Here is a 288,358-nt window from a genome sequence, read left to right on the forward strand (position 1 = left end):
TAGCTGCAAAGTCTGCAGCTCATTAAGAGGTCCTGCCACGAAACACTTAAACGGTGTTGACGAAAAGCTGAACGCATGCTTTTCGGTTTTCAGCCGTAGCAGGAAAAAAGCTGCACCGTTTAAAAATGCCGGCTTTCTGGGCCATCCTGCCAGGGCAAACTGACTGTTTGAGGCAGGAGGGCCGGCTACCAAGAGAGGACTTGAGTGTTGTCTGTTGTAGCTCACTTGCTGGCAGGGACCTTGAAATGCCATACAGTTGTTGCAGTAAACATGGCTACAGCCTGTATATCCACCTTGAGGCTGGAAAGCTAAGGAATGGACTGGATCTAGTTGGCAAAGCCACACCTTTAATCCTACTGATATTGCTTGGTAAATTAAAGACTCATGTGGTCAGAAAAACAGAGAGAGATACAGTAAAGAGAGCGTCAAAGACAAAGAAAAATTTTAAATGGTTTACACTGTGTTAAAAATATATGCAGACTAAAAGTTGAAGTTCTTAAAGTAAAAAAAAAAAAAGGAAGAGAGTTGTTGTGTGTGGTAGCACACGCCTTTAATCCCAGTGCCTAGAAGGCAGAGATAAACAGATCTCAGTGAGTTCAAGGTGTAGTAGTGTACACCTTTAATCCCGAATGCCTGGGAGGCAGAGACAGGCGGAACTCTGAGAGTTCAAAGACAGCCTGGTCTACAGAGTTACTTCAGGTCAAAGATACAGAGAACCTGTCTCAAAAAGCAAAGAATTAAAAGTAAAAATAAACAAAATAGAGGTTAAAACAAAGCTGCACAAAGATGGAAAATACACAGAGAATTTTGATACTGTATGCTATTATGCTCTCTTTGAATTGTTTAAATGCTGAGGAAGGAGAAACAGATGCTAAAAGATATTTATTTATAAATACTGCTGAACTAATCCAACATAGATATTATGAATTTGGATCTAAGGATATGATACTTTGGAAAGGAGTTTCTTATTTTGTTTTCACAGAGGATGAGACGCTGTTCATTTCTTCTATTCCGATTTGGTATGATGGACCACACCCTCCTGAAGGGTTGGTGTGAACACCTTCAGAAAATTGCTTCGCTCAACTGCCAACTGAGATGAAACTAGCACACAGGTTATACCATGAAAGACCTAATTAACGACGTCCCCATTCAGCAGGAAGCAGTTTGGAGAGAAAAAACTGCGCCCATGTTCCCAAATATGGTTTATAAACGTTCTTTTACATTTAAAGGGGGATATGATATAGATATGAATAATTTACATTAGTATAGATTTTGCTTTACTGATAGAGATTTAAGGTCAATTTTGTTATATGTATAAGTGTTTCTGATTTTGATTAAGGTATTGTGATTGTGTAGTTCATTTAAATATGTACTGTATAATTAAGAAATATAGGTTGTTAATGGATAATCATCGATAATAGTAAAGCTTGTAGTCATGTTAGTTAGATTTTCTAGATATATAGAGATATATTTTAGATAGACATTCTTCATGTCTTTCAAAGATTACAGAATAGGACATTTAATGTTTTAATAACTGAGGACTTTTCATGACAATGAGACACTCTGCTCCTGGCAGCACCAATCTACTTCAAGAGGAAGATGGGCATCGAAGAGGCTCGTTATGGAGTTTTGATAGCCATTTGGGCAACTGGACACAGAGAACCCGCAGAGAGAGGACTACTGAACTTGCCTAAGGTGAGATGATCTTTCGGGGTTCCTGATTCATTTTGAAAGAGTCTGCAAGACATTCTGCAGGACACAACAGATAGTGACTGAACTGACTTTGAATTTTCCTGCTTTATGGAAATGTCTGCTGGATACCATGGGCCTGAAGGCTGAAGATGGATGCCCCAACGGTACAGAAGAACTTTGGGTGACTGTCCAGGCAGCGAGATGTCTTTGTCATTTCTAGAACTAAGTTTCTTAGTTCTTGTTTACTTAGGTAATATATCTTTCTGGAGTCTTTGATGGAGTTAAGAATAGTTAGTTATAGTTATAGTTTTCCTTAGTTATGATAAAGATTATTGTAACTTTTACTTGATAACTGTTTTGTTATATGTAATTTTGCTATGTTAAAGCCTTTTTTTTTTGTTTAAACCGAAAAAGGGGAAATGATGGAGGAAGGTCATTGGCTAATAAAGGCACTGCCCTGGCCCATTTTATTGGTTAGAGGATAGGTGGGAGGAGAAAACAGGACAGAACACTGGGAGGAAGAGGAAGTGAGGTCAGAGACTTGACAGCTCTCCTCTAGGGAGCAGACGCCTGAGAGAGACGCCATGCCCCGCTCCTGGCATGAAGCTCCGACCCAGGATGGACTAGGCTAGAATCTTCCCGGTAAGACCGGTGCTCACAGATTATTAGAGATGGGTTGATCGGGATGTGAGAATTAGCCTGTAAGTGCTAGAGCTAAAGGGCCAAGCAGTGTTTAAATGAATACAGTTTGTGTGTTGTTATTTCGGGCATAAGCTAGCTGGGCAGGCGGCTGGGGTGTTGGGGACGCAGCCCCGCCGCCCCTATTACTTCATATGCATGGACTCCTAGAATCTCCAGGTTTATCCGAGATTGCTGGAGAGAAGATAGCCTACATGTAGGTGACCGTGGAAAAACTGTTTCAGTCTCTCTGAAAGAAAGGAAACTGGGAGAGCAAAGCAGAGGAGGAGCCAAGAGGCTCTGCCAGTGTGAGGGCTTGGAACCACGAGTGTAGATAAAGAAAGAGCCTCGAAAAATTCACGTTATACTTTCATTAATTTTGAGAAGAGAAAGGGGGAGAGAGAGAGAACCCATAGTTCCCTGTGACAGCTGCAAAGGTAAATGAAGGGACAGTTGCCAGGAAAATTCTCTCTTCTGGACCCTTGACCAGAGCAGTAACAATCACCATTTTAAATCCAGCCCTGCTGAGTTGGCAGCTATAGCCAACAGTCCTTCCTTCCAGGGTACACTTTTCAAGTACCATATGCTAATATCTGACCTATAGAATACCTCTAGCTCAGCAGTTCTCAACCTGTGGGTTTCGGCCTTGAAGGGGTCGCGTATGAGATATCCTGCTTATCATCTATTTCCATTATGACTCATAACAGTAGCAAAATTATAGTTATAAAATAGCAACAATTTTATGGTTTTATGGTTGGGGTCACCACAACATGAGGAACTGTATTAAAGGGTCGCAGCATTAGGAAGGTTGAGAAGCACTGCTCTAGCTAGAGGGGGGAAACCCTGAGTCAGAACCATGCAATATTTCACAAGGTGAAAATGTGATCTAAACTACAGATTGAGGTAGTCTCATAAATACAGGCCCACCAAGCCAGGCCAGGGGAGGGACTGCTGATAGACAAGCCTGCCTCTATCTGGCGCTAGAAAGCCATCTTATAATAAAGACAAACTAGGCTCATTTCTGTTCATGGTTATATCTGTTCCTCAAGGATTGGGCTATGCCCCACCTGTAACCTTAACTACAAATAGTTCTGTGCTGCCTGTTTCAGAATGGCAACAATGCTTTTCTTTCAGAAGGTTGGTTATGACCAGCTTGTAATGACCACCTTGCAACGATGCCTTTGTTTCAGAAGGTTGATAACCAGCTTGTTATGCTATGTTCTGCTTCTGAAACCCCTGCTTATTTGCCTACCAAATCCCCCATTGGGAAACCCCTTACCCCTGAGCTATGAAAACCGCATCTTCCCCTCATCTAATGCGGACCTCTTGAACCCTGCCTTAAGGGAAGACAACCCATAATACACAAATAAAAAAGCTTGCTTTAACTAATTTGGCTATGGTTTGGGTCTGTTGTGGGGTATTTGTACACTCTGTGAAGATGTATACCTGTGGTTGATGTAATAAAAAGCTGGATGGCTAATAGCTAGACAGGAAAGGATAGGCGGGACTTCCAGGCAGAGAGAGAGGAAATCAGAGGGATGAATCTAGGCACATTGGAGATGCCAACAGGATGCAGTACAAATCAGATATACAGGACAGAGGAAAGGTAACCTAATCGTGTGACAAAATGCTAATTATTAGAATCAGGTTAATTAAGCTGTAAGAGCTAGTTAGGAAAAAATCCCAAGCTAAGGCCAAGCTTTAATAATTAATAATAAGCCTGTGTCGTTATTTGCCAACTGGTGGTCCCAGTGAGAAAGTACTATTACACGGGTCAGTAGTCTTTCTTCTCGAATCTGTGGGGTTAACGCTACCTGGAGACTTTGCCCTGCTGTCCACTTTGATGCAGTTTTATTCTTCCCCTATTTAATACCCAATTTCTTCTTAGTGAAACAGCTTTCCCCATTCTGTCCTCACCACTACCCCTTTCTGTTATTTTCATTTGGTTTTGATGGGGTTTTCAAAGCCCACAGCTTTTCATATCTCTGTGTTCATCTAGCCTTTTAGTTAAAGCTGCCTGTCTCCTTCCGCATCTTTCTTATTCCCATCCCAGCCCTGCTCCTATTTACTTCTCCTCCTCTATCTTATTTGTTACTATAATACTAAGCCCTAGGCTTGCTGTTTATTTCCTACCCAACTCTACCCTTAGAAACTACCCTTTACATCCCCAAATTACTGGAACCAGAGAGGCAATTGATTTTCTTCTCTTTTTTATTTAAAGCTTTCTTTTTATTTATTCTTTGGGTCTTTTACATCATACATCTCGATCCCATGATCCCATTCATTTCCCATCCCTTCCTATCCACTTTAGGCCCTTGCAATGCCTCCCCCAATAAAATAAAATTTAAGAGAAAAAAATAGAATAAAAAGAAAAATCTCAGGAAGCTATAGTGACACAGTGAGTCATGCAGGAAACCCTTTTGTCCATACATCTTTGCTTGCAAGTGTTCATTTCAAAGAGTCATTGGTCTGGTTCAAGGCTTCTGGTTTGTGCTACACTATTGATGCTGGGCCCTCACTGGAACTCCTCTTGGTTATCCTGTTGTTGCCCGGTGTCATGGAGATCCTGCAGCTTTGGGTCTGCAGGACCGGCCCTTTCAAGTGTTCTCATAGATCATGGATGGGGTGGTTGTTGGGGTGGGTCAACTCATATTCTGGGTTCTGGGCCTGGGTAGCGACAGGGTTGGTCAGCCTTTCAGATCTCCACAGGACTCACCACCAGGGTGAGCTCTGGGTGGAGCCAGATCTCCTGCGTTTACAACCTCAGGGTCAGCACTCTTACACTTAGACCACCAGGACAGCTCTACTGTGTTGCCCAGGTAAGGTGTGGAGGCCACTTGTGAGGGCGGGGGAGGGAAAAGGAAATCTCTCCAGTGCCCACACCATCATATGACCGATGAAGGACAGGGCCGGATCTCTCATACTCTCATTCTCTCATTCTCGGCAGTCCACCTGCAACCCTGTCAGTAGGGTCAGCTCTGTTGTGTTGCCCAGGCGAGGAGCAGGGCCCACTTTCCCAAGGGCAACAGTGGCAGGTGCAAGCAGAGAGGGCATATTTCTCTTACCCTCACCACCACATGGCAGATGAGGGGGTGTGGCCAGCTATCCCTCTTTCACATCCTCAAGGCCTCCACCAAGGTCAGCTCTATGGTGCTGCCCAGGCGAGGTGAGCAAAGACTGCTTTCCTGAGTGCTGCAGCTGGTAAGGGTGAGGGTCGACTTCCTCATCTGTTGCAGGTGGTGAGGGGCAAAGGGTTAGAGGGAACCTCTCTCCCCAACCCATGAGGCAATTGATTTTAATTGAAGAGGCTTTGACTGCATTTTCAAGATGGGCATATTCCATTGCCCAGCTATACTATTTCTCCTTCTATATCTAAAATACTTTAGCTCAACATATCAGAGATAACTTAAACATTAATATTTACTGTAGTACAATTTACAGTAACCAAGTGATGAAATCAACCCAGGATTCGTTGACAGATTAATAGATAAAGAAAATGTAGCATTAACACACCATAGAGTTTCAATCAACCATAAAAAAGAACTAAATTATGTCATTTTCCTTTTTAAAAAAAATGGATACAACTTGAGGTCATATTAAGCAAATAAGCCAAATAAATAAGCACCATGAAAATTCCAACACAGTTCTTTACAGATCTTGGAGAATTCTCAACTTCATATGGAAAAAAAATAGAATAGCTAAAACAATCCTGAACTATAAAAAGAGGTGCTGGAGCATCACCATCCCGGAGTTCAAGTTGTACTACAGAATTATAGTAATAAAAACTGCATGGTATTGACATAAAAACAGACACAATGATCAGTGGAATTGAACTGAAGACCCAGACATAAATTCACACACCTATGGACACCTGATTTTTGATAAGCCAGAAATATACAATGGGAAAAAGACAGCATCTTCAACAAATGGTGTTAATCAAACTGGATATCTGCATGTAGAAGGAGTCAAAAAAAAACCCATATTTATTCACCCTGCACAAAACTCAAGTCCAAGTGGATCAAAGAGCTCAACATAAACCCAGATACACTGAATTGGATAGAAGACAAAGCGGGGAACAATCTTGAATGCATGAGAACAAAAAAACAGCTTCCTAAACAGAACACTTATAATGCAGGCACTAAGATCAACAATTAATAAATGGGACCTCATGAAACAGAAAAGCTTCTACAAGGCAAAAGGTACTGTCAATAAGACCAAATGATAACATACAGAATGGAAAAATATTTTCACCAACTCTACATCTGATTGAGGGCTAATATTCAAAATATATAAAGAACTTAAGAAACTAAACATCAACAATCCAAGTGATACAATTTAAAAATGCATTCCAGATCTAAACAGAGAATTCTCAAGAGAGAAATCTCAAATGGTTGAGAAATTCTTAAAGAAATGTCCAACCTCTTTAGCCATCAGGGAAATGCAAATCAAAACTTCTTTGAGATTCCAACTTACACCTCTCAGAATGGCAAAGACCAATAACACAAGTGACAGATCATGCTGGCAAAGATATGGACCAAGGGGAAGAGTCCTCCATTGCCGGTGGGATTGCCAACCTGTATAGCCACTTTGGAAATCAATATGGCAGTTCCTCAGAAAGTAGGGAATTGATCTGTCTCAAGACCCAGCTATATCATTCTTGAACATTTATCCAAAGGACACTCCATCCTATCACAAGGACACTTGTTCAACTATGTTCACTGTGGCTATTCATAATATATTATATATTCATAATAGCCAGAAACTGGAAACAACGTAGACACTCCTCAACTAAAGAATGAATAAAAAATTCTATCTAGAAATCCTACTCATTTTTTCTCATAACAGAGTTCCTTTTCCTGGCCTTCAGCGCCACCTCCCTCCCATCATACTTCACAGAATTCACATACTTAACAATCTCACTGCTCCCTCCTTGCTCCCTCACAGTTTGCTTTCAACAACATGTCCACAGTGGCCTTTTAAATGTAAGACTGGCTGAGGCTGGAGGCATGGCTCCATACTTAAAAGCACTTGTTCCTGCAGAGAGAAAGTCCTGGGTTCAGTTCTCAGAACCCACATGGTTGTTCACAACCAACAGTGACTCCAGTTTTAAGAGATCCAATGCCCTCTTCTGGGATCCACAGGCACCAGTCCTGCACGTGGTTCACATACCTGTAAGCAAGCAATATATACACAGAACAAAAATAAATTAAAAGAATTTAATTTAGTCATATCATTTCCCTCCTCCAAACTTTACAACAGTTTCACTTTGATTCAGTAAAAGCTAGGGTCCACCTTGGAGATCTATGCTGTCCATTCCAGTCACGCATAGCTACCGAAGACTTCTGTAAGCTTTTCTAATTGAGATAAGCCATAAATGCAAATATTTGATTTCGAAGAACAAAGAATAGGAAACATATCATTAAATATTTTATATCGATCACATGTTGAAATGTTGAGTCTTTCAATATACAGAGTTGAATTAAAGTGCTACTAAAATTGATCTAATTTGTCCCTTTTCATTTAATTATTTTATATTCATTTATTGTAAGTGTGCCATAGTGCATGTGCGATCAAACTCAGGTCGAGATGCTTAGAGACAAGCACCTTTGCCCACAGGGTCTGCTTGTTGACCTTGTTATACTTTTTAAAATGTAACTATTAGAAAATTCAAAACTATAATGAAAGCTTGTATGGTAGTTCATTAGCTAGTACTAATATAGAGAGCACACAACCATGAGACAGAATGAAATCGTACAATAAGTGAGTATAGCCAGAAAACAGAAGAGGGATAAGGACGCAGCCCTTTGAGTCTTCCAAAATTAAGACTCCAGGGAGACAAAGGAGGACTATTTTAAGAGACTGGGAAACTATCCATTGAAATGAGAGAAGACTCAAGTAGATGACATCCCAGAAGTCAAACAGAGTAAGCATGGCAAGGAGGAAGCACTCAATTGTTTCATATGAGAAATGACTAAGAATAGGTGGCTAGTTCTGGCAACATGGAACATCCTCTCTCCACTCTACATCTGAACACACTAACCTTTGTCTCCTCTGAGTCCTTGCCAGCTGCAGAGCCTTCTCGTGTGTGCTGATTAACTCTTATTGTTAACTTGCTACAACCCACAATCACCTGGGAAGAGGGACTCTCGATTGACTAATGGCCCAGATCAGAGCTGTGAAATGCTTTAGGTAAGTCTTATTAAGTAGCTCAAAAGGGAATGGGAAGAAGAAATGAATACTATCCATAGATGGACCACACTGTGAAGAAGTCTTGTTTTGAAGGCAATATGAATTGATGGAAAATATTTTAATATGAGAGGTACAGTACTTATATGCTAATGGAAATAAAATTAAGAATAAAGAACGTAGAAGCTCTTATTTTTTAAAGTGTTAGAGTAGTACTTCTAACCCTTGAGAAGGCTTGAGGTCTGAGAACCTGTTGTTAATAGATTTTACATAGAAACATGGACACACCCACCCAACACTGGGAAAGTGCCAACATATGGCAAAGATACAGGCAGTGGTCAGAAAGAATACAGGTCTCAGCCGGGAAGTGGTGGTTCATGCCTTTAATCCCAGCACTCGGGAGGCAGAGGCAGGTGAATCTTTGTGAGTTCAAGGCCAGCCTGGGCTACAAGAGCTAGTTCCATGCCAGGCTCCAAAGCTACAGAGAAACATTGTCTCAGAATAAAAAGGAAGGAAGGAAGGAAGGAAGGAAGGAAGGAAGGAAGGAAGGAAGGAAGGAAGGAAGGAGAAAAGAAAAAAGAAACAATACAGGTCTCATGTAGAAGGTCTCATCTGATTGTTTGGTACTTACAGTGAAACAGGAATGGAAGATTTCAATGAAGAGTGAAGGAGAATGTGCTGAAAACTTGAGAAAGAAAAATATTGAGCCAGGTGCATGACTTTAATCCCAACACTCAGGAGGAGAAGCTGATGAATTTCTGTGAGTTTGAGGCCAGTCTGATCTACAAAGCAAGTTCCAGGACAGACAGAGCTATTATACAGGGAGACTCTATCTCAAAAAAAAAAAAAAAGAAAAGGAAAGGAAAGGAGCAAGAGAGAGAGGGAGGGGGGGGAGAGAGAGAGAGAGAGAGAGAGAGAGAGAGAGAGAGAGAGAGAGAGAGAGAGAGAGAAATGTTGAAATTGTGCAGTGACGAGTGAATAGAATAGGGAAATTCATCAGAACTTCTAGGGACCCTTGAATGTCATGGTTTATGACTTTAAAACGAGACTACACAATAAAGCTGAGTACTTTTCTTTAGTCAAAGAATAACCAGAGAGAGGTGTAAAGTATGAAGACAATTATAAATAACTGGAATGGAATTCTGCAAAGGAAAGATGGACATGTGAGAATTGCCAGAGTGTGTAAAGCCAGCTTCATCATGAACTGAGATCTTGGATGGATAGGATGTAATGAGGATATGTGGAATATGAAGGACAATGAAAAGATGGTGAGCCAAGGAACTTTTAGGGAGCTGGAAATAGGTGGTGGTCCTGGAAGGGAATATCAGTGGCTGATATTATGGACAGGCATCCATGTCTGTGTCACAAGAGTATATAAATGGATCATCCTATGGGAATGAGTGGCCAAGGTTAGGAAGGCATGAGATCATTACAGAAGAACAGATCCAAGTACTCAGAAGCCAGAGTATTAAAATGACTATCTACATCAGTGATTCTCAACCTGTGGATGGAGACCCCTTGGGAGTTGTAGATCAGCTATCCTGCGTAACAAATATTTACATTACACATCATAGCAGTAACAAAATTATGAAGCAGCAATAAAATAATTTACAGTAGGGTGTCACCACAACACAAGGAACTACACTAAAGTGTCATAGCATTGTGAAGGCTAAGATCCTCTGGTCTACATGGAGGTGGAAATCATGAAGGATTGGGACAGATGTGTTGTTGGAATGGGCGAGGGTCAACTGGAGGCTTAACTCGTCATAGAATAAGAGAAATGACCCCAAAGGAGATGATGTTTACAATAGAAAAGAGAGTTAGTCATGATGTCATTGCTTCCCCACCAAAATTCCTCAAGGGAGATGAGAACTTGCTCTGGTTGGAGTGATGAAAAAGAAACAATGTCCAAAATTTCACCCCAAATTTATGTACATACCATCAACAGCTTCTATTTCACTGAATTCACAAAAATCATACTTTATTTTCAGGAAAAAGGGCTGAAATAATGGTAGTGTTATTTATTTACCACAAAGTAACATGAGGGGGAAACACACACACACACACACACACACACACACACCAAGTACCACTTGGCTAGGATGCAAGAAAACAAGACTCTGGAAGGACCAGGCTTCATTTAGAATAATAAAGTGTAATGGACACTCATAAAGAAGGTTAAAACCACAGGGCTTTTGCCTCAGATAGATTTCAGGGCATAGAAATGGATAGGAGAGGAAAAGGGAAAAATGTGGTCAGGAAAGAGAATTAATCACAAAGATTTAGGTCTTAAGAATGGCCGGGTAAGTTGGAATAACAAAGGAAGTGTTAGAATTGTCCTTGACCACCTACCTCTTGGGCAGATTGTTGAGGCTCTTTGTGGTGGGGAAGAAAAGAGGTGAGGGTTATGCCAGAAACTCACCAGAACTTTGAGACCCTTTGATACTTTGATGTTAGATTTACCACTTCTTGAACCCAAGATAAGTGGCTCTCACTTCCAACCTTGTGCTAGAAGAATTGAGAGTCACTATCTAAGGCAGTTTGTCCATTTGTGAAGAAGTTTAAGTTCCTGAGGCTAACACAAGACAAAATGACAGGCAGAAAGGGTAAGCTATCTTTATTCAAAGTGTAGGTTTCTGATGCCAGGAAAGCCTTACTTCAGCCTCAAGATGCAGGTACGGTTATATGCTTCAGGGTTCAATTGAAAGCCTTACAGGCTTGAGAACTGCTGGGGAAGAGTACTGTTTAGTTCCTAGGGAGCAGGATGTTTTCAAAAGGGTCTCTAACCCATATCTGGCACAGCCCCAAGAGTGCAGCTGTTTCTGCATAGAGCGTTCTTTGCATTCATAACAATAAAACACAAAAAAATCAGCCCAAGGAGAAATGCTCAGTAACATTTAGAAAAATAAAATTTTACCTAATATTCTGAATGAGGGAAGTTCAGGTCAAGTTCATTGAGAACTATCAAGATGAGTCAGTGGCTGAGATCTGTAGAAGCTCTTAATGATTTTTATAATTGTTTCCTTGATAATGGGATCATAATAAGCAGGTCAATGTTAAATTAATAACAGGGAAGTACTCTAAAAGGCATATTAAAACATGATTTTAGCTTATTCGTCCAAGGCTTGAAGCCATATTCCTTTTGTTCTTCCTGATAGCATATCATCTATCAGAAGGAAATATTTAAGCTAGGAGATGAAGTTCAAAACATAAAATTATCAAGGATGAAAATATTGTTTTAACAACCACCTAACAAAGACTCTATGGGCACAATGCTCCCCTCTGCTACTCACTCCCGCTACCCACGACTCAACTGGCGACCACTTAGCCTAGAAAATAAGCCTAGGTAATATTTGCTATCTCCTGAAGAATGAGAGGTGAATAAAATGCAATTACACACACACAGACTCACATACACAAACAAACATATGCCTACACACATACTCACAGATACACATCCATACATGAATATACACAAACACACAAATATACATGAATACCCACAAATAAATACATATGCATATACAAACACACACACATACACATGTGTACACACACACAGTGGGGTTTTCTCTGGTCAAGGAACATAAACACTTGAGCAAACACAGTACAGTATTGGTGATCTTTATTACATGTACCAGAGAACAAAACATTTGGAAATACATTTTATTTAGTTAGTTATGTCAGTGATGCTGAAAATGAAGGGCAGGGCCTCATGCATTTGAGGCAAGGATTCCAACACTGACCTGTACCCCAAGGCTCTGGCTCTGATACTGGTCTTAAAGGATGAGCAAAAGTTTGCTGGAAAAAAAAAATATCACTCAGAATGAAAGGTGTGTGAGAAGGTGGACAGGTGTGGCCTGTTTGGAGCCCCGTGTGGTTCTGCAGAGCAGGCTTGTGAGGAGCTGGGGTTACTGCCCAGTGATCACCTCTGCTCGCTGACTTGCCCTGTGATAAGTCATTTCTCCCTACTCTATCCAACAACACTTTGCATCTCTATCAAAATTCTTGCCGCCAAATCCACAAAAAATAGCAAGGACTCCAATAAAAACATTTATCACCATCTCTCTTTTGTCCTGTGTCCCAGCTCCCTCCTACTATCTGTATAAACTGTTTGAGAGACTAGTCTCCCTAGTGCCCTGCACAGTACCTCACCATACTGAGAAATTAAGACATACTTGCTACATTTAATTATCAAGCTGTTTTCTCAGTCTGTTTGTCTTCTGGCTAACCATTTAATTGACTGGATGAGTGGAAAGACTGAGTAGCTAAAAATTATTCTAATACTGCTATGATTTTTCTCTATACCTAGAAAGTTATAGGAAGAAAAAAAGAGATGTGAAGGCATTTACTTCCTTGTTTTAATTTTCACATGTGGGACTTCTATTTTCTTTGTTTCTTTTTCTTGAGACAACATCTTGCCATGTAACTTAGGCTAGCCTCAAATTCCTAATTCTCTTGCCCTATCCCCTCTAGTCTTTAGGTTATAGGTGTGCACCATGGCCAGCTGCAACTTTTGTTCCCTAAGTAAAAATTAACTTTCAAACAGAGTTTAGGTTAGCATTGTAATATGGGTTTCTTGAATTTAGTGAGTCTGTTTGCAAACTAAATGAGTCTGCCGTTTAAAGTATCTAGCGCTTCAGATCATAAGAGGAATAAACTCCAAACCCGTGAGTGGAAGCATCCTAGGGATTCTCCTCTGCCCAAATGGGTTGAAAGCTCCTTGAGAGCAGAATTCTATCAGACAGTTCTCGCCTCCTGAGTAGTGAATACTTTAGAGTTGGCTGGCTAAATAGTATGATGGTGATTGGTCTAGAGAAACCAGTTGACTAGAATGCTCCAGAGACTGCATTTTTGGATGTTTTAAAGACTGTGATATGTTGGGGAAAGCTCACAAGAGGTTTATAACAATATTCATTTCTGCTTGTTCTTGGTAGTCAGAACTGTGATTTCATAGCTGTGCTCCATGTTGTTAAAAATAAAAGACTTTGTTTCTTAAAATATTTATTTATTATTTATTATGTATACAATATTCTGTCTGTGTGTATGCCTGCAAGCCAGAAGAGGGCAGCAGACCCCATTACAGATGGTTGTGAGCCACCATGTGGTTGCTGGGAATTGAACTCAGGACCTTTGGAAGAGGAGGCAATGTTCTTAACCTTTGAGCCATCTCTCCAGCCCCAATAGAAGATTTTGGAACTGGATGTGAGGTCAGTGTAGGGTATGCACTCGGCATGCATGAAACTGTGGGGTCAGACACCAAGATGAAGATAAACAAACAGCCATGGTTTGGAAGGAAACCATCCTTAGGGGCTTGCTTGTATGTTTGAATATCCAGTTCCTGACGAGTGACACTATTTTGGGAAGTTGTGGGACATTCAGAAGTTCGGGCCTAGAGGGAAAGAGTAAGTCGTTGGGAGGCAGACAGTCTTTAAAGGTTATTATTTCTGACCTATGCTCTATATCCCACACTGTGAAGACATAGGAGCCCAGCCACGCACTGCACTGTGACATAGGAGCCCAGCCACGCACTGCACTGTATCCCACACTGTGAAGACATAGGAGCCCAGCCACGCACTGCACTGTATCCCACACTGTGAAGACATAGGAGCCACCAACGCACTGCACTGTATCCCACACTGTGAAGACATAGGAGCCACCAACGCACTGCACTGTATCCCACACTGTGAAGACATAGGAGCCACCCACGCACCCCACTGTATCCTGAATGGTGATATAGGAGCCCAACTATGCACTGCACTGTATCGATAGGAGCCCAACCATGGACTGCATTGTACACTTCACTGTGACATAGGAGCCCAGCTATGCCCTGCACTGCTATGAACTCCATTATGCTTCCCTGTGAAACCATGAACCGAAGCAAATCCTCCCTCCCCTAAGTTGCTTCTGTGAGATATTTTTCACATCAACATGTAACATAATACATACAATACAAATACACATAGACAGACAGAGACGTATGTTTATTTTCTAGTCCCTTTGCAGTAGACAGAGGCATGTAACAAAGTACTGATAGATGAAACAAAGGTTAAAGTATGGTTTGGAATTTCAAAAAAGGATGCTTAAAACCTGCTGGCTCACAGCAACCATGGTGGTACATATCTGCAGTTCTAGCATGGGGAGGTTGAGGCAAGGGCACCTCAAGTTTGAAATCAGCAGAGACATATATGTACAGAAAGTTCCAGGCCAGTCAGAGTCATGCAGTAGGATGCTCATTTCAACACACTGGAAGAACAAAACAGAAAAAGGCCATTGATTCGCCAGGGAAGGAACTTTTTATTCGTGGGCGATGTCATAGTCTTTGTTTTCCTACTGTACAATCTATATGTGGTGGCTGGAGCTCCAGCAGCCAGGACAGATCATGAGTGCACTTGACTATGGAAACCATAGCCTAGCACCGCAGTACAAATTACAGTGACTGGGACTCCCCGCAAGGGGCTATCATAGGTGTACCACATAACTTCTTTTTTTTAAGATTTATACAATGTGCCTCCTGCATTTACACCTCCACACCAGAAGAGGGCACCAGATCTCATTGCAGATGGTTGTGAGCCATCATGTGGTTGCTGGGAATTGAACTCAGGACCTCTGGAAGAGCAGCCAGTGCTCTTAACCTCTGAGCCATCAGCTCTCCAGCCCCTGTACCACATAACTTAATCTCTGGATTTGTTTCTCATGGGAAAGGCACATTGTTTTTCACTCTGGGGATGTATGAAGCTTTACCTAATCCCGATTCACAAATATAAAACTAGAATTTGAAAATATATGTTATGCTAAATGCTATACCAGAACTTTTAAACAGAAATATGTCCCCCCAAATTTTTACAGGTTTGAGAAAATATAAACGTTCATGCCATGTTTGACAATTTTCAGATTTAAAAAAAATCTACATTGTAAACCTGTGGTATGAATATTTAGAATTGCATCTGCCAGAAAAGTAACAATTTGCATTATATATGGCTATATATAGTATATGTAGTGCTATGTGCATGTCTGGAGACAGACAGCAATGTTGAGCATTCCTTATGTTACTTTGTATTCCTACAGGTTGGTGGTGATGCTATGCCACCTCTTTTACTCCTAATTTTGATATTCATTTTTTTTTATCAACCTTGTAACAGAATTTTCATTGAGCTGGTCTTTTCACAAAAATCAAAAAATACAGTCCAGGTATGGTGGCATAGGTCTTTAGTCCTAGCATTTGGGAGGTGGAGTGAATCTGATCCACATGATGAGTTCCAAGCCAGCAAGGGCTACATAGTGAGAATCTGTTAAAGAAAAAAAAAGAGAAGAAAAAGGACAAAAGAAAGGAAGAAGGAAGTGCAAGGAAGGAAATAAAAAAGAAAGAAGAATGAAAGGAAAAGAAAGAAAAGAAGAAGAGATCAAATATTGGCTTCGGTTTTCCCATTGCTCTGATTTCTGCTCGGTTTTCTGTTCTGTGTTGTCTGTATTTACCGTTACATCTGCTCAAGCCTTTGTCATCCTTTTCCTTCTGTTTAGTTTGGTTTTAGCATGTGGTTCTCAAGAGATCTTGTTTTGTTTTTTGTTTTTTTTAAAATATAGGTACTTAAAACTATCAATTTCCCTCTAAGCACACTGTTAGCTGCATCGTGAGCATATTTTTAAACACTGAAGTGTTGTGATGTACCGACTTGGTGAGAAATATGCCCGTACTTCTTAGTCAAATAAAAGTTGTGTTTGCATTCTTCCATTTCCCAGCACAGTTGCTGTTATTTTGAACAGACAAAGCTTTTCTTATGAAGCAAAATTCCTTGGCCTTTATTAGATAGTGTAGAAAGGTGTTTTTCTTGATCTAATCTAAAACTCTGTTTTGTGACACCTTCTCTGAAAAGGGAAGGTACTCACATGAGGTAGGTCCTTCTTCAAGTTTGCAGGTTTCCTCTCCAGCATGTATTTCTACTAAGTATGTTTTTAAGGCCTGGAAACAAAGCTGATGTCCTTTAAGTCAAAGTCAACTAATAGGGAAACCTTTCCAAGCTAAGTTCTTTCTCTTGCCATGCTTTTTTCATAATTTAGCAGGATTATCACCAACTCCACGTGACAAGTGACATCATTGCTATAATGAGAATTCCAAGCAGCACCACTGGATCAAAGCCCATCTGCGTGCCTGCTCCCACACTTGACAAAACAAATTCCAAATTCATTCAGCATGCCAGTGCCATTTAGTCACTGTGACATATCCCAAATTTTGGACTCTGTGCAAAAACCAGTCTGTACCCACAAAATTAATCATGGAACATATTTTATGACGTTTGACAACAACTTAAAAGGTTCTCATCTCTGGCAGGTGGCTTTACCAGTCTGCAAGTATGTGCATGATAAATTCTGAACAATATACATTGTGTAACTAAAAATACTTTGTGAAAGACACACACCCTGGAGAGACCCCAGAGCAAGTCCAACCAATCCTGAATCCTTACTTATGGACAAATCCATCAGACTTGCAAAGGAAGTATGATGGCCCCAGGTACTCATAGAGAGCCAAAGAAAAGGCAACAGCTCAAGTGCCAGGACATGCTGAGAACATTGGCACGTTCGCCTGTGTTGGCAGGACCAAGAGTTTGAGATGGCTAATTTAAGCGACAAGATCCTGGCAAACAGATTTATTTAGGGCAAGGGTGCGTCAGGAGGATGCCAGAAAAATACATCAAGCTGTGTCTTATGTGCACTTCAGAGTGATGATGAAACAATTGACATTAAAAAGTCAACTCTCACACTTTAGTCTAATCTGAAATCCATCGAACAAGAGAAGCAGAGACTACTTTAGATCTCTGAAACTCTGAGTGAGAGCCACGTTCTCTGACAACAATTTCCCTTCAAAAGGTGAAGAGACTTCTCCATACTTTCAAGTTTAATTGATTAGACCAAGTACTGTGGCATATTAACTAATTTTGTTTAGCTGCTTGTTTAGAGAGAAGGGTTCCTGTAGTCCGGGATGGCCTCAAACTCAATATGTAACCAAAAATAACTTTGATTTCTGATCTTGCTTCTAACCCCAAGTGTTGAAGCTAAGTGCACAGAACAACACAGTTGGTTTATGTGGTACTGGGGAATCCGGGGCTTCTTGCCTGCCAGGCAAACTGAGCGACATTCTCAGCACACTTAATTCATTTTAAATGCCAACTATTTTGCAATTGACCATGACCATTCGCATTAAGTAAAATAAGATATTTGCCCAAGGTTTTACTTTTCTAAGAAATAAATACCATATAAACTCTGCTGGGAGAAATACAGTAAGTTGAGGATTTAATTGCTCTACCAAAAACCTATGAAAGATATAGCCCTCCACAATTCCTAGTTTATATAGTAGTGACTATTTCTGTACAGATCTACAAGCAATAAAATAATAAACCATTAGAACATCTTGCCTCATCATATTCCTTTCCAATTTCCCTCTTTCCCTAGACAGCCTCCTGCCCCCAGGTTTACCTACCTACTCCCCTTTACTGATGTGATTACAATCTCTTAGGGTAAAAAAGTTCTGATTGCCTGGCAGCTTACTTAGGACTCCTGTTTGTTATTCAAAAACTAAATTTGCATAATTTAGTTTTTACTAGATTTGCCTAGATGCAGACTTCTCATTCTAACTTTAAAGTCCTCTTTTATCTTTGAGGCAGGAAGTGACAGGGAGAGGCAACTGGAGAAGAGGATCTCTTCCATGGGAAGAAAAAGTCATGATTAGAAGGCAGAGTGGGTGACTTCCTAACCCAGCAGAGGCATAAGAGCTAAAGCTGGTCTTTCATTCAGGCTCAGAATTGCGTCTGAGATATAAGACACTGACCCACGCCTTCTGTACTCTCCAGGTGTCCGCCAACTGTGATGGAGCTACCCATTCAGAAGGGATCTTTCTTTGCAAACAGCTGGCTCTCTCATTTTGCATGTTAAGGACAAATGGGTTGTCATCTTGAATCATACCTATCCCACTCAGAAGCAGTTTCTAGAACTTTTTTCTTCTTTACCTGTGCCTAAAATACAAAAACTGTGCTTTTGTAATGAAAAAAATTAATTTTTTATTATTATTTATTTATTTATTAAAGATTTCTGTCTCTTCCCCGCCACCCCCTCCCATATCCCTTCCCCTCCCCCAATCAACTCCCCCTCTCTCATCAGCCCAAAGAGCAATCAGGGTTCCCTGCCCTGTGGGGAGTCCAAGGACCTCCCACCTCCTTCCAGGTCTAGTAAAGTGAACATCCAAACAGCTTAGGCTCCCACAAAGCCAGTACGTGAAGTAGGATCAAAACCCAGTGCCATTGTTCTTGACTTCTCAGCAGTCCTCATTGTCCGCTATGTTCAGCAAGTCCGGTTTTATCCCATGCTTTTTCAGACCCAGGCCAGCTGGCCTTGGTGAGTTCCCGAAAGACCATCCCCATTGTCTCAGTGTGTGGGTGCACCCCTCGCGGTCCTGAGTTCCTTGCTCGTGCTCTCTCTCCTTCTGCTCCTGATTTGGACCTTGGGGTTGTACTCTGGTGCTCCAATGTGGGACTCTGTCTCTGTCTCCTTTCATTGCCTGATGAAGGTTAATATCCAGGAGGATGCCTATATGTTTTTCTTTGGGTTCACCTTCTTATTTAGCTTCTCTAGGATCACGAATTATAGGCTCAGTGTCCTTTATTTATGGCTAGAAACCAAATATGAGTGAGTATATCCCATGTTCCTCTTTTTGGGTCTGGCTTACCTCACTCAGGATAGTGTTTTCTATTTCTGTTGGAAAAAGCCCCAGGAATAATTTTTTGAACCCGAAAAAGAGTTCACTGAATCACTCTGAATGTGTCAGAACCACTGAATTTGAAAAATGTTGATTCCAGAACTATTAGCATGTATAAGGACTGGGTTCAATCCTCAGCACCTATATCATAATAAATACACACATGAGAAAAATGTATATTACCAGAGATTTTCCTAGATATTCTGATATATTAAATTCCAAAAGTTTTAAAGAATGTATATTACATAAATATTTGTATTATTTGCTATACATTATGTATATATCATCGAGTAATCTTCAGGTATTCTTTAATGTTTTTGATAAATGAGAAAACTCATCAAAAGTGAGACTATACTATTTCCAAGACCACACAATCCCATGGTGGTCCAGTTTTGACAGGAAAAGAAAGCCCTTGATATGTAGGCTACTACTTTTCCATAATTTGGGGATGCTCCTCCTACAAGAATTAGGAAGTTCCTCCAAATATTATAGTGTTATACCAGACAAGACAAATACATTGTGCGCCATGCACTAGTCATATCTAAGAGAAGATGTTCTGCCAAGGCATGGACTTAGTCCCGTGCTATCACCTCTGTCAGGCACCGATAACTAAACTAGGAATCAAGGGTGGCAAATCCACAGACCACCTACAGTTCAGTGAGATTCAAACGCCAAATAGCGGTTTTATAAATATAACAATGAAAAGCATCTAATCTTTAAGCCCTTGAAATCTCTAAGTGTTTCTGTTCTATTCTTTCCTCTTTTCATTTATTTATTGGGGGAAGAGCAAGTACGATGGTATGGGGGGGGGCAGAAATAACGTTTGCGAGTCAGTTCTTCCTTACACTGTACATTCCAGGGACTGAACTCAGGTCTCCAGGTTTGGTGAAAAGTACTGTTAAGTTACACACCCACCAGCCCTCTTATTGGTCCTATTGTCTGCACTCTCCAACCATTCAAACAGTATTTATAACGTAGGTCTCCTATACATTTTCATAATATCTGTAACCAAGAGTGACTATTTCTATTTGAAAACAAGAGACTAAAACAGCTTAGATTCCAAGGTAAAATATATCGAGTTTTACCTTACTTAATATTATTGCTTTTGTTTTTCATTATTTTCACTTTATTAAAATACATCTAGCCAGGTTTGTGGTGGCATGTGCACATCCTAGCACTTTGAAGACTCAGAAAGAAGGGCCATAACTGTTTTTTGGGGTTTGAAGATTTGTGGGTATGACTGCTCTGCCTCTGTGTATGTATATGCATCATATATATGCCTTGTGCCCATGAGAATCAGGAGAGCCTCAGATTCCCTGTTACCAAAGAAAAGTTTGACCTTGTGCTCCCCTGTTCTGACACACTGTGTCTAAATGAGTCAACTGCCACCCAGTTTCAGTGGATCGTCTTGCTCAAAGTTTCACTTGAGAAGAACAAATCCTCAAGGCTGCATCATGCACAAAAGTCAGTGTTTGGCTTCTGGGACACATTGGCTTATTTTTTTGTATGGTTTTATTGAGCTGGCTTAGGCAGAATTCTCCCCAGAGCAATAAAGAATACATGCTTCCTAGTAAACTTTTCCCCACTTCACACACTAACTGGACTTGGATTTTCTGGGAACATTTCAGCTGAGAAACTGGAACAACAATTAGGATCACTTTCCAAGCAACCATCAAGTTTGATTTGCTTGGCGATCTTGATTTTGAGCTCACGGAGATTTGACTTGAGGCCTGATTTCATCTCCAGCTCCAGCAGCGCCTGGCAGTTATCCAACTTGAGTTTTTCGCAGTTGAGTTTCATGATCTTGACACTTTAAATGAATATGGCTTATTCCTGGGGGGAAATGTTGCTGTAGGTTCACTGGGATCCTGACCCACTCCACCTGAGCTACCTGTAAAGCCAGGCCAAAAAAACTGCCTCGCCACTACTTTGGAGTAAGGCTTTTTGCCCACAGGGGCCGCAGCCTTTCCCCTAAACTCAATAGAAAACTGTCAATGGTTAACCTGAAGTATCAACTTAACTGGGCTAAAAGATGCTCAGACTGGGGATAACAGCACAAGCCTTTGATCCCAGAACCCTAGAAACATAAACAAGTGGACCTCTGTAAGTTGGAGACCAGCCTGGTCTACATAGCAAGTTTTAAGATAGTGAAGGCTGCAGAGAGACCCTGTCTAAAAACAACAAAAGGATAGCAAGATAGCTGATAAAGCATTATTTTTGGATGGGCCAGGGTTTTTGCAAAATAGCTTAGCATTTGCTTGATAAATTGAGAAAAGGCCACCATCAGCAATGTGGGTAGGCAGCATATAATCTATCCTGTGAGGGCCTAGATAGGACAAAAGAGCAGACAAGGGCAGCATTTCTCTCTGGTTAGAACGGGTTATATGCCTTCTGCCTTTGGAGCAGTGGTTCTGGGCATCAGGTCCCCAACCACAGACTAGGAGTTACACCGTTAACGTCTGCTTTTTTTTTAACCTTTGACTTTGTACTGAAACTATTACCATCTTGTTTCCTGTATTTTCCCATCTCTTGTAGGCCACAGATCATGTGGCTCTTTATCTTTCATGATCACTTGAATCAATGTCTCATAATAAATCTGTTTGTGTGTTTCCATGCATGTGCACCCATGTGAGTATACACATTCTGTTGGTTTTGTTTCTCTTGAGATACTAATAAAACAAGCATTCTAGAATCATCTTCATTGGTTCCCTGTTTTTCTGATGGTTGGACTCAAGGGCCAGGTATGGGCTAGGCTCTACCCCTGAGCTACAGCTGCAGCCTAACTTCTTAATTCTATGGGGGCACATTTGCTAGTTGCTTTTGAGAAATTATGCATGGAAAGTAATTTTTTAGAACGTACATGTTTAATATAAAATTGTGGATCAAGCCCAAGATGTTTTACACACTAGACAAATGCTCAAATGCTGGGCTACATCCATAGCCCTAAGACATCTTTTGGTATAACTTTACTTCTGATAATTTCATAAGTATAATAAATGGACTCTTCCCCTTTAAAAAAAAACATGTACTTAAGAATCAGAATGTATTTGGAAGCAGGTCCCCTGCTTAAGTAACTAGTTATGATTATGATGACAGCATAGTGAGTTGGAGTAGGTCTCTGGTCCAATATAACTGTTGTTCTTATCAGTACATGCTCTGATGAAATAATAGAATGCCACGTGACAACGAAACAAAGATTGGAGCAACACAACTGCAAGTCAGGAACACCAAAGACTGCCAAGAAACTTCTAGAAAGCCAAGAAAAAACAAGGAAGGATTCCTGTAGATTCATTTTTATTTTAGAAATGTGAGACAACTATCTGCTGTCTTAAGACATTCCACTTGTTATTCTTTGCTATGGAAGCTCTAGAAAACAAATAGCAAATCCTAGTTAGGGAGTTACTTTTCTATCAAATTGTATCGCTTGCAGAGTTCTTCCAGGGATGTTAATGAAAAGTGCATACTATTCTGATTACTCGTCATTAGAGGGCGACTTTTTATCCTCTAGAAATCTTTATGGTCTTCTATTGAAACCTGGAATTCTGGAATTTTATGATTATGTCACAATTATCAAAGACATGGAAAAAGACTACTTCAACGGAGCAGAGGATAGAAGATGTAGCTCAGACAAGCTACATCAGCAGAGCCTTTGTGTAGCACATAAAAGTCTGTGGGTTTGATTCTCAGGCACTGAAAAAAAGTGTAGGGAGAGGAAAAGTTAATGTGTGACCCCAGTTCATAAGACTAGTTCCTATCAGCATAAAAAACCTACATAATTTGCCTCGAGTATGAGGAAGTTTGACGACCACTACCCAGTGGTAGAATTCAATTAAGTCTTACACAGAAGTCTGCATTGGCTCTACTTAATAGTATGTAGAAGACTGTAGTTGAACAGAAGAAGTAGATCCCCAACCGTCAGGTACTAAACCAATCCCCTTCTGGAGGTGTTGAGAACACAGATCCAAGGGATTTGCTAGTCAAATCCAAATTTCATGAAAATTATCTCACTTAAATTAGGGACTAAAAGGTCTTGGGGTCACAAAATTTTTAGAAGTGGCCTTATGAGGGCCTAGAGAGATGGCACAACCATTAGGAGTACTGGCTGCTCTTCCAGCCTGCATGGGGTTAGAGTCTCAACACCCACATGGCAGCTCATAACCATCTTTAATGTCAGTTTTAGGGGATCCAATGCCCTCTTGTGGCCTCCATAAGTACCAGGCAGGTAAATGATGCACAGACATTCACTCAGGTAAAACACCTATACGTACCAAAAGTTTTTACAAATTAGAAATTGAACCTACAAAACAACATATAAACTTCATACTTCATTTACAAAAGATTTTGGTCAATTAGAAGCGTTACTTTCTGATGCATCGAAGCATCTTTTCTCCCAGCCAATTACTATGTATTGTCTACCCTTCTGCTCAAACAGACTTGTGGAAAAGAGTCAAATTGTGGATTATTACTATTTTTTTTTCTAAGAGTCTTGGACGTGGAGAGATGGTCAGTGTGCAAGTCCAAGGTCAGAGGCTGGCTACCGCGGACCAAGCAGGGCCTGTAACTAAAGACGTGGCTTCCCCGAGGCAGGGGACAATTCGGGAGATCGGTTCTTTTCAACCTCAGATGGTTGGAAGTGGACGAGCACAGAACGAACAGCGAGCAACACCTCGACGGCGAACACTCAGCAGCCACAGCTCTGCGTAGGGGACCCGCATCCTTCGGGCTCTCGCGTTACTAACCCTCCTCACCCTTCCGGCTTCCCGGCCCCGCCCACCGCGGGCTCCGTGTCGTCACTTCCTGTGGGTCCTCATCGCCGAGGAGAAGATGGCGGCGCTGGGCGAACCTGTCCGGCTGGAGAGGGGTGAGTGCGGCGGCTCCCGCGACCGCGGTGGGCGGAGCGGGTGGGGACTCACGGAACGCCTGGCGGGCCGGAGCGGAGACGAGGTGGCCGGGGCGCTGACACCCGGAGCGCCTCCCCGGCCTTCGTGCCGGCCGCTGCTCGCGGGAGGAGCTGACCGCGGTTTGAAAGCTCGCCAGACCCCCCTACGTTCACCCCGACGGTGGGCGCAGCTCGGTCCTGACGACCTGCTCACGACGGCAGACACGGACACTCCCTGGGTCACTGCAGATGCGGCTTTCGACTTTATAAACCCTAAAAGCGAGAGCCCCACTCGCTGTTCGGCACTATCTACCTTCATTGCCCCCCGTGCGTGAACGAATTCGTGTGCCCTCTCGCCCTCGTTCGTACACTTGGCAGACACAGGCACATTCCCGCATAAACTACCTCGCCCGCATTTCAACACAGACGCCTTCATTACTCTGACCACAGCCTCCTGGGCCTTGAGTTGGTATTTCTTGGCTTTTGCATTCCTTCCCGTCACGGAGGAGGGGGGGGGGGGATGCTTTAAAAACAATCCGACTGGCTTGGTCTTGTGAAGCTTACGTAACTAGGTGGAGTAATAGTTGTAAATCACTCCTAAGTGCGATACTAGTTCTTAGAAGCCCTACAGTTGCCAACCTGGTTGGTTGATTGCTTCTTAGAGCAAACAGTCACGAAAAATAAAACGTGCTGTGGAAGTAGTCTACCGGTGGCCAGTTGCAGATTTCCAACATTTCTCTCTGCCCTGCCCAAATCGTTAGTTTTCAAACAACTGGAGCAAGCTTTTTACAACTGCAAGTTAGAGTACTCAGGAAGTGCCTGTTGGCAAACAAAGCATGGAATGGAGTTTGACACTACTTTGCATATATTAGTACTTGCAGTCTCTATATTAATATTGTCCAAGAAGGAAATAATTTTAAAGTTGGTGCACTTAAAAGAGCCGCTTTCTGCGGACTTGTTTCTCTCCAGCCTATCAGGGCTTTAATTAAAGTGGCATTCAGTGACCGAGGGTAGCTTGGGAAAGACTAAGGTAGGCTTACAGCTGTGACATTTTCTTCTTGAGCATAATGTCAATGTGCCTTGTGGATAGGAACAAATCTGTTGTGTTAAGCAGAGTAATTGGAGGTTTTTAACAACTTGGCATTCTTGGTATTTTTAAATGAAGCACAAAATGTGGACCCTGATCCTCTGGCATTTGCTGTTTGCGGTTACAAAGTTTTTAGTTATACAGTAGAAAACTCCAAATGGTGGCGATGAAGGCCAGTTAACAGGGTCAGCAAGTCAGATTCTGATTGAGGAATCTTAACAGACCTGGCAGATACTCTCAAGAGTTCACAGTAAACCAGCACCTATGAGTAAATTCCTGTCTGTCTTCTAACTCATCAGAGTATAATTCACCAGAGCACAAACTCCATAAGCTTTTTGGTACAGTTTAGATTTAATAGAGTTTAGCTTGCTTCCCAGTGTTAATTTGCTGGACTTCTTCTCTCTACTCCTTCCTTCTCCCTTCCGCTTTCCTTCTTTCCACCACATTGGCTACTGAGTTGAGGGCATTGCACATGGTAGGTGAGCACTCTACCACTGAGCTACATTTCCAGGCCTACTTACAGGATTTTAGTGTGGATAATAAATCGTAACTTTGTAAGCCAGCAACTCCAGAAACAACATTTCATCGCCACTGTGGAGGTGGCAAATCAAAGCAGAGGTAGTCTGCTTGATTAAAAACAGTTTACGCTTTTATTATCCAGAACTGAATCAACGCTTTGTTTCCCTGCTCAGTTTACTTGGACCTTTTCATCTGCAAGTGCAAAGAAAAGTCCTAATTCTATGAAGTAAATATCTGGTTCTTTAGTATAGCATGAAATCCAAAACTTCCCCCACCAAGTCAAAAGTGTTTAAGGACTAGAATATGTAGACTAGTAGGAATGCTAATCTTTGGAGGTAAATGAACAAGATTAAAATTTACTGAAATTTTGGTTAATTAGTGTTAGTAATACATTTAGGTGTGGGTGCAGAAACACCTTGGGGATCAGAACAGAGGTCATGATCCCCTCTGTTATAACATGAATTATAACATGAATCTTCATCTTCAAAAGTTCTTTGTTCATAAAACCCATTTGGACATTTCCCAATCACAGTAACCTAATTTGTGTGTGTATGTGTGTAATTCTTTTTTTTTTCTTTTTCAGTTTTTTTCTTTTTAAGTTGTGTGTGTTAGATGGTGGTAAGAGACCAGACAAGGTTGTCAGATCCCTAGAAGTGGAGTTTTAAGTAATTGTGAGATGCCCAAGTGGCTGCTGGGAATCTGGAATTGCTCTTAACTGCAGAACTTCTGATCCCTTAGTGTTTGCTTGTCTGTTTGTTTATTTTATTTTATTTTTTTGGTTTTTCGAGACAGGGTTTCTCTGTGGCTTTGGAGCCTGTCCCGGAACTAGCTCTTGTAGACCAGGCTGGCCTCGAACTCACAGAGATCCGCCTGCCTCTGCCTCCCTAGTGCAGAGATTAGAGGCCTGTGCCACCACTGCCTGGCTTCCCTTAATATTTCTTAAGATTAGTCCATACCAATGTGACATATATGTGCTTTGAGCCTTTTTATTTCCTTTTCTTTTTCCCAAATGCGTTACTATTATTGATGTTTTACAATCTGGGAAACTTATCCAAGGCTACACACAAGCACTAATTAGGATCAGGCTGATAAAGCTATTTTTTCTTTCTGTTTTGTAAACTGTATCTGGACATGTCTGAATTAAAACAGTGTTAGTGATCCTAACAACTAATTGCATTTCCATGTGTCATGAAACAGTGTGTATTACATATGTATCATGTTTTCCTTCCGGAAGTAACAGCAAAGTCACTAGCACACGGTCTCTTGTACTGGTTGGCCGCTTTGGTTACCAATGACATGATTAGGTAAATTTTTAGTGACTAAATAATGGATGATAATACTGTTAACTTTTCTGATTAAAGATTTTTCTTTTTTATTATTTATTCTTTGTCTTTTGGGGAATTGGGGGTTTGGGGTTGTTTGCTTTGTTCTTGAGGCAGTATTGAAACCCAAGCTGGTCTTTAACAGATGGTGATCACCCTGCCTCAGCTTCTGGAGTGAGGATTATTGGTATTGGGCACCACACCTGGCTAGCCTTTGCATTAATTTTAGCACCTACAATGTTCTAAAGGAATGAGAGAATTTTTAGCAAGAATTACCACTTATGTTTTGTTTTTCTGTAGATATCTGCAGAGCAATTGAATTGTTGGAAAAACTACAAAGGAGTGGAGAGGTGCCACCACAGAAACTTCAGGCTTTGCAAAGAGTCCTTCAGAGTGAGTTCTGCAATGCTGTGAGGGAGGTAAGTTAACATGGTTGATATTTGCTTAGATTTTGAGTTAAGTAGCTACAGAAATACACCGAAATCTGAATTCAGAAATACAATAGAAAATGAACTAGAGCTGGACATGGTGGCTCAAGCCTGTAATCTCAACACTCAGGAGGGTGAGACAGGAGAATGCCCATGACACCTACACAGTGAGTTATATATAGATCAGCCTGCCTGAAAAAAGAAAACATTAGAACTGCTGTTGTCTCTCATTTTTTTGGAATTTTTAGCTGGGCGTAAGCTCAGTGGTAGAATTGAGATGCAGATTTTGTATGTGTCTAACATGTATGAAATCTGGGGTTCAACTCACAGTACCATCACTAAAAAAGAAAGAAGGTGGTTTTTTTTTTTTTTTTGAAATGCCAAATAGGAAAGCATTTAGATTTTACAAAAATGTCTTTGGGAAATTTTAACATATTTGTTAGCTTCTCTAGAACTGAAATATGAAAACTTTGTGTTTTGCAGGTGTATGAGCATGTTTATGAAACTGTGGACATCAGTAGCAGCCCTGAAGTGAGAGCTAATGCAACTGCAAAGGTATCAAAAGTGGGGCTCCAAAACACAGAAACTAGAACATGGCCTGGAAGATAGCTTACTGGGTAAAGTGCTTATCCAAGCAATAGGGCATAAGTACAGATCCCCGACTTCCAAATAAATGCTCAGAATAACAGTGTCTATAACCCTAGTGCTGGAGGAATAAAGAGGTGAATATCCTGGGTGCTCACTGGCCAGGAAGTCAGCACATGCTCACACAGAGACATACAAGCTGTCTGTATATGTGTGCGTATATGTATGTATGTATATATATATATATGTGTGTATATAAAGTACAGAAGTCATAATTGAAGATTTAACATGCAATTATAAGATATATAGTATCTTTTAAAACTAGTGTATATTCTAAACTATGCTATACATCTCAAGTACTAAGAAATAGGAATGTTTTGTTGGCTTTATAAGATTTTGTGATACTATTTGGGCAATATACTGAGAATACAGTAATATGTATAGCATACCTTATATAATTGTATTCAGTACATTATGCAGATTTGTGATTATAATCAATGAAGATGACTTCATTGTTGATGAAGAAGCATAAAGGTACACTGCTTTCCTTACCCCACACAGCAATGCGTGAACGATAATCCTGGGGGCCCTAGGGTAAGCCCTCACATTGCTCTTGGATTTTTCCCTTGACTTTGACTCTGTACATATTGGACAGTGTTAGTTGGTCTTAGGCCACTTCCTCAGAGCTGTCCATGACATGAAGTGTTTGTGTGTGGGTGGGTTTTTCTGCGTTTTTGTTTGTTTTGTTTTTGTACCGATGTTATTTTCCTCAAATAACTCAGACATTGAGCTAGATGTTGTTATGTGTTTTACTCTTTTCTCTTTAGCTCTTGGCTTTTTTGGGAGCCACTACCCAGCTCCCAAATAAATCACACACAGAGATTTATTCTAACTTATTAATACCCAGCCTTAGCTTATTTTGTTTCTTTCCAGCTTTTCTAACTTTTAAATTATTCTGATTACCTTTTGTCTCTGGAATTTTTCCTTTTCTTACTTCTGTATATCTTACTTTCTCTATATATTTTACTCCATGGCTGGCTGGCCCCTGACATCTTCCTTTCCTTGTTCTCTGTTTCTTGCTCCTCTTCCTCATTTCTCCTCCTATTTATACTCTCTGCATGCCAGCCCCGCCTCTCCTTGCCTCTGCTTCACTATTGGCCATTCAACTCTTTAGAACTATCAGGTATTTTAGACAGACACAGTAACACAGCTTCACAGAGTTAAAAAAATTGCATCATAAACAAAAACAACTCATCTTTACATCAGTAAAGAAAATATTCCACAGCATAAAGTAACACACCTTAAAATAATATTCCCCAACAAGATGTGTATCTTATGTACTTAGAATACGTTAACATATATTACAAGTACTTAATAGCAGGCTATTTTGTATTGCTAGTTACTGGTTCACAAAGGGAAGTACCGGCGTCTTCATTAAGTACAAGTATTTAAACGTGTAAGTTTCATTTGGTCAAAGTTGCTAAATTCGTAGACACTTGGGGTTTGGGAAGGTGTGTGGGTCTAGTTCAGTTTCTAGTGTCTGCCTAGTGTGCATAGGCTTTGAGCTCCCTCAATCCTTAGCACCACGTAAAACCAGGTGTGGTGGTGTATGCCTATAATACCATCATTTGGGAGGTGGGGCAGGAGGAGCAGAAATTTAAGTTTATTGGGTCTGTAACATGCTTGGGGCCAGCCTGGGCTAAATTAGACCATGTCTCAGAAAAGAAATTTTTTTTTTTTGCAAGTTTTGTCAACATACTTGCAATCCCAGCACTTTAGGCTAAGGCATGAAGAGTTTGAAGCTAGCCTGTTTTATGCCTTCACCCCCAAAAGCAATTGGTTCTCTCTGACTTATAGCCCTCAGAGTTTGCGAGTCTTGGCTGTTTGTAGATTGGGGTCTTTTTAGTGCTTCTGAGATAGTAGTTGGCATTCAGTACATCTCAATGTCTTTTCCCTCCCTCCTTAGTTTTGATTTTCCATTCAGGATCCATAATGAAAATGGTGCCTTTAAATGGGAAAGGAAACAGAATGTAAACCCGTGTTAGAATATAATCAGACATAGTTATATCTCTTCTATATCATTTTCTTTTTAGTTGTAACTAGATACTTTAGCTAAAGCAACAAAAAATATCTTTCCTTTTCTAAATGTTGTTTTATTTCTTGAAGTCTTTGTTATTTAGTATTTGGTTCAAACAATATAGCAGCCAAAATGACTTCCTAGAAGGACACATTGATGTAGTAGGTTGTGCCTTGCCCAGGGGCTCCTGAACCAGCTCAGGGCTGTTGGCATCCTCAAGCAGGGCTTCCCTCTTAATATCTACACATCTGTCGCATGCCTTCTTGAGCAGCACTGTGCACCTGCGGCAGCATGTTTCTGAGATCTGGAGGAGCTAGTGTGATCTGAAGTTTACTTTCTACGTGATCTCTGAGTATTTATATTTTCAGTTATCTCCTGCAAACTTGTTTGACTTACAGTGAAGTTGTGGAAGCTCACAAATGAAAAGCTGTGTGGTTCAAAGATGTAGAACGATGCACAGTGCTTTTCATATCTGAGTCCCTGGGTTCAAACCCCAACCCCTCAAAAATAAGTTTATTCACTCGGGAGGCAGAGGCAGGCGTATCTCTGTGAGTTCGAGACCAGCCTGGTCTACAGAACTAGTTCCAGGACAGGTTCCAAAGCCACAAAGAAACCCTGTCTCGAAAAACAAACAAAAAAAAAAAGTTTGTTTCTTAAATGTGTATATTTCTTTCAGGCTACTGTTGCTGCATTTGCTGCCAGTGAAGGGCACTCCCACCCCCGAGTTGTTGAGTTACCCAAAACAGAAGAAGGCCTTGGATTCAATATCATGGGAGGCAAAGAACAAAACTCACCAATCTATATCTCACGAATAATTCCGGGTGGAATTGCTGACAGACATGGGGGCCTCAAGCGAGGAGATCAGCTACTTTCTGTTAACGGAGTGGTAAAGATGAATCTATTTATTTTTGCTCTTTGTAATAATGCGATGTAGCCACTTGGGGGTGCACTGGAGCTATCGAATCAGAAGGTAAAAGGGGAAAGCTTCCTAGACTGAGTTTTAAAACCCCTTGAGAGAAGCCCAGGTGCTACTGCTCTGTGCAGTGTTGTGTGGTTGTTTTGGTAGCTAGTGGTAATGGAGGTTTTCGGTGGGTGAACACTTAACTCATAATATCAGGCAACCGCTTGACCACTGAGTTAATCCCCAGCCCAGAGTTGTAAGTGTAGGCTATAGAGCAACTCCAGTGTAAGTCAGCAGTGCTTTCGAGGAGCTAAAGCTGTGTGTTAGGTTAGAAATAAACCGGCATTTTACTTGTGTAGAATGACAGTTATTTGCTCTACTGCTGCCCTATTGCAGTAATAAGGTGTGTATTCCTACAGTGCACAAATGTGTCTCATAGGACTTCGCATTGATTAAAACTGATGGAGTACGATTATTATTTTTGTAATGCTGAAATGAGTTAACGCTTACAATGTTTAATTATGTTTTAAACATTTTTTTACAGGTTGGGTTACTTATGAACTTGTTTACTTATTAATTATTGAATTACGTGTTGTTTGTGTGTGTGCACTTTTCCAGAGTGTTGAAGGAGAGCATCATGAGAAAGCTGTGGAACTACTGAAAGCAGCCCAAGGGAAGGTTAAATTAGTGGTGCGGTATACACCAAAGGTCTTGGAAGAAATGGAATCACGCTTTGAAAAAATGAGATCGGCAAAACGCAGACAACAAACCTAATCATTTAAAAACTTTATGTTCCTCTTTGCTTTTAGCTAGAAAAGATTTACTTGTGACCTACTGATGGCCTCAATGCCAATGATTATAAAACACCAGAAACTTCCGTGAAATCTTCTTGCCATTTTATAAATGCCTATTTTAGCATCACTTACGGTTGTAGAGAAGCATACACTTTTTTTCTCACGAGAAAAAGTAAAAGGTGATGAGGGCAGTTCTGTCCTGCTGTTTTTACAGGCCTTTTTCAAATGCAGAGTTTGTCACAAAGTTGTTATAGATTTTTAAAAATGCTTTTTTAATATTAAAATGTACTTTTACATTCTTAATCTTTTTTTAAAAAGAGGTTTCTTCATTTGGCAACTTATTTACAGATAACAGTTCTCCAATATTTCCTTTTGCTTATTGCAATTTCTTTGTGAAATTTCTTTTCAGTTTTCCAAGAAATTAAACCTAGCAGTCTTGCCTTCAGCGGTTTATGACACTGTTTGTTGGCATTGCTGCTGCATTTTGTACTTAGAACATACATAAAATATCTGTAATCCGTGGTAAATCATAGCTATCGTGGAACCTTTCTACTTTTATTTAAACAATGTATATGTATTCATTTATACTGATTTGTAAAAGTAAGTTTTTAAACACTGAAGCAATCATTGATGAAATGTGTATTCTTTCATAATATTTAAGCAGGGAGGTGAGAGGATGTAATTTGATTTTTAGCATTAATGACTAAATCCCTTATTTATATTTAGCACTATGTCATAAATTATAAATGCAAACCAGCTCAGATGTCAACTTTTCAAATTTTTATGCTATTCATTTGTATTTAAATATATTTCTCATATTTCGGTTCTTCCATGCCTAGAGATGAGTCACTTAGTTTGTGCTGAGAGAAATAGAAGCAAGACAAAGTAATAACTTCAAGTGTGGTGCCTGAAGAGCCCAGCATAATTACTGACCCAGCTTCGGTACCGATTCAAGACAGGAAGGAAAGACAAGGTTTGTTTAAGATTTAGAAACAGGCAGCTTCTTAAGTCCCACAATGAGTGGAGTTCAGAGTGCTTCATATCTTTATGATCCAAATAGCAATGGGAGTTTGAACAAGCTTTTTACCATTTGTCCACTGGATGTCACCATTTTACTAAAAGGCAGCTATCGTGTGATTGTGACTAAGTCTTCTAAAAGCTGAAATCAAAGTTGATTCATGTTCAGTCGCAGACTATAGGAACATTTCTAAAGGGTTTAAGTGACAATGTTAAGAAACTAATGGGTTGAAATGCAGTAATTTATCATAATTACAACTTTATTATCTTTATTTTTTCTAAAAAAATGGGCATTTTGTAACATTCCTTCAGGAAGAATGGAAGTGTGTACGTGTTTTTGCATGTTTGTGAGCACTGTCAGTCTTACAAGAGATCTGCAGTTTTCATTGATTTTCAGAGTAAAAGTCAATCAGCATTGTTATTTATCATTTAGGAATTGAACACTGGATTGTGCATGGTTGAATGTCTTTAGTCCACTGCAAAATGTGCTTGATATTGATAGGATCATGTTGAATTGTATATTTTCAAAATTAGCTGATATGTTTTTAAAATGTTGACACCAAAGTAGTATAGAAGAGTATGACATATTTTAATTTAATTGTAAGATTATTAGAGGTATTGTTGTAAAACTCTGTATTAAAGTTGGTGCATATAGAACAGTAATATTATTGTTGTGCTCGTATTCATACTTCATGGGACAAGTACACCCTGGGGGAAACCTTGTCTCAGCCTAGCTACTCGGCTGCATTTGCTCCTGAGGACGCATCAGCGTTCCATTATAATTACAGCTTCCTGGTTCATGTTTCGGCGATTGCACAATTTCAGCCAAGTTACAGTTTTTTTTCTTTTTTTTAGTTTGTCGAGTAAGCTTTTCTACAGTAATTCACAATCTGTTCTTTCTGTGGGCTGATACCTAATTATAATTCTTAAAAGTAACTTAAAGGAGCCAAATGCATAGCTTTGCTTGGTACGATTCAGCATGAGTAGCAATAGCTTGCTTTCATTGATACAATTCTCATAGCTCAGAATTTTAAATATTGACCATAGGAAAATGCCATGGCAGATGTACAGTAGTCTTCTTGTGTAACAAGAAAGTGAAGGAGCATCATCTAATAAATGGATGGTTTGTGAATAAGATCAAGCAAGCAGTAAATATATAATAGTGTTTGTTTCATTTGTAACTTACAATGCAAATTTCCCTTTGCCCCAGTCTTCCATTTATTTTCTTAAATAGTTCAGACTGAGTTGACTTGGTGGTTCTCAACCTTAGCTGCATGTTAGAATGCCCTGCAGAGCTTAGAACTTACTGATACCTAGGTCCCTTCCAAGAACAGCTAAGTCAAAATCATTTCTTTGTTGGTTAACAATTTTATATAATGTGTTTTGACCAAGTCTACGCCCTATTGCCTTTAGAAGCTCATTCTGTGTAGTTCTGATGGAAACCCACCTTTGAGAAGCACTCGCTCATGGAATTTCCGATTATACTGGACATTTAATCACAAGCTAAGTAATGATTGATTGTATTTCTTAGTACCTCTTTATGGGCTTCAAAGATATTTGGCTTTCCTTATTTACAATTCACAGTTGACCTTTTTGAAGGTCTCTACATATCCCTAGCTGTCCTGGAATTCACTGTGTTAACCAGGCTGGCCTTTAAAGTGGAACCTACCAATAATTTAATTGTAAAATTCAGTGCTTTTTCCTTCTGCCCCATTTACCTTTAAAAAAAGCTTTTAGGTTATTTGAAAGAGCATGTGTAAAATTGTCAGATGCGAAAGCGCTGAGTGACGATTGTGCGCTGTCTCCATGCAGCTCCTTCGCCCGTCACTGTGCCCACCATTGTAGCCGTGTTTAAAGCTTGATGGTTTCGTTTTTAAGATCGTCTTCCTGTTGTAAAATTTTAAGGTATTTTATTCAGGTACTTTGTTTACAATTAAAATGAATAGAATCTAATAGGAGATATTGTTATGGCTTACCTGGAAAGCATTGCCAGCATGACTTGGTGTAGACTTAAAGAATACATGTGATTATGATGTGGAATGATCATTGACATATAAGGACTCTAGTGATTGTACCTCCTAAATAAATGTCTGTGCGTTTTTAACTTACAGTCGTTTCTCTTCTGGCAACAATCTCATTTTATAGTTTTTAATTGTCCAAAATTTACTAGTAATGTTTATTCAGAGGTTGTTGAAGTGATAATAGTTGCATAATAGGGAACATCACTTGATTATTAATTTTAAAGAAGTTTTAAACTAATTTGTAACTGGACATGGTTTTTAAAATACTGGCAAAGGTTTGATACACTTGTACTCTTTTCAGTTTGAGAAAATAATTTGGAATGGGAAACAGTACTTTTCCAATAGATGAGTCATTTAGCAATTAAATTCTGATTCAAGGCTTATTTAAAATCTATTTGTATGAGTCATGCTTGTCCTTTGCATTTGACAAAACTGATACAACTACAAATAGATTTCTGAACACTGTGTATACAATAACCTTTAGAGTAAAAGCAAATCTGTGGTGATTCCTGAAAGAAAACTTCAGATTTCTGCAGTTTGTTTGCCTTTCATAAAATAGAACTAAACAAAAGTTTCTCTTCCGTTATTGTAAGAGGTGGTGTGATGTGGTTGACGGCATAGGCCGATACCCAGCTCTTCTCTCTAAATCCTACTTTGCCTCCATACTGTGAACCTTAGACAAGGTACTTTTCTGTCCAGTTGGAATGCCCTGCAGAGCTTCGTCTTGTCTGTCATCTGCAGACAGTGTGTCTTGCTCTCTCATTTGTCTTGAAGCTCCTTGAAGGATGCCTACAAGTATGAGTCATGCAGTCCCCGTATGTTAAGTAGCTCTAAGATCCTGTTAGCTAAAGGAAGTAGTTGTGCAATAAGATGGCTCAGCAAGTCAAGATAAATGCCACTAGACTTGATGTCCTGAATTCAAGCCCCTATACTTGAAAGAAGCACTCTTGTAAGTTGTACTGTGACCTATATGTATGAGCAAATACACATACAAAATGAGGTTTTTAAAGTAAATTGCCAAATTTTAAAATTAGTGGCAGTTTGAGGGATATGTCAATGAGAATTGTTAGAAAATAAATTCAGTTACAATAGTTATTAAATGAGAAGGCAATTTGTAAGGAAAGCGACCTAGCTCTGGCTTTATAGACAAGGGGTTACATGGGTAATAAAGGCATGGGGTAGGGGATAGCAGGGTAATGCCATATAGCTCAGAGGTAGAGTGCCCACCTACCATGCTTGAAGCCCTGGATTTGAACTCCAGACATCCAACCCCCAAAAAGGTTTTCTGAAAAAAATATGACCAGGCAGCCAGGATGAAACACAATCTATGAGGCATGTAATCTGAAAACAAAAATTGTTTCTGGCTTTTTTTTTTTTATCCTGAAAGCCTAGAGTTTCATTATAACTGTGACTTGACCTTTAACTTCATGTCATACCACGTAATGGGCTGTTTTATGTCCCTCCAGAAGAAGCTGTGGAATCCCAATTCCTACCTTAGGAGAAGATAGGTCTTTCCCAAAGTGGTCAAGTGAACATGGGTGGTAATTCAAGGAGGTGCAAATCCTCTTCTGGGAGATTGGAGCACAGGCACCACGCCACACAAACACAAGGCAGGGATCAGGGAGCTTCTGCTGTTGCAAATGTACACATTTGCCGGTAGACCCACACCAGAAGCAAGGAGGGTGATGTCTATAGATGTCCCTCAGCATGCAGAAGCAGCCAGCCCTGATCTTGAACTCACATTCATTCAACCAGTTTATAATCATTTGTCTGGCAGCACTTTTATCCATAAGAGAATACACCCTGTAGTGGCATCATCTCCAGGATCCAGCACTGGACCAGGATTCAATGCGGCTTCTTCCTAGTACAATAAAGATTTCAGTAGAAATCTTGAGGAAGAGGATTTGATGCCTGACCCTTGAGAGCTAGAGGCTTACCTATACTTACTTTCTGTGGTGGAGATGCCTTCTTACCCTCCTGCAGCTATGTCTGGAGCTTTTCCTCCTAATGGCTGCCTGGGCACTCCGATTTCACAGAGCATAACTTTCCTTATTTGAGTCTCTTATCAGCATGGCATAATCTTTCTCAGTTAAAGGTCTAGGGCTGGCAGTGTCTCTAGTCTGGGGGAAGGGTCTACAGCAGCCCTTTCTCCAGTTACAATGAGAGTGTGTCTTTGGCCAGAGATATTTCATCTGTGCGGGCTCCTAAGATTCATCCTCCTGAGGAAAAGCATCAGTGCAAGCAGAAAACACTGCAGTATTTTTAAAGTCTCCTTATGCTGAGGGCAAAATCCAGGTGTTTGAATATGATCTAGGGAGTTCTGCATAACCCATCCTTAGTTCCTCTCATGTCTGCAGTTACCTCGACCTACTCCTACTCATCACTCCACATTTGGGGGTGGGTTGTTTGTGTTGAAGTGAGGTCACAGTGCAGCCTAAGCTGACCCCCAATTCATAGCAAGAGTACTGCATGAGCCACCGTGCCTGGCTACCGTTCACATTCGGCTAAAGGATAGGCAGGTCTATACGTACTTTAAGCCTTCACTATTAGCCAGCTTCTGTAGACCAGGGCCCATAGACTGTTCTCTCCAGACCTCAGCTCCTCACTATGGAGGGAGTGATCCCTGCAGAAGGAGCACAGGTGACCATTAAGGTAAAAAGAAGATCCAGCTGCTAGGCAAATTAATACAGAAATTTGGGGGAGACAGTTGTTTGATTAAATGTTGAATGTCTAGAGATAAAATAGATGTTTTTCTCTTCTTTCTGCAGAATTACCTGAATCTTGTACATACTGTGGAAATATTCAAGCACTGAGCTGAGTCCCCAATACAGTACAGTTTGAAGCCTTTGTTGTAGACGTTGGTAGACATGGAACTTGAAGATGCAAAGTATCTGATTATTTCATATTTCCTTTGAATCTGATGAGTTTAAGGAGGCAGTAACAGATTTTGGGTTTTTGGTGGTGGTAGCAGTTGGTTTTGTTTGTGAACTTGAGATCTTATATCAATCAGCCCTCTTAAGTGCTGGAGTAGAGGCATGCACAACCATGCATGTACATAATTTTGTATGCAGTTGAAAATGCAGACATTTACAGGGGGAAAGGCTGTTACTACCTTTTGACAAATGTCACCCAGACATTAGGGCCCCTTGTGTCCTTAGAGTTTCCCGTCTTAGCATTTTAGAGATGGTAGTAGAATAGTAGAAAACCTCCCTCGTTCTTTTTGTTTGCCTGTTTTTAATGAGTGTGTATGATGTGATTCCTGCATGGTATACCAGCTGCTTCATTTTACCTCTTTAAGATGCATGATGCCCGTAGATGATCTAGATAAGGAAACTAAGGCACAGAAAGATTGACTTGATCAAAGTCACAGCTGGTAGGGTCTTCTCTCAAGAGAAATACTAAGGTTTGTAACTTCTGCAGCTATACTTCCTACTAGTGATGGTAACCCTCATAAAAATATCCTAGAAGAGAGGATTCAGGAAACTTCTTGCTAAATAAAGTCAATCCAGTGTGGTATGTATGTACTTACCTTCTGTAAGTAGGGAGCTAGTCAGCCATGTCTTCACAGTTTAGGGATGACCATCTCTTACTTGGCCACAAGGTGGCACCAAAGAGCCATTGCTTCTATCTTAGAATTTCTTAACAAACTAAGGAAATTTGTGCTTGAAACGTGCTAAAATTGAAAACTTTTTTTAAAAAAATTGGAACTTTTAAAATGTAGACAAAGAACTCTTCTTAGTAATACCCTAAGTAATCAAACCTGTAGGAAATTTCAATGGAAATGAATATTTACAGTCTTGGTGGAGTGTACATAGTTATGGTTTTGTAATTGTGAACAGGCTTAATTGAAAGGAAATATCTTTGACTTTGAGTCTTCTTAGCTATCTAGCAGAAAGTCATACATTTGGGCATGAGGTTACTTCAGAATCAGGACGTTTTAAACACTGACAATCCGGGGTCCATCTCAAATCTACTCTAACCGAAACAATGGAAATAGTTCTCTGTCAATTCTATTTTCAAAATCTTCCAGGGTGATTTCTGTGTAGACAGCCTGTATCAGTCAAAACTCTTAGTCCTTAGTAGAATGGATCATGAGGTGTAGATGCAGAAGAGTAGGTCCTCCAAAAAGAATCCAAAGTCAGAGAGGTGGGCCAGAAGGTAAAGGTGCCTTCTTGCCAAGACCTTGGCCTAAGTTAGATCCCAGAGACTCTCATGTTGTGTGAAGAGTCTGGCCAGCTGCCCTTAGATCTTTTCTCTCAATAACAGCATGTACATGCCCACATACGTACACACACACAAATGCACATAAATGAATAAAAGCTTTTAAGGATTCTGAAAATATTCAATAAATAATGTGTGTTCTTTCAGACTAAAAAGAGTGAACAAGCAAAGCTGCTGTAATATGTTTCCCTATCATCTCACGTCTCCCATTCTCCTGCTTCACATTAATTTTTAGTTTTCTCGGTTATTCTTTAAAGAGACTTTATGTGGCTTAATAATCGGCAGGAGCTGGGGGTGGCAGGATCACCAGGTAGGATAAATCATAACAGGTTTGGCCAAGCAGAGGAATGGGCAGAGTCAGCCTTGGTCCAGAGACACCAATAGAACATAAACACTTGAAAAACAAAACAGAATGGTTAGAACTTACTCAAACTCTGTACATGCTGAGCCCTGGCTCCCAACAACTCCATCCTGGCCATCCAAATAGCCTGTAGCAGGGGCTGAATCCTTGTGGGGGGTTTTTTGGTTTTTTGGTTTTGTTTTTGTCTGTGGGGAAGAGGAAGGTTTTGTTTTGTTTTCGCTTCACCATTTTTCCAAGTTAATGAGAATGCTATTTATAGTCGGTAGTGTGCTTTTTGAAGAACTCGCCTTGGCTGGAGTGATGGCTCAGCAGTTAAAAGCTCTTGCTGCACCTGCAGAGGACCCGGGTTCGGTTCCCAGCTTTCCCATGCTGGCTCACGGCCATCTGTAACTCCAGTACAGGGATCTAACAACTTCTTCTGGTTACCAAGGGAACCCAGCAGGCAAAACATGCATACACGTAACAAATAAATCATTTTAGAAAAAAAATTTAAAAATGAAAGCATTGCCTCTAGATGTTTTATTTCAAAAGACATCTTTAAAACTTGATGATGATGATTCTCACAGTCACTCTCCTTGTCCCATTGCTAAGGACCAGGACTCAGACTTGTCTGTCAGGCTCTGCCTCTGAGCCACACCCCCAACTCTTGTACCTGTAAAAAATTTAGTATCCAGGTTAGAAAAGGAAAGGCAATTCTTAGAGTGTGAAGTCCTCTCTCCAATCTCTATTCAAAGCTTCTGCTTGGGTAGGACCTCTGCCTTTTCTAGATTTCTTCCCATCCGTGTTCATGTAGACAGGATAAGTCTTCTGAGGACGTCACTGCTTCAGCGGTCCATCGTCTCGCCCGAAAAGGCTGCTTTTCCTTGTGTACACGAGTTACATGTGCTTCTGTGAAATAATTCTCGTGCTAAGGCCTTTCTAAAGCATTGAAAGCTTGTTTCGAATTCTCAAAAGTACCCAATTTAGACTTTGCACACAGAAAAGCAGGTAAGGACCCACATAAGTGGTGGGAGGAGAGAGCTGACTCCCACAGGTTGTCCACTAACGATTGTGCTTCACACATGCACAGTAGTGTAGCACGCGCATGCCACCCAATTCCAAAATCAGTTACCATCTTAAAAAATTAAAGAAAATGCTCTTTGAAAAGAAAACAAGAAAAAAGGAGGAAGGGAAGGCAAAGGAAGAAGAGAAAGAAATGACTCCAATCTGATGATGAAACAAGGTTGGCATTTTGGTCTTCACAAGGTCTCAGCATGACCAGGTGATAACTGTCCTAGGCTCCTGTCCTGATTCCTCCCCCCTTTGCCCTTATCTTAAGGCCAAGGTTCTATGCACATCATTCTTGTCTGTCTCATCACTAGCTTCAATGCTGTAGACTTGGAACCCATATGTGTTTCATGTACAGTTCAGACACTGTACTCTGGAAGCTCATTCTCCTTATGTATTGGAACTGAAGGGAAAGATTATCTAGAGAAGATCAGATCTATTTTATTTTATTATTATTATTTTTTTTTTATTTTCGAGACAGGGTTTCTCCGTAGCTTTTTTGGTGCCTGTCCTGGAACTAGCTCTTGTAGACCAGGCTGGCCTCAAACTCACAGAGATCCGCCTGCCTCTGCCTCCCGAGTGCTGGGATTAAAGGCGTGCGCCACCACCACCCAGCTGAGAAGATCAGATCTAAAAAGACTTAGGAAGTGGTGTCTGTCTCTCACTGTGGCTCTTGAAAGTATCAAAAGGACACCTTTTTTGTTTTGTTTTTCTTTGTTTTTACCTTCTTTATTGAATCTTTGGGGCTTTCACATCGTACACCCCAATTCTGTTCACTTCCTGGGACCCCATAGTCCCCCCTCATCCCTGTTGAATTTCCTGCATCCACGAAAGAAAACAAAGTAAGCAAGCAAACAAAAGCAAGAACAAAAAAAAAAACAAAACAATAAACAGTAACAGAACAAAAAAACACACCCAAATCAGCAAAAAAATCCTGCTTCTCCCCTGACTCTCCATCACCTCTTCACCCATCCTGACGGCATCGGAGGCCTCAGTGTGTCATATAGTTGTCCCATCGGCTCGATTGACAACTGTACATGGCATGAGTCCTTGGTCTGGTTCAAGGCCTGTGTTTTTTGGTACACCATCCTCACTGCATGTTTGCTGGAGCTCTTCTGGGGTATCCTGTGTCTTGGAGATCTTGTGGATGTCGTTTCACAGGACCAGTTCCTTCCGGAGCTCCAGAAAGACCTAGATATGGTGGATGGTAAGGTAGGCCAAGCCAAGGCCCAGTTGTGCGCCTGAGTGTTAGCCAGGCCAGTCAGATGGAGCCACTGGGGCCACCTGCCTCAGTGGTGGAGTCAGCTCCCCTACATACATGCCCACAGGGTAGGTTCATCCTCGTGTGTGGTAAGGGGTGGGGGCTCTTTCAAGTGCAGGGGCCAGCTCTCTTGCTGTAGTAGGCAGCAAGAGGGTAAGGCTAGCTTTCCCAGGGCAGTGAAGGACTAGCTCAGTATAGTCCTCTGATTTCATCTCATTATTCCTAAGGCCTCCGGAGGTGCCACTGGCCACAGAAATTATCACAGACCACAGCTGTAGCTGGATCACAGACCCAGATATGACCCTTGGCAGCAGCTTAGGACAGGTCGACATCCTGGGTAGAGGGAATGGCCAATCAGGTCGGAATGGTTCAAGCAGTCGTGTGGTAGCTGGATACAACCAAAAACAGTTTGCAGCCTCACCCCTATGCCTCTATATGACCATTTGTGACAGTGCAGGACCCATACTTAAGATCAGACCCCCAGCCGCGGTACAACCATGAGCACCAACATGGTCCTTAGCAGCAACTGGGTCTGGACATCGCCACTGCCTTTAGCCGTAGGATGGCCCTGAGGCACTAGCTTGGCCCTTGATCTTGTGTGTCTTCATGGCCTTCCATGGTAGCAGGGAGCATCGGACGTCAGCCACGGACCCTGACATGGCCCTCAGCTGCAGCTCTGGCCCAGCTGTCACCATATCATTGAGTAGCTGAGTGGCCTGGATGCATCCTGGTCCTTGGTCACCAACCCAGACGCAGGTTGCTGGTTCGACTCTGGACTTCTTCATGGTGCTCGGTGGCATGCAACCGGAGTCATGCAACCGGAGTCATGAGTGTTAATCTGGACCCTGGGCCACGGACCCAGATATAGCCCTCGGCGGCAGCCTAAGCCCAGATGACACCCAGGGTAGTAGTAGCACAGGCCAGCCATATCTGTATGGCCCCTGCTGTGGCATGGTCCCCCTGACTCCACCCAGGCCGCAGGCCAGATCCAGGGCTTCTGTAGGAGCCCTAGTGGTAACCTGTGCCACGGAGTTCAACGCAGACCCCCAGCAGTTGGGCCACGGGGTTTTTTTTGGTGGGTTTTTTTGTTTGTTTGTTTTGTTTTGTTTTTTTGGATTTTTGAGGCAGGGTTTCTCCGTAGCTTTTTGGTTCCTGTCCTGGAACTAGCTCTTGTAGACGCCTCGAACTCACAGAGATCCGCCTGCCTCTGCCTCCCGAGTGCTGGGATGAAAGGCGTGCGCCACCACCGCCCGGCAACTTTTTTGGTGTTTTGAGACAAGATGTTTCTGTGTAGCCCTGGCTGTCTTGGAACTAGATCAAGCTGGCCTCCAACTCAGAGGAACGCTTGCTTCTGACACCTGAGGGCTGGGATTAAAGGCGTGCACCACCACTAACCTGCTAAAAAGGGTGTTTTATCTGGAGCTGTCTACCCAGGCGAGGAGAGTAAGTCATTGATGATATATGAAATGGACTGGCTCCCAGAATGGCCTTCAGCCAGCCTGCCGGTGCTTCACCACCAGCCTGCACACCCTGTACAAGGCGCACGTGTATTTGGCATTTACTGATATCAGCCACCCCAGGCATTGCCCCGCACCAGCCAGGAGAGCCAGAGGACCAAAGTTAGTCATGTGTAGTTTAAAAGGTATTTGAAACTTGTTAATAATCTTACATTATCATTTGTTCTATGCTATTTTAAATCCTGTCTCCAAATTCGACACAGTTTCTCCTGCATAATAACACTTTATGGAGACTAAAATACAGGAGGAAAGGGCGAGTATGCTAAAGCAGTTTACATAAAACCATGACTACACCGCAGGCTTCAGGACCCCGACGTGGGAGCTTTCCCATTCCAAAGCCCATAATACAGACTTGGAGAGTCAGGGCATAGGCACTGTCCACTGTGGTTGGGGCAGCGAATAGTCATCTTGCAGCTCTAACTACTAGACTTGATATTTTCATTATTCTCTTAATTGATTGTGGGTTAACATACTTTTGTATGCATTTGTGTCTAGTATCTATGGATGTACACAGTCATACATCTTAGTATACATATTTTTTTTTTTAGTTTTTCGAGGCAGGGTTTCTCTGTAGCTTTGGAGCCTGTCCTGGCACTAGCTCCTGCAGACCAGGCTGGCCTAGAACTCACAGAGATCTGCCTGTCTCTGCCTCCCGAGTGCTGGGATTAAAGGCGTGCGCCACCACCGCCCGGCTTAGTATACATATTTAGCATATAACTTCAGATGATGTTTGGCACCTGTACTTTTACTTAAACTCAATAGTCATTTCGTACAGGCCATGAGGTTACATCAGCTAAGAAATATTTGTGGTGTATTTTGGATAAAAAATTACATGAACCCCAGTGTTCAGAATACCCCTGAGTCATTCATGCCAGAAAAGGAGACCCTTTGAAGCTTATAGTGGTTAATTTTGGGGTTGTTTTCCAATATAATATTTAGTACAAGTTTGCCTAGACATCATATTTTCATTGTTTGATCTCGGCTCACCAGAAGAGATGGATACCTTTGAGGCATAGCCTTCTAAACGTTACATAATCTCCCATAAATTGGCTTCCAAAGATAAGAGGAGTTCAAATGAAGGATCTGCACCTTCCAGAACTGGACTGGGAACCCAATTGGGGCCTGTGAGCCACAACTAACTCAACACTTATTTTATCTAATAATAATGATGTTGATTATTATTATAAGAAGTCTGAGAGGACTTCTAGGTAGGATGACCAGTGAAGGAGAAGAACCAAAGGGGGGAGGGGGAGGCTCACTATCCAGGCATGATGAACCACAGCCCACATCTACAAACTAACACTTGCAAAGTGAAGACAGGAGGATGTATTGTTCAAGGTTTCCACGTATAGTGGTCCATGCCTTTAATTTTAACACTCGGGAGGCAGAAACAGATGGATTTTTTGAGTCTGAAGCCAGCCTGGTCTATATAGCAAGTTCCAGGCCAGTCAGAGCTACATAGAGAGACCCTGTCTCATGAAAAAAAAAGATAGAAAAAAACTTCAAGGTTGTTCTACACTACATAGTGAATTTAAGGCCAAGCTGGTCTCCGCGTGAAACTGGGGTGTGGGGTGGTGATTATTCCAGAGAGAGATCTAGTTCCAGAAATTCACCAAGACAGAAAAACACAGACAACTCACAGAGAAACCAAGGTGAAGACAGCTCTCTCTGTGGCTTCCAGAGGTTAGGATGGAGGGGAAGATTACTAAAGGTTAGTCAAGTGGCCCTGATAAGAGTCTTTCCTTTGGGACAAGTTCACAGCCCTCACAAACCTCAAACACAGTACAGGTTTTTATGGTTCAATGGTTCATTCTTCAGACGGAACACCGTGTTATCATTCTATATGTGGGCAAGGGTCCGGCACTATCTTGAGAGAGAATTTATTATTTAGTAATAAATACTAATTATCTTTAGATGAGCTACTGTGGTCACCTGAAGAGGAAATAAACACAGGGTGGGGAGCTTGAACTTAATCTAACGCATTCCCAGGGTGACAGACAGCCCTGGAAGGCAGTTGCAGACAGCAAGATGGCCAGATAATACAAGTAGAAAAACGTAGGCGGCAGTACACCCAGCTCAGGCAGAGAATTACACAGGGAGACACAGTCCCAGCCTTACCTGCCAGGAGCAGATCTCAGCAGCCCAAACTCACCTTGGAGTTTGGTAGCTCCATGTCAGAGCTCAGCTGGTCAATCAACCGCCGGATCTATCCTATCCACAATCCACTTCTATAAAGTTTGAAAACTTGAACACTTCGGTGGTTTACTGCACAGCCACAGCTGCATCCCTCCAACAGGGAGATTAATACTTAGGATGCCTTAAGAGTATGCAGATAGGTCCTCTGTTTGTACAGGTCTCAGTGATGCAAGTGGAAGACAGCCTCTATCCCGACCTAAGTCGTCAACCACTTCAAGCTGGAGAGACGAGAGAGGGTGAGTTCTCAAGAGACATAAGTTTGAGTTCGCAAAATTAGGCAGCTCAAAAGAAAAATCCTTAAATAAAACTGGAAAAGCTATCTAAACCAAAAGGTGTACAAATCATGTTTACAGAAACAAGAAGTACGAAAAAGCCAATATAGTCTGTGGTGATTTGAATGAGAAATTTTCTGAACAAGCTCATGTAGTTGCACACTGGATCCCCAGTTGGTGGCGCTGTTTGGAGAGGTTATGGACTTTACAGACTTGGAGCCTGGCAGGAGGAAGTCCATACATGTCTGCCCTTTTTGTTTCCTACATGTGGATAGAGTAGTTGATCAACTTTCTGCTCTCATGCCTCCCCCACCGGTCTAGAGTCTCCGCGTGGAACCAGAGGCCAAAGACACTTTTCTCACTTAAGTTTCCTTTGGCCACGCTATTTTATTACAGCTACCAAAGCTCACTAATACATGGCCCTCAAAAACTAAATTCTTCAACTACTGACCTCATGAATGTTAACAATAGTTTAAAATATTGGATGAAAATTTAAAACTTACTAATAAAAATGATCAGAAAAGTAAGAAATAATCAGGTGATTTAGTACAGGCACTGGATAGGCAAAGTCAGCAACACTGAAGAGAAAGCCAGAAAACTGAAAGAGAAAAAACAGCGATTTAGATGAAAAAGTAAGAAATGTGGGAAGAAGAATTCATCAAGGAAACTGAGAATCTCTTTGTGATGTAGTGTTAGCTGTCAAAAACATGAAGTGGGAAATTAATAAGAGTTGCTCACATTACAAAATCAGCAAGGTCCCCAATAAATAACTTACGAGTGCACCTCAAGGTCTAAGATAAACAAGAATAAACCAAACTTCAAAGCAGCAAGCAACCTGAAAAAATAGAAATTAAGGCAGAAATTAATGACGTGGAGACCAAAATAACAATACATATAGTCCATCAAACAAAATGTTGGTTCCTTGAAAAGATAAACAATACTGGCATCTCCCTGCAAATCAAAACAAAAGAGAGGAAGAGGAACCCAAATGAATATAATTATTGATAAAAAACAAACAAACAAACAGGTGTATTACAGACTCCACTGAAGTCCCCGAGATAAAGATACTTAGAAAACACATATTCTAAAACACTGGAAGATTTAGAAGAGATGGATAAATATCAGGGCACATGATAACCAAAATCAAATCAAAAGTGTACAATCAACTTAAAAAGATCCATAGCAAAGCAAAAATATTAAAGCAGTTATAAAAATCATCCCCAGAAATTAAAGTCCAGGACTGAGTGAATTTACCAATAAATTCTCCCAAACCTTGAAGGAAGAGTTAATATTGTATTCCTCAAACTGTTCCACAAAACAGAAAAGGAAGAGATACTACCATATTCATTCTACAAAGCCAGTATTACTTTGACACCAAGCCCAGGTAAGGAGATAAAAAAAATCAACCAACCCTCTTATTGAATACAGACACAAGCTTCCAAGATAAAATTCAAACATGAACACATGATTATACACCATGTCCGAGATGGTTTCATCTCAGGGTTGCAAGGTTAGTTCAACATTTCCAAGCTGATAAATATAATTCTTAAAGGTACCAATCACCTTATTGTCTCAATCCTTAACAAAATTTATTTGATTATGATAAAATCCCTAAAGAAGCTAGGAATACAAGGGACATGTTTCAACTTAATAAACGGTCTATACCACAAACCTGTCTCTCTACCAAGTAGAGATAAACTGAAGTTTTATCTAATTTTCTTTAAGATTGTGAATGAGGCAAAGATTCCCATTCTCACTGTTCTTATGCAATATAGCACTTGAGACATTAACTAGAGCAGTAAGACAGGAGAACGGAAAAAAAGGGGATAAAACAAAATTAAAAAGAAAGGCACAAATTATCTCTATTTGCACACAATATGATCTTATAGTTACAAAGCCCTAGGAACTTTACAAGACAGATTCTAAATCTGACAAATACTTTCAGCAAAGGAAAAGGACACAGTCAATCCACAGAAACCAGTAGTCTTTGGGAAAAAAAATTATTTTTTATTTCATCAACAGCTTTCATAAATAATAATAAATTTGCCAAGAAAGAAGTCAGAAAAATTAAAATAATAACTTTTTTAAAATAATAACTTTAAGAAAAGCAAAATATCTAGAAATACACCTAACCAAGGAGGTGGAATAAATCTACTGTGGAAATTTTAAGATACCAAAGAAAGCAATGAAGAGCTCATTTTAAAACGAGACCTCCCATGATCATGGGGGTGGCAGAATCCTTATTGTAAAAATAACTAACACTGGAAGGGGCACAGAAAAGCAATGCCATCCACATCAAAAAAAATTTACAATTACATTCTTTGTTTTTTTTTTTTTTGTTTGTTTGTTTGTTTTTTGGCTCCTTGTCGGGGAATCGAACCCCAGTCTCCCGTGTGACAGGTGGGGATACTCACCACTATACTAACAAGGATGTTTTGCTTTTTCAAGACAGGTTTTTATTGTGTGGCCCTAGCTGTCATGGAACTCACTCTGTAGATCAAGTTGGCTTGAACTCACAGAGATCCACTTACCTCTGCCTCCCGAGTGAAGATTAACGGTGTGCACCGCCACCACCCTGGGAGTTGTGTGGAATGTGAAAGCTTCTGCACAGAAAAACAGTCTCCAAAGTGAGGAGGCTGCCTATAGAGTGAGGGTACCTCTGCCAACCATACATCCTACAGGAATTAGCATCTAGACCGCATAAAAGATTGTGACCACCCAATCAACAAATGGGCCGATGAATGGAACAGATAGTTCTCAAAAGAAAAAGAAAAATTCCCAATAAATATCTGAAAGTGTTCAACATTCTTACCTGTCATAAAATTACAAGTTAAAACAGTTCCAAACTGTCATCTCACCCCAGTCTGTGTGACTATCCACAACCAACCATAAATACTGATGGAGATGTAGAGAAAGAGGAATCCTTATGTAGTGAGAATGTGAACTGGTTGCAGCCACTGTGGAAGTTAGTGTGAGAGCGTCTCAAAAAAACTGAAGACAGAGGCCCAAAGATAGTTAAACAAGAAGAGCTGCATGCCATGCAAGACTGGAGACTTGAATCAGATCCTTGGAAACCATGAAATCTGGCTGGAAAGAACTGACTCAACAAACTGGTCCTTTGAGCTACACATGCACAACAAGGCATTCTGACCACCGCCACCCCCCACCCCCGGTCATGAATATACACTTACACACACACATACACACATGATAATAATTAATTAATTAAATTTAAAAAATGACAATAGAACTGTTTGCTATGTGTCCTATAGCCTCTTGGAGACATACCTGAAGGAGTCAGTGAGCACACCACAGAGATCTTTGCACATCATGCCTATGGTCTCACAATTCACGTTATCAAAGAAATGAAACCAGACTACATGTCCATCAACAGATGAATGGACAGAAAACATGTGGCTCACATGCATATTTATTCGGTCCTAGAAGAAAATGAAACCGTGGCATTTGCAGGAAAATGAATGGAACTGGAAATCATTGTTAAGCAAAAGAAGCCAGACTCTGAAAGACAAATTCCCCGGTTTCCTCTCATATGTAAACTACAGATTTAAAGTATGGCGTGAAAGTAGGAAGGGGACTGTAGGAAGGAAGCAAGAGATCTGAAGTGACAGTGCATGACACAGGGAAGGGGAAAATGAGATAAACGAAACACATGTGATGAGGGGGGTAATCAGAAGAAGAGGAGCTTCTGAGGGAGAAGGGGAACAGAGGAAGGCAACAGAAAAATACGGGAGAGGACAAGGAAGAAGACGAATAAGAACAAATCCAGTGATGGATATGCATGAAAATGTCATAATAAAACCCGCTGCTTTTGTATGTTTTTTTTTTTTTTCGAGATAGGGTTTCTCTGTGGCTTTGGAGCCTGTCCTGGAACTAGCTCTGTAGACCAGGCTGGTCTCGAACTCACAGAGATCCGCCTGCCTCTGCCTCCCGAGTGCTGGGATTAAAGGCGTGCGCCACCACCGCCCGGCCTGCTTTTGTACATTGAAAAGGAATAATAGTTGGGTGTGGTGACACATGCCTGTAATCCAAGCACTTGGGAGACAGGGCCAGGAGAATCTCTGTGTGTCTGAGACCAAATCGGTCTATATAAGTGAGCTAGCTCCAGGACAGCCAGGACTTCGACTCTGTCTCAGTGTGTGTGTGTGTGTGTGTGTGTGTGTGTGTGTGTGTATGTATACATACGTATGTATGTATATATATGTGTGTGTGTGTGTATAGATATATGCACAAAGAAAATCTTTTTTTTATATTTATTTATTTATTATGTATACAATATTCTGTCTGTGTGTATGCCAGAAGGCCAGAAGAGGGCACCAGACCCAACTACAGATGGTTGTGAGCCACCATGTGGTTGCTGGGAATTGAACTCAGGACCTTTGGAAGAGCAGGCAATGCTCTTAACCTCTGAGCCATCTCTCCAGCCCCAGAAAAATCTTACTGAAATTAACACACCCTTGACTGCTTGTTTACGATTATATGTGATTGCTTTGGAGTTGCAATACTGACATGAAGAATTGTGACAGAGATACCTTTAAACACACACACAAAAATACTTAGTATCGGGACATTTACTGATGTTTACTATAAACACTGAAGTGAGTTAAATTTTCAGTCCCTGAGGAAAATTCTTTCAGTGGAACATAATATAACAATGAAAATTAATTAAGAATAGCTATTAACTTCAGGAATCTGGAGAAAACTCCTAAGTTGAATGCTAAACAGAACTAGTTGCAGAAGGTATTGAGTGATATTTCTCAAGGCAATACTGTATATTGTTTAGGGATACAATGAAGCCCGTGTAGCTATGCATGGGAATTAACAATGACATTTAGAAAAATGCTTACTTTACAGGGAGAGGAAGAAGAAAAGAATGGCTGGGTGGAAAAACAAAGAGAATTTCAACCGTATTTGTAACATTTCATCTCCCAAGCTGCTTCCTGTAAATTCCCATTTGTTGTCAAGTCAGAGATATTTCATAAAAAATGAAATTCTGCAGAGGTGAGGATTTTTAACCTGTTAATCATTTCAGCACTGACTGAGATTCCCGACTGTCCTAGGTTGATTTTTTGTTTTACTTTGTTTTATTTTTTTCTTCATTGGGTACTTTGGACCCTTACCTATCACGTACAGCATCTGTGTATATGGTTCAGGTCCTTTTTATAAGAGTGTCAGGATAATGGGGTGATGTGGTCAAAGTCTAACTTGTCTCCCAGTCCATCCTGTGCCCTTTGCACTGGGTAAGTATCACCAGATGGGCTGCTCTTTCACCCCCAGAACCCCACAAAGTGTCCTCAGGGTGCAGCGACCAGGTCACACATTTTTTTTTTTTTCTAATTTCCTTTTAAGACCGTTTCCCTGTGAAGCCCAAGCTGGGTTTGACTTTATGATTCTCCAGCTTCAGCTTCTCTAGGTGTCTAATTACAGTGTGTATTATCATTGCCACTTTCCAGGCTGCAGCCCCTACCTCACCTGTGGGTGCTACAAATGTAGCCATCTGTGGCCACAGGAAAAGACCCCGTCTTCAGCAGAGACTGATGAGATGATTCTTTTGCTTGCACCAAACCTTTACTTGGGTTGCCAATATCTTCCTGGTGCCTGTAGCTTAGGTAAAAGTTGACCATTTTTCTCTAGTTATTTGGGACAGTGCACTGAAGTTTGTGTTTCTTTAGTTCATTCTGCTTTTATGCTCTAGCAGGATAACTTGTCCAAAAGGTGAGAACTAAAAGACAGATTTTTTTCTTAGCAAAGCTCACATAATGTAATAAAATAGGGAGAGGAAATTTTTAAAGATTTATTTATTCTATGTATGAGTGCTCTATCTGCATGTACACCTTTATGCCAGGAGAGGGCATTGGATCCCACTGTGGATGGTTGTGAATCACCATGTGATTGCTGGGAACTGAACTCAGGACTTCTGGAAGAGCAGCCAGTGCTCTTAACTGCTGAGCCATCTCTCCAGTCTGTGGGATATGATATGAACATCTTAATAGATTTTTTTTTCACTTTACTGCCAAAGACCTTTGTGATCTTTGTCTTTTTGGCTAAGCTGTAAACATGAATTTTTTTTTACGATTTATTTTCCTCACTTTATAAACAATAAAAATTTATTCCTTAATAAAATCTCTACCTCTCCCTTTTCAAAAATCTGAATCTCTATTTCACCTAGGTTGCCAACCATAGCAAAAAAGTTCTTGAAGGTGGTCCTGAACCACCCGTGTCTTTTTCATTTTGTGACTGTTAGAATGCCAGTCTAGCCCCTGTCCAGGCACATGAAATTATTCTGTGCATGTGCTTCTTATGACTATAGAAATTTGGAAAACACTCTGTTTTTATTTGATGTGTATGTGTTTTTGTCTGCATGTATACTATGTACCACATAAACATGCATGCCGATGCTCATGCCCATGTGTGCTCCACATACACATGCATGCCTGGTGCTCATGGAGGCCTGGAGAATTCCAGATTCCCTGGACATTGAGTCACTGGCAGTTGTGAACCACCATGTGGGTTCTGGGAACAGAACTCCTGTCTTCTGCAAAAACAAGTGCTCTTAGTACTGGCCATCTCTCCAATCACTGGGAAAAACTTCTTCAGAGAAAGAGACAGACAGACAGAGCGACAGAGGCAGAACATGGAAATGAGTCTGCAATACTATTATTATATTTATATTAATCATGCTACATAATATAATACATGTTAAAGTCATAAATATAGTGTAATAGTTAATTATATTAATAATAGTATTATCATACTTTTATTCCACCACCCATGAAGCAGAGGGATGGTGAACTGAAGTCAGTCTGGGTTACATAGCAAGACCCCATCCACATAAATACTCCTTAGAAGTGAAAGCAACCATAAAATCTATAGTTATTTTAATACAGCAGAAAGTGTACCTTAGGAGGAGAAATTGTGTCACCTTTCAGCTTTTTTTGTTTTTTTAAGAAAGAGATGACTTCAAAGTACCAATTAAAACTAACTACATTTTTTTTTTTTACTTTGTTCACTCATGAAAGCTGCTGGAAATAACAGAAAGGAAAAAACAAAAACAAAAAATAAGTTGGAGGTTTCTGAAAACCAGACCAGGCAGGATTCAGGAGCTGGGAGTTGGTCTGTGATGATCTTAGGCCAAGGACACCTGAGAGGTTCTGATGCACTTGTCAATAAAACCAGGAGACCATTTGTCTTTTTTTAAAGTTCTTTTTCAATGCTGTAGTGAGAAAATAATCATTCTTAAAACTTATTTGTATTTACTGATTCACTAGCATAAATTTATAGTATATGGATCCAACCTGGCTTTATTACTATTATTATTATTTACCCTAAGTTCTTGGATCCAAAGTTGGTGGAATTGTTTTCATTTAAGATATTGTCTAGGTCTTCATTAATTTATTTATATTTTCTTTTTTTATTTGCCTGAGATGTCTAGTTAACTCTATACCACACAGGTATTTTAATACTCTCCTTGTTATAACTTTGCAAATTAATTAAAAGCATCTACAATATAGAGTAAAACAACCCAAAGGCATAGCAGAAAGGGAGAAAGGACCCACTGACAAAGCTGCATTTTTCGTATAATGATTATGGGGGTATTAGACCATAAGGGACATAAAAGCCCAGAAAAAAGGAAGGAATGCTGATAGTAAGTAAGCACACAAGTTGTCTTTAGTGTCTCGAGGGCAGTCAATTGACACTTGAACGTTCTGTTCCAGTGCTCGGAATCGCCACCGTCTACAACTCTTCAAAATCCTTGCGTTTTAGGGTTGTAAAGGGAGGAAGAAGTCTGATTTGTGTCATGGATGATTAACCGCTAATTTAGCTCCCAAGTGTGAATGAAAACGGGTACTAAGATCTCAGAGGCGAAGTGAGATCCGGGAGGGGATAGATACACTGTTTAATTTAGTGCACCGCTGAAACTCAGAAATTTGGGTCAGAGAGAAAGAAATGCCCCCCCCCCCCCCCCCTTTCCCAAATCTCGCTCGCTCTTTTCTGTCCCCTGTTTGCAAAGCTCTAATGCCCTTGCCCTTAGGAGCAGCGGAGAGTCATTTGAAACGACTGAAAGCTGGAGGCAGAGTTTTACTTTTCAGGTCATCCAATTTAGGAGATCCAATTTCTGCAGAGGGAAGAAAAAGACTGGGTGGGGGAGGGAACCAGCCGACTCCTCGTCTTCTGAGACGTCTACCTTCAATCCACAACCTGAAACGCAGACACAGCCTAGTCAGGGTTTTTCACTTGAACCTCCACCACCAACCACCACCACCACACCAGCAGCAGCAGCACCAACACCAGCACTACCCTGTCACTCACTCCAGAGAAACACGCCCCTCTACTCTTGACCAATAGTGACTCCCCTGTCTGCATAGTAATGAGCTCCAGACGTCCCCTGACCAATGGCGCTCCGGGAGCAGGGTTAGTTTTGCATGTACCTAAGTGATTTGCATAACCCGGCGGCCGGGGGCTCCGGAGGCGAGCGTGCAACCCTAGAAGGGAAAAGGACGCACAGAGCGGGAGCCGCGGCGGGTAGATCGCGGACAGCCGGAGTGTTTGTGAGAGCCGGGGCGGGGGCTGGGGCGCCGGGCCGGCATGGCTGGAGGCTGCGCTCCGCAACCTTGAGGAGCAGTGCTTCTGGAGGAGGCCCGGGACAGGAGACGACGGCGGCGGCGGCGATGGCAGCGCGCGGCCCCGGCAGCTGCTCTGGGCCGGGCCGGCTGGCCTGAGCCACCGAGCCGCGGGGCTGCCCGTGCGCGTCCATGGAGCAGCGGGAAGGGAGCAACTGCGGAGCGCCGCGTCCTTGCGCTGCGGCGGCGGACTGCTGAAGGGAGCGAGCGCACGCGGACCGCCAAGGGACGGTACCCGGGCCCCGAGCCCGGCAGGCCGGCTGCCCCGGGGGACGGCGGAGGGCAGCCGAGGCGAACCGAGCGAGAGGCGCCGCGGGAGAGGCGGGCGCGGGCGGCGGCCGCAGCAATGCCGGGCCCGCTGAGGCTGCTCTGCTTCCTCGCCCTCGGGCTTCTCAGCTCGGCCGGGCCCAGCGGCGCGGCGCCGCCTCTTTGCGCTGCGCCCTGCAGCTGCGACGGCGACCGTCGGGTGGACTGCTCCGGGAAGGGGCTGACGGCCGTGCCGGAGGGGCTCAGCGCCTTCACCCAAGCGCTGTGAGTACGGGAGACCGGGCTACGGGCTGGAGGACTCGCGGGGCGCAGCGGGGCGGAGTCAGGGCTAGACCCCAGCCTCCCAACCCCCAGTGCTCTAGGGTCCAGGGTGCACCGATCACCTGTGGATGTGTGCGGGGGCATTGGCACCCTTTCCCGAACGGTGGCCTTTTCAGACTTGGCCAGTCCGGATCTGAGCCTCGAGGAGCTTTCTCTTTCCCAGACTTTTTGGGCGCAATCACACCCCCACTTCCATCTCAAAAATATATCTAGGGCCAAGAAGGAGGGAGGACGCTGGAAACGCTTGTCCTTGGCAGCCTTTCACGCGACCTCTTCCCCCATGCGGCCCCCTGTTCGGCTGGCAAAACTTTGGCCACGGATGAGGGCGCCTAGAACTTGGCCTGCCTTTGCCAGCGAGGCACGTTCCATGGGGAAGCACCTGGATCCCCCCAGGGTTCCCACAGGCGGAGAAAAGAAACACCTGTACCTTAGAAGGTGAATCGCTTTCCAGTTTGGCCCTATCCTGCCTGTGCAGTGTGGCACCCTAGCCCAGATCCACTCGGGACTCACTACCACACGCCGGGCACAAGGGAGGAGGGGAGATTCAGCTTTTTCTCGGCGGGAATACTCTTACTACATAAAGCGTTTTAAAGAAGGAATGCTGACCTAAGCTAGAGAATGTTGGGAGAGGTGGGCTACCCTTTTCTGCCTGTCTTCACCAGTAGAACCTTTCATTGAGCTGCCTGAGGTCAGGAAGAGTCACACAAATGGTTCTGACCCCCAGGTTCCTCAGAGACCCTGAGCGATTTCAACATCTCTGGAAAAAGGAGGAATCTGAACTAGGTACTGGAGGTGGTGGTGGCAAATGCCAGCGATAGAAAAAGAATGGGGGAATTGAGCGAAGGGTAGCTTGTGTGCCCCTTCCATCCTCCTCCTGTCGTGTTGTGTGGCCTATTGCACGATTAAATCAGGAGCAGGGGAAGAACTGTTGGAAAGGAAGGGGCCAAGAGGCCCTCGGGCAAAGGAAACTTCCTTTTTCCCTACGAGCTACCAAAAAAGACCTCATAGACACAGTTTTAAAGGAATAACAGATCTTGTGAAGGGAAAACTCCCTTTCAGGCAAGCCAGGACATCGCTGTATTTCCAGGTGGGTGGTGACAAGGTATTCGCTGGCCCTGTAGGTTGGGGATAATGAGAATTGAGGCCTGTGGCTTTGCAGTGGGGGAGTATTTCACCCTAGTCTTTGTTTTTGTCTCAGTCTCGGGTGTTACTTATGCATCGAAAGACCTTTCCTTTCACAATGATATTTAACCTTTCACCAAAAGAGTTCAGTTTGAAGCACGCAGCGTTTTGCTCATAGGGCTATATTAAGTGGCAAAATTTGAGCAGGGTTGGGAAGTGAGGAAAAGACTTTGGTAGAGGAGGTAGGTTTTTACTTTCTCAAACCCTTTTGAAACTTTAAGAGAATTCAGGCAGAAAGAGAGGTGACTCTACCTGAACCATTTAGAAAGCTTTATATATAATAACATTTGCTCAAAACTAGGATTTCACTCTTTAACTTGTTTGTAAAGACTTTGTTTAGTACATTCCCCAAACATTAACAAGATTTGTCCTGTAAGAAAAAGGACCTGTTTTACCACAGTACCTAAAACCAGGGAGTACTGTCATGTTCTTTGGGAACATGCTCTTCTAGAGAGCAACGTACAACCTGAAGATTTCACTGGAGACAAGGAAACACCTTATCTAACGTGGAGCCCTAGGGAGTAACTGCGCATAGCTGTGGTGTGGACAGATAACATTGTTTCTCAACAGCAACAGTGGTCAAACATGGTCAATTCGTAGAGTGATCACACATGCTGAGAACTCATTTTCCCCAGTCCCTCTACTTCACCCTCAGTAGATACACACACACACACCCACACACACATACACACACACATATATAATGTATATAACTATAAAACCACTCTATCTTAAAGGGTTTTGAAGGACAGTGTATTTGCTTTTAACACGTGAGGAAACCAGCTGCCTCTGCAGAGTTAGGGCTTGATGCCTAAGCTCTGTACTCTGTTGGCTCTCACAGGATAGCTTAGGATAGTCCAGGGCTTCCATTCTGAGGTACCATGGCCGCTTCCATGAACAGTGCACACTAAGAGACTATGTCTACAGTCTCTATGCCATTGTTTACACATTCCTAATTTCTGGGTCTTGTCATTTGTGAAATTACAAACAGGAGAACAAAAGCCTTAAGATGGCGACTGTAGTTCTCAGAGTTCTTGCTTATTCCTCAGTGGCTTGTCAAGTGACTCCAACTCCTCAGGTGGGTGCACAGCTCACCTTGGAGACCACAGACCATCAGAGAACGGGGATTTTATTTGGCTCAGTCCACAGAGTCTGGTGCACAGGAGGAACTTAATTCTGGAGTGAATAAATGAGCACATAGGGCCACATTAAAGTGCTTTGAATCCAGACACCAATCCCATGGGAGTTTGACTAACTTGGACTTCTCTGCATTTAGCCTTTTGTCCAGAACTCAGAAGGCCCCAGAGATTACATACCCGCTGTTCCTGCTTTAGGTTGGTTTAAACTTGTTCTGTCAAACTATTTCCTGATGAAGGCTACTTTATAAGACTTGGGGGACAGAACCAGATGAAATCCCCAAAATCCTTGATGGGGCTCCTGCATTGATACCATTTTTAGTGATTGTATTTCTGAACAACTATTTTGAATCTTATACCACAATGTATGTGGTCCTATCGCAGTTAAATAATCTTACTAATACTCAAAGTCCATTTTATTTTATGGCTTTCATAAAGGGTTCAAGGTTATCCCTCCGAGTGTGGCGAGAAAGTCAGTCTTAGTCACCCCGCACTCCAGGCTTGGGAAGAGGATGAAGTGGCATTGATGGTGTGGAGGGTAGTTTTCAATGTGTGTTTTCTGGTCCCTGTGTTTCTGCAGCAAAGTTTGAAAACTATAGATTTGGGACACAGATTTTTATATCCAAATTATTCCTAACTTTAAGCCGATAAAGTCAGTATTTTTGGCTTCCTGGAAGAGAGTGCATCCGAGCCTTTGATCACCACTTAGCTCACCTCTGAGTAACTGTGTGGCCTTGGGCAAGTCACTCCACAATCGTTTTGAGTCTGTGACAATTTCCTTATCTGAAAAAAATAAAGTAACTGCATTCCCTAGATTACCTAGATCTCAGCTGCTTATTCTCTTGTCCAACGTTGCTGATTTTATGTAATTCTTACTCGACTTGAGGATGGTGCAGTGGTCATAATGTTAGGATGACCTCCTGCAAAGATCTCAGGAGCAGGGGAACATTCTTCCAGTTGAAGCTGCAGAAGCCTTTTGATCACCCCTCACTTGGAGGAGTTCTTGTCTGTGTTTAGAAGTGTGTGTGGGGAAACTTGCCATGGAGACTTGTTGCAGAATTCATGAGTAGCAAGGCGCTCTGCTAGGCTAGAATGGCCCTGATTGTTTCCTGTGTGTATGGCTTAACACTTGGAAAGGAAAATCCCTCTGTTCCACTAATTTGGACACTGTACAGAAAGTTGCTCAATGTCCTCCCTTCCATGTAATTAGTCATAGCTCAAACCTTCACAGCGAGCATGGTCTGTACCTGGGCAGCTTTATCGAGCCTTTCTTATGGAACTGACGGTTACCTGAGGACTTTGAAGTTCTTATTAAAGAGCCATTTGCATTTTCTTCTCCTTTTATTGGTATCATTTCAGATTTTTCTCCAAGATGCGTGTTCTTCAGTATACCACACAGCTTCCTTTACAGATAGCAGTTGGAAGTATTTTCTTTTCCTGACTTCCAATATCTACTGTGTACTCCATCACAGGCCAAATCAGTAATCAGTATCTGATGTTAATACTCTATTAGTAGTAAAATTTGATATCTTTTTAGATTTCCTAATTCTCTGCAAATTTCACTGTTAGAGATGTGTTATTTTTATGCGCAAAGCAAGGTCAATATAGGAACATCTTTCAGTTTGGATCCTTTGTTTTACAAACTAGTGAACTACACCAGAGGAAAGAGCATTGTGTGAGAAACACAAGGAGCTGGGTTCCAGATCTGTCAATAATTCACTGGAGTGACCTTGAGTGAGTCATGTGCCTACCCCTTGAGGGCCCTAATTTCTACTGTCTGGACAAATGGAGACAGCAACAACTCTTACTGACAAAAGTTTTCTTTCTATTTACTGTAAATAATTTTCAGTGAACTGGGGGCTTTAGGGCCTTGCACATGCTAGGTAAGCACTCTATCAGAAAGCGATACCCATTAGCTCTGAATTTTAATTTTTATACATTTCTCAAGCCAGTCACCTACCCAGTAGATTAGACTGGAGTACTTCCATGGAAAAGGGCATCCATGTCTCCCCAAGCAGGGATGTGTTAGCTGTGGCCTGGACAGTGCTGAGAATTTATACCAGGGATTTACTTTTTCTGTACTTCCTAAGACTTGCTATAACCAATACGAGTTCACAATTTGCAGCTTAGCTGGCGGCTGTGCCAGTTCTGGTGTCACAAGTATTTACTGTCCAAGTACTTGGCTCTTAGCTTTGGGATTGTAACGTAACATTTGACAGCTTAATCTCTCAGGAGAGATCAAAGATCTGTCTTAGTAGGTGGATCCAGGCAAGTTTAGGCATTTTCTTGGCTTCTGCCTTTGTCAGTCTGTCTCTCAGATTTGTATTTTAGTCGTCTTTATAATGGTAGAAAGTACTGACAGCCTGCCAGTTTGGATTTTAGCTTCTGGTCTCCTTGATTGAGCTTATTCTATTTGTGTGTGTGCATGTATGTGCACGCGCACGCGCGCGGGTGTGTATGTGTGTGCGTGTGTGTGTGTGTGTGTGTGTGTGTGTGTGTGTGTAGAACATAAAATTGGAAGGATCATTTGGTGAATCCTAGAATCTGAGGCCAACTCTTATTTTTGTCTCCATCAGCATGTAGTGCAATTATTGAAAAGCCCCAGCATTGGTTCCTGTACCTGGGAACCAATTCATGTCAACAAAAATACTTTATTGGGTTGTTAATATAATAGCTTAAAAGGTAAATCCCACCAAATATGCCTTCAACTTTGAAAAATTTGAATAAGCCAACATCTGTATTCATGGTGGACATCATTGCTCTTTTTTTCTGTAAAAGTAGGTGTTAAAAGTTTTAGGTTTATAAGTATATTATCCAGGCTGTTCCTCAGAAGTCACGGATGGCCCATGTTTGGCAGTATCAAAGTTTGTTTTCAATAAATAGAAAAGAAAGTTTTGTTTTTTTGGTTCATTTGGTTATTATTATTATTTTATTTTTTGGCTACTTCTGCTTAGTGAAGTACAGTTTTTGTAATAGCTCGACTGAAGGTGATAAAATACTCCAATTTTAAATACTGCCAGTGAAGAAGAAATGTCTAGGGCATGCAATCAATCAGTACTCTTCCACAGTGGCTAATTTGTCTGCCTTCTTGACATTTCTTTTGTATCTTTAAGCACTTGATGGTCAAACTGCATGTCAGCTCTCAGTCTGTTGTTTGAAAGTGAGTGGGTTCCTAAACTGAGTTAAAAACTGGTCGTAGAGGGAAAGAGACCGTGATTTTATAGTTTGTAGTTGTTTAATGGTGTTTCAACCTCCTAAAGACTGTAGCAAGATCAAATACCTTTTTTAAGTAGTACTGTATACTTTTGTGCAGTATGCACTGTGTTCATTCAGAGACAAACGTTACTAAGCTTTGGGGGCGGGGTCTTGCAAGATTCTTAAAAGTGCTAAGGTATTGTGTGCCATGGTTTGGCAATTAAACTTTCCAATGTTTGGGTTGTTTAAGTTTGTAAAACATGTCTTTACATTAAGGTATTTTTTAGTTTGCCATAAAGGCACAACCGCTAGGTCCCCCTAAATCACCATATTTGGGATCAAGTACCGTATTTGTTTGTTTATTCATTTATTGTTATGTAACTCTTTAGGTGCAAGTGGTTAAGGTTTGGGAAGTGCTCTTTTACCAGTCGGGGCCCAAGAAATGAATGTTGAAATGTTAAGTATATGCCTACATGCATTTCTTAATTTTTTGTATTGAAAGATCTTATGGGCAAACCAAACGCTGAATCATGCACCTGTGGTAGCATATTGTGCCATACAATATGAAAATATCTCCTAAGGGAAGGCTGGCCAAAGATATTTTAAGAGGCAGCTGTGTGTATGGTTAGCTTCTGAGCTGGTGTTGTGTCTGCTAGTAATGAGACATGTAGAAGATGCAAATTTAATAGATGGCAAGATACTCAGTGACGCTCCATCCTTCATATGAAATTCGTATTTACATATTCTGAATCAAGATAAGCAAAGGGCTGTGGTGTGAGCTCTCTTAGCTGGGTTTTTTCCTAATTTGTTTGTTTCTTTATTTTTTGAGACAAAATTAAGATCTTACAGTGTAGCTGAAGTCAGTCTTGAACTCTTGAACTTGTGATCCTCTTCCTCCAGCCTTCAGAGTGATTTTTGTTTTATATTAAAAGACTAATGTATGTTTTTTGTTTTGTTTTTAATATTGACCATTGAAAGAATGAAATCACATTATACTCTGACTACAAAGTATTTTTGATACATTATTTAAATCACAATTTAGAATCCTTAGAAAAATTGCCAGGTATGTTCACACCCCTGTGTTTTCATAGGTCTATTTAGGGACATTTTCCCTCTCCAGAAAATGGACTGAAGTTCAACAAACATTTGGTTCCCTTACTTTGTAGTGGTTCTAGGCATGGTTAAGGGATGTGCCTAAAACTGATTCAAGTCTAACTTTTCCAATCTCCCTGTACATTAGATTTCATGGTATAGTGATGGCCATAGACCACAGAATAATTTAGTACAAGAGTTGACATCTAGACTGCCCCCAAGCAGGTAGATTAGAGTTGTTTCTAAGCTAAGGGGGATGAATTTCAACATCCTCGCTCTCTTTAGGGTTTTGGTTTTGAAGGAGCCAAGTAGGAGCTGTGCTTCCACGTTGGCGGTCTCTTCTGTGAAACTCGAGGGGTTGGTTCATGACAATGATAAATTTCTGTGTTTTTGCTGGTTCTCTTAGGGGTACTCTGTGTGAGCAAAAGCTTTGAATAAAGTATATACCTCATGAAGGCTTGACCCACCACCGACTTTTAGGAGCATGGAAGCACATAGTTACTCTTAGCTTCTAGATTTACATCCCCCCCCCCCCCCCCGCCATGTGTGCAGGAGAATTCTCCACAGAAGGAGAGGGCAGCATCTCCGGAACCAGGTATACCTCGGCAAGCATCTCCTAGTGTGTCAGCATCTATTCCGTAGTTGGGGGAGAGGAAAATTAGGTAGTGCCAGCTCTGGACTTGAGGTTATTGTCCTGTACTCTTCAGCCTTTTGTTTTACTTGCTGGTTGTATTTAGTATTTGTATTTTCTACGTGTCACAGGTGTTCTTTGGCTCTTCATTGAGCTCTCTTACCTCATATAGTGGAAATGTTCACAGACTTCTTGGTACAGTGTGTGTTAGATTCACAGGAAGCAGATATTAAATGAATTAGGTATATTTAACATATTTTGGTACCTTTGTTTGTTTGTTTATTTATTTATTTATCTATTTATTTTTGAGGCAGGGTTTCTCTGTAGTTTTTTTTTTTTTTTGGTTTTTCAAGACAAGGTTTCTCTGTAGCTTTGGAGCCTGTCCTGGAACTCCCTTTGTAGACCAGGCTGGCCTCGAACTCACAGAGATCCTCCTGCCTCTGCCTCCCAAGTGCTGGGATTAAAGGCGTGCGCCACCACCGCCCGGCTCTCTGTAGTTTTTGAAGCCTGTCCTGGAACCATCTCTTGTAGACCAGGCTAGCCTCGAACTCCCAGAGATCCACTTGCGTCTGCCTCCCGAGTGCTGGGATTAAATAAAGGCATGCGCCACCACTGCCCGGCATGATACCATGGTTTTAATAGGATACATTTGGCATTCACTGACATTTAGCAGCCTAGCATAAACCCAGTTTTTATCTTTTCTCCGATACTTCTGCTGACTTATTTTGAAAAATTGTTCCTAATTTTAATTTCTCTGTGTGTGTGATGTGTATGCATGTGCATGTATGAAAGCACAGATGTGCCACAGCATGTGTGTGCTGGTAGAAGACAACCTTAGGTGTTGTTCTTGCCTTCTACCGCGTTTCAAATAGGCTTTCCTGGTTTCTGCCTTGTCTATCAGGCTACTTGACCTGTGAGCTTCTAGGGGTTCCCCTGATTCTGCCTTGCATTTCATGTTTGCAGTATGAGTGCTTTATCCATTGAACCATCTCCTCAATCCCCAATATTTCCTTTTCCTTTTTTCTTTTTCCTTTTTCTTTTTGAGACGTGCTCTTCTGTAGCTCTCATCTAACTAGCCCTGGCTGGCCTAGAAATCAGTGTGTGCACCAGGCTGACCTTGACCTCACAGAGGTTTGTCTGCCTCTGTTTTTCAAGTGCTTGGACCAAAGGTATGTGCCAACATACTTGGCTCTAGTATTTTTCTTAAAAAGAACATTTATCTTGTTAGTTTTCAGCTCTCCTTGGTCATGTTCCATGGTCATATCATCTGCCTTTTGTAGGGGGTGGGTTTCGAAGCTGGGTTCTCTATAGATTTGGAGCCTGTCCTGGAAGTAGCTGTTGTAGACCAGGCTGGCCTCGAATTCACGGAGATCCTCCTGCCTCTGCTTCCTGAGTGCTGGCATTAAGGGCGTGCCACCAACATCTGCCTTTTTGTCACTGTAGGGTTCCAGTCGTCTTTGCTAGGCATGCTGTCATGAACAGACTTTCCGAAATGATGTTCGTGTTTTAAGTTTTTGGGTTGCAAAGGGATCAAGAGGTTAAGCAAGTCAGTTCATCACTTGGGGCTTCAGACTTCGCATCTGGAAAAAGAGGGAGGTTGCCTTACTTCCAGTCTTTACTTGGTCTTTATTTTATCTTGGTCTCTTGGACACAGAGTGAGGACCCCATGTATTGTCATTTCTTTGGAGGAGTTAATAGGTAGCTGCACATGTGTGCCCTTAGTTTGTGATTTAAGATTCTGTATCCTTCTCCTTTGGCTCTTTGGGTGGGTATCAGTCAGAAAGCTGGTTCTAGATTTCATAGGTGAGCTACTGGGCTGGTGGAAAAGTCTGCTTAACCACCACGTTTCTAACAATATCCCAGTGAAGAAACATTAGTAGGTGTGTTTTATAATGATGTTGCTGTCTTACAGGTAAGGTTGCTTACCTTCTAACAGGAAGGTCTGTGATGGTGGGGAGATGGCGTCTTTTTGGAGGAGGGAACCCAGAGGAATTAGGACTTTTTAACCTTGATCTCTGGGACTTGATGCTGCTTTCCTGACACAGGTGATCAATAGCAGGGTGCTGTCTCAATAGAGAAACAAAGTATCTTTCTGCAAACAGCGTGTGACCTTGCTCTATATAACCAGACTTTGCAACAGTGAGGATTTTCACTGAGCAAACTCAACTCCAGGAATTCTCTCAACTATGGTCTCTCAGATTCGTTTGGTCACTTAATGTTTGAGATGGCTAAGAGTAACTCAGAATTCACATTTTAGCCACAGTCTTATTCCTTTCTGTCAACTGTTTTTCTAGAAATATTCAGATGCTAGAACTTTTTCTAAGAAGTATTTTGAAAAGTTTTTTTTTTTTTTCTGGTTACTGGCTCTCTCTCTCCACACACACACACACACACACACACACACACACACACACACACACTGGTTACTGTCTCTCTCTCTCTCTCTCTATATATATATATATACACACACACACACATATACATATATATATATGTATTGCTTTGTAGATAAAGATACACTTATTCTCTTAAGTAATTTTAGAAATGACATTCTTTTTAAAGATATGTCATTTCTTTTTTTTTTCTTTTTTTTTTTTTTTTTTTTTTTTTTTGGTTTTTCGAGACAGGGTTTCTCTGTACCGGTCCCGGAACTAGCTCTTGTAGACCAGGCTGGCCTCGAACTCACAGAGATCCGCCTGCCTCTGCCTCCTGAGTGCTGGGATTAAAGGCGTGCGCCACCACCGTCCAGCTATGTCATTTCTAAAATACTGTATAGTTTTTTCATTCATTTTTGATACTGGGATTTAAACTGTGTGTGCACTCAGCACATGCTTGGCTGCTAAATTGTGTCCTTGTCCCTGGCATTATTGTTTGCTTTTGATTTTTTTTTCAGAAAATTTAAAAACTGACGTTTTGATTAAGTCCCGCTTTGAAATGACTCATAAGCCAGAGATGCAGCTAACGGTGGCTGCAGTGCCCACGACCTGTTTAAACTGGCTAAGTGGTTCAAGTACAGTTTGCATTTTCTTACCCTGGGTTGCTTTCTTCAAAAAAAAAGTTTGAGATGTTTTTATCATTGCCATCTTGACATTTGCCTGGTTACACATGAATAGCCCAATCCAATCCCTCAGCAGGGAGACTAGTATGGTCTGGCTTTCAATAGGCTTGCCACTGACAAAGAAAACATATGGAATGTTTCATTCCTGCCCTTTACAAACAATCTGGGCTTGTGAGGGCACGCAGCAGAGCGCTTCCATCTTCATGATAGGTTGGTACACTTCATACTAATAATGGATTCTGCTACTAGTAAGCAAGCCATGCTTGCAAAGCCTGGATACCTGTGTGAAAAGGAAATTCCACGCTTTGACCAAGTCAGTTTCTAATATCGATTTGACTGTAGTTGTATTGTCTGCTTTCATGGGTGCCCACTGAATCATCCACTTCACGAAAGCGAGTGAAATGTTCACACACACACACACACACATACACACACACACACACACACACGGCATTTAGGTTCTGTCTTTCCAGATTTGATGTGATGTGTGAAGGGAATGGGATGCTTAATTCCCCGTAGACCATGCCTGGCGGGCTAACTGTGTGTATGTTTATCTTCTTGTCAGTCCAAAGAAAGAGATCAATTGATCATCCTTCTGCTAGCCTAACAGTGCTGCATGGGCCATTAAGGGTTTTCTTCTTCACACTACCAGCCTTCTGCTAGCGTGAAGGGCTTTGCTTCATGCTCTCTGGATCTACAGGGTAAAGAGGCTCACTGACCTAAACAGGAGCCAAAAATATGGAAAAGAAAGGGTAGGCCAATTTCTGGATTTACTAGGCTTTATTTTGTGTTCGGAACTTGCCCTTAGTATCCCCTCTGCTTGAAATGGTACTCAGTAATAGAACGATAAATAAATAAATAATGAAAGAAAGCCCAAGATATCCCCCAATGAGATGATTCATCGCTTTGCTGAAGGAAACAATGACGCCCATGTCATCAGCTCTTTTCCAGTCCCTAAGATACCCCAGCCTGAATTTCTAGTTTCTTTGTTTCCCCTGCTTGTGGACTGGCTTTGACAAATGGCCATGATTTATCTAAGGGATGTCATCTCCTGCTGATTGTTTAGTGCCACATAAAACCAAATATTTAAATTTATCTATACATCTTATCTAAAAGTTATTCGCATGGCTCCTGGCATCATAACTGAGTGTAAGCTGCATAACAATTTAGCTCATAGGAGTTAATGTCTTTCGCACTCTCTTCTGTAAGAGTTATTTCTTTTGTAGTTTTTAACCCAAGGTCTTGCACACACTCAGCAGTGTGCTCTACTACTAGGGCAGTTCTATCCTTTTGTAGTTCTTTTTTAAATTTTTTTTATTTTTTGAGACAGCGTTTCTCTTTGTAACAGCCTAGAACTCATTCTGTAACCCAGGCTGGCCTCGAACTCACAGAAATCTTCTTGCTTCTGCCTCCCAAGTGCTGGGATTAAAGGCACGCACCACCACCCGGCTCCTTTCTAGTTCTTGGTAAGCTTTTCCCTAAAGTTTTTGACCTTGGAGGGCTAAATTTAAATTAAGATACATATTTATTTATTCATTTTATGTGTATGCATGTTTTGCCTGGATGTTTATATGTGCACTACGTGCCTGCCTGCCTGGTACCCGGGGAGCTCAGAAGAGGGTGTTGGGTCTTCTGACACTGTTACTGCAGATGCTTGTGAGTCACTGTGGAGGTGCGGGGAACTGAACCCAAGTCTCTGCAAGTGCTCTGAACCGCTGAGCTGTTTCTAGAGCCCTGAGTACTAAAATTTTTAAAACTTTGTTTTTTGCTCTCCACAAATGAGTCTACTCAATTTTCCTTTTCAATACATAATTATGAATTTATAATGAGGAGAAAACTCATCCCTGTGTTAAAATTGACCCTCATTTTTTTAGCGCCCAGTTTGTTATTTAGGACACACATTTTTGAGATAGAATCTTGATATATAGCTCTAGTTGGCTTGGAACTCGTTATGTAGCCCACGCTGGCCTTGAATTGGAAAAAACCTCCAACCTCAGCCTCCTGAATGTGAAGCTCCCAAGCATGACTGAGCCCCACCACTAGCAGTACACAGCTCTCGAGTCGAGGGTAAGTTAAGTGTGGATTTATAGGAACATGTTAGTCTCAATTTGAATGTCTTCAAACTATGGCAAGGCTGCCATTGATTATTTATTTGAGCCTAGTTAGTTTAGTATCCAGCATTAGCTGAACCTGTTAAAAATTGGTTTTGTTTGGAAGTTTGTAGTTCTAAAAGAACATTTTGTAGCATCCCTTTTCATCCATAACATTTACCCGGATACCCTGAAGACACCTGCAGAAGCAACCTATTGTAAAACGTTTCACCAAAAGTAAAGTCTTTGGATTGTTTGGATATGTGTGTTTGAAAACATGATTTTTTTAAAAAAAAATAGAAATTTGGTGAGGAATTTCTGGATCTGTCCTCTGTATTAGACATATTATACGTGCTAGTTATAATTTCTATAAGTATTTAAGTCCATTTCCGGGTTCCTGTTGTATGGCTAAGCAAAGTAAGATTTTCAAGGATTCGGTAACTTTCTCAAACACCCGCACTTAGTGGGTGATGGTTTGTCTGGAAACTCAGGTGTTTTATACTTCAGTTTGCTCATCTGTGTTGTTTGCTTGGGTATTTGAGAGTTTATCATAAGAGAAAATAGCGAAAAAAAGATCAGGGCTGCCCGGTGGGGGTGGAACACGCCTATAATCCCAGCACTTGGAGGCAGAGGCAGGCGGACACCTTACATAGAGCCTGAGTTCCATCCATTGAACCACTGGTGAAAGGAGAGAGCCAAGTCTTTCCTGCAAGTTATCCCTGGGTGTTCACATGTGAGCCATGACACATGACGTGTGCATGCACACAGCGTGTGTGCGCGCGCACACACACACACACACACACACACACACGAAAAGTGAAAAAAGAATGGCGGGAAGTTTTAGATTATTAGAGGAAAAGAGAAACTCAGGACTGAAAATACAGCATGCTCCAAAGCACATCTATAGCCACACATCTCTGTTTGTGCGAGACTGACCTGATTGGAGCAGCTAATGTTAAAGTCTGTGCACTCTGGGTGTAAAATGAAGTTTTTTATTTATAGCAGATGTTTTAGGGGGAAACTGTTAGTCTCCCTTACCACTCCCCCCCCCCCCCCAAAGCTCCTGCTTGTCATTGGTCTGCAGAAGGAAAAGGTGAATACAATCAAGGTACAATACATATGTGTATGAAAATATCATAACGAAATCTGTTACTTTGTACAGGAGTATAGGCTAATAAAAGAAACAAAATTTGAAAGAATGAAGGACTTTGATGTGCACACCAGAAGAAAGCCCCACCTCACTTAATAGTGCCAGGTTCATCTATCAGTGGTAGACTGTGCCTAGCTTCCTCTCTCTGGCGTGGATACGGAATAAGAGGATCAGATCTGCTAGCAGGCTCGCTTTTCTGTTTCTCAAGGAGCAAGTCTCTCGATGTGCTCCTTTAAAGCAAAGCCTTGAGGAAGATTAAAAAACCAAGTGTGCAGTGTGATGGTTTCCATATAGCTGCCCCCTTTCACTGCCTGGAATTTCCTGCCCTTCCTGTGGAAGATGTTTTTATAGGGAGGCCAGCATAAAAGTGAATCACCCATGAGCCGTTTTTTCCCCCAAGGCATTTCATTTACTCAACTTGGTATTAATTTAGTTGGTACTCTTTAGTTGACTTGAACACTGTGTTTGTTGATAGTGTGAGCTGATGTTTATTAAGCTGTTAATATTTTACAGACTTCATGAGTTCCCGCTTGGATCTATGCACACTTTTTCCTTTAGCAGCAGGGCTATTCATGAGTGAGTCTGTGGCCGTAATTGCAGTGTTCTGATGATTGCCAGCGCCGTCCTGGAGAGCCATTTGCTTGCTGATTATAAAGGTCGTTTTGTTTTGTTTTCCTCCGGGAAGTGTTTCCCCTTTTCCATTTGCTTACATGGCATTGCCAGGAAGAGCTTTGTGGTCTCCCTGGCCTTTCAGAGAAATCCTCACCATCCTCTTGTTGTTCACTTGCTTGGGAAGAATGTTACCGAGTGCCAGGCAGTGCGTGCAGTGTTTCACGTGTGGCATCTTCCAGTTACACTCTCTTTTACGTGCTCTCGATCATCTAGAAAAGGAGAAACTTAGTGGGTGTGCTGTGTGAGGGCTGTTGCTGCAGCTCAGGAGAAAGGTTTGCAGAGGAGTTGTTGGGTTTGGCTTTCTAGATCAGAGTACATCCAGGGATGGTTTGTGCCTCCAGTCCCAGCACTTGGTAGGTGACCCTGGAGATTACCTGGAGTACTAAAGCCAGCATGGCTATAGAGACTCAATCCTTCCCTCAAAGAAAAAAAAAAAAAAGCCAGGGTTATTTGGTTGAGTAAGTTTTATAACACTGCCCTTCTGTGCTTTCTTGCAGATAACCAGTCGCCCACCTTATGTGTCTTAGATAGTTGGAAGTGTTCATTTCATAGAGTAGAAATTACTTCTGGAGAGGTTTTTGTTTGGTCCACTGCTTAAAATGTCCAAAGCCACTTAGACTGGAGATTGTGAAGGGGTGTGAAGGGTGTGTGGCACAGAGAATGTAAACCTTCTCTTGTTCTAAGCCTCACCCCCCAATGATGATGGTCCGTGGGGGAAAGTCTAAGTCTCTCTAAGTCTCTCTAAGTCTCTCTAAGTCTCTCTCTCTCTCTCTCTCTCACACACACACACACACACACACACACACAGAGGGCATATGTTCATATCTACTTGTTTGTGGACTTGATATTTTTCTTTACTAAAACTTTCAATTACATAAATTATAATGCCACATTTTTGTTGGTACTTCTGGAACTTCCCTTCCTTCTGAGGGCACTTCTAAAGAGGTATGTCTGAGCTGGAGCTGGACCTGGCGGATATAAATCCAAACATTTGGGAAGTAGAGACAGAAGGGTACGAGTTCAAGGTCGGTTGGAATACACACACACACACACACACACACACACACACACACACACACATAAATGTCTCTGTGTGTGTAGTAAGATACTATTTCAAAAAATAAACAAAAAGGGAGGGAATGATGGAGGGAGGAGAAGAAGGAAAACTGGGGGAAAAGGAAGTAGTTGATCTGGCTCAGATTCCTGCCAGAGGGAAGAAACGATTTTCTACCAGCTGTCCCAGAACTGCTCCCAACCGTCAGAGCAGTCAAGAGCAGAAGCAGAAACAGCAATGTCAGAAAAGGCGTCCATCCTCTTTAGACCTGGTAAATCTCAAGCATCCAGTAAGACTTTCTGACTTGTGTTGATACAGCTTGTGCTGCCAGATGGTGAGTGCTTCCCCCTTGTCTGTCCAGCCTTTATGGGCCTGGTATGCTTGGTCTCATAGGCAACAGATGATTTCTTTCTTTCTTTCTTTCTTTCTTTCGATTTTTTTGAAACAGTGTTTCTTTGTGTAAAAGCCCTAGCTGTCCTAAAACTCACTCTGTAGACCAGGCTGGCCTCAAACTCACAGATATCCACGTGCCCCTGCCTCCCAAGTGTTGGGATTAAAGGCGTGTGCCACCACCGTTGGGCGGCAACAGATGATTTAACTGGGAGAGAGAATGAGAAGATAATCGAGCTTTGAGAACAGTATTTATAGAACATCAGTGTTCTTCAACTTAGAAGGAGAGTTACTCAGATAACAAGTTAGTGCTTAGAAAAGTAACTGCTTCAGCACGTTTATATGTCTGTCGTATTTGATGCTGGGGACACAGAATTGAATGATGCCTGATCATGCCCCCACCACCCTCATATCACTTACCTGCTGGGTAAGGAAGGAGGTAGTTAATTAGACAAAGGTCATGAAACACAGCAAATCTTTTAAGATCTGGTAATATTAAATACTGTCCAAAATAAAGCAGGATGAAGGAAGTTTCTATTTAGGTTTGTCAAAGTAGGCTTGCAAGAAATAACATTGATCAGCCAACATCTCTGGGAATATGAATCCATCTTCAACACTGGAAAAGCAATATATTATAAAGTTTCTCTGTAAATACTCTTGCTGAGGCCAGGTGCCAGCTAGAGGGGACCTTTTCTCCCAGACCATCTTGCTGGAGGCTCTGGACCTAAGGAGAGTGATGGAACCTCCCCTGGCTGGCACTGCTCAGGTGTGCCCTCTCTGGAAATCCCAGCCTCATGTTACGAAGCCAGAGTTGATGTGCGGAGTCACGGGACCTCCTTGTTCCTCCTCCAATGTGGTGACATTGAACAATTCTCCTTTTTCTGGTTTAAGGAAAGAAATGTTATTCTCCATGCTGCAGCAACAATTTGATTTAAATATGTAAGGAATAGGAATCTGTGTAGCAGGGAAAACTAGTGGAAGAGCATCAGACAGGAGTGAAGGAACCGATACATGCAAATACATAGGTGGACCTCAAGAGCAGGGGGTTGAAGGACAAAAGTATAGCGATGGAGAACAAATCCATGGCAGCTACAGTTAGGGAAGAGATGGCGTGATGGGGGTAGGGCATTCCCTCGGGATGATGGACATGGCAGTATTGTGAGTATACATGTGAGTTAAGAAATGAGCATCTCTAGCTTTGCTGTGGGGGCAGGCCCATTATCCTAGCTACTCAGGAGACTAATACGAAAAAGATGGTCAGTATGAGGCCTGCTGTGCAACATAGTGAGTTCAAGACCAGCCTGGGAAATTTAGATAGACCATGTCTCAATATAAAAAACCAGTGGTGGCACATGCCTTTAATCCCAGCACTGTGGAGGCAGGGGGCCAGCCTGAACTACTTAGGGAGTTCCTATCTTGAAAAACAAAAACAAAAAAAGCAAAACAAAAATTGTTTTAAAAGCTTGGGGTTATGGGCTGGAGAGATGGCTCAGAGGTTAAGAGCATTGCCTGCTCTTCCAAAGGTCCTGAGTTCAATTCCCAGCAACCACATGGTGGCTCACAACCATCTATAATGAGGTCTGGTGCCCTCTTCTGGCCTGCAGGCATACACACAGACAGAATATTGTATACATAATAAATAAATAAATATTTAAAAAAAAAAAGCTTGGGGTTAGAGTTCAGTGGTAGAACACTTGTTTGACGTATGTCATGGAGGCCCATCTGGGTCCCTAGTACTGCAAAAAGAAAAAAAAAATACGGCATATAAAACTAGTCAAACCTTGTTAGGCCTTAGTTTGGGAAATATATTATACCAAAGTAGACTTCTCAGTTTAGCTACTGCGTTATGAACATGTAAAATTCTCATTGGCAAGAGCAAGGTGAAAGATTTATAGGGACTCCTGTAGTATTTTTGCGGCTTCTAGTGAGCCTTAAAGTATTTCAAACATGAGTGGTAAGAAACATACCATTTAGAGTCCTGGAGTCTTAGTCTTGATTTTACCGTTTAAGTGGGAGTAGGAAACACACTCTGAAGTGAGGCAACAAATGTGTGGCTGTAGAGCCAAAGGCTCTGTACCTTTGGCTTCGGGGTCAACATTGTTTTGCTCCCTGAGAGCATCGCTGAAGTTGATTTGTTACTGAGCAGCTGTTGTGTAAGTGGCTTCCCTCTTTCTCCCCAACTTCCTGCCTTTGTGTGTCTCTGTGTGACTCTCTTTCTGTCTGTTTCTGTCGTGTGTGTGTGTGTGTGTACGTTCGTGCATGTACATTAATGTGTTCTGAAACAGAGGAAGTACAATACTTTAGGTCTACCATTTAAATGGCCACAGTTGTGTCTTCTGGATGGAGCACCATTCACTTCCTGTTTACTAATGGCAACGCTTCATTACTGAGCACCCAGTCTAGGCACTGTGGTTCTCTCTGCCTGTGAATTAGTAGCACTTTTGCTTCTGATGTCTCAGGATATTTGCTTTAATTGCTAGATTAACCAATTTTTTTTTTTTTGCCTCCCACAAAAGGTGCACACATTTGTAAAGAGATAGGGTGAATGAATGAAGTTTTAAGCACTAATTTTTGTGGTATTTAAGCAACAATAGTCCAGATTACCCACAACCTCAGTTCCCTTTCATGAGTCGTACGGATGGGCTTTGTCACCATTTACACTTGATTACTTCATTGCTAACCCCGGTGATGTGATTTACCATGCAAAGACTTAATTATTCCTTTCTGGCTTAGTTAGAAATTTCCTCCAATAATTGCCTCCATTGCCCTTTAGCCTCTTAAATGTTTAGTTTGTTTGGAAGAACGTGACTGCTCAGTGAGCAGTTCCAAGCCCAGCAGTGTCCGGAGCTGTCTTTATCATAATTTCTACTCTTGACATAGTGACTGAGGCCTTGGTTCGTAAGTAATGGCTGGTGGGTGGGTGTTCCTGAGGGTAGCTGTGTCTGCCAGACCTTCTTCTCAAGGTGCTTTTCATGGCTAAACAGTTCCCAAAGGCCTTGATTTGAAAATTTGTTATTTCCTAATTTTAAGTGAGAAATTATGCCAACTCTGGACATAAAACTAGATTCTTTAAAACAGCTTTTAGACTCACAAAACACTTGAGTTTGAACGTGAAAACTTTTAGGATTTGTAAGAACTATTTTTGTAAGGCCATAACGTGAAATCCTAGTTACATGGTAGAGACAAGATCATTATATGTTATCCCATTCATTGGATGTTATTTTATGAACAGCAAAGAGGTTTATATTTAGGGTTATATTTAGGGTTACCAAAGAGGTAGTTTTCATTTTGCTTAGTTCTAAAATATAGTTGTTACATTTATGGCCTGAAAGCAAGGAATGGAGAAGAGATCATTTGTTTTCTGAAAATAATTTTGCATGGCAATGACTTTAATTCCAATTCTGTTTGATTCTCAGAGTTGAAGATTGTGGATTGAAAGTGTATTTTCTGCCAGGAAAGTATTCTGCCAGGAAAAATAAAAAGTATTCTATCTTTAAAAACAAAAACAAAAACTTCATTCTACCCAAGACTCTGTTTCAAGTAGTAGTAGCCATGTCTGTAGACAGGTTGTAAGGGTTGTTAAATACTACTTTTTAGGTTTTATTTTTACAGCATAGTTTTAGTTACAAGGCCTCTGCGACTTCAGTTTCCTTCAAGGATATTAAGCGCTCCATTTCCTATGGGGTGAAGGTAGGGGAAACAACAGTGGTATGCTCGGGATAATTAGGTGCTCTTTGAAACAATGTGAAGTGCTGTGTTTAAATGAAAAGCTAAAAGTTTTTATTTATTTTTATTTTTACATTCCAATTTTAGTCCCCCTGTCTTCTCCTCCTGCTCTCCCTGTCTTCCACTCACCACCCCCATCTGCTCCTCAGAGAGGGTAAGGCCTCCCCTGGGAAGTCAGCTAAGTCTGTCCCATCACCTCCTTGAGATAGGACCAAGCCTCCCCCTTCCCCTCCTGTCTAGGCAGAGCCAGATATCTCTCCACAGAGAATGGGCTCCACAAAGTTGGTTTATGCATTAGGGTTAGATCCGGGTTCCACTGCCAGAGGTTCCATATACTGCCCAAGCAACACCATTGTCGCCTGCATTCAGGGGGTCTAGTTCAGGCCCATGCAGGTTCCCCAGTTGTCAGTTCAGAGTCTGTGAGCTCCCATTAGTTCAGGTCACCTGATTCTGTGGGTTTCCCCATCATGGTCTTTGTTCATGTTGCTCTTCCCTCTCTTCAATTGTACTCCAGGAATTCGGCCCAGTGATTAGTTGTGGATCCTCTCCTTCCTAGTTATTGGCCATTCAGGTTTTTATTAAACCTATCACAAGAGGCCTTAGCCAGAGACACATCTTTACAGATTATTCCTCAGCATAAAGAAGTCCACCCATTTACGGGTTGAAGAAGAAGCAGAGCAGGAACCTCTGAAGATATAATAGGGTACATGCACATTTACACACACACTCCGATGTGAACCTACGCACGTTTAGTGCCTTTTCTCTTTAGCCAGGCCCCTGTTGTGGCATTGTGACTTTAACTTTTGCAGCTGGATAGCTGACAGCAAATGTTGAATGAATTTCCTTTTTGGTCTGTTATAATTTCACAGATTCTCACCACAGCATGCGATTTTTTTCTCCGTATCCATATTAAATCAGGAGCTTTTAGCTTTCCATACAGACCTAGTACTTGGTAGGAGAGGCGTGTACATGAGAGTTGAAGCATAGGCCATTGTTTAGTAGAGGTCAGTCTCATTACCTATCTATTATGCGACCAAAATGGTTTGACTCCTATGGACAGTGGGATGATCCCTATGTCTTAGACAGGATGGGTCAGGTTTATCGTTCTACCATGAGAGGCCAAAGAACTTAAAAAAGTAAGGGCGAGTTGTTTACTTCTCGAACTGTCCACTTAATGATTTCGGACCATGGTTGACCATGGATAACCTGAAATCATGGCAATGAATCTGAGGATAATGGGAGTACTATTGAACCCTTCAAAAGTAATTTTAATGTACTTAACATGTCCAGCCTACAGATGTCTGTTACTTGAATCACATTTTTTTTTCTTACACCTACCTGTTGAATGCTTGATGGTGTATGCACATGCATGTGTGTGTGGCTGCATATGTGCTACGCTTGTGCAGAGGTCAGAGGACGGCTTGTAGGTTCTCCTTCCTCCCTGCGAGTTCCAGGGTTTGAATTCAGGTTGCACTTTCCAGCTGAGCCATCTGGCCAGCCCTTGAATTCTTTAAGTAGTATGACAAGTTCCAACCCACCTCATCAATGAGACATTTCACACATGGTTGAAATAGATTGTTCTAATGCTGTCATGAGTTTTTGTTTGTTTGTTTTTGAATTTAAGTAAGCGTTGATCATTTGACAGTTGTGAGAACTATCTGGACAGTGTTAAGATGGCAGAGCCATCTTCTTCTTAGGGCAGTGGTTTTCAGCCTTCCTAATGCTGTGACCCTTTAATACAGTTCTCATGTTGTGGTGACCCCAACCATAAAATTATTTTCTTTGCTACATTATAACTGTAACTTTGCTACTGTTATGAATCGTGATGTTTCTGTGTTTTCTGATGGTCATGGGCGACCCATGTGAAAAGGTCATTCAGGCCTATAGGGATTGTGACCCACATGCTGAGAACCCTGTCTTAGAAGAGGATTGTAAACAGTTTGACCTGTTAACAACTTAATTACTTATGCCGGTCAGATAGCATCAGCTAGGTGAGTTCCTTGTTTATCCCTGGAAAGAAAACATTCACATGGCGATGACCTTCCTTTTAGTTGAATTTGAGGGAGAAAAGTAGTCATATGTTGGTCTCTGGCTTGTATAGAGTGTAGAAGAAAAGTAAGCCCCCTGTCATCAGGGGCCTTGCTACAGTGGTTGGTTCACTATTGCTTTCTTAGTCTCCTTAAAAAACAGCGTGCAATGTTTGAGTTTTCAAATGCAAATATGTATTTACGGTTTTAATACTTAAATCAGATTCATGAAATGAGTTGCACAATGAATAAATTGCACAGCAAGTTCACTTTGTTTCTGCAGTTTCTTTTTAGTTGACAAAACTCCAAATGATTTATTTTAATGTAATGATGGTCTTAGTGTAGTAATGATTTCATTAACTTAGGGCGTAGCGGAATTGCTACATATAATCAAATGTTCCTGTATTTAATGGTAAGGTCTTTGAAAGACGCATTAAGAAAACAGTGATTTTGCTTTACTTTTTGTTCATGTCCCAAACTCTTTAATTTCTTAATACCAGTGGCTTTGACTCTTGCAAGCACTACAGGGAACAGTGACGGTAATCACAAAACCACAGGATGTAGGTCTGGAGCGCATGTGTGGTGCAGTACCAGTGGGAAGATGAGGACGAGGATGCGGGCCATCGAGGTTCATTAACTCGAACACTAGCAGCTGCCTGTAAAGCGCCTGCTTAGCTTTCTCGAAGCCTTGAGTTAGAGCCTCAACAACTTGCAAAGAAAGTTCGCTGTGTTTCTTTGGAGAAAGGATGAGCCTTGGTTATCCTAAAACAAAACAAAACAAAACAAAAAAGAAGATTTGATCCACTCTTGAGGAAATATGCACGTGAGGTAGGGTGAAAATGTAATTGTAGCCATACCTACAGTCAACATTTGGCTAGGTCCTTAGCTTTAATCATCCACGAGCTTGAATCAGATCTTACTTGGGGTCTTTAGCTCTTGCTTGCTTCCTGACTTTAGCTCTTTGTTGCTCTTATTTTTCTCTTGCATGTAACATGTGTACTGATCTATGTTGAAGAAATTGAAGGGCACAGAGAAGTATGACATTTGGAAATTGTCTTTTACTTGAGAAATTTATATAAGTGAACCCACTGAGCCAGAGTTTATACCATCAACAAGTATGTGCTTGGTGTTCTTTCTGGTGTGTTGCTGTGTTCAGGGGCAGACAAGGGGAAAAGTAAGGACGGAGCTTCCTGGTTTAATTGGAACCAGGGTCTTCATATGTGCCAGGCCTTAAACTCAGAGCGTACACTTGTTAGTTCACTTGATCATCTCGACTGTATTGGAGAGGTCTGTATGCCCTTTAAATAAAGCGAGCCACTGTTATAAAACATTTAATTAGCTAAATACATTAGTAGTGTATATCCAAGGCCATGTTTTATAGTTTCTAACCAGGAGTTGAGCCCATTCTCTCCGATTCTAGGGCCTGTGCCCTTTTCCCTGACACTAGCTCGTAAGTGTCCATTGGTCATGTGGTTACCAATGAAGAAGACAAAAGGAGTACACAGAGAATTAGTACGAGAGCACCATACAGAATCATGGACCGAGGTCTGTGGGAACAAGAGGAGGCCGAGGGACTCGCTCTGCTTTGGGACTGGGAAGCCTTCCCAGCTGAGGTGACATTTGAGCTGGGTCATTTAGTCTTCTGCAGGGCAGCTGCCAGGTTCTGCCTTGTTTGAAATAAGCACATTTACAAGAGAATAGCGGGGCACATTCCACTTGACGGATTAGATTGACAGATTGAAGGTAACTCCCCAGAATGATGGCTTTGTTAGGTGTTTGTTCTCTGAGAACTCTACCTGCCACTCCCCTTTGCTGAATTGTGGCAAGGAAGCTGTCACATTAAGCTGTCATTCAGGATATTGGGGGGCGGGTGGTGGCAAATTATGGGCAGGAGTTGGTATTTTCAGAACAGCCTACAACCCGGAAAGATTATATTTCAGAGCATTTAAAAACGTACACAACAGCCCTTTTTTAATCTGTGCAAAAAGAAAATTGGATAATGAAAAGTTAATTAGGCCATGGATATTTTTAAAGCTCAGACATTCTGATTCTTATCCACCATAATTAGATGAATCTTTGTTCAGGCTAGGACAGAAAAAGAAATCAATTATAGACTCATACACTATTCTTATAGAGCATTTTTAATTCTAAAAATACTTTATGTAATCTTTTTTTGAAGAAATGAGTTTCTAAGAAGAGGCTTTGATTTCAGCTTGAATCTCCCTTATTTCAGTCATCTCGTTGTTTGCTGTAAGACTGTCTCGTATATTTTGCTATTTCTTTCCATTCGTGTGTGTTAAGTCATTGAAATGTTGAGAAGACGGCTCTAGATCTTTCTAAATTATGGCTGCTCTCAGTTTTTATTTCTGGAGAAATGGCTGAACAATACTTTGGGGTTGGCACTCCCCTCGCTAGCCCCTGACCCTGCCCTCCCACTGCTTCTAACCAACCCTTCTTTCACCCTCCAGTCCCAAGCCCGAAATAAAAAGAACTTGCTTTGTTACTTATGATAATATTTAAGCTCTAAAATTTTAACAGTATTTCAGTTGCAAATAAATGGAAATTGTGTATTCTGTTTAATGTGTTTCAGAAAATCCCTGCCATTTTTTTTTCTTTAAATACTAGAAAACAGGCATGTAATGCCTCATTGAGAAAAGCCTGGAGGGGTGCTTTGTGCAGGTCTTAATTAAGGGCTTTGAAAGACCAAACAAAAGGAAAAAGGAAAATGCTACAGGGTTATTGTTATTCCACCCCATTGGCTCAGCTAGCTGACCATCCATTGGAGCATTTTGTCCATTTTGAAACTGAATGACACTTTTGTTCGTGATTAACAGAGGTGAAAGAAGCCAATTATTGGGCCCTCTTTTTCCATAGAGCAGCTGCTGTTGGATTTAACTGCAGGCAAATATGGCCTTTTACTACTGCAGGGATGTTGTGATGACAGTTTATTTTTATAGAACTGTGTGACTGAAAACAAAGCCTGTCTGACTCTTGTTATGAATATGCCCTGGAATTTACCATGGAAGGGTGAGTTTGTCGAACTGTCTTGTAGTTCTCTGTAAAAATAGCATATATGTCGTGTATGATACACATGTGCATATTTTAACATCTTTTTAAATGTAAGGATTCAATGGTAAATCTGTTTTTTTACTCTGTACATTTGTAGCTCCTTCAACCTTTTCCTGTTTTACTTTTAATGAGCTCTCATAATTTATTAAAGTTAGGAAGCAATTAGTGGGAGATTGAATGGGTCTTTGAATGGGTCTTGAGTAAGCTTCAAGCCACTCTTATCTACAGACTACTTAGGTGGGACAGATGAGTCCCAGAGACCACCTACCATTAGTGCAGAGTTCCAGCTTAGCATTCAGTGGTAAATGAGCCTGGGGAGCTTTCCCTTGTGTCTTGCTATTAATGAATATACAGTAAGAGTTGCAACTAAGCTCAGAGCATGAGGATTGTCAGGGCAGATTTCATTTTAATGTGTTTTCGGGCTGTGAGCATGCAATAGCTTTGAGGGCTGTGGACAGTCATGGTTCCCTTTAGTAAAAAACTCTAAGCCTTTTTAGTTTCCAAGGGTGATCTAAAAGCAGCTCCACCAGAAACAAAATCAGCATGGTTCTGTGTACTCAGAGAAGGACATGCATATTCCTTCCTTGCTTCTGGAACCAGTTCTCCTAAGCCATTTGAGAGGCTGCTGTGGTCTTTCTTGGGCCTTTCAGTATTGATTGGCAGCAACAAATCAGCGGAACCTGTACTCACTCTTCAGTTGTCTTCTGAAGATGAGTACATCCTAACTGATTCTTAAGCTCCCTGTTGCTATCGCTGCACAAATAGAAAGTGTGCTCTAGTTTGGATGCTCACCTTACTAGACCTGGATGGAGGTGGGGGTTCCTTGGACTTCCCACAGGGCAGGGGACTTGATTGGGGAGGGGGAGGGAAATGGGAGGCGGTGGCGGGGAAGAGACAAAAATCTTTAATAAATAAATAAATTTATAAAAAAAATAAAGAAAGTGTGCTCTATGTGTTTACTTTACTCATCATTGTGACAAAATACGGAACAGAAGCAAGTTATTTTGGCTCATGGTTTCAGGACATTTCAGTCTGTCATGGTGAGGAAGGCATGCTTGAGAGAGCAGCTCAGCCTGGTTTGTAGGAGCAGGAGGTAGTGTCTTTGCTTAATCCTTAATTGGAAAGTGGAAGCAGCTAGTTTGGACTGTGACCATCACAGGCCCATCCTTAACATCTCACCTCCTCCAACTAGGTGCCACTTCTGTGGAGATCTCAACCTCTCCAGACAGCACCACCAGTAGGGAACCAGTGTTCAGAAACATTTCAAACCCAAAGAATAACAGTCCCTAAAGCTTTACAACAAACTAAGCACATTTTTACAGCAAGATAAGAAGCTTGGTTGTGCAGTTTCATGGGCCTGACTGTCATATGAATAAACATTAAAGTTCATTTAAGACTAGAGAACATGTCTTCTTTCTGTAGACTTAAAAAAATATATATATATAAAGGGCCTAGAACTGAGCTGTGTGTCTCTTCCTCTCGGGTTCATTCCCTTGCTTCTCTGTCCCACATCTTGCTTGTGTGCCCTCTGACGCTCTTCCTCAGACTGATGCACTTTCTAACATCCTCAGTCTGGAGGAAAGTTTTCCTTGTAGGCACCTGGATTGAGGTCGCTCATCTCCCTGCACTGTTAAGAGAATAACCAAGCATTGGTGTTCTTGCCCCTCCCCCTTTCTGCCTGCTGGTCCTCAGGATTCTATCTTGTCCCTGCTCCTTCTGTAGTCCTGCCCATCCGTTTCTCACCCACACTGTCATCAGCTAGTTTCTCTGCCTTTCTCTTTAAAGCCAGACTCGTGGTCCAGTCGTTGTTGCTGTCCTGTCTCCTACAGTAGATCCTATCATTTATCTCATCTAGACAAACCTTCCAAAACTCTTGTCTCTTAGGAGTTCCTGCTCCAGACATTTATCCCCATGGCTACATTTGGAATGCATAAAACTTGTAACTGCCAGCGACTTCTGACTTTTTTTCTTTTTCATCTCTTTATTATTCTAAATTCATAGTTTTCAACTTTATTAAACTATCAATTTATGAATTTTTACACTTCTCTTATTTCTCTGGTCAGATTAAAGGCTGCTGTTATTCTTTACTTTTCCTCACCAATATTCTTAACCTTCTTACTCTATTGTTCCTTCGAAGCCCACTTTTTATGTAACGACATCCATCCTTTTGGGTGATCTCTGCCACTGTTTTGTGAAATGCCTTACTGCCCTGCTTCTTAAACTGTGTGACCATATGGGGTCTCATAACCGAATGTAGAAGTCACGAAAATTTTGTCAGCTGTAAAAGATTTCTGGATGGGTGACAATCAAACATTAATTCAAAATCAAATGTGCGATGTAGCCAAGATATTTGCACACCATCGCTATAACCATGGGTTTTCGCCATGTAGCACAAAGAATGCTATCTAAAACACCTTGGCTCAGATGTGAGACTGTTATGTGGTATGCATTGTAGTCACTTTACTATATGTACAAATATGTCAACTCTTACAGAAACATACTGGGTTAATTCTGTAAACCAAGACCTCAAATTTTCCTACTGCCATTGACCATGGTGTAAACATTAGATTAGTGTGTCTTTGAATTGTGTTGTATTAGGCAGAAGTTTGATCTTAAGAACTGCTTCTTGTGAGCTGGGTGTGGTGGTATACCACCAGGCCTTGAATCCCAGCACTCTGGAGGCAGAGGCAGGCAGATCTCTGCAAGTTCAAGGCCAGCCTGGTATGCAAAGTGAGTTTTAGATCAGCCAGGGATACACAGAGAAGCCGTGTCTCAAAAACAAACAAACAAAACAAACCAAAAACCTGCTGTTTGTATTGATAAATGGAGTTTCACTGAAGAAAAATCGTTAAATGAATTTTGTCTTAGCATTGGGATAGAACTTCCAGCAGTTTCTGATGTCCCTAAATATACTTCTGCTATTTCAGACTACATGCTTATCTCAGTAATGATAGAAAGTTAAAATATTGATCAACTGTAAAAAAACAATGTTGAAGGTGCTCTGTGTCCTATAGTATCAAATATTTAGCAAAGATTTAATTCTTTAAGTGGAAAACACACTTATCTTGCTAGTATGCAAATTTAGTCTTTAATAACTGGCAGAACTGTACACCAAAAGGATTGGTATTAAATGAATTATGGTTTATTAGCAACAAATGTTTGATTTGTGTGCCCATGTACCTGAGATCATGTAAGAGTTTCTTGGGTAAAAGGGGTTGCGAGCGCAGAAGTTTAACAAGTGCTAACCTAGTGTATCCCAAACTAAGTGCCTGCCACAGGCACTCCCGGCTTCAGGTTAACTGGTAGACATAGGCCGCTTGTATGTTCTGGTTTGTGCTTCATGCTGACGCTGTGTGACTTTTGCCCAGATCATGTTGCTTTCTTTGGCCCAGTGATTCCCCAGCATTCTTCCATATGATGCATACTGAAACTAGCTTCTTGGGGAGTGGAGAGATGGCTCAGTGGTTAAGAGCCATGCTTCTTCTCCGGAGGACTCAGGTTTGATTCCCAGAACCTACCTGACTGCTCACAACTATTTGTAACTTCAGTTCCAGGGTTCCAACGCCCTTGTCTGGCCTCCTTCAGCATCAGGCACAAACATGGTATACAGACACACTGCAGCCAATACATGCATACCCATAAAACAAAAACCAATCAAACAAACTTCCCTGAGCCTCTTGTTTTTGTTTTAGAGGCAACTGTGTGTAAAAGGGACATTAGCATTGGAGGTATAGCATGGTAGAGCACTTCCTATGAGTATTTGAGATCCGGAGTTCAGTTTCCACCAGCGTGACTGAAAGGACTCTGTGCCTGGCCTGCCTGTGAAACCCAAGCAATATAGACATAAAGTGTTCTGTGATATCTGGGCAGGACTTCTCCAGTGTGCACTTCATTGTATACAGAATTACCAGCAGGGCTGCGTGGAACACAGATTCCTGGGCCCTCCCCCCACAGATTGTGGGTTAGCAAAGCTGCGATAGTTCTCAGGAACTCGCATTTCTCATAAATTCCCGGGTAATCTTGGTGCTGTTAGTCACGAAGGTGGAGTTTGTGCTCCCTCACCCCACCAGGCGTGCTAGGTGTGAACTCAGTGTCTCTCACATGCTAAGCAGATGCACTACTTCTGAGCTCACCCCAGCCACGAAGACCACTGTTTACGGAGTTCTACGTGTGTGGAATATTACCTTGTTGCCTTTCCAGACAGTTCCGGAAGAGTCACCATTTATTGTCAAAGTCCAAGGGTCTCTCGGGGAATAATGTTACAGAAACCTTTCTGAAATTCAAACTTATTTTGAATATATTGAACTGTACTATTTCCTTCTGCATAAGTGTGCAAAACGGTGTCTTTCTCAAAATGAACTGATAGTGCTCTACCTTGAACTTGACAGTCTGTTGACCCCTCCTCCATCAGTCTGTTCTATAGTAGTTCTGTATGCTATACAACCGGTCCCTGTTTCTGAAACAGCCTGGAAGATACTCAGAAGACTACAGACAGGTGCCTGTAGAAAACCCAAGAGACGTGGGGATTATGTCTCTCAGGTTTCATAGGTGGGAGTCATTGTGACTTGCAGGGTTATTGTGCAGGGTTATTGAAGAAGGGTCACCTGCTGGGCAGGCAGGTGTGTTTCTTCTCACGTTCTCTGGGCTTCTCTGTTCCCGCCTATCTTGCTTAAGATGAATTAGAGAGATTGTACCTCAAGGGACGTGAAAAGGTAACTATTGACATAAAAATACCATTTCCTGCAGTTTTTCAGGGGTTTGTTTGCTGTGTGCTTGGTGACACGGCACAGGTGCAGGAGAGAGGTTCAGAGGACAGCAGACAGGAGAAAATTCTGGTATTGGGAGTTTTGTCAGTCAGAAGCATTCTTGAGGGTATGTGGAAAGAAGTGTAAGAGGGTCAGTGGAAAGAAGTATAATGGTTCCTCAAAAAGTTAAAATGGAGTCTCCAGATTGAAGAACTGAAGGCAGAATCTTTAAGAAATATTTGTATAGTCTCATCATGGCCGCATTATCCTTAATAGTAAATAGATAGATAAACCCCAAATGCCATGACAGATGAATGGTAAACATTCATAATGGTAAAGTGTGGTGTGTATGTAATGAGATATCACTCAGTCTCAGGAGGGAAACCCTTTCTTTCACTTTAACATGGACAAACCACAAAGTTACTGCTTCAGGAAAGTAGACGAGAATAACATTGGTTTCACTTGTATATAGTTCTTACAGTAGTAAAATTCATACACCGAGGAAGTAGAATGGTGGCTGCCATTGGCTGACCAGAATGGGGAATAGGGAGGTAATTGTTAAGTGGGTGTAGACATTCACTTTGGCAAGATAGAAAGCTCTGTGGATGTAGAGTGGAGATGGTTGTGTGCTCGTCTGAATATCCTTGATGCCTATGAACTGTATAAGTAAGTAATAAGTCTTCTATGTGGCCCCACTGTGGAAATGCTAAGATTCTTGTATTTCAGAGTTTCTCAGTTTTGGCATTGACATTTGGGGGCTGGATAATTCATTGTTGCATGGTTCTATGATAGTCTGGGTTCTCCTGAGAAAGAGAAATATTAGATTAAGTATATGGCATTCCTGTCTATCTATCTGCCCCGCCTTGTGTGTATGTGTGTGTGTTATTGTGACTCATTAAGAGAAATTGACCCACATCACTGGGGAAGACTTGATAGAGATAATACCTATAGCTTTTTAAACATATGTACACACATACAGAGAGAGAGAGAGAGAGAGAGAGAGAGAGAGAGAGAAGAAAGGAAGGAAGGGGAGAGGGTGGGAGGGAGGAAAGGAAAAAGGGAGGGAGAGAGGAGGGGCAGGCAGACATGCTTACACACACACCTTTCCAGTCCTTTAAAAGAGATGATGGACCAACTTCCCAGGCACGACTGCTTTCTTTCCTGGCCTAGCATAGCCAGAAGAGAGCTGGTGCTGCTCTTATTTAAATACCTAACTAGGGGCGATTAGTAAAAATAGACCCCCCCAATTTACTATTTTATGAAGAGAATATTATGGAGATAACAATGCTTTTAATGATTGTTTCTAGGCAGCATTTACAATTTTTTTAACTGTAGGAAATAGCATATCATTGATCTATCTGCTATGCATGGATAAGTATGATTTCTTTTCAAAATAGTAATTTATTTAAAAAAAATCTTAAGCAGTGGGCTTCTTGGCTATTTTTAAGGAAGAAATTGCTACGATACGATCTAAGTGTTAAAATAAGAACAAATTTGCGTGTATTTGGAGTAACATACATGTTTACATTGGTTGTCCTAGCGTAGCCACATAAGTGGTGGTTTGTGTTCTGGGTCAAGCTGTTTAGCATGCCAGCCTTCAAATTTTACACCCATCCCATCTTTATGGGTTATGATGCTATCTAAATGTTGGGTGGAAAACAACAGAATGACTGAAATAAAATGGGGAGGAAGCAGTTGTTTGGAGTTAAAATTGGTTAATAACAAATAAGCAAATGCATGCAGCTTTATTTTTATTGTTTTTTTTTTTCTCGAAACAGGGTCTCAGTATGTAGCTCTGATTGTCATAGAGCTTATCATGTGGACTAGGCTGGCCTTGAGGTCACAGAGATCCCAGTGCAGGTTTCTTTATCCACAGTCCTCCTTCATTCTCTCCTCGCCCAGAAGGTTTTGAGGGTCATTATGCACCATCTCCCCTCTAAAAAGGGTCTCATGGGGTTGTTTCTCACATGTTACAAAGATGGCCATCTGATTTGTCTGTCATACTTATTTTTATTTTATGTGCATTGGTGTTTGTCTGCATATATGTCTATGTAAAGATATCAGATCTTAGAGTTGCAGACAGCTGTGAGTTGCCTGATGGGTGCTGGGAATTGAAACCGAGTCCTCTGGAAGAGCAATCAATGCTCTTAAGCACCGATCCATCTCTCCAGCCCCCACAGTCTGATTTTGGTCTTGCTGAATGTATGGGATTTTGTGGATGGGAGTGAGCATTGCATTGATGTAACGAATGGGGGCTTTAGGAAAGAGATGGATGATAGGAATCCCTTCTCCACAGTGCTTGGAAGATGATGCTATTGAAGCCACTAGCAAGGCTTTGGCTTTTCTTACTAAACAATATACATAAACTGGACAGGCATTAATGATGTTCTTTTCTGTTATATTTGTGATATAATTGGTCTTACAGCTCAGTATAATAGGAATAACATAGATTTCTATTCCATCTGTTGTTATTTTCCTTTGAGAAAGTAAGACCAAATTTATTAGCTTTAAAAAAAAAGACTTTGTGTAGTTCAGTTTGTAGAATGCTTGTCCATTATTCATGAGGCCTTGGTTCGGATCCCACCGTTGCACATTACATGCATGTTACAGGCATGGTGGCTCAAGCCTGTAATTCTAGCACTTAGAAGGTGGAGACAGTAAAATCAAGAGTTCAAGGCCAATCCTTAGCTATCTAGTGAGACTTTGTCTCAATGAATGGACAGCTAAAGAAATAAAGGAAGATCCAGATAAGAACAGCGAGCACGTGTCAGCCACTCTGGACCTGTTACTTCTTTGCTGTGTGTCGTCTCTGCTCATGGTACCTAATTAACAGATCCACAGTCAGGAAGATACTATTCTCTTTCCTACAGCTGAGTTCTGAAGCCTCTTCTTCAATATCAGTTTTTTCCAGGGCAGATCCTCTGTATCGGTGCCCTTATCCCAGCTTGGGCATTGATGCCTCTCACTGTTGAGTCTTCTGTCATACAAGCAGAATTTGGAATTTCTGTATCAGGGTCATGCATTCACCCCATAGGTGCCTTACAGATGCAGAGTAGAAAGCAGTGTTTGAAGTGCACAGAGGGCTCTTGTTTAAAAGCTGCTTTCCTATTTCCCAGCCTTGTGGTAGAACAGATGTTTCCCAATTTGCCCATGGAGAACCTGAGAGCCTTTCTAAGAACAACAGCCATCATTTAATTTTAGAGTTGGAAAGGCTTTGCATACCATGCTGGCCTCACGTCCCAGAAGACAAGCTAGCTGCTGAGAAAAGTTAAGGGACTCGCCTCAGGCCACATGCCCCACGTTGGCTATGGCCCTTAGAAGCCACATTCCATGTTGAAGTCCCATTTTAAGTCAGAAGCTGACCCACAGTAAGGTCCTGTCTCGGTTGTGTACCACATCGTCGGGCACACTGAAAAGAAAGGAAATGGGTCCCTTTAGTACAAAGGGTTTGCATGACCAGAAAGTGAATAATTTTCCTGTCTAGTATTGTGAATAACTTCTTGGTAGCTGCAGTGATGCAGTAGCTGCAGTTTATAAACGGTGGGGAAAAGATGTGCACCAAGTTGAGCAGGTGGGGAAGCGAGGAAGAATGTTCAGTGTGAGATGTCTGGGTTACTACCAAAACTAATGTGATGATGGGTCAGATCTTTTTGATACATATCTCTCTGACTCAGTATTGTTTAATATGCTTGTAAAGTACAGTAAGGATTACTTTTTAGGAAAATGAAATGGAGGAAAGAAAATACATACAGTAGAAATCCCAGCATTTTTCTTTTTAACACATGAAATGCCTTGGCCAGACTGGGGTGACAGGGGCACTCAGTGTTTCTGTTTGGTTCACCGTTGGCTGCCAACAGCTTGCAGAGCAGCCTGGTGTTTTGTGTGACTCTGGTCTAGTGGCTCAGAACATGGGGAAGAAACCAGCTGTTGTGGGAGGACCTAACCAGAGCATATCAGTTGAAGGGGGCATGGGAGGCAAACCAAGGCCCCATCAGGGTTAGCTGCTAAAGAAGCTCATGTTCTTCTAGGGGTGTGAGGAAGAATTTCCTGTGACTCCAGCAACTGGAGGGAACTACTTAAAGATCTTAGGCTGACGAATGCCATGATGGGTGGCATTCAAGGGCACTACTAGTAAATTTGCCTATTTATAAGCTCTGTGTACCTCTGAAAAGGCTGTGGTTTGTGTTAACTGTTGTGTCATGGTTTTTTTTTTTTTTTTCATTTTCTTGTTTATGTCATTCGAAGAGCAGAAATAGACTGTTTTCTGTATTGTTACTGTGGCAGATGTTAGGCATTCTCAGCTTGGATACTTTGTTTTGAGGTCAGCCAGGCTACCTGCTCTCCTGTCTGCTACACTGTCTCTCAGAAAATGTCTTATTATTTTTTTTTAAAAAAAATATTGTTTTGTTTTTTAGCATTTTCAAAGCAAGATGAGCATGAGGGCTGAGGAAAGAGGGGTTTACATGAAAAAGATTATCAGAATGTTTAGGAAACCTTGGGAAACTGTAACAATTACAGTGTATCTTCCATAGAGTTGGTGCTCCTGCCTGCTGTTTGCCTGTTTAATTCTTTGTCTGGTACTGAGTAGCAATGCTCAGCTGTAGCCAGATTGTTCATCCTGGGCCACCTGGGCCTCGAATTTGCCTAAGACCTAAGTTACCATCAGAGTGCACGGAAGTTCTTACTGTATGACAATACTGTCCAAGTATTTGACACAAGTTGTTTTACTTATTGTCAGAGCAATAAAATAAACAGCATGTCTCATTATTTTGGAGATGCAGTGCAGGCCCTGAGGTCAGTTCATTTCTTAATGACCAGTGTAGCCACCCCTAGGGAATGTGTCTCAGTGATGGAGTGTTTGACCAGCATTCAGGAGGCCCAGGTTTCAACCTCTGGTAGTGATACCACACACAGAGCTAATCTGAAATGGAGTTTGAATGTGAACATAGCAACCTTGAAGCAAAGCCAGGGTTTTCCTTCATTAAGTTAGTTCTGCCTGAGATGGAAAGATTCTCAGTGTCTATATAGTCTTCTGAGGATTATTCATCTTATATGTGCAGTTATTTTATCCTAAAGATGAGAAATGTGGAAGAGAAACAGCGAGCCAAGAAATCACCAAAACAAAAGAGAAACCAACCAACCAACCACAGGAAGAGCCATGGGAGAAAATCTCTGTGCAGAATGATGCACCCATGAAAGTTTAGCGGTTTGACAGGAATAAGCCCACCCCACACCTCCAGTTCACTGCAGTCAGCTAGGAGTGAGACGCCTGCAGTGATGCAGACAGACTAGAGCTGTCTTATAAATGCCAAGACCACTACATGGAAGGTGATAACCCAAAGGGCTCTGACATTTGAGTATGCCTCAGAACCACCTGAACTTGAACTTGTAAATGCCCCTAATTTGCATTTCTATCAAATCCCACGTGGATTAAAGCAATTTTGAGAAGTTCTTTCTGAATTGTTAGTGCTGGTTAACGGAATGTGCTACAGGAGAGTTCTCTCTCTCTCTCTCTCTCTCTCTCTCACACACACACACACACACACACACACACACACCAACAGCAGCTGTCTTCTATTATTCTTTACCTTTTTTTTTTTTTTTGAGGCAGGGTCTTTCACTGAGCCATGAGCTCACGGATTTGGCTAGACTGGCTGGCCAGCAAGCCCCGAGGATCTTCCTGTTTCCTCCACCCAGTGGTGGGATGACACCTCCATGCTTGGTTTGTTCCTAGGTGCTGGGAATACAAACTCAGTTCCTCCTATTTGTTCACTTTACCGACTGAGCTATCTTTCCATCCCTAGAAATTTTCTTCTACCCAGGTAAAAGCAAGGGAGGGTAATTTATTTTTTTATTTTTATTTTTTTTAGTTTTTTTTGAGACAGGGTTTCTCTGTAGCTTTGGAGCCTGTCCTGGCACTAGCTCTTGTAGACCAGGCAGGCCTAGAACTCACAGAGATCCGCCTGCCTCTGCCTCCCGAGTGTTGGAAGGTATGCGCCACCACTGCCCGCCCGGCAAGGGAGGGTAATTTAAATGATCTGCAGAGAGGAAATGGGCTGGATAATAAGATAGACGGAAATGGAGGGCACTTTAAAGGGACGAAGGAAGAAGGCGAAGGATGAGGCTGCTGTGGAAGGAGTGAGGGATGAGCATTCCAGGCAGTTAATGAGATCTAAGGCTGGGGGAGAAAAGGATCTGAGCATTAGCCACAGAGGAAGCCGACCTGAGTTAGGTAGGGCTGCAGGCGTGGTGTGGGATAGTGTTGGGAAGATACAGGAGCAAGCTCGAAGGGCTTGATGGAAAGCAAATAGAGCTCCAAGGCTGGAATGCTATGGCTTGCTTTGTTGTTTTTGTTGTTTGTTTTGTTTTTAGTAAGACTGTTTTGGCAGCTACTTGTAGGTTGAATGGGAGAGGGATAGGAAGTGTGGGAATATGAAGACCAGACAGGAGACTGTAGTAGGAGTCCAGAGGGACTGGGGAAGGAGGAGGGTGTGTATTCAGACTGTAGAGGTAAGGCGGAGAAACATAAAGAGGTGAGCCAAAAGAATGCATCTGCCTTGTATCCAGTGTTTTATCACGGCAGTGAATGCTCGTAATAAAAGCCCATGAAAGGTTAAATTACACTTTATATGTGTTGTTTTAAAGGAGATGAGTGCAGAGAACAGTTTGGAAAAACATTCATCATCAAAACTTAACTTGTGTCATTGCCTTCTCCTCTGTTGCCTGCAGGCAAACCTTCAGCTATCTGGAAAGCTCGGCTGGTCAGGACAACTTGTTCTCTGAGCTCTCTGGTTTAGCTATATTGGGGAGTATAATCTGTGTGTGTGTCATTGCTTAATTGTTGGCATGTAGTGACTCAACTGGTAATTTAAATTAATAGACTGAGCGTATAGGCATACCATTGTTCTTCTTAGATCTCGATGGCGCTTTGATTGGCAGTTAAGTGATGGTGTATTCGAATTAATTACTGCAGCTGAGAAAGAGCTGGGAAAACACACTAGGAAAAAAAAATAGATAGTTGTGATGTAGGAGGGAGAGGAATAGATTCGGTGTGAGAGTGAGCCTAGAATAAATTATCCAGAGCTGAAAGGCGGGAGCAGATGCCAAGTAGGGCTCTGTCTGTTTGCAGCACGGAGGTGTGGTCAGCTCTTAGTCCCAGTGGTTCGCTGATGTTGGAACTAGCTTCCATGATCAGTGTGTCCTTTGTAAGTAAAGCAGTCACCTAGTGGGTCCCCCCTTCCTGTTTCTTGGGATTCTGGCCCAGTCAGTTCCACCTCAGGCGGTCTCTTTCTTACATGTTTACACACATCCTCTTTAAACTGTGTGTTTCTTTTTCCTTTGCTCTTTTAAATCTTGCCCAGTTTACCTCAGGAAATTCTTTTTTTTTTTCTTTGTTCTATTCTAGAGCCAAAATAAGGTGTATGTGTGTGTGTGTGTGTGGGGGGGGAATCCTAGTCATGGTTAATATACATGAGGTTCAGGCTGGGATAATCATATTGACAAATGATCCTATTACCAAATCCTGTGGCTGTTGTATTTACCAATTTCTTGGCTGCCTTTGTCAGTGCAGCATTTTCTCTGCTTAAATCTCTTCTTTTGTGGTCTTCTCCCCCCCCCCCAATCATTCACACTTGCTGTCTTCCCCTTTCTTTTCTGTACTTCAAATTGAGCTCTGTCTATGTCTAGAATGTTTTCTCAGCTATTTTATTCAGTACATAGCCCTCCTCATCAGCTGCTCTCTGACACTGCTGCTCAGTTCTTGGCTTGAATTGAAATCTGCTTCCTAGTTAATAATGTTATAAGACTCAGCGACCAACTCGTTTCCTTTCCTGTTGTCTCTCTGTAGGATAACAGATTATTCTGAGAAACCATGGGCCATACCATAAGTTTCTTCCAACTTCTACATTGCAAGGTCTCTGGTTCATCAGTCTAGCTTTAGGTCTCTGTCAGTCTGCCTATCATTCTTTCCATATATCCATCCATCAATGCATCTTTTTCTGTCCCATGTGCTAGTCTGGTGGTTTAGGACTTTATTTTATTTTTGTTTTTCAAGACAGGGTTTCTCTGTGTAACTGTCCTAACTGTCCTGGAACTAGCTCTGTAGACCAGGCTGGCCTTGAACTCAGAGAGATTTTCCCCCTGCCTCAGCCTCCTGAGTACTGGGATTAAAGGCACGTGCTACCACCGCCTGGTGGTTCAGGACTTTATTATCAACACTTAAGGCTGAACTTTCCACTCAGCCTTCTTCTCCCTTTTCTTTTCTTCTCCTCCCCCTTTTCTAGATTCTTCTTCTTTTCCCTCTTTAAGACAGGGTTTCTCTGTGTAACAGCCCTAGCTGGCCAGGAACTCACTCTGTAGAACAGGCTAGCCTCAAACTCAAAAATCTATCTGCGTCAGCTTCCTGGTTGTTGGGATTAAAGGTGTGTGCTACCATACCCAGCTTCCTTATTTTCAGATGTTAATCATTTACCAATTTTTGATGGTGAAGATCAAACCTCAGACCTCATCCATGCGTCCCCAACCTTCTTGACTTTTCAGTTACTCATACGTACTTATACATTCAACATGTGTTTGTACATTTGTTGGCTTACATGTGACAGGCACATGGGAGAGTTCTCAAAAGACTCCTACCTCTTGCTTCTGACGTGAATTCACAACAGCTCTGTTATGATAAAATCTAAAGTAAATGAAAGAGAGGACCAGAGACACCTTCTACAGATAAATCAGAAATCAGAATTAACTGAAGCACCCACCTAATGCATGCATTTCTGAACAGAATTTTAGTGGCTGTTGAAAAAGGGAAGGAGGATCCATTTCTGTCATTCCACACTGTCCAGAGAATAGGACAAGCTCTGCAGAAGAAACGCAGCTATTCTTGGAATGGAGGTCAGAGAGAACTTTTCCCCCAAGGGCTCTCTGATAAAGGGAATTCCTCACTGGCATTTGTACCGGGATCACTTTTGTGGGATTGCTGCTTCTAACAGTGCTCAGTGTGAGCCAGCAGAGGAATGTCAGTGTGTAAGTCCAGCCGAAGTAAAGAGTGTGGGGAGCTCTTTGCCAAGCAGCCTTCACAGTACATCCTCAACTCCTTTTCCCATCCCCAAACCCATTATTACACAGATCTCCTGACTTCTGATCTGAAGCTGTTATCTTTGTATCTTGTTCTTCACTGCCTGCCTATCTTCTTTTTTTTTTGGTTTTTCGAGACAGGGTTTCTCTATGGTTTTGGAGCCTGTCCTGGAACTAGCTCTTGTAGACCAGGCTGGTCTCGAACTCACAGAGATCCGCCTGCCTCTACCTCCCAAGTGCTGGGATTAAAGGCGTGCGCCACCACCGCCCGGCATGCCTGCCTATCTTCTAAGCTGTTCCTGAATGGTCCTGTCCTGGATCTGCCTGCCCTCACTACCTATACCTTGCTGCCCACCCCTGAGAATACAAGTGCTGTCCTCACATCCAGATCAGAAGGAAGTTGCCGTGGTAATAGGATTTGCTGATCAGCAACTCAAAGAAATTCTTTAATTAAAACTAAATACACCACCTCCAACACATTAACCCATTAAAAACAACAAAATAGAATTCTTTAGTAGAAATTTTGTCTCATTTTAAATTTAATGTGTAGGGGGAGGCAGTATTTTTAACAAGAGATTTCCTAGTCCTGTTCCTATTTGTTTTGATGTGTTTGTGTTATTTTGTAAAACTGTATCTGTTTACTACAGTTTAGCTGACTCCTTCTTAGAGTCAGGCTGGCACTTTTTAAAGCATTTTTTATCAGCCCATATTCATTGTACATAATAATAATTTGTTACTGGGAAACAGGCTCCGTTTTTTAGTCTTGTTAATAATAGAATTTAGAAACGAATTCAGAAGGAAACTTGAAGACAGTTATATTAGTTTTTGTGGAAAAAAGCAATAGGGCAGACAGGCTGAGAATCAGCAGCCGCCTGGTGAAGGAGAAGAAAAGAGAAAGCCTTAAGTTTTGAATTAAGAGTCCTACAAAGCTGGCATGTTTCCGCATGTAGGTCAGCACACATACGTGTAGTAGAAGAGTGGAAAGGGTTCTTCGGAGAAAGAATAAGAAAACCCAGGGAAAGCATGCTTAGAACTTTGGTCAGCATAGAGAAAAGGGACAGAAGTAAAATAAGCAGGTCCCATGGCAGAGGCTCTGAGCCTACGGGCTGCATAGAGAACGTGTTTCTGAGACTATCTCATTGAGGGAATAATTATTCCTCCCATCTTCCTCTGGTTTAGGTGAGTCAGCTTCCTAAGGGGTGGCCTCTTGATCAGTTAACTGATAGGTCCAATTGGATTAACTCTTAAAGAGAGGAGACAATGGTTTATCCTAATCTTTAGTATAGATCCTATCTCTATCCAGGGATGGAGGTATTCCATTCTTTTGATGAGGAGGCCTAAGGAAGGGCAAAACTGATGTTTACCTTTGTCGTGTTACCAAGGATACAGGAGGTAGGGTCCAGATTTCAAGAGTTTAAGTACTTTGTTTCTGAGAAATTGTTTGTTTGTTTGCTTGCTTTTCACATTCTGGATCATAGTTCTAAGATATTTCTATAAAATGAACAAACAAACAAAAAACCAATACTCCAGCTCTGCGCAGTTAAAAGATTCCTGAGATTTGTCATTTAGATTCTCATCTTGATCCTTTAATTAATTACTTAATGCCCTGGTACTTGGTTACCTTGTTATTAAAATGAGATGGTTAGATAGTGACTGAATGGTGGCAGGACACATCATCAGAGGTGACTTTTGGCCCCAGGTAAAGTCTTCTATCCTCCCAGTAAAGTTCTGAAGTCAGAATTGTCATTTCTGTTTACCCAAGTAGGGACTGAGGGACAAAGATTCCAGGGTTTGGACAGGGTTGTACAGCCAGTGAGCGGACAGACTCTTGGCCCGACTTCTGGGAGAAACCCTTAACCACTATGCTTTCTAGTTCAGTGGTTCTGTGATGTGCTATTTATAGGGCAAAGCCTGTATTTTGAAATTTTGAGGCAGTAAAATTAGTTTTACTGAAATCCAGGTTTGCATTAATTCCTTCCAAGTTATTTTTAAATCCTGTAACTTATATATAAATGAAAGTGTTACTCTTTCTTGCTTGTTCCCAAATTTGTTTGCATGTAAGATTATTTGACTGTTAGCAGCAGGCAACAGGGAAGAAGTCAGGTACTGATGGTCTTGCCATCCAATTCAGTGGTGTGATCTTAGTGTCTGTTTGGCAGGAGATCCAGCATCACTTAGGTGGATGTTTGTTCTTTCTGCATTGATGTTTTGTCTGCATGTATGTCTGTGTGAGGGTGTCAGATCCTGAAGTTACAGACAGTTGTTAGCTGCCATGTGAGTGCTGGGAATCAAACCCTGGTCCTCAGAAAGAGTAGTCAATGCTCTTAACCACTGAGCTATCTCTCGAGCCCCTGGGAGAATGTTTTCTATACCTACTTTTTTTTTCCAACCTTTTCTTTCTGCAGCCACGTCTTTGACCTTCTATGCAGCATTGGAGAAGGGTCAAGCTTGAAATTTTTTTAGAAGTACTAAGTATTTCGTCAGATCAGTATGTGAAGTATTTGGATTGTCCATTGTCATTCACTCCACAGATACTATAACCACTGACTGTGCTAGAGCCTTGGCATGAAATAGCAAACATAAATCTTAAGGAGAGATCTGAGAAATTCTACAGACACTCGATTCGTGGTTATCAGACTCTAGCTACTGTCATATTATCATACATAGGAGGAGCTAGTCTTATTTAAGCCTTTTCCCAGTGTGACCTAACTTTGAACTCTTTCCATTACAGCCCATCCCCCGTCATTTAGCTATACCTATTGCTGTTGCTAGAATGGTCGGTTTATTTTTCAGTCTAGATACTCTTGAGTGAAAGGGGGGGAGGCATTAATATTTATTCTGGGACAGTAAATATAAGCCAGGATTGTACCAGGTTGAAATGTATTTTCATTCTGGTTATCTGAATGGATGCCCTAAGTTCAACATCCTTTAGTTATATTGAAGTTGGTGTTAGTGTATGGCACACACATCAGAGGTGGTCCCTTGGGTTTTGTGAGTTGGTAGGCTTAGGTATGGTTTTCCTTGCAGAAGTTTGTTTCCCAGTCTACTACAGAATCTAGAGACTTTCTTGGTAAAGCAGCAACCCTCACTAAAGTATAAAGTAACAACCCTGAGTAGTCTTTCTTTGGACAGAAAATAATGAGAGGGTCAGGGCAACAGAGAGAGAAGGGCGGGGGATGGAGGGAGGGAAGGAAGAGATTCTTGCTAACCAAATTTCATGGCAGCACATAGTTTTCTGCCCTGATAAAGCAACAGAAATATTGAACCCGTATTCATTGTAAAAGTAAAAAAATAACTTTTTGTTTTTTATGGTAACATTTACAACTTAATTGTCACAAACAGAGCAGCCTAGGGATATCGTAAGCCAGCTTTGAGAACTTTAAAAAATTACATTTATTTATCTGCATGTGTGTGTCATCGTACGCTCATAGAGGTCAGCTGACAGATCGCAAGAGTTGGCTCTGTGTTGGCAGCAAGCTCCTTTTGCAGCTGAGTCATTTTGCAGACCCAGCTTTTAGAACTTTTGTTTCCAGAAATTCAGGGCCTCTTTCATCCTGGATAAATCCCGAGTGATTTTAAAGAGTTGTAAGTAATTCTCAAAGAAATCATTTGAGTGAGTTTTTATAACTTAGCGTTAGCAGTGTGTGCCTGTAGTCCGGCTAACAGAAAGTGTCCTTTCAGTTCCGGTTTTGAGTAATTGTGGAAAGGATGGGACAAGTTTTGGGAAATGGCCACCAAAACCAATAAAAACTGAAACAGAAGTCCCTATCTGGGAAAAGGAGACAGGACAGGGGAGAAGGGGGCTGTTGGGAGGGGTGTCTTGACTCCTCATGGCCTAAAGGAAGTGATTGCTCCACCGCCTGCATTATGGGGTGGTGAAATCCCATGATTTTAGGCTTACACCATCCCTGTTGGCCTCTGACCTTCAGGGTACTGCCTGATTCATCCTTTGGGATAATTTCCCTGCCCCTCAAGAATGAGGTTAGGGTCTCAGAGTTTTGGAAATTAGAGCTGTATCCCAGGCCACTTATTTAGTAGTTCCCCTTTGGATTAGGGACTTTAGAATTTACTGGAGTTGGGGAGGGAAGGAGGGAAAAGAAGGAAAGAGGAGAGAAAGAGAGAGAGAGAGAGAGAGAGGTTTCTGTTTCTTTTTGTTTGTTTTTTTAACATGAAAAATCATTACCTTATCTAGTAGTGATTTTTGTCAATGTTGTCTACCACCATTTATGACCAGTAAGTGGTGGGGGGAGGGGAGACCCACTAGCAACATGTTTTCATGTAATTCTAACAACATGGGCACAGCCCAGGGTAGCAGGATGAAAATGTAGCTGGCTGAGTTTATTGTCAGTTCTGTGGAAGCACCTGAAAGTAAGGATGGATTTAAGTCTTTGCAATACCCCAGACTCTAGATGGTTCAGCCCATTTTAGCTTTGTCCTGCAATGGGGAGGCATTAAAGGTTAACTCATCCACTGGAGCAACTCTGTGTGCTGGGAACCCAGCTGCAGTTTTGACTCAGTTTCAATGGGGAATCAGCTCGGCTGGATCTGAACTGCCGTTTCCTTGAGCTCTTGATTCAGACTGTGTCGGAGAGGCTACATGAGACGTTGAGGCCTAGGCCTCAGCTTTCACTTTGCAGTTGGAGAGAGAGAGAGACACCCATGCATGCTAAAACAAAGTCTCTGCAAACCGTTCTTACCTTTATTTTGTTTGCTCTGTTTTTTTTTCCTATTTCCATTTTCAAAAGTTGGCTCTGAACCATTAAGATGATTTCACAACCCGTTAATTGGTTGTGAGCTGAAGTTTAAAACTACACGTCTAAATAGATTTTTTTTTTCTGTGTGGGTATGCATGTTTGAAGGCAAGAACCATGAAGTAATGTTTTCCTATCAGTCTTGTTAATAAGTATAATAAATAATGAGCCATAATAAAGCATGAACCATTTAGTTAATTAGAATATTTACCATAATACATGCTGTTGGGTTATTTTCCTTATGAATAGTGCATTTTGCCTGCGAGGATGAAGTAATTGAGTGTTTCCAATCTGCCCAGACGGTAATCCTTACAATACTTCTTGTTGATGTTAAATGGTCTATTGAAATAGCATTTTGTCTGTGTGTCTTGGCTGGTAATGAACACTGTTTTGTCATCGTAGGGTTACCAGAACAGCTGTTTGCACCCAAAGAATGCCTGAAAACACCCGTTAAGTAGCAGAAAAAAAAAAGAAATCATAGTTTTAACTCTTTACTGCTTTTTATGATGCCAGATGGTAGAATACTTGATCATGTAGAAACTAAGGTTCTTTTGTTTCTGGCATTCATGTCTCAGTATAATAAACATTCTTCAGTATTAGAACAGTATGTTTTTCTCTTTAGAGTATATCGCACACAGAAACACAGAAAACTAACCAAGAAGAAGCTGAACTTCTACTGTTAGGAAGTATTGAATTCGCCTCACCGGTTTTATTATTTAGTTTTAGTTGCTCCTTTAAGAACATGCCTTTTAAGCCACACATGCCTCTTCTCTGTGGCAATATTTGCAGACTAACATGGGGTTCACTGTCTTCCCTAACTTACAGGCTTGCGCCTCCCTGAAGAACACACCCTAAGTGTCTCCTGGGCTCTGTTGCTTCATCAGGAGCATAAACAATTACAGCATAAAATATTATGTGTGGAATGAAGTCATGCGTCGTTCTTAATTGCTGAACTCTTACAATTTTAAAGGGGGTGTGTTTGTCTATTCATTCAGACAACTTGCTCACACAAGCAAAGGAGCCCACACATACAGAGAGGAAAAGTACGAATCTGAAGGTTTCTTATTTTCGACTAATGCATGGAATGTGCAGGATCAGGAAGGCTAAAGTGGGAGTCATAATGACAGCTCTAGCCTCAGAAGTTACTGAGTACGAAGTATTTCCCAGTGGAGAAAGCTGAAATTCAGAGAGCCGGAAGCCTTCTTTCCAGCTCTTGTCTCATTGCCCTATATGTGATCTTTCTGTAGCAAACTGGGCCTGCTTAAATGCCAGCAGCTTTTCAGGTGATTAAAGTTGTGATTTCTAAAGGTCGTTTAAGATGCCTCAGGCTATACCTCTGCTTACCGTGGTCACTGCTCTTTATGATCTGTAGCTATCCTGCCATAATGTTCGCGTTTCCTGATGATCATATTTTTTTCATTGTGTTACTTGGAATTCTCTCATTCTTTGATTGTTCTGTACCTTCAGTAACTCTGGTTTTATCTCATTTGGCCATGATTTTTTAATATTAGTCTTTCCTGCTAGAAAATATCCTCACACACCTCATACCAGTTACTTAGTTCAGTGGCATTTAAAAAAAAAAAAAGCAAAGAAACCCAATGTGGACTATGGTTTACATTGTGACAATATACATTATATAAATGTTTATATATGTATGCATATTATTTATAGCTCTATAAAATACAGACATAAGTAATTTTCATATATCAATAGTTAAGTTTATATGTGGGTATATTTAACTCCAGTGGTGGCTATTCACTGTGTTTCTTTTAAACAATGGTATTTATCACTAGCTAAATAAATTTTATTCCTTCTCCTGTGCCGCCAACTTAGAAAGTTTGGGAGGATTTCTGGCTACACTGGACTGGTGTGTCAGGAATGGCTGATGATGGAGTGGTCAACAAGTGTCTTAATTAATGAAGAATTAGCCCATGCATTCAGCATGCACATTGTCTTTACTGAAACATTGTCAACCCAGTAAGTGAGACCACAAGTCTAAACAAGAGCTCTCTATGGAGTAACACTTCTTTCCTTTCTGGTTTCAAAAAATATATTTTTTTATTTGTGTGTGTGTGTGTGTGTGTGTGTGTGTGTGTGTGTGTGTGTGAAAGAGAGAGAGAGAGAGAGAGAGAGAGGAGAGGGAGAGATTTTATCTGTACCATGTGCATCTCTGGTGCCATGGAGGCCAGAAGAGGGTGTAAGATCACCTTGAACAGGATTTACCAATGGGTGCTGGGAACTGAACCTAGATCCTCTGCAAGAGCAGCAAATGCTCTGCTCATTGGAGCAAGCTGTCTACCCAAACACCTCTGCTTTGTAGTGGACAGCCAGAATTCACTAAGGGTGAGGGTTTCCTAGAGTGTTTGATCTAAACTTGGTAATTTCTTCTCATTCTGTCGTTTCTTTGTACTGCTTTGTGATGCTTTTAAGGGTAAGTCTATGTTTTGCATGTCTTCGTCTCTGAACACAGACAGACAATAGTTGCTCAGTAAGGATAATGAGTAAGTTTAGCGAAATGTCCTCATGCAAGTTGATAGCAGAAAAACAAAACAACAAGAGCAAAGTAATTGACCTAGAACCAAAGAACCCAGTTTCTTGATTCTCAAGCCAGTGTGTAAATCACATTTTTGGTTTTTTTATAGAGATGGGAGAGAAAGCCGTTAGGGATAGAATGAATGATTTAGGCAGAGATGTCACCTATTGACACTACTGATTTCTTTTCAGTCTTCTTAACTTTTTGTATTTGTGTAATGTGTTTGAGATTCCTCTGCATCATTGCTTGCACCCCTAGTTTGTCCCATCTTATTGCTAGATCACATTCCACTGAATACACACACATGGGATTCACATGGCTTTCACTGGTACAAAGGTATTTGAGTCATTCCCAGTTTTTTTGGCAGTAATATTATTCAGACCTAGAATTGCTGCACAGTTCATAAGTCTATGTTCAGCCATATAAGAAGTTACAAAGTTGTTTTCTAAAGCAGCTGTGCCTTTGGCAAGAGCACCGAAAGTGTTTGGAGTTACAGTTCCTCTGCAGCCTGATCAGCATTTGTCATGGCTGCCACTGCTCTGTAAAATTCCGATAGCTCTGTGGTATCACATTTTGCATTTTCCTAGTAATTAATGCTAGCTAATTTTTCATGCATTTGCTCGCCATTTGTAGATCTTCCTTGATAAAGTATCTGTTCAAAGACTTTTTTTTTTCTATTTTAAAGTTGGGTTTGTTTCCCATCACCGATTTTGAGAAGTTTTTTTTCTTTGTTGTGTGTCTGTAGGACCTTGGCAAGACCTCAAGGAAGGAGATATTCATGTTCCTCATGTTTTACTAATATGTCTTCTTGGTATTTTTTGTGCATCTTAATATATTAATAATGGCAATTCACTTTTGCAGCATTCAATGAAAACATTCTCAATGAAAACATTCTGAAAGGCGTTAAAATGGAGGTTTTAACCCAAGATAAGTGATGATAAAATAAATTAATCCTTCTTCCTCTGTGATGAGAAGACTGGCTTATTTTCAAGTGTTTGCACATTTTCTCAAGCATGAGTTGGGAGAAAAATCTTATACCTGGGACATTCAGGGGCCTGGAGTAGAAAATGACTTTACAAGTGGCTAACTTTTCTCTCTGGCAATTAGCACTTATTTATAACTGTCAGCATGGTGATTGGGGGGGGGGGCATTCCAAAGATACAAAGACTACAGAGACATGAGTGTTCTTGAAACATCAGAAGAGGCTGGACAGTGCAGTAGCCTTTTATACCACTGCCCAGAGCTGTTTGCAGTAGAAATGCTGTACAGGCCTGAGAAGCATGTCTGCATTGATACCTGGTAGGGTTCTAGGAATGCCAGGTAAAACAGGACAGAAGTCTATAGAGCTGCAGCTAATTCTTCATGGATGCAGGGATGGTATTGTTGCATACGTGAGGCTACACATCCATGCGGGTGTATGTGTATGTAGATGCAAGTTGATGTCAGGCATTAGCCTTGGGCTCTGTTCCTCAGGAACCACCAACTTCAGATTTTCAGGCAGGGTCTCTCAATGACCTGGAGTTCTCCAAGTCATTTCGGTTTGCTTGTCAACAAGCCCAGGGCTCCTTCTGTCTGTGCCGTCTCAGCACTGGGATTACAAGTGAGGGATTACCACACTCAACTGCTTCTCTCTCTCTCTCTTTTTTAATCGTACTCTTTTTATTGCTGTTTTTTGGTTTTTTTTTTTTTTGAATTTCACGTGGTGTAGGCTGACCTTGAACTCACTGTGTAGCCAGAGATAACCCTTGATTACTGATTCTCCTACTTGTACTTCTGAAGTAATGGTTTGCAGTCTTATGGTGCTGGGAATCAAACCCGGGGCTTTGTGCATGGTAGGCAAGTTCTCTCCCAAGTGAACTGCATCTTACACTGAGCTTTAAAGGTGGGTTATGGGGATTGGGCGCAGGGCCTCATGTCTCTGCAGCAAGCACTGTCTCCTAAGGTGGCTTCCCGACCCAATAATGCAAGTTTTTAAAGTTAAGTTTAGTTAAATGTTTAAATTATAGCTTATATAATTGCAAGTTAAGAACAGAGTGGGATGATGGATTTTACAGTAAAAACTGTCAACATATTATTTGATATGACAGCTTTACCATCCTAGGTGTCTGCACATGTGCACTTAGTAGGAACTTTGTACCAGTACAGTAAATGGACAACACACTTTTCCCTTTTCTTTTTCCTTTTTTTTTTTTTTTTTTTTTTTTTTTTGGTAAAGAAAACCATTAGTGAACCTCTTAATTCTGCTGGCTTTTAGTAGTGTGCCCATTCTGTGGTCTGTGGTTTATATAGACTGCAGAGGGAAAAAACAAAACAAAACAAAAAACCCCAGAAAATATGTTAAGCTTTAGTGTTTACAGACCCTGAAAGGTATTTTTTTTTCGGAAACATTCATTTTGCAAATGAAAATAGATACCAAGAGATGAACATGCTTAGAACTATGTGATAACTTTTAGAAAAAACAGTCTGTCATGATACCCATAAAATATGGCATCGGTTATTTATATGTGGGTGTTGATTGTGTGGATGGTTTTATTTACATTTTATTTATTTATTTGGTTTTTTTTTTTTTTTTTTTTTTTTTTGGTTTTTCGAGACAGGGTTTCTCTGTGGCTTTGGAGCCTGTCCTTGAACTAGCTCTGTAGACCAGGCTGGTCTCGAACTCACAGAGATCCGCCTACCTCTGCCTCCCGAGTGCTGGGATTAAAGGCGTGCGCCACCATTGCCCGGCTACATTTTATTTTTTTTAAAAAATAACATAGGTTACTTTTGTTATTAGGGGAGAAAGCTTATTCGCCTGTTGATATCGAATAGTTTCAGAAAGGTAATTAAACTTGGTTAACTTTAATAGGAAATTGTTGCTGTGTGAGTGTTTTCATGACAAATGCTTTCTTTCCAAATATTTAAATTGGAGGCATTTTAAAATAATTAGAATGTTTATTATTTATATTGTGCATATGTGTGTGTGTGTTGAGGTGAGGGACAACTTTGTGTGTTTTGTTCTCCTCCCTTTATGTGGGTCCCAGAGATTTAACTTAAACCCTATATGTACATGGCAGGACCCTTCAGTTGCTGAGCCATTTTACTGGTCTATGGCCTATGAAGAAGTTTTCAAAGTTGCTTTTAGTTTTTAGTTTGTTATCTAGAAATTTTGGCCTGTTATTTCTGCTTGATTACCAGAGACCCTGGAAAAGCTATTGGGAGACTATTAGTTTATCATAATCAACACATACTATTTGAGTTAAGAGGCACCATCAACCAGTTTTGTTATTATTTGTTTTGTGCGCCCCCTCCCCCAACAAAAACACATTGAAAAACTTTGTTCCATAGATCCTGTTTGTGGTTTAGCGACTTTTTTTTTCTTCTAAACTGTGAAGAGTTTTGAGGTGCATAGTCAGCAATACGACAGTAGCAGAGGAGTTTTAAGGAATGCAAATAGGATGTCCATTCAAATTTAGATAACACACAGTCTGTTTAAAATTAAATAATGCTGAGGCCGAAGTCCCAGACCCTTTGAGGACACAGTGGCAGAGGCCACAGCAGTGTATACACAAACAGGCCACCAAGTGCCCTGTGTAGCACTTACAGAGATGTTAGGAATGTGGAAAGATGATTTCTACAGTGGAGATGCTTCAACATTACTAAGTTTTATGGGATGGGAAAAGAAAAAGATGAGGGTTTTCACCATGGGGAGCTTTGTCAGTTTCAATGAAAACAGTGGCACTCTGTAAACAGTAATGATGAAACCTGTGACCGCCGGTGGTTGGGAGTTCAGGTGTGTTTTTTCAGTGAAATGCTGTGCCGTTGTGCGTCTCCTCTCTGTGGTGAAGAGTTGGGAGCGTTGTGATGTGTGGGTGGACAGTGTAGATTTGTGTTCTGTCTGTTAGGAAAACAAAAGATGTACAGAAAAGATTTTCCTTCCATCCTGCCAGACCACGTTTTACAGTTCTGTCTCCAGAGTTCTCACCAAGCTGCTTGAAGTCATCCTAATCTTTTTGAGAGAGAATCTTGTCTTTATCCTACTGAAATTGTGTCCTTTAAAAATATGATTTCTTCTTAAGGTGTGGCAGTCAGAATTTTGGTGTTCAGTGAAGTGTTTGATCTGAAGTTTGGAGTTTTGTTGAACCTGTGGGATCAACTCTCCGTTCTAGGTGTTCCTCTCTAGAGTTTCTTATTCGCTTCTGTAAGGGGGTTTCTTCCTGGGAGGGCACTAACCGTGTGCTGCTTCATCCTCCTTCTAGTCCCATCTCAGCCTGCTGCCTTCAGAGGACCTCTAGAAAGAGCCAGAACAGATGATGGGGCTGACTTGACATCTTCTAGCTTTTCACAGCGTCTACATTTCCCTGATTACTGCTTCCATCTTAGCAATGAAGTGGCCAGATGTCAAAAATCTCCACAGCCTGCCAAAGGTCACACAGCAAGTACAGTATGGGTGAATCCCAGGCTTCTGGACTTGGAAGCCAGTGTGTTTCTAACCAGAAGCCTGGCTCTGGTGCCTTCGGTCCCACTGAAATTGCCCTTCAGCGATGTTTGTGACAAGTGCTGACCTGGTATGACTTCTGTTCTGTTTTCTCTGTTGCATTTATTTTGGGGTAGGAATCTAGAGTGGCGAACTGCTAGGTTCGGTAACATCTAGCTTGCTAGTAGACTGAGCTGCTCAAGGAAATTAAAAGTTACTAACTTGTGAGAGTGTCTGGGTGTTTTGTAGCTGAAGATTTCTTTCTTTACAATTCTTAAAATATTATTTACTTATTTGTAATTTTGTGTGTGTGGAGGTGTTTTTCCTGCATGTGTGTCTACACACTACATACATGCCTGGTGACTGTGGAGGCTGGAAGAGGGTCATGTTTTCTGCAACTAGAGTTATAGATGGTTATAAACCACGTGAGTGCTGGACATGGCACTCAGGTTCTCTGGAAGAGCTCCCAGTGCTCTTAATCACTGATCCATCTCTTCGGCCTTAGTTGAAGACTTCTACGTAGCTTTTTCTTATGTATTTTATATGAGGTTCATATATTTGTAATTACTGGCCAGGGCTTCCATTTGGGAATTGTTAGAGGCAACTCATCAGCCAGCACGCCTTCTAACCTCTTATTTTTGTAGTCTGTACACCTTGGGTTCTCTTGCCGGTGTTAATGACGTCAGGTCTAGAATCCACTCTTCTTGCTGTCTGTACATTGTTTATCGCCATTAGCTCTCATTATTTTAAATGGGTACCCACCCACTTTATACTCGGTAACCACAGGATTCCAGGCTGCTCTGGAGATAGTATCTTGTGTCTACCCCTTTCGCCTCTTTTTAATTCATTCCTAACTATTATTTTTCTCACTGTAGCTCAGACAGTGTGAGAGAAATCATTTATAAAGAGCTTCTTGCTAGGGTGAGTGTGAAAAAAAAATCTCTTAAAATATTGGGAGTCTTGTTCCTGACCAAGGACTTAAAAGCAAACCTCCCGTGTGTGTAACATACGTGAGTTTGTAAACCCCAAGTCTCACTAATTGCCTTGACAGCTCACAGCAAACTACCTGTTGTGTCTTGTTACTCTGAGGGGGAAAGTGAGAAGTGTGTTAATAAAATGCTGAATGCAGAGAAGCGTGTTGGAGTAAATGGTTTCTAATTACATTACGTGCCCCCCACCTTTGACGTGAGGTTAATTGGCTCACTCCAGACCTTTTCTGATGAAGCAGTTTGTCAGTTTTTCCGATACTGTGGGACTCAGCTGAGTTGGTACTCCCATCTTAGTTTGGCGTGCCTCAGTGTAAAGTAGTAAATCATTGATTTATTATTCCCCCTTTCTCCTTTTATTAGAGTAGCTAAAAAGCATGAAACACTGTGTGACTATTGCTTTGTCTTTCAAATTAAAATTTGTATGTATTTTTAAGAATGGTCTTGGAAAAAAAAGGGAAAGAATGGGTTTGGTGATTAAGGCTCATGTGTTTCCAGCTGAAGTCATTGAGTGGTTTTTCTAAAGGAACAGTAATATTACAATTTACATTGTACATCACAATAAACTGTTCAGAAAAAGTTCCATAAGTGAGACTTGTATATTGTCAATAAAAAGTGCTCCTGCATGATAGATAAATTTACAGCAAAAGATAAAGCATAAAATAATATAATTTTATGTGATACATAATACTATAATAAAGATTAGGACGCTGCCCAAACTGATTAGCTCAATGCCTTCATTTTACTGTTGAGCAGAGAGGCCCAGGATAAACTAGTTGGGTATAAGGAACCAGGGTTGGGCCTGCCTTTTCTGTCCCCATTTTGATGGTGTTTTTTCAAATGATTATTACCAGATGATTATTTTAAAAATTTTAATTTTATATGTATAGATGTTTTGCCTGCATATATACTTGTGTACTTTTTGCATGCTTGGTTCCTTCAGCGGCCAGAAGAGGGCACTGGATCCCCTGGAAGTGGAGTTACAGAAGGTTGTGAAATGCTGTGTGGGTACTGGGAACTGAACTGGGGACCTCACTGAGACAGGTCCTTCCCCACCTCCTCCCTGTTGTTTGCTACTGTAGATAGTCTTGGGAACTGGGTTTAAAATACAATACTTCCTTGAGAAGGATGCAATTTCTTCTACATTATCTTTAGTTGGATTTGAGTTGTTTTCAGTGATAAAAACTGGGGATGCAGGCTGGAAAGATGGCTCAGCGGTTAAGGACACTGATTGCTCTTCCCGAGGACCCGGGTTCAATTTCCAGCACCCACATGGCAGCTCACAACTGTCTGTAACTCCAGGATCCAACACCCTCACACAGACATGCATGCAGGCAAAACACCAACGCATGCAAAATAAAAATAAATAAATCATTTAAAAAAAAAACTGGGGATGCTTGTGAGCCTGTGTGGTAATAGATCTACTTAAAGGGAAATTTCAAGGTATAAGAAATTTATGGGAAGCTGGGCGATGGTGGCGCACGCCTTTAATCCCAGCACTCGGGAGGCAGAGGTAGGCGGATCTTTGTGAGTTCGAGATCAGCCTGGTCTACAGAGCTAGTTCCAGGACAGGTTCCAAAGCCACAGAGAAACCCTGTCTCGAAAAGCCAAAAAAAAAAAAAAAAAAAAATTAATGGGAACGTTGACTCCTCAACTGGTGACAGATTTATAGTTCTTTTTCTATTCAGTTTTAAGCAGAGTGCACTGCCTAAGATTCGTTGATGATTATGCCAAGATCTTGAGAGCATCATTACCCCTCCCCCCATTCCTTTTGGTGCTGAGACATGAACCTGGGACCTTACACATGTTAAATATGCTCGATCACTGAGGTTCCTCAGCGGCTCCTTCTTTCCTCATTTTTAACCAGGTCAGGATTCAGGCTTTGCTTTCTGTCTTGGTTAGCAGTGAGGGGAGTTATAGAATTAAGTCCTAACCCAGGGAGGCTGAGTTGGCAATTAAGATCATAGTGTGCATTTTCTTCCTCTTGTTGGCGTCAGGGAGGTCATATTACCCCACAGAAAGCCTCGGTTTTCTGGTTAGCAAAGGGTGGTTGTAGGTGCAATTTTATACCGAGAGGATTTGCTCCTTTTATGCAGCTTCTGTTCCTGCTGGGTTTGTTCCTACTGCTGTTCCTGTCGTTCCCAGTCCAACATGTTTTCCCCACCTGCCTTGGGAAAGGCTAGGAAGAAAGGGTTGTGATTCCCATGTGTCAGTCTTGGCTAAAGGAAAGGTTGGACAGTGACGCCTGTACCGGGGAGCTGAAAGTGCCTTCCTTACCTTGAGGAATTTGATCTGGGTGAAGGGATGACAACTCTACCTTATATGATTTTTCTAATCATATAGAAATCATGGTTTTTCTAATGCCTCTTCCTACCATCCTGACAATCCATCCATCAGTGGAACTTTCTCGTGCTTAAACTTGATGGTGATTTTGGCATTAGAGGGACCCAAGGGGTTCAGTCACTGCCTTTACCTCCAGATAAGAGATGGAAGAAACTGAGGGAGTTGCTTAGCTGGCCTGGTGCATGCCAGGACTTTCCCTCAGAAGGCTGTTACTAAGTCTTTCACAGTGTTGATATCAAGTGGAGTATGGAAGAGAAAGTCAATTCAAAGGCAGCTGCCAGGGGAACGGGGAATGATTAATAAAGGATGTTTTAGCTGTTAGAACCAGTTAATTGTTGAGCTACACTGTTGAGTGAGTTCCCTCCTTTCTAAACTGACTACATACCTATCGTGTATGCACTTGTCTCTAGCCGGCATCTGTTCATAAGCTGAAAATGAAATCCCCTGACAACTCTTACCTGGAGGACTTTCAGAGCTGTTAAAGAACATCTGACTAGAATGGAGCTAGGGCTTGTTTGCCCTGTCCTTGATTGTAATTTGGAAGCCGTTTCCATCTGCTGATCTATGTGACTTAGTCGTGAAGGGTGTGTTGACTTATTTTGATCAAGTATAGGGCTTTGACTACCTTTGCCAGTCAAGGCCACTGGGAACCTACACTAGCCCACTTGTTCTAGGGAGTTTGAAACTTTTTTTAAAGTGATACTTAAAGGGGGAAATTCCAGAATTGGTATAAGTTAAATATTGGATTCTAAAATCACATTATGACTATTCCCTTCTGTTTTCTATGCTCATTTTTCTAGCATCTATACAAAATAACAGCAGGTAGTTTGTTTTCTGTTGGCTTAGACAGTTGACGATGACCACTAGTTAACCATGTTCCTAACTTCATGTTTTGCAGGGATATCAGTATGAACAATATCACCCAGTTGCCGGAAGATGCGTTTAAGAACTTCCCATTTCTAGAAGAGCTGTAAGTACCACTTTGAGCATTGTGTATCCATGTGTTTTGTACTCATTTTTAGAAGCTCTTTCTGTGGAGAGAGCCTAATGTTTCCTGTCTGAGAACGTCTCAGAGCGTAGTTTCAGTGCACTTTGTCCAGAGCAGTTATGTTTGGGAGCTGGGAGAGAACAAACTTGCTTTTTAAAGCAGTATAATTACCCAAGTTATTTTTGAAAGCCAAAACTAAAAACTGCTACTTCCATAAGACATTCCCCCCCTGCAATTATTATAACCATGATTGCTGCAGTGACACAGGCTAATTGCAGTGTGATCCTGAGATAACATGGCTCCTGCATAATTACCAGTGTTGACAGAGGAGCTGCTGTGTGGGTAACTGCACTGGGAGGAATAACACAAGGTGTTCCAGGGTCTCGATGCAGCAGGCCACTTTGACAGCAAGTGGACAGCAAGCAGGAAACTGATAGTAGATCTCCTTGGCCATTTGCACATGACCTTTTGGGGTCAAAAGTGTGTGACAGCAGCCCACCACGTCTCCTAGTTGCAAATTTTTGATGTGTTTTTAACCTTTCCTTTGGTTGTGCTTTCCATATGCTTTTAATGTCCATAATAAAAAGAATGCACCTTTGGTTTTTAAAAGAATAGGAACCTATACATTATATTTTTGGAATCCTGGTGGAAAGTAAAAGTAGATTTGAGTCAGTTAATATAAGCCCCAGTTCATAGATTCAGTGGTATGTGGTGGTAGAAAGGTTGCAGTTTGATATGAAGAGCTGAAAAAGACCCAGGCCTGAGGGATCTGAGTTCCTGCAATATATCATGTCCTGCGCTCTCTCACTAGAGCCTGTCAGTGACACTGCCTCCCTGAACTCAGCCCCTCCCTGACAACACTGAGTCGGAGGCGAGTAAGACCCAGATTGTATTCCTAGCTCATTGAAATAGCAGTTTAAAGACTTAATAAAATTGAAAGGAGTTTTTTTCTTCCCACACTGCTTAGTGGAACCTAATGCTTTCACATCAAAAGCTGAACAGAGATCATTTGTCACAAGATTGAAAACTGGGTCAAATTACTTACACACTCTCGGTGTCTTTGACTATAAGGTGTGATTAATAACAATCCCCCATTTGTATTGTTGTGGTGCATACAAAATGTATATCTTGAATGTTTATTATGGTGTATGATTCAGAATGTTACATACATGTTAGCTAGTATTTTAGCATTTTTAAAGGGCATAAGGGACAAATTATGTTCAGGTAAAAGGATTTACGGGTAGTGTGTGTATGGTGCGTTTTATTTATGTTTTTTTATGGCGTGAATATTAACTGCCTTTAAATAATGTTTGAGCTAATTGCATTTGAAGTCTCAATTTTCACCACTATAATCAGTCTTTAAGGTACTGGTCTGCTTTCTTTTTTTCTCACATGTAGTCTTACACTTTAGGGTTAGTATCTCCTTACAGAAGTGATCCCTCAGTGAGAGGACATGAACAAGTGGTTGCTCAGCCTTTGTGTAGCCACCGTGGGATGAATGATGTTCCAGACAGGAAACGGAGAGGCTTCTCACACTCTGGAGGGGGCTGCTATGTGCAGACCCCCTCTCCTGATGCCTGCAATTCCCAGTTAAACTTTTAAGGATTTCAGAGTGAGAACCTGGCTAATCTCTGCTTCGTGAAATGTCACATGTTGGATTTTTTAAAATCTCGAATGACCAAGCGTTTGTGAACCTCATGAGCTCTATCAACTAAGAGTTTTAATTGGAGCCAAATTGAGTTTGCTTGGTAGTTCTTTTGTAGCTAGGTCATGTTCTCTGTCTATGCCACTATCACAGGAATGAAGCCTATGATATCAAGCTGTTATACCCACCCTAAATACTGTATACGATTTCAAAAAAAAAAAAATTCAGTTAGAGCTGGAAGTTACTTACAAAGAATATTTCAAAATAGCTTTAATACTCTGGCAATAATTTAGGCATTCAAGGGAGTTTATTTTCAAGGTTAATATACACGCTCAAAACCTTGATTTTTTTTTTTTCCTTTTTAAAACAATGTAGTTGATTTTAACATTCCGAAGCGATGCGGCCTTGACTGTTGTAATGTTTCATCAATAGCCTAACCATTTGTTCAGAAGTCATCTGGAAGTGGTTTAAGAGTGATTGTGAAGCTGAGTGCCCTAAGTAGAGATGAGTGGCTCGCCTGGCTTTTTCCATGTGAGCTAATGAGGTGTTCTTTCTAACATATGTCTGGGTTTGGCCTAATTTCATGTAGGGATCTGGAAGGCTTAGAGCATGGGGTAGATTCACTGCCCAACAATACAGAAGAAATGCTCATAGATATCTACACATCTGCTCATTCTTTCAACAGGCAGCCAGTTCTGTTACTTGCCAGTCCTTATGGTGCTTGTTAGGAATATAGACACCAGCATAGTTCTGTGGGGGAGCCGGTGTTATCCCTAGAGTTACATTGTTTGATATCAACTCGAAGCAGGTAGCCATTTAAATTAAGACATGAATGAAAGTAAAAAAAAAAATTCAGCTCCTTAGGTGATCTAGCCACATTTCACACAAGTTATTTCTTATTTTTTTGTAATGCTGGTGCCTGAACCCAAGGCTTCATACATGCCACACAAATGTTCTGCAGAGCCACTGAATGAAGTTAGCTTTGCTTCGTGACTACCATCTAAGCAGATGCAGATAATTTCTATCCTCGTGGGAGATTCTTTTGGACAAAGTTGATCTAGTTTCCAGAGTGAGATGAAGCTAACAGTCTGTGCATTGTGCTAAAGGAGTTGTATAGGATGAGAGGCTGTAGAATGTGGAAAGCTTTTTTGCTTCCTATAATCATCTCCCTTGTGTTTAGTAGGTAGAGGGACTAGCCAGAGGAAGATGGGTAAGAACTTCCTAGACTGTTGAGGTATGGGGGGCAGACATTTCAGAAGAATTGGGATATGTGAAGTGACTTATTATGACAGGATTACGTGATGATTCTAAAAACAATTCTCAGATTTTGCCCATACCCTGAAATGGTTTGAGCCAAGCTGTGCATGTTAAATTCTTCCCAAAGGAGTTTGGTTTGATAGGTTTATCAGGAGAGACTAGAATGTTTAGGTGCCGGTTACTAGACTAGAGACACTAGGAGCCAGTCTGCTTGGGACCTAAAGAGTTCCGTTTTATAAAGATACAGTAGTTAATAGCACACATATAAAGCTTTCACTGTGTGTATGTCCTTTCTCAACAACACGAAGGTGAGGTTTCTAAAGGCTGGGCTGAAAGGGCTCTGGGTCGTTTTCACATTCGTGAGTCTGGTGTTTCATTGTTCTAGGCCCCAAAGTCTGGCCTCCAAAGCCCATTCTTCCTTAATCACTGAAGAATGTTGACTTACTCTTAGAGAACTATTACATCCAACCTTTTTCTATGTGGATTAGGTATATTAAGTAATGTTGTTTTCAGTTATTTTCACATTTAATCTGCTTTTGAAAGCTTTATGACTCATAAAGATTGTTACTCAGTACTATTCTGCCCTAGACACAGTACATGCAAGGTTTTTAGGACTATCTTGATTTTTGTGTCTCATCTTTATAGTCTTTAAAATGAGAATCCTTACAGAACTCCTTTAAAAGGAATATTGAACGACGTGTAAAAGAATGCACATGTGAAGTAGGGAAGTTTCAATAGTTACTGAAAACATGTCTGTCTTTTTTTTTTTGAAAAATTTGGATATGACGGTAGTATTTTTTTTAATAAATCATTTTTGATTGTTTCCAACCACCCTCTTTTTATTTCTTTCTCTATTTTTATACACTTTTTTTTTATACACTTTCCAGGAGACAGTTCCAGATCTCATTATAGATGATTTTGAGCCACCATGTGGTTGCTGGGAATTGAACTCAGGACCTCTGGCAGGCAGTCAGTGCTCTTAACCTCTGAGCCATCTCTCCAGACTCAACAAGGGTAGTTTTGCTTGGAGGAAGGAACTGGAGTAGGTTGGTATGTCCTTTAGCAATATTCAAATAAAGCTGGGATTCTGGGGAAGCAAGCGCTCATGCAGCAGTATCAGGGTCCATATCACCTGATACCATCTATAAAGCCACAAATGCTTCTGGTTGCCTTGGACTTGTTTGGGCATTGGTAGCCATTTGGGGAATGGTTGAAATTTAGAATTGTGAAAATGATTCAGTAGAAACAAGAGGAAGAATACCAACTCCTTTTCCACAGGCTGTCCCTGAAACATCCCTGGAGATATTACAGGGATGTAGCAACAGCAGTTGAAACACTGCCAACAATGGCACTCAGTCAGTTACTATTGAGTACACTCTGTGACCAAGATAATTCTATCGTTTCCAAATTTTTCGACTCTGAAGGCTTCATGATACTAAAGTGAAGGCAGGACTTTGAGTCCTGGTTCACTGTTGCTTGTTTTGTTTAATTCATTCAATACTAAATGGAGCCACTACTTTATAAAGGATGGGTAATCAAATACAGAGTATTTGACCACAGCAAAATTTTCACCTTGTTCACCAGATTCACCAGATGAAACCTCCATGTTCTCATCTGTAACCCATGAAAATATGTTCTGTTTCCTCATAGCGAACACTAGTTAAGTTTTTAGCATATAATAAGCTCTTAGTCAATGTAGCCTGTTATTATTTCTATTTTATCCTGCAGTAATCGCCTCTTGCCAAGATTGAACAATTTTAATTATATTTATAGATGGATTCTGGTAGAAATTATGAAAAAAATAGTTTAAGAAATATCAAGTGAATTATTGTCAAATTACCTCACTGTGTGGTTCACAGGTAGAGTTAGTGACTGGCAAGTGAATTATTGTCAAATTATCTCACTGTGTGGCTCACAGGTGGCGTTAGTGACTGGCTAGTGTTCTCTTCTGTTATTGTACTCAAAAGAACTTACCTTTGCTTCTAAACTGCATGTGACTCACTTCACATTCACTCCCTTGATAGAACCTTCCAGATAAGCCTTGTTGACTGCAGGAACATCCCAGATAAAACAAAAGCTGTCCTTGGTTGCCTGGCAATAGATTCCCTTCTTTAGCAGCACTCCCTTGTTCCCCTTTGCTGGAGTCCATGCCTACTCCAGTGGGAGGACCATTCTTGAAATCATCACCCTGGCAGTTGTAGAGTGAGCCCACGAAGCCTCATTACCTGACTGATCCTTAGTATTTTCTATAAGGGGTGATTTGGAGAACTCTGAGACTAGAAAGTGAATCTGGGAAGGGAGATTGCACTGATTGGGGCCTAATAGTTACACTATGTCCTTTGAGAAGGCGGTGGTGTGCACACACCTTTAATCCCAGCACTTGGGAAGCAGAGGCAGGCAGATCTCTGAACTCAAGACCAGCCTGGGCTACAAGAGCTAGTTCCAGGACAGCTAGGGCTATTTCACAGAAAACCCTGTCTCAGAAAAACAAAACAAAACAACAGCAATAACAAAATGTTCTCTTGGTTTTGTTTTAACCCACAAAACTCTTTGAGGAGGTTGAGCTGTTCCTCACAGAAGCACCTTGCTAGGTGACAGAATTCATTAGTAGTGGGACCTGCTATGGGTAATAAGACCGACTACGTCTCCTGTACAAGTGGGAAGGCCAAAGAAAGACTTAGTACACCACTCACTAATTCAGTAACCCATTGTCAGCTAAGCACAGTTCAGCAGTGAGTTAAATGAGATTCTTGGCTTCAAGGGAAAGGAATAGTGTACTCCAGCTAGGAGAGTTCAAAGGAAAAGGAAAATTACATTTAGCGAGAAAGATTAAAGACCTCATCAAAGAGCTGGCATTTCTGGGGACCTTTGAGGGATGGTGGGAGTTATTTATGAGGAGATACGCAAAGAAACTCAAGTCGAGAAATGGGGACTGATATAGGTATCACAATGTTAGGGGAAGTAGTGCTGGATTGCTGAAAGCAGCCGTGGAAGGGAAATTTAGAGAGGCATTTGGAGCTAGACTGAGGACTGTCTGCTTGAGCCAGACACAGGGGTTCTTAAGTGACCATTGTGTTTTTGTTTTTGTTTTGAGCCAGGGACTAGTTCAATCAGGTAGGATCTCCTGTCAATGTAATTTCATAGCAGAGAGGTTAGAATTGAGAGAGATCGGGAAGATAGGAAGATAATGGAGCTACCTAACTGTAAAAGTATAGGTGAGACTTACCAGAATTTGTGTTTAGCATGGAGATATATGCCTTTAGTCAGGATGTAGGTACATGTAGATCTCTGTGAATTCACAGATAGCTTGTTCTACACTGTGAGTTCTGGGCCAGCTAGGGCTGTATAGAGAGACCCTGTCTAAAAAGTGAGAGAGTGAGTGAGTGAGTGAGTGAGTGAGTGAGTGAATGAGTGGTGTGTGTGGTGTGTAAATCTGTATTAGGGCAGATGAGAGGCAAAATAGAGTCAGGGATATGTGAGCTGTGCCAGCAACAGTAGTACTTCATTTTAGTATTTCCAGGAGTTATTAGAATTAGAGACAACATGAGAAGAAATTGTTCCAGAAGAGAAAATATCAAATTTAATTTGAAGGAAGCACATTGAGTTCCATAGACTATAGATAGGGGCCTATGGAAATAGGTGAATGGCATCCAGAATAGAGATTCATGGGTGTAGAGTTGAGAGTCTTTTATGTTGAGATGATTAATGGAAACTTGAGATTGCGAAAACTTGCCAAGGGATAGAGGGCAGAAGAAAGGGAAGGGAAGAGGGCCAAAGACAACTCCTTGGGAAACACTTGACACAAGGTGTGGGAAGAAGACAAGTGCCAGGTGAGAACTGGGGCAGAACTCTTCCCCAAGAGTTGTGGAAGGAGAAGTCTCTACAATCAAACAAGGACTCAAGAGAAATGCCTATAGCTGGACACTGGAAAAATGATTTCAGTCGCCTTAAGTAGCTTTACAGTTGTTTCAGGAGAGAGGGAACAGTGCCATTTGGGGAAAGGAGGTCTCTAAGAGACAGGTTTTGGGGAACTGTTAGCAGATAGCTTCTAGGCCTTGGCAAGTGAATAAAGCTTTTATACGGTCTGTATGTTAGCAGAGGTCCCTGGGTTTAAGACACAAGCACAACCGAGGCATGGTGGAGAATTGTTTCTTGGAGAACAGAAATGTCTAAAGATGGAATTGCTTCAGCTAGCTTTGGAGCTTGAGGCTTAAATGTTATTAGAATTTTCACACGTCCTCTGTGGTTCAGTTTTGATTCTCTACTTCTGTGTGTTTGGTTCCTTTCCTGTTGTAAATAGCCTGACTTCATAGAGTGGGGACTGTAACTCAGCCAGTAGTCCCAGCTGTGTCTCCACATCCTAAAATCCCACATGAATATCAGAAGGATCTCCTGCTGCTCTTAGCAGAGGCCTGGGAGGTCTTGATTTGGCAGTCTTCCTCCCTTGCCCATTCTTAAAGCTTGATGGTATGGTCTAACCTGATTCATCAGTCCATCCCTAATAGAATTACTTAGACTGTAGACGTGGTCCCCCCAAAGTGAGCAGGAGAAAACAGGAAGGAAGATACGTAGAGAGAAGCTAAGTATATCTCAGCCTTTTAAAACCCAACTGCAGGCAATGTGTCCTTAATGCATCTATCTGAAATGAACAAAGTATTGTTGGAGACTATTCCATTTAAATAGGAAATGGTATCAATTTAGCTAGTTCCACTAAACTACATCTGTAACTTTGTTGTAAGTGCTTTGTAGCCCATGAATAGAGGTGATGACAATGTGATGTTGTCTGACTTTGAGGACAGTAAATCAGAAATTAATAGAGAGGTAGAAGACATCACTGTGGGTCTCTGTCTTTGTCTCCTTTCCTCGCCTGATGAAGGTTAATATTCAGGAGGATGCCTATATGTTTTTCTTTGGGTTCTCCTTATTTAGCTTCTCTAGGATCACTAATTATAGGCTCAATGTCCTTTATTTATGGCTAGAAACCAAATATGAGTGAGTACATCCCATGTTCCTTTTTTTGGGTCTGGCTTACCTCACTCAGGGTAGTGTTTTCTATTTCCATCCATTTGCATGCAAAATTCAAGGAGTCCTTGTTTTTTACTGCTGAGTAGTACTCTAATATGTATATATTCCATACTTTCTTCATCCATTCTTCCATTGAAGGGCATCTAGATTGTTTCCAGGTTCTGGCTATTACAAACAATGCTGCTATGAACATAGTTGAGCATATACTTTTGTTGTATGATAGGGCATCTCTTGGGTATATTCCCAAGAGTGGTATTGCTGGGTCCAGGGGTAGGTTGATCCCGAATTTCTCAGGACTGCGAGGGGTGCACCCACACACTGAGACAATGGGGATGTTCTATTGGGAACTCACCAAGGCCAGCTGGCCTGGGTCTGAAAAAGCCTGGGATAAAACCGGACTCGCTGAACATAGCGGACAATGAGGACTACTGAGAACTCAAGAACAATGGCAATGGGTTTTTGATCCTACTTCACGTACTGGCTTTGTGGGAGCCTAGGCAGTTTGGATGCTCACCTTACTAGACCTGGATGGAGGTGGGTGGTCCTGGGACTTTTCACAGGGCAGGGAACCCTGATTGCTCTTCGAGCTGATGAGGGAGGGGGACTTGATTGGGGGAGGGGGAGGGAAATGGGAGGCAGTGGCAGGGAGGAGGCAGAAATCTTTAATATATAAATAAATAAATACATAAATATTAAAAAAAAAGAATACATCAAACGTCAATTCCAAGCCGTTCACTGGCAAAGTGGCATTGGATATGGAAGTTGTAGAGAAGCACATAAAAGCAGTTTGTTGGTTCCTTTATGTATTTTAATCAGTGATGGTTATTTGTTCTTTGTCTGAATATAATAGGGGTTATAAGAAAACAAAAAAATTTGATTTTCTAGTAACGTGATTAAGTTTCCCAACAAGGTAATAAGCTGAACCATTTTTTTGTTTATTGTCTACTCTTACATGAGCCATTCTTATTCAGTATATTGTTTATTAATACTGTATTTCATTATAGGAACTTTGGCTCAGCACCTGTATTTTACCTTCTCTGTTCACCAACATTTACTGTGGGCACTATCTGTACTTTGAAGATGGTCATGTTGGAGGCATTGCAAATGTGAATTGAAGACATATATGCATATAAAGCTATAAAGCATGAAACAATTTGACCAAAGCTAGATTTTTGAAACTGATTATGAAATTAATGGGAACTCAGTGTTTAAAATATGGACCTATAGAAAGATACAGAAAAGAAAGACTAACCAATCATTACATTATCTCACCCCTGGGAGATAACTTTTGTTGTATTTTGTTATGTATCCTAGATGTTTTCAATATATTACTATACTTTTTTTTTTTTTGCTTTTTGAGACAGGGTTTCTCTGTAGTTTTTGAAGCCTGTCCTGGAATTAGCTCTTGTAGACCAGGCTGGCCTCAAACTCACAGAGATCCGCCTGCCTCTGCCTCCCCAGTGCTAGGATTAAAGGTGCGCACCACCTGGATTATACTTTCTTTTAAAAATAGAGTTTTACTATTTATGCTCATTTTTCTGATAGATCTAGCTTTTACTACTAATGAATATACAGTATATTTTCATCTCAATGCTTTGCATTTTTTGTAACAAATTTCCTACTGTTCCTGTGCTTATCTATTGTAAATAATTTTAGAAACTCTTTACCTAGTTTTTGTGTATTTAAGGTACTGTCCTTTAAAATATGTTATTTAATATATTTGCATGTGTGCGCACGTGCACACACAGACACACACACACCAGAAGACGGCATCAGGTCAGTTGGAACTGGAGTTGCGAGCCACCTGATGTGAGTGCTGGGAACCAAATTCAGGTCCCCTCTGAGAGCAGCAAGTGCTCTTCCACCACAAAGCCACCCCCTAGCCTTTAATCTACTTACTGTCTTTAACTGTGCTGTTTTTGTTACAGCCTGGTATGCTCTTTTCCTAAATTTCTTGAATTGGAAATATCTTTGACTGTCGTGGAAAGTTCCAAGTAACAGAGACTTAAAGACGTAATGCTTCCTGTTATTTGCGTGCATCTGAAATCTGCAGCCTAGCAACCAGAAGCTGCTATTGAGAATCACAACATTAGCAGAGTTGCAGACCTTAGCACTCTAGTCTGCAGTCCTGTGTTTATAGTGTTCACGTCCAGATCATGGCTGGGAGCTGGAGCCATCAACATTCACTTCTCAGAGTAGGAGGGAGGAAGGAGGGGGCAGTGGTCATGTCCCACTAGGTCATTTCTTTTAAGAAGCCACCTTGAACATATCATACAGGACCTCTGACATTTCATTGGCCAGTCCTTACTCACTTGGGTTTTAACAGGGAATGCTGGCAAAGAGCTTTGACACTTGGACTCAAGACAGGACTCTGTTACTAGGTAAGGAGAGAAGAATGTTTATTGGCAATGCAGTTAGTTAAAGCAAACTTTTGACGGCAAGCAGCACAACTCAACTTCCTATTTAAACAGCAGGAGATTCACTCTTAGAGTCGAGGAAGGCTCTAGATCTGAGCCATTTGATGCAGTTGTTTCTGAGCTCTCTGTGCTTTGTAAAGCGTTCCCTGCCTTTCTTTCCCAGCCTGCCCTGGTATTCCACCGCTCACCACTTAGCTTTGTGTGTCTTGCCATTTTGTGACCCTGGTAAGTCAGGAAGTCAGTATGTACAGTGCCCTCATACTTCTGTATGAATCATAGTGACAATAACTGTATTTTAAAATTAGGTTTACTCACTATTATTACTATGTACATGAATGTGTGATGTACATGTGCAAGTATTGGGTGTGCACATCATGGCTTACATTTGGAGGTCAGAGGCCTATACTTGGGATCGGCTCTCTCCTACCGCCGTGGGATCCAGGGGTTGAATGCAGGGTGTCGGTCTTAGCAGCAAGTACTTTTACACTCTGAGTCATTTTCTTGGCTCAGGAATCGTATTTTTTTAAACTTCAAATTGGGGGAGATGTTAAGAAAAAAATTTCTTCTCATTTTGGATTTATTGATGCAAGAAATTTAATTCTGCTGAAGTTCATGATTGATGGACTTGTTGCTACTTAAATGAAACGAGAAACTGAGAAAAACAGCGCTTCTTTTGCTCTCCTGGGGTAGAAGAGCAGTAGGAACCTGCTGCTTGGTGCTAGGGATGTGCGTAGTTTTCAAGCTTGGGTTATTTCCTCACGTGGGTGAGTGTCCTATGTGCTTATCATCAAAAGACAAATGATTAGATGGCTAGAAGAGCTGTGCTCAGAACCACGACCATTGCCACAGTTTTTACTGATTTACCTCTCCACTAGTCTGCTGTGCTTCCTCTGGGGAAGTGGGAGACGCAAGAGGCCAATGTGGCACAGGTGACGCTTAAATTTTAGTTAAGTAAACTTCTTTAGTATGTGGAAGAGTATTAGATGGCCTTCATACCAAGTTTTAGCAGGAATGTAATTATTTTTGTTATAAATTACTTTAGTTTTTACCTCCCTCCCTCCCTCCCTCTCTCTCTCGGACAGAGAGGATGAGAGAAAATTTCTTCCTTCTTGCAAAGACAAACTGTTTTAAAAACATAAGCAATTCTTCACAAAAAGGATCTAAATATATGTGTGCTCTTAAAACATTGCATTTTTACGATGCTTGGCTTGTTTTCTTGCTTTTTGTGATAGGGCTTCATTACAGAACCCAGGATGCCCTACAGAGTACTTGTTTCCTCCAAGACCATCTCAAACTTGTTATTCTTTTGCCGCAGCCTCTCAATGGCTAGTGGCATGCGCCACCACTTTCAGCTTATATGTACATACGCACAAATGCACATATACTTTCTATTCACATATTTTATATACGTATGCACCACCTCCCGCTTATATATGTATACATATTCATCTATGCATATTATGTATACATGTTTTTAATAGTTGCATGAAGATCTCAAATCCTTCCTACGCTGTGAAAAATGGGGATGACAGCTAGAGGTAGAGCTGTCACTCAGCATGCCCGAGGCCCTGGGTGTAAGCCCCGGCACTGGGATTGGGGCGAGTAAAGAAGAAAAGAAGAAAAGGCAGTAGGGGAGCAAACGAGGCGTGGTTAGTGGGCTTCGGAATACTCTGATGTACTGTATCCAATGAGGTTTAACACTGGGAGAAAGAAGGTCCCAAGGGATCTAGAAAGAATGTTGCTTAATTACTGGCCTGTTTGTCCACTATAAAAGTATTTCTTTTTTGTGGCTGTCTTGAAGTTAGTGGTAGAAAACACCAAAGAGCAGTTAGTGTTCAGCTTCTGGGATTTACATTGTTTTCTAGGACTTGCGTTATTTAGCGGTATTTTGTAGGACATTGGGTTGGGCATGTCAGGGACAGAAGCTCATGTTCTCCTTCTTTTAAAAAAGGAGCCACTGGTGATAAATTCCTGAGGTATATTAAGGGCCACTATAATCAGATAATAAAAATGCAAAGGGGTAAATGAGTCTTCAGCTTGTTTTTTAAAAAAAAATATACCTAATATATTTTGGTATATTTGAGAGCCAGCAAATCCCTCAAGGTTTAATTTTCACAGAAGCCCCGTAGTTCTAAAAACACAGTTAGACCTTCACATGCAAATTCATATATTACACAGGATTAATAATAAAATGTTTCTTGCTGTTGAAAATGGTCACTAGCATTTTACATCCTGTTTTCAAATAGTGTTTAGAAGAACGACACTCGCCTCCCGTCAAGCGTTTTCTGGTGGCCATGCTTACCTAGTTCGGTCTTCTCTACAGGAAGCATCACAGGCTGATGGCTTGGTCTATTGTCCTTTGTAAGCAGTATGACTGACACTGGCCATCTGCCCGCTTGAGGGAATCAATGGCATTACAGGGGAGGCAGCCTGGACACGTTTGGGTGTGAGCTGTAATGCTTCCTTTTGTTTAGCTTCAAAGGTAGTGTGGAGCATGGTGGTGGAGGAGGAGAGAAGACATTGCTGAGGGCAGAAGAGTGTTGTTGACACCGAGGGGCAATACTGTGGTTCTCTTGGTAAGCGGTAACAGGAGCACAACCACAGGCCATTTTGTAATCACTGCAGAATGAAGACTAGGGGCGTGAGTGGCTGGCAGGCTCTGCGGCCTGCTTCTCAGCCTCACCATGATATGAGAAGAGCTGTCTTTGGAATTCTTGTTTGTGCAGAGAATACGTTTCCTGCCTCCCCTCCACAGTTGCTGTGCTATCACTGTCCCTTCTTCACCCCATGTTGCCTCAGAGCAGCTGCTAGAAGCCCTCAGCTACACTCCCCTCAACCCAGTAAATGTCTAGTCATGTACAGATTATAGTCTTTATTCTCCTAACTCCTGATTCAAATTCTAGCCACCATGAAATTTATATAATGGCCCTAAAGCAGTGCTTTTGTGCAGATAACTCCAGTTACTTTACTCTGTGTTTCACAGTTGCTTCTCTCCTTTTCTTAAAAAAAAAAAATGTGTATGTGTATTGTCTGAGTGTGTATACGTTCACATGTGGAAGAACCTGCGGTCGTCAAAGAAGCGTTGGATTAACTGGAGCTAAAAGGTGTGAGCGGTCATGTGGGTGCTAGGAACTAAACCTGGGTCCTTGGCAAGAGCTGTGAGTGCCCTTAACTGCCAAGCCTTCTCCATAGCTCCAACCTCTCCTGTCTCTTTCAGTTGCTTTCCAAGTGAAGAAATCTCAGACACTTGGGTGCTCTCCATGAAGGTATCAGTCCTTTGGCCTACATTCCCTTCTGACATGTGGCTTGTTTAGTCCTATCCTTCATTGACCCATTACCCATATTTAACCTGCAGTATTTCTGTCCTCTCCCTTCTGGCAAATGGAAGTTTTATGTAATATATACATTAAGAGTAGATAGCATTGTGGAAAACTCTTGTGCCCCCTCTAAGAAGTTTCTAATACAAACCCCTGGTGCTTATGAGTAATAAACACAAAACAGATTCATAAGGACATTCACAACTGCATCACTTGGCCCCTGTTCCATGAAATGGCTCCAGGTATATTGGGAGGGCATAAACCTAGTGGCCTGATGTCTCTCTTCCATTAACCCTCTCTCGTCTCTTCTCTCTTCTCTCTCTCTCTCTCTCTCTCTCTCTCTCTCTCTCTCTCTCTCTCTCTTCTCTGCTTTCTTTGCTGCTAGGACTCTTGTAGTAAGCAGGGTAAATAAGACCTGCCCTGAGGTACACTGTTTGAGCTCACTATTTGAAGTGCTGTCGGACTAGTTTCAATTCTTCGTGTTTGTGTACACAGTACAGTGAAGTTGAGATACTACTGTTGACCTGCGGACCGCTCTTTCCAACTTGAAGCTCCTCTTAGCATTTGCCACATGTGTTAAGACAGGTGATAGTTGCAGTGGCACCTGCTTCTTTCAAGGCTAGCCAAGTACGTCTTTTCTGTGAAGCGTATGAAAGAGAGTAAGGGAGTAGAAATGAAGTAATGGAATAGGAAATATAATCAGGTAGCTCTCCAGTTTATTTAAGTACTAGTATTAGATTCTCAGAGTCTTATATTGGGCCTTAGTTGAGGTATTACAACATATCTACCATGTGCATGGTCTCATGCAAGAATACAAAATGAATGTGATTTGGTCCCCACTCATAAGGAGCCTCATAATGCCACAGAGGAAGGTGGGGGAGGTGAACAGTGACTAGAGGTGAGCTAAGAGGCACCGGTGAGAAAGTTTTATTTAAGACTCTTGTGGAACCAAAGGAAGGTGATGTCATAGGGTTTCATGTTGCTAATACTCAACTCAGGCAGTCAGCACGATTTCCGTTGGCTATAAGGTTGGGACATGGGGGAATTACAGGTGACGAAAATGGTGTGAGTGGTGAGCTCCATAGGGAATCCTGGCGTGTTTGGATGTGTAACAGTCAGTGTGAAACTATAGGAAGTAAGAATACTGGATTAAGGTGCAAAAGGCGAAAGCTATGTTGAAGGTCCAGAAAACTCAGCAGGGGAAAATAAGGCTTTGAGAAATTTATCAGAATTGTATATTTAAAGATTTAGAGTTCATAGTATTATATAGTTTAAAAATATTTATTTTATGCATTTGGATATCTATGCACCACATGTTTGCATAGTGCTAAACAAAGCCAGAGATGGAGTCCGATCCCCTGTAATGATCTACAGATGGATGTTTGTGAGCCACCGTGTGGGCGCTGGGAACTGAACCTAGGCCCTCTGAAAGAGCAACAGGTGCCTTAACTGTGGCCATCTCACCAGCTCCCTCCCAGTATTGTAATTAAGTCTGGTGAGTCAGAAACCTTGTGGAAGCTCATGGCAATAATCCAGGTAAAAAGCCATGAGAGCCTAAAGTCGTACAACAGAAAGATTGTGAGTGCATGGCTTGAGACCATGTAGAGTGATCCTCACTATCTTGGTAACCAGAAGCTACTGGCGCCCAGGTGGGAGCCATGATACCTGGGACTATAAACGTGGGTTTCCATAAAATCATACCACATCTGCCCTTGGCTCTCACCTTTAGATTTCCTTAGAAATTCATAGCAATCAGGGAGTACGTGGATAATAAAGATATTTCCTGTGGGATAAAATTTATAATTGTCATTGTTTAGCGAATTGAGAAGGCTTTCTGAGACGTGCAGCCAGTCCCCCACACCAAGTTGCTTCTAAGACAACTGTTGTCTTTGACACAGAAGTACAAACCTAGGCATGGAATGGGAAATAGCTGGTTTTTGCTAAAGAAAACATCACTGGTTTTAATTCTTCCTGAGTATCGGCCGCCTCATTTTTGACTTGAAAATTACTAAAACAAACAAAAATGATAATAGACTGCTCTAAACTCTGCATAGTTCCAGGAAGAGTCCCAATGCAAGGGGTCCCTTTCTCATTTCCTTCCCTCTGGGCATCTTTGGCTGCGAGAAGCATGTTCTGTGAGTCTGCTGGGAAATCCCCCCATAATTGCAGCTCGCGCTCCTAATGCGCCGGCAGAGCTTGTCTGCTTTGGCTGCCACCTGAGAGCTGTTGATGCTCAAACAAAGCTGTTTAGCTTGCCCCAGTCCATAGCGCTCCACCTCTCCTCTTGGAGAATGAGTTCCTAATCTTTTGGTGACACCGCAGAAGCACCTGAGGTCAGGAACAAGTTGATAAACACTGCAAGATGTGAGTCCAGCACTAGAATGCTGGCTCCTCCACTTTGTAGCTGTGCGATTTTTGCCAAGTCCCCTAGCTTCTTGGGTGCTTTAGAAAAGTCGTGTTGTTGTTGCACTGTGATAAGTGAAAGACGGTCTGTCTATACCATCTGCTTTGACCCCTGCATCTGCTAAGACCCTAGGAGTTTGCTTCCTAAGGATTTGGGGACTCGGCCCTAAGCCTGTCATTTATTCATGTTGCTTTTTACTGGATCTGCACTTTGAGACATGAACCACCTCCAAGATGTGCTGCTCCGAGAAGTGTTGGCTCGTTAAGACTGAATACTGAGCAGTCTGTGAAAAGGTTCTGGAGGGTGGGACTGTCGAAGCGGCAATGTGCCCTTCCTTTACACAGCAGCTTGGCAAACTTTGGGGAGATGCCTTCCTGAAGGCTCCTCGTGGTGTGTTCCCCACTCCCCACCCCCTGGGTAAATAAAGTTGTCTTAGTAGCGTGCCCTCCTGTGCGGCCTTGTCACCCATCCTCTGCACACCCGTTGTGTTTATTTCAGTTCTCTGGATCGTTGGCTTGTGTTTCAGGATAAGCCTTATGCTCAGAGCTCTTTGTGTCATTTCTATTAACCACAAGTCGAGGAGAAGCGGAATGCTTTTTGGAAGCCAGGTTATTTTAGTATTCACATAGTTTATAAAGGGGCCGAGATTTCGGAGAAAGGAAGCAAATATTTTGACTAATGTGGTTAAACAGCCTTCTTTGTTGACAAGTTAAGATAATCAGGTGTTCTGTGTTTTGCCACTTCCTCGGTTACTTAATAAAGCACCCTTTCTCGTGGTAATGGCATAGAATGGTAAATTCCTCAAGGAAGGCCCAAGGATATCAGGATGGCAAAAACTCATGTCAGAGACAAGGGGAGAAGGATCCTGGAAGGCTCGCTGTGTTTATAGAATGTCTTTTTTGGCAGATGCTAGCTTTTTTTTTTTTTTTTGGACATTGAGACTTTACTAAAGTTCTTTGGGTTGTACAGCATGAAAAAACAAACTTTCTGGAGTCTGATACTCAGGTGGACTACAATGATGTCAGGCATATGATCACCAAAGGACCACAGCCTCTGTGTGTCTAAAGGGTTTTTGGAAATCACTTCACCTATAGAATGCACTTCACATATAGAAGTCCTCTGCTTCTGACATTCAGTCAACAGTGTTGCTGTGATTGGAGGGTGAAGGGCCCAGCATCATCTGGAGCACACCATGTCTCATGAGGTCAGCAGTAAACTAACATGGTACAGTGACTCTCACCCACCTTGTATTCCATCATAGGCATTGGATCCCCTCACATCACCACAAGAACAAGGCTGGATAGGGTAGAATAAGATAGACCACTGCTCTAGTTTAATTTTTGCTACTGTGATAAGTCATTTCCAGGTCACAATCCATCACTGAGGGGAGTCACGGCAGGAGCTCAAACAGATGCTAGCTTTTAACACAGGTTTTAAGGACAGCTGGGAGGAGCCGGGTTACAGGACTATTTGAGGCATTCGGGGAAAGATGGCTACTGCAACTTAAGGCTCTTACGGTACAATTTGAGCCTTGAAAATGTGGTCTTTTAAATAGTGTGTGTTACAGTTGCGAGCACCCTCGGTTGAGGCTAATGAGGGAGCTCGAGTGGAGCAAACCCTTTCATTGCTCACGTGGGGCTTGCACAGAGGTGGGCCACAGGAAGCTGTGTATCGGCACAAGGAGTGGTTGCAGAGACCTTCCCTGCCTTTTATTTGTTCTGCTGGCTATCGTGGAGATTAAACCCAAGGCCTTGCCCCTGTTAGGCAAGCTCTCAACTACATCTGTGGGGCAGTGCGGGGCCATCCGAGAGCACTACAGCTAGTGAGGTCCTAGCTGAGATGTCTGTAGCTAATGGTCAGCATATTCATAGGCGATAATGAAAGGGAGGGATGTAGACTCCATTCTGAGCAGCATTTGCACTTGGCCCATGAGACTCATGTGCAAGCAAGAGCCAGAAGGTAGCCTGTGACAACATTTAGTTTTGTGCTAGATTTTTCTGCAGGCCAAGGGAAGAAGCACTACCATTGGGTATTTAAAGAACGGCAGTGAGCTTACAAGGTGAAGGGTTTACATGAAGCTGACTAGTTTGGGAATAAGAGGAGAAGTATTTTGAAATGGTTGCATGGAAAAGGGCGTAAAACTGTTTTCTTTTGTATACTAATTCTCAGAGGTGAATGGCCATGATGCTCTTAAAAGGGAAACTAATATGCAGTGAATTCTTTTTTATTTTATTTTATTTATTTTATTTTTTTTTATTGAGAAAAGGAAAAAAAAAAGTTTCCCCCTCCTCCCAGCCTCCCATTTCCCTCTCCCTCCTCCCACCCCAAGGCCAGCTGGACTATGACTGAAAAATGCAGTGAATTCTTAAAGATTTGTTTCTATTCTCTCTAGCTGTGCATACAGGCATGTGTCTGAATATGGGTGCGGCACATGAATTGCAGGTACCTGTGGAGGTCAGAGGTGTAAGGTCCCCCTAAACTGAAGGCACAGGAGATTGTGAGATGCCCAGTGAGGGCTAGAAATTGAACTAAGATTCTCTGCAAGAGCAATGCAAGCTCTTAACGTCGAAGCCATCTCCCCAACCCCTTAAAGCATTTTTTTTTTTTTTTTTGAGCAAACAACAATTCACAAATTAGGTAGCCGCCCACCAGAAATGGTTCTGAAGCCCCACTGAGGAAATGCAAAAGGGGAGATCTCATTGGCCCAGCATAGAAGTAAAGCAAAGAAAATGATTTTTTTTTAAATCCCAAACACCTACACAGTTATTGTTGACTACTTCTGATGCATTGAGCTTGAGTGCTGTTGTCTTTTAATTTAGGCATTTATAAAATATAGCTCAAGTTTCGCTAATGTTTGCAAAGTAAGCAAAGTTATAGTCACTTCTCGTTTGGTGAAGCAGCTGGTTGGCTTTGCCTGCTCAGACTCTTTAGGCTGTGACACCATTTTAGATGACATTTAAAAGGCTGATGCTATGGAGTACATGTTGTGAGATGCAAATTATGAGCAGGCCCAGAGAGCAGACTGGAAGGGCGTGGTGCGTGGCAGTGTCTAGACCCTGTGTTAAACTTGTAACTGAACTGAGAATCCTGCGCTGTTGCATTTTTCTCTGAATGAAGTTATTTATCATGTGTATCTGTGGGATTTCTGAGTCATTTCCCTCTTCTCATCTGTGGACCAGAACTCAGGTAGAGTCAGGTTTTCTCACGCTGTTTGCACTTCTAGTGGTACAGAACTTTAGCAGAAAACAAGGCTCCAATGGTAGAACTTCACGCCTTCGTTAACTTTGAATATTAGTTAGAAAAGATGTTTTCCCTGTGTCCCTAAAACCAAGGTAAGTGTAGCAGCTTAGGAAGGAAGAAAGGTCGTTGAGTGTTTGGCACTGAGTAGCAACTAGAACTTGATTGGCAATGAAATACCTAAACAAGGCCCAGAGAAGTAGGATGCTTACAGAGGGAGTTAATATTTTCCTTTTAGATACTTTCTTTTAATGTGCATAAGTGTTTTGTCTGTATGTATGTATACCACATGTCCTCCTGGTGGACGTCAGACAAGGGCATCAGATCCCCTGGAACTAGAGTCATGGATAATTGAAAATTACCATGTGGGTGTTGGGAATTGAACCTGGGTCCTCTGGAAGAACATCCAGTGCTTTTAATAACTGACCCATCTGTCCCGCTCCTGTTTTCTTATTTTGAGACAGAGTCTCACTATATATCCCAGGCTTGTTTTGAACTTGAGATTGTACTGTCTCAGCCTCCTGAGTACAGGAATGTACTGTCTGACTGGAAATAGATCCTTTAAAAGGAGAAATTAGAAATTTTATTCAATTAAAAATTAATTGAGCCGGGCGGTGGTGGCGCACGCCTTTAATCCCAGCACTTGGGAGGCAGAGACAGGCGGATCTCTGTGAGTTCGAGACCAGCCTGGTCTACAAGAACTAGTTCCAGGACAGGCTCCAAAACCACAGAGAAACCCTGTCTCGAAAAAAAAAAAATTAATTGAAACTAAATTGTAAATAGGAGAGTAGTTAAAGCTTCCTTTAAATACATGGAAAGACTATTTAGAAAGAAAATTGGGGCTGGAGAGGTGGCCCAGGGTTAAGAGCACACTGGCAGTTCTTCCAGAGGACCTGTTCCCAAGCCCCACATGGCAGCTCACAACTGCCTGTAACTCTACTTCCAGGAAATCTGACACCTTCACACAGACATGTGTGCAGGCAAAATACCAATGCACATTAAATAAAAATAAATAAATCGGGGGAAAAATCAATTTATAGAATCCAGCTGGTTAGACCAAGAGGTGTTGAGTACTCTGCCCCATGACAGGGACACACCACTGCCAGTTAGTTGTACATATTTACCGACAGTTTTCTAGGTCACCTGTTGGCAGGTGATTTGATATGGGTTTCTTTCCTATTTCCTACCCCCTCCTTCTACTTTTTGAAAGTTTTGTGCTATAGGCCTGAGGAAACGGGAGGAAAATGAAGAATGAACTCAAGGAATTTCTATCCTTCTTTTTTTCACTTTACCCCCACTTAAATGTCTACTTCACATTTCTTCTTCTGGAAAATGCTTCTCCAAGTGTGCATTTCTTGGCCTTTATTTGAAACCTAGGCTCCCAACAACGCTTCCTTTTTGTCTGGAATACCATGTCCTGGATGTCTGTGGAGATAACAGGCTGACTTGCCTCCTGAAAGCTTTCTTCCTTGACAGACTGGTTTGGCCCACTCTATAAACACTCTTGCCTGCTGACTAGTAGTCTGTGTTCAGGAGGCCCTCAGAAAACACTGCACAGTGACCCTGACTTCATTTGGCGTAATGTGTTTTGGCTTGCTTGACCTCACCAGAATAAAAAATGTGCCTACTTAAATTATTGTATTGGTAGTTTTAAAAAATTTTTTTTTAGAGATACTTAATTCATTGGAAGAGTCTTGGGACTGCTTTAGCAAAGGTTTAAGTCCCTATTTAATGTTATTTCGTCTTGAGAAATGTTTAGTATAGAGTTTTAATCACAGTTAGGTTACTGTGGATTCTGAATTTTAACTTTGAATTACTATTTTTTTTTTCTCTTGTTACTTTTTTTTTCTAGACAACTGGCTGGCAATGACCTTTCTTTTATCCACCCAAAAGCCTTGTCTGGGCTGAAGGAGCTCAAAGTCCTGTAAGTATGCGCTTTTCGAACTTTGCAGCTGACTGTGTATTTTCTTTCCTGCATAGCCAACATGCTTGGAGCTAGGTTCAGCACACTTTCTTTTCGTTGAGGATTAAAAGATTTAAGGCATGGCCAATGGGTAGTGGAGCAGGCTGGAGGCTGGTCTGGGCAAACTTGGGTCTAGATAATAAAGGTTAAAATCTAAATAGCGAGTATTCTGATCTCCAAGGCATCATGGACTTTGCGTGCTGCTAATGTATTGGGTGGAAACCGTATTTAAGCTTTATTGGTGGGATTTCTTTCTACTTACTTTATGGCTGCTACAGGGATTTTTGAATTAGTCAGCCCTAAAGGGAGAGAGAGAGATAGCACTTTGCATGTTAAAAGCATTTTAGAGCTAAAGAAATTGAAGTGCTCATTTTTTATAAAGATAGAGATCAGAAGAGAAATTTCTGGCTATACATAAGCTTGGAGGGTTGACAGCCACCATTTTCCCTCCCGTTCCACCACGGCTCTGGGTAAAGTCACCAGGCCTCCCTGACTCAGATTTTAGGTGATCCTGTTACTTCTGTTATTCAGTGGTTATGATTCGTGTTAAATAGTCATCAGCGTGACTAGAGTAACTTTAGGTAAAAATGGAAACGATTTGTTTTTCCATAGAACTCCCTGCCCCTGTTCTCCCAGCTTTACAATGACTGAGGCGTAGTTATGTTTCTACCAATCCTGCGGGCCCTGAAGACATGGCTGCTGCTCCCCAAAGCCCCAATGTCTGCTTTCCTTGCAAAAACTGCCTTTCTCTGGCCAATGCCCAGTTTTCAGGGCTCTGCTTCCTTCCAGTGTGAGAAGGCGTTAGAAATCATACATCATAGTGAACATTAACTAGGCACAGGAAGGAAACAAGCCCTGGAAATGGGAACTGCTGAATAGTTTTAAGAGATGGCCTAGGATAGCTGCATAAATTTCATTTTGGAGTTTAGAGCAAACGCTTTTTGACATCTTACAATTTTCTTGCCTTGGATGCTTTCTACCCCACACATCCCACTTCTGATGCCATTAGAAAATTTTTTTAGGGAAAAAAATGGCTCATATTTTTATATGAAAAGAAAAATAGTATAATGGCTTATTAATTATAAACCAATAATTTTGTTCCAGAACACTCCAGAATAATCAGTTGAAAACAGTACCCAGTGAAGCCATTCATGGACTGAGTGCTTTGCAGTCTTTGTAAGTAGTGTTTTGTTTTCTGCTTTCTTGGGTCATTGAAAAGCCGTGATAGTTGCTATAGAGTAAAACTGGAGCCCCAAGACCAGAGGAGATTTCTCCTCTTCCCTGGTCTGACAAGGGGGATGGCCAGTTGCTGGTATTAGGATAGGCCATGGTGAGGCATACGGTGATCCTTCAGTCTGCTTTCTTTCTTGGGAACATCTGTAAGTATACTGCTATCGATGTGTACATGGCTGCCGATGTCTTCGAGACCAGGGTTAAATGAGTGCAGGAGTTCTGGGGTCTTGTATCCTAACAGCCACTATGATTCTGGTTTAGGCAGCAGTAATTGGTATACATTTTGAGTTTACTGTCTGACCTGTGGGCTCGAAGTACTTATTGTGTATAACTTGGCAATCTGAACTGCCTCCTTTTCCTATATTTTTTCTTTTTGATGAAATTTTGGTTTTTAGACATATTTAGGATTTGAATTCTCGTATTTTTTTTTTCCTCTGAGCAGTCATTAACTTTGAATGCTTTCTCAAGTACCACTTTATTTGCTTTTTTACATTCTTTACATACAAAGAGCTTGGCTTTTATATGGATTCTAAATGGTTTTCTTACATTGGCGTTTTTGATAAGTAAAGAGAAAATGACTGTGGCGAGAAGTTCAAGTAACTCCCCTAACAGCACACAGCTAGTAAAGGCACAGAGGGGATTCAGAACCAGACAAACTTGTTTAGAATCCCAATTAATCTGTATTTCTGAGCAGAGATTCTGGTAATCAGTGTGAAGTGGGTGTTAGAGTAGAAACCTACTAATAAAACATACGTTGTAAAAGTTAAACTTTAAATCATATCTGTCACAGACAAGGAGTAGTATCCTGGGTGTTGGCCATTTAAGTTCTAGTTCAAATAGAAGTTAAGATTATGCGTATTAAGTAGCTCAATTTACAAAAGTGGGAAGTTCTGGAACAGAAGGATTTGTTGCTTACCAGAGCACCTTTGACTCAAAATGAGTCAGAATGAGTTGCTTCTATAGAAATATACAAAATTTTACAGAAAAATACAGAGATTGGCTAAGTAAGCTCTTGCAACTAAGGCATACATGGTGTAAGTGTGTGTGTGTGTGTGTGTCTGTCTGTCTGTCTGTCTGTCTGTGTGTGTGTGTTCTGGTCTGCTTTCATATGTAACAGAAACTATAGGAGGAGCTCTGCATCGGGCGGGCGTGCTATATTTAAGAAGTGTTCTTGGGTTTGTTAGCATAGTGGGTGTTGTGGTCAAGTGAGATACCATTGAAATCCTACCCTGGTGTAAACCAGCCTTATCAGTACTCGAGTCAGTTTTCAAATCTGATCTTCAGACCTAAATTACGGTAAGGAATTCCTTGTGGTTTCGCCACAGACCTTAAAAGGAACAAAGTTCATTAGGCGTTGCAATTGACCAGAAGGTGTTTGAGATAAGTGTGTGCTTGATGGTGACTGTAAAGTCAGGGTGAATGTAGGTGTTAATAAAAAGATAGTGTAGCAGCCTCTCACAGACTCATTACCAGAGTAGAATATCAAAATGGGGATTAGAATGAGCCCTATAATAGTTTTCCTTCACATCAAATTTATATTGAATATTAAAGGATCTCAAGTAGTAAATGTCCTTGAATTTCTTAAAGACTTTTAAAGTATCTTAAGACTATACTCTTTGCTCTGTTGAAAGGTTAGAAAAGAGAGCTTTTGATTACATAGAATATTTACTGATCACAAATTTTTCAGCACTAGAACAGTCGTAGAACATGGGGTCACAAACTGTGCTCCAAGCCGGATTCAGTCACTTGTCCTTAATAATCCAATTAAGAGTCAAAAGGGGGAAGCAGAAAAAGGAGATTTATTCAATGTGGCTACATTGGAAACAGGAACGTAGAGATCTAGTGAACCCACAAGTCCTGTCTTTGGGATCCTGACGTGAGATTAAAGTTTGAATGAAAGGCCACTGAATGATCATCCAAGCAGTCAGACTCAGGGTGTACTCCTGCCTGGCACTGACCCGCATCATTTGGGCTTTGGTCAGATCCTGCAAGATGGTCAGACAAGGTGTTAGAAATGTGTGAAATCTGCCCGGCTCCTTACAGAACTATATGCAATATTTTAACACTATAATTTTATTTAAGGCAAAAAAATTTAAAAGATGTGAGTTTGAGTTTTAGGGCTAAAATGCATTCCTGAGAATTGATACTATACATTTTCAAGATAAAATATGGTGACTATATTGCTAACCTTTTAAAAAGGGTTTTTGTTGTTGTTTATAAAACTTAAAAGTTAATATACACATACTGCATGGAGTTCTGATGATAGAACATATGGCAGAAGCCCCTGTAATCTCTTGCTGCTTAGTATCCTGTAACAGTCCATTGTACTTCTTCTTGGTCTGGGAGGAGGGTTGTTAATAGTGTAGGTCACTGGGACGCAGCCCCATTTCTCTGTTTTGGCTATAGTGTTGGGTTTGAACCCAGAGTGTTTCAAACACTTGCCAAGTGGTCTACCCACAAGTCACACAAAACCATATTTAAAGTTTTTCCTTAAAGCTTTGATCCCAGTATTAGTCTTCACAGTTATAGGTGTGTCGCTGATGCCCACGTGAATTGAGTACAAAGATTAAACTCTTGAGTCCTTTATTTTACAAGAGTCCACCAATTACAAGAATACACCAATGTGGAGGAGTATTGTTGGCTCTTGCAAGTGCCTCCAGGCATTATTAAATAGAAATACAAATGAGCATCGGCGATAAAAATGAGCTATTTAACTCTTAAACTGCTATGACACTGAGAAACTGGGGAAGAATTTTAATCTGTAAACAAAATACAACCCAAATTTCTTTCTTGGCCTGTGAGGCCTGTGGAGTCTGGACCTGTTTACAGTCACAGGTGTGTTTCCCTGGACCTTCCACTCCTGTGTTCCCAGCACTCTGGCCTTTTGGGAGCTGTGTGGTCTCACCAAGCTTGTTCCTGTTGGCCTTGGTCTTTGCCTGAAACACTTCCTGCTCAACTACTGCTTCTTCTTGCCCTTGCTAATTCTTTAGGCTCCAGTTGAAATATCATCTTTTAAAAGATGATTATCTAGACCATGTACATTTTTGGTGGCTCCTTCTGCTCCCAGTGTCCATCAGTTTTTATCCCCATCCCTACTGTTTACTTGGCTACACTTTGTAAGCACTGTTTATTTTGTAATTTATTACTCTGAGCATCTCCCATAGGGAGTGCCCTATGCCATTTCAAAATCTTTTATGTCTAACAAGATGCTCCATTTGAATGTAGAGTGAATTGCAGCGAATCAAATCATCTACAGGTGTAATTCAGTTACACTGTGTGATGAATCTGTATGATTATGATTAGTGTCTCTTTTCAAGAAATAGATTCCCGGAGGTTGTGACTTGTATCTGTGTGTTTAAACACTTTCTTATCTATTCCTTAAAGTGTAAGTAACAGCTAGCCAACTAAACAGCTCTGTGTCTAGTACATTGCCAGTCTGTTATGTTGAAGATGCTAGTCTCTCTTCATGGGTAAGCTCTAGAAATACCCAAGGAACGTACAAACCTAAAGATTTTTATGGCTAATGGAGTCATCAGGCAGCTGTGCAGTTTCCTAAGATCTCTTTCCAGTGTTGATGCTATCAGAAGAAAATGCCAATTAGATACCCACAAAGACCCATGGTCATTAGTCCTTGCTAACAGACCTCAGGAGAGAAAATGTGTTGGGGCTGAGAGCAGGTAGCTGGGAGTGGTAGGTGGACCAGTAAGTTGGAGCAGGATAAAAAAAACAGAAGGCAGGGAAATCTCTTTAAAACGCAGATGTTTTGAACTTTAAAGTTGCCAGATGCTATTTCTGAAAAAAAAAATGCCATTCTGAGTTTTTATCAGTTTTTTTTCTCTTCCCTAACTTTCACTGAGAGGTCCAAGGCTATGAGGCAGGAATGCATGTGATAAACATCAGCAAGAGATTATGAGGAAGGCTGGGATTTCCTGGCTTGTACAGTTCCTCATCCTGCTAACGCCAAGCTGCCTTTATATTGAAAAGTGATTATAACAATTATACTTGGTTATGGCAACAGAAAGAAATACTTGGGATTTAGTTTCCAGGGTTTTAGATGGAGACTTAAACACTAAATAATCCTGTTAATAAGGTGCCCCTTAATTCTAGAATTTTCTGAAAAAAAGAAACCTTAAAGCCACAGTAGCGTTGATTGGAGAGTCTTATTTTTCCTGTGAACAATCTGACCCTTTGTGAGGAACTTAGCTTTGGCAAGCTTAAATATTTAATGCTAAGAGAGAAGTTTGTCTTAAGAGAGAAGTTTTACCAATAGGACATGTTTTAGCTGATCTGGTAAGGGAGTTGAGAATCTACTGAAATGGGTTAGTTGCTATTTAAAAAACTAAGTATTTTCTTATTTTTCCTTTTGGTATCAAATTAGAGTAGCAGTTAAATTCAGTCTAAAATATTAGCTCTACTGTAACATTGGAGGTAAAGTAGATTATTTGCTTAGCTTCATTTTTCATTTTCTGTATATCTTTTTTCATGTGGGGTGTGTGTGTTTACATGTGTGTGGGCACACACATTAACTGCCAGACCATCTCTTTAGCCTTATTTCTGTATCTCAGGTAGGTATACTCTGAAACATAAATTCCCAGTATGAGCTTGGTGAGTTTTAAGGACACCCTTCTGGAATGAAGTTAGCCCGAAAAGAACTCTGATGTACTGGAATTGGAAGTTTTCGGTTTGTTGTTGTTTTTCCAGACTTCTACTACAGTTGAATAAAGAGAGATCACCATGGCTCTGGCTAGTTTTCTGACTCCTTTCTGTTTGGAAGCTCTAGAGCTATGCTCTTTGGATTGACTCCTTCCAGTAGAACTCATTACTGACTGTGGATGTTTCTGCTTCTCAGACGCTTAGATGCCAACCATATTACCTCAGTCCCCGAGGACAGTTTTGAAGGGCTTGTTCAGCTACGGCATCTGTGGCTGGACGACAACAGCTTGACTGAAGTGCCTGTGCGTCCTCTCAGCAATCTGCCAACTCTTCAGGCGCTGACCTTGGCTCTCAACAACATCTCAAGCATTCCTGACTTTGCGTTCACCAACCTTTCCAGCCTGGTGGTTCTGTATGTGGCCAACCCTTTTATTACTGCGTATTTGTGTGAATTTGGGGGCAAGATGAATTTCTTGTGACACGTTATAAAAGTGACCCAGTGGTCCTGCTTCTGGACAGTTAGTATTTGGGGGAGTAGCCTTTGATAACCTCAAGCATGCTAACTTCTTGAATAATATCTAGTCAAAGATGTTGAGTCTTTTAAAAATAAGTAGCCACTTGTATTCATCTTGTAAAAATAATTGGTTCATTCATCAAGTACTTTTTTATAACTTTGTAAAATCTTTGTTTCTATCCTAATAGTGCATTTGTTTATTCAATAGTAAAAGAAGGGAAACTGTTTTAAAATGCTCAGAAATGAGTTCAAAGGATGTTTTATATTTTTCCAACTTTTCTCCTCAGAAAATTCTTGAAAGATATAAAATGTTTCATCTTCCAAACCTCAGTAGACATAATACAGCCTCATTTCTTCTTTCTTTTTTCTTTTTTTTTTCTCTCTTTTTCTTTTTTGGTTTTTCAACATAGGGTTTCTCTGTGTAAAAGCCCTGACTGTCCTGGAACTCGATCTGTAGACCAGGATGGTCTTGAACTCACAGAGATCCCCCTGCCTTTGCTGAGATTAAAGGCGTGTGCCACCTTTGCCCCTTCTTGTTTTTGATGGTCTCATTTCTTTTAGAATCTGTTTCCATCCTCAGTGATGTAAAGTCCATAATCCTGCCTTCTTACCACAGAGAATGCACCAGTGCTCTGTTTCATATGAAGGAGCTAATCTAAAGTTTTATTTTGATATGAACCAAAATCAAGTAATCTTCAATGTGTCGCCATTGTCGGCATTAGCTTTCCCCAAATGTTGCTATTCTGTGTTCAGGGCATCTGTGTAGTAGGCCACTGCCAGCTTTCTGTAATTGAGTGTGGAAATGTTTAGCTATCCCGCTGCTTTCAGCCATACCAGTTTAGACACATTAAGCTTATAGCAGTTGCGTTTGAGAGATGTGAGTGTCATTTTGGTGTTTTTTTTTTCCCATAGGCATCTTCATAACAATAAAATTAAAAGCCTCAGTCAACACTGTTTCAATGGACTAGATAACCTGGAAACATTGTGAGTACATTTACATTTTATACAATCACACTGTATTGGGATAGTACAGTCTTAAACTTACTGCAGTTAAAGGGAGGACCTTGTTGAGAATAGCTCATTATTAATTCACTTCAATTAACAATTCAATTTTCACTATCTAATAACCCACTTGTGAAAAATAATTTCAATTTGTGATTCAAAACTGATACTTAAATGTGAACTTCAAACCCTCCCCTAAAGATTTGTACCTTTCCAAAACATTAATTTTGTTAAATTGGTGACAGTTTGGGAACTTTGACATTTCTAAAACCCAATTCTATTTGGAATAGTTTGCTACTGTTGACTTTTCTTGATGATTTTAGTAACCTAGCTAATTCTTTAAACTGGGTTGAAACAGCATGTCTGCTTTCAAATGCTGATATGTGACAAAATAATATCTTAAAATATTGCATGATGCTGTGTTCCCTCTAGCTGAAGAGGGATTTCTGAGTATTTGGGCTGCACGTTGTTCCAGTCTTAAAGTAACAGACCTTGGATAATTATGTGTAACTGAGACTAGACTGTTTTTCTTGTTTTAGTTTATATTAGTTGCATTATTACCTATATCCTGAAATTCTAGTTAACTGTGAGCTATTGAGAAGACTTCAAATGTTATAGGACCTTGATCAACCTTCCTGTCAAAACACATAATAAACACCAGTGGATATTTGAGTTAAAACTGGAGGAAGAGATCTCTAAACTCAGGTCTCCTCTGCTAGATGTATTCACCTAGGTAGTAATGAAAGCTAGCCCATGCATGCTGTTCAAATTATATTAAAATTAATTCTCTTCCGGTTAATTCAGCTTTTATTTGCCATTTTCGCTTCTATGTAGAAAAGGAAAATAATAGATTCCAAAGGAGCTGGGCTCTTGAATTTCTTTTCTCTCTCATTCTGAAATCATCCACAGTCACCAAATGCCATCATGTTCTTTATGTTAGGAGAAATTAAAATTTAATTACTCTCAGAACTAGACCTGCTTTGTTATAAACCACCGTGGCTTTATCTCTCCCTACTGAATATATCATTATCAGTAATTCATGACCTGCATGAGAACAGTGCCAGTCTTTCCAATGGCTTCTCATTTCAAGTTCTTAAACCAGAATTGCTGTCTACTCCAAGGGAAGCCTCAGTTCATACTCTTACATGGATACTCAATAAATTCTACTTGATGGTAAATTTTCTAAGAAATGACACGAGATTCTTGTGGTTAGTCCTCCGTGGCATATGATCTGACAGTTCCCTGAGCTTGAACCAAAAAAAAAAAAAAAAAAAACCATAAAGATAACTTTTCTTTTTTAATATTTTCTAAATATCTGTAAATTAAATTTAGCTCCTATATGGTTTTAAATGACAGTGTAGTTGGGAGAGAAAGATTGCCAACTATGGGTTGTGATAATTTAACATGCATTTATACCAGAATGTCTGATGAATTATAACAGCTAATCACTATTCTTAGATATTTTCTCTTATTTTTTCCCCTAGGGACTTGAATTATAATAATTTGGATGAATTTCCTCAGGCTATTAAAGCCCTTCCCAGCCTGAAAGAGCTGTAAGTGTTGCTTTTTCCCCTTATGCTGAGCATCCTGGAACTCATCATTCAATGCTCTAGTAACTAGGTCTTGGAGCATATCCTTCTCGTTACCTAGATCTATAACACACACAGACATATACACAGTCAGGCCACAAATCACACTGTATTAGCCAGCACAAATGGTTGTGAGCATAGGTTACTGTACAGGGATGCAGGCTACAGAAACTAAAAGGCGTGAGGTACAGGCTGCCTGGATGACCTTACAGTCTTAGTTTCACCAGAAAGGTGGGACCTAAATATCAGCACACAACTGTTTCCATAGAGAATTCAGGTGTGAACAAATAAGACAGATCATTCCACAGAAAGATCTCACTGAAGCCTGGGGTCATTGGAAGATAAATCACTGAAAGAAAGGAATTTGACCAGACCTAAAGGGTGGGAAAACGTACAGACGTGAAAGGGATGAGAGCGTCTGGAGGCGGGGTTTGTCTTGAACGGAGATAGTAATGTATGTGGAACAACAGAGACTGTTACAAGTTGAAAAGTCCTAATGCAGAGGTAAAATACAGGCCTCTGTGATGGAGATTTGGAGCTTATTTCTCCGTAGATCTTCATGCTATAAAGTTGTCTGATGGCGAAGCAACAAGAGACCAATAAGAAACCAGGCTAAAGAGAGGGCTTAAGAATGAAGTAAAAAATGACCTGGAATTCAAAATTCAGGTTTCTCAGTTTGAACGATGTTTATGTTAGCATTATCCCTTCTGTTTTATGTGATGCTGAGCAGCAGTGGGCACTCCGGTTTTAACTGGTTTCTAAGTGTTTCTCTCCTGTTCTTCTAGGGGATTTCACAGCAATTCTATTTCTGTTATCCCCGATGGAGCATTTGGTGGTAATCCACTGTTAAGAACGATGTAAGTATTTTTGAAAGTTTCTTTGAATATATAATCATGTGCAGCTATGTCTAGAAATACCAGACATCAGCATCAAAAGTAAAAAACTAGGGCTTTCTAATATATGGACACAGGGGACATAGATTTAATCTCAGAGTGCTCATCAGCATATGAAAACGTTGCCTCTTTTGGATATTTTCACAGCCATTTGTATGATAATCCGCTGTCTTTTGTGGGGAATTCAGCATTTCACAACCTGTCTGAACTGCATTCCTTGTAAGTATTATGCAAGTTTAAAAACACACCTGAATATTTATGCAGCTTGTTAAATAAAAAGCAAGAATTAGCATTGTTGTAGCTTCATAAAGCAAATACCCTTTCTCTGCCCTCTATGTGGCATTTCAAAGGGTAACTTTTAACAACATAACAGTATTCTTATTTATGTGAGTACTTCACCAAATGTTTACATGTTTAAGAACCTTCAAGAGATGAAACCAGTATATATGTTTATGTAATTTCAAGATTACAAAATGAAAATACTATGAAAGAAAAGTTTGTTTTAAATTAATTTTTTTCTCTCTCTCCAATTACTTAGAGTCATTCGTGGTGCAAACCTGGTGCAGTGGTTCCCCAATCTGACCGGAACGGGCCATCTGGAGAGTCTGTATGTGGGGTGCTTTAAAGCCGGGTCATGGAAAGATGTCATTGCAGTCCAGTGTGCTAGCAGAGAGCCAGTGCTTTTTAGTGATGGGAGTGGATTTACGGCCATTCTTCCAAACTCCTTTTGTGACTGTCAAGATGAGTGTATTAGGCTGGAGGTTGTGTAGCTGAGACAGAGTGCAGCCTCCATCAGCTGTGGACAGATCTGAGAAGGTTACTGAAAAAAAGTAGCAACTAAATGGCTAATTAGAAGCAGAACTTCAGAAATCCAAAGGCAGGACCAAACAAACCAACAAACAAATAAACAAAACAAAACAAAAAACCCAACAAAAACAAAACAAAACCACCATGGAAGGGTTGCAGTTTATGAAAATTAATAATGTCCAGTCTTTCAGAATTAAATTTTTATAATTAGACTATGAATACAAAACATATACTAAGGCAGCATACAGATGATTAAATATAGATAAGAATCACATGGAATGGGATGTGGGATGAGACATTTGGAAAATGATTTGAGACAAGATTTTAAAATGACCGTCTTGAGCCCCTGAACGTCTGGCTACAAACAAGATTCCTAGTCAGTGGCCAGTGAAGGGCATAGAGGTCCATTTGAGATTTTGCCCTCAGCCTACCAGATAGCCAGCCACCTTGGGCCTTTGTAGCTGAGGGCTATTATCTGTAGAAGCTTTACTCTGGTGTGCTATTTTAGTGTTAAGATTTTCATGTAGGGAATAAAAGAGGTAGGGAAGCACCAAGAAAGAGTTCCAATTTGGTCTTTAAGGTAGTTTGTGCATGTTGAGAATACTGGACCAGGTAGAGAGAGGAGAGTGTACAGTAAAGAGATCAAGATGTAGAACAATGATGTCATGGCCAAAGCCCAGGGACTAGATAGCACCAGTCAGCTGTGCTCCAGGCATCCAGTCCATATTGGAGTTCTTCTAGAACAGAGGGCATGATCAGATTCTTTTACTGCTTGCTTTCTGAAATATTGAAATATTTCACCCTTGATCTGCATAGTAGCAAAAAGAAAGGAGAGGAAAGGTCAGGTAGTAGCATACTCTATTAGAAGAAATAGCTGGTGATCGACTACAAGTGGGAAAAGAGGCAGAGGAAAGAGCAAGAATATTTCAGAGTGCAGAGCTGGCTGACAGAAGGAAAGGGTAGAAATGTGATTTGCAGTTGGGTTCAGGGTCAAATGTGCTAGGTGTGAGCAGAGATAACAGGTTGGAGGAAATCAAACCCGTTACCTGGACAGTGTTAACACTGGGCCACAGCTCTTTTTCATTTTTGTGAAGATGTGTTGAGAGTTACTTCACCTTCCCCGTGCCTATCTTCGTTGGTGGTTAGGCAGCGGGGTGCACAGGCACCTGTGCACTGGAGTACGATCATTCACTTATTGTATATGAGAGAAATGTTTCATTTACTGTCCTGACTTGAACTGTCTCTTAGATGAACAATTGTTTTCCCACAGAACCTTGACTGGGACAAAGATAAGCAGCATACCTGATAATCTGTGCCAGAACCAAAAGATGCTGAGAACTCTGTGAGTTGGGTGATCCTCTCCTTCTCCGTATGCCTCTCTATTATGCGTCTTACAGATGCTCACTTATTTTGAATGAACTATGTTCATAAGATGGCTTCGTGCTTGATTATTTATTGTTGGTTCCATTCATGTAAGTGAGGAGCTTACTATTTCACAGTGCAGGGAGTATGCATCTGCATTTTGATTTTAGGATTGTACATTATGTTATTATGTATGAATTGTTTGGTTACTTTATTAGGAGCAAAGTAAACTAGAAGACTAGTTGTTCTGGTTTCCACTTGGGCGTCACCCCCAGGCACATGCGCACACATTTTCTTTCTCATCCGTAACTAAGCAGATCCCGAAGCATTGAGTCAGGAATGGACTAATTGTAGCTTTCACAGATGTGTAAGCTGACCTAGAAATTAAAAGCGAAGGTGGAAAACTCTCACCCCAACAAACAGTTGGATCCTGATTTAAGTACTTAAAGGAGGTAACAAAATAAACGACGGATGACCGAGTAATTACATGTTATAGTAGATTCTCTAACGTACACATGATGACCACAACGGACAGAAAACCCAGTGGCACCAAACGTTAACTACTCTGACATAATTTCATATAAATGATCTAAAAGATGCAGCAAAGCATTTTCATTAAAGAACAGCATATGACATAAAAATGTACTGGAAAAATAGAACTTTCTAGAAATCTTTTGTTTTACTACTCAACACACCTTTATGCACATGTTGTGTTGCAGAACTTAATAGAGCTTAGCATATTTTATATTGTCTACACTCAGCACTGCATCCTTTAGCTTAATAAATTTCAAGTCTGTGCTGGAGGCCTACAAGCATCTGGGAAAGCCAAACTGGTTTGTCTTGCCCAGCTATCCTCTCTGGAAGACCTTAGTGTTGCTTTCAATGCTTCTAGGCACAGCACTTTTTATGTAGTGTTTTAAGAATGGCATTAAGTTGTTCTGTTGTTTTTAGGGACTTGTCTTACAACAATATAAGAGACCTTCCAAGTTTCAATGGTTGTCACGCTTTGGAAGAAATGTAAGTTGGCTTTTGACTTACTCTGTTTTGCTGTGGTATACTGTTAGGTCACCAGTCAGTTCAAATAGTGAATTGTTAGAAGAAATCAGAAGTTTGTATAGTCGAGTGTTCCTGTAAATAAAATGTCCTGTGCCTGATGTGTTACTGCAGTGAACATTTCTTTTATGATTTGTAACAATGAGGTTTTTTTCTGTTACCTGGAAGATATCCCCTCTCCTCCCCTCCCCTCCCCTCTCCTCTCCTCTCCTCTCCTCTCCTCTCCTCTCCCCTCCCCTCCCCTCCCCTCCCCTTCTCTCCCCTCTCTCCCTTCTCTCCTGTCTTCTCTTCTCCCCTCCCCTCTTCTCCCTTCTCTCTTCTCCTCCCCTCTCCTGCATTTTCTCCTCTTCTCTCCTCTCCTCCCCTCTCCTTTCTTCCCCTCTCCTCCCCTCTCTTCTTTCCCTTTCTTCCCTCTCCCTTTCCCCTCCCTTCCTCCCTTCCCCTTTCCCTTTTCACCCCTTCCTTTTCTCATCTCTTTACTCCTCTTTTGCTCTCCTACTTTTTCTTCCTATACTATTTATTATGCAAGTTCTCAAATCTTTTCTCACTAGTCATCTTTCTTCTCTCATATCTGAATAAGATTGGTGGGAATTTAGATAGGGTACCAGTTAACTCTCAGTATAATTTGAGACGTAATATCAGTTAGTCTAACTTTTTCATTTTCTAGATAAAGAAATTGCAAGGTTAGTGTTATATATAAATATTAAAATTTAAAGACAAATCTTCACAGAGAACATTATTTTTCAACATAGAATGTTTCCTTCTTGTTTATTAATCCCTACCTTTCCTCTCTTTCCCATTCTTTCTTTCCTTGTTTTAGTTCATTGCAACGTAATCAAATCTACATGATAAAGGAAAACACTTTTCAAGGCCTTTCATCCCTAAGGATTCTGTAAGTTTTTCTGTGATATTTAAAGACAAAAGCTTTGTCAAGCTATAAATTTACATTTCATGATTGTCTTAGGTTTCCTTCTGCTCTGGTAAAATACCCTGACAAAGGGAAGGAAAGGTTTCTTTGGCTCAAAATTCCAAGTTGTGGTTACTGCAGGGAAGTCAAGGTGGCAGGGACTGAAAGAGCCTAGTCACATGATGTCACAGTCTGGGCCATATGACCTCACATTCCAGGTCATATGACCTCATAGTCAGGTCACATGACATCACAGTCCACATCACATGACATCCACAGCTCAAGTCATATGACATAACAGTCCAGGTCACGTGACATCACAGTCCAGGACAGAGATGTTAATAAATGCTTGACCTGCTAGTCTCCTCCACTCTACAGTCCAGGATCCTCTACCCAGGATATGGTGCCACACACAGTGAGTGATTCTTCACACCTCAATTATTTAATCAAGAGAATGCCCTATGAATACACCCAGAGGCTAACCTGATGTAGACAGTCCCTCATTGACACTCTTGTCTGAGTATTCCATATTGTGTCATGTTGACAATGAAAACTGTCACAATGATTTCCATGTTACTAATAACACTTAAAATATGTTTGATATTTTGTAAACAACATTTAGACTTTACCTTGTGATACTTTATAAAGAATGTACTTTTCCTCATAGCTCATTTATGATTTTGGTCCTCAGCCGTGAAATGCTTCTAATTTCAAAGTAGGAACTTGTTTGTGTTCAAGTTACAGCCGAGGTTTGGTGCTTCATTAGTGCGAGGGAAGGCTGACCCCAGCCCGTGTGCTATCTGCAGCTTGCCTCCTGTAGTCAGGAATATCGTGGAAACACAGCCAGGCCTCTTGCTGAAATGTTGACTGAAGCTGTTTTTCTCATGCTGAGCCACAATTGAGCAGTAGCCGGAGAAACCATGTGTCCAGAAGATGAAAAGATCCACTCTTTGGCATTCCACAGAGAAGCTTACTGGCCCTGTTCTGGAGTACCTGTCTTGTTAAATATAGTACATTCGCAGCAGATGTACCCATTTAAAAACTTACCTAAATATAAGGACATATTTGTGCCTGGCGCTCTACTAAGCCTGGGAATATAGAGGTGGCTAAGGACAGAAAATATAATGTTCTCAGTTAATGCACAATTTTTAAATACAGAAAAGATTTGAAAAATTGGCACTAAGGAGAAATTACATGTATTGAATCTGCTTTTCTAGTGAGTTCCCTTTAAGGAAAAAACAGACTGGAGTTGTGGCTTGGTGGCATTGTATCTGCCTTTTACACACAATACTGAGTTCATTTTTCAGGGTACAGGACCAGCTCCTGTCTGCCATCACTTTTAGAGCACTGGTAGTCGACAACTGAAAGCTGGTCTTGTCATGGGTTTCTGTTACGCAGGACATGTGTTACACATTTTTCAGTCTTTTAATTAACAATAAGGTCCGATTTAAATGTGGCAATATTTCCCTGGCTTGTTAGTGCTGTGGTATCAGAAGTTTTCAGGGTGTGTCCTGTAACGTAGGGCTAGCTCTAACATTGATAGGCGCTGTATTTCCTGCTTTGGGAAAGAATGATATCGGAAGCTCTTTTGAGTGCTCTTGTTTGCTTATTGATTATTAGTCTTCTCTTGCAGCCTCACAACTAGGCCTCGGGAAGGCAAACAATATGAAGCCCATTTATTATTTTTTTTTTAAAGCTTTGTCAGGACTTGGGCTTTTCCTGCCTGGTTAATAGTATCAAAGGTGATATCATATCACACTGTTTTGGAACTGGTACCAGGATGATAAAGTGAGAAAATTCACAACTGGTTCGAGAGGGATGCCAGGTACAATTAATGCGACAGGGAACACATTCTAAGAAGACTGTTGTGAAAGAGACTGTAAACATTTACAAAAGGTTGATAGGCAAGATGGAAGACCTGGTTAAGGGATACTGTGTTGCTGCCCCAGGTTATAGAGTGTAGTCTGAGTAACTGCCTGGAGTTTGGAGCGTTTATTGGAAATAGTTACCATGTTGCTCTTCGTTGCAGGGATCTGAGCAGAAACCTAATCAGTGAGATTCACAGCAGAGCTTTCGTGAACCTTGGGACAATTACTAACCTGTGAGTAAACGAATGGTCTGCGCAGTACTGTCACGAGGAGTGAACGGCCTACCAAACCTGTGGTCAGGTCAAATATTTAGAGAGTTCTTTCGTTATCTGAATGCTAAGCTGTGATGGTATAGTCACAGCTTCTTAAATGCCAAGACCCATGCTAGATCTATCTTTTCAACACATCGAAGCTTCATTTTAGTTATCTAAAATATAACTAATAGTTTTTGAGTATTATACCTAAGTAAGATAAAATTATATATCATAAGTATCTATTTGCGATGTTAATATATAGGCACAGATTTTCCTTTTTATTATTTTTACATGTGTACGTGTCACAGTGCGCATGTGGAGGTTAACAGGCGACTTTGGGAGTGGGTCCTCGCCTACTGTGGATTTGGGAGATTGCACTCAGGTTGCCAGGCTTCACAGAGCCCCTATCAGCTGAGCTGTCTTGGCAACCTGATGGAGAGGTTTGCATGTGACTTGTGTCTTGGAGGGTTAAGATGAAGTATCTTTCATATATATTTCAGGGACGTAAGTTTCAATGAATTAACTTCGCTTCCTACGGAAGGCCTGAATGGGCTCAATCAACTAAAACTTGTGGGCAACTTCAAGCTGAAAGGCGCCCTGGCAGCAAGAGACTTTGCTAATCTCAGGTGTGTTTGTTTGTGCCCACTCTTCCTTCTTTTAGTTATAGTAGGCCCCAAATTACTGAGCATCCTATTTTTCTCTCCCCCCACTGTGGTTTCCAGATTTTTCTGGTAGGTTGTAATTTAGGAGTATTTTCTATCTCTGCTACCTCTAACCTTGCAAACTTGGTGAAAATAGAACATGAGCAGTGTCCCATTGTGTCAAGAGCATGAATTAAGCTCTGGATATTCTCAGAATAATGTTTGTCAGAATTTTTTTTTTAAATGGACTTATCATCAACAACAAGATACATGAAATGTCCAGGAAAAACTGTCCTAGAGACTGCACATTTTTGGGGTTCCAAGACACGTCAGACAAAGAGCTTGAGCATATTCTTGTACAAACAGAGAATACGTTCACTTCGTTTATATGAGAAAAGTAACATGACCTGGGGTATTGATTTTAAATAGACTGTTCCTTTCCTATGACAAACTGGGCATGGTTCAGACATATATAAAAGGATCACTGAGATATTTAAATTGCTGCATGGCTGTGAAATTTTAGCTTATGGCTTGATTTGCATCCAGACATTAAGAAACAACTCATAAAAGGGGGACCTCTCAGCTGTGTTCTTGAGGTTTACCAGAACTCTTCACAGATGAGGAAACTGGTCTGGGGAGGGTACATAGCCAACTGAAGGCATGTGCCAGGTGTTTCTGGTGCCTTGGCTGGGCTCAGCATTTTTGCAGGACTAAGTCCTGTCTGTGGATCTGGAATTCAGTGTGTGTTTTACAATTCTTTTCCCAGGTCTCTATCAGTACCCTATGCTTATCAGTGTTGTGCATTTTGGGGGTGTGACTCTTATGCAAATTTAAACACAGAAGATAACAACCTCCAAGACCACAGTGTGACAAAGGAAAAAGGCAAGTGTGTCCACTCTGAGAACTCCCTAAGGCATTAATCAGCCTGTCTTGTGTTTTAATCAGTTTGAAAAGGATCAAAATGTGAGGAAAGTGGCATTTATTGTGTTACCTTCATAAAAAAAAAAGAATATTTTATGTATTCTTTGACAACTTTATACATGTATATAATGTATCTTGTAGCTATCTAACCCTAGTGCCCTCCCCATTCCCCCAGGCTCCCTCCCACCAATACTTTTTTTTCTTCCTTCTTTTTTTTTAATTTATTTATTTATTAAAGATTTCTGTCTCTTCCCCGCCACCGCCTCCCATTTCCCTCCCCCTCCCCCAATCAAGTCCCCCTCCCTCGTCAGCCCAAAGAGCAATCAGGGTTCCCTGCCCTGTGGGAAGTCCAAGGACCACCCACCTCCATCCAGGTCTAGTAAGGTGAGCATCCAAACTGCCTAGGCTCCCACAAAGCCAGTACGTGCAGTAGGATCAAAAACCCATTTCCATTGTTCTTGAGTTCTCAGTAGTCCTCATTGTCCGCTATGTTCCCCCAATACTTTTTACCTCCGTCTTTAATGCTATCAAGCCTTCTATAGCTGATCTTGCACTAGTCGCATCAGAGAAGAATTGTCGGGAAGTTGGTTCCTGCTGAACTGTGTATCATTTGAGTTGGATGTACTTTGTTTTCTATTCAGGTGCCGCTGATGCAGCAAATGTCACCAGCACTGCTGAAAATGAAGAACATAGCCAGATAATCATCCACTGTACACCTTCAACAGGTAGTGTCCAACCTATGTGGCTGCCATTGCTCACTCTAAGTAACACTGGGTAGATGGACCTAAATGTCTGGGGAAGGATGTGATTTCTGTGGGTAGAGGAGAGGTTAGTTGACCCGATAAAAGCCCTCTTTCTAACTCAGCCTAATGCTCTAACTAGCCTAACTAGTTTGGAAAGTCACTTCGGATTCACCAGGGATGTGCTCAAGGGATGTATGTGTGTGAATTACCCCACCATGTTTTTTTGAGTCAGGGTCTTTTACTGAACCTGGAATACATTGATTTAGCTCAACCAACTGGCCACTGAGCTGGAGGGATCCACCTGTCTGCTGCCAACTCCTCCATTGCGGGGGTAACAGACATGGGCCTCTACGCCAGGTTTTTTATGATCAGATCCCACTCCATGTTCCTGTGCTGCAGGCGCTTTACCAGAGGGGCTAGGTCCCTTGTTCCTTCATTTCTTTCTTTGTTTGTTTGTTTTTAGAGACAGGGTTTCCTGTAGCAATCCGGGATGTCCTGAAACTCAGTCTATATACCAGGCTGACGTCACATTCACAGAGATCCACCTGCCTCTGCCTACCAAGTGCTGGGATAAAAGGCGTGTGCCATCACCACAGTCTGTCTTAATTTTTTAAATGCAAATTTGCCTTTCTTTCTGACTTACTTCCTCGATCTTATTAGTTCTGCGAAAGTTACCAAACTGCTGCCTTTTATTTGGTTGCGATTATAGTGGCATATTCTGCCTAATAGACCAAAGAAGATGGACTTCTCCTTACCTGAGTTATAGAAACACAGAGATTCTGACAGATACCCTAAGACAGAAGCAGTTTGCAATAAAGTCCAGATCCTTCTGTGAAATCAGATGCTTTCTGAAGGAAGCAGTAGGCTTCCAAAGACAGAGTCCAGTTGTTAGGAAAGTAGCCCCACCTGTCTGAGAAGTAGTTCCCAAAGGATAGTGTTCTTGCCAGACGACCTCTCTTCTGGCTTGTGTTGGTGGTGGTTGTTTTTTTTTTCCTGTTTGTTATTTTGTTTTGTTCCAGACAGGGTTTCACTATATATCTCTGGTTGCCTGGAACTCACTGTGTAGACCAAGCTGGCCACAAACTCGGAAATCACCTTACTCTATTGATTAAAGGTGCTCCATCTTGTCCAGATCTGCTCTTATTTTTATAGAGGTCTGAGTTCTGATTTGGAAATAAAGGCCAAAAAAAGTACTCTCTTGTAGAACTTCCTAAGGATAGTACAACACAATTTCAAAAGCTTTTGTTATATGGAAATCAAAAACTGTGTAGCATTGACTTTATCTGATTAAGATGGGGATGATTAAATGGCTCAGGAGTAACGGGACTTACTGCTAAGTCTGATGACCTGAGTTCAATCCCCAGGATATACATGGTGGAAGGACAGAATCAAGGCTAGCAAGTTGTCCTCTTACCTCTAAGCATGCACCATGTCATATATACACTCTAGATTCAAGATAAATAAATGCACATGTAATTTTTTAAATATATTGTTTAAAAATAAGACACTTTGTTGGATGTATAAATTCCCATGACAGCTCAGGAAAATAAAATATGTCTTTAACCAGCTATAGTATATAGTTTTGCTCAGCTTCATAGTCAGATTTTTTTATTTTGAATTTTTAAACAAAATGTGATATAACTAGCATATGAAAATTAGTGGCTAAGATAAGTAGTTCATCCAGAATAATGACTTATCCCTTTAATTCCTGCATTTAGGAGGCAGAAGCAGACTGCTCTGTGAGTTTAAGGTTAGCTTAGTTTATATGGCAAATTCCAGGACTGCTAGGGCTAAGGGGAAAAAGGGACAAACAGCTCAGCTACTAAATGAGTATTCATTGAAACCCAGTCTGTTTTTATACCAAGATTATTTATAAATAGTTAATATCTGTGTGATTTAATCTTAGTTATACTAGCTTAGTGAGTCGCCTTCGTCAAGCCAATTAAAGGCTTTCAAATGTCAGTTTCTTTGAAGATCAGGTTAACTGTACCTAGCTTAATCTTCCTCTCCGGGTTGCCTTTGAAACTGTTAGCAAACTATGTGTGCATACATATGTAGAGACCAGCAAAAGAGGGAGCCAGTATTTACTGAAGTTAACAGTACACGTGGCAGCCGATTAGGTCTACTCAGCCTGCTTCTGTGTAAGCTGCACATTCTGTGAAACAGGCATTATGGTCCACAAGGGATAGGATGGAATCTGTACAGTCTAAGAGGAAGGACAGCAAGATACAAGCCCTCTGATTACAGATTTCAGTATTTGTACCAAGTACCTTTTATTAGCTGGACATTGCGCTATGTGTATTAATTTTACATAAACTAAAATTTCTTTTGGTTATCTCCATGTGACTTTACCAGATATTTAGTTTCAAAAATTAAGGGCAGTTTATTTTTTATTTTTTTAATATTTATTTATTTATTATGTATATAATATTCTGTCTGTGTGTATGGCCAGAAGAGGGCACCAGACCCCATTACAGATGGTTGTGAGCCACCATGTGGTTGCTGGGAATTGAACTAAGGACCTTTGGAAGAGCAGGCAATGCTCTTAACCTCTGAGCCATCTCTCCAGCCTCTGGGCAGTTTATTTTTTAAATGAGCTTGTCTGTGACTATAGTATCTTAGAAGTGGTAATCTTTGACTTTGCAGGTGGCAAGCTTATTCCGGATTTAATTGCTAAGCCAGAGCATGTAATCTCCACAGTGTTCTCCAACTGTCTTTCCTCATTTCTAGGTGCTTTCAAGCCCTGTGAATATCTCCTGGGGAGCTGGATGATCCGCCTTACAGTGTGGTTCATTTTCCTGGTTGCCTTGCTTTTCAACACGCTGGTCATTGTAACGGTGTTTGCGTCCTGCTCGTCACTGCCCGCCTCCACACTCTTCATAGGCTTGATTTCTGTGTCCAACTTACTCATGGGCATCTATACTGGCATCCTTACTTTTCTTGATGCTGTGTCCTGGGGCCGATTTGCTGAATTTGGCATCTGGTGGGAGACCGGCAGTGGTTGCAAGGTGGCTGGGTCTCTGGCGGTCTTCTCCTCAGAGAGCGCCGTGTTCCTGTTAACGCTGGCAGCCGTGGAGAGGAGTTTATCTGCAAAGGAAATAATGAAAAACGGGAAAAGCAGTCACCTTAAACACTTTCGGGTTGCCGCCCTCTTAGCTCTGCTCGGTGCTGCCGTAGCAGGCTGCTTCCCCCTTTTCCACAGAGGGGAGTATTCAGCATCTCCCTTGTGCTTGCCGTTCCCTACCGGGGAAACATCATCCTTAGGATTTACCGTGACCTTAGTGCTGTTAAACTCACTAGCATTTTTATTAATGGCCATCATCTACACGAAACTGTATTGCAACTTGGAGAAGGAAGACCTGTCGGAAAACTCCCAGTCTAGCATGATTAAGCACGTGGCTTGGCTGATCTTCACCAATTGCATCTTTTTCTGCCCCGTTGCATTTTTCTCATTTGCACCATTGATCACGGCAATCTCGATCAGCCCCGAAATAATGAAGTCTGTTACACTGATATTCTTCCCGTTGCCTGCTTGCCTGAATCCAGTCCTCTATGTTTTCTTCAACCCAAAGTTTAAGGAAGACTGGAAGCTACTGAAACGGCGCGTGACCAGAAAACACGGATCTGTTTCGGTTTCCATCAGCAGCCAAGGTGGCTGTGGGGAACAGGATTTCTACTATGACTGTGGCATGTATTCCCACTTGCAGGGGAACCTGACCGTGTGCGACTGCTGTGAGTCATTTCTCTTGACAAAGCCAGTATCCTGCAAACACTTAATAAAATCTCACAGTTGTCCTGTGTTGACAGTGGCCTCTTGCCAAAGACCGGAGGGCTATTGGTCTGACTGCGGCACACAGTCAGCCCACTCTGACTATGCGGATGAAGAGGATTCCTTTGTCTCCGACAGTTCTGACCAGGTGCAGGCCTGTGGACGAGCCTGCTTCTACCAGAGTCGTGGCTTCCCTCTGGTGCGCTACGCTTATAACCTACCCAGAGTCAGAGACTGAACTACTGTGTCTGACCATTTCCCCTGTCAACCAAATCGCAGCGCTCGCAAAGAGAGCTGTCCGTCTTTTGACCTTTCATCTGGGAAGCACTTCTGTAATCACTGCCTGGAGTCACTCAGAAAAGGAGGAAGGACAGTGGCAGTTTATTTCTCAAACCAGACATTTGTTAAGAATGGGTGCCTACATAATATGTTGTTGAAAAAAGAATTGCCATGCCCCGGCGATGTGTGGTCTATTTGAAATAAATACAACTTTAAAATGACTTGATATATGGCATAGCAATATAAAATTAGGTTTTTTTTCTGATTCATCGGGTGTAAAGTTCAACCTGTTTCTGAATTAAGCACAAGATAAAAGACAGCTGTTAATATTTTTTAATTGAAAATGTGAATTTATAAAACTGAGCAAAAGCCTTGCTAATTTTACCTAATGTTTCATCATTAATCTCAGGACGACTTAATTCAGGGCCAAAAAAGGGATTGTCTCCCAGCTAGAGCTATGAGAGTTCCAACAAACATTACCTTCACATGTTTTCTGTGTCCATAAATCAAAGGTTTTGTTCAAATGATTTTAAATCTAAAGCCTGAAGATGTTTTAAAGACAATATTAACAGCTGTTAGATTTTTTTAAATAGCAGAACATTTATTTTTGTTTATTATATATTACTTTGGTGAAATCAGTGATTTTTTTCCCCCCTCAGTGTTTTACAATCACAGTAGTAGGACAAGGCAAAAGGCAAATTGCTATGTGGCCCTCATAGAGATGGCAAACTACTAAGTAATACTGAGATTTTTTATGTATCCAAGGGGTTTGATGGCTCCATGTAATGTTCCCATTAATAGATACTTCCTAATGCCACTGGCTGCTCTGACATTTCCAATTTTGTTGACATGTTATCTGTAGTTTGGATTATACAGAAAGTAAATTTGGGTAATTTTATTTAATTGGAAGAAATTGGTAGTAATCATGACACAAAGCACTTACATTTATTTTGTAGTGAGCTAGTCTCCTGTGGTGTTACATGAAAACTTCCATACATTTTTTTCCACCCAGTAATTTTTTTAAAGCCCACCTTGTAGCTCAGATGCTTTGGTTAAACAAGAACACACATTAAGAGTGGGGAGATCAAAGCTTGTCCTATGTCTTTAAATTCTTTTAATTGATTTGATTCTTACCTGTAGGCTTCTGATGTGTTCCTATAAGGAGACTTAACACTGTGTTAAGTCAGTAGCAAACCCACTGCCATGTTAGGTAGCCTGGTTACATGAAAACTTAAGCTAGATTACAGTTTTATGATTAAACTGTATATACTGTGCATATGATGAATTTTTATCTTATGTAAATTATTTTTAGAACACAGGTTGGGAAATGTGGCTTCTGTTCATTTTGTTTAATTAAAGCTACCTCCTAAACTATAGTGGCTGCCAGTAGCAGAATGTTAAATTGTGGTTTATATTCGTGTTTTTGTGTGTGTGGTTTTTATCTTCCCTTTTTTTTTTTGACTTTGTAAATAGTCTTGGTTGTACATTGTCAGTGGAATAAAAACAGAATCTTTGTATATCAAAATTATGTAGTTTGTATAAAATGTGGGAGGGATTTATTTACTGTGTGTTGTAATTTTGTAAGGTCATCTATTTACAACTTAAATAAAATATATTTACACATCTGATAAATATTAAATCATAACTTGGTAAGGAAATCCCAATTAAAGGCTTTCTTCCTAAAATTCAAGTTATTGAAAACTTTTTTGTTCTTTTAAGAAATAGGTCAGGCATGGTGGCGCATGCTTTTAATCCTAGCACTCCAGAGGCAGAGGCAGGCAGATCTCTGAGAGTTCAAGGCCAGGGCTTTGTAGAGAGACCACATCTCAAAAACAAAACAAAATAAAAAACCGAACAAAACAAATGAAACAAAAAGAGGATAGCAGCTACATAAAGTTTTCAAGTAGAGGATACTAAAGAATTATTGGAGATAACCACTGGAAACAAAATTTTCAAGCTGTCTATAAAAGTCTAGGACATTGTATTGAAATTTAGAAAAATTAAAGTTTTATCCCAAATCCAAAGAACAGCTTAAAACAAATTGTGGAAGGGAGGGGAGCAGAAAAAAAATGTATAGCTCAATGAAAACAATTAAAAACACATTATGGTGTTAACAATAATACTGTTAATTCGATCTTTATTTAAAGGCAAATGATTAACAACCTGCATGATACTAAATGCAATCACTTGCCTAGGACAGCCCTCAATTTTCAAAAGAGAAGATAAATGTTGAACCACAGAGAATTTCAGTAAATCCTTGAGAAGCATAAGATCCAAACCCAATTCTCTCTGTGTTTATATTTTATCTTATAAGGGGGGGGGGTGCATGCAGGTGTACTCTTGCCTGGAGAAAAGTTCGTTTAACATCTTTGGGGAGGCTGCCCACCTTTGCTGGAACAGGTTCTCTGATTAGTTTGAAACTCACTGATTAGGCTAAACTGGCTGGTTAGCCAGACTGACGATTAGGCTAAACTGGCTGGTTAGCCAGACTGACTGGTTAGCTAGACTGACTGATTAGGCTAGACTGGCTGGTTAGCTAGACTAGCTGGTTAGCCAGACTGACTGGTTAGCTAGACTGACTGATTAGGCTAGACTGGCTGGTTAGGCTAGACTGGTTAGCCAGACTGGCCCAAGCTTCTGCCACCACACCAGCAGTTTTAAGTGGGTGCTGGGAATTGAATTCCGGTGCTCATGCTTGCAAGGTAGGCAGGCCCTTTACTGACTGAATCCTCCCCCTAGTCCCATTCATCCTAATTCTGGATTTAGTAGTGAGTTTGAGTTAAACTCCGAATGTTGGAAACCTCTATAGCAGAAAGTACAGTATAATTAATTACCCTTTGCCCACACCTTTCACCAAGTACCCACTACAGCTCTGACAATTTTCCACAGCACACAATAAATCTTGCATCTTCACATTCACTAAACCCCTTCAATACCTCTGCCTCTGGGATTATTTGGAGGCAAGCTAAAACATCATATTACTTCATCTGTTAATACTTCAGTGTATGCAGAAAGACGTTTTGAAACCATAGCATAGAATTGTCATAAGCTGAACATAGCGGACAATGAGGAATACTGAGAATTCAAGAACAATTGCAGTGGGTTTTTGATCCTACTGCACGTACTGGCTTTGTGGGAGCCTAGGCAGTTTGAATGCTCACCTTACGAGACCTGGATAGAGGTGGGCAGTCCTTGGGCTTCCCACAGGTCAGGGAACCCTGATTGCTCTTCGAGCAGATGAGGGGGGGGACTTGATCGGGGGAGGGGGAGGGAAATGGGAAGCGGTTGTGGGGACGAGGCAGAAATCCTTAATAAATAAATAAATTTAAAAAATAAAAATAAAAATAAAAAAAAGAAGCAAAAAAAAAGAATTGTCATAAGGCTAACTGGCAATATAGTTACATATTTTTAAGCAAAAATCACTTTTACAGAAGCCGATTAAAGTGAAAATAAATAAATATGAAGAAGACATTGGAGCTGGAGAGATGGCTCAGTGGTTAAGAGCACTGGCTGCTCTTCCAGAGGTCCTGAGTTCAATTCCCAACAACCACATGGAGGCTCACAACCATCTGTAATGGGACCTGTTGCCCTCTTCTGGCATGTGGGCATACATGGAGGCAGAATGTTGTATAATAAATAAATAAATAAATAAATAAATAAATCTTTAAAAAAAGAAGAAGAAGAAGAAGACATTGTTGAGTCTGAACCTTATAACTTAGGGGAGAGCTAATTTGTGCATTTGTATACTCTTACCCATCTTGACTATTGCCTCTCAGCCCAAGTAACAAATAGCACTGTAAACAGAGACCATTGAGGGGCCTTTATTACAGTCACACAACCATAGCCTCAGGCCACATAACAGCCTTGGAGCTTTTAAGGCTCCTGTATTGCTAAAGCATACTGTACTTGGTGGACACAGTGATCCTAGACTATCAAGAATGCTTTAATAAAACATTAAGTGGATAAAGAAGGTATATAAGATTCTCACACCAAGAGGTTTAATGTGGGAAATTGCCAGGGTTTAAGAGGGTTTACCGTTATAGATGCCAGGTCCTGAGGTAGCTGAGGATTAATGAGAAAAATAGGGTAGTTGGGTAGTTTATTTTGGAGACGATTGAATTAAGATCATTGAGGTCAAATAATTTATTTAAGGACACTTATTAAGAGGGAAACTCCTGGTTCAAAGCCAGTTTCTTTCCCCTTCCCTAACACCATTAGGTAATTTCTGTTAATAAATTGTTTCTCAAGCTTCCATCTTTGTGCATCTGTAAGGCAGTCAGTGTCTCGAGTTACTGATACTAAGAGTGTTTTCTGATGAAAGGTCTTAACTCGATATGCCAATACTCCATAATGACTCAAGAATGAAAATAATTCTACTAAGTCACTTTCCTTAGCTGTACAATTGTCTTCCAATGTCACTGTCTTTTTTTTTTTCTAAAAATTTGAACAAATAGTGCTTTACCCCAGGGCTATATGACCCTGCTAGCATGTCACATTGTAGTCACTGTGGCCTTTGCTTCACCTTTGCGTGCTGGTATTTCTTATCATATCTCAATGCCCTGTAAAAAGTCTACACATATAAATTCCATCAGATTTTGTATCTTTGAGCATTAAAGTTGTATATTGTGTCAGTCTCATTTTTCACTTATGTTGTTTCTGACAGTAATGTACATCAGGAGCTAGACAAAGCTGTATGTGTAGTTTTCCGAGATTGAACAACATGCCCAGTTTCAGTGTCTGCCAGTTTTTCCTTGAGTGCTTCACCTAGATCCCCAATCCTTAAAAGGAGAGTGCCTCAAGGTCCTAGAAAAATACCTATTGCAGCACAGTTTGTGGATTTTTGTTATAAAAAGAACGAGGGATTTTAAGGTTGCTCTGGTGTGAACATGCTGGAGTGTGGACACAAACGCTTTTAAAGGCCAGAAAGTTCACACACCCTGACAAACTGCGTTGACAGTCCCTGCCAATACAGTGAAAGACAGTGCTCAAAGACAAGTCTCTGATAAAGTTCTCTTCCCTTAAATGCAGCCTGATGTCAAGACAGAACAAATACAGATAATCACAATTGCTAAGTTTTTATGATCTTGACCTTCTATGAAGGAGGGGGAATAATCATGGCTTCCCGCTTCTGCCTTTTCCTTTAAAAGGATCTGCCTTAGTGACACCGACACGTGTAGAGAACCAAATGGCCTACAGCACCACAGCAAACACAGTAGTCAGGAGGGTGCCAGGACCTGGCAGGCGACCCAGGAGGCGCTGAGCTGACACTATCAGTGGGAACCTTGGAGCTCTAGACTGCGGAAGTCCTGGTCCACAGACTGGGACAAAGCTCTTCCCAGTCTCCAAGCGTTGCTATGACAACGCGGGACCAGACCGGCGCTGATTGGCCAGCGGCCACGCGCGGTGCCTGCTGGGAGAAGTCGCCTCCGGTCCCGCTCGGGCCGTTTGAACTTGGCGGGCCTGATGCGGGCGGCGGGGCCATGGCGGGCTGTCTCTCCCGTCCCGCGCACACGCTTCCTGGCCCGATGCAGGCCGGGCTTCCGCCCCTCTTCGAGCTCTGTCACCGACCTCATAGCGGACTCCCAGGACCCAGGACTGGAGGACGTGGCGTTGACCGTGTGCTTGTCGCCGCCTCTGAGCTGCAGCAACTCCACCCTGTCCTTGTTGTCTCCCCTTGGCCACCAGAGCTTTCCTTTTGGAGAGGACGACAGTGAAGGGGAGGATGAAAAGGCAGTGGACGAAGATGCCCGTGAGTCAGAGGCCAAGGTGGCGAGCCTGGAAGGAACAACGGAGTTACAGGGGCACTCCAGGTAATCTCAAGGCCCGGCCCTCACAGCCCTTGTCAACACGCCTTAGAGTTGGTGCTCAGAACCCTTTACCGCCCACCCTTCCCCCACCGCCTCTTGTCTTCTAAGTCTGCATCTCCATCCTGGAGTGCTGGGCAAATTCTTACAAAGGACCAGTGATTTCCCATGATTCTTCGTCCCTCCTCCTGAGAGTGATTATTGCAATCTCCATGGAAACTTACTGTACATAGAAACGAGCACACAAAACTTTGCTGCCAGGAGTCTTAAAAATCCTTAAAGCACATATCGTTGACTCCAGAGCGCTTGTCAAAATGTGTAGTAGGTACGAGGTTGTAGTAAGTAGGTGCTTTTATATAAAGAGCTGAGTATGATCACCAGACAGTAATGTGCTTACTCTGCAGGGACAGGTTACCTCTGTCTGAACAGGGACATTTAATGGAATAGTCTATGTTCACCAAGTGTAACACCATCTTAATATTTTTATTTACACTGATCAACTCAGCAAACATTTACCATCTTGCCACATACTAGTGTAGGTATAGGGACGATAAACGAGATAGACAAGGCTTTCACTATCGAAATGAAAGCCCAGATCAATCAATTTACAAATAACAGAACTGTATCTGAATACAGATAAAAGGTCTGACTTGTGGTTCATGACTTGACTTGGTTTGTAACTTGAGTTCCAGGAGATCTGGCACCATCTGGTGCCCTACTGGCACCTGTGTGCTTCCACTTGATGCACATAAACTTACACGTATACACACATACACATAAATAAAAGCAAGCCTTTTAAAAGGCAGAGGAAGATAATGTGTTTCTAGGCCTGACTCAAAGGCAGACAGTTGCAAGCAGTCCAGGGCTCAGTACTCAGGTTCTCCGCTCAGGTTCACTTTTCCTTATACCTATCTCCTCATTCTTGGGTATGTGGAAACGGGAGCAAAGGCCCTGTCCTTGTATTTTGAAGACAACTTCATTTTAGGATATATTCCTTGTGTTTTCTTCAGGAAGTACTTACAAGTTTCTGAATGTCAAGGGGTGTCAGGCACAGTATGGGAGATCTAAGAAACTCAGGCCAGCGAGCCCAGGCTTTTTGTATAAGCAGCAAGATAGCTCCCTTCAGTATAAGGCACCCATATGAGAGTGGATTAGATGTGGACCCACATAAGTCACTCAAATGCATGAACAGCTTGGTAAGGGTGAGAGGTGAAATGTGTGCGTTGATGCGGATGGTGGTCACATAGAGTAAGCATGTAAGCTACTTCTCCAGACTGCTAATAGCAACAGGAAATAGGCCTTCTCTGATTAGCCTAATAGAACTTTGAATTAAAATTTTAGGAGTCTTTTCATGGGAGCTTGCAGGACAGAGTGGGTTTCACATATTTTATAAGTAAATTTGAGGCTCTGGAGAGATAGATGGCTTAGTGGTTAAGAGCCCAGCCTGCTCTTCCAGAGGACCTGGGTTCCATTCCTAGCACACATGTGGCAACTCGCAACTGTCTGTAACTTCACTTCTAGGGGGTCCAACACCCTCACGCAGACATACATGCAGGCAACAAAACCAATGCACATAAAAAAATCAATTTGAAGGCTTTGATAAATACTTTGTAATAATATTCAAAAGAACCAAGCAGCATGTCATAGTTGAGCAGCAGGAGGAATAAAGGCCATCCGAATACAGCTCAACTACTAAGATTTGCATTAGCTTCCAAGAGCCAGAAAACTAAAAGGGAGTGTGCACGGGGGGGGGGGGGGGGGGGAAATTAGGCATGTTTGGGTCTCATTTAAAAACCGAATGAGCTGATAACACCTAAGTTTAGCTTGCTTTCACACTTCAGCCCTGGGCCAAAGGACTAGTTAAGACTGCATCTGGAAAAAGAACGCAGACTTCGTCAGGCCTTGTGGAGACCAAGGAAAGGTGTTGCAGAATATTTGTTTCCACTGTAAAGATAGAATTCTGAGAAGAGGAAAGGCAGAGATGCAGTCGCAAGCCAGGTACAGAGGAAGCAAGATGAAAATGCCTTACTGAGAAAAGATACCAAGCCACATGGCTAAATAGATAAGAATTATGGGTTAATCAAATTATAAGAACTAGTTGGGAAAAAAACTAATCTAAGGCCAAGCTTTTGTAATTGATAATAAGTCTCTGGGTTATTTGCGGGCTGGTGATCCAAAGATAGTATGACAAGAAAGCTTGTTACAGAAAGGAATCTCACTTTTAGGGAAAAGCTATAGTGAACACAATGATATAACACATCTTCAGCCTGCAGTTCAACAAACCTGAAATCGGAAGCCTGCATCAGCTTGCTACAAGAGAAGGAACCAATTCCTGAGTGTCAGGCTTAGTGGTTTGGATTGTATGCTGAAGGTAATACAGTGCAGTGAAGAACTTTGAGATGATACAAGGGTTTGTTTCAGAGGCGAACCAGAATATAGCTGTTGAGTGGTTTGAAAGAAAGAGGAGAAACCATTTATATTCAGAACAATCATAGGGTTAGAGAAGAGAATGACTTGAAAATAACGAAGGCTGTAGAGAAGACATAACAAGTGGATGAATTTCTGGCTTTGATAACTGGTTGGGGGTGCTGGTACTCTCGCTAAGGGTCTAAGAGAAGTGAACTTTTATTGGGAGACTGAAGGGTGAAGGCTCCAATGACTGAGTTTATTTTATACTGATTTTGATAGTCTGGTGATTGGAAAAGTCTGGAGCCTAAGGTAAAAGGCAGAGCTATATTGCCAATGTGGGACTAAGAAGATGTGTGATATTGGTGATGCAGGACAAGGTAAGGTCATTCTGCAAAACTGAGAAAGCAGGAAGTGTATAAATAATACATCAGCGATACCTCTTTCCTACCGGAATGCAGATTCTATAAGGGTGTGAATAAATGAATAATAGCAGGAAAATGAGTGAACTGGATCTATGAGGTAGAAAAAATTATATTAAGCAGTTGTTAAAGACATTGTTTGCTAGAATTAACAATATAAAAGACAAGAAACTAGTCTATAATAAACTTGATTTTAGGAGTGAAGAAGATGGGTCTGTCAGAATGCCTATCTAAGCACTATATTTAATCATCAGCCTCTCTCTCTCTCTCTCTCTCTCTCTCTCTCTCTCACACACACACACACACACACACACACACACAGTTAAAAAGGAGGCTGGAGAGATTGCTCAGTGGTTAAGAGCTCACATTGCTGTTACAAAGGATCTAAGTGTAGTACCCAGCATTCACAGCTGAATCACAACTGCCTGTAACCCAGCTTCAGGGCATCCAGTGGCCTCTCTTGGCACTCTGCTCATGTGCACTCACATGTACATACAGACACATACACATAAACAATATGTTAACAACAACAAACACAGTACAGCCCAGTCTTTGGAGCTACTTTGGATCCTGAGCAGTCTCTCACTGGAGTCTGGTTGTTAAGCGTTCCCTAAGATTTGTGAGCTTTGTGCATCTAGCCAAGTTGTTCTGCTCTTAGATTTCCTTGCCCAGAAGAGTTACAGAAGATGTATATGGTGGAAATATAAACTGACAGGAGACCACTAGGGTGGGGAGTTATGGATGCTCTAAGATAATTGGCATAGGGAATCAACTATAATATTAACTTGGGTGTAGTTCTTTGTAGTTCATGCTGCATACTTAGTATGCTCCAGACCCTGGATTCAGTTTGCAGCTAGAGAAAACAGAAAAGTGCATAGTAATAGAGAATTGTCATTTTCTTGGTAACTTTGTATTTTAAAACAATTTCAAATTTACAAAAAGTTCAAAGAGAATCTTACAATTTTCCATTTACCTTATACACAGAATTCCTGATTGTTAGCACATTTGCCTTATGCTTGCTCAGTGTGTGTGCACATTATTTTTTCCTTTGTACGGTTTAAGGAAGGAAAAGGGAAAGGGTCTGGTTAGGATTCCATGTGGTAATTAGCTCTCTAAATAGGACTTGAGACAGATGGATTGGGTTTGGGATACTCCTATGGCTTCTTAAATAGTGTGGTTTAGAAATAAAGGCAGTTTGATGATAAACTAATTCAAAGATTGAGTTTTATAATTTTAATAGAAATTAGGTGTAATTCATATGGATTTGTAAAAATCAAGCTGTTAGCCATGTCCCATTTTGCTTCTATTGTACAGCTAAGTGAATTGTACTCTAGAAAAGTTCTCTGTGGCGAGTACTGCACTTTGTTCTCTTGTAGCTGTGAAGCTGGGTCCCAGGATACACAAGAGCAGAAGCAGATGCAGTTACGGGAAAGCAGCCTGACACCGTGGGAGATGTGGTTTGTTGGCAAAGAAAAAGAAGAGCGTGGCCGACTACAACAGAAAGTCCTGGAGGTAAAACTACACAACGATCTTGTCATTGAATCCTGAGTTCATAGACTGACTGCTTTTATCAGTGTTAATGCTGTTGTCCTTGAAATAATGTTTGTACTGTTGCATAGGGAGTACTATGTCAGTTTTAGTAAATCTTATTTAGAAATAGTATTTTCTCACCAGTGGTAGTAGCAAACATCTTTAATTCCAGCACTTGGTAGGCGGAGGCAGGCTACTCAGAGAAACCCTGTCTCAGAAAACCAGAGAAAGAGAGAAAGGGAGAAAGACTATTTTCTCATTAGGAGAGGGTCTGAAAATAAGCTAAGTACCATTAAGAAATGAGGCTTCTTCAGCACCTGTGGATAGTCTGATATTATGGCATGTAGCAGTGCAGATTTTCTTTTTGTAAATTAAAGAGTAACTAACTGTAAAGGATGTCCAGATCCACAGATATGAAAGCCTATATACAAAATGGCATAACACTTATCAGTAACCTATACACATCTCTTTTCATACTGTAAATCATCTCTAGATTGTTTATATTATTGAATATAATGTAAATACTGTGTTAGTAATTGTTATGCTGTAGTCTTTAGGGGCTGATATAAGAAAAACTGCCTATAATAGATATGAGCACAATTTTCTCTGTATAGTTTTGATCCATTCTTAGTTGAATTCATAAAACCAGTGATATAAAGCTATGTACTAATGTGTATAAACAGGCACATCCAATGGAACCTTAGCGTATGTCCATTTGACTGGTAGAAATCTAACTGTATAATGAGTGCAGAAGTGACAGAGAAGCTGAAGCAGAGACAACTACCCCTCACCTCACAAAGAGCGTTTCCTAGAGTGAGTGTGTCCTGGGCACCTGCTGGGTTTTAGGTGTTCATGTTTCTCTGCTCTCAGCATTGCTCATGGACATACTCTGTCTAGACTCAAAAAACAAATTAGTTTTAGATTTGTATAGTTTGACATTCTCCAAACTCATTATCCAAACTTTCTATCCTTTTCTTTCTTTCTTTCTTTCTTTCTTTCTTTCTTTCTTTTTTGACTATAGAGCTCTGACTGTCCAAGAAATCAGTATGTAGACCAGGCTCCAGGCTGTCCTCACAGAGATCCACTTGCCTCTGCTTCCTGAGTACTGGAATTAAAAGTATGCACAACTATGCCCACTCAACCTTTCTATTTTACTAAATTCTTCATATCTAAACATCGAGGTCAAAGAATATTAAAGGGTACTTCTGATTTTTAAGGAAATAGAATCAAACTTCTTTTTGATTTTTTTTTTTTTTTTGATTGAGACAGTTTCTCTGTGAAACAGCCTTGGCTCTTCTGGAACTCTCTATGTAGATCAGGCTGGCCTCACAGATATCCGCCTGCCTCTGCCCCCCACATGCTGGGATTAAAGGCGTGCGCCACCACTGCCCAGTTTATGTGCCACCACGCCTGGCATTATAACCTGCATTTTCTGCCTGTTAGATATCAGTATATTTCCATATCATTGAAAATACATCTTTGTTCTGAGAATTTAAGCAAGGGCCTTGAACATGCTAGCCAAGTGCTTTTCCCTTTGTGTTACACTCCCAGTCCTTATTTAATATTTTTAGTATCATTTTAAAGTGGTTTCCTGATAATATTATAAAGAGAATATATTATTGTATCAAAATTTGTTCACTGTGTAGAAATTTTAGTTTATTTTCATCTGTTAGTAAACATGTTAACGTCAAAATCATGGAAACTAAAGCCTTTATAGTATTAGAATAATTCCTTATCAGTTTTATAACTAATTGTTTCTGTGTTAAGTTTCTAACTAGGTAGACAGTCACAACTCAGGTGGCTTGGCATAACTCAAATGGTTACAGCTCCCAATCCATTTGGCTGGTTCCTATTATAGGCTACTCTGTATTCTAAAATGTAAATCTGTTCCTGGAAAGGTGCTCTGTGAGAGAAGCCCTGCCTTGTTAACAGGATTTAAGAACGACCTTATGGTTTAGTGTCAGGAAGGATTAATAAGAGCCTAGTTATGGCTTTTTAACTTGCTGGTTGACATTAGCTAAGTTTTTTAACCTTCTGTACTTCATTTTCGCCATCTGTACAAAAGGGATGAAATTGTACTTGTCACAGGACTTTTGTAAAGATTAAATGAAACCAAGTATGAAGGTGACTGGTTTTGTTTTTTTACTGGTATTATTTATATCATTGCCATCATGATCTTAATGCTTTTTTTTATTTATTTTGCATATTAATTTGTATTTTTGAGACCCCAGATGATAGTCTTATCTTACCTTCTTAGCCTAGCATATTTCCCCTCCCCTCACAGTACTGGGTATCAAATCTAGGTCCCTGTACATGCTAGAAAAAGATTCTGCTACCGACCCACACCCATAGTCTCAGTACAGTAACCCTTAAAAATATTTGTTCAGGAGCCGGGCGGTGGTGGCGCACTCCTTTAATCCCAGCACTCGGGAGGCAGAGGCAGGCGGATCTCTGTGAGTTCGAGACCAGCCTGGTCTACAAGACCTAGTTCCAGGACAGGCTCCAAAACCACAGAGAAACCCTGTCTCGAAAAACCAAAAAAAAAAAAAAACAAAAAAAAAATATTTGTTCAGGTCTGAAGATGTAGCTTAATTGGTAGAATACTTACCTAGCATTCATGAAGCCCTGGGTCCTTGCCCAGAATGGCATACTGCGATGATGGCACGTGCCTGTTTCTCAACCTGCAATTCCAGTATTTAGGAAGTGCAGTTGGAAGGATCAGAAGTTCAAGGTCATCTGGAGGAGGTTTTTTTTTGTTGTTGTTAGTGGTGGTGTTGGGTTTTTTTTTTGTGGTATTTTTTTTTTAATTTTTTTTATGGTTTATTTAACTTTATTTTATGTGCATTGGTGTGAAGGTGTCAGATCCCCTGGAACTGGATCTTCAGACAGTTGTGAGCTGCCATGTGGGTGTTGGGAATTGAACCCGGGTTCTCGGGAAGAACAGTCAGTTCTCTTAACCGCTGAGCCACCTCTCCAGCCCCTGTGGTGTTTTTTTTTTTTTTTAAAGAAATACCCACAGTAACAAATCTATTCTTTTTGTCACACAGAAAACAAATATGTGTATACATATGTATCTGAAATGTCTCAGTTTTATGTGACAGCATAAATGTATTTTGGGTTTGCTTGTTTTTAACCCATTGAATTAATATTAGACTCACGGTCTGATTTATGACTTTGTGGTAAAACAGAGGTCAATGAGCTATTTATGATTTTGTCTGGACCCTCCAACAAATTACTTGTTAAGAAAAAAGGAGTTATTTCAAATTATTTTTACTCAGTATACAAAGCAAGAAGTTTCTTAAATTAGAGAAAAGTAGTAAGAAAATCTGAGGGGCTGGAGAGATGGCTCAGTGGTTAAGAGCATTGCCTGCTCTTCCAAAGGTCCTGAGTTCAATTCCCGGCAACCACATGGTGGCTCACAACCATCTGGAATGAGGTCTGATGCCCTCTTCTGGCCTGCAGACATACACACAGACAGAATATTGTATACATAATAAATAAATAAATAAATATTTAAAAAAAAATCTGAACTGTGGAGTCATATAGAACTAGGCTGATATTTTTCTTTTTACATCCCAACTGCATTCCCCCCCCCCCCCCCCCCGCCATAGACTCATCCTCCTTTTCAGAAAAGGGCAGTACTCCCGTGGATATCAGCCAGCCATGGCATATCAAGTTGCAGTGAGACTATGATCTTTCTCCTTTTGAGGCTGGATGAGGCAATCCGGTAGGAAGAAAGGTTCTCAAAGCAGGCAACAGAGTCAGAGTTGGCCCCTGCTCCCACTGTTAGAAGTCCCACAAGAGGACCAAACCTTACAACTGTAACACATATGCAGAGGGCCTAGGTCAGACCCATGCAGTCTCCCTGGTTTGTGTTTCAGTCTCTGTGAGCCCCTATGAGCCCAGGTTAGTTCATTTGGTAGGTTTTCTTGTAGTTGCCTTGACCCCTCTGGCTCCTACAATCCTTCTTCCCCGTATTGAGGAGGATTCCCCAAAAAGCTCTATCTTACATTTGGCTGTGGGTCTCTGTATCTGTTTCCATCAGTTGCTGTGTGAAGAAGCTCTGATGACAATCAGACAAAGCATCAATCTATGAGTATAGCAGAATATCATTGGGAGTCAGGTCACTGACTTTTTTTCCTATTCATGTTTAGTTCTCTCATAGGTCTCTGGACTGTCTATGCTCTGGGTCCTGGCCCTCCAGGCAGTATAAGGGATGGGCTTCCTCTCATGGTATGCTCTCAAACTGGACCAGTCATTAGTTGGCCACTCCCACAGTTTCTCTGCCACCTTTACCTTAGCACATCTTATAGACAGGGCAAATTTTAGGTCAGAGGTTTTGTGATTGGTTTAGAGTCCCAGTCCTTTCACTGAAAGTCTTACCTGCTAAGGCTGAAATTTTAACTTGGGAAAGTTGTTTACATTCTCTTGGCCTTGGGCTCTTCATCTGCAAATCAGACATTAGCAGTAGAGGACTGGTTAATAGCATACATATGAGTCTTACATTCAAAACTTAGACTTTGAGCATATTCTCCAGTGCTCTGGTGAAGGGGAGAACACGCTGTTGGGATATGGCCAGATGTATAGAAAGCACTCAATACAGCTTAGCTGTTACTGAGTATGAAAGGCGATAATTAATATAAAGTCCACGCCACAATGATTAAGCATACAGAGGGTATAATTACTTGTAAGGATTAAATCCTTTTCATGTTATGAATTATTTGGCCTTTCTCATGCTACCTTATTACTTAACTCTTACATGACTAAGGTATTTTTGTCTGAATCTTATGTTCCGGGCATGCCAGGGATATCATCATGTAGGCCGACCCTACTAAAGCTAAAAAAACCAGGAAGATAGAGAAGTAACTTGGTTGAAGTTTCAGTTAGTATTAAAGTTAGGACTGGAATTGATTACTAATATAAGTGCATTTTCCTACAATATCAAGATGTATTTTAAAAGTAAATGAGTAGCCTTAATATTTATTTAATATTCAGTGTATTTTTTATATCCCAGATTGTCTGACCCTAAACTCAATGTTCTTCCTGCCTCACCTCCCAAATGTTGGGATTTTGATTAGTAAGCTCCTACAGTTAGCTTAACTATTTAATTATTTAATTTGTACAAAATAAACTGATTAAAACAGATCCTCTGGAATTAGACCACTAGGGAGGTCAGTGGTAGCATTTTCTAGGTATTACTGGGTCTTCTTTAGCCCTTAAATTAACTGAAAATTGACAACTATAAAACAGGACATAAGATCTGAGTAACCCCCTCTGCAATTGTTCATTATTCAAAGAACCTTTAAAAGGATATAAGTATGATCATTCATACCTAGTTGTACATCTACACTGTGAAACTGCTTTCAACTGTGAGGACATGGCTTTACAGGGCAAGATGGTGGGGTGGAGATGTTAGAAAAGTAGAGAGTGGTATCAGTTTCTTCTTTTTGAGAAAACTGGCATAAATGGAACACTATGAAGCAAGACTTCATGGCAAAGGGGTGATTTAGAGTTCTCAATGACAAAGGCTGGTGACAGTGATTAATGGCTTGAAAACTATTCTGAGGAAAACTGACTAGGAAATTACTGAAGTACATGTTATAAGGGGAAGACCATCTGGAGTTATGTCAGAAAACAGGAGAAAAATATACAGTATACACACTCATGTGTATATGCATATGAATACATATGCATATACAAGTCTTTACATATAGATCTGATAGTTATGTAAACATAATTTTCCATAACATCCATGATTTTATTTTTAAGAGTAATTTGTTGGTTGAGGAGATAGCACTGTTCACAAAGTGCACTGTGCACACACCCAGGCCTGAGTGTGATTTCCCAGACCTTTTAAAAAGCTATTCGTGCTGAGTGCTAGTGGTGCACACCTTTAATCCCAGCACTTGGGAGGCAGAGGCAGGTGGATCTCTGTGAGTTTGAGGTCAGCCTGCTCTACAGAGTGAGTTTCAGGATAGCTAGAGTGATCTCTAAGAATCAAAAAACCAAAAGAAAAAAAAAGGAAAAGTGATGTGGGATGTCCTTCTGTATGTGTTGCTTTTATTGGTTAATGAATAAAGCTGTTTTGTCCATTGACTTAGCAGAATTTGTCCAAAGTCAGGTAGGAAATCTGAACAGAGAGATAGAGAGAGAGTAGGTGGAGTCCGCGAGACATCATGTATCTGCTGAAGGACACAAGTGCCAGAACCTTACAGTAGGCCACAGCCTCATGGTGATACACGATTAATAGAAATGAGTTAATTTAAGATATAAGAGCTAGGTAGAAATAAGCAGCTAAGCCAAATAAGCAGCTGGCCAAACAGTGTTGTTAGTAATATAGTTTCTGTGTGAGTATTCAGGTCTGGGCAGCCAGGAAACAAAGCTCAGTCTCCGATTACATGTGGGGGCTGGAGAGATGGCTCTGTGATTCCAGAGGACCAGGATTCAATTCCTAGCACTGTAAGGCAGCTCACAACTATCTGTGACTCCAATTATAGAAAATCTGACATTCTCAACACAGCTATACATGCAAGCAAAACACCAATAAATGCTCATAAAATGAAATAAATGATTTTAAAAGTGACCCTATCTCAAACAAAGCAACAAAAAGCCACTTGTGGTAGAGTGTACTTATCAATCCAGTGCTAGGGAAACAGAGCTGGGACCTAAAAAAGCAAGGTGGGGCTGGTGAGTTCACACAGTGGGTAAAGGGGCTTGCCTAACAGCCTGATGACCTAGGTTTGATCCTCAGATCCTACAGTGGAAGGGGTAAACTGACTCTTGAAAGCTGTCCTATGGCCTCCACATGCATTACGTGAGCACTTGCATATATATAGTCACCCACATATGCTCATGCACACGCATGCGCCCACCCGTGTGCGCACACACACACACACACACACACACACTACCACCACCATCCAGTTCTTGTTAGTTATATATAGCAAGCATTCTATAAAAAATGTATTGCATGAGTAATCAAGGAATAGCTAGTTAGTAAAAAAGTCTTAATACCAAGATAAAAATTTGCTTTTAGAGGGACATTGTTTAAAAGTTGAGAGTTATGAAGTGAAGGAGGCAGCTGTCTTCTATCCAGTGGAATTTAGACAAGCACTCATGATAGACAGCTTGTGGTTTTGTTCTGAAGTCCAAAACCTTTGTTTCTGTCCACATCTTATCTTCATTTAAGATACTGGAATTAGTCTGGGAGAAAATTGCCCTTCTTATTGCTCTGTATGCTCAGAAAGGTAGGTCTCAGGGAAAGGGGAGCCTGGGTGAGAGAGTACACCAGTGGAAGGTGTGTAAATGTATCTGATTATTAATAACTAATGAGAGGGGACAGATAGCAGTGATTAAGTGGAGAATCCTAGAGAAGTCTAGTTTGAGCAGTTTTCTTAACCAATGCATAGGTTTAATTGATGAGTAGCAGGTTATGTGGTATTTTATTGGCCAGAGTTTCTTCATTTGTTTCTCCCGAGAAAATGCCCAGACACGTTGATTTTAGTGACAGCAAAGCAGTTGAGTAATCTGGGATCTGAACATGGTTTTGTTTTATATCCTAGCAGCTGAAAAATAAATGAAGAAAACTCCAAATTCCTTTTTTTTTTTCCTCTAGGAAAGTAAATAGCTTCTTTACATTTTTTTAGTGTAGCTATGACTTAAAAATTTAAGGATTATTTCATTCTTATCCTTTATTTTCATCAAGAATCTAATTTTTTTTAATAACTGTAAAGTGAAAGTTATAATTCTCTTGAGCTACTGCCAGTAGCTCACAGTTGATACCAAAATTTATGCATGGGAAAGTTGATTTCAATTTGGGTAATTTTGCTGAAGGTTAGTCTAAGAAACTAGTGTTTTGCCACCAACCAATTGTTTGTGTTCCTACAGAATGACTTATGTGTGATACCAGTGTTTTCTTTTATCCTACAGTTACTTAAATAAGATATTGTCACTATGGTATATGTTCTATAAGAGAAATTGTGTTCATGTTTAATTTAGTCTCAGCCTCTTTTTCAATTATGTGATTTGGGTATGTCTATTAAGTGCTGCTCTTTGTTTAAATAAAATCCCATAGGAATTAAATCAACAAATAGAAAAAAGAAAAGAAATGGAAGAACGTGAAAAAAGAAAGATAATTGCTGAAGAAAAGCACAAGGAATGGGTTCAGAAGAAAAATGAACAGGTAAAAAGAAATACATGTACATACTTCACATCTTTACAATGTCTTTCTTCCTCCCCCATTAACTAAGATTAGTCATCTTTTGCCTTTTGTTTTTGATTTGTTGGGTTTCCCCCCTATTTTCGTAGATACTTATCAAGTGTCTTATCTTCTGCCCTTTGCCTTCTACTTTTTTTCCTGTGACTTCTACTAGTATCTCCCTGCCATGACTAAGGCTATTTTTAGTGGAATTAGTAGAATTTCATGGTCTTGGACTTTCACACTGGCACTTCTAAGTTGTAACACCTGGAGCAATCAATGACAAGGTGCCATTGTCCCTTTATAGAGCTATAGTTGGACTTTGTGTCACCAGCTCCTGAAAAATGACACAGAGACTTCTTGTTAAATATGCAAGCTTGGCCTTAGCTTAGACTTGTTCCCAACTAACTCTTAAAACTTAAATTTAACCCATTTATATTAATCTATATTCTGCCATGTGGCTCATTATCTCTCCTCAACTTCCTCACATCTGGCAAATTTCCCGCACCTCCAATTCTTTCCCAGAGTTCCTATCTCTCTCTGGAAGTTCCACCTGTCTTCGTCTCCTGCCTACTTATTGGCTATTCAGCTCTTATTAAGCCAATCAGAAGGTGCCTTGGGCAAGTGAGGTTAAACAGACATCTTCATACAGTGTACAAAAAGATTATCCCAATAAAGAACCTTCCAGCTTCTTTATTTTTCTTACTACTTCTGTCTCAGTCACTGAGGCATAATCATAATTCTTGTTGCTAAACATTTCCTTTTTATGATTGCTTCTGAGTAGTCTCATTGCCTCTTGAACATCATTGTTTCCTCCTCTGCTCTAGAACACAAGCTCAAGATCTTCTGTCTCATTCTGCAGCATCTTTTATTGTGGTCAGCATTGCAGATGAGTTACTCAGAAATAGTACTGAGTGAATAGAGTCATCTGTCCCTGCCAGATTATTTTCGCTGAAGTCTGAATGACATTCCCTAGTTTTCATGTCTCCTCTCTGTCTTCTGAGATTTTTAGAACTCCAGCCTGGCTGGCTAATACACTTCACTGTGCTCTTTGATCCAGTCTCTTCCCCTTAAGCATTTCTCCCATGTGTGTTTCCCTTCTATCTATGATTTGCTTCTGCTGGGCTTCTGTTGGAGAGCACATGAGATAGCCACAGCCCATCTTCTTTTAGGATAATTTTACTGAAAATTTTGAGGGGAAAAAAATGGCTTATATGAAGGCAAACACAGATAAAGAAATAAGCATTTTATTTATTTATTTATTTATTTAAGAAATTTAGTCTTGTAGACAGAAATTTCTGTTCCACCTGGTCCCGCAGCTATTCAGTTCCAAATAAACACACAGAGGCTTATATTTATTATAAACTGTTTCACCTATTGCTCAGACTTATTACTAACTAGCTCTTACAACTTAAAGTAACCCATTATTCTTATCTATGGTTAGCCACATGGCTTGGTGTCTTTTCTCAGTAAGCCATTTCATCTTGCTTCCTCTACGTCTGGCCTGCAACTGTGTTTTTGTCTTTTCATAGAATTCTCCTAGTCTGGTCACCCTGCCTATATTTCCTGCCTGACTACTAACTAATCATCATTTTATTAATCCAATACAGTGACAAATCTTTACAGTGTACAAGAGCATTGCCTTATAGGATGAGTATAGAGCTTTGGCTGTGTTTTCTAGCCTCCAGGAATAAATACATACCCCAGAGAGATTTTGAGAATGCATCATTTCTTACTTTTTTTATTTCCTTAGGATTTTTTCTTTAAGATTGATTTGTATGTGTGCACACATGTGCACACGCACACATATGCTCAAAGCTAAAAGATGATCATCATCGGAACCCTTGAACCTGGAGTGACAGGTGGCTGGGAGTTGCCTGATATAGCTGATATAGGTGCTGGGAACTGAATTCTGGCCCTCTGAAATAGTAACAAAATCTCTTTTAACTGTTGAGATATCTTTCTAGGCCCCTTGGTTTTATTGTTGTGTTTGTTTTTAAGTACTTATAGAACAGACTTGATTGAGTTTGCTTTTTTATTTCCAATTTATTTACTTTTTGACAGTTTTATATATGATAACCCATTCTCATTACATTCATCTCTCTCCCCTCTTTTATCCTTTCTCTGCCCTCACCAGCTCTTCGTCCCACCAAATTCCCATCCCTCTTTTGTGTCTTTTTGTTTTTGCTTTTGTTCCACTGGGTTTGACAAGGGTCACTCAAATCGGCTTGAATATGACACTGTCCTTTGAAGCATGAGTAACTAGCCAGTTGCTATCATTGAAATAATGATTTTTCTCTCTTCCGCGTCCTTTGACTGCTCTTAGTTCCCTGGGGCAGGGTGGGACAGGCCTCATGAACCCTGCCTTTATCTATTACTGGTTTAGTCTTGTATGGACTGTATGCAGGCAACCGCAGCTGCTGTGAGTACATGCATGTCACAGCCGTGCTATGCTCATAAGACAACATTTCATTGCCCTCCTAACTATGGTTCACCTCTTACATCCTTTTTAGCCCTGACTCAGTGTTCCCTGTGCATATATATGACTGCCTTGTTTAATGCTGAACACGCCGTCATTTGTTCTCAGCAGTTTGACTAGTGAATAGTGCCTTAACTGCTGTTAGCTACAAAAAGAAACCTTTTTGGATGAAGACTGAAGACAGCACTAGTACATGACTATGAGCATAAATATTTAAGAGTTAGTTTGATAACATGTCCACTTAAGACAGAAGTCATGGGCTCATCCCCAGTGCCTATGAACTTTCCAGCCATAGGCCTTTGCCCAGGTCCACAGCTCTCTTATAGAGAATAAAGTAAGTTGGTTACCCCGATAACAGTTGTACTAGTAAGCACATCTTACCTGACCAGTTAGTAATGTAGCATGTAAAGACTTGCACTGGGGAGGGCCATTACTGACTTTTCTCCCCCAGTTGCTTACAGAGCAGCTTTTAGCACTGTGAGGCTTAGACAGCAGGGAGGACACTTCCACCTCAGTTCTGGTATGGCTGCTTGGTTTCCACAACCAAAGTGTGTGGTGTCTTCAACAAAAGGGTCTTAGCATCCTACTCTGGTGGGTATAATCTGTACAGTTTGAAGGCCTCTCCCACCTGGCATTGGGATTTTCTTAGAATAAGCAAGGCTTCTGGGATCAACACATTCTTCCTGTACATAGTACCTCATCAAGGTGGACGCTCCTTTGATATGGTAGAAATTCTTTTTTTCCCTTTCCTTTCTTTTATTTTCTTCTTCTTCTTTTTTTTTTTTTTCTTGATTTTTCAAGACAGGATTTCTCTCTGTATCAGCTCTGGCTGTCCTGAAACTCACTCTGTAGAGCAGGGTAACGTCAAACTCACAGAGATCCATCTGCTTCTGCCTTCCAAGTGCTGGGTTTAAAGGTGTGCGCCGTCACTGCCCAGCTCAAAATTCTTTCTTATGAATCTGGTAAATTTGCAGCCCTCTTAGTGACTTTGCTATATATTCTCCCTGTGTATATCTGTATTTGCCAGAAAAGCTTTTTTATATTATATACATGCCTTCACTTTTTTATTTTCAAGATCCTTTAAAACCTGAATAATTTTTATCCATTATTAGATTTAGCATAATGCTTTGGTTATGATATATGAACTTTTTGTTCAATAAACTAATGGTTATATTCTTTCTTTTGTGTGTGTATGTGTTATGTTATGTGTGTATAAATCCCTGGGCCTCAAGAATGCTAGGCAAGTGTTCTACTATACAGTTACATTCCCACCTCTTCTTTCATTTTTTTTGTAATTATTTTTAAAATAAAAAATAGGCCCTAAAAATTGAACCCAGGGCTTTGTGTTAAGCTAGCACTGAACCATTGAGCTATGTACTCTTAGCCCCTATTTCAATTTAATACACACTTGTGTTGAATCATATATCAGAAAGTTTTAAGCTACTGGGGCTGGGGGTGTATTTCAGTAACAGAATGCTTGCCTGAATATGCAGGCCCTGAGTTAACTCCTCAGCAAGCAAGCTTACAAGCAGTCAAATGGGGGGAGGGTGGAGATAAATGAACAAAATGTTATTGTAAATTTGTCTTGTAGTTCTTTGTTTATAATGGTGCTGGTTATAATCTACTTTTATGAATTGCAACAAATATTTAATTTGCAGGACATAGATTTAAAATGTTTAATTATAATTCTGTCCTTACTGTTAACTTTCATGCCTAGTTGTGTTACTAAGAGGACCAATAGCTGCAGGTGGGTGTGAGTATAAAAAGGAATTGGCTAGTTGTGTATGTCTGCAAATTTCTGCCGTCCTTCAGAAGTCTTTTGTACAATGGCACTAGGTTTCGATCCTAATACATGAACTGGCTTTGTGGCAGCCTAGCCTGTTTGGATGTTCACCTTCCTGGTCCTGGATAGAAGTGGGAGGACCTTGGACTTCACGCAGGGCAGGGAATCTGGACTGCTCTTCATTCTCGAGAGGGAGGGGGAATGGAAAGGGGGGGAAAGGGAGGGGGAGGGAAATGGGAAATTTTTTTTGCAACAACTAAAAAAAATAAAATAAAATAAATTAAAAAAAGAAGTACCTATGGTTAAAAAAAAAGTCATTTGTAGATTTTGCTTGCTTGCTTCTTCCGTAATATAACAAAAGATATTCTCTGTGAATAAATGCCAAGATCAACATAAGTATGTGACTGGAACAAAACTTTGGGTGATACTCTTTAGAAGTTCATAGATATGAATCAGAATAGTTCTACCTGTGCAGTGTTGTGTTCTCACCTAGAAGCCTCTCTTGTATTCAACTCCTTTAAGCTAATTTTTCCGTGCCTATCATGCATGGTTGTTATTTTAGTTCTTGATAGAAGACCTAATCCAATTATTGGGGGAAAAAAATAATTCCTTTTTCCCTTTTTTTTTTTTTTTTTTTTTTTTTTTGGTGAGGAGCAGGGTGATGAAGAAGCTTGCCCTGATAAAATTGCTGTTCCAGAAGGTTGAGAACTGGTTAAAAAATAAACGCTGAAAAGTTGTATTTAGCCAGTATTCTATAGCAAACTTGTGCCTGTTAAGGAATAATTGATGGCTCTTTTCTTTTTCATTTCGTCTTCTCCTCCTGCTCCCCCACCCCTTTTAAAACTACTGAATTTCTTTTTCCAGCCTTCCCTACACTTACCTCTGTTTGGAAAGACACTCTCCTGCTTCTTTTCCAGTCTGGCATCTAGGATTTGCTCCTCTGTTTACATTTCATGGTGTGTGGTCCTCTGCTGCCTCAGTTCAGGCTCACTCAGCCCTAGCTTGCTGCCTGCTCTGTCGTTTCACTGTACTCTATCAGAAAATCAGACAAAAAGAATTTATGAATCTATTAGCAAAGTTGGTTCCTTATAACTGTAAATTGCTAAGTTCTTTTTAAACAAAGGGCATATCTTATCGGAAACTTTTGTATATGTATTGTGCTAGTTCTTTTTCTTGACTTAGTTTTTAGCGTTAATACATATTTTGTGAGAAAAGACTTTATTTTCAGTGCTTTAAGGTAACTTAAAACAAGTTTTAACTGTCCAGCACAAGTGATATTTCGTGTGAATTGTAGTTGCAGCTCAGTGAGACCTGTGACTGAGGTGGTGCTATCAGTGTGTCCTTCAAGCTGTCAGCTGATGTTTGCTCACCCTTTCTTCTGTGTGGGGCAGGTGCTGTTAGAGGAAGCAGAGTTCACAACCACAAAGTTGTAGGTAGTCTCATTGTTTTCTTCTGTAAACTGTCTTGTGTGCCTGGTTATATAAGATTCAGCGTGCTAAAAAACGCTGAAGTCCCTTAGTGGGCTTCACTCTCTGTTCCTCTGCTATCCACAGGCATTCAGCTCTCTCTTTAGGTCCTGGTGACAGCCTGTCTAATTTTTTTTTTTTTTTTTTTAAATTTATTTATTTATTAAGGATTTCTGCCTCGTCCCCACAACCGCTTCCCATTTCCCTCCCCCTCCCCCGATCAATTCCCCCTCCCTCATCTGCTCGAAGAGCAATCAGGGTTCCCTGACCTGTGGGAAGCCCAAGGACTGCCCACCTCTATCCAGGTCTCGTAAGGTGAGCATCCAAACTGCCTAGGCTCCCACAAAGCCAGTACGTGCAGTAGGATCACAAACCCACTGCAATTGTTCTTGAATTCTCAGTATTCCTCATTGTCCGCTATGTTCAGCTAGTCCGGATTTATCCCATGCTTTTTCAGACCTAGGCCAGCTGGCCTTGGTGAGATCCCAATAGAACATCCCCATTGTCTTAGTGTGTGGGTGCACCCCTCGTGGTCCTGAGTTCCTTGCTTGTGCTCCGTCTCCTTCTGCTCCTGATTTGGACCTTGAGATTTCTGTCCGGTGCTCCCGTGTGGGTCTCTGTCTCTGTCTCCTTTCATCGCCTGATGAAGGTTAATATTCCTGAGGATGCCTATGTGTTTGTCTTTGGATTCACCTTCTTATTTAGCTTCTCTAGGAACATGAATTATAAGCTCAATGTCCTTTATTTATGGCTAGAAACCAAATATGAGTGAGTACATCCCATGTTCCTCTTTTTGGGTCTGGCTTACCTCACTCAGGATAGTGTTTTCTATTTCCATCCATTTGTATGCAAAATTCAAGAAGTCTTTGTTTTTTACTGCTGAGTAATACTCTAATATGTATATATTCCATACTTTCTTCATCCATTCTTCCGTTGAAGGGCATCTAGGTTGTTTCCAGGTTCTGGCTATTACAAACAATGCTGCCATGAACATAGTTGAGCATATACTTTTGTTGTATGATAGGGCCTCTCTTGGGTATATTCCCAAGAGTGGTATTGCTGGATCCAGGGGTAGGTTGATCCCGAATTTCCTGAGAAACCGAAACACTGCTTTCCAGAGTGGTTGCACAAGTTTGCATTCCCACCAGCAATGGGTGAGTGTACCCCTTTCTCCACAACCTCTCCAGCAAAGGCTATCATTGGTGTTTTTTATTTTCGCCATTCTGACAGGTGTAAGGTGGTATCTTAAAGTTGTCTTGATTTGCATTTCCCTGATCGCTAAGGAAGTTGAGCATGACCTTAAGTGTCTTTTGGCCATTTGAAGTTCTTCTGTTGAGAATTCTCTGTTCAGATCAGTGCCCCACTTTATAATTGGGTTGATTAGCCTTTTACGGTCTAGTTTCTTGAGTTCTTTATATATTTTGGAGATCAAACCTTTGTCAGTTGCAGGGTTGGTGAAGATCTTCTCCCAGTCAGTGGGTTGTCTTTTTGTCTTAGTGACAGTGTCCTTTGCTTTACAGAAGCTTCTCAGCCTCAGGGAGTCCCATTTATTCAATGATGCCCTTAGTGTCTGTGCTGCTGGGGTTATACATAGGAAGTGGTCTCCTGTGCCCATGTGCTGTAGAGTACTTCCCACTTTCTCTTCTATCAGGTTCAGTGTGTTCGGACTGATATTGAGGTCTTTAATCCATTTGGATTTGAGTTTTGTGCATGGTGATAGATATGGATCTATTTTCATTCTTCTACAGATTGACATCCAGTTTTGCCAGCACCATTTGTTGAAGATGCTCTCTTTTTTCCATTGTATACTTTTAGCTCCTTTATCGAAGATCAGGTGTTCATAGGTTTGTGGGTTAATGTCAGGGTCTTCTATTCGATTCCATTGGTCGACTTCTCTGTTTTTATGCCAATACCAAGCTGTTTTCAATACTGTAGCTCTGTAATAGAGTTTGAAGTCAGGGATGGTAATGCCTCCAGACAATCCTTTATTGTATAAGATTGTTTTGGCTATCCTGGGTTTTTTGTTTTTCCATATAAAGTTGATTATTGTCTTCTCCAGATCTGTGAAGAATTTTGATGGGATTTTGATGGGGATTGCATTGAATCTATAGATTGCTTTTGGTAGAATTGCCATTTTTACTATGTTGATCCTCCCAATCCAAGAGCAAGGGAGGTCTTTCCATTTTCTGGTGTCTTCTTCAATTTCTTTCTTCAAAGACTTATAGTTCTTGTCAAGTAGATCTTTCACTTCCTTGGTCAGGGTTACCCCAAGGTATTTTATGCTATTTGTGGCTATCGTGAAAGGTGATGCTTCTCTGATTTCCCTCTCTGCTTCCTTATCCTTAGTGTATAGGAAGGCAACTGATTTTTTGGAGTTGATCTTGTATCCTGCCACATTACTAAAGCTGTTTATCAGCTGTAGGAGTTCTTTGGTAGAGTTTTTGGGGTCGCTTATGTACACTATCATATCATCTGCAAATAACGAAAGCTTAACTTCTTCCTTTCCAATACGAATCCCCTTGATCTCCTTATGTTGTCTTATTGCTATTGCTAGAACTTCAAGCACTATATTGAAGAGGTATGGAGAGAGTGGACATCCTTGTCGTGTTCCTGATTTAAGTGGGATGGCTTTGAGTTTTTCTCCGTTTAATTTAATGTTAGCTGTTGGCTTGCTGTAAATAGCTTTTATTATATTTAGGTAGGACCCTTGTATCCCTATTCTCTCCAAGACCTTTATCATAAAGGGGTGTTGAATTTTGTCGAATGCTTTTTCAGCATCTAGTGAAATGATCATATGGTTTTTTTCTTTCAGTTTATTTATATGGTGGATTACATTGATAGATTTGCGTATGTTGAACCAGCCCTGCATCTCTGGGATGAAGCCTACTTGATCATAATGGATAATTTTTCTTACGTGTTCTTGGATTCGGTTTGCCAGTATTTTATTGAAAATTTTTGCGTCGATGTTCATGAGTGAGATCGGTCTGTAATTCTCTTTCTTGGTTGGGTCTTTTTGTGGTTTTGGTATCAGGGTAACTGTAGCTTCATAAAAGGAATTTGGCAATGACTCTTCTGATTCTATATTGTGAAATACATTAAGGAGTATAGGTATTAGTTCTTCTTGGAAGTTCTGGTAGAATTCTGCATTGAAACCATCTGGTCCTGGGCTTTTTTTCGAAGGGAGATTTTTGATAACCATTTCTAATTCTTCGCGAGAAACCGGTCTATTTAGATCATTCACCTGGTCTTGGTTTAGCTTTGGTATGTGGTACTTATTTAAAAAAATGTCCATTTCTTTTGTATTTTCCAGTTTTGTGGCATACAGGCTTTTGTAGTAAGATCTAATGATTCTCTGAATTTCCTCTGTGTCTGTGGTTATGTCCCCCTTTTCATTTCTGATCTTATTTATTTGCGTGTTCTCTCTCTGTCGTTTAATTAGTTTGGATAGGGGTTTGTCGATCTTGTTGATTTTCTCCAAGAACCAGCTTTTTGTTTCATTGATTCTTTGGACTGTTTTCTGTGTTTCTATTTTGTTGATTTCAGCCCTCAGTTTTATTATTTCCAGTCTTCTACTTCTCCTGGGCGCGTCTGCTTCTTTTTTTTCTAGAGCTTTCAGGTGTGTTGTTAAGTCCCCAATGTATGCATTCTCCGTTTTCTTTAAATGGGCACTTAGTGCTATGAACTTTCCTCTTAGCACTGCTTTCATTGTGTCCCATAGGTTTGAGTATGTTGTCCCTTTATTTTCATTAAATTCAAGGAAGACTTTAATTTCTTTCTTGATTTCTTCCTTGACCCAGGTGTGGTTCAGTAGTTGACTGTTCAGTTTCCATGAGTTTGTCGGTTTTTTGGGGGCAGCGTGGTTGTTGCCTTCTAATTTTAATCCGTGATGATCTGATAAGACACAGGTGGACACTGATATTTTTTTGTATCTGTGGAGGTTTCCTTTGTTTCCGAGTATGTGGTCAATTTTTGAGAAGGTTCCATGAGCTGCAGAGAAGAAGGTATATTCTTTCCTATTTGGGTGGAATGTTCTATAGATGTCTGTTAAGTCCATTTGCTTCATTACCTCCAATAATTCTCTTAATTCTCTATTAGGTTTCTGTCTGATTGACCTGTCCCTTGGAGAGAGAGGTGTGTTGAAGTCTCCTACTACTAGTGTGTGTGGTTTGATGTCTGCCTTGAGTTCTAGTAATATTTCTTTTACATAAGTAGGTGCTTTTATATTGGGGGCGTATATATTCAGGATTGAGACGTCCTCCTGATGAATTGTTCCTGTTATGAGTATAAAGTGACCGTCTCGGTCTCTTCTGATTGATTTTAGTTTGAAGTCAGTTTTGTTAGAAATTAGTATGGCCACACCTGCTTTTTTCTTAGGACCATTTGCTTGAAACACCTTTTCCCAACCCTTTACTCTGAGTAGGTGCCTGTCTTTGTGGTTGAGATGTGTTTCTTGCAAACAGCAGAATGTTGGATCCTGTTTTCGTATCCAATCTTTTAGCCTGTGCCTTTTTATAGGTGATTTGAGCCCATTAATATTAAGTGATATTAATGACCAGTGGTTGTTTACTCCGGTTATTCTTATTGCTTTTGGTAGTAGAGATTGTCTCCCTTCATTGAGATGTGCTCGTGAAGGGTCATTAGATGCCTGGGTTATTGTAGGCAGTGTTGGCAGTGTTGGATTCCTTGGGTTGCGATTTTCCTTCTATTACTTTCTGTAGGGCTGGATTTGTGGCTACGTATTGTTTAAATTTGTTCTTATCCTGGAATGTCTTGTTTTCTCCATTGATAATGAATGATAGCTTGGCTGGGTATAGTAGTTTGGGTTTGCATCCCTGGTGTCTTAGCTTCTGCAGAACCTCTATCCAGGACCTTCTGGCTTTCATAGTTTCCATCGAGAAGTCAGGTGTAAGTCTGATCGGTTTACCTTTATAAGTTACTTGCCCTTTTTCTTTTGCAGCTCTTAATATTTTTTCTTTAACCTGTATATTTTGTGTTTTGATTATTATATGGCGAGGAGATGTTTTTCTTTGATCCAGTCTGTTTGGTGTTCTGTATGCTTCTTGAATATTTAAGTGAATATCTTTCTTTAAGTTGGGAAAGTTTTCTTCCATAATTTTGTTGAAAATATTTTCTGGGCCTTTGAGCTGTGACTCTTCTCCTTCTTCTATTCCTATTATTCTTAGGTTTGGTTTTTTTATTGTGTCCCATAGTTCCTGAATGTTTTGTGTTGAGAATTTGTTGGCTTTGCTGTTTTCTTTGATCTGTTCGTTTATTTTCTCTATGGTGTCCTCAGCATCTGAGAGTCTTTCTTCTAGCTCTTGTATTCTATTGATTATGCTTGTTTCTGTAGACTCTGCTCGTTGGCCTAGATTTTCCATATCCAGCTGGTCCTCAGTTTGTATTTTCTTCTTTGCCTTCATTTCAGTTTTCAATTCTTGAACTGTTTCCATTACCTGTTTGATGGTTTTTTCTTGGTTTCCCAGGGTATCATGTACGTATTTACTCATTTCTTCAAACTTTTTGTTATACTTCTCATCCATTTCTATAAGGGCATTTTTTACATGTTGTTTAAGGGACTCTATTATCTTCATAAAGTCGATTTTTTCCATTTCTTCTGTGTTAGGTTGTTCAAATACTTCTGTTGTAAGATCATTGGGTTCTGATGTTTTCATGTTGTTTTTCGGATTATTGGGAGAATTCTTGCCTTGGCGCCTGCCCATCTCCTCCTATTGATCCTATCCAATGGGTCCTTTAAAAACCAGATCAGGTTTCCCTGCTGGCCAAGGGCTCCGCTTACAAAATGCCCTCACTCTCTTTCGTGGTTCCTGCTGCAGGCCAAGAACCCTCTCACCCCTCTGAAGGATCTTCAGGACAGGACCAGGCTCCCCTTGTGCCAGTGACCTGGCCAACCAAAGGCCTACCTCTTTGATTCAATTGTAGTAGGGCGATCTGCTCTCCTTATTGCACGCCTGTTCCCGCCGCTTGGGTCTGCCTCTGCGCCGGTCCCCGAAAGCCTCTTCCTGTATGCGGTGTTGCTCCGCCGCGTCTGGCCGCCGCCGCTCCGCCGCGTCTGGCCGCCGCCGCTCCGCCGCGTCTGGCCGCCGCCGCTCCGCCGCGTCTGGCCGCCGCCGCTCCGCCGCGTCTGGCCGCCGCCGCTCCGCCGCGTCTGGCCGCCGCCGCTCCGCCGCGTCTGGCCGCCGCCGCTCCGCCGCGTCTGGCCGCCGCCGCTCCGCCGCGTCTGGCCGCCGCCGCTCCGCCGCGTCTGGCCGCCGCCGCTCCGCCGCGTCTGGCCGCCGCCGCTCCGCCGCGTCTGGCCGCCGCCGCTCCGCCTCTGTGCGTCTAGCCTGTCTAATTTTTAAAAAAACATATGTATGCTTATATTCCTTACCTCCAAACTTGTTATTAGCATGTTCAGAGTTCTGGATTCACGGTGTCATTTTTCTGCATGCCTGTCATCTACTTGATCCTGTCCAGTTCTCATTGCTGTCACCTCTCCTGCAATCTTATATCTTTAGGCTATAATTTCTGTATAATATCAGTTGTAAGTTTGTGAAGCTTTATAAACCTATATACCAGTGCAAGCAACCCAGCAGCACTATAGTCAGTGATAAGAGCATTGCTGTCATTCCGGAAAGTTCCCTATGTCCACTCAGCACCCTGCTCCTTACCCCTGGTAGGCCCAGCAACAAGGCAGCAAACTAATACTGTTCTGGAAGTCAGATTTGCCTTTTCTAGAATTTCTTTAAATAAAATGATAGGGTATACACTCCTTTGAGTTAATTTTCTTTTGTTTTTAATTTTATCATAGTATTTTATATAATCTTGATCCCTGTTATTCTAATATCCTATGGAATTGCACAAATTACTTATTCATCCACTAGCTAAAGGAAATTGGACTGTTTTCAGTTTGTACTCACACACAAATGGAAGTTTGTTTCCATTTGTGTTAGACAAATGCTTTAGAGCTCAGTTACTAGGCTACATGGAAGCTGTGTTTAAACTTTATGGAAATCATCAAACTTTTCTGAAATGCTTGTATTCATTTTCTCATTATTTATGTTCTCATTATTGACATGTGAATGGTGTTTAGCATTTTTTCTTATTGTATTAATCTCAGTGGGAGACGTATTTTACTAGTCTAGTTAGGTATTTTTTAAACATAGAAGTTAAGTTTCCTAAAGCTTGGGAGCCTAAAATTTAGAAGAAAGGATATACAGGTTTGACTACTCATAATGTTTGGTTTGCAGAAAAAAAAAAAACAGTTGCGTTTTGTTCCTTGCATGGGATACATCCCAGTATCATTTCCTTTTCGTATAAGTACACTAATACTGTAGGATACAGATTCCACCATTATAACTTCATTTCAGTTCAGCTACCTTAAATGTAATCATGCTGGGAATTATGACAGCAATACAGAGATGCAGAGGAGCAAAATAGGTCAGTAATGCTGTTTGACTGTCTCTTTTGTAGTTGACTTTTGTTTTGTGTATCTTTTGCCTGTTTTTGGAATGTATTAAGAAGTTGTTATTCATGCAGAAATTTGGCTCAGTGACCTAGCTTCTACTTAGCATGCATAAATGTGTAGATTTAATCCCAGCCTCATCCTCTTTCTAAAGATATAAAAATAGGGTTTCATATCTGTTTGAGATGGGGTTATCATATTGTCCATGTATTCTTTGAACTCCTGCACCCAAGCAATTCTCTTTCTCTTCTGAGCAGCTACTACTATACACAGCTGTGCTACCATAGCTGTCTCTGGATTTTGTTTTTATACTACTGGTAATTTAACCTGCATATGCCAGTATAGGGCTTTGAGAGAGATCTCTGGCCCTGGAACTTTTTATCCAGGCACAAGTCTCTTGGCAAATATATGTGCTGCAAATACTTTTTACCGTTTAATTGTTCTTTAAAAATTAATATACACACATATATTATTAATATATATGAGTGTTCTGTATATATGTCTGTACACCACATGCATGCTTGGTGCCTACAGATGCCAGCAGAAAGAATTGGATACCTAAAACTTATACAGACAGTTGTGTGCTACCATGTGGGTTCTGAAATTGAACCTGAGTCCTGTTGAAGAATAGCTAGTGCTCTTGACCACTAAGCCATGACTCCAGGTCCAAAATTTAATGTTTATGATTTTTTTTGTTTTTTAAGATTTATTTATTTATTATATATATAGTATTCTGCATGCATGTATACCTACACACTGGAAGATGCTAGCAGATCTCATTATAGATCATTTGTGAGCTACCATATGGTTGCCGAGAATTGAACTCAGAATCTTTGGAAGAGCAGCCACTGCTCTTAACCTCTGAACCATCTATCTAGCCCTTGGTTTTTGTTTTTATTTTAATTTTTAAAACTAGCATACAAAATAATGGGTCTCATGACAGTATTTTCATATGTAGAGTCAATGTATTTTGTTTTAATTTATTCCCATTGCCTAAATGTTGTACCTCTACTCCTAAGCCTGTCCTCTGGTGTTGTAGGAGGCTGCTTATTCGTTTCCTGGCTGCCCAGACCCCCTAAGTGGCTGTACTAATTTACATTACCACCGTCAGAATGGGAAGGTTCATCTTTTCCCACATCCTTGTCAGTATTTGTTTTCTTGATGACAGCCATTTTGACGAGAATAAGATAATCTCAAATAAGTTTTAATTCATTGACCTAATGGCTAAGGGTGCTTAAAACTGTTTTCAGGTCTTTATTTTATTTGTTCTGTTGAGAACTGTCAGTTGAGTTCATCAGCCCATTTATTGATTGGATTTATTCTTTGATTTTTCACTTTTGCACTTCTTTAAAGATTCAGGACAGGCTCCAAAACCACAGAGAAACCCTGTCTCGAAAAACCAAAAAAAAAAAAAAAAAAAAGATTCTAGATTTGAAGCCATCTGATATGCAGTTGGCAAAATTTGTTTTTTCTCATTATGCAGGCTGTCTCTTCACTGTGGTGATTGCTTATTTGTTTTGATTTGTCTGTGTTAGCAACGTTTTCAATTAAAAAAAAATTGTAGGGGGCTTGTAGACCAGATTTGACTTTTATGCCTTCATTTGCCAACCTCTCCTCTCTTCCCCTCCCCTACTTTCTCTATCTCACTTTCTAGCCCAGCTTGGCCTAGAACTTAACTTTGTAGCCGAGCCTTACAAGTTCATGTTAGTCTTACCCTTGCTTCCTAAATGTTGGGGTGACGGGTGTGAACTGGCTATGACTTTGAATCTATGTAGGGATTGTGGAGCCAAACAAGCAATGTGGATTTTTTCTCTGTAACTTGCTGACAAGTGATGATTTATACAAGTATTTGCACTGGCAGACTGTTGAGGAAATGTGTGCATGTGTGATTCATATTCAGAGTGCAAGGGATGCCCATGAAACCATGCTAAAATTCAGTAGATTGTCGCTTTTATGTGGTAATGCAGCTAGTCTTTCTTGAGTACCTATCAGTCACTGTCCCAAGCTCTGAGGAGCCTTCCTTCTATAAAAGTAATTACAAATACTTCAATTAAAATTCCTTCATTTTTATTAAGGAAAGGAAAGAAAGGGAACAAAAAATTAATAAAGAAATGGAAGAAAAAGCAGCAAAGAAACTGGAGAAAGAACATTTGCAAGAAAAAGCAAAAGCAAAATACCAAGAATGGTTGAAGAAAAAGAATGCTGAAGAATGTGAGAAAAAGAAAAAAGAGAAGGTATTTTTAATTAAAGTGACTAGTCAGAATGCATACTTTGGTACTTAAATGTGTACTTTAGAAACACAAGTATAATTATTTAACACTGCTTTAGTATAAAATACACAAGCTAGCCTTACTTCTCTTATCTTATGTTTAAGCTTCAAAAATGAATATGCATTTCTGATATTCTTTGAAAATTATTAATAAGCCTGTGGATATTTATCAGCCAGGTTCAAAATTTTTATTACTGCTTTTTAACCATTTTTGACAGTTTTTTAGTAGACGTTTTACTCCCTGTAAGTTCCTCTAAGACAGACTGGCATTGTTTTGTTTTATGGATTTGCTATCTTATTGTTGTTCACTGGGAGACACTTTAATGCCTTCCTTGATCATGTTTACTTTTGCTCTTTGATTATAGAAACATAGTTCAGTTTTATGGCCAGTGTGTCATGGGGGCAGAAAGCAACCGAAGGGAAGACAAACAAACAGTTAAGACTTGGCTGGAATATTTAGTTACAGAATACCCCAGGGAATTCTTTGGTCTTGTCATTTTAAGGAAAAAGAAAAGCAACGTCAAGCAGAATTACAAGAGAAAAAGGAAATAGCAGAAAAGAAGTTTAAGGAATGGTTGAAAAATGCAAAAAATAAACCTCGTCCAGCTGCAAAAAGCTATGGTTATGCCAGTGGGAAGCTTACAGGTTAGTGTTTATGTTGTGTGGATTGCATAAGTATGGTTGCAGAAGGAAATGCTATATAAATGTTTTTTTTCCTTTGATAGAAATAGAAATGTGTAAAAGTAAGTATTTTCTAGAATATTGTAACTGTATGTTGCTAAAGAAGTGCTGAAAATTTATTATTCTCTGCATTTCATATATAAATATATTTCTTAAAGGCAACAGTTGCAAAACTGCATACTTACACTTTATTTTACATTTTGTTTGTTTATGTTTCTTTGAAACAGTCTTCCTTTGTTGCCCAGACTGGCCTCAAACTCCAGTCTTCTGTCTCACCTTCCTGAGTCCTGGGCTCACAGGTATTCACACATATATACCCTGTTCCCATTGGTCTTCTTCCCACCTTGCTCCTTGTTCCTTCTTTCTCCTGTATTACAAGTGTCCCACTGTTTTGTCTTTCTCCCACCCCCTGATGTAGTCCTTCCCTCTCGTGATCACCTCTCAGGATGTGTACACAGCATGCACATCTACAGAGTTCTAAATCTAGGCTTCACATTTAAGGATTTACAGATAGCTTGTTTCACTTAATATGACTTCCAGTTTTATCCATTTTCCTCAAAGGGTCATGATTTCATTTTTCTTTCTGCTGGAATAAAATTTCCATTATGCATATGAACCACATTTTCTTTATCCATTCATCTTTTGATGGGCATCTAAGCTGATTCCATTTCCCAGCTATTGTGATTCATGCAAAAATAAATATGATGTACAGGTATCTCTATGGTATGCTGACTTTAAATCCTTTGAGTGTATACTCCAGAGCTGGATCATATGGAAGTTCTATTTCTCTCTCTCTGTCTCTTTCTCTCTATCTTTCTCTCCCTGTCTTTCTGTCTCTCTCTCTCTCTTTTTTTAGAAGCCTCCAATCTTTCTGAAGTGACTATCAGTTTACATTGCCACCCTCAGAGGGCTCCTCTTTCCCCACTCCCTTGCCAGAATTTGTTTTCTTGATGACAGCCATTCTGACTAGGGTAAGATAGACCTCAAAGTGTTCTTAATTGCTTCAAAACTAAGGATGCTGAGAACTTAAAAACTATATATTTTTGAGACAAAGTTTCATTGTGAGCCTAGAACTCACAGAGATGACCCACCTCTGCTTCCCAAGTGCTGTAATTAAGATGTATACTAGCAAGCCTGGCTGGCAACTCTGTCAAATCCCTTGGCTATTTATACTTAGAGAATGCCCTTTTCATTTCATCAGCCCATTTGTTGATGGGATGTTTTGTTCTTTGGGTATTTCATTTTGTAATTAGACTAAGATTGTGTATTTTATGTAAAACTGTGTTGTTGGCAAAGGCTTTCCCACTCTGCTAGTTGTTTCTTTGCTCTGGTAATTGTTTCCTGTGCTCTGCTGACGTGTCTTAATTTTGTGTCATCCCAGTTGTTGATTCTTGGGATTATTTCCTGTGCTGCTGCATCATTTTTGGAAAGTCCTTGCCTGGGCTTGTACCCTGACGTGTTGTAGACATTTTCTTCTGCAATTTTGAAAGTTTCAGGTTTGACATCAAAGCCTCTGGCCCATTTTGGTTTTATTTTTTCAAGGTGTGCAAAGGGGTTGTGGTTTCATTCTTTTCCCAGCAGCCATCATTACAGTTTGCAGACCTTTTTTCTTTTTTGGAGGTGATGGGATTGAGACAAGGTTTCTCTTTGTAGCTCTGGTTGTCTTTGAACTTACTCTGTAGACTAGGCTGGCTGGCCTGAAACTCACGGAGATCCACCCAAGTGCTGGGATTAAAGTTGTGTGCTACCACTGGCCAGCCACAAACCTACATTTTAAAGCAATTGTATCTAATGTTAGCAAACAAAATTTCTCATGCTTGGCAGTGTAGCTCAGTACTTTAGCATATGCCTGACTCTGCGCTCAGGCCCCAAGACTTCAAAATAAATTATTTTATTTATTGGATCATCGAACCTCAACTAGGTTGTTCACAGGGTCATTTTGCTGTTTCTCTTTCTACCAGTCTCTAAAACAGAGCTTCCAGGGTCCAGTGCATTTGTTTTGAAGAGCAGAATACTAGACAGCACATGACCAAATGTACCCAGCTTGCCCTTAGACTTGGTCTGATTATAATGGCAATGCATGTTTTTCTTTGTGCTTCATGTTTGAAATTCATACCTTGCTGACAGCTGCCTTCACTTGTTTAAGTGATTTATTATTAAATACTCCCATTCTGTTTTGTTCACACACTAGAACATACTGCAGACTTTGTTTTGACTGTCTTGGTGAAGTGTGTGTTGACATATCTTTGCAGTCAAAGAGGACTGGGAGTGTCTGAAAGACACATTCCTGCTGTCAGGGCTAGGCCTCTCTTATATGTCATAGGATCATCTAGTATGGATACTGAGCACTGGCATGACATATGCCTTGAAATTAAAAAAAAAATTGTTTTGAAAAAGGGTGATAAGCAATTATTTTAACCTAATGACCAGATAGTAAAGTGAGAATGGAGATATTGACTAGAAGTTAATTACCAAAATAATGGATTATTATCTCAATGCTTTTGAATTTGAATGAACTTAATTCTCACACACAGCTTGTTTTTCAACAAACACTGTGCTTCTCCCATCTCCATTCTTTATGTCCATATCATTGTTACAAATTACACAGTAGAGAAATTTCTGTCTCCACAGTGAGTGGAGGACTCGGAGGCAATTCACGATGTGTTCTCCCTGCACCCCATCATGGGCTGTCAGATGTCACCATTCTGTAAACACTTGAAGTGCATTAGCAGAATGAATGCCAGCTAGTGGTCAGAATCCTAATTTGACAGTAATGCAGAAGCTGAGTGGTTCTAAGTAGGAATCTTGAGCTATTGTGGGCACTTACATGAAATAAAGTCTTTTTTTAAATATAAACTTTAGTATCTGATAAGGGAAGCTATCACACAATTAGCCATTTCCAAGACTGAATTAAAAGCATAAAGGTTTTTTTGTTTGTTTGTTTTTGTCTTTGCCTAAAGGTTTTAAGAGTTATAAAAGAAATTACATAGTAAAACTTTTGTAGACATTTTTATTTAGGTAGGTTTTCATAGTATTATTCAAATGCTCAAAATTTTTAATGTTTGCTACAGTGATGATGTGGGATGACCTTCTGTGTATGTGTTGCTTTTGTTGGTTGATGCATAAAGCTGTTTTGGCCAGTGGCTTAACAGAGTAAAGCCAGGTGGGAAATCTGAACAGAGATATAGAGAGAGGGTAGGCAGAGTCAAGGAATCGCCATGTAGCTGCCAAAGGAGAAAGATGCCAGAACCTTACTGGTAAGCCACAGCCTTATGGTGATACACAGATTGATAGAAATGGATTAATTTAAGATGTAAGAGCTAGCTGGGAATGCACCTGAGTGAAGCAGTGTGGTAATTAATATAGTTTCTGTGTTATTATCCGGGTCTGGGCGGCCAGGAAATGAAATTGGAGTCTCTGTTTACACAGTACTACATTAGAACAATATTATTTCTTTTAAAACATTTCAGGCTTCAAGTTTTAAGTTAGTATATCGATGTATCAATGATATTTTGTCCTGTTGCCATTTTAATATTTTAGCAATTAAAAATAATTGATTTCTTTGATCTAAGAATTTTATTTATTGTTCATTCTCGTTTTTTAATGATTATAGGTTTTTACAGTGGAAATTCCTACCCAGAACCAACTTTTTATAACCCAATTCCATGGAAACCAATTCATATGCCCCCTCCAAAAGAAGCTAAGAGTGGAATGGGAAAGAAGAGTAAACGACCTGTGACAAGCCAGCCACTCACATCATCGTCTCTAGTGGTTCACAAAGCCAAGAGCAACCTTTGTCTTGGAACTCTGTGCCAGATACAGAGATAGAGCACGGGGACATAGCATACCTTTCTACCTGGAGCTTCTTAGGAAGCTCAGAACAGTTTTGCTTAGCACTTCTCAATCAGTAAGTCAACATTTGATGTGATAATTGACAGGTACCAAATTTTTAATGGGATCCTTAGCGCTAAAGATAGTTTTTACTTTTTGGTTTTTATAAGTCGTTATGGTTGATCTAATTATTGTATTTTACTTTTTATTAAAACTAACTATAATATCAATAAACCAACAGTTTTTCTTGTGTTCTTTTGTACTCTTTGTTATTTGCTTGTGATTTATACCTATAAACATGAGATTAATTTGTTCAAACAAACACTTTTAAAGCTTACTTCAATGCGGTAGAAACCAAGAGTAATACCCTTTAGTGTTTACAATGTCTGTTAATGGTTTTTAGTACAGTTTTCCATGAAGGTATTTTTAAGCTTTTCATTTCTTTTTACATTTGTTTATTTTTGTAGGCGTGTTCATACTGTGGGCATGCATGTGCTGCAACACGGGTGTGGGGATGAGAGGACGACTGGGAGCTGTGTGGGTCCCGAGGACTGGACTCAGGTCGCCAGGCTTGCACAGCAGCGCCTTTACCAGCCAAGTCATCTCACTGGTCCCTTGTGTGGATATTTTTTTAAAAACTAACTGAAAGACTTCTCTGCAACACAGAAATAAGGGCTGGAGTTTTTGAGAGAATATTAAAATACTGTTTTGTGCTGTAGCTTTGAGACTGATGCTTTCATACTGTCGAGGCACTGATAATATTTTGCCACACTATATAAAACCCTTTTCATATACTAATTATAATTGGATTGCTAGCTTTGAAATTAGTATTAACTTTAGATTTTTTGTAATATTAGCCACTTTATATGTTAAGTAAAACTCAGAACTTTTTGATAAGTTCTCAAAAATCTCGATTTGTTTTAGATGTCTATTTTTCAGGGGATGATCAAGAAATGAAAATTTATATAAATATGATTTCTATTTGAAATATATCTGTTTTTGCTAGATTTGTAGTATCAAGTTTCCTGTGGTTGATAGTAGTACTTGGTAAGGAAATACCAGTAACATCTTTGAAGAGTATTTGTGTCATCACAGATTTGGGACAGATAATAAAGATTCAATTTTATTAGGTTAAAAGTTTTAGAGGCCTGATTATTCTATTTGAACCAACATTTATAGAGAATATGGAAGATGAATAATTTTCCATGGTGGCAATATTCTTATGGTTACACCTGACTTCCTAGACATTTTAGATACATTTATAAACCTATTTCGCAGACAAGATTAGCTATTAGCTCTAACTCTTTAGTATCAATCATACTACTTTTCAAGAAGTAATGTGGCTATTAGTCACTGAATCCGAAGCTTAATTATATTCAATTGTAATGGGAAGTCTCTGGAAGATTATGCCAGGTGTTGGCAATATCTCGTCTATACTTTGTGATTATTCTGGCTGTTGTGGGGAGGTTGGCCTGTAGTAGGACAAATCACAGACGCAGGAAAACACATTTGAGAGATTTTGGCATTATCTACCAAATATGTCATAATGGTTGAATTAAGGTGGCAACAGCTACATGGTAAGAAGTGGGAATGGATTTGGGAGTTAGGGAGGTCTTTAAGAAATCTGTCGTAGATATTGCTAAATTTGCAATACCAACATCAACAAGGAACTTGACGAGATTCCCAAGGAAGAATTTAGGCAGTAAAAAGGAGCTGACATTAAGTAGCCAGCAAAGATCCTAAAACATGAGCCTTTAATAAAGTAGAAGAAAACCCAGGCCTTCACTGCCCCATCCTCTACCCTGGTGTGCAAGACTACTTGGTCATTCTAATTCTTGAGTAATTCTGATGGCTCCTTATTTTATTTTATTTTTTATTTTTTTGGTTTTTCGAGACAGGGTTTCCCTGTGGCTTTGGAGCCTGTCCTGGAACTAGCTCTTGTAGACCAGGCTGGCCTCGAACTACAGAGATCGCCTGTCTCTGCCTTCCGAGTGCTGGGATTAAAGGCGTGCGCCACCACCGCCCAGCTGGATCCTTATTTTAAATTCTAGACATTTTTTCTGTTTCTCTTTTGTATTCTACTTACTTTGTGGACATACCTTCTCTAAGGACATTAGCTAAAATTACTTTTTTTAAATTAAAACATTTATTTATTTATTATGTGTACAGCATTCCTTCCATGTGTGCCCACAAGCCAGAAGGGGGCACCAGGTCTCATTATAGATGGCTGTGAGCCACCATGTGGTTGCTGGGAATTGAACTCAGGACTGGGAATTGAACTCAGGACCTCTGGAAGAGCAGTCAGTGCTCTTAACCACTGAGTCATCTCTCCAGCCCTCTAAAATTACTTTTTTATTTCTCTATTTCTGTTTCTTCTGGAACCATCTTTCTTTCAACACTCAACCAAGCCAGAGGTTCATTATCCTCATAAAGGGGAGCATGGTGGTACACAAACAGACATGGAGAAGGCTGGAGAAGGAGCTGAGAGTTCTACATCTTAAACTGAAGGTATCAGGCTGAGAGGGTGGCAGGAAAGGACGGAAGAAGGGAGGAAAGGTGAGAGGGAGACTGGACCTGGTTTGGATCCCTGAAATCTCAGAGCTCACCTCCAGTGACACACTTCCTCCAACAAGGACACACCTCCTAATCCTTCTCAAATAGTGCCACTCCCTGATGACTAAACATTCAAATAAATGAGCCTATGGGGGCCATACCCACTCAAACCACCACAGAGGGGAAGGTGCAAACAAAGACTGTCTCTCTTGATCCCTCTTGACTGCAAAAGTATAGGCCTCCAAATATGATTAACAGACACTGAGGACAGTTTCACTAGCCTGATTGTTTTAGCTACTATATAATATTTAGACACAGCTTGGCAAAGCTGTACACTTTTAAATAATATTTGATTAAATGTATAATTTTTAGATTTTTCCCTCTCATATATTGGATCCAGATTGCAGTTCCCCACCTCTTCCCCCCTTTCCTTCTCCTCTCCCCATCCCAGAACCCCCCTACACACACACACACACACACACACACACACTTACCCTCAGAAAAGAGCAGGCTTCCAGGGATATCAGCCAAACACAGCATAACAAGCTACAATAAGACCAGGTACATACCATGATATCAAATGCAACTCAGGAGAAGGAAAAGGGTCCCACAAGCAGGCAAAAGAGTCAGAGACAGTCACTGCTCCCGCTGTTAGGAGTCCCACAAGAACACCAAGCTATTCAGCCATCACATATATGCAGAGGATCCGGGTCAGACCCCTACAGGTTCCCTGATTTATAAGTTCTTTGCAGTTGATTCTGAGGGCTGTGTTCTTGTGGTATCCCTGAGCACTCCGGTTCCTCCAACCCTTCCTCCTCCTTTGCAGTACTCCCCAGGCTCTGCCTAATATTTGGCTATGAGACTCTGCATCTGTTTCCAACAGCTGCTGGGTGAAGTCTCTCTGGTTTCTTTGAGGACAAATTCCCAGAACAAACTGTAGGTAAAAGGTTTTGTGACTGGGGTGGTGTCCCAGTCCTTCCACTTGAGGCCTTGCCTGTACAGATGGCCAGTTCAGGCTCTATGTTCCTCACTACTAGGAGTCTTTGCTAGGATTACTCTTGTGGAATCCATGGAGTTTCCATTGCATTAGGTTTCCACCTTACCCCCCAAATGTCCCCAATTCCAGCTGTTTCACCCAGTATTTTCTCCCTCCCTCAACTCAAAACTGAATCTCTCTTGCTCCCAACTCTACTCTCCCCCAGCCCACCTATGAAATCAATTTACCCTTCCCAGGGAGATTTTTATGTCCCTCCTTCGACCTTTCTTGTTACTTAGCCTCTCTGGGTCAGTGGACTGTAGCATGATTATCTTTTAATTTACATTAATATCCACTTAAAAGTGAGTACATACCATTTTTGTCTTTCTGGATCTGGGTTACCTCACTCAAGATGGTTTTCTTCTAGTTCCATCCATTTGCCAGCAAATTTTACAATGTCATTGTTTTTAACAGTTGAGTAATACTCCACTGCATAAATAATCCAATTAAAAATGGGATGCATGGATCTCAAATGGCCAAGAAACACTTAAAGTAATGTCCAGCAAGGGCAGGCCTGAGGCAGCTAACTCCACAGGTACAGGACTGAGCCAGTGACCTAAGCCAGAGCATGCCTGAGGTAGCAAACTCCACAAGAGCAGGACTGAGTCAGTGACCTGGGTCAGAGTGGGCCTAGGAAGGTGAACTCCACAGGATCAGGAGCAGATCCAGACAAAGGACATTTACAGAAGCAGGACCGGGCCAGAGACCTAGGCTGGAGCAGGCCTGAGATGGCAAGCTTCACAGGAGAAGAGCAGGTTAAGACCAGGGACATTTGTAGAGGCAGGATTGAGCCAGCAACCTGGGCTTGAGAAGACCCAATACAGTGAACTCCACAGGAACAGGTACAGGGGAGCAACAGCTGAACGAGTGGGACAGAGCCAGAGACTGCTGCTTGTTCTGGCTTGAATCTGGGACCTTCAAGGAAGTAGACCTGAGCCAGGACCCTTGTGGGTTTGGGAGTCAGTCTGGGACCTCCAAGGAACTAGGCCTGAGCCGGGACCTCTGTGGGTCTGGGCATAGATCTGGGACCTCTGAGGAAGTAGGCAAACCCCAGAAACCTCTGTGGGTCCAGGCCTGAGTCTAGGACCTCATAGGGAGTAGGCCTGAGCCAGAGACATTTGCAGGGCCAATCACAAGCCAGGGACCTCCGTAGGAGCAGATCCAGACCAGGGATGTTTACAGAAACAGGTCTGAGCCGGCAACCTAGACAAGAGCAGGTCCAAGACAGCAAATTTCATGACAGCTGAGCAAACCCCAGGAGTGCTGAGTGACCTCCAGGAACATGAAATGACCATCAGGGTAACAAGAACCATGGCAATGACTGTACTATGAGGAACAACCACCTGAGCCTTGGATCCACTGGCACCTAGAAAATTAATCACCAGAGTCAAAGACAGCCCCAACCACACCAATTAGAGGGAAAGATGAGTAGACAAGTTAAGAATAGATGCAACACCACAAAGAGCAACACAACACCAGTAAAATCTAGTGGCCCTAAAACAGCAAGACTTGAACAACCAAATATAGATGAAGCAGAAGAAAATGACCTAAAAAAAAAATAACTTCAGGAGAATGTTTGGGACTCTTAAAGAGGATATGAGAAATTCCCTCAAAGAAATGGAGGAAAAGACAAACAAAAGATTGGAAGACATCAGCAAATTCCTTAAAATGAAGAAAAAGTAATCAAACATATGAAAGAAACTATTCAAAAGTAGAACACTGAAATAGAGACAAAGAAAACAAAAGTCAAGGGATTTATAGAAACAGAAATCATGAGAAAACGATTAGGAACCACAAATGCAAACATAAACAGAATACAAGAGATGGAAGAGAGAATCTGAAGCACTGAAGATACAACAGAGGAAATAGACTCATCAGTCAAAGAAAACATTAAATATAACAAAAGCTTAATACAATATCCAGGAAATAAGGAACACCATGAAAAGATCAAACCCAAGAAAACAGAACCCATCCTTCTGCTGCATACAAGAATCATGCCTCAACCTCAAGACAGATGTTTCCTCAGAGTAAAGGGTTGGGAAAAAAAAATCCAGACAAATGGACCTAGGAAACAAGGTGGTGTAGCTATTCTAATATCTCACAAAATAGTCTTCAAATTAAAGTCAATCAAAAGAGACAAAGAGGGACATTTCATATTAGTCACAGGAAAAATCCATCAAGTGGAAATCTCAATACTGAACATCTATGCCCCCAAAACAAGGGCACCCTCATATGTAAAAGAAAAACTTCTAAAGCTTAAACCATACATTAAACCCCACATACTAATAGTGGGAAACTTCAACACTCCACTCTCATTACTGGACAGGTCACTCAAACAAAAAATTAACAGAGAATAATGGAACTAAAATGTTATGACTCAAATGGACTTAACAGACATCTATAGAATATTCCATCTAAACATAAAAGAATATACATTCTTCTCAGCACCTCATGGAACCTTAAAAGTTGACCACATATTCAGAAACAAAACAAACCTCAACAGATACTAAAAACTGGAGTAACCCCGTGTATCTTATTGGATGACCATGGCTTAAAACTAGAAGTCAAAAGCAATACTAATTCTAGAAAGCCCAGAAACATGAAAACATAGCTGAACCAGCATGTATATTTGTAAAGGTATTTTTGATGGAGGAGGGTCATTTGTCTATATATTACTTTCATTGGTTAATAAAGAAACTGCCTTGGCTTTTGATAGGACAGCAGCTTAGGTAGGCTGAGTAAACAGAACTGAATGCTGGGAGGAAGAAGGCAGTGAGACAGACGCTATAGCTCTCCTCTCCAAGATGGATGCAGGTTAAGAATCTTCCTGGTAAGCCATCACCTCGTGGTGCTACAAAGATTATTAGAAATGGGTTAATCAAGATGTGAGAATTAGCCAATAAGAGGCTGAAACTAATGGGCCAAGCAGTGTTTAAATGAATACAGTTTCCGTGTAATTATTTTGGGGCATAAGCTAGCCAGGCAGCCGGTAGCCGGGTGGCAGAAACGCAGCCCACAGCTCCTTCTACATATGTTGACTTCAGAATTTGGGTTTAAGGATATGTTGCTTTGAAAAAAGAGGTTCTTCTTTTGTTTTCAAAAAGGATGAGAATCTGTGGATTCATTACAGGCTAATATGGTTTGATAGACCATGAACCCCTGAGAGGTCTATCTACTGGGCAAAAATTACTTTGCCCAATCAACAGCAGGAATAAGTTTGGACAAAAGTATGCCCATATTCCCAAATATTGTTTGTAAATGCTTCTTTATATTTAAAAGAGGATATACTATAGAGATTTTCACTGGTATAAATCTTGGTTTACTGATACAAATTTAAGGTCAGTCTTGTTATATGTATATTTCTGCTCTTGATTAAGGTATTGTGATTGTATAGTTTATTTAAAAATTTAATGTTTAACTAAGAAATATAGGTTAATAGATAATCATCTATAATAGTCTAGATTATAGTCATGTTAGATTTTCCATATGTATAAAGATATATTTCAGTTAGATAGGTATGTTTCAAATCAGAGACCTTCAGAATATGGCATTTAAAATATTTAAAAACTTAAGACTTTTCATGATAGTGAGACACAGCTGCTCCTGGCAGCACCAAGCTACTTAAAGGGGATGATATGCATTGAAGAGGCTCTGTATGGAATTGGTTGGTCATTTGGCAAGGAACTGCTCTTGCCTAGACTGCCTGATAAACTGAACATGCAGAAACCACAGAGAAGTAACTACTAAACTTGCATAAAGGTGAGACAATCTTTGGGGTTCCTGCTTCATGAAAGTGTCTGTTAGACATTCTTAAGGACACAGAAAAATGTGACGAACAAACTGCCAGTATAGGTGGAACTATCTTTGAAATTTCCTGCTTCATGGAAAAGTCTGCTGGATACTATGGGCCTGTAGGCTAAAGATGGATACCCCAATGCTACAGAAAAAGTTTGGGTGACTTTCCAGGCAGTTAGATGTATCTGTCAATTCTAGAATTTTGGAAGTTGTTTGCAATGTATTTTTTGTTTACTTAAGTAATATTGTATCCTTCTAGAGTCTTTGATGGAGTTGAAGAATAGATATAGTGTTCCTTAGCTATGATAAAAGATAAAGTAGATATAAATATTGTAAATGTAATTCTTGCTTGATAACTGTTTTGTTATATGTAATTTTACTATGTTAAAGTTAAAGCCTTTCCTTTTTGTTTAAACAGAAAAGGGAAAATGGTGTGCGAGGTCCTTCTGTCTATGTGTTGCTTTTATTGGTTAATGAATAAAGAGCTGCTTTGAGCTTATGGCAGGGAAACAGAACTAGGCAGGGAAAGCTAGGCTGTATGCTGGGAGAAAGGAGGCAGAGTCAGAGAGATGCCATGTAGCCCAGCCACAATGAGCCATATAGAAAAGAAAGTGGGAAGTATACTTGAATGCATTGGCACAGGAGACCACTTTCTAAATATAACCCCAGCAGCACAGACACTGAGAGAAATAATTAATAAATGGAAACTCCTGAAACTGAGAAGCTTTTGTAAAGCAAAGGACATGGTCAATAAGACAAAATGACAGCCTACAGAATGGGAAAAGATTTTCACCAACCCCACATCAGACAGAGGTCTGATCTCCAAATTATACAAAGAACTCAAAAAAATTGGTATTAAAAAAAAACAAATAATCCAATAAAAAATGGAGTACAGACCTAAACAGAGAACTCTCAACAGAAGAATCTAAAATGGCTGAGAGACACTTAAGGAAATGCTCAACAATTTTAGTCATCAGAGAAATGCAAATCAAAACAACTCTAAGATTCCATTTTATACCTGTAAGAATGGCCAAGATCAAAAATCCCGATGACAACTTATGCTGGAGAGGTTGTGGGATAAAGGGAACACTCTTGCTTTACTGGTGGGAGTGCAAGCTGGTACAGCCCCCTTGGATATCAGTGTGTCAATTTCTCAAAAAATTAGGAGACAACTTTCCTCAAGACCCAGTAATATCACTTTTGGGTATATATCCAAAGGATTCTAATTGTGCCACAAGGACATGTGCTCAACTATGTTCATAGAAGCATTGTTTGTCATTACCAGAACCTGGAAACAACCTAAATGCCCTTTGACCAAAGAATGGATAAGGAAAATGTGGTAACTTTACACAACAAAGTATTACACAGCAGAAAAAATAATGACATCTTGAATTTTTCAGGCAAATAGATAGAGCTAGAAAATATCATTTTGAGTGAGGTAACCTGTAGTAGGAGGAGCGGGCTGCGTCCCGCTGCCCCACTAGCTTATACCCAAAATAACCACACAGAAATTGTATTAATTAAATTACTGCCTGGCCATTATCTTTAGCCTCTTATTGGCTAACTCTCACATCTTGATTCAACCCATTTCTAATAATCTGTGTAGAACCACGAGGTTGTGGCTTACCGGAAAAGATTCAGCATGTCTGACCTGGCATCTCCATGGTGGCTATTTCTATCTGCTGCTTTCTTCCTCCCAGAATTCTGTTCTGTCTTCCCTGCCTACTTGAGTTTCACCCTATCAACTATGCCAAAAAGTTTCTTTAATAACCAATGAAAACAACACAAATACAAAAGGACCTCCTACACCATTTCCCCTTTTCTGTTTAAACAAAAAAGAAAGGCTTTCACTTTAACATAGTAAAATTACATATAATAGAACAGTTATCAAGCAAGAATTACAGCTACAATATTTATATCTATTTTATCTTTTATCAATACTAAGGAAAACTATAACTATAACAATCCCAGGGAACCTAGACAACAATTAGGACTCTAAGAGAGACATGCATAGATGTTATCTACATGGAAAGTAGAAAAAGACAAGATCTCCTAAGTAAATTGGGAGCATGGGAACCTTGGGAGAGGGTTGAAGGGGAGGGCAGAGGCAGGGAGGGGAGCAGAGAAAATTATCAAGCTCAATCAAAAATCAATAAAAAAGAGTGTTAATAAAAAAGAAAAGTGTTCAGCATCCTTAACCTTCAGGGAAGCACAATCCAAAACAACTTTGAGATTCCATTTTATACCTATCAGAATGATTAAGATCAAAACCACAAATGACAGCTCATGTTGGGAAGGATGTGGAGCAAGGGGAACACTCTTCTACCACTGGTGGGAGTGGATACTTGTTGAGCCACTTTTTAAATCATTTTGGCTGATTCTCAGAAAACTGATAATTAATCTACCTGAAGTCCCAGCTATACCACTCCTGGGCATATACCCAAAGGATGCTCCATCCTATCACAAGTACATTTGCTCAACTATGTTCATAGCAACTTTTTTCATAATAGCTAAATTTAATTTTTTATAATACTTTTTATCCTTTGACATTTCATACATTTACACTGTGAATTTTAGGCATTTTTTATTCGCATTAACTTCTTGAGTCTCCCTTACTTATAAATTCAGTGAATTTAGAAACTAGTAAAACAGCAACATTGGAGGTAACTTTAAATTAAATTTTAACTGATACATAAAACTCACAACCTATGGCATATGTCATGTGGTATTTTGATGCATGTATACATTGCATCATGTTTAAGTTTTAGTAGATATTTCTATTGCATTAAACACTATCTTTTTGAGGAAAACATTCAAAATCCATTCAAAATCTTAAAATTACATTATTGTGATCTATAGTCACCACCTACACAATACCAACTACAACTCCTAACTAAGTAGCACAATACCCTTTATCGGTTACTTATTTGGTCCAACATCTGGTAACTGTGATCCTAACCTCAATTCTATGACATCAGCATTCTTTTAGACTAGAAGAGACTTTGAAATAATTTTATTTAATCATAAAAGTGGTGTGTGTGTGTGTGCATGTGTGTGTGTGTGTGTGTGTGTGTGTGTGTGTGTGTGTAACGCTACTGAGATTGAGGAGGATGCTATCCAAATGGAAAGATCCCGTCATGCTTTAAATGGCGGTGTAGTACAACACAGCACAGTGCCCTAGTACCGCTGATTTTGAATTTAATAAAATGTATCCAATATAGTTTTCTGTACATCAATATCTTATCATAGGTGGGAGAGGAACCCATGAGGCCCTGAGGACTACTGCCAGTTGAGATCTGAAGGTAGGGGAGTGGTGGTGATATTTTCTTCAGTGGTGTAGCCACTGATATACTGCCCTTGTGTTAGTAAACAACCTTTCACCTGTGTTCCATCAAGAAACTATCTAAAGCTACTGCATCACACACATGAGAAGCATAAAAGTAGAGAGAAAACACTGGGAAGAACGGTTTCAGTAGGGAAGGATGGAGAGTGGGTATGAACAGCTCAAATTTACTATGTAAACATGTAAAACCATTGACCATAAAGACGAAAAGAGAAAAGGAAATGTAGTTCAAGATCCAAGAGAAAGATTATGAAAAAACAAACAAAAGTGAGAAGACCTACCTTTAAACCAGTGTCTAAGAAACAAGAAATGATGAGAGGTAGTTAATTAAGAACACAGAACAGACTCTGCAGAAGAACGAGCAGCACAGTTCATAAAAAAAAAAAAAAAAACAAAAACGAAAAAAACAAAACAAAACAAAACTAGTGAAAGGGGTGTTTTAAGAAGCAGGGAGTAGCTTGGCTTGGTGATACATACCTACAATACCCGACTCAGAGGAGGTAAGAAGATTGCAAGTTCATGGCCAGCCTGAGTTATGGAGAACTTGTCTCATAGTACAAGACAAAACAAAACATAAACTAGGTGAGTTCTCCAGAAGAGGCTTAGATAAGGCACCGTGTGATGTAGTTCCTCTCTGCCGTGACTCTGCTCCAAGAAGTAGCATCCACTGGAGAGGATTCGAAGCCTCTTGGAATCAGGCTTGAGATATTTAGGGAAACATTCAGCCTCTCGGCCATAACCTACACTTGAGTGACTTTGAATTTTTGAGAGCACAGCTTTTAGAAAATCACCAAGTCTTGATAGTTAGACAGTATTCTCAGAAAACTGCATGAGAGCATTCAATTTCACACACTCTCCTATCCCCTCGCCTTTATATCAGTACATGTTTTCACTGTCAGATATTGAAGCTAGCTCGGGTCATGAGGACAGTGACATACTTGACACATAAGAGCTGTCTCCCTGCTCAGGTCTTAGCAGGCCTAATCCCATGAAGACATTAGAAAAAAAAAATCCTTGGTTTTCTTTTCCCCTTCTAAAGAGCAATAAGAAGCATTCCCTTGTGTTTCCAAATGTTTTTGGCCTGAACACATCCTGGATTCCTGCCTATGGACTAACCAAGTTACTAACTTGGGGTTGTTTGCCACTGTGCTGTGCCCCAGTGACTTATGAGTGGCCTCCCTCACTAACAGTGGCCGACAGTTGATTCACCTCATCCACCTGTCTTACTCTGGCTTTCTGTTTCTTACTGCTCTTCATTTATTCCCCCTTTAAATTAAAGAATTTGGGAAAGCAATGAAAATGTTCTAGCTTCAAAAATAAGAAAATGGTGATTTAAGTTTTTCTGAGTGAAGGATGCAGATGTGTAGGTAGCTTTAGTCAATCTTAGCTCATGAAAAGAGTAGTAATGTATTACAGGAAGTTCAAAGCACTGGTTGATAATTTAGAAATTACCACGTTTGTCTGAGATATATTGTAAACTTAGTTTGGATCCATTTATATGATCTTCTTTTCTTGGTTAAGCTTTGAAATGATTTTTCTGTGACGGTAGAGAGAGTGCAAATGGGCGTCTTCGGAGGTTGACTTTGGTTTGCTCCCAACACTGCCAAAACCAAAATAAACTAAAGTCCATGGCAAGCTTTCTTGTCCATCTATCTCTGGACCGCCAGCTCAAAAATAATGAGCTGGATACTTATTATTAATTATGAAAGTTTGGACTTGACTTAGGCCTTTGCCCAACTAGCTTTTTGGCTTAATTAACCCATATTTTTCAATCTACTTTCTGCCATGTGGCTCAGTTACCTCTTCTTAGTATATCACGTCCAACTTGTTCTGAGTCTGCTGGTCACATCCCTGAGCCTAGGCTCCTCCTCTCAGTTTTTTTTCTCTCTCTCTGTCTGGAAGTCCCACCTATACCTCCTGCCTAGCTATTGGCTGGTAAGCTTTTTATTGCACCAATCACAACAAATCCATCTTCACAAAGTGTACAAATATCACATAATACAAGCCCAGCACATGAGTGTGTTTTCATGTAAAATCAAGTTTAGTTGATTTACTCTACATCTAAAAAAGTGAGATCATAAACAATGTAAATGAGCCCTAGACCACAAAAACTATTGGTGATTGCCAGAGCTTAGACACTGGGATCTCTGGGCTGCACTTAACCTTGGAATACGTTCCCACTGACACAATTTGAAGTTTTTTGTATTAACTGGTAGTATTCAAAATAGTGGATTTTTACACAGACCCCAGGTTGGCATTTCTATTGTCTTTTAGCTTATGAGATCTGACTCAAGGGTCGAAAAGATGGTTTAGTGGGTGACACGCTGGCAGTAGATGTATGCGGACCTGAATTTAGATCCCCAGACCCATGTAAAGTGGGACAGGGTAGTTCACAGCTGTCATTCCATCTCTCATCTCTCCTATATCAAGATGAGAAACAGAGATAAGAGAACCCCAGAAACTCAGAGGGCCAGACAGCCTGATGTTTACACCCGGCATATAAGAGGTTGTCCTTCAACAGAGGGAGAAGATGAGGACCAGCACCCAAAGTTGTCCTCTGACCTCCACATGTACAACACCCCCACCCAGACCAGCACTCAGTGAAGGAGCAGATGAACTATTCCAGTGACTTTTCTACTTTGCTATAATTGCTTGTGTTGTTGTTTATGGATTAAGCTCCTAAAAATAATTAAACAAATCAACCATTTCCATGTGAACAAGGCAATGATGCTTCGTAACTCACAACATTCCTCCCTAGTTCCAAACTTTTTAACACCTAAATAAAGCTCCGCACAAAGTCCCCTCCTCTTGGTCCCCAGCTCCAGCCCCACACCACTAACTTGCTTTCTGCTTAAAGTTCGAGATATTTTATGGAATCAGGCAGCAGGCCACCTCTGGCCCCCAGCTTTTTCACTTAGCACCCTGTCTTCAAGGGTGATCCTTGTCATAACGTGAGAATGTCAATCTTCTCTAACTGAATAGTATTTCAGTGTATAGCTAATGGTCACAGTAATTCAAAAGCAGCTGACACAGTGAACAAGTATCAGCTTTTGGGGGTTTAGAGAGCTCTTTCAGTGACAGTTCTTAGTATGGCCATTGCTTGTTGCCATCTCATGCTCAAACCACTGGTGTCTCCTGCCCCACCAGCTTTGCTGTTTTGGTACAGGCTTAAGCATATTCATCTCCCCTCATTTCCTGCACTTTCTTGCAGACAGACTTGAAGTAATTATTAAAAACCTGCATATAACTTTTATTAACACTGTTCTTCAGTGCTAGATTTTTTTTTTGATTTCTCACCCCAAATTTAGACATTTTCTGATAAATATTGACTGTGGGTAAGATTTGCTTTTATTTTCCTCCACTTAACTTAAAAGATCAGGCAGTTTGAGATACCAAACTGGGAATGCACTTTTCTCTTTTAAGCTAAGTGATAATTTTATAGATACATTTGATTGAATTATAGTTAGCATCTCTGGACTCAGACACATCTGTTTGTGGCAGCTCAGGAATCTGGTCACTCAGATGCAGATATACTTCTCTGACCTTTTGTACCACTACCTCAAGGCCTGTCTTGCCCCTCTTCCTTTCCCCTTTCCTCCATCCCTCATCAATTAAACCTTCAATTTCTCATTTCATTCTAAGTCACATAACTTTACTTCTGTGTGGTTATAGCTTGTCTCCCCAGCTAGATTACAAAGTCCACTGAACAGAATCTGATTTTGTTTCCATTTTTTTAAAATGATTCATTTCAGAAAAAAAAAACCAGTAACATGTGTGCAGTAAGTATTCACATTAGTGGCTCACCAAATCAGAAAATACCAGTTTACAGTGTACCTAATTTCTTGATAAAGTTTAAAAAGTTTTCAAGTATTTGGTGTTATTTTTAATACAGTTGTTATAATCAGGTTTGGTAAGACAATAATTTGAAAATACAAGTTTTGTGATAAAACAACTAATACACTTTTTAATTCCTAATTAATCTATTACTGTGCATTTGTGATTCTAAACACATGTTGCAAAACGCCTACATCAGAATTGCCTGTGGTGTTGCTTTAAATTGTGGTGCCCTAAGCACCATCCCTAAACTTATAAAACTTATATTCTAATACAGCGGTATTAGTACTGAGAAGTCTGCATTTTTAAAAAAGCTATCATGGAGTCTTATTCTCTAAATTTTGAGAATGACAAGCACTGCTTAACAAAAGGATACCCTTTAAGAAATTATGTGCTTGTATGTGTGTAGTGCATGCACATGAGTGTGTAGCTGTGCTTGTCCATGTATGCACATCAGAGGCCTGGGAATAACATCAGATGTTGTCTTCTGTTGCTCTCCACATTATTCCCGTGTTACAGACTAATTGTGCTGAAAGTTTGCTGTTTTTAGGCTAATCTAGCTAGCCAATGATCTGCCTGTCTCTGATCCCCAATGCTAAGGTTACAGGCATATGCAACCATGCTGTCTTAGTGTTCTCTGCTGTGAAAAGACACTGTGACCAAGGCAACTAGTATAAAAAGAAGCATTTAACTGGGGGCTCGTTTACAGTTTCAGAGGGTTAATCCATTATCATCGTGGTGTGAGGCATGAAGGCATGATGCTGGAGAAGTAGCTGAGAGCTTACATCCTGATCTGTAGGCAGCAGGAAGAGAAAGACTCTAGGCCTGGCTTGGGCTTTTGAAAACCTGAAAGCCCACCTCCAGTGGCACACTTCCTCCAACAAGGCCACACCTACTCAGACAAGGCCCACCTCCTAATCTTTCCCAGTTTGTCCAGTGAGGACTAAGCATGCAAATACATGAGCTCCTGGGGTCCATTTTCATTTAAACCACCACACTTGCTTAGCTTTTTATGTGGGTGCTGGGGAGTTGAACTCAGGTTCTTACGCTTATACAGCAAGAACTTTTACCCACTATGTCAGCTCAATTTGAAATGATCTGGATACATTAAATTGTCAACATAAGCTGTATGGAGGAAAACAGAAAAATTAATTGCATGTTAATAAATAGTAATTTAAACTGATCTCTGGAAAGTTAGATTTTTGCTATTAGTATACAAATAAATGTTACTAATATATAGTTTTGATAATAAAGAATTAAGATCTTGGAAACTGAGGCCAAAGAGATAGCCAAAGTTAAGAGTGTTTCCTGTTTTTCCACACTACCAGAGTTTAGATCCCAGTGCCCATGTGTCCCTGCCACTCATAACTCCTGCTTCAAGAGATCTAAGGGCTTCCAGAAACACCTACACACACTTGAAAATAATCCTTGGGGAATCAGTGAGATAGCTTAGATAGAAAGGCATTGACCGCCAAGTCTGACAACCTGAGTTTGATTCTTGTGACTCAAACAGTAGGAGAATCAACTCCCACAAGTTACCCTCTGACTTATCCAGGCATTCACCTGTGCCCATGTGTACACACACATGGAAACATACACTCTAAAAATCAACAAAGGTTTTTAAAACAGTGCTTTAGAGATACAGATGCAGGTGAGTTGATCGAGTGCTTGCCAACAACGCATCAAACCCTGTGTTCAAGCCCAGTGGCAAATAATTATCACCCCAGAACTCTGCAGGTAGAGAGAGAAGGATCATAGGGGTCCAAGGACATCCTCTGTGACTTAGAGATTCCAGGTACACGTGAGACTTTGTCAACAGCAACAACAGCATCAGCAAGAAACCTTTTATAGTTTGTCATTGGATCATGAATCAGTTGTGAAGAAAAGACACTTAGAACATTTTCTTATGGGATCCTAGATCCTATTTAACTTGCATTTATGTACTGATAATTGATCTTGTGACATGACAGAGCAGTGCTGCTTTTAACCTCGAGGTAAGACAATGGAGTAATGCTTTAATTTAATAAAATTAAATGTGCAACAAGCCATAGGTTGAGTACCTCGCCATCTTGTGGAACCTTCATTAGTGTAGCCCTCACTAATAAGTATGCAAAGACAGAAGCCCAGCAAAGATCACCCCTTCTCCGTCTGATTCTCCCTTTATACACTATGCAGCCACATTAGCAGGCCACTAGAAACGACCTTTCCTCTCTTGATTGCAAATTTCCCTCTTTCGTGTGCTACAAAGTTTGAAGGCTAACAAAATCAAACAAACAAACAGAACAAAATAGAACAAAAAACCCAGGCTACTTAAGTTGCTGGTCTGGAATAGGGCAACTCAACTCTGGATGGACATGGGAGCGGGTAGAGGTGAGGTCAAGTTCAAGGTAGAGAGGGAATCAAAAATGTGTTTCCTGGTTCTTTGAGTTAAACAGCGTGAGCTCATTGTTTTGGTTCAGCTCTCAATTCCAAGAACTCCAGATATATCTAGGATCAAATGCAAATACCAGGATACATCCCAGAATCAACTCTTTGTGGATTATCTGGGTCACCGGTCACCTCCACTAATGTTTTCAATCTATTGCTGATGATGCTGTGTATAAGTGGGCCCTTTGAGTAATGTCTTGGCGTTTAAATTCCCTGTAGAAGTAGAGAGTTCTGTTAGTTCTGACAAGAGTATTTTTACAGGATTCCTATGTAGTCCTCTGAATTTCAGAAAAACATTCGAAATTCTCCAATGAGGAGTAGGAAGAAAGAGTTGGCCGGGACTAACAACCCGAGCTGGGCTGCAGATCATCAAGTCCTAACACAACTGCTGAGACAATCAAACACGGAACAGCCACGTACGAACTCTGGCCCCACTTCACTCTTGTATTTCAGGCAGCTTTATGATGTACTGGTCAGGCCAACCGTTAGTTAACATTAGCATGCTGACCGTGAGGACTGTTTTGGCTTTGACTTGGTCCAATTGAACTGCTTTGAAGCTATTAATCTGCCGAATTAGCTGACTGCTTTCATGGTATTCCAGAACAAACAGATCTCCCTTTAAAAATCCCCACTTCTGTTATTTCAGGTGGTTTGAGTCTGTTGTTCTTACATAAAGATGGTAAGAGTTTTCCAAGAGAGGTTCAAAGAGAGAGTTAGAAATAAAATGTTAACCAGATTAAAAGGACCTTCAATATAATGTTCCTGTCACTGTGTAAAAGATGAGGTTAAAGCTGGTCATGCCTTTACTGCGTGGGCAAAACCTTTGTTTTTCTTGTGTAGAAAGTCTGAAGGTGGTGCTAAGTTCAGAAAGGAGTGTCAATAGGACAAGCCTCAGAATGGTATTTATTAAGTGACACTCATAGACCCAGGAGTTAGGTACTGGTATTGTCCCAGTACTACAGATGAGAAAACAGAGATATAGAAATGCAGGTCATTCTATCCAGAGTAAGAATGAAAATGTATCAGACTGAAGAGGCAGTGTAACAGTAAAGAGCTTCAGAAGCAAAGAGAAATGGATCAGACTCTAACTTATCCATCATTTACTGAGGAACAGCACGTTTCATAGGAGTTTGAAGCTAGATATCCTCTCATCCATAAAATAGAATCACTATTCCTACATCAAAGGGTGGTTGACTTAAATAGTTGTAAGTAATAGTAACACTGGATACTTTATTAATTAAAATTTTTATTTATTTTGCATTCAATTGCCTCCCCTCTACCCTTTCCCCCATCTACTCCTCCTCTGTCTCCTCAGAAAGGGGCAGGCCTTTCATGGGCATCAATAAAGCATGGCACATCAAGTTGAGGTAGGACCAAGCTCCCTCTGCCCCCTGCATCAAGGCTGGGTGAGGCAACCCAGCATGGGGAATAAGTTCCGAAAAGCCAGCCCAAGTGCCAGGGACAGGTCCTGATCCCACTACTAGGAGCCCTGTAAACAGACCAAGCTACATAACTCACCCACATATAGAGGGTCTCGTGCAAGCTCCCTAGATGCCTGAACACTGTACACTTATTATTTAATACATACCTCTGTTACTTAAAGCACTTGGTATTAACTTGTTATGATCACCCTATTACATGGGTATTTTCTATTATCAGTATTTTTTGGCAACAAGGAAACATCATCTTGCTAGTTAATAGCAGAACTGGGTTTTCATGTGCCTAGCATAACACCCAATGTCTAAAGGCACCTGATAACAGTCACTGTCAGCAGCAGCCAGGGAGGGAAGTGCTTGGACAAAGCAGAGTCATGGTCATTCTTTCACAGTTACTCACAAGGACAACCTTTGGACATGGATATAGAAAACACCGGATAAATGGGCGATCAAAATCTATCTATCAAGATGAAATCAGAGAGAAATATAGTGCCTTTGAGCAAATCTTATTTTACCTCTGGCAGTCACCACTGTTTCTCATCAATGGGGCAAAGCAAGAGAGCACAGTTCAGTAAAACACAGTGAGTAAGAGATAACCATATCTACACATATGCCTACACACTTGTGTGTGATCAGCCACTGTCACTTACACAAATTGAGCCAGTAAAGGATCTTGATTTCTATTTGGGGACTGTTTTCCTTTGGCAGATTTTGCTATCTGTCATTTTGGTCCGTGAATGATTGCCACATTAGTGTACATTTAAAATATAACTATTCTCTAATACCTGTATTCTTTTTATTCCTATCTTTTATTTAAGCATTTCTATGGTTTTAATAACACACACACACACAAGAGGGGTGATGTGGGAGTGTCATATATCAATCTGTTGATTTCATTGGTTAAGCAATAAAGAAACTGCTAGGCCCATTTGATAGGCCCACCCTTAGGCGGGTGGAGTAAACAGAACAGAAGGCTGGGAGAAAGAAGCTGAGTCAATGAGTCGCCATGATTCTCACACTCCAGACAGAGGCAGATTAAGATCATTCCTGGTAAGCCAGCTCGTGGGCTACAGCAGATTATTAGAAATGGGCTAGTCCAGGTGCGAGAGCTAGCCTAGAAGAGGCTACATAGAAATGGGCCAAGCGGTGTTTAAAAGAATACAGTTTCCATGTAATTATTTCGGGTAAAGCTAGCCGTGGGGGCAGCCGGGTGCTGGGGACGCAGTCCGCCGCTCCTTATTTCAACAGATGACGCCCAGACGTGATGGACTAAATCCACTTAAAAACCTGAGAAGGCTTAAAAATAAGGGAGAGAGAGTTTAACACAGATTTTTGCTGTTTGTTGGTGGCGTGCTGTAGAGAGATTTCCTGATTCGGCAACAGTAGCAGAAAAAATCGCTGTGTCATTTTAAAGCGCGACTTCCTGGGGCTGTGCCGCCATTGCGATCTCTGTCTGGCTCCTGCGGGAGACAGAGCTTTTGAATAGAGCATTTGGAGTAAAGTGCTACGATTTGTTTGATGGCAACTAGACTTGCTGTGTTCTCGGGTCTGCTCTGCTTGTTAGAGGCAAGCAAGCACTCTCATCTAAGAGAGGCTTCTTGACTCAGCTTTAGCTGCAAAGCTTGCAGCTCTTTTAACAGGTCCTGCCACGAAACACTTAAACAGTGTTGACGAAAAGCTGAACGCATGCTTTTCGGTTTTCAGCTGTAGCAGGAAAAAAGCTGCACCGTTTAAAAATGCCAGCTTTCTGGGCTCTCCTGCCAGGGCAAACTCTGACTCTTTTACGCAGGTGGTTCGTGCAGTTTGCAAGCACAGGCTGCTGAAGCTCGCTTGCTGGCAGGGACCTTGAAATGCCATAGAGTTGTGGCAGTAAACATGGCTACAGCCAGTACCTCAGCCATGAGGCTGGAAAGCTAAGGAATGGGCTGGATCCAGCCAGCAAAGCCACACCTTTAATCCTACTGATATTGCTTGGTAAATTAAAGACTCATGTGGTCAGAAAAAGAGAGAGAGAGATACAGTAAAAAGAGAGATTCAAAGACAAAGAAAATTTTTAAATGGTTTACAGTGTGTTAAAAATATAAGCAGTCTAAAAGTTGAAGTTCTTAAACTAAAAAACAAAAAAAAAAGGAAGAGAGTTGTTGTGTGTGGTAGTACACACCTTTAATCCCAACACTTGGGAGGCAGAGGGAGATTGACCTCTGTGACTTCAAGGTGTGGTAGCACACGCCTTTAATCCCAGTGCCTAGAAGGCAGAGACAAACATATCTCTGTGAGTTCAAGGTGCAGTAGCCTACACCTTTAATCCCAATGCCTGGAAGGCAGAGACAGGTGGATCTCTGAGAGTTCAAAGACAGCCTGGTCTACAGAGTTATTCTAGGTCAAAGATACAGAGAACCTGTCTCAAAAAGCAAAAAGTTAAAAGTAAAAATAAACAAAATAGAGGTTAAAACAAAGCTGCACAAAGATGGAAAATACACAGAGAATTTTGATACTGTATGCTATTATGCTCTCTTTAAATTATTTAAATGCTGAGGAAGGAGCAACAGATGCTAAAAGATATTTATTTATAAATGCTGCTGAACTAATCCAACATAGATATTTTGATGCCTTGACTTTGAAATTTGGATCTAAGGACATGATGCTTTGGAAAGGAGTTTCTTATTTTGTTTTCACAGAGGATGAGACCCTGTTCATTTCTTCTATTCCGATTTGGTATGATGGACCATGCCCTCCTGAAGGGTTGGTGTGAACATCTTCAGAAAATTGCTTCGCTCAACTGCCAACTGAGATGAAACTAGCACACAGGTTATACCGTGAAAGACCTAATTAACGATGCCCCCATTCAGCAGGAAGCAGTTTGGAGAGAAAAAACTGCGCCCATGTTCCCAAATATGGTTTATAAACGTTCTTTTACATTTAAAGGGGGATATGATATAGATATGAATAATTTGCATTAGTATAGATTTTGCTTTATTGATAGAGATTTATGGTCAATTTTGTTATATGTATATGTATTTCTGATCTTTATTAAGGTATTGTGATTGTGTAGTTCATTTAAATATGTACTGTATAATTAAGAAATATAGGTTGTTAATGGATAATCATCGACAATAGTAAAGCTTGCAGTCATGTTAGTTAGATTTTCTAGATATATAGAGATATATTTTAGATAGACATTCTTCATGTCTTTCAAAGATTACAGAATAGGACATTTAATGTTTTAATAACTGAGGACTTTTCATGACAATGAGACACTCTGCTCCTGGCAGCACCAATCTACTTCAAGAGGAAGATGGGCATCGAAGAGGCTCGTTCTGGAGTTTGATAGCCATTTGGGCAAGAAACTGCTCTTGCCTGGACTATTGCATAAACTGGACACAGAGAACCCACAGAGAGAGGACTATTGAACTTGCCTAAGGTGAGATGATCTTTCGGGGATCCTGATTCATGAAAGAGTCTGTGAGGCATTCTGCAGGACACAACAGATAGTGACTGAACTGACTTTGAATTTTCCTGCTTTATGGAAATGTCTGCTGGATACCATGGGCCTGAAGGCTGAAGATGGATGCCCCAAAGGTACAGAGGAACTTTGGGTGACTGTTCAGGCAGCGAGATGTCTCTGTCATTTCTAGAGTTTTAAAAGTTGCTTTTTTCTTGTTTGCTTATGTAGTAGTGTATCTTTCTGGAGTCTTTGATGGAGTTAAGAATAGTTAGTTATAGTTTTCCTTAGTTATGATAAAGATTATTGTAACTTTTACTTGATAACTGTTTCGTTATATGTAATTTTGCTATGTTAAAGTTAAAGCCTTTTTTTTTTTTGTTTAAACCGAAAAAGGGGAAATGATGGAGGAAGGTCATTGGTTAAATAAAAGGAAACTGCTTGGCCCTCATTGGTTAGAAGATAGGTGGGAGGAGTAAACAGAATGCTGGGAGGAAGAGGAAGTGAGCTCAGACTCCACAGCTCTCCTCTCGGGAGCAGACGCCTCAGAGAGATGCCATGCTCCCAGCTCCCAGGCAGACGCACGCGATGAAGCTCCGACCCAGGATGGACATAGGCTAGAATCTTCCCGGTAAGTGCACCTAGGGGCACTACACAAATGATTAGAAATGGGCTAAATTAATATGTGAGAATTAGCCTAGAAGAGGCTAGATAGAAATGGGCCAAGCAGTGATTAAATGAATACAGTTTGTGTTTTGTTATTTCGGGCATAAGCTAGCCAGGCAGCCGGGGTGCTGGGGACGCAACCCGCCACCTTTATTTACTACAGAGGGAGAAGAAGGAGGAGAAAACTATGCAAAAATAAGGTTTTAAAAACACATGATTCTGAAAAAGAAATTCAAAAGCCAAGGAATATTTGGAAACAGTATGTGGAAGCCAAAAAGGCTTACTGCCCTGTAAAAAAAAAAAATCTTGGGCATTAGTGAAGAACCCAAGATCAATCATTAAGATAATTACTGTGCCAACATGCGGTGTGTGTAAAGCTGCTATCCGTCATTCCTCTGCTCTCACACCAAAGAAAACTCTAGACAATGTGTCTGTTGTTTGAAACTCTATGTGTACTCCTCCCTTGTCCGTCATCACCCCACTTATACATGTACTTATGTAAAGTGCACAAAAACACCAAAGCTGAAACGAGGGAGTTTTTGGAGGAGACTCAGACTTTTGGATCTTCAGTTGGAAGATGCCATAACTTTGCGAGCCTTGTTTCTCTAGCCCAGTCAACAGCTATCTTCCAGTGCCAGGCAGCGTCTGTGATGCAGGGAAAGTATGCGGTGAACTCATCCTCAGGAAGGAAACTCCCTGGTAGTCACATATGTGTCATAAATTTCCTGTCACTGCCATGTCTTAAGTTGTTTTGGTATTTGTTCTTCTCACCACCAGAGGAGTCGAGTTCTGTAATACATTAATAATATCAATTGCTGTGCGAACTGAAATTAGCAGGAGGTTTACTATATTCCAAGCACCTTGAGAAACTTTGCATAGCTCATGCCATTTAGTCATCTTCTCTACTGTTTGCCTGTTCATTGGATTAGAAATTTTTTATCTGCCAGAAACTGTTTAAATACATTTTGACTTGTCAGTTGTAAAATAAAATATGCTTTTTTGAAATTTTTTTAACTATTATGTTTCACTTATTTATTTTCTTAACATGTATTTTCATTTATTTAGCACATGGCTTTGTCTAGAAGTGCAGAAAGGAGGGATGGTTAGACATCAAGGCAAGCTGGCTGGGTGAGTTAATACAAGAATTGGGATTTAAAAGACAAGAGTTAAGTATATGAGCAAAAGTGAAATGGTCTCTCATAGACAACAAGTGATTTGTGAAGTCAGCACTAGAGAGGAATATAAGGCAGGATGAGACAGAAACTCAACTCTCTTTTAGTCTGAAGCTTTCACAGAGTTAAAAGGTCTCTAGTGGCTTAGCTGCTTTGCTTTTCTGATCTTCAGATTGAACCCCATGATCTGTCTCTGGGTTCATGCTACAATGTACTTCGGTGACATTCATTGTCCCCCTAGACCCTCCATTCTCACTCCTCAAGACCTGACATTTCCCTCTCCCTTCCATTTTGCCCTTCTGCTGGTTTTCTCTCTCCCCTTCAAGGGGTATCCCTTCTGTTTTCATGTGAATCTGGTTATATATGTCTATATGCAACATGGTTCTACAAAAGAGAGAAAAGATACAGTATTTGTCTTTTTGTGCCTGGTTTATTTCATTTAATAATCTGGCCTCTAGTTCTATCCATATTCCAATAAGTGACATAATTCCATTTTCTTTATATCTGAACAAAACTCCACGGCGTAGGGACTGGGAAGATTGCTCAGTTGATTAAGTGCTTGCCTTGTAAGCTTGAGGCCATGAATCTAATCCCCAGATCATAAAGAGGCAGCCAGAATGGTTTGGAATCCTGGTGCTTGGGAGATTTGTTCTCCTGTTATTTACTTCTGTTGCATTTTGTTCTAGATAAATATTCTAATACTACATTGAATAAGAGGGGAGAAAGTGGATACCCTTCTCTGATTCTTGATTTCAGTGGAAATTCTTTGAATTTCCCCCTATTTACACAGTGCTGGCTGCAGGTTTGACCTATATTGCCTTTATTATATTGAGGCATATTTATTGTATTATGGGTTAATTCAGGTCAACATGAAGAGATACTGGATTTTATAAAAAGAAAAACTCAGCGTCTATCAAAATGACCACACAAATGTGTCCTTGAGCACATCTATTCAGGGCTTTAGTTTTCCATTTGGGGGCAGGCCTGGACAAGTCCAGGCTTTGTCCTTATTTGGATATCATCTTGAGCTTTGGTTATCATCGTTTGGTTATGGCTTGGACAACCTTGCCTCTTTGTCCTTGCTGTTAAGAATGTTAGAGATTGTCCTTTGTTTGTGTTTTGTTTTTCAGAAACTTCTTGCTCTATCTCAGGAAACTAAAATTGAGGCCAACAGAAGACTGAACCTCTTGTTATGGCATCTGCGTGGTCCTCTCAGCCCTTGAGTGCCTGGGAAGTTCTGCTTTCACCTCCCAGCTTTCTGTAGAGTGCTGGGAGGGATTATAGATGTATTCCACCATATTTAACCTTTTATGTAGATACTGGGGATTGAACTCAGGTCCTTAGGACTGTATAACTAGCACCTTTATCTGCTGAACCATCTCTCTGGCTTGAGAACAGACCTTTTTATAAACATGGCCATGTATCTGTATCAATGGTTCTCAACCTGTGGGTCATGGTCCCTTTTGGGGGTCAAATGACCCCCCTTCACAGGGGTTGCCTTAGACCATTGGAAAACACAGCTGCTTACATTAGGATTCACAACAATAGCAAAATTACAGTTATGAGGTAGAAAGGAAAATAATTTTATGGGCCGAGTGGTGGTGGCACATGCCTTTAATTCCAGCACTCAGGAGGCAGAGGCAGGCAGATCTCTGAATTTGAGGCTAGCCTGGTCTACAAGAGCTAGTTTCAGGACAGGCACCAAAGCCACACAGAGGAACCCTGTCTTGAAAAACCAAGCTAATAATAATAATAATAATAATTTTATGGTTGAGGCTCATCTTAGCATGAAGAACTGTATTAAAGGACCACCACATTAAGAAAGTTGAGAACCACCGATCTATATCCTGAGGTTAACAACCAATGTGGAGGATTCTAGGGGAATGCCTTAGGTAATTGGGGGCCACTGCCTGACTACGTAAGGGAAAGGAAATGAGCAGTCTCCCAGAGGAGCTGACCCCTTAAAGGCCACTTACACATTCAGTCATTAAATATTTGTTGGAAGTGTATGGCTGCCAGAGACATTTTTGGCTGTAAGGAATGCGAATGAGTAGTATAGACACTGCCCTTCCTCTCCTGGACTCTACATGGAAAGACTTAGGAAGAAGGCACACCTATGATCTCAGCACTCAGGAATCAGAGATAATAGGACAGCAAGTTGGAGGCCAATCTGGGCTATGTGGCAAAAACCTGCCCCCCTTATGAAAAACTAAAATGGGGTTTAGGCTTGTGTGGGGAGACATTTAGGTGAACTGGTGAGCCTTGTCTGTTCATTCTGGCTTTTACAGAACTGTGGGAAACAGCAGGTTGAAAAGAGCTAAGAATTTAAAGACAACACTGAGTTTTCTCCACTGAATAAAACCCTTCTGTGTCTGTGATGTTGCTGTTTCAGTTAGATAGCACCAGCCAGTCAGACTATTGTATGCTCTTGTATTTGAAAAAATGCTTCCAAATTGCTACTTTTCTTGAAATATTTTCGTCTGCCCCTAATCCTAGGCATGCCTGTGGGAATGTTGGTTTCCTTGATAGCAACATCCACTCACTTTTTCTTAACTCTTAACAAATACATACTAATTTGCTTAATCATTTTAAGTGGTCTGAATAATGAGCTTGAAAAACATTCTAATTAAGGGAAAGAGTGAAGAACTTCAAATTTCATCATCCTTAAGTTCTCAGTATCCCAAGATTGCATTCAAATGTTGAAGGAATCTTAACTTGGGGCGGGGGAGGGGGGTCCTTGGAGTCCTACATGGTCCTGAAATTCCTGATACCACATAGAATCATTTGTAAGTAGAGGTCCATAATTCCTTGTCTTGAAAGTCAAGAATCACTCTTGTAACTCTCTTAGAAGGGCTCCCATTAAGGAGAAAGCATCGCAGCGTCTGTGAGAATATCCACGGGTGACCTTACACAATGCTTGTGGAAAACGGAACAGTGCAGCATGACGGACTCCAGAAGACCTGGCTTCTAGCGCCAGTTTCCTGGCCACTAGCCAAGTACCTGTGCGGAACCAGACCCATTTCAGCCTCCGTTTACTGTACTGACCAGGGGAAATGGCAGCTCATAAGACTTGTGTCAAACGAGCTGACATTTGTGGAAATGCCAGATAAGCGAGGTATTATTTAAGGCAGGAAGCTGTAGGTGTTTCATGTCCAGACCTGTAGTTGGCATATGTTCGTGGTCACTAGAGGGAGCTTTAGAATTCAGGGGAGAGATAAGCCAATGGTATCAGTTCTCAACAGCTTGAGGCCTCATGAAGAATCACTTCTTTAAAAAGAAAAATACAGTTTTTAAAAAGGCACTTAGATTTTTAGAATTCAGTCAAAAATCTGTAAAAGCAAATATGGCTATAATTTTTATTGTGGCACACCCCCATTAGCCCACAGAATTCTTCTTCGTTTTAAAATGATAATTTTCATTACTATACTCAGGTTTCACTTTGGCATTCTTTTTTTTCTTACAATTACTTTTTCTTTCTTTTTTTTTCCATTTTTTTTATTGAGAAAAGAAAAAAAACAAATTTCCTCCTCCTCCCAGCCTCCCATTTCCCTCCCCCTCCTCCCACCCTTCCCACCCTTCTCCCCCTCCTCCCACCCTTCTCCCCCTCCCCCCACTCCTCTCCCCCTCCCTCTCCAGCCCAAAGAGCAGTCAGATTTCCCTGCCCTGTGGTAAGTCCTAGGTCCTCCCCCCTCCGTCCATTTCTAGGAAGGTGAACATCCAAACTGGCTAGGCTCCCACAAAGCCAGCACATTACATAGGTTCAAAACCCCGTGCCATTGTCCTTGGGTTCTCATCAGCCCTCATTGTTCGCCATGCTCAGAGAGTCCAGTTTTATCCCATGCTTTCTCAGTCACAGTTCAGCTGGCCTTGGTGAGCTCCCAATAGATCAGCTCCACTGTCTCAGTGGGTGGGTGCACCCCTCGTGGTCCTGACTTCTTTGCTCATGTTCTCCCTCCTTCTGCTCCTCATTGGGACCTTGGGAGTTCAGTCCAGTGCTCCAGTGTGGGTCTCTGTCTCTGTCTCCATCCATCACCAGAGGAAGGTTCTATGATGATATGCAAGATATTTGTCAGTATTGCTATAGGATAGGGTCATTTCAGGTTCCCCATCCTCAGCTGCCCAAGGAACTAACTGGGGACCTCGGCTTGGGCTCCTGGGAGCCACTCTAGGTTCAAGTCTCTTGCCAACCCTAAGGTGGCTCCCTACAATTACTTTTTTTATTACTTTAAAAATAATACCAATCAAAATTCCCACTTCCTCCCCTCCTCCCACTTCCCTCCCATGCCCCCCTCCTTCCACCCTCTCCAGTCCTAAGAGAGGTCAAGGCACCCTGCCCTGTGGGATGTCCAAGGTCCTCCCCCTACATCCAGGCTGAGTAAGGTATGCATCCAAAGAGAATAAGATCCCCCAAAGCAGCACATGCAGTAGGGACAAATCCCAGTACCCCTCAGTGTGCCCCAGCTGTCAACCACATTCAGAGGGACTAGTTTGATCCTATACTTGTTCATTCCCAGTCCATCTGGAGTTGGTGAGCTCCCATTAGCTCAAGCACACTGTCTCAGTGGGTGAACCCCTTATGGTCCTGACTTCCTTGCTCATATTCTCCCTCCTTTTGCTCTTCAACTGGACCTTGGGAGCTCAGTCCAGTGCTTCGATGTGGGTCTCTGTCTCCATCCATCACTAGATGAAGGTTCTATGATGATATTCAAGATAGTCATCATTCTGATTATGGGACAAGGCCAGTTCAGGCACCCTCTCCTCCACTGCCCAAGGTCCTAGGTGGGGTCATCCACATGGACTCCTGGGAACCCTTCCAGTGCCAGGCTTCTTGCCAATCCCAAAATGGCTCCCTCAATTAAGATATCTTCTTTCCTGCGTCCATATCCATCTTTCCTCCATCTCAACCATCCCACTCCCCCAAGCTCTTCCCAACCCTCCCCTTCTTCCCTTTCCCTCCCCCTCCCCCTCTTCTCTTCCCTACCCCCCATCCCCATGCTCTCAACTTTTGCCAAGCGATTTTGTCTGCTTCCAATTTCCAGGTGATTCTATATACGTTTTTCTTTGGGTTCACCTTATTACTTAGCTTTTTTAGGATCATGAACTATAGGCTCAATGTCCTTTGCTTATGGCTAGAATCCACTAATGAGTGAATATATATCGTATTCATATTTTTGGGTCTGGGTTATCTCACTTAGGATAGTGTTTTCTACTTCCATCCATTTACATGCAAAATTCAAGATGTTATTGTTTTTTACCGCTGAGTAGAACTCTAATGTGTAGATGTGTCACACTTTCTTTATCCATTCTTCAGTTGAGGGGCATCTAGGTTGTTTCCAGGTTCTGGCTATTACAATTAATGCTGCTATGAACATAGTTGAACAAATGCTTTTGTAGTATGATTGGGCATCTTTTGGGTATATTCCCAAGAGTGGTATTGCTGGATCTTGAGGTAGGTTGACTCCCAATTTTCTGAGAAACTGCCACATTGATTTCCAACAACTTTCTTCAAACAAAATCTGTTTTAGAATTCGTGACGTGTTTCGGCAGACAAAGGCACTTGCCAAGCAAGCCTCACACCTTAGTTCAGTCCTTGGAACCCACATGAAGATAGAGAGAATGGACTTTACAAAGTCTTCCTCTGCCCTCCATATATGCGTATACGTGTGTGTGTGTGTGTGTGTGTGTGTGTGTGTGTGCATGTGTGTGGTGAGCAGTGCCAACTGAGGTCAGAGGCGATAGATTCCCCAAAGAGCTAGAGTTCCAGACAATTATAAGTTTCCCAGTGTGGGTTCTGAGAATAGAACTCAGGTCCTCTGTAAGTGTGGTACACATTCTTAACCAGGGAGCCATTTCTCCAGTCACACATTCATACTTTTTTTTTAAATAGAAAAAAAAAAACTTTGCCATTTGGCTTCTTTCTTCCAACTTTTAATGGTCAATTTGAATTTGGTTTGGGAAAAATAAATTTAAATATTTTTATTTCTTTTTATTTAGTGAAGGTGCCCATGAACTGTGGAATGCATGTGTGGGTTAGAGGGCAGTTTGTTGGGGGTTGGTTCTCTCCTCCCAGCATGTGGGGTCCAGGGATCAAATTGAGGTGGTCCGGCTTGGCAGCAAGCTCCTTTACCCGGCGAGCCATTTCATCAGCCTGGAGGATCAATTTTAGCATAAGACTAGAAAATGGAACTTTACAGAAAGCTAGTGGATGAGAAAAAAGTTACTTTCTTTCCTGAAACTATTTCATGGATAATTTGACGGTCTGTGGCAATGTTTCAGGAATTCTGTACCCAGCAAAAAGAGAAAGTACATTGTCAAACTTCTGCTTTGCCTTTTTTGGTGGTGCCCCCATGAGGCTCTTAATTGGCATGTTAGACCCAAAGTGACCAGATTCTTAGCTCCTTAAAAGGGAGTTATTGTTACATCGCAGGGTACCAGGATAGTCTGATGGAGGAGTAACTTAAAGAGGTGTTACTGTTACTTCACCAGGTACCAGGATAGTCTGATGGAGGAGGTGAAAGACACCAGACTTGTTAGGCAATCAGAATCTCACTGACTTTGAAGGGCTGAGAGGGTGATACTCAACCCCTTTTGAGGTATCACTTCGATTCTGATAGACACACATCTACTCCATTTTTACACACACATACACACACACACACAGGGAGAGAGAGACACACACACACACACAAAGAGAGAGAGACAGAGAGAGAGAGAGAGAGAGAGAGAATCTTGTGAGCTTTCTGTGTGTAGACTGCACCCCAATAACTAGACCGTGTCCCCACATCACAGATGGAGACATGTGGCAGTAGCACTAAGCTCTTAAGTTTACTCACCTTTTCATCCGCATACATTTGTAAAGCTATTGAACAGTGAAAGTCCAAAGGGAAGCAATAAGATGATATTCTTGCCAATGTCGGGCGGGACTTAACGTATTTCCATATACATGGGGAATCCCTGGTATCTTCTTAAAATTCAGGCCCAGATTTTGTAGGTATGGAAGTCGTGTTAGAGATGGAGCTGAGATTCTGTATTGCTAAGGCTCTCCCAGATGCCAAGGTAGTTAGTCTTTGGGTCAGGACTAGCAGGCTTTAAGTGATTTAATCTTTATTTCCTGTTTTAGACTGATGCATAATTTTAGTATGATGAGGAGTACCTTTTCTAATCTGATCACCTGGGACTTAGAAATTGAGAATAAATATGCCATGATTTTAGGGCCCATGGAAAATCACGAGGTCACAGATTCAAACTTCTGAATTAAATAATGATTGGCTAGCCATGTCTTTGACGTCTAATTTCTTAGAAATGAAAATAGTGAAGGCAGACCTGTAAAGCACATATATACAACAGACAGAATTCAGCAGACCTTCCTTCCCCTCAAAGAAACTGTGAAGCAGCTCTTTGAGGGTTTTATTGTTGGTGAGCATGCTCAGGTACAGCTTTGAAGCAGGAACAGCTAGGGATTGGATGAGATTCTGTAAGCCAGTGTTTTTTGCTTCTTCCTCCCTCCCTCCCTCCCTCCCTCCCTCCCTCCCTCCCTCCCTCTCTCCCTCCCTCTCTCCCTCCCTCCCTCTCCCTCCTTCCCTCCCTCCCTCCCTTTCTCCTTCACTCCCTTCTTGTTTTTCTCTTTCTAGGCAATTATCTTGTCATTGACCTGCCCCATTTTGACTCTAAATCCTGTATTTTTGTCTCCCCCCTATCACCAGGAAACCAGTCCCATTTTTGCTTTTGGGGAAAGATGAGCCTTTTTCCTGGTATGGAGGAATTTCGTGTTTTTCTTGAGTAGTCTATCTTGCATTTCAGAATTGCTCCACCACTTTCAGACCACCAACTTGGCTTTCATGTAACTTTAGATTTGCTAATTATTTACACAATGTCTGTTTTTTTAGTTAAACCATGCAGTTTTGGAGGTCATAACTTCTGGTTTATGGACTTGAAGATCAGATTAGAAGTTAACTTTAAACTCATCAAATCCCCTTTCCACTTCCCTACTTGCATTTTTACAAAGTTGTCTCTCCTTGAAACGCACTTGAGAGGAATTTTATATTCAGAGTTTTTGAACAATTTTGTGCGTCCTGCCCAAACAAGACTCGAACGAACACAACACCAATAGACACACTGACATGGACAGGAGGACATCTCAGGGGCCTCAATCATAGACTAAGAACTTATAGGCTACTAAGAAATGCTGACAATGGGGGGAATAGTCTTGCCTTACCAAGGGGTCAGCGCTGAAATCATATGCACATAAGGAACTAACTCACTGAGCAGGTTGTGTTTGTGTAGTCAGGGTTTTCAGAGTTTTGCTCACTAGGTCAGTCTCATTCTCTAGATGCAATTCTACTTTCATGAATGGATTTCAGACACTCAATGCACACCATTAAGGAAATGATGCCCAAGCCCAAGGTACAGGCTTCTCTGTGTTTCTAGCAATCCTCATGCAGGAGAGTACCATTAAACTCTGGATGTGAGGAAGAAAGGTCCAAACTGCATGATCGGCCATTGATTAAACCAGTTGAAGTCAGTCACTACCAATAAGACTGGCCCTGCATACTCCTTGCCTCCTCTCTTTCTTTCTTTCTTTCTTTCTTTCTTTCTTTCTTTCTTTCATCAATTATAGGATAGGATATAGGTCACTTGTGTGTGCTCCGTGAGCATTCCACTGAGCTATATTTCAGAAACTTTTATTTTTGATCATTTATTTTTGGTTTTGTTTTAAGTTTTTGAAACAGTGTTTCCCGAAGTTGCCTAGGCTGGTATTGAAATTCTGCAATGCAGGCAGGCCTTAAACTTGCAATCCTCCTCTGTAACGGTCATCTGTCTTGAACCGCATATTGCTTTTCCTGGGCCTTTTCCATCGTCAATACTTTGCTGCTTTTTCTGTCTAATCCTCTTGGCAGTTGAATTTATCTAGTGTGACCTTGGCTGCTAATAGGGTTTTTGCTCTTTAATGAATTCTTCATAAGGTGCAAGATCCATAGAGCTTATCTGCCAGCCTCAGCATCAATATTTTTAAATTCTGCCAAGCACTTATCTCCAGATGGCCATTAGGTAATGGTTTATAGTTTGGAGGAGTGGGTGTCATCATGAAGTCATGGACTGGAAACTCTTTTAATCTGTGGGTCCCATAGTACAACTCCATATCACACCCACCTTTCTCTCATTACATAGTCCAGTACTATTCTCTATAAACACTAATAACAGCAGCTCTTATTACTTGTAATTAGTTACTGCATCTTTTTACCACACTCCAGGTAATATGTCTAGGGGTAACAGATTCTAATTGAGGCCTCTGCAACCTTCTTTGTCTAACCAATCAACAAGAAGAAAGCCCAAGATCAGGCAGTCTCATCAGGCTAGCTATGGTGTGTCCACTCTGTACGTAAAGTCCAGACAGGTCCATCTTGACTTACGGAAGCAAGAAAGCCCAAGTGCCCTGCTCATCTTTTCCTCTCTGTTCTCCGCTCTTCCACTTTTCTGTGCCGAGAGCAGCTTCCCCCAGCTTCTGCATGCAGAAGAATAACAAGTATCTGTTATTTAATTATAAGGATTTATTATGGAACTGGAGGAGGGGTACTAATAAATCCCATCTGGGCTAATTAAAAAGAACTGTGTTCCTGAATACTGTGCTGTTTCTTTCTTTCTGGAGGGGAATAGATCCAGCAACATTTTGATGCATGAAGGGTGGCGTGGTTTAATGGGAGCCAGGAACCAAGACAACACTGTGTTGTTTCTGAGGACGCAGGCTGCTCTGTCACCTTCACTGAATGAAACATGAAGTTTCTTTACAGTGTTAGCTACTGGCAGGTGGATCTGTACTATGCCTGGATTTTGTTGTTGTTGTTGTGGTGGTGGTTAATAAGAACATCCCAATGAAGGAAAGGAAAACATTCCCTTTTGGAGAAAAAATAATAAAAAGACACCAGAAAGTTGCAATCATGATAAACACATTAATTTGCAAAATGTTAGTTTCCCAGAGTGGCCACCCACAGAGGAAGGAACATCTGGTAGATTCACCATCCCAGCAAAGAAGAACAATGCTTGGGCCTGGGGCAAAAAGAAACGGTCCTCATGACTGGAGAAAGACAAGTAGTTAGACTGGACCCGTGAGGCAACAGATCACCTCAGCCAAGACAGTGTTGAGCATAGAATGTATTCGCACCCATCCTGTGACTCTTCAGCAATCTTGAAGTAGATATATACATTATTCTGAAAAAATCCAAACCCCTACAGAGACTGTTAGGTTTTGTTAGGTCACAAACAGAATAATTAGTATTTTTCAAGATTAGTAAAGCTTGTCATGACAGCTCGTGCTTGTAATATCATCACTCAGAGACTGAAGCAGGGGATTACCATGAGTTCCAGGTCAACCTGGGCCACATAATGAATTCTAAGCTAGGCCAGCCTACAAAGTAAGATGTTGTCAAGCAACAACAGTAAAGAAACATTTTCGTTCTTGTTTTGTTCTGTATTTAACCTAACCCTACTCACCGCTGAGGTAATTACCATTCACTCATGCAAATGTTCAGTTCATTCAGCAAGGGTTTACCTTATGTCCCTATGAACTAAGATCTACACAGTAAGATTGAGATGTGTGAAAAATGTAACCACTTCTATTCCAAAAAGCTCACAGCTGAGGAGAGAGCTTTGAGTTCAGTAATGTGAGTTCACAGGTGCACATGACAATGCCATGGAGGGGTGCTAGCTAGCCTGCAGGCATCCACGAGCCTCCTGTAAGAGGTGTTGTCTCAGTGGGGCTGGTGGCATAGTAAAGAGTTTGCCTCCAGAAATGTTTACAGAATATCCCTGTGCCAAGAAAGGAGGATTCATGACTAAGTAGATATTGGATCAGAAGACTAGGGAAAAAGGAAAAGGAACACAGTGGGAGGGGATATTTGCCCTAGAAGGACAAAGGACTGCCTCCAGATAGAGAGAAGACATGGGGTTCATAGGCAAATGACAGTTTATAAAGGGGAAAAAAGGAAACCCCATGTTAGGATGTCTAGGTTTGTTTGGATTGGGTATGATAATTAGGGTAGCCAAAAGTGGGCATTTGATTGCTGGATCTTGGTCTTAGGAATGAGTCTGGCATAAGAAAGTGTCCAAATCAGGGAACAGACCTCAGTGATGAGCTTTAGGGATGTAATCTGTGGTTTACAAAGGAGAGGGAAATGAGCGAAGGGCAAGGACTGTAACATGAGGGGACTGCTTGTTGGGGTTTCTATCCCGCCTAGTACCCCACAGCCAGCAAGCCCCAAAGAAAATCACACAGAGAGTCTGCATTAATTATAAACTGATTGGCCCATTAGCTCAGTCTTCTTATTAGCTCTTGTAGCTTATATTAACCCATTATTCTTATCCATGTTAACCACGTGGCTTGGTACCTTTCAGTCCAGCAGATTACATCTTGCTTCTCGGTGGTCTGGGCAGGAATGGGAAGAATGGGCTTCCTCCTTTCCAGAATTCTTCTGTTCTCATCTCCCTGCCTCTACTTCCTGTCTGATTGATCCGCCTATACTTCCTGCCTGGCCAATCAGTGTTGTATTAAAATACATGATTGACAGAATATGGAAATTCTCCCACACCAAAGGCCTGTCAACATCATGCTTGCCATGCTCAGGCCTGCTAGTGCCCTTCAGGTACACTTGCCTGTCTGAGTGTGCACATGTGGAGGCCAGAGGAACACTTCAATAAAGGTTTCTTCCTTTATTGTTTGTCAAATAATTAATTAACCAATTAATTTTGTTTGTGTGTGTGTGTGTGTGTGTGTGTGTGAGAGAGAGAGAGAGAGAGAGAGAGAGAGAGAGAGAGAGAGAGAGAAAGGAGAGGGGGGAGGGAGAGAGAGAATTTCTGGGTTAGTTCTCTCCTTCCAGCATGTAAAACCCAGGGACTGAATTCAAGTTGGTGGCAAGTGCCATTACCTTCAGAGCCATCTCACTGACTCTTTACCTTGTGTTTTAAGACAGGGTCTCTCCTTCAACCTACAGGTCACCATAGACTGTGTATGGCTAGTGAGGCCCTGGGATTCATTTGTCTCATTCCCTGGCTCTGAGGTTACAGACATGTGCTGCTGTGCTCTGCTCCCGTGTGTGCTGGAGCTCTGAGATCAGATTTCATTCATGTGCTGCTGTGCTCTGCTTCCATGTGTGCTGGAGCTCTGAGATCAGATTTCATACATGTACGGATGTGGTGTTCAGAATAGAGCAAACAAACAAAAAATAACCCACCTAAATATGTAAAAGTGGCATATGATAAATATGGTATTCCCATTGTGGGGAAGTATGATCTCATTGGGAATAAGGAATGTTAGAAATAGGTTATTCATTTGAAGAAAAATGACTATCACATATTAACCTAGATAAATTTCAAATTTTGAATGAGAATTAATAATCAAATCTTAATGAAAAGCCATCAAAGAACTTTTTTCTTATTCTTGGGAGTATTTTTTTTAAATATTATTAAGCAAGTGAAGAATAAATGAAACAATGAATAAACAAACTCCATTAAGAAAAATAAAATCAGGGCTGGAGAGATGACTCAGTAATTGAGAATATGTATTGCTCTGAAGAGGACCTAAGTTCTCAGCACCCTTGTTTGATGACTCACAACCATGTGTAACTCCAGCTCCAGAAGATCCAATGCCTCCTTCTAGCTTTGTGAGTACCTGCGCTCATACATACTATTCTCACATACATTTAACTTATTTAAAAAGTCTTAATAAAGAAAAACGAACTTCTTATACAAGGATAGCAGTCACTGTGAGAAATAAGACTCATGAAATGGGGGTTTGCTTTACCCTTCCTGAACACATAGAAAGCATAGTGATATACATACATAATTATATATATAATTACTATAGATAATATATATTATTACTATGTAAAAGGTACGTTCTTTATGCTTATACTAAATTATAACTATAATAAAACTATTTACAATGTTTTTTCTCTTTGAGAAAGAATATCTTCCAGTATGCAGCAACTAAAGGAAGAGGATATTAGTTTATGACAACACAAAAATCAATCTTTCAGTTTTTGAAAGACTTATTACTTTTAATTATGTGTATGTGTGTGAGTATGTACATGTGCCTGTTGAGGGCAGAAGAAGGCATTAGATCCTTGGAACTGGAGTTGGGATTGGTATAGTATGAATGGGTGCTACGAACTGAACTTGGGTCCTTTGGAAGATCAAGTACGTGCTCTTAAGAACTGCCTCTGAATATTGTATTCTTATGAACAAAATACTAACTTCACAATTAACTTCATGTGAACATGTCTTCCTTGAGACCTATACTTGCATGATTTTCATAGCTTTTGGTCTTTTCTTGATGGCGTTAACCTGAAGCAAACTCTGATTGTTTTGATTTGTCAAAACTGCAGCTATAAACGCCTCATAGGAGTGTCATCAGCAGATATGATGTTGCCTTAGTGCTGGGGACTAACGTGGTTATCATGAAGACCTGGAGCTTTCTCTGTTCTCTCTTTGAGCCCTGGGTCATCATTTTACTCTTCCACCTGGACTTTTCCATGCATCTATCTTGCAGACTCCTAGGTTCTGTGCTAAACTGCCCCCACATATTGGTGTAATCAGATTTTAAAGCTATGAAGGTCTTAGGTATTCAAGGTCTGACATATACAAATCAGCTGACTCTGAGTGTACACTGATCACAGAAGTGCAACATTACACAAAAATACCGTTTCTAGAGATGATATCGTTTCTGGTGCTTTGATTGAGTCCCCAGTTTGAAAAGGTGTCTGCTGTTAGTTTCCAGTCTCCCATATTACAACTGAGCTATTACCACATACTCCTAGGCAGCAGCGAAAGAGCTGATTTTTCTCCAGTTCAGAGCAGCGTTCAGAAGGTCAGATGTGACCACTGTATCTCCTGTTATTTCAGGGCTCACATGTGTTTGCCTTGGCTTCCTTTCCCAGGCGTTTGGTTTCTGTTATTTTTTTGTTGGGTTTGCTTTATAGGAATAAAAAAAATAAACTCATTTTAAAAAAATAAGTGAAGTTTGTAAAGATGAAATTTGGGAACTGCTGATGAATGGACACACAGGCAATGCTACCCTCCCAGTTTTCATCAAGCGGTTTGGCCTTGACTCGTTTTGAATGTGAGTAACAGATGAGGTCTAAGCCTGACTAGAACCCTGCTCCTGGCTCTCCAGGCGACCTCAGCTCTCGGTTAGTGTTCCTTCTTGGCGAACAAACTTATGAAGGCTGATGAAGTGTTTCTCATCCTAAGGTTGTTTTTTAAGAACCTTCTGTTATTGACTATTCCACAGAAGTGACTTATTTTGGCTGCTGCTCTGAGTTCTCTGCTGAACGTGTGTCGAGGGAATAAGCCTTTACTCTCTAGAACACGATACAATCACTACATTGGGTTTAACTGGCAGAAGGGATCTGAGGGCTAGGGGTTTCAAGCCTGTTGATGTAACCGGTGGAAGAGACAGTAGGCTGCGACGGGAAGAGGGACAATGTGTACTATGGTCCCAGGCTTCTCTGCATGTGGAGACAGCTGGGGATTGCCAGAAACTCCCAAAAGCTGTCATTCCCCTTCAAGAAGTCATGACTAATTTGTGCTGGGAAGTCGCCCTGACATTGGAAGTTCTAAGGGAGTCCCGTGAGATCTGGGACCCACTGATGTAACTGTCAAGGGCACAAAGTGAAGTTTAAATAACTGGGTCTTAAATACCAACTTCATGGATCAGCAGATGTGTGGCTTTCCCTAAGTCGTGACCTTTCTGAGTGCTTTGGTTTGTATATTGTCTGCCCCTTCAGGCTCATGCTTGAACACTTGGTACCTAGCTGGTGTTGCTGGCTTGGATGTTACCATAATTTCAGTAGTTGGAGTCTCATTGGAGGAAATGAGTTACTGGGGGTGGGCCTTCAAAGTTTTATAGCTCAGCCCCACTTGATGTTTGCTGTCTCCTTCCTGAGTGCAGACCAGTGTAAGCTGCAATCTCATGCTCCTGTTGACGTCCCTTCTTCTCTTGTGAGCCAAAAGAAAGTCTTTCTGCTCTTATCTTATTTGGGGATAGGTACTTTGTTATAACAACAGGAAGAGAAACTACTGTGTGGGTCCTTCATTTCTCATCTTTCCAATGGGGTGGTTTCTCTCCCTCAAGCAGCTATCAAGCAGAAGGAGCATAGCATGAGTGGATTTTGTTCTGAGAGTGTCGCCTGAGAGAGCCCGAGAACAGAGCCACTTCCTGGTAGCTTGCTATGCATGGTAGAGTCTCTGCTGGTATGAATTTGAGAGTCATATAAACCTTGGTTTGATTTTAAGTGCCCCAGTCTGACTTTGGCAAATATCTTTAGTTCTGAGCCTTCATTCTCCTTCTTAAAAAAAATGTAAATGTATTGAGGATTAAATGACATAATGCATTTAACATTTAGTTTGTACAACATAAACATGCTTTTGTTCCTTGTATTTTTGAGACAGCTTCCTCAGAGCTAGGATTGCAGATTTGTACTACCAACTCTGCCTAAAAATACTTTTTCTTAATAAGTTAAAAATGTTAAAATATCAGCAGTCTCACATGTTTTGCCCAATACTAGATTTTTAAGATGTTGGTAGTAATAATAATAACTATTATTATTAATCAGTATGACCTTAAAGGAATTACTTTAGAGAGTCTAACTTTTCCACCTATAAAATGTATGTGTTAAGATACTGCCTTCTTGCTGAGTGCAAGGAAAATTATGACCCTTAAAGAACAGGTAAGAAAGTGGGCATGTCATTTATGTGATTATGAAGATTTATTATGGGAAAGTTAGAAGGGCATGCCTGTACAGCACCATACAGAGGCCTGAGACTTACCTTCGGGATTCACATAGGGATTCTGTTGTAAAACTTGCTCTTGATGTCAGTACCATTCAATATCACAAGAACATGAAAGTGCGGACTGAGGTTCCAGCCACGGCTAAGTTTGTGTTGTGACGAGACCACGTATTGCACTGTCTGTATGGAGAATAGGGACTAGCACACGCAATGCTCATCGTGACTGAGACCACGTATTGCACTGTCTGTGGAGAGAATAGGGACCAGCATATGAATGCTCATTGTGACTGAGACCACGTATTGCACTGTCTGTATAGAGAATAGGGACTAGCACACGCAATGCTCATCGTGACTGAGACCACGTATTGCACTGTCTGTGGAGAGAATAGGGACTAGCACACACAATGCTCATACATGCTGGCTTCTGCTAAAGTTTGCTCCATCTGTCTATCTCACTAAATTCTTTAGAAGTCTTACCACTACCCCAGTTTTTCACAGATGAGAGGCATAGGGAGGTTGCCATATCTAGACATGCTACTAAATGGCATTCAAGGAAAAAGGCGTGTGAAAAGTGCTCGTGGTAAGTGAATGTTCAAATTATATAACAAATTATACTAGATAGCAAGATGCTTTACCCAGAGTTCTTTTATACCTTTTTAACCTTTTGGGTTTAATATGATCCTTGTACTGGTGCATGAACATTCACCATAAAGTATCTCCTGGTTTGTGCCAGGGGCAGATATCTCTATGCTTCTCCTTTGTTCTTAACCTGATTTTCATCCCTGACACTTTGGGTGGCCTTATATATGAGCAAAATAATTTCCCCATGTCTCTAATTTCTCCACCTATTACATGGCTCTAATAATGCCTCCCTTGAAAGGATGTTGTGCAAGTTAATTATCATAAAGTTACTTTTTTCTTTTGCTGCTTATGCAAACTAGAAACCCAAAGGGCCACCCAGACTTCAGTCCTGTGGTAAAAGCTTGGCTCCTCCTAGACAGTTAAGAGTATCACTTCTTGGTGGGCCTCCAAATGTTGCTCACTGCACACAGAACTCTCTCTCTCTCTCTCTCTCTTTCTCTTTCTCTCTCTCTCTCTCTCTCTCTCTTTTGCTCTCCCTCCCCCTCTCTCCCTCCCTCCCTATTTCTTTCTCTCTCTCTTTCTCCATATCTCCACATGTGGCAGTGGCAGTACTTGCAGTGAGTTCCCACAAATGCCCTGTGTGGTCAAGGCGTGATCTCATTCCTTTTAAAGTTCCTGGGAAACACTGTTAACTTATTAGGATTTATGGTGCCAGTGACCACATCTCTTGATATATTCACAGTGCAGTAGGGAGAAACTATCACACGTAGGGAAAATGTACAGAAGATGGACTTATTTTAAAGGCAGAGACAGAGGCTCTAGTGGAGTCTAGAGCTTTGCTCTCGAGATGTGGTCCACAGTCTGATAGCATAGGTAATGCATTGGCTTGGAATTCAGAAGCCCAGGAGCTCAGCTTCCCTCCTACCCTGAACTACCGACAGATTCTGCAGTCTAGCAATGCCCATGGTGCTGAGTCTCCCCATTCAAACGTGAGAAGCATCCCTCTGTTGAAAACTGAAACCCTGAGAAAACGAGCATTCAGGAGAGGTGCCTCATACTCCGCCCCCTCTCTATTCTCTATCTAAAAAGCCACTCTTAGTGGCTTTGCTACAGTTAGGGTCTGAGTTATTGTTAGATGCAGCCCAACACCTTTGTAAAGAATTGACCATTGCAGCTGCATTGAATTACATAGTCTGCAAGTCAGAAAATTCTCGCATAAACATAATTTTTATCACAGTGCTTACAATTTTGTGACACTTGGCTTGCTGCCTATTAATATTGTCACTGTTGTTATTATGAAAGCTCAAATTATTTCCATATTCAAGGAGAAAGAGAAATAAAAGATATAAAAAAAGAAGAGAAGAAAGAAAACAGGCATTTGAGCAAACAAAATTTCTACTTTTGTAGTCTGGTTTTGTTATAAATGAATTTTCTGTTAATATTAAAGGGCTAAGGTGTTTTCCTTGTCCTCTTCTTTCTTTTTTGTTGCTGTTGTTTGTTTTTCGAGACAGGGTTTTTTCTGTGTAACTGTCCAAGCTGTCTCGGCATTTGCTTTGTAGACCAGGCTGGCCTTGAACTCACAGAAATTAATGGCTTGCACCAGTACTACCTTGCATCATTGTCCTTTTCTTAATAATAGAAATCTTTCTGAACTAATTGAACAGCATTGGTGAAAGAGGATGTATTCCTTTTAAATTTACTTAATTTCCCAGTGGATAATCAAGGTGAGACACCTAATAAGAATTCCTGCCTTTACAACGTGGTCTTTCCTGTCATCTTCATGGCCTTGGAGTCATTATTGATGACACCCCCCCCCATTTGCTCCTTCTGAAGGTACCTTTACTGTTGACAAAGTGATCTTGGAAGAGTGGAAATTTGAAGTATTAATAAATGATTTTTATCTATATACTAGATTGTAAGCAACTGTTAAGATTCTGAAAGGATTGACAGGTACTGTGTGCTTCCTCATGAAGATCCACAGGGCAACTTTAGAACTCTCCCTTTCAAAAGAAAAGATAATTGATTTATTTTTGAGACTAAGTCTCATGTGCCCTAGGCTGGTCATGAACTTGTCTGCGGGAGGATGAACTTGAACTTCTGACTCTGCTGATTCTACTCTTGAAATCTGGATTCTAGGCAGCTGCCGTCAAGCCTAGTTTTCCTGAGAACTAGTTTCATTAGCAATAGAAGCTGAATCTCTACAAGAGGCCAATCTAGAGCAGGAAATACAAGGTCAAGGTCATCTACCCCCACTTGGACCTTTGGAATGACTTGGTTTTGTTTTGTTTTGTTTTTGCCACTTTGCCTAACTGAAGAAGTTAGTTATGTGAAATCAACTGGAGGAGCAGTCAAGATTCTGGTGACATTCATGGTCAACTATCAGCACTTGAAGCCATCAGACCGTTGGGCCATCAGACTGATACATGAGTGCTACTACAATCATGAATTCAACTGAGTACAACCCAGAAAATCTCAATCAGTCTACAGAACCAGACTGATGATAACACACATTTGAGACTCTAGTTGGTGGTGGGGTAGGGTGGTGATTTATTAAGTAGTGTCATAGACTGGATGTTTGTTTCCCCACAGCTGTGTTAGCTAGCTCCTTTGGTCCCTTCTCACTAATTCAACATTTTCTGAGTCGCTGACTTGTGTGTGCAGAAACTAAATTTGAGCCATGGTGGATATCTACCTTTTTTTGCGTGTGTGTGATGCTGTGCCCAATCCTGTGTAATATTAAACATTGCTAAAGTCCTGGCATCTTTTCCTGGAACAATCTAGACTTTGTTTCGTCTTCTGTGTACCTTGCTGAGATTTTTCTGGCTTCCTCCCTTGATCCTCTGTGTCAGGGTCTGTTGCTTCCTATGAAATACCCCTCTGTAGGTGAGAGAAAGGCTGGAGGTGCACACCTGCCAGGTCCATCCTGAATACTGTTGGCACTTGCTTTGGGGATGTCCCTGACTTATTTGCAGTGGCTTATATAATCCCACAGGCCACAATGTCAGAATGTCCAGAGGTTGTTAGCACCCCTTGAAATAGAATCTACCTTTTAGCAGGATTTCTAAAGTTCCTATAAACAGTCATGAAAGGGAGAAAAATCTTACTGCTACTTTGATCTTCTTCACCCTTTGGGAAATCTGACAGGGTCCTGAATAGATGCCTCACCATGTACTGGTCTTGAAGACTGGAGTTTAATTCCCAGCACCCATGTTGGGTGGTTCATAACTGTTTAGGACTCCAACTCCATGGAGATTTTAGACCTCTGGCCTCCTCCGGCCTCAGTGCTCATTTGCACAAACCCGACAGACCCGACATAATTTAAAAAAAATAGTAAAAATGTGAAGAAAGAAAGCCTGTCACAGAACCCAGTTATCTACAGATGCTTCCCGTCAGCATAGTTACAGCAGGCTTTGCCCTCCCTTGGAAAACACATGGAAAGTCTGGATGGGCGGTAGTGGCTTTCCCTAATGTACTTAGTCATGGGGCCAACGTCTGCCTGTCCTGGTAAATATCAGGTCTCTTCTTGTTTTTCAAGTAATGGTAGGTGATGTGGTTTGTGGTTTCAGGACCTGATGCATGTTGTCAGACGCCAGCCCGAGGATGTGTTGGTTTCAGTTGCCCGAGGAAAGAGCATCGTTTGGCTTGTTTTCCTTTTCTGGGAAATTCAGAGTGAGTTGGAAGCTCTCCACTGAGAAGGCATTTGTTCACAGAGAAGGGAGCAAGGGCTGGAGTTCTTGAGATGATTCCCTTCAGAAAAAATGATAATGCTGCCAATTTTACTTTGAAAAAGGTCTCACTTTTAACAATAACTTGTACTCATACTGACTGTGCCACTTTCCACGGGGGCAAGTTGACATCTCTCAGAGAATGAGTAAAAGCAAATCTAATAAAGGAGATAAATATTACTGATGCTGTTTGTTGCTAAGGTCATGGACCAGAAAGAAGGTGCTCATTCAGTTAATACCCCTGAAACTGGATATTTGAGATTATTTTGATCACCTTGGATTTCAATATATATATAGTCAGACGCCAGCCCGAGGATGTGTTGGTTTCAGTTTGAGTTATAGTTTGTTTGAGACAGTGGCTCACTGTGTAGCCCTGGTTGGTCTGGAACTCACTATGTAGATTAGACCAGGCTGCCTATGAACTCATAGAGATCTCCCTTCCTTTGGCTCTTGAGTGCTAGGATTAATGGCCTGTGCCACTAGCCCCATCTTTGTATTTATAAATGATGTATAGCATTTCTTGTGTTTATGGGGTATAATGTAACACATCAACATGTGTATACATGTTATCAGAATAGTTATTGGCACAGTCACCATCTCAGATGTTTATCGTACATTTGTAAGAAATATTCTCCTACTAGCTGTTTTGAAAATTTCAATGACTTGTCAACTAGTTATCCCATTGTGCTATCCAGTTGCCACTCACAGCCACTAGCTGGCCCTATTTTGATTCTCACTTCTTTTCTATTTTCCAGGCTCTAGTACTACTCTTCTGTTGTCTACATCTCTGAAATTGACTTTTTAGCTTTAGTCATTGTAGAAGGGAAAATATGGGGCATTTGTCTTTCTGTGTCTGACTTATTCTATAGAGCACAATGTCTTCCAGTTCTGTGTATGTTGCTGCAAATGGCAGAATTCCATTCTTTTTATGCCTAAATAGAGATCCATCATGTGTCTATGCATATACCTATTCATCTGTTGATGTACATGTTGATTGAATCTATGTCTTAGCTGTTGTGAATTGAGATGCACTAAACATGCAATTGTAGATGGCTCTTTACCATTGATTTCAATGATTCCTGATGGAGGAAGGTTATTGGTTAAATAAAAAGAAACTGCTTGGCCCTCATTGGTTAGAAGATAGGTGGGAGGAGTAAACAGAACAGAACGCTGGGAGGAAGAGGAAGTGAGCTCAGACTCCACAGCTCTCCTCTCAGGAGCAGACGCCTGAGAGAGACGCCATGCCCTGCTCCCAGACAGACACACGCCATGAAGCTCCGACCCAGGATGGACTAGGCTAGAATCTTCCCGGTAAGACCGGTTCTCACAGATTATTAGAGATGGGTTGATCGGGATATCAGAATTAGCCAGTAAAGGCTAGAGCTAAAGGGCCAAGCAGTGTTTAAATGAATACAGTTTGTGTGTTGTTATTTCGGGGCATAAGCTAGCCAGGCAGCTGGGGTGCCAGGGACGCAGCCCCGCCGCCCTTTATTACTACAGATTCCTTTGACAGATAGCCAATATTTGGACTGATGCATTATTAGGTAGTTGCATTTTTAGCTTTTGAGGAGCCCTTACACTGTTTTCCATGATCGCTAAAGTGGTATACATTTTCATCAACAATTTACAAGTATCCTCCCTCCCAACAAATATTTCCAGGCTACTCATCCCAATAAGAAAGAATTTCCTGAATGCCTAAGGAACCTGGCATATATTTAACACTAGTAAACTGCTGCCGTTTAAAAGTTCACGCCCCAGCATTCGCATCTGATGCCCGACTTCTCCTTAGTTGCTGTTTCCATCACTCTGCCTCCAGCCAGGACCGGACTACATTTTTTACACCTTTGAACTTAAACCAGTATGCATTTCTATGAATTTTAATTTTGTCATTGTGTCTCTTGATTGATTGTGAGAGCAAAGAAGAAAGTGCTTAAAGTGGTGTGGCACCCAAGCCCAGAAGTAGAACCCCACTTTGTCAGTACAATAAAGAGTTAAGCCACTTTTACATGAAATTATTACATGGGCATTCTGAAATTGAAATTAAATTTGACACAGATGGTTAAGATTGGGAAAATCGTGAGCCCTGAAAGCACAGTTTTATCAGAATCCCCAGCTTACGTGCTCTCTATCCACCCTGATGTCTTCCAACTGCCCTGGAGCAGATTATACAAGTTCTGGTCTTCTGTGTCTGGTCCTTGTGTGATGAAGTGAAACTCAGGAATATTTTCTCTCCTTTCCCACCTGGAAGCCACAGCATCTTCATTGTGCTGCTTCTAAAGATATATCAGTACCAGGTTTTGTCAGTCCTGGAACAGGCCCTGAATGACCTGGAGTATAACTTGTGGTCTCTGGGAGATGGGAATAATTGAATGGAGCCTACTGTGATGTTGCCCCTGGGAAATGGTATTTTTCCACCAAGCTTATTTTGCATAGATATTTTCTCTAAAACCTTTGTAACTCATGGCCTCTATGAGCTCAGATTCAACTTTTCAACCTGTTTAACCCACTTTAGCCTTTCTGTCAAAATGAAAAATCACTGCTTCTTAGCATAAATGCTCCCATTTTGGAAAATCTTTCACTGATGAGTTTTGAGAAGGCACTTTATAAGACACAGGGCCACACACTCTAGAGGTGGGGTTGCCACTCTGAGGCGTTTGTTTCTACAGGTTGATTTTTTATGCATATTTTCACATAACCACAGGCTTTGTACTTTAAAATGGTCACCTTGAAGCTTGCCTCTTGGTGTGGGAAGTCCTTCTGTATGCGTGTTGCTTTTATTGGTTGATGAATTAAAAGAAAAACTATTTTGGCTTGTAATAGGGTAGAATAGAACTAGGCGGGGAAAACTAAACTGAATGCTGGGAGAAAGAAGGTGGAGACAGTGAGATGATGTGTAGCCACCAGAGAGGAATGACGTGAGATGCCAGCGGGGAACTTTGCCAGTAGGCCATGAGCCTCATGGTAAAATATAAAATAATGGAAATGGATTAATTCTAGATGGAAGAGCTAGCTGCAATACACTTAAGCTATTGGTCAAACATTATTGCAAATAATATAGTTTCTGTGTGATCATTTTGGAAGTCTGGGAAACGAACAAGCAGCCTCCAACAACAGCCTCTTTCTTCCATTTTTCTGCTGAGTCTCAGAGGTATTTGGACCTGCCTTCATGGGCAGTTTCAGAGACACACTGCAAGTCTGGTCTCTATAAAAAAACTTATAGATATGGATCTATTTTCATTCTTCTACAGGTTGACATCCAGTTTTGCCAGCACAATTTGTTGAAGATGCTCTCTTTTTTCCATTGTATACTTTTAGCTCCTTTATCGAAAATCAGGTGTTCATAGGTTTGTGGGTTAATGTCAGGGTCTTCTATTCGATTCCATTGGTTGACTTCTTTGTTTTTATGCCAATACCAAAAACTCAAGTTCAAATGGATTAAAGACCTCAATATCAGTCCTAACACACTGAGCCTGACAGAAGAGAAAGTGGGAAGTACTCTACAACACATGGGCACAGGAGACCACTTCTTACGTATAACCCCAGCAGCACAGACATTAAGGACCTCATTGAATTAATGGGACCTCCTGAGACTGAGAAGCTTCTGTAAAGCAAAGGACACTGTCGCTAAGACACAAAGGCAACCCACTAACTGGGAGAAGATTTTCACCAACCCCGCAACAGACAAAGGTCTGATCTCCAAAATATATAAAGAACTCAAGAAACTAGACTGTAAAAGGCTAACCAACCCAATTATAAAATGGGGCATTGAGCTGAACAGAGAATTCTCAACAGAAGAACTTCAAATGGCCAAAAGACACTTAAGGTCATGCTCAACTTCCTTAGCAATCAGGGAAATGCAAATCAAGACAACTTTAAGATACCATCTTACACCTGTCAGAATGGCTAAAATAAAAAACACCAATGATAGCCTTTGTTGGAGAGGTTGTGGAGAAAGGGGTACACTCACCCATTGCTGGTGGGAATGCAAACTTGTGCAACCACTTTGGAAAGCAGTATGACGGTTTCTCAGGAAATTCGGGATCAACTTTCCCCTGGACCCAGCAATACCACTCTTGGGAATATACCCAAGAGAGGCCTTATCATACAACAAAAGTATATGCTCTACGATGTTCATAGCAGCATTGTTTGTGATAGCCAGAACCTGGAAACAACCTAGATGCCCTTCAATGGAAGAATGGATGAAGAAAGTATGGAATATATACATATTAGAGTACTACTCAGCAATAAAAAACAAGGACTTCTTGAATTTTGCATGCAAATGGATGGAAATAGAAAACACTATCCTGAGTGAGGTAAGCCAGACCCAAAAAGAGGAACATGGGATGTACTCACTCATATTTGGTTTCTAGCCATAAACCAAGGACATTGAGCCTATAATTAGTGATCCTAGAGAAGCTAAATAAGGAGAATCCAAAGAAAAACATATAGGCATCCTCCTGAATATTAGCCTTCAGCAAGCGATGAAAGGAGACAGAGACCCACATTGGAGCACAGGACTGAAATCTCAAGGTCCAAATCAGGAGCAGAAGGAGAGAGAGCACGAGCAAGGAACTCAGGACCGCGAGGAGTGCACCTACACACTGAGACAATAGGGATGTTCTACTGGGAACTCACCAAGACCAGCTGGCCTGGGTCTGGAAAAGCCTGGGATAAAACCGGACTCTCTGAACATAGCGGACAATGAGGACTACTGAGAACTCAAGAACAATGGCAATGGGTTTCTGATCCTACTGCAGGCACTGGCTTTGTGGGAGCCTAGGCAGTTTGGATGCTCAACTTACTACACCTGGATGGAGGTGGGGGTTCCTTGGACTTCCCACAGGACAGGGAACCCTGATTGCTTTTCGAGCTGAGGGGGGGGGGGGACTTAATTGGGGGAGGGGGAAGGAAATGGGAGCCGGTGGTGGGGAAGAGACAGAAATCTTTAATAAATAAATAAATAAATAAAAGAAAAAAAAAGACAAAATAACTGCACAAAGTTTCAAATAAATATAAAAAACAAACAAAAAAAATAAACTTATATCCAATTCTTGAGTATGACATTCTTTTCCAACTTGTATCCAAAATGTTCATTAGATTTCATGTTAGATGTTTTTTTCTGGAAGTCAAAGTACCTGTCTAAGAGTTGAGATTTTGTGTTTGGTAAGGAGATCTAATTCAATAGACTCTCATAGGAGTATTCTGAAAGTACCAAATGGATGTTTTAGAAACATGCTGAAAATACAATCCCAAGAGAAAAAACTATTTAATTGCTATTAAAAACATTATTAATTGGTATTATAGGTATACAAGTCTATATTCACTTCAATATATATATTATAAATAAGTGTGTCCTCAAGCTCTTACTGATGCTTCCTCCTTCCATTTCCTATCAATATTAATAAAGGCTGTGTGTGTGTGTGTGTGTGTGTGTCTGTGTGTGTGTTTTTGGCAGAAATAGCCAGTATTTATTTATTTATTTATTTATTTATTTATTCTTTTACCATAAATTAATCAACATCTTACATAGAAACCTAACAACCTAATCTTTAATGGCAAAGAGGAAATTGTCACTGCCCTCATTCAAATGTTAAACGTTGTTTGATATTAATCAAAGACTCATCCAAATGAATGTAAAGACTAAACCAGACCTAAGGAAAACCTACCCCAGTCAGCACTGTGGAGGAGAGGAACAGCCTCCAAGTTAAGGAACAGCATTTGAAGAGCCCTTTCCAGAAGAACCCGAAGGAGGAGGATTGGTGTCGAAAACTGCTGCAGTGGGAAGCTGCTTGAAAAGACAATGAGACAGAGGATGGTGGGGACTAGAGAAAAAAAAAAAAGGCCAGTGGGACTTCAATGGTAGGAGGTGAAGAGGGAGTGATCAGCCATAGAAAAAACACGTGGACATGTGGGGCTTTCTAATTGATTATCTACACTGGAACACTTGTTGAGTAAAACAAGGAACTATGAGGAACTACCAAATGACACATAAACTTCCACTATCCAGAGCAAGCCAGGACATATGCAAATTTTACATGAGGTCTCTTCCCTAGAGAGTTTGTTCTTCTTCCTGGAAGCAATGCTAAACCACCGTGGAGTTCAGGGCCTGGAGTGAGAGTGAGGATGTGGCCACATCTGCATTTTGAAAAGACTGTTCTGGTTATTCCATTGGGACCGGAATGGTAGCCTCTTCCTTACATGCGGAGATGCCTGGTTTGATCCAGCTCTTCTTTCTGCTCCCCCTTCCTTTCCTGCTCCCGTCCCAGTGCTCAGCATACATCTGTGCAGCAGCTGCAGAGCTGGGATTCCTGAGACTCTCGCTAATTTGTAGCATTATGGGGATGGTGCCTGGCAGTGGACTGCTCCCATTAGTGCTGCTCATGTTCACATTGTAAGCTTGATGCCTTCCACATGCTCCTGTTTTATTTCAATTCCCCTGTGGCCAGTCAGTAATTAACTCAGTGGAGGAATTTGGTCCAACCTAGTGTCTTTAGATGCTAAAAATTTTAGAAAAATCCGGCCTGTGCATGTGAACCAATGGGAAACAGGTTTTGAACTCACGAGGGGCTTTGTTCACATGCCTGTGTTTTTTTTATAATTTCCTCTGTCCTTCACAGAGCCTTGAAGATTGGAATCACTCCTGTCTAGTCACAGTTGTAGTTGCCCTGGCTCTGCCTGAACCTTGCCAGGGCTGAGAACACAGTCTTTCCTTTTTACCATCGGAAATGGCATCTTATTTGATGCCTTCCACTATTCTTTCAGCTTACCCCACACATTTTGTTTTCATAGTCTAACAGTGGTTATGAACCCATCTCCTCTGATAAATATGCAAGGTAAGCTCACATGCAATTCACAAGCAAATATGCTGAATGCCCCTAGAGAGAATCCTTTCTGTGAATCTGTGAAAAAAAATTACAGAGATCCTTGCATTAAAATGAGAGCAAAGAGTTGAGTGCACCAGCCAGTGAAGGAAGATTTTTTGGAGCTGTCTAGATTACATTTTGAATTGGAAATCCTGACTGTTTCATATAGTCAAGTTATTTTAAAAGTAAACTTGCAAATCATAATATGTGATAGTTGGGGTCACTATTTATAAGGTGGTCATGAAGACTAGAAGCAGAGACTCATGATCCGACAATGGAATTATATGACAAGTGGAAAGTGTACAATGCCTTCTTCTTCTCTATTTTAATATATACTATTTTATACTTACAATAAAAACACATATTCATAAGAACACTTACATTCCTCTGGCAAAAGTAGTTTCTATTCAGGAACCTTGATTTTTCCACAGAAATAAAAGTCAAGACTTGATTGATAAGTGATAAGAAACATGCAGTCTTTCATGGATTGAAGTAATCAGATCCCTCTATTTTTTTTGTGGTCCTAGAAATTGAACTCAGTATCTTGTATGTGCAAGACAAGTGATCGACCAATGAGCTAAGCCCTGACTCCCTTCGGTAGTACCAGTCAGAGGCCTTAGAATTATATTTGAATCTTGTTTTATTTTTGTGGTTTCTTTCTTTTTAATTATACTACTTTTATTTAATGATATTTTATTTAATGATACCCTTTTTATTGGAAATAGATTATTTTCTCATACAATGTATTCTGATTACAGTTTTCTTCTCCCTCTACTCTTCTTAGTTGCTCCCATCTCTCCTCCCCTCCAGATCCACTCCTTTTCTTTCTCTCATTAGAAAAGAGATATCTTCTAAGAGATAACAACCAAGCATAGCAAAATAAAAGATAATAGATAAAACAAAAGCTAACAAATCAAAGTTGGACAGAGCAACAGGAAGCAAAGATTGACAGTACTACTTTTCAATGAAACTTATTCTCAGAAAATGAAAAAAAGTGAAATTTATGCCTTGGCAATGCTGAAGCATGCATGGGCAGCCAGTATATGGCAGTTTTGTCGATCTTGTCCATGCTGGGTTTCATGATCTAAGTTGATGAAGACAACTGACCAGGTCTCTTCCTCAAGAGGGCTCAAGATCTCGTTACAGATGGTTATCAGCTACTATGTGGTTCCTGGGAATTGAACTCAGGACCTTTGGAAGAGCCGGCACTGCTTTTAATTGCTAAGTGGAAAAAGTTAGAAACTTGTTATATATGTAAAGTTTATTTTTCTAAATTTCCTTTCTGACTTTGCCAGTTTTCCTTCCTTAGACATCTTGATGTCACAGTGTCTCCACCACAGCTTCTAACTCTACATTTTAAAACTCTCCAGCTGGCCTAGGTCTGAAAAAGCATGGGATAAATCCAGACTAGCTGATCATAGCAGACAATGAGGAATACTGAGAATTCAAGAACAATTGCAGTGGGTTTTTGATCCTACTGCACGTACTGGCTTTGTGGGAGCCTAGGCAGTTTGGATGCTCACCTTACGAGACCTGGATAGAGGTGGGCAGTCCTTGGGCTTCCCACAGGTCAGGGAACCCTGATTGCTCTTTGAGCAGATGAGGGAGGGGGACTTGATCGGGGGAGGGGGAGGGAAATGGGAAGCGGTTGTGGGGACGAGGCAGAAATCCTTAATAAATAAATAAATTTAAATAAAAAAATAAAACTCTCCTGGCTTATAGGAACATTGCCCTTTCGTGATTTCTGTTTTAACATACTTTTCAGGTAATATTGAGAATAGAAAACTTCATAAAATGTAAAGAAGGAAGACATCAATCTTTGTTCAGTCTAAGAAAGCCTCCTCTCTTTAACAGGAGACAAAACAGAATTGTCTGAGGCATTTCTGTGGCACGTCTTTGTTCCTCTTCCTGTGTTTGTCACCGGAAGCGAACAATGATCTTTAAATTCCAGAGAAAAGGGATTTACTGGTAGGCATTTAACTCACTGTCATGGAACTTCAGGAGGTTTTTTTTTAGGAAGTCCAGGAAGATGGATGGGACTGATTTCCAGTAAGCAGTCACTTACTCCATTTTTAAAAGAAATAAACCCCATCTAGTCAAGATCCCATGTGGAGAAGAGCTTAACATTCTTCCACTGTTTCATTATTCAGTTATTCTTCATGGTCCTCACTTCCCACTCCTAGGCAGTTCTCCAGTTCCCAGTGATATTTATTAGGGACAGGCCACCCAGCTAGTCACTGTGTCTCTTCTGTATTCCTATTGCACTTTATTGTCTTTCCTACTTGATTCTTTCCAGCCTTGCTGTTTCCCTTCCTGCTTCTTGTAAAGATGGCCAGGTTTGTATCTAGACCAAATTTCAGGAAAATTCTACTTAATCAGAATGTCTGAGGACCTCAGGGTTGTGGAATCTGATTGCAAATGTACACTCAGAATTGATCTGACTTTTTATAATATGTCTAAGATAACTTACTCTCTTTTTGCATTTCCCCAATAAGCAGAGGAGGAAATCATGAAAATTTATATACCTTTGAAGAACTCATAGATTTAGAATTGAACAAAGCTCCTAATCCTAATCCTTGACAGCTGGAGCTAGCATATAAGACACAACATTTTATCATTGTTCTCAAACTTTATCCCTAAAACCTGAACTTCATTCAGTGACTCAAACTTAGGTGTTCAGTCAGCAGAAGTGATGGTAAAAGATGACATCGGGAAAGCCAAAGGAGTGATGGCAGGATCTCAGGTGATATCAAGGAGATGAGGTGAGGGAGATACATGAGAATATGCCTGATGCAGAAGAATAATTCATTTGCAGCCTTTCATAGGGAGAGGCTGGTTCTTTGTGATGCTGGATCTCAAAGAGCAACTCACCGTGCTGTTTCCTTCAGATCTTCAGCATCTACTGGTACATTCTCTTTTTGTTCCTCTGTACATATGTCTGAGAAACTGTTGAAAATACAAAAAGTGAAGACTGGTGATTAGATCTATTAGGACACATATTTGAATTCCACATTTATCTATAATTTATTGAGTAATTTTGAATAGCCATTGTCTCTATAAGCCTTAGTTTTCTTATCTGTAAAAGTGGATTGCTAGTATTTTCTGCGCATAGAAGAGCTATGAGGATTAAATGAAGTTATACATGTAAACATAGGCGATCTGGTATTTTTTTTATAAAAGTAATCTATGAAATAATAGTATTTCAGGAATAATTGTTGTTATTACTACTGTGGAATGCCAACAATTTCATGTTACTTCTAGTGTTTGTTCTCCCTCCTATACATTGCTGTAGTCTGTTTGCTTATATAGGTCTGGATACACTACACAACCGTAGTAAATGTTTATTGCTATGCTCTTCCAGAGGCAAAATGAAAACCCAGTTGTTTGATTTTCATTCATCCCTTCAAACTATATAGCCTCCTTCTTAGTCATAAAGTTATTACAGTAAATAATTGTGGCAAGATGTTCATGCAGGAAAAATATTTCATCTATGAAAAACATCAAGTAACTCCTATTGTGCTGCAATTTCTGCTGATATCATAGGCATATTTCTGTGTTTTATTGACTCATTTTGTTACATGGTTACATACCTAGGAGTGGTATAAACTAAACATATGTAGTTATGTTTTTAATATTTTAGAGGAATTTCCATAGTGATTACAACTCTGAATAGAGTAGTTAATAAAGGTATTAATGTTCCTCGTTCTCCACATCTGTACCAGGATTTGTTGCTTGTTTTCTCAATGATAGCCATTCTAACTTACTTGAAATGGAATTTCAAAGCAGGGCTTTAAATTCAATGAGAAGTGGTTAGTTACTCTCATAACATTTGTACCATATTCACACACCAGAGGGCCTGTCTTGCCAGAAGTTGTTATTGTAGCTTACAGGGTTCATATCTGGGTAAAACTGATAACTATTTTTCTTCTTTGGTAGTGGGCATGGTACCTTTTAGTACCTGAAAGCTAATCACAAGGCATTTCTAGAACTACAAAGCTTATAGGTTAGCACTAGATTGATTTCTTTATGTTTCATCACTCAAGTATGTGACATCTTTAGCAACAGGGTCCTACCATCAAATTCTGGAGGGTAACTAAGAATAATAAGTATAACTTATAATATTTAGGGGTCTATTGAACCCTGCTGTTATAAGGTAACTCCATTCAAATTCATTTCATATGTATATATAGATATATGTTATATATTTTAGAAAAATATATTTTAGGAAGCTCCTACAATAGTAGGTTTCCATATGACTTTTCAAATGACCTTTAGTATTAATTTATCTCTCCCTGTATCCTTTCACCTCTCTTTCCTTTCTATCCCCACTCCATCTACTTTTTTCTGTTACACTATCCCCATTTCCCCCTTTGTATTACTGAATTCTGTCTCTATTCCTTAAAAGTACCCCTTTTCCTATGACTCATAGATTTGATCTTGTATGGAGTTCCAGAATGTGGTTCATTTCTGGCTGATTTTATACTTACCTCTTTCTTTGACTAAATGATTAACTCCTCTACCTTGTCTTCAAAGCATTTAGTTTTTTTTATTCAATTTTGTCCATTATTTTGGTGAAGCTTTGCACTGAATTTTTTTATTTTGCTGATTGAGTTTTTCGGTTCAAGTATTATTTCAGTTTGGTCTTTCTTATTTATCACCTTCATTCTGGAACTTGCTCATCTTCTCCTTAAGTTTCTTGAGGAAATTTATACTTGTAATTTTAAAACAACTGTCTTGTGTATCAAAAGTGTCTTTTGTCAGGGAATGTTATAATGGAGGTACTAATTTCTGGGAGAAAGATAGTATCTTATTTATTCATGTTGCTTGTGTTTTTGTTTGTTGTCAGACTTAGGCATCTGGAATTAGTTTCTCAGCATCGTTTCCTGGTATTTCTATCTGGTCTCACTTTTATTGCATGGGTATTTGGGTTTTTATTGATTGTTATTATCCCAACTTGAGAGGATATAAGCCAGATACATGGTCCTTGTACAATTCTCTGTTGATGAGTGCATGGGTGTCGGAGGTGGTCCCAGCTCAGCTAGGGATGGATGCAATTTCTGAATTCAGGAACTAAACTCCTGTAGTATTAGAAGATCTTGCTGTTGATCTTCAGAAGTGTGTGAAGGGTCTACTAGATTCTTCAGTGGTCCTTAAGTGGCAGGGTCTTGGGTACCACCAAGCATGGACAGTGTTCCCTGAAGGCAGCATAGAGACTGCTACACTGTCCTTAGGTTGAGGTGTTTGGGGTGAAGGCTGGGCTGGTTCAAGGCACAGAATACAATGCAGTCCTAAAATACTTTGGCAGCTGAGGTGGCAAGTAGATTCAAGGGCTCCCTACTTGTGGTCAAAGTTACAAAAAGCCATGCAATTCCAAGGTAGTAGAAGGTAGTAGGATATCTGGCAGTCAGGTAGATGGTTAGGTTCTGGAGATTCCGACTTAGGGTTTGAGTCATAGGATGCCATACTCTTCTTTAGTTTTTTCTATTGTTTCTTTGCTTTGTAGTTTTGGCATCTTGTGTATGAGATGCTGTTAAAAGGTTCTGTTTTTTTGTCTTTTTGGACTTCTAAATATCTTCTGTGTGTTTATCACCATCTCCTTCTCTATAGTTGTGGATTTTTCTGCTATAATTTCATTAAACAAATTCTCAATAACTTTTATTTTTAATCTCATCTTTTTCTTCCACTTTAGGGATTTGTAAGCTTGGTCTCATCATTGTAAACCATTTCCATTTTGGTAGCTTTCTTCTTCTTTGTTTCTGAATTTCCTCTAATGTATTGTATTGATTCTTTAAGCCATTTGTCTGCTTCTTTGTATCCTCTTTCAGGCTATTGATCATTTTTGCTAGTTAGCTTTTGAGATCTTCAGCTGTCACTTATATTGTATTGTTTTAATAAAATGCTGATTGGCCAGTAGCCAGGCAGGAAGTATAGGCAGGGCGACCAGGCAGGAAGTATAGGCAGGGCGACGAGAACAGGAGAATTCTGGGAAGAGGAAAGACTCAGTCTTGCAGTCGTAACTCAGAAGCAGAGGAAGAAAGATGAGAATGCCTCACTGACAAAAGGAACCAAGCCATGTGGCTGACACAGACAAGGATTATGGGTTAAGATGTAGAAATTAGTTAAAAAGAAGTCTGAGCTAATTAGACCAACCAGTTTATTACTAATGTATGCCTCTGTGTGTTTTCTTTGGGACTGGATGGCTGCAGGATATGGCAGGACAGAAACTTCCAACAACACAGTCTGGCATACAGTATGAACTCATATTTAGCTTAGGCAATTTACTGAGACCATGACTCAAAAATAAAAGGAAGGTTCAACACTACTATATTTTCCTAGCATGAATGAAGATCTGGATTCAAGTGCCAGTACTCATATTCCCAATGATATATAACAACAGTCATATTGGACATGAAAATCACATGATAATTTAGTTACGAAATACAAATAAGATGCTAGCCAAGGAAGGAAATACTGCATAATGATTCTTGCTGAAAGTTGTCCTATCCTTTGGAAAGTACAAATCATGGTTCTCTCAGTACTAATTTAGCAGGCATTGACTGGGCACTTTTTTGTGCCAAACAATGTGGTAGACTTTTAGTAATATACAATGAATGAGACAGTTTTTGGCTCTCAAGAAAATTTAACTTAAATGTTAACTGTCTTACTTTTTGGTTCATATAGCTACCAAGTGACAGATTTGGGCTGTACATGAGAGCAGAGTACCTTGATCATTGCCAGCTACATACAATTATCTACCTGAGTTGTTGGACACTCTTAATTTTAGTAATTATATCTTCAATAGGAGACTTTTCTCTAAAGTTCTCTTTCTCTGAGGACATTTTGGCATTTGTTCTCTATAGGATTCCACTTGCTAGGTTAAAAGGAATGTTTTTCTCAGTGAGATGCCGATTTGTCTCTCCTTTGTGGGGTTGGTGTGCCCTGTGCTGTAGTGTGGTAATTGCCTTCCTGAGGAGTTCCTTTATATAGCTCACACCAAAAATAGTTATTTCAACGAGGGGATAAGAAATTTGGAGCGGTACCATTTAGACTCACACAATGGACTAATTTTGCCTGCAGGCATTTCAATAACCCCTGGTATTTTTGTAGTTTTAAACCTATCGTTATAATGCTAAACATCCCTTGGAAAATTCAGTCTTCATTGTACTTAGTTTTTGACCAAAATGATCATGTTTTAGTCATTTTTATCCCATTTTTGTCAATTTTGAGATAAACATAAGGTCCTCAAGTGAAGAAGCTGACAAAATTCCTTCATCCCATCTGATGTAGTGTTAGTTTCAGTAGTATAGCCGTGTGCACAATTAAATTGCAGTGGTCACTGCCTATTTGAATGATATTTTTGGATATCTGTCTAATACCAAGTCCTGAACTTTGCACTGGAGATATATTGGCATATACTATAGAAAACCTCTGCTATTGTAGGGTATGCATTTCAATAGGGTGGATGACCTGAAAAAAGAGAAACAAAAGTGTAGGGTAACACCACAATGTAGTTAGTATACAGAGAAAATGAAATAGTGGCAGGTAACAGCCAGATCTAGAGAATTCTGGGAGCTGTTGAAGGGCTTTTATTTTTGTCTCTAGATATACTACTCCCATGAACATGTTCTATTTTGTCTGATCTCAAGAGTAAACTGGGGGTGAGGCTTGCTTAGTACTTCCATCAGAAGACTTGGAGTTTTATTCTAAATGTAATGGAAGCTACTAGAAGATTTTGAGCTAGAAATGCCATACTGTGATCTGTAATTTTGAAGACTTACTCTGGTTTTTGTAGAACAAATTATAGAAGATTAAAGTGATAGCTGGGGAAATTAGGAAGCTCTCAGACATGATTCCTCTACAAAACTGAGTCTGAGATGAAGGCTTGGGTGTAGGCAACTCATTTTGCATAGGAATTAAGGGAGCATAAGAGGAAAAAAGGCACAATAAGGTGGAAGGAATGGAGGCAAAACCTACTGATATGAAAGACAACGATCAATTCTGTAGTCATCTAAAACTCCATCCCACTGTAGACCAGCTGAGAGTTCAGTAGGAATGCACCTAAATTGTTCAGCTCCCAGTTCCTATTGGTGTTAGGTTCCCCTTTGGGCACTTCCCCCCTTTCTCTCTCTCTCTGTCTCTGTCTCTCTATGTCTCTCTCTCTCTGCCAAGTTTGTGTGTGAGGAAGAGTGACAGAGCACTCCCCTTTAAGAAAGGGACAGCAGAAGCACGCTGAAGGCAGTTCACACCACAGAGGGTTTCTACGGCAGAGCACATGGTGAGAAGCCATATTTGGATGACAATATGAGGTGGCAAGAGAGGGGCAAGTCCATGAGTCATTTTAAAATAGATTTGTGAAAATTCTCATAGGGATAGGAGTATATATTTTTTTCTACAGTAAACATTGGTCACTGATTTCATAACAATTTGCCTATAGTTTTAGCATCAGTTCATGGTAATATTGTCATTCCGAAGGACTTTTACCTATTTAGTTTGCATCAAAGTTTACTATCTGAAGCAAAGAAATGGATGGAGATATAATAACATAAGGGGGAAGGAGATGGATATGTAGAGTCATCATTTTGTTACATATATCAAAACACACACACTTAGCACATATTTTATAAAAATAGTTTAACATGGGCTAAGGATATGGCTCAGTTGGTAGAGCACTTGCCTAGCATGTACAAATCCCTGGGTCTGATATCCACTGTTGAACAAACTGGGCATGGTAGCAGATAGCCCATGGTTATAATTCAACTCTTGGGAGAAGGAGACACGAAGATCAGAAGTTCAAGATCATCCTCGCCTATACTGTGAATTTAAGGCCAACCTATATAAACCTTGTCTTAAAAAAAATATAACAATAATTAATTTTAAAGGGTTTAAAACCCTACAACCAAATGTGTACAGCTTTAGGTATATTCTCAGTGCGATGTGTTTGATTGATTATAGAATCATCTGAAAACGAGGCAATGAGAACAAGCTTGGGCTTGTTGTGATTGGGACCTTAAAGTGAATTCTAGTTTAGACAAATCTCTGAAAGAGTGGGAAACTAATGGGCAATGTCAGAAATGTCTGTTTAAAGGTTAAGAAACAGAAGATTATTCCTCCATTGGTCACGGTTATTCAAGTTTCTTATATCATGTTAACCGAAAGCCAAGAACATAATTCTCATAGCATGAAATCCAACATTGTGGAAAAATAATATACAACAGGACATGTCTTGGGAAAAGAGGAACATCTGCAAGCTGTCAAGACAGAAACAGCCTTATGGCTGGAGGTGCCTAGGAGGGTTATTCTAGTGAAGACCACTCCAGATGATGTTGGCAAAAGCCCAGGTGGAGATGCTGGACTGAGAGACATCTTTTGGTGTCAGAGGTAGCTGTGCATCTTCTGCAAAGCCCTGTGGTTTGTTCTCTTGGCAGCATTCTCTCTCTCTCTCTCTCTCTCTCTCTCTCTCTCTCTCTCTCTCTTTCTCTCTCTCTCTCCCTCTCTTTCTCTCAAGACAAGATCTTTGTTTTTCCACCCTGCATAGTCCCTCGAAGCTTTCTGTTTCTCCTGCTTTAAGCAAAGTGGCAATGCTACTGCTGATAATGACTTCTGTTTGATGAATCTTCTTTTGTGTAAGTGTTCTATCTCGCTATATATGCAGATATACAATGCTAAAGAACACATATTTCCTTAGTGGGTGATGTGAGAGCTTTTTGTGGCAAGAATGCTTTTGCTAAAATGTCACTTAAACAATCCTTATATTTTTGGTTGTGAACCTAGCCTTTAATGGCCCTACTGGGCCATGGTGGCGCACGCCCTTAATCCCAGCACTCAGGAGGCAGAAGCATGAGGACCTCTGTGAGTTCGAGGCCAGCCTGGTCTATAAGAGCTACTTCCAGGACAGGTAGGGCTGTTACACAAAAAAACCCTGTCTCAAAAAACAACAACAACAACAACGAAACGCAACCAATCAACCAAACAAAAACAACAGCCACAAAACAAAAAAGCAAGACCACTTAGATATGGAAGGAAACCTCAGGGGCATGGGAGAGCAAACTATGCCCCACTTTAGAATAAAGAAGGTTCTTTGAATTAGACAATGGAGCAAACGTGTGGTGAAGAGTCTCAGGCTTGCTGTATGTGGAGGGTGAGAAGAAAGATGGCCTGCTGCAGCCCCTCCAGAAGGAATTGCTTTGGAATATAGTTCTCTGTCCAGTGGGAATGCTGAGGTGAACTAGTCCTGTCTCTTGTGCAGTGACAACTCCTGGTGAAGGTCTTGAGCTTCACAGAAGAGCTATTGCTTTAGAGGTAGCTGAAGCATTCTGAGCTGTGCAGACATGTAGGAGAAAAGCTAACGGCTGCTTCAACCTTCAAGAGGTGCGGTGGCTATTCTTGGTTGCCAATTTGGGGACAGGTGTCATTAACTAAAATCCAAAATTTGAAGACATTCCAGTGAGGAACTTTTGATAATTTCAAGTAGGAAGGTCCACTTCTAATTTGGATCTCGAGGAAAGACACACACCTTTAATCTGGGCTGTAACTTCTGGCAGCTTTATACGGAGATGGAAGAAGGAAGCTTTTCATACCTATTTATCTTCACCTTGATAGCAAGTTCTTCCTTCTCTGGCATTAGAGCCCACTAGTTTGGAATTTTAGAGTATGTTGAAGACCATCTGAGACATCCAGCCTCATGGACTGAAAAATTGCTGGATTCTTAAACTTTCCATTCATAGCCAGCCATTGTTGAATTAGCTGGATTGCAGCCTGTAAGTCACTCTAATAAATTTCTTATATTCTATCACTAAAGAACCCTGCCTAATATAGGAGGCATTGCAGCTAGTGGTTAAGACTATGAGTTAAAAGTTTGTGGTTTTTCTTCCTTCAGCTTTCCTCCATAGCTCTTCCTTGTGTGGTGTCACATTTATCTGTGTCCTATGAGGTTTCTCTCTGTGTTCTATGTTTCTTGACTTTCATTTGAGTGTGCTCAAAGCAAAGTACTGACAGGAAAGTAAGTAAGGAAAGTCAGGACACCAATCTCTTTTCCTGTCTTGCTGTGGTTTGGCCAGTGGCTGACTGTCTCTGTCAGGGCCATCTCTCTTGCCTGCACAGTCCTCATCTGGTTTTAACTATTTCTGTCTTTGTCCTTGCCCTAACTGGTTGAAAGGGGATAATGCTTTTTTGGTGGAGTCCCTCAATCTGTTATTCTTATTTCCTTGATTCTATATATACTTTATTTTCAATTTTTAAAAATCCATATTTTTTTCCATAGTGCTAGAGATTGAACCCAAACCTTCAAGGAAGCAAGGCAAGTGCTCTGCAACCAGATTATTTCCCAGCCTCTAGCCACACTTTTATTAGTATTCTCAGTTCCTACTATGAATATATCCCTGCCTCCCTATCTAAGGTTCTTCTTATTACTATAACGAACATGCTTTATACTATGTGGCTAATAAATTGCAGAAACTTACTCTCACATGAGTCCAGCAAGGCCATGATGTAGATGCTGGAAAATTCAGCCAAGTAGTGGTGGTGCACACCTTTAACCTCAGCACTCAGGAGTCAGAGGCAGGTGGATCTCTGTGATTTTGAGGCCATCCTCGTCTACAAAGTGAGTTCCAGGACAGCCAGGACTGTTGTTACACACACACACACACACACACACACACACACACACACACCTATCTCAAAAGAAAAAAAATAGATGCTGGTAAATTTGATGACTAAAAGTACTTTCATGCTGTGTCCTTGAATGGTAGAAGAGGAAAGGATGTTAACCACTTGTTTATAAGGGCCCTAATATCATTTTACAGCCATGCTTTCATGAACTAGTGATCAGCACCCAAAGCGCTCATATTGTGTTACTGCTATCTTGGGGCTTAGAGTTTTGACACATAAATTGAGGGTGAGTTGCCTAAGTGTCCAGTCCATTGCACTACCAGAGTGTTGCAATGTGTGACCATGAAAACATGACTTGTTTTGTACCTCTGTGTTTTAATTTTTAAAATAAAGTTGATGATTATTGTGGCACTGATTGCTTCAGAATGAAATAAATTGTCAGACCTAATGTGCTCTGCATATAACAAACATTAGATCCCCTTGTGAATACAGTTTCTCATGGAATCATTAAAACAAATGAACAGTGTAGGTATGATGGAGTTTAGGTAACAGATCTCTCTGGAAGCTATATCTGTTTACATTGTTCTGTAAAGTGAGGGTTCCCACATAGCTTCCAGGGAGAGAACAAAATGGTAAGATTAATAGCAAGCAAAAACATGATGAAGCACTGGAGTGATGATGGAGTGTTGTCTGCCTTCGTGTCTGAAGAGACTAATCTCTCAGAAGGGACATGAGACACTGAAATGTTGATCTAGTGCCATGCCAATCATGCCATGGAATATGGTGTTTCAGGTTTTTTCTCAAAGAATGCTTGCCATTCCCATCTATCTGTGTATGTATCTATCTATCTGAAGCCTTCAAGCTTTAGTTCTAGAAAAGACGATGTTCATCTTCCTCATTGCTTGGAAAGATGTGAAATCCTGCGATTAGCTAAACAATTCTCATTCTTTTCTAAGGCAGGGCTCTTTCCTGAAGGTTGGATAGAGAAAGGGAAACCGGATTACCTCTGTTTCACATTAACCCCCTTTAAGAACCCAACTGCGGTGTGAGGAGAGACAAGCAGACAATGCCAGTGATTAAGTTGGATTTATCTAATCTATCGGGGCAGACTCGCTGGAAACTTGTTTTGAGAGAAATAAATTCTTCTTGGTTTCTACAGCTTAGTAGAGGTGTTATTTTTCAGACTGAAAATAAGATGATGGATGCCAGAGGAAGATAGCCTGAGACTGTGTGTGTGTCACTAGTCACTCCAGCCTGTGAGAAGACAGCCGGATCAGAAGGAAGCACAGGGAACGGTAGCGCTGTAGCAGGAGATTGGTCAGAGGTCCGGAAAATAATGTTGCTGTAAAGGAAGCACACCAAAGATAAAAAAATTAGGAACTGGTTAGATCCAAATTGCAAAAATGAGCTTATGTGTATGTGCATGTATTTCTATAATCTTCCACATAGAAAAAGAACTCACTCGGGACCATAGTCAGTTAGGTGGCACGGGAGAGATGCTAAGCCTTGAATGATTTTAGTAAGGATGTGGACAGGTCCAACTCACCAAACTCACTGCTTTTACTAGTCCCACCATGCTTTGTCAATGTGTAGGGACTCACACATCAGCACATGTAGGCTGATTGTGACAGGAAACATTCTCCACAGCTCATTGACAACCTCACTTCTAGGATAAAGATCAGTAGAGACTTCTAGAATTTTTCTTGAGGAACTGTGTAATCAGTTCCTTTTTCATTTCCTTCAATTCCAGGAGCTAAACAATCAGGTATTTCCATTATCAGAGTGGCCACTACCATCATCAAGGATGATCAAGATCCTGTCGGTGGTGGTGCATGCCTTAAATCCCAGCACTCAGGAGGCAGAGGCAGGCAGTCTCTGTGAGTTCAAGGCCAGGATGGTCTGCAGAGCAAGTTCCAGGACAGGCTCCAAAGCTACATAGAGAAACCCTGTCTTGATAAACAGACAAACAAACAAACAAAAGATGATCAAGAACTAACACTTGTGGGAGTCACCACATTAGATAGTTCAATAAAAAACATCCTATTGATCCTGTTGAGGAAGTTCTAGGGCAAAGTTCTGAGTCTTGGAGTTCTCAATATCTAGGTTTGGCCGTGCATCCCAGTTCACCAGTTAAAAGATGAGCAACAGTGAAAAGCAGAGAAAGGAGGTTCTGTCGGTGTGGCTCATTAAGAGGCCACAACCCCAGTACATCAGCACACGTGTCATATAGAATCGCATCATTAAAGACAAAGAAACAAAGAGGAACAGATAAAGGTATCCAGTGACCATGCTGAGACCAGAAGATAAAGGTATCTGGCAACTTTGTTGACATCAGACAATAATCAACTCAGTGAAACCAAGCCCAAGGTCTTAACGGACATGCCAGACCAAGGAATGCGTAGCACTTGCTTATCAAGAATACATGGATGCCTAACACTGTGAATGACATGACCTCCCATAAACCTGTAATCTGATATCTGGTTGTGTGTCATGAATCAGTCAACAATGGATTTTCTGACTGTCCCTGCATCATGGGTGTGGCTCTGTGCCCTGCTAGACATGTACTGCCCGCCTAGCCACCTGTTTACCCATTTTGACCTGACTTTCATTTCCTGATCTGGAGTCATTTTCCTGTTCTTGGAATATGGTTTTACCTTTCACCTCTTAGCTGAACTCTGCAGGTTCTCTCTCAATCCCCAACTCTAGCAACTCCATCCCTACCACCTTTCCAGCTCTGGGGTGGTTTATTATCTTACTCACATACACCCAACCCACCTCCAAATCCTCTTACATTTTGCTGTAGCCACATTGACTTATATTTTTTCTGTAATGCATATATATGCATTTAAATATGTAGATATGGTTAATGTGTGCTCTGTGATATGAATTAATATTGGCAATTTGATTTTGAAAGAAAGAAAAATTAGCATTCATCTATGCCAGGTTACCAAGGTTACTAGATTATATGACAAGTTGTTGTCCCTAAAACTGCCAAACAGTACAAATTTATTGTTGTGGAATAAATTCTGATACTGTGGGAAGACACTCAGACATGTAAGTGCATCTTTAAGTGAGTAATGTAAGCTTTAGAGAAAGCATTGGAGCAGATGGGCAAGAGTCATGGTCCAAGTGCTGTCTGATGGCTCACAGTCTTAGTCCTGGTTCTAAAAGGTAGACCAATAAGTCCCTGTTGATGATGGGGAGTGATCTGATTCCCGCAATCTTGGATGGTGCAGCTTCACCATCCAAGATAATCCCCCTCATTTGTGTGCTTATCTGTTCTACATTGTTCTACCTTGTATCCAAGATGACCATGGCTCTTGGACAATGAGTCTCTGTGCTTTCAACCTTGGAGGGGAGTAAGATAAGATAGTATTGAGTTCTGTCCTCTGATCACTTCGTGGCTGCTGGTATCTCGAAATCAGAGCGGCGTGACTACTTGCAGGAGATTCTCACAAGATGAGACCTATTAATATTCCTTCACTGAAGAAAGGAGCATTCTTGAGTAGGTTCACAAGACACAGGAGAGCCCCCACACCCCCTTAGCGGGTATATGACTTTCAGTGTTCTCAGACGGTGGCTTTACGTCACTGGTCTAGCTGCTTGTACAATGTGCATGCTCCAGAAAGTAGCCCCAGTTAGTCAGTGGCTGTCGAAAGTAGACTTGGATGAAATTGTTCCTTTGGCTTTGTTGGTGTCCCTCTGGGGTGAATAGATAGTTGCTCGTGTCTCCCTGAGGAAAATTTACATAGCAGGTAATGATCACCAGTTGTGAAGATGAACTGAGGGATTAACACGTTTGTGTGGAGGAGAGAGCTGGGGAACAAAGCAGAAGAACCAGACTTTCATTCCGGTTTTAGCGCCTTGTAAGTTCAAGTAGGAGTCAGTTACTCATTGAGCATGACTGGTGTATAATATAATGCTTTATAAAGAAAGACCATTAAAATACCAGGGCATGCCTGTAATCCCAACAATGGGGAAATCTGAAGCAGGGGTATCTTGAATTTGAGGCCAGACTGTACTAATTAATGAATCCATGCCTCGAAAAAGAGATATTTTATTGATTCTTGTGAAAAGAATGCTTTCATTTTTCCTATCAAAGCTAGCTAGTCCACCAAAGGCCAAAATTCCACGAGTCTTCCCCACCTTGTAAAACTCTTTTATAAATCCTTTACTGTCTCCAACATGGTAAAACTTTTGTTTGCGTAAAGGCCCCTCTGTATCTCAGGAATGTGATGGCCTGAAGTGATTGACCTCCACTCCTTTTTCTTCATTTCCTTTGCACATATTCCTTTAAAGCTAGTGAGTCTCAGAAGATTGTGAGGTTAGACCCCACCCAACAGGGAAAGGACACAGTCGCCACCCAGGCTGCTTGCTGTCTGGTTTGGATCTTGACACACCTTTTCTACAAAATGGTTTGTGTGTTTCTTTGACACCAAAAACATATTTGTTTCTGCCATTTTCATTTTATAGATTAGGCCATGGAAGCTTAAACTCTCATAGCCACTAAAGTAGATCTTGAATTCAGAAACATTTATGTTTAAATCTGAAATTTGAGTCCTTTACTACTTTTAAAAAACACTTTAATATTCAGAAATCAAGGAAAAATTGAAGAGAGGAGAGCTGACAGTTCAGTCCTGTTTCCATTTAGAGTAATGTGTGGAAGTCACTGGACGGTCTGGTCAATTCTTAAGAGTTACCCAGGGTCATCTTGTTCTCAACCCTGCGAATGTTAACACTCAAAACTTTGCCTTTTCCACACTTACCTTACTTGTCTTTTCTGTGTTTACACAAAAGTCCTACACAGTCAAAGCATTTCTCTCTTGCCACATACTCCCTACATATACATACATTGTAAAATTTACTGAAAAATTGAGCCATGTGTTATGTGGCTAGTCAGATACTAGACAGTTTGAAGGTAGCCAAGGATGGACTCTTCTGTTATAAAACCAGGTCCAGAAGCAGCAGAACTTTGATTCCTGGTCAAAAGAATGAGGTCTGAGTCCTTTTTCTGGTCCTGGGTGGAGACCTTCTGAACTGCCCAAAAGATCATAGATTTCTCTCTAGCCAAAGACTTTCTGGTAAGGAACAAAGATATACTATTGTACCTTCCTTTAAGAATTCATCAAAATGGGCCTGTCAGTCATCCAGACAGGAAAATGCCCTTAGGAAAACCATTTGTTCTGGGGACTTCAAGAAATAGTATAAAGCTTTCAAAAAAATGCAAGATTACACAATGGTCTCTCTGGCCGTTGACTGCTCTCACCCAACTCTACCAACTCTGTGTCACATTTGCATTCCATCAGGAGAGATCACAAGGGCTGGTGGACTGAGAAGAAGTTAAAGAAAGAGCTCAGTAAAAGTTGAGAGACAAAGACACAACAAAGAACAAAGGACTTTCATGGGAGCATCAGGTACCAAGTTTCTAGATTCCCTAGCCTGGCACTTTGTGGGAGATCTTTGTCCTTGCCTCAAGCTGCCTATCCCCCTGATCACTTCACTTTCAGTTTCCGTATTCTGTGGCTTCTCAAAGTTCCTCATTTCTAATTCCAGTAAGTGGAATTTCTCTGCTTTCATACTCTGCCCTCCCTCTTTCCCTCCCTCCCTCCCTCCATTGCTCTTTCTTTATTTTTTTTTTCTTTCTGCACCTAAATCCACTAAAGAACCCAATAGAACAAGTCTTTCTATTTAACAGATAGACAAAGAAGACAAAGGGTAGAGATGTCCCGCCCAATAAAGAGCCACTGCCCTGCATAGTGGGTCCATTTCTGCAAGGATTTAGTGGAGCCTAGGGTCAACATGAATGGCAATTCCAGCATTCCAAAGCCTTTCCTAATGGACGGGATCAAGCTGATTTTTTGGAGACCAATAGCACTAAATCTGGATCTCTGTGTCTTCTGCTGTCTCTGGGTTAGGCTGAGGTTTTTGAACCTTAGGGAATTTCTTTGAGCTTCTGGGCTCCTTTAAGGGCATTTGGCACCCTGTAAAAGCTGCCCATTAAAGGAAACAGTAGGAGTGCTTTTCTTTTAATAGTCTGGCCTTGGAAAGTGGACCCACTTAGAGTGTTTGGAGGTGGAAGGCTAGAGACTTGGAGACAGTGGACAAGCATGCTTGGCAAGGCAGAGCAAGATGGCAGAGGGGATGGGCCAGATCCTTGGAGTCTCATTCCTGGTGGTCAGGAAAGTCCACTGTGGGCCCTGTAAAGAGATAATGGCAGCAGTTAAACCAGTCAGGGGTCTGGCTTGGGGTTGAAATTCCAGATTCTGCTCCTTCAACTTTTGAGGTTTGGCATTCTGCTTTCCCTCTTTTTCTGAGGTCCTGTTGACTTGAGTGTTTTTAAAGTTTTGAGGGTGAGAAAAAAAATGGCCTTGTCACAGAGGAAGGCCAGTTGGCTGGAACTCCCCCATCGCTTTCTCCAGCTGGCCGGGCTCTCTTCGGGTTTTAGGTCTTTCTAAAGAATCAAAGAGAGAGGCCTGCCTTTCTTTTCAAAATATTTAAAACCAAATAAATTCAAATTAGGTCTTTTCTTGCTGTCAATGGTATTCTACCCTTGTTTTCAAAAAGGAAAGCAGGATGCCATGGGGACATCTTGGCTTGATATTAAGACACGAGCCCAGTTAACTGTTAACTCCTCCCTGCGGAACATGACCAGGTTGTGACATCCCTTAAGCAAGAATGACAAACTCTGGACATATGTATGGCTCTCTGATCCCCTAAGGTGGAGCAGATATTACTAATGGCCAAAGACTTTACCTCCCTCTGAACATGGGATGTCTTATAATTCTTCTTAATATAAACACCCCTTCAACCTGAATCACTGCAGCTCCAGGCCTGGAATCTATTTCATCTCTTTGTTCTTGTCCCAAATCACTCTGAAGCTCAAAAGACATTGTCTAAGGGATAGAGGCTCAGCCCTGGGCAAGGTCAATTGGGTAAATCATAGGTTTGTTTCCAGAGCCAAATGTTTTCAGTCTTAGGCTTTCAAGCTTCTTGTGCATTCCTTTTCTTCCTCCCCATCTGCCACAACACTTGCTTTCCTTTGAAATGTATTACAGCTTCTTGGGAAGGGCTCCCTGCTTTCCGATGTACTTGTTACCACGGTATCCAATATTAGTGATGAAAAGGTCTGTTTAATCCAACTGAGACTCCTCAGCCTGGAATTTATATTACTTACAGAGAATTTTGGGGAGAAGCTTCCATTAAAATGAAAACAAAAGTTATCTAGAAGGAACTGAGATCATTTTGAACCTGATGTAGTGTTGACTGAATAGAGCAGAATAGTACAAACAGCATAGGTGGGTGAATACAACTGTTCAGATTGCAGCTGCCTCATCTCCTTGAGTGTCCTTCAAGAATTTCATTAAATTTCTTTAACGATCTGTTTAGTTGTCAGTAAAATGAGGGAAATAATAAGCTCTCACTTCAAATTGTGAGGATAAAATCAGTTCCTACCTATAAGATGACATTTAGCTTTGCTTTGAATATGAGGTGTTCCTTAAAGGCTCTTGAATTATGGACTTGGTTGTCAGCCAATGGGTGATTAAATCCTGAGGGCTTTAAGAAATGATCAAGGATTACTCTTTTAATGTTTTCATTATGGGATGGCCTTATTGAAGAGTACAAGCAGGAAGCAGGGCCAACCCCAGGAACCAGGTCATTGATGTTGCATCCTTGCAAGTTGTGTATTGTTTTGGTCCTTCTCCTATTCCCTTTTTTGCTTCCTAGCTACCACGATGTAAGTTATCCTGATCTATCACGCCCTTCTTCCTATGATAAATGAACATTAACAATGACCCCTAAGTAACGTCCTCTCTTTAATGTTTATATCAGGTATATTCTCATAGTAACACAAAATCTCACCAACACATTGAAGATATTTTGGCAAATTTTAGACATATGTAAATCCTTGTTATCTCTAAATTTATGGAAGATACTTCATGGAGCAAGAGACTGGGAGAGTCAAGTGGACTTCATCATTTACTCAACAACCAATTGAAAAAGAGGTAAAATTAGGTGTCCAAGGTTGCATAGCAAATATGAAACAGCTAGACATTGACTTTGTCTCCTGAATTTCATGGACCATGTCCTTCTTGACCTTAAGTAAGGCGTTATAATTTTCAGCTTCTTGGAGGGAAAATGGGGATGAATGAAAGTTAATCTCAGTGAAGTATTCTAAGGATTAAATCAGTCACTACTTGTAACATAGTGCTTGGCCTGTTAGGGTGCATGCTATTACATAGTCATCATTATAACGGTTATTTGTTTCTGAATCATTCTCTGTGCCCCATCCTTCACCCGGGCGGTTGGCACAGGTCATGAGTGTGTGCAAGAAGCCTGTTGGAAACAGCATATGATATTGTTATCCCAGTAAAAGGAGAGGAATGGATGGCTTTCAGAACTGAGAACTCTGGCTGACCTTTTGGTTACCTCATAAATAATTCCAAGAAATCTCTGTCTAGTTGTCTTGGGGAAATCCTGGAGGAGTAGCTAAGCATCAGAGCTTGCCCCAGATCACCCAGACTCTCCCGTTCTTGGCTATCCTGCAGAAGCCAACCTTTTTAACAGCTTTGTATAAAGTCTATGTATAAAGCCTGTTCTCATGTTCAAGAGGGACTAGCTCCAGGAACTCCTGTTTGTAGACAGGGCAGACAGTGGTGGAGAAGATCTCATTAACTACTGTGTTCTTCTATTTAACAGTCCGTGCCTGGAAGTGACCACTTTTACTTAAAATTTGTTACTCCATCAAGAGTGTGAAGAGTTGAATTCCGAGAGGTTTATCATCTAAAATTTTCTACTTCTTTAACCTCAACCGGGAGTGACTAAGATCATTAGTTTTCCTTAGTGGTCATTTTCTTCTTAACATTGCATAAATTCTAGAAATGACCGCTTCTAGAACACATTTCAGACACAGATTCCCTTCTTTCTCTCATCCCAGTCCCTCACCCCAACCCCTCTGTTCCCAACCCCAACTCTCAATCCATTTCTGTTTAGAAAAAGGCAGGTCTCCCATGAATATCAACAAGACATGGAATATAAGTTGCAGTAAGACTAAACACCTGAGCTACTCCTCCATGTATTAAGGCTGGGAAAGGTGACCCATTATGAGGAATAGCGTCCCAAAAGCCCATAAAAGAGTCGGAGACAGCCCCTGTTCATATTCTTAGGTGTTCCACAAGAGGACTGAGCTACAGAATTGTAACATATATGCAGAGTGCCTAAGTCAGTCCGTTCAGTCTTCGTGAGCCCCTATGAGCTCAGGTTAGTTGATTCTGTGAGTTTTCCTGCAGTGTTCTTGACCCTTCTGGATCCTACAATCCTTCTGCAGGATTCCCTGAGCTCTGTCTATTATTCGGCTATGGAAATTCATCTGCTTCCATCAATTGCTGGATGAAACCACTCTGATGACAATTGGGCTAGGCACCAATCTATGAGTATAGCAGAATATCGTTAGGCATCATTACATTAACATTCCCCCCTCCAGTCATGTTTGGCTCTATCCTAGGTCTCTGGGTCATCCAACCTGTGGGTCCTGGCACTCCAGGCAGTGTCAGGGGTGTGCTCACTCTCCTGGCTGGCACAGGTTTTAGTCTAGACTAGTCATTGGTTGGCCACTCCCTCAATCTCTAGGGCACCCTTACCCTAGCACATTTTATAGGCAGGACAGACTGCAGATCAAAGGTTATGTGGCCACATTGTAACCTTTGTAAGATCAACTTAAGAAATGATGGCTTCATGTCTTCCTCTTTGAAAGGATAGCTACATGGATTATATGGGATTGCTTTGTATTTGATCATTTGCATTAACAAATACCCTTTATATTTATTCAATGCATTAAGTTATAATGTAGTGCCATTCTTTATTATTGCTGACATTCTTCCTAGGAGTGCCATCACATGGTTCCTATGTTCCCTGAGCATAGCTTTATCTATTTTTTTTTTTTTTTGGTATTTATTCCATTTAGCTTCTGGAACAACAATATCCATTAGACTCATTTTGTATAATTTTGGTCATATTGTATAATCAACCATTTCTATGGAAGCCCTGGCTCTGAGATAGGTGTTAGCACCTTTATCTAGCATTCTCATTGCTTCTAGGACGTTATTTCTTCTTGGCATCTTTGGTAAGTAAAAACAGAAACATGTATTAAAACACAAAAATTGATTAATATTTACATTATAAGTATATCCACTAATTCCTGTTACTTCAAATTCTAATCAAGTCTCCCTAGGGCTCTTTATTGGTACATCTAGTTCTCACAGTAAAAATCCTGAATCTGAGTCTGAACCAGGAAACCTGCATGAAACTGACCTAAGTCCCCTATGTATATGTGACAGCTTTGTAGTTTGGTCTACTTGCAGGACTCTAACAATGGGAGCAGGCGCTGCCTCTAATGCTCTGTCTGGATCCCGGGGACTTATTCCTCATACTGGATTACCTTGTTCAGCCTTAATACACGGGGAGGAGCTTAGTCTTACTGCAACTGCAACTTGATATGCTAAGCTTTGTTGACATTCTTGGGAGGCCTGCCCCTTTCTGAAGAGAAACAGTAGAGGAGGGGATTGGGAGGGGGGAGGTTAAATAGGGGGAGGGAGTGGGAGGAGAGGAGGGAAGGGAAACTGAAGTAGGTTTGTAAAATAATAGAAAAAAGAAAAAGAAAAAAGAAACCTGAATCCTACCACCTACTTTCTTGACTGAATTGCAGTGTCATGGTTGCAGAACTGCTAACATTTAGTCCCTTGGGAAACAGCTTGATCGATCTGAGTCCAGGGCTGTGTGCAGCTCCCTTTTCACTTAGTCTCCCAGTCTCTGCTCATCTCTTACCTTTTTTAGGGAACTTTGTTCCGTGTGCTTGAGCGTCATTTAGTTCCTTTGTCTCATTCTGCATTCCATCCGGGATTCTCCTGATTTTACTTTGTGCATATTAAGCTTTTGTCTTTGTACTGAAGTACTGTATGGAGTTTTACAAATTATTTTTATTTTATGTTATGTGTCTGCATGTTTTGTCTCCATGTATGTCTGTGCACCGTGTGCGTGCCTGATGGCCTAGGAGGCCGCAAGAAGATCCCTTGAAACTGGAATGCAGATGATTTTAGCTGCTGTGTAGGGGGTGGAAGCCCAGGTTCTCTGGAAAAGCAACAGGTGCTCTCAACTGCTGAGCCATCTTTCCAGCCTCAGTCTATACAATTTTGACAACTCTATAGTGCTACCCATTTAGGTTTTTTCTCTCCCTGCTTCCTTAGTTCTTCCTTCTCTTTCTTCCTTATTCCATCTTTCCCTTAATCTACTCTTTCTCTTCCTCTCTCCCTCTCTTCTTTTTTCCTTCCTCTCTTTTGTGTGTGCGTGTGTGTGTATACACACATGTGTATGGGAGTGTATTAACCCATGTGTGGAGAATAGAGGTATCTCCTTTATCTCTATCTGCTTTAGTTTTCAGAGCAAGTTTTCTCACTGAACCTGAAGCCTGCTTCTTTGGCTCCCCTGGCTCTCCAGCCAGGCCCTGGGGTCCTCCATTTCCACTTCTCAAGTGTGTGGCTACAGGCAAGCGCTGCTGTGTCTGCCTCTTATGTGGATGCTACAGATCAGAACGCACCCCCCCCCCTCGTGTTTCAGCTAGTACTTTATCAACTGGGCTTTATATTTTCTTTCTTTCTTCCAGTCCTTTTTTTTTATCCTTTTTTATTCTTTCCAGGTATCACTATATAGCCTATATACAGCCTACATTTGCCCCAAGCTCATTGTGTAGTACAGATGGGCCTTGAACTCTCACTTTTCCTGTCTCTGCCTCTTGAAAGCTGGGATGACTGATAGACCTCCTGCCTCTCCCTTGCATATACACCCCTTGACCTTTATTCCACTTTGGACTGATGAAGCAAGAAGCCCCTCACCACATGCTGTTTCCTTAGTCCTGGGATCTGCAACCTTCAGACACCTGAGAAATACATTTCTGTTCATTATTAAGTGCCCAGTTTCTTATGTCAGCACAACATTAACAGGAAGAAAATGATCAGATATCAGAAGCAGAACTTTCTTAGAGCAGAACTTTCAAGAAGCACTCTCTGCTCTTATTTTGAAGGTAAACTTCATAATTGGTTTCTCCAAGGGCTGTTTCCCATACTTGGTCTTTTTATAGAGCTGGAGTTGAGATCCTTTCTGCTTGAATTAGAAATCTCTCATTTAAGAAGCAGAACTATAAGATTATAGGATTAACAGAAAATACCCGTTGTCTTTGAAAGGGTGTTGGAAATAAAATCCTTTTACTGCTCTCAAATTCAGGCAGATCATTTCTAAGATAACTATTCTCTACTGAACTGTTTTCATTTTCCCAGTGATGTCAGCGCTCTGCCTCCCTGGGAGGCCTCCCGCACAGGGATCATCGCACCATCGTCTCAGCCCTGGAGATGCTATCTGCTTGTCCTGGCACATGGCCCAGGCCTGAGCCGTGGTGAGAGCAGATATGGCTCCTTCTTGTCTCACCAACAAAGATGGGAATCTCCGCACTTTGAGTGATGGTTTTGCGGTTACAAATGGTGAGAAATGTTGGTGGAATGGAAGGAGCGGTGCTTGAGTTGAGGGCACTGCATGAAACTCAAATGTGGAGTCTTCTGAGGCTCTAAAACACTGAGGACTTTCTTGCTTTCAGAAGTAGTTCTTTGTGGTAAATCACCATAATGATTAGCATCTGGAACTTTCTGTAGGCTGAGGGAACCATACCATGAAAAGACTGAGGAAGTGTAACTGTCACAAGAATACAATGTCATGTTGTTTTCCGTAATGTGACCTTTGATAGCTGTGGTTTCAGATTTGAATGGGTGAGTTTATCAAGAATATAGCAAGTGAGAAAAATGGAGCAATTAGCAGACAGCAAGATACAAGATACACATAGGCAGATAGGTTGCAAAACATTATCAAGTTGGGCATTTGCAATATCCAGTAGCAATGATTGGAGTAGCGCAGTTGAGAGTACAAGCAAAAGTACCATGAATTGGGGAGCCCCACCGAAACCATCACGCTGGAGTAACTGATGGAGAGATTCCTGGACACAACATCTCTATGCATCAGCTTCTGGTTTCACGTTTCTACTACGGCTTTTTATACCATGGGAGGGAACAATAGGAACCTCGGCTATGAATGGTTTTACTTTCTGGCAGTTCTCAAATACAACATTTGATTTTTTGGTTGATGTTGTTTTGTTTTTGTTTTTTGTTTCTGTTTTGTTTTTAAAATACCCTTAGATGTTTGCTGCTCTCCTTTCTCATCATCACTGAGTTAGGTGCCCTGGACAGGAAGTTTTGAAATAAATGTGCTGGCGTTCTGGACAAGAGAATCCTCTTCACGCCTAGAGTCTGCTTTTAACAAGTATAAGCAGTACATGACAAGTTGCCGATAGAATAATATTAAACATGTATATAACTAGATTCAATTTTTATTGTCTATACCACTGTTTCCACCAAGGAAACAAAGCTGCCTCCCTAAAAATGCTTCATGTATTTTATGTGATTAGACTCATAAAAGGATTTTCTAAGGACATTATTTTTCTTCTCAAATTGCAAATTTTCTATATGGAAGCATGTTAGATATGTCATTTCTGCATTAGCTTTGTTGGTCATGTACTTGCTATTTTCTTAAAAGTCTTCTGGAAAAGGCAGTGAAGTTTTTTTGCAAGGGGGATAGTTAGTGAGAGTTGGGGTATGAAAGTCTCAAATTGGAAAACAATGGACCATATCTTGAGGTTCATTCAGCTTTAAAATTTTCTGTTTCTAAAATGCCTTTTTATCTTTAAAATACATTTTATATTTAAGTAAATCTGGAGTATAGCATATGGCTCTATTAGTACACCCCTGAGGACTGTTACAGACTATAAATACAAATCCAGCTTAACAAGTGACCAGAGAGCAGTTAAAACTGAATGGCTTTTTGTCCTAGGCCTAGCTCTTAGCAGCATTTCAAGCTAATGCAGGCTGTGACTGTAGGTGTAACTCAGGAATAGGAAAGAGCATGCTATGTCAATTGCAATCAGCTGTACCTCCTTCAACACTGTGCTTGAATTAAATTTGACTCACCAAAACATTCCTTTCAAAAGATTAAGTTTATTTTTAGTTCTGTATATGAATGTATGTCTGTGTATGGATATGTGCACATAAGTGCACGTGAGGTCAGAAGGTGCTGGGTCCTCTGGAGATGGAGTTACAGGTGTAGTGAGCCATCTGGCATGGGTGCTGGGAAAGGAGCCCAGGTCCTCTGCAAGGGCAGGGTGTGATGATCTTAGCCACTGGGCCATCTCTCCAACTATTCTATTAAATCATTCATCAGTTCCAAAACAGGTTCAAATTGAATTTCTTCAACTGCAAACAACAGAAACTGGCTTAGACTAAATTTAATTTTAATGAAATTATAGGAAAATTAACTGAGAACTTAATAGCAAGGCTACAGTGCTTCAAGGACTTGCCTATGCTTTTCTACCTGTCTGTGTCCACATTCTTTGCAGCATGCTTTTGTAGCTTCTTATCAAGTAAGAAAGACGAGCTTTTATCCCCCTTAAACGTGGAATGATCCTGTGACTTGCTTCTTTCAAAGGAATGCATATATACCATGAAGGGACAAGTTAGAACCTGGGCTTCAGTGAGCCTTGTGAGTTTCTACTTTCTCGCCTGGAAATTTGCCCAGCTGAATGTGAATACACTCAGCTGAGAAATATGGAAGAAGAGATAGAGTGAAGAACAGCAAATCCCAGCTCAAGGAACTCTAGCCCAACAAGCCTCCTGTTCATTGAGCCTGTTGTAGATTTACGTGCACACCTCTGATGTTCAGGAAGGTTGCCATGTGGACAGAAGACTAACATGGTCATTATCAGACTCTTGAGATAGGTTAGTGCTACTGAGTTTTAGGATTGTTGGCTGCAAAGCAAAAGCTTACAAAGAAGGGTAAGTGTTTTGGGAAACAGTGCCCTGGTGACTCCTCTATAGATATGCCACTTGAGATGCTTTTCATCATTCTTGGACCCTATTCATCCCTGAGCAAAGTATGTTAATTGGTTGATCTTAGATAAGAGACCTTAACCTAAATAGGATGGACTAAACAGGTTTAGCAGAATTGTCTTGGTTATAAAGGATAGAGGACAAGTATAAAGGAAAAATCCTTGTTGACACACATCAGTAATCTCAGGAGGCTGAGGTAAGACCATCCCAAGTTCATGGCCAGGATGGACTCAATAATGAAATCTCATCTCAGAAGCAAAACGAATTAACTACAGTAAAATTTCACAGAAAGAAGTTCCTTAAAGGTAGCTGCTATTTCTGATAAAGGAAAAAGAGATCTTGGGTGCACAGATCACAGGTTTACTCTAAGCATTTTTTCCGTGTACTCACTCAACAAGGAAGTCTTAGTCTTAAAAAGGAACCTGGAAAGTCATTGTGCTAGGCAGTAATGGCGACTCATTATCAGGAAAAAGAGTTCAGAAAGAAACAGTGTTAAAAGCTGAACTCTGCGAGGTAACAAACTGAGCAAAGACACAGGAGTGGCCAGGAGCCCAGGAGACTTTTGGGATGTTTAAGTTTGCATGAGTCAAAGCTATCACAATAAGTCAAACTTATACCTGCTTTGCCCTAATCAGGAGGCAGGGATGTTGTGTTTGTAGACTCTGTTAGTTCCCATTGTTTACCTCATCCAGATCTGTTTTTCACCTCGTCCACTTGATTCTGATATCTGCTTTCATAGCTAACAGGCCAAAGAGCATCACTTGTTCAGAGTAACGCAGAGAATGTGGAAAGGTCTGTGTGGGCCTTGAGACTGGTGTTTGTTAGCAAACTTATTTGTTTCCTATAAACAATGAGGAATTGTTGGAGGTATGTGGCAAAGGCATTTCATCTTGTTTAAGTCTGTATTTCAAAGAATTAGACTAGATTAATAAGAATACTGTACTTTAAAAACATCCAGCCAGAAATAAGTTGAACAATGACAGCTAGTGACAGCAAAGGAGGGAGATCAATTAAGCCATTGTTTTGTAGGCAACAAATGATGACTTCAGTTAAAGGGAATGAAATAGAGAAATGGGAGGCTGGTTAAGATCTTTCAAAGGACATCCCCAAAGGAGATCTGAAGACCCCAGCATCATTTATCTTTGAAACCTTTGCTGTCTTCTTAGAGCTAACTCAGAATTTAAAAGACTTTCAAGTCTCATAAGCAGGCTTCCCTGATGTCAAATGAGATTCACCTACCCTGGAGAAGTTGGTGATAAGTTTATGTCTACATGATGCCAGAGTATAAAAACACTTTTCTTCATTTGAAGCAAAAATCGGCTCTCCTTGGATTCATTCAACTTCAGAGAGACCAGAGCAGTCTCCACACCCACGCGGAGTCATGGCATCAGACACAGCGCTGTCAAAGGCCAGCACTGAACTAGAAGCAGATGGGAGAGGAGTCTTGCCAGAGACATCATCCAAATCTCTTGCTTTGTTTTTTGTGATCAGAGGTTAAATGTTCAGAGAAAGTGCATATGATGCTGTAGTCACAACTGGACCAACTGAAATAACAAAGAGGAAGTCATCTGCAGCAGCAGGGACAAAAAGAGCACTTGCTAGGGAATTCATGTTTACATGCTGGGGAGGGTAGAGGAGGAAAAGGTAGCATCCTTAAAGGGGTTCAGCGAGAAAGCAAAGAAAATATGTGTAGTTCTTTATATGTGATAGTGCAGGCTTGGAGGAGATAAAAAGCCTCCAGGACATCTGTCTGTCTGTCTTCTAGCTATTTGTCATATATCTGTCTGTCTGTCTATCCATCTACCTGTCTGTCTATTTGTTTATCATCTATCCTCTCTCTACCATCTACATTTGTATTCAACAAATACCAGAAATTAGAATGGTGTGTTACATGCATGTCACAAGAATAAAAACTGCTCCTAGAAGACTGTGGACTTCCTTTGCTCTGGTTGGAAGCCTGAATATTTGCATGGGAAAATGCAGCTATTCATACAAAGAACAAAGGCTTGAGCAATTGGAACCTGTTGGTGGTGTCAGAAGGAAGAGGTGTCTAAAAGAAGACAACTGGACCTCAGTTATAGACATTTATTTCATCTCCAGGTGATCTTATTTTAAGTACAAGTAGACTTGATTCAAAGATGACTTCTACACATTATAGAATCTCATCATTTGGTCACCTTCTTCCTTCTTAGCCACATGGCTTCTATACTGGACTGAAGTTTTATCATCAACAGCACAATTCTACTGCGTTGTGTTGCTGCAATATCTACGTGTGCATGTGCTTAAAGCATTGATATACTGAATGAAATGTTTCAAATTTATATTCCATATTTAATATTCATGGTTTTTGTTCATTTTCTATTTTTATTATTTGTTAATTTAGTAAACTAGGTTGTTCCGAAGAAGGAAAGCAAATCTCTTTCTCTCTCTCTTTCTCTCTCTCTGGTTTTCCGAGACAGGGTTTCTCTGTGTAGCCCTGGAATTCATTCTGTAGACCTGACTGACCTTGAACTCACAGAGATCCACCTGTCATTTCCTCCTGAGTGCTGAGATTAAAGTGTGAGTCACCACTGCTCAGCCCACCTGTCTTCTCTTGACAGGAGAAATATCCTCACTTCAATTCAGGAAAAATCAGAGAACTATATAACTAGTGGTCAACTAAGAAGTTGACATTTATGGACAATTGATTACTGGCTTTAATTATGTTCTTCAGATTGTTAAAAATAAAATGAATGGAACACCTCTACTCCAAGCCATGTGACTGGGGTATGCAGAACTCAACCAAATGCAGCCCAAGGTTTCTGGCTGGCGAGAGGACTCCAGCAACACCTCTGCACCAACCAGGAGCCTACCCGGTGCCAGGGGCACCTGGCAGTTGGTCACTATTATGATCTGTTTGTGATGAAGAAGCATGGTCTTGCCTAGCACTGTGATAGACTGAGTGGGACAAGGAGACCCAAAGGCAGGCCTGGGAGTGATCCACCCCAGGTTCTGAGGAGAAAACATGGGCCAACACAGCACCTTGAGGCACCAGGCAGACAGCCATTATTATGGTGAGCAAATGTGTGGTGTGCTATGGGAGAAAGACACAGAATGGTTCACAGAGCAGGGGTACATCTGAAGAGAAGAAAGAGGTGAGGAGCAGAATGAGGTAGATGGCTTGATTGCTACCCCAAGTCATGGTAATGTCTGAGCCAGGGCTGCTTCTGGGGCTCATATTTGGTTTTATGGCTCTGATGCAGCCCCTGTGCTGTCTCTGTTGCTGTTGGTAGCTCCTGATACCACCAAAGGCAGAATGGATAGGGCTATACAGAATTGGTCCCTTCCCTCACTGACTGTAACACTATGGAGAACTGGTCCTGCCCATCGCTGGTAGAAGCACTCAGGAAAGAGGGTCCTACAACTCACCTGGGCAGCACAATAGAGCTGACCCTGTTCACAGGTATGGGTGAGATGGTCCTTAGGGCAGGAGAATGAGAGAGAAGGCCGTGCCCCTCTTATATGCTATATAGTGGCATGGGTGAGGGAAAGATGCCTTCCTCTCGCCACCTCACCAGCTGCAGATGGTGGGAGACCTGACCAAATGCCTCACCAGCTACAGAAGTTGGGGAACCTGACTTAACCCCTCACCAGCTACAACACTTGGGAGAACAGGCCCTGCACCTCTCCTGGGAAGTACAGTGAGTTGACTCTGTAGACAGGGTGAGCCAGCCCTGAGGGTGTGAAAGGGCATAGCTAGTATGCTACACTTTTCAAATGAGGAAGTTGAGAAAAGTTTCTACAATCCTGGGCACTACTGGTCAGTCAGGGAGCATGCACCTGAGGTACAGGAGACACCCATGCCTGACAAACAGCAGTGGGGCAGGCTGGGTTACTCTGCCTTGACGACTCAGTGTTTGGGAAGCATGCCTTTCCCCCGAGACTTTCTCTGTCCCTGACACAATGCCCCTAGTGAAATAATTAGCCCTGCTTTGCTCTCAGAAGGATGAGACTTTGGGTGTGAGACGCCTGGGCCTGACCTGCTGTGCCATTGCTTGCACCTGAAGAACAGCGTCTGCTCTCTCTCCCCACTAGGGCTTTCTGTCTGTACTGAGCACTTTATGGCATTGTCTTTGTGCTTTGTGCTTTTTTCCCTACTCCTGTTCTGTCAGGGCAGTGTTTGGCTTGCTGAAGATGTCTTTTTTTCCCATAGTTAAGATGCTTCCTTTTATCAAAATGCTTCTTAGGGTGAGTACAACTCAAAGGGAAAGTGATGCTGTATTTAAGGTTTGGCCTTCACAGGGTTCCGTATCCTGTCATCTGCAGGCCTCTCTCTGCAGCATGTCAAACACATTAACTGTGTCCATGCACCATACTAAAAACCCTCACCTTTAAACTTTATAAGGATTTTTATATTCCTATTTTATAAATTATTTGGCTTTATGTAAACTTTCATTTAATTTTGTGATTGGTTTATGAGTTCTCTATAACCAATAAGTATATTTTAGGAGATCTGTGAAGTGAGAAAAATGAACCATTAAATTGCAGTAGACATAGTGAAATCTTTATGAATGCTAACTAAGACAGTTAATAATATCGGCATGCTGGTGACCTTTTGCAGGCATTTAATTAGATATTTATTAATTTTAATTCTTGTAATTTTTTTTGCTAGTTCTGAAGCCAGTAACTGTTTTTCTACCCAAGTTTGCCTTACAGATTTTCTAGGACCCCAACAAGCTCTCAGTTCTGGAGTTTCATTGCCCTGCCAAGGCTTCAGTAAAATGGCACTTCTCAGAAGATTTTGGCTCGAGCACCCTTTTGTACTCTTAAAAAACTATTGAGAACCTCTCCCAAAATTTTATTTTTACTTTACATCTTAAAATATGGATTCTATAAATAGCTATTTATTGTACTAGAAGTTATAACTGAGAAAACTTATTTAAAATAATGAATTGATTATATAATTGACATTTTTTAATTTATTTTTTGAGAACTTTACATAAGAGTATACTGTGTTTATATCATTTCCATCCCTCTCCGTAGTCCAATTCCTCCCCTGTCCCAATACCACCCCTCTCAAATTCATGTCTTCTCTTACAATTATTGTTTCACATATATACATACTCATATGCTTACGATTTAGTTTAACTAGTGTTGCCTCTATGTACATAGGTTTAGAGCTGACCACTTAGAACTGGAAAACTTACGAGAAGACTCATCATTGAAGAAAACTGACTCTCCTTTCCTCTGTAGTCATTGTCTGCCAGTAGCTTTTCATCTAGAGGTGAGCTTTTTAAAATTTATCCCTATCCATGTTGACATGTCAAAAAATGTCATCTTTTTCAGGCAACCATATTGTTGGGAGTTCATGGGAGCAACATCCTTATCATGTCTGGGAGACACTGTCTTGGTCCCTTGGCTCTCATAATATTTCTGCCCCCTTTCTGAGCTGCTCCTTGAGTCTTTGGCATTGTGGTTGTTGCAGATGTCACAACTGAAGCTTGGTAGTTTGAGAGACAGGATCTTAACTTTGTGGTCTAGTCTGGTGTAACAGTTTTGGAGCTGGCCTCAAACTTTCGGCAATTATCCTGTTCAGCCTCTTGAATGCCGAACAACAGACTTCAGTTGGAATTAATATTTTAATTATGATAAACAATTACATTTTTTTAAATAGCATAGCTAGAAAAGTGACATTTTGTGAATCTCTTTGACAGATGACTTAGTGGAAGGCATGTTCTCCTAGTTCATTTAGAACTTAACCCGTTCCTGTATATTGGTTTAGTTGTGGTTAAAATAATTAGCTTCATCTAGATATGTGTTTGTAGAAAAAAGGGGTATATGTTAATAGGTTTTCTTGTGTGTGTGTCTATGTACGTGTGTGTCTGTGTACGTGTGTCTATCTGTGTGTATGTGTGTGTATACATGTGTGTGTCTGTATACGTGTGTCTGTGTGTGTCTGTGTGTATATGTCTGTGTGTGTCTACATGTGTATGTTGTGTCTCTGTGTGTGTCTGTGTACATGTCTGTGTATGTGTGTGTTTGTGTATATATCTGTATATGTGTGTTGTGTCTCTGTGTGTGTCTGTGTAAATGTGTGTCTGTGTGTATATCTGTATATGTGTATATGTACCTGTGTGTGCGTCTGTGTACTTGTCTGTGTACATAGGTGTGTGTGTATTTGGAGGCCAGAAGTCAGCGTTGAGTCTTTCTCAGTTGCTTTCCACCTTATTTTTGCTTTTTGTTTATTTTTTGAGATAACCCAGAATTCTTTGCCTCCACTAAGCTAGCATGGCTGCCTAGCAAGATCCATGGACCCTTCTAACTCTACCTCCATAGCACTGAGATGACAAGAATATATAAAGTCACCATGCCTAATTTTTATGTGGGTGCTGGAGATCAAATTCAGGTCCTCAGGCTTTTGCAACAAGCAGTTTACAGATTGAACTCCCCAACTTTTTGAATGCAAATTTCTCGAACGTTATCTGTAATGTAGAATCAGAAGTCAGCACAGGGGAAAATTCAAGCTATATTCAACACTGTGAGGCAGTTTGTGCTTAGAAGATAATAATCATACAGCCTGCACTGTACCTGGGTCTGAGTGCCATGGATGCCCATCTGTTCTGGTGAGTACTAATGGTAATCTCTGCTGAGTAAGTCTAATTGCTGCTACAACACTCCCTCAGGTGCCTTTCCTTAGACAGGCATCAAGATGCATTATGAACTTCTCATTTCCTCACGCAGAATGATAGAAAGTCAGGTATTCAAGGATTGAAAAGCAATATGATGGATAATTACTCCCTTTCGTAAAATATATGCTTATGAAAGGTGCCACTTTTGTCTACTGCAGGTTGGTGGCAATGAAGACATCAATACCACTGGTGTGGTTTTTGACATGGCCTTGATTGTGCTCTGGTGCTGGCGGCTTTCCTATCTTTCCTTGTCACTATCAGTGCAAATATAAACATAACAGAAAGGGAAAACAAATTCTTAATGTTAACATCTGAGTCTCGGGGAACCAGAAGTGTACATGAGAATCCCTGTGGTACCCGGCCTTTATGTAAGCAACTAAGATGGCGCCAGATGCTTCTCAAAAGTCCAGTCACCTGGAGTTAAGGAATGTGTTCATTCACTTTATCACACAGATATGGAGGTGAGATGCAGCAAACATGCGGCTTGCTTGCCATGGAGAGCACATGGCAAATGTGTTAGAAAGATGAAGTGTAATCATGACTAGCGCAATGATAAGTCACTGAAAAACTTTCCCTGGAGATCTCTGGCAGCATTCCTTGGTGTTTCTATTGTTGATATTTGATGAGACTCTTTCCTCTGAAGAGGAAATCCCTGTTTTTGTCTTCAGTCTCCTTGCCGAGACCGTTGTGACTTCTGGGGACTTGCTCCTGTGTATGCAGGGAAGAGAGTTTCACTAAGGAATTCCCACTGGTGTGAGGGCTCCAGAAATCTGCAGTCATGTTTTCCTCAGCTCTTGCAATCTAGTCTAGACATTCTGAGGAGGTGGAGGATATAATTACAGCTTGAAGCACTTTGCAGGCACCAGCGGGGCAACTCCTGCAGCACATGTGTGACTCAAGTCCCAGGAGGGCCGTGAAATCGGATGACTCACTCGCCGAGATAAGCTGGAAGTGAAACGTTAGAGGTCCAGGGTCCAGTTGTCTTCTCTGCATTCCCTTTAGTCAGAACTGCTTCCCCCATTTGGCCTGTGCAGTTCAAAGCAGCAAATGTGTCATGAGCTCTTACTAGAAGCATCCCCTTTGGGGCCACATTGCGTCTGCTATTGTGCTGCTTGTGCCCTGATGGTGGCTCAAGACTCATTTCTGCTTTGGGGGCGCAGTTTGCTAATCTGAGGCTGCTTTGTACGGATGGCACCCCAGTTGGATTCTGTCTTCAGCAGGTGCCTCCATGGTGGAGGCTGGAGGGCAGAGCAGAAACTGGCTGGCTTCCCCTCATGAGCTGGTCTGATGAGATTACAGCTTGTGCTGGGTACTCCTTTCCACAGTTACAGCCGGCTGTCTCTCACTGACGGCAGACATTATGTTGGTGGCTAACTTTGTGTTTAAAAGCTTAAAAATTACTGTGCTTAAAAGAACTATAAAACAGGATTGGATTTCCATCACCTAGTCTTGTACAACTTTAACAAAACTGTTGTTTATGCAAGATAATAGGTCACAAGGCTAACCATTGTTTATACTTCTGTAAACAAAAGCTTGTTTTGCTTGAGATAACCAAGACTTTGCAAAAACATTATGTAACCTTCTGCTTGCATGTAAATGTAACTTTATGTTTTATCCTTTATAAACCCCTGACTAACGTGTTTGGGCACTACACTTAGGGAGTCCTATGTTGGATGTAAATCTGAGACCACTTCATGAATAACTTCTTAGTTTAAAATTTAATGATGGTCAGACTGGTAAATCCATGAACTACCCCAGATGCAAAACAACAGCAGCAGCAACAACAACATCAACCACAACACACACACACACACACACACACACACACACACACACACACACGTTCAGGTTTAAAAAGAAAAAAAGAAACACAAAACCCCCTTTTACCACCAGGTAGATAGAAAATGCATGTATTTGCTGTTATAGTCTGAATAGTCCATTCCTCCCAAGTTTCATAGGCTGAAATTTTAACCCCAGGTGCTGATAGTAGGAGGAAGAGGCTGTAGAAAGTGATGAAGTGATGATGGTGATGTCTACCTGACTGGATAGTGACCCCATAAGAGAGAAGTGAGATGATGGTGGAGTCTCCCTGACTGGAATTGGTGACCCTAGAAGAGAGAAGTTTGATGATGGAGTCTTCCTGACTGAAATTGGTGACCTTATAAGAGGGAAGTTTGATGATGGAGTCTTCCTGACTGGAATAGGTGACCCGATAAGAGAGAAGTGTGATGATAGAGTCTTCCTGACTGGAATTGGTGACCCTAGAAGAGGGAAGTGTGATGGTGGAGTCTTCCTGACTGGATTTATTGACTTTATAAGAGAGACTCCCAAGAATTATTGGCTTGTCTCTTCACTATGAGCCAATGTGGCAATGGCAACATAATAAAAATGCCTCTTACATTCAAAAGGCTGAAAATTTTTGCTGGATCTCATAGCCAGAATTAATAAAAACAAAATGAAAAAGTCGCTTGAGATTACTAAGGGACTGTGCCCTCAGCCTGCTTGTTTAACCTTCCTTTAGAGAACAATGTAACAACCAACCTTACTTGCCATCCATTTCCCATGTAATGAATGTTTACAACATAAAATGGAGCGAACTGTAATATTTTTTTTTTTCGAGACAGGGTTTCTCTGTAGCTTTGGAGACTCCTGGAACTCCCTTTGTAGACCAGGCTGGCCTCGAACTCACAGAGATCCGCCTGTCTCTGCCTCCCGAGTGCTGGGATTAAAGGTGTGTGCCACCACCACCTGGCGTGAACTGTAATCTTAAACTGTATACTTCTCCATCCCCAGACCCATGAGTAATTCATGATTTATGATAATCATTAGCTTGAAACGGCAAATGGGCTGAAAGTGGCTTATATGTGCATATCAACTATAGCTATGAATATTGCTTGGAAACAAAGATGTTTGTAATACTGTTTGCTATATGGGTCATCTGGGGTCAGTTGGGGTTGGTGGCTTTATACTTTGTAAAACTGTTAAAAATCTTCTGTGAAGTATCCTTCATTCCTTCCCCATGTGCTGTTCAAAGAGAAAGCAAAACCCCTTATTAGAGACAGACACAGAAGTGAGACTCACACAGACAGACAGACAGTCAGGGACAGAGACAGACAAAGGGACAACTTCACAAGACAGCTTCAGGCAGGCACAGATTCAGTCATACAACAGACAGTTTGTACTCAGTCTTGGTTGAAGGAGACCAAAGTGAAGAGCTTTGTTTCTTCTCTAAATGCAACACCAATGGACTATTAGTGACTTAGAGTTTATGATTAATGTTTATGATTAATGCATTCAAACAATTCAAACTTTTTTTTTTACTTCTCTACCTCAAGAACTTTGGAGAAATATATTTCTATTGTCTTGGTTGATGTTTGTGTTGTTATTTTTATTGCAGTGCAAGCTAAGATACCAAGAATATAAGACAAGAATAAACAAAAGATGCTGAGACATTTCAGTGTTATCATTGGTAAGAACATGTTCCTGATAGGCACAGTCTGCTATTCCAGCTGCTCAGGAGGCTGAGGTGGGAGGTTCATAGGTTCAAAGCTTGTCTAATCTACAGGATCAGTTGAAAACCAGCATGGGCATCTAAGAGCCTGTTTCAAAAGGAAACGCAAAACAGGGGCTTCAAGGAGAACTCAGTGGTCGAAGACGTGAAGCCGTAGGTTCATTGCTACCCCTGTAACAGAAAGTCGAAAGACAGACAAAACCTGGAGAGAGAGGAATCATACCCTGAGACTCTACATAGATGTGAATTCTGGTTCTCCCACTTCACAGTGGTGTGATTATAAGTAATGTTAGCTTTCTGTGCATCCATTTCTTTGTATGTAGCTTAGGAATAATGATTTGTCTCTTCCTAGAGTCTTGAACATTAAGTCAACCTATGTCTATAAATGCTTTTAAAGATTTAAAACACTGCCAAGCACACAGAATGTCCCATAAGGAATGAAGCTGCCATTGCTCTGATGATGATGGTGGTGAAGATGATGAAAATGGCATTATTGACTCAGGCTCTAAGCAAAGGGATAAAAGTTACATCAGCCCGAGACAGAACCTCTCCTCAGCAGCGTGCAGGCAGAATTGAAAAGGGACAACTTCTTTACTATGTGATTTAGTGTTGTTTGCTTCTGTGTGTGTCATCAAACATTTGTGTCCCTTGAGTGTCACCAGAAGACTGTTTCCTGTAGTTGTGAAATACGGTAACGTTGACAAGTGACTGTTGTACTACAGAGAATGAACAACAACAAAATTTCGGAGAGGGCACACAGAGAAAGGGGCCATAAGCTTAATGTGAGTTGGGAGGAAGCTGTTGGCCCATCTCATCAGTTAGGGCTGGAAAATTGGTACCCAGTGCTGCCCCAGGAGGCTAGACATATTAAATACTCAGAGCTAGGGGAGTAAGTTAACAGGAAAGAATAACATTCAAGCACACAGATCCTTCCTCCCCAGAGAGATAGCAGGGGGTTGAAGGAGTTGCCTAGAGAAGCAGTTCTCAAAGTGTGGCTCCCAGAGCCTTGGCTACAGGACCTGCAAAAACCAGAGTCCCACAGGCCTGGCCCAAGCTCTACTGAATCGGAATCTCTGGGGTTTCATGAGCCCTCCAGACTTATTCACATTCTTAGGACTTGAGAACCTCCAGCCAGGAGGAAGATGGGTGTATGCTAGCAAAGGTCTCATATAAGATTTTGTGCACATTTATTGAGATATTTCTAAGCATCTATTTTTGTGCTGAGTATTTGCCTTCGCAGGCGCCTGTGATCCATATGTTAATTCGGTCAGATACGGTGATACAGTTGCTTTACAGGTGAGAAAACTGAGGCTTACACTGAAGTTTGATAACTATTTGTTCACAAGCCTTTGGGACCTGGAAAAATGAAGTCATTGAGTGGTACAAAGAAAAGAAGAGGATGGGTTATAATGACTTATTGGAAGATTGTCTAGACTAGCACTATCCAGAACTTTCTATTCTGGTAGAAACATTTATACATTCTGTGTAGTCTGACATGATGAGTATCTGTGGTGTAATGGAAGAATGGAATTAATAATTTAATTAATTTAAAGATACATAGCTACCCTTTCTGACAATGCAAGCCTAACATCCTAGAGCAAGCAAATAACAGGGTAAGGCTTAGCCCCAGGTCTGTCCAACTCACAAAACTATGATTTTGTCTATTTTTTTTTCTGACCAGAGATTTTCTTGCCTATGCAAAGGACTGTGATATCTTCCTGGTCAAGTGTCTGGGAAATTACCCTGGGAGCTAGGATGGCACTGAGCACCCGAGCTTCACTCAGTCAATTGGAGGAATGAATGGAAACGGGCACAGTAGGCGTTGAAAACACTTTCCATGGTGGATGTGAGAGCCAACTGGTCGCTTTCAGGGCAAAGAGAATGGGGGAAGACCTTGTCAATCCAGAACAGTTACAGCATCCTGCTGGCCTTTATGTTAGTATTAGACTGTGGATGAGCTAGGCAGAGTCTGTTGGAGAACTACTGTTTTAAGCTAAATTTCAGGGCCGAAGCATGTTTTGGTATATTTGCTTGCTCGACCATGGAGCTGATGGAACATTGAAAACTCCTGCTCCAGGGAATTCTTGGTCTCATCAGCCCTGTCACTTGCTCAGATATCCCCCCTCCCACTTTTCTTTCTGTCATTCAGTGATCTTGTCATTCCAGGCAAGGGGCTGGCAAATGGCTCCTGTAGAGATCCTGATAACGACTATGTAAGTAGGGCCTCTCTGTTTCATAATCTTCTTTATGTGAGGTTTGACTTCTGTCAAGTTTTACTTTTGCTTTTTTCAGCAATCCTTTTTAAATGTAAGACTCACTAACTAGGATTTGACTTGCTTCTGTGTTTAAACATCAATCAGTACAAAGACTTTGGGTAAGTTAGTTTCTACTACTGGCCAGGAAGGGCATTTCCGCTGCAAATTGCTCTGGTCCACCTTTTGAGAAACACTGTCCTAGGTGGAAGGATTCAAAAAGGTTTTGTTTATAAATCAGGCCTTTTCTTTGACAGGTCAGGAAGCTGAAGCCCAGGGATAGGGAGCTATGACTTGCTCCGAGAGTTTGAGTTTGGGCTATATAGGGACCTACGTGTGTGTAAAGGGGATGATGGCATCAACCCAGGAAGAGATAGGAGACAGGAAGAAACAGAATCAATGGTGATTTAATTTATAAAGTGTCCCCAAAAATGTCCACTTCAATGCACTTTTGACAAAATCTCCTTTGTGACTTCAGTGGCTCTGAGTCAGCTTTTCTGGATGCCAGGTGAAGATGCTGTAATGGGCGCAGCCTCCTCCGGCCACCAACCTTCTTTGATCCTCCTCTTCTGAGGGAAATATCTTTGAAGGAATATTCTCAAGTAGTCATCCAAATCTTTAATCCTTTAAACGTGCAGGCCTTTGTGATGAACTGGGCAGGGCACACAAAACTCTTTGTACACAAAGGCAAAAGAGATAGAGCAATCAGTAGGCCAGGCTCAGAATTGGGAAACATGACTATCAGTCTTGTTTCTATCATCAAATACCCTAAAAGGGCAAATTTCTGAACAAACTCTCTGGGACTTGCTGTCTCACATGGAAATGGGGAGAAGCAGAAAGAACCATTTTGAGTTTCTTTTTGTTAGGTATTCTCAAAAGATTAATTGTCAGCACTATTTTCAAAACTCAGCCTCTCAGCCCTCTCTTTTCGCTCAGTCTCTCTCTCTCTCTCTCTCTCTCTCTCTCTCTCTCCCTTTCTATAGGGAGGGAAGCAAGCAAGCAAACAAACATAAAAATGAAAACGTTGACTTTGGCCAAGTCTATTCTTTCCTGGCAGCAATTATACTGCTGGGAAGCTCGTTCATATACACGTGTAAGTCAACAGCCCTCTAAGGTTTCTCGAAAGAGCCTGAACATTTCCTTACAGGTTTGAAGACGGGAACTAGCTGACAGCATGAATTTGGGTTGGGGGAAGCACATCCAAACCCTCAGCATTTACTAATCAATTATAAGGTGAACCAGTTGAACACATCAGTAACTTTTAGACAGTGTTCTGGTCCATTTAGGGATGCAGTTGGCTTGAATTTCCTGGGTTTGATGCCCCTGGAAGGAAAGCCACACCCCCACCTTGGGAGGACAGCCACCCCTCCTGGCAGGATTTACTTAATTCTGCCTTAAACACATTGTGATAGGTTACACACAGGCCAAGGGAGTTAAAACTCAGTCGCACAGAGTTAGTGTTTGGTTTTTCATAATGTTTGTGTTTCTTTGCTTTTAAACCCTAATGCATTATGTGTTCAAAGTTGGGAGTGGGATAGTGTAGTAAAATTTAAAACACACAAATGCAAGAGGACACCACTCAAATCACGTATAACCCCCCAACTCAGAAATGACCACATTAGTTTAAAAACAAACAGGCAAACAAACAAAAGCCACGTTTGCCTTCTTCTCTAGTCACAGAAGCAATGTGTACTCAGTGCTCTAGCAAACACGAAAGAGAAATTAGTTATAGCTAATTCCTCGGCTGATGAGGCTTCAATGAAGCCCTTTGTTGTCCAGCCCGCTGCTTTGCTCACTTCAGTGTTGTTCCCAGGCCCCATGCTTGCAAGGCCTGTGAGAGGCTCAGGCATGTTTACTTTAGTGCTTTGGAATGATGCCTCCCTGAGGGCTGGACCCAGGAGAAGCAGCATCTCAAACACACAGGGGATACCACCGTCCCTCCCTGTACTCAGCAGAATTTAAACAAGATGTCTGGCACCCTTCCAAAGGGGGTTTCAAGCTAGTGTGAATGCCAGCTGGACTCACAGGCAGCAATAGGACCCAAAATGCTGCTGTGTTTGCTGACTGAGCTGCTGATGCCATTATACTGGTGACTGCCTTCCTCCCCAAACCAGTTCCTTTGCTGTCGCTTTATTAGTTCTGCCAGGGACACAACTGCTTTTCTAATGCCCAACATCCTCTCAGTTATTTGCATGAGCCGAGGTCCAAGAGCCAGAACTTACTATGTAGTTAAGAATGACCCTGGCTCTCGATCCTCCTGCCTCTGCCTCCTAGATCCTGGGATCACAGGCATGAACGCCTAACTCAGCCTCCACTTTCTTTGCCCGCTCTGCCCCCATCTTTTCTGCCTTCAAAAAAATGCTGAGTATTATTTTCTTACTAGGTATATGAGAAGCAGCAATGTAACAAACACTTTGTTGGTTTTGAAAGTCTGATTGATCTGGAGTAAGTTCTGGTCAGTGGGCAGCATTAAAACTCAGCTGGTCTGTTCCACTTCAGGGAAGCCAACATTTAACCCAAAGGGTGTGATGAAGACTGAAGAAAAATTTAACAAAATCTAACCAATCCATGTGCTTTACTTTTTTTCTTAAAAAAAAAAAATCTTAGAAAGTTTCTTTTCTAAATTTTATAGGTTTTTAAATCCTCTTTTTTTTTTTTCTTTCTTGATGACGAGCTTGCAAAAACAGTCTGCTGCCTCTTAGGAATGCAAATGATCTATAAACCTATAATGACCACGACATTAAAAAAAAAAAACAACAGAGTATTGTAATTTTACTATGTCCCAGGTACTGGGGTACATATTTTAAATGAATGATTTTAATGGATCCTTATAAAGCCACAGTTTAAAATGAGGTTGTGTGATCAGAGCCTGAATCCTAGTCACTTTTGCTAGAAGATGTCATTCTAACAGATTTCTTAGTGTGGGAGGTGAGAGTGGCCAGAAGGAGAAAGGATATATTTTGGTCATCCAGAGAAGGACACTTTGAAACCTGAGCCATCTAAAATTTCTAAGCTTCTTTTCTCCCAAATCTCATTAATTCTTAATTTTTAAATGTTAGTAATTGAATTATGTTGATATTTCTTCCTCCAACCTTTTTTTCTCTCTCTGGCTGATAGATAATTTGCAGTTTTTTTGCACTGGTACAGTAGATATTTCTTACCAGGTCCCTTGAAAACACTATAGCACATATGTGTTTGACTATGCAATTAAGAACTTAAAACTATTGTACTTATAAATCTTTGAATTTTTATTATAGACAGAATATAAGTTAAAGTCTGTACTTGAGGGGCTGGAGAGATGGCTCAGTGGTTAGGAGCACTGGCTGCTCTTCCAGAGGGCCCAAGTTCAATCCTCAGCACCCACGTGGCAGCTCACAACCATCTGTAACTCTAGTTACAGGGTATCTGACACCCTCCCACTGCATATATACAGTCAAAACACCAGTGCCCATTAAATAAGAAAACAGTTAAATAAATAAATAGGTAAATCTTTCAAAGGCATCCAGCAATGAGGGCACCATTGTTGAGTTCAGTGGCACTGAGTCACAGGGGGCAAAGATTTGGTGTGTGGGCTCAGGCACTTGACAAGTTGACCACACAACTTTGTTCTGGAAGATGTTCAGACACCTTGGGTAGGTTTCGGGAAGGAAAAGCCTTCAGTACAGGGGACCTCACTGTGAGAATCTGGGGCATACGTGGTTAAGTGGTGGGGTTAGGAAAGAGCTGCAATTATTTTAAGCAGAAGGAGGTTTGGGCAACCAACTTTTTCACGTTTGCATTGTCCTTCCTTACAATATTTTTATTGCTTTGTGTGAGAAGGGAGGGGAAGACCCCCTCCCTTGTCCCAGGTATCTTGTATAAATTTCTCCTCTAGATCACATAGCAATACTTTGAGGTAGGTAGGTGGTGCTAGTACTTGTCCCATTTTGGGTGTGTGTGGGGGGAACACCAAGGCCCTGGAAGCATCCTGAAGGCACAGAATGGCTAATCTGAAGTTTCTATTTAGTGCCTTTGGACTGAAGATTCCCACTGCTCCCAGAAACACAGCCCCATGAGTGTGAGTGAAAGCCAGCAAGCATTTACCAAGTGACAGACAGATATACTGCAATGCAACCAGCAATAATTTAGTGTCCCGTTCCACCAAATACACAGAGGAAGGAGTCAAGACTAGTCTCTGGGGGTGGGGGGTCGGGGAGCAGAATTCTTCACATGCTTCCGTTGTTTTCTAACTGAGGACATTTGTGGTTTTATTCCAGAAATTACTCCTCCCTCCCCTTCTTCAGTTTCACTTGATAGAATGAAGAGGCCGTGAATGAATGGCAGAAATTGTTTTCGGGGAGTGACCGGGCAATGTGGTGACTTGCGGTGAGTGAGCTCATGGAAAGGCATTTTTATTGGAAGTTTCTTGCACTTCAAGCCGCCTGCCCCGGATGACTGCTCTGAGAGCCTTGCTTCAGCAGCTTGCCCTGAAAGTCTTGCTGGACCCCGTCCCTCTGACTGAGCAAATCTCCCTCGCTGACCCACTTGCAGTCAGCCCGTGGGATTAGTGGGATTAGTGTCTGAGCCAGGGGGACCTGCCCTGGCAAGCTAGTCAGCCATTACAAGGTTCCTTTCGGAGACAAACAGTCCTGGAGCCTTCAGGCCTTCCTAGTCCTCCTCTACGGGAAGCCTGTTCAGGCTGGGGTACCTCCTAAGGCCTCTTGCTTTCCTTGGATTGGAGTCGGGAAGGAGGGGAGTGTGAAGCACATCCTAAGTCTTTGCTGAGTGCCATCTGCGACATATTGTCCTTTCCTTGCGGGCAACCACTCACGGAATTTCCCCGATGTCCTTATGATTCTCAAGTTTCCCAACCTGTTCACTCCGAATACATGGAACTGGCTTTCCACCCCAGAGAAAATACCCATAGTTGCTAGGCCACCATTTAACCCTATGGGCCTTGCTCCCAATGAGGAAGCTTATTCGCAGACATAGGACATTGCTTACGTTGCCGTGAAGCCAACAGGAAGGACTGTAGGTAGAGCATGATGTAGCCCCACCTCCTGCCTGACCTATTTAAGTCACACTCTGTGACGGATGATCGGAATGAAGAAGGAAAAAGGCCACTGCAGATGAACAGCTAGTGGGGATTGAAAACCCAACGTTGCTTGCTCCTGGCAAACGTCCTTGCCTGACATGGAGGAGGCACTGTGAGTGGCGTGGTAATCAAAAGCAGGTGTTGATGGAGTCAGACAAAACTGGATTCAAGGCCCGAGCATATCTTTCACTAATACGGTGACTCTGAGCGTATTCCAACCCCACAATTTGTGCCGTAGAGCCCCGGAAACAGAAAAGAATAATATGACTTTTCCCTTAGTGCTGTTCCGTGGATAAGCTGAGATGAACAGGGGGAACACGGCACTTAGAGCAGGCCCTGGCAAACAGCCAGGGCTCAGCCAATGCTGGCTGTGATTATAGAAAAATGCAGCACACCAGCCAGTGCCAAGGACACGCTCCGTGAATGTAGCCGTTCCCTGGGATCCTGGAATGCCAGGGCTGGAAGGGACCTCCTCTAAAGTCAAATCAATTTTTCTCGTCTCCTTTTGCAAACGAGCTCTCTGAGGGCCCCAAAGGGCCACAGAACATTCCAGAAGGATGCTCTGAATTCAGCTGACAGAGACTGGCTGCAACATGCTTCTTGCTTTCTTTCCCTTCAGAGAACACCCCGAGTCCAGTGTGGCTCTTCACACTCAGGGTCGTTTTTGAAGGTGGATTTGCTGTGGGAAATTCTTTGACGGTGTCTCTCTGAGAGAATCAAGGCTGCAAGTGTCATTTGATTTGAGAGCTAGTTGTACTATAGAGAGAATTGAAGATGCTAGAATGGAAATCAGTTTCGATTTGACCCACAGCTCATTAATTTTGTGGTCTCTATCCAGTGACTAAACGTGGAGACTCAGTTCTACCCTTTGTCAAGTGGAGATGTGGGCAACACTCACCTCAAAATGTGCTTGGGACACTTAATTTAGCTAACTAGAGGATTTTAAAATGATGCATAGCAAGAGCTGGAAGGACAGTTCTTTGTTTAACAGCGCTTGCCGCACAATCGTGAAGACAGGAATTTGGGTGCTGGTGCCTGCATAGTAAGCCAAGTGTTCTGAGCATGCCTGTAATCTGAGCTCTGAAGGTGAGCAGAAACAGGAGGATTGCTGGGACTTACTGTCTTCCAGCCTATCCAGGTTCAAGGAGAGCCCCTATCCTAGAGGGACAGAAGGAAAGTGACAGAGGAGGACATCCAGTGCTCTTTTCTGGCCTCCATATATGTACATCCTTACACACATGAAGATATGCACCCTCCCCACTCCACCCCCACATACAAACGCACACACGATAATGCTTTAAAAATAAAAATAAAATGGTACTTCATTCTGTACAAATACCTGCTATACTAAAAGTCATTTTGTTAGAGGCCAGTACTTAAGAACTCACTCCCTGCCTCTGGCCAGTTCTATACCTCAGTATCAGAACTAGTGACCTAAATCACACGACAGGGAGGAGACAGAGCTGCAACCAGGTGGAGAGGCAGCTCTAAAGTTGCTTGGATTCATGGGCTAAAAGAATTGGCTTGCATTCTTGGCATGGGTTTAGGATACCAGCCTGGCCTGCCTCTGTGGCCTGTGGCATTGGGAGACACATATTGCATCATCCTTCATATTTATTTCTCCCCAGAGCAAAGCAGAGGCTTTCTTTGTTCCATTAGGAGTCATGGGCAAGGCCAGGCAGTGAAGCGGGGCAGCTGTCAGGAGAATTCAGGCTGGAGCAGGCTCAGCAGGGAGGAACCCAGGGAAATGTGATATGGACTGCCCAAGTGCCTCCCCACGCCTGCCCCTCCCTGGTCCAGCTGCTTAGGAGAAGGGAGGAAGCTAGTATTTTCCCACTGCCATTGTCTTCTGGACAGGGCCATCAATCTTAGCTTATCTCTCCCTCATAGTCGCTGGTTATTGGCCTTCTTTATGGAAAAGGAAGAGGAAGCTCAAGGGAACACACCGAGGCGAGGGCAACATTCATGCCCAGGATCGGAACTCCCAAGCCCTTGCTCCTTGCGGCACTGGATAAATCCTGCTGGCCCAGCCAAGCGACTGCCAGAAGCATCTGGCTTCTCTTCAATTAGTGTAGCCCAAAGCAGGAAGAAACAGAACTAGACCTAGAGGCAGTACTTCCTAGAATTAATGATGAAGACAAGAGATCAAGCCGGAA

The 288,358-nt window shown here is 41.1% G+C and overlaps 3 protein-coding genes across 3 annotated transcripts; all 3 read left to right on the forward strand.

The window, feature by feature from the left end:
* The first annotated feature begins 24,092 nt into the window (after positions 1–24,092).
* On the forward strand, positions 24,093–33,575 carry Lin7c (lin-7 homolog C, crumbs cell polarity complex component). Its single transcript, XM_041678929.1, has 5 exons — positions 24,093–24,164; positions 27,411–27,529; positions 28,022–28,093; positions 30,877–31,086; positions 31,720–33,575. Exons 1-5 carry the CDS (start codon positions 24,128–24,130, stop codon positions 31,873–31,875), a joined length of 594 nt encoding a protein of 197 aa, XP_041534863.1. The 5' UTR covers positions 24,093–24,127; the 3' UTR covers positions 31,876–33,575.
* Positions 33,576–54,367: 20,792 nt separating this feature from the next.
* Positions 54,368–154,816, forward strand: Lgr4 (leucine rich repeat containing G protein-coupled receptor 4). Its single transcript, XM_041678839.1, has 18 exons — positions 54,368–54,978; positions 109,289–109,360; positions 130,533–130,604; positions 131,748–131,819; positions 136,726–136,941; positions 137,956–138,027; positions 139,530–139,598; positions 140,420–140,491; positions 140,675–140,746; positions 141,066–141,134; positions 142,605–142,676; positions 143,648–143,713; positions 144,570–144,641; positions 146,686–146,757; positions 147,279–147,404; positions 148,186–148,301; positions 148,982–149,065; positions 151,814–154,816. The coding sequence occupies exons 1-18, from the start codon at positions 54,794–54,796 to the stop codon at positions 153,088–153,090; spliced, it is 2,856 nt and encodes a 951-aa protein (XP_041534773.1). The 5' UTR covers positions 54,368–54,793; the 3' UTR covers positions 153,091–154,816.
* Positions 154,817–158,531: 3,715 nt separating this feature from the next.
* On the forward strand, positions 158,532–191,768 carry Ccdc34 (coiled-coil domain containing 34). Its single transcript, XM_041679015.1, has 6 exons — positions 158,532–158,941; positions 163,140–163,275; positions 171,368–171,475; positions 186,756–186,914; positions 187,453–187,594; positions 191,244–191,768. Exons 1-6 carry the CDS (start codon positions 158,595–158,597, stop codon positions 191,456–191,458), a joined length of 1,107 nt encoding a protein of 368 aa, XP_041534949.1. The 5' UTR covers positions 158,532–158,594; the 3' UTR covers positions 191,459–191,768.
* Positions 191,769–288,358: the final 96,590 nt, after the last annotated feature.

The sequence above is a fragment of the Microtus oregoni genome, unplaced genomic scaffold (genome assembly GCF_018167655.1).
Source record: "Microtus oregoni isolate MIOR12 unplaced genomic scaffold, Mior012 000031F_ref0000149, whole genome shotgun sequence".
Lineage (NCBI taxonomy): Eukaryota > Metazoa > Chordata > Mammalia > Rodentia > Cricetidae > Microtus > Microtus oregoni.

Coding starts and splice junctions, on each gene's coding strand:
- Lgr4 (XM_041678839.1), top strand. CDS start 54,794: ATGCCGGGCCCGCTGAGGCTGCTCTGCTTCCTCGCCCTCGGGCTTCTC. Junction 139,599..140,419: donor CTTCCCAGCCTGAAAGAGCT/GTAAGTGTTGCT, acceptor CTGTTCTTCTAG/GGGATTTCACAGCAATTCTA. Junction 141,135..142,604: donor ACGGGCCATCTGGAGAGTCT/GTATGTGGGGTG, acceptor GTTTTCCCACAG/AACCTTGACTGGGACAAAGA.
- Ccdc34 (XM_041679015.1), top strand. CDS start 158,595: ATGCGGGCGGCGGGGCCATGGCGGGCTGTCTCTCCCGTCCCGCGCACA. Junction 158,942..163,139: donor GAGTTACAGGGGCACTCCAG/GTAATCTCAAGG, acceptor GTTCTCTTGTAG/CTGTGAAGCTGGGTCCCAGG. Junction 186,915..187,452: donor AGAAAAAGAAAAAAGAGAAG/GTATTTTTAATT, acceptor TGTCATTTTAAG/GAAAAAGAAAAGCAACGTCA.
- Lin7c (XM_041678929.1), top strand. CDS start 24,128: ATGGCGGCGCTGGGCGAACCTGTCCGGCTGGAGAGGG. Junction 27,530..28,021: donor TCTGCAATGCTGTGAGGGAG/GTAAGTTAACAT, acceptor TGTGTTTTGCAG/GTGTATGAGCATGTTTATGA. Junction 31,087..31,719: donor TACTTTCTGTTAACGGAGTG/GTAAAGATGAAT, acceptor GCACTTTTCCAG/AGTGTTGAAGGAGAGCATCA.